At 43.7% G+C, this 243,793-nt stretch overlaps 2 protein-coding genes and 1 long non-coding RNA gene across 21 annotated transcripts in view; 1 reads left to right on the forward strand and 2 right to left on the reverse strand.

The window, feature by feature from the left end:
- LOC112262704 (armadillo repeat protein deleted in velo-cardio-facial syndrome) overlaps positions 1 to 57,320 on the reverse strand; it is a 223,640-nt gene extending 166,320 nt beyond the window's left edge. For 13 of the 16 annotated variants that reach the window (XM_024438417.2, XM_024438412.2, XM_024438410.2 and 10 more), the window contains exons 1-2: positions 57,195 to 57,320; positions 46,202 to 46,471 (exon numbers count right to left, since the gene is read on the reverse strand). In XM_024438417.2, coding sequence (XP_024294185.1) covers positions 46,202 to 46,426 — 225 coding nt within the window. In that variant the 5' untranslated portion in view covers positions 46,427 to 46,471; positions 57,195 to 57,320. Of the gene's footprint in view, positions 1 to 21,621; positions 22,140 to 46,201; positions 46,472 to 57,194 lie in introns of those variants that run through there. The other 3 variants (XM_024438411.2, XM_042331446.1, XM_024438413.2) reach the window with 2 other exon arrangements.
- Positions 57,321 to 112,340: 55,020 nt separating this feature from the next.
- Positions 112,341 to 208,482, reverse strand: LOC121847932. Its single transcript, XR_006084811.1, has 3 exons — positions 207,866 to 208,482; positions 114,542 to 114,623; positions 112,341 to 113,092 (listed from the first exon to the last, which is right to left on the reverse strand). It is a non-coding gene; the product is annotated as an uncharacterized LOC121847932 (long non-coding RNA).
- Positions 208,483 to 211,833: 3,351 nt separating this feature from the next.
- Positions 211,834 to 242,480, forward strand: LOC112262707 (transport and Golgi organization 2 homolog). Of its 4 annotated transcripts, none has more exons than XM_024438418.2 (9): positions 211,835 to 212,095; positions 213,134 to 213,264; positions 218,270 to 218,358; positions 228,002 to 228,121; positions 229,996 to 230,113; positions 236,640 to 236,707; positions 236,913 to 237,063; positions 240,527 to 240,631; positions 241,249 to 242,480. In XM_024438418.2, the coding sequence occupies exons 1-9, from the start codon at positions 212,039 to 212,041 to the stop codon at positions 241,367 to 241,369; spliced, it is 960 nt and encodes a 319-aa protein (XP_024294186.1). In that variant the 5' UTR covers positions 211,835 to 212,038; the 3' UTR covers positions 241,370 to 242,480. The 4 variants fall into 4 exon arrangements, with proteins under 4 accessions (XP_024294188.1, XP_024294186.1, XP_024294187.1 ...); XM_024438419.2 differs by having other exon boundaries at positions 211,837 to 212,095; positions 236,916 to 237,063; XM_024438421.2 differs by lacking the exon at positions 211,835 to 212,095 and adding an exon at positions 212,103 to 212,244.
- The last annotated feature ends 1,313 nt before the right edge of the window (positions 242,481 to 243,793 follow it).

Raw genomic sequence — 243,793 nt, forward strand, 5'->3', positions numbered from 1 at the left:
CTGTTTCCTGAAGTCCACAATCATCTCCTTAGTTTTGTTGACGTTGAGTGTGAGGTTATTTTCCTGACACCACACTCCGAGGGCCCTCACCTCCTCCCTGTAGGCCGTCTCGTCGTTGTTGGTAACCAAGCCTACCACTGTTGTGTCGTCCGCAAACTTGATGATTGAGTTGGAGGCGTGCGTGGCCACGCAGTCGTGGGTGAACAGGGAGTACAGGAGAGGGCTCAGAACGCACCCTTGTTGGGCCCCAGTGTTGAGGATCAGCGGGGAGGAGATGTTGTTGCCTACCCTCACCACCTGGGGGCGGCCCGTCAGGAAGTCCAGTACCCAGTTGCACAGGGCGGGGTCGAGACCCAGGGTCTCGAGCTTGATGACGAGCTTGGAGGGTACTATGGTGTTGAATGCCGAGCTGTAGTCGATGAACAGCATTCTCACATAGGTATTCCTCTTGTCCAGATGGGTTAGGGCAGTGTGCAGTGTGGTTGAGATTGCATCGTCTGTGGACCTATTTGGGCGGTAAGCAAATTGGAGTGGGTCTAGGGTGTCAGGTAGGGTGGAGGTGATATGGTCCTTGACTAGTCTCTCAAAGCACATCATGATGACGGATGTGAGTGCTACGGGGCGGTAGTCGATTAGCTCAGTTACCTTAGCTTTCTTGGGAACAGGAACAATGGTGGCCCTCTTGAAGCATGTGGAAACAGCAGACTGGTATAGGGATTGATTGAATATGTCCGTAAACACACCGGCCAGCTGGTCTGCGCATGCTCTGAGGGCGCGGCTGGGGATGCCGTCTGGGCCTGCAGCCTTGCGAGGGTTAACACGTTTAAATGTCTTACTCACCTCGGCTGCAGTGAAGGAGAGACCGCATGTTTTCATTGCAGGCCGTGTCAGTGGCACTGTATTGTCCTCAAAGCGGGCAAAAAAGTTATTTAGTCTGCCTGGGAGCAAGACATCCTGGTCCGTGACTGGGCTGGATTTCTTCCTGTAGTCCGTGATTGACTGTAGACCCTGCCACATGCCTCTTGTGTCTGAGCCGTTGAATTGAGATTCTACTTTGTCTCTGTACTGACGCTTAGCTTGTTTAATAGCCTTGCGGAGGGAATAGCTGCACTGTTTGTATTCAGTCATGTTACCAGACACCTTGCCCTGATTAAAAGCAGTGGTTCGCGCTTTCAGTTTCACACGAATGCTGCCATCAATCCACGGTTTCTGGTTAGCGAATGTTTTAATCGTTGCTATGGGAACGACATCTTCAACGCACGTTCTAATGAACTCGCACACCGAATCAGCGTATTCGTCAATGTTGTTATCTGACGCAATACGAAACATCTCCCAGTCCACGTGATAGAAGCAGTCTTGGAGTGTGGAGTCAGCTTGGTCAGACCAGCGTTGAACAGACCTCAGCGTGGGAGCCTCTTGTTTTAGTTTCTGTAGGCAGGGATCAACAAAATGGAGTCGTGGTCAGCTTTTCCGAAAGGGGGGCTGGGCAGGGCCTTATATGCGTCGCGGAAGTTAGAGTAACAATGATCCAAGGTCTTTCCACCCCTGGTTGCGCAATCGATATGCTGATAAAATTTAGGGAGTCTTGTTTTCAGATTAGCCTTGTTAAAATCCCCAGCTACAATGAATGCAGCCTCCGGATAAATCGTTTCCAGTTTGCAGAGAGTTAAATAAAGTTCGTTCAGAGCCATCGATGTGTCTGCTTGGGGGGGGATATATATGGCTGTGATTATAATCGAAGAGAATTCTCTTGGTAGATAATGCGGTTTACATTTGATTGTGAGGAGTTCTAAATCAGGTGAACAGCAGGATTTGAGTTCCTGTATGTTTCTTTCATCACACCATGTCACGTTAGTCATAAGGCATACGCCCCCGCCCCTCTTCTTACCAGAAAGATGTTTGTTTCTGTCGGCGCGATGAGTGGAGAAACCCGTTGGCTGCACCGCCTCGGATAGCGTCTCTCCAGTGAGCCATGTTTCCGTGAAACAAAGAACGTTACAGTCTCTGATGTCCCACTGGAATGCTACCCTTGCTCGGATTTCATCAACCTTGTTGTCAAGAGACTGGACATTGGCGAGAAGAATGCTAGGGAGTGGTGCACGGTGTGCCCGTCTCCGGAGTCTGACCAGAAGACCGCCTCGTTTCCCTCTTTTTCAGAGTCGTTTTTTTGGGTCGCTGCATGGAATCCACTCCGTTGTCCTGTTTGTCAGGCAGAACACAGGATCCGCGTCGCGAAAAACATATTCTTGGTCGTACTGATGGTGAGTTGACGCTGATCTTATATTCAGTAGTTCTTCTCGACTGTATGTAATGAAACCTAAGATGACCTGGGGTACTAATGTAAGAAATAACACGTAAAAAAACAAAAAACTGCATAGTTTCCTAGGAACGCGAAGCGAGGCGACCATCTCTGTCGGCGCCGGAAGTCACCTAGAGCTGGCTGTCCGACCAAACTGAGCACTTGGCAAGAGACTCACACCTGTAATCGCTACCAAAGGTGATTCTAACATGTATTGACTCAGGGGGTTTTATAATGATCTAATCAAGATATATTAGGGTTATGTTTTTAATGAATTTTTCCAGTTAAAATTGTTCTTCCACTGACTTTAGAATATTTTGTGTAGATCGTTGACAAAAAATGACAATTAAATCAATTTTAATCCCACTTTCTTGTAAGACAACAAAATGTAGAAAAAGTCAAGAAGTGTGAATACTATCTGAAGGTACTGTATATACACTGCTCAAAAATAAAGGGAACACTAAAATAACACTTCCTAGATCTGAATGAATGAAATATTCTTATTAAATACTTTTTTCTTTACATAGTTGAATGTGCTGACAACAAAATCACACAAAAATGATCAATGGAAATCAAATTTATCAACCCATGGAGGTCTGGATTTGGAGTCACACTCAAAATTAAAGAGGAAAACCACAATACAGGCTGATCCAACTTTGATGTAATGTCCTTAAAACAAGTCAAAATGAGGCTCAGTAGTGTGTGTGGCCTCCACGTGCCTGTATGACCTCCCTACAACGCCTGGGCATGCTCCTGATGAGGTGGCGGATGGTCTCCTGAGGGATCTCCTCCCAGACCTGGACTAAAGCATCCGCCAACTCCTGGACAGTCTGTGGTGCATGGTGGATGGATGGAGCGAGACATGATGTCCCAGATGTGCTCAATTGGATTCAGGTCTGGGGAACGGGCGGGCCAGTCCATAGCATCAATGCCTTCCTCTTGCAGGAACTGCTGACACACTCCAGCCACATGAGGTCTAGCATTGTCTTGCATTAGGAGGAACCCAGGGCCAACCTTACAAGCATATGGTCTCACAAGGGGTCTGAGGATCTCATCTCGGTACCTATTGGCAGTCAGGCTACCTCTGGCGAGCACATGGAAGGCTGTGCGGCCCCCCAAAGAAATGCCACCCCACACCATGACTGACCCACCGTCAAACCGGTCATGCTGGAGGATGTTGCAGGCAGCAAAACGTTCTCCACGGCATCTCCAGACTCTGTCACATGCTCAGTGTGAACCTGCTTTCATCTGTGAAGAGCACAGGGCGCCAGTGGCGAATTTGCCAATCTTGGTGTTCTCTGGCAAATGCCAAACGTCCTGCACGGTGTTGGGCTGTAAGCACAACCTCCACCTGTGGACGTCGGGCCCTCATACCACCCTCATGGAGTCTGTTTCTGACAGTTTGAGCAGACATGCACATTTGTGGCCTGCTGGAGTTCATTTTGCAGGGCTCTGGCAGTGCTCCTCCTGCTCCTCCTTGCACAAAGGCGGAGGTAGCGGTCCTGCTGCTGGGTTGTTGCCCTCCTACAGCCTCCTCCACGTCTCCCGATGTACTGGCCTGTCTCCTGGTAGCGCCTCCATGCTCTGGACACTACGCTGACAGACACAGCAAACCTTCTTGCCACAGCTCGCATTGATGTGCCATCCTGGATGAGCTGCACTACCTGAGCCACTTGCGTGGGTTGTAGACTCCGTCTCATGCTACCACTAGAGTGAAAGCACCCCCGGCATTCAAACGTGACCAAAACATCAGCCAGGAAGCATAGGAACTGAGAAGTGGTCTGTGGTCACCACCTGCAGAACCACTCCTTTATTGGGGGTGTCTTGCTAATTTCCTATAATTTCCACCTGTTGTCTATTCCATTTGCACAACAGCATGTGAAATGTATTGTCCTAAGTGGACAGTTTGATTTCACAGAAGTGTGATTGACTTGGAGTTACATTGTGTTGTTTAAGTGTTCCCTTTTATTTTTTTGAGCAGGGTACATTCATGTCCTCGTTTAGCCACGACTCTGATAAATGTAGGATATTATATTAGTTCTATTCATTTTCCCGGTCCCGTTGATAGGATAGTCTTGAACAGAGCTGATCAAGCTTGCCAGTAGAACAGAAGGCAATGGCAGTCTATTTGCTCGCCGACGTAGTCACGTCAGGATGCCGGCTCGCCTGCCTTGCTTTTGCCGCCGCTTCCTCCTTCTAACCCCGGAGTAAACAGAACGTCGATAGTTGCCGACTGCTGTTTTTAGTCATAGGAAATGATTTATTAAAAAGTTAAAATCAGCTTAAAAACACACAAAATAGCCCATAAAACATCTGCTATTCACTGCAGCGCCATCTTCCTCCAAACTATTCCAGTCGTCCTCCCCCCTCCAATTCTTCCAGTCAGCGTCCGACTGATCTGCAGCAAACACTGTGTGCCAAACAAGACCCACTTGCTGCCATCTTCTATCGAACAAACAAGGCCTACAAATTCCTCCCATGTTGTGGAGATTAGGGAACACTTCAGTGAAATTCCAAGCCCCATATGGCTGCAAAGTCCTTACATCTCTCACATTACTGAGAGGCTGCTGCCTGCACACTGCTAGCAGGTTTATAGTACCTGTTCTAAAACCTGAAAACACACAGCAATAGAGGACTGGGGGATCCTATTCCAGTGTGCTGTAACAGAGTGAGGAGACTAGCTACCACTGGTTGGAGGGGGTTACAATCCTTTTTCATTGGCATCCTCCTACCACAACCATCCAACAGAAACCTCCAGACATTCGACTGAGTAAAGAGAAGGAGCACGTCACACAGATCATACAAGACTCATGTATGAGACTACAAACGGTGTTCAACTTTCCCATTCTCTCTATAGACTTGCATGACAGGCCTGGATTATTTTAGCAGAAGAAAATATTGTTTCTGAATTGAACCTGAAGAATGAGCACTATGCAGTTCTGAGTTAAAAATAAAGCTGTGACCACATTCACGAAACATGACTGTAGGGCTATTTGCGCTCTAAGCTCTAGCATAGACGACTGGAATCAGTGACAACACGCTGAGCTATCCTCCTCGGAGTGAGAAACACCATTCAAAAAAACAACTATGTTGACGACAATCCGGCAGCAACAACCAAAAACAACCTCCCCTGTATCAAACCAGGATTACGTTGTCATAGCCTGTCGTATCGCATCATCCTGTCGCTATCAGAGAGCCAGGCTGAGGCGGGACACACACACACACACACACACACACACACACACACAGAAAACGCCCAGAAACAGGGTTTGATCTCACAGAGTTGAAAAAGGCATGAGAGAGATGTGTTCGTTCACAGCACAGCAACCTCCTGTCAGAGAACCACAGAAGCTCTCGGAGACAAGGCAGAGGATTGTTGCATCATCAAGGCTGTCCTGCTCATTTCAACTCAGAAGATATCATTGCAGCCAGAAAGTCAACCATTGGATGCCTGTCCATTAGATAGACATTCCCAAACACAGCTCTTTGATGGAACAAACGTGCAATAAAAAAGTGTATTTGCCGTCCAGATATGAGATGAGTGAGTGATCTCTGTGCATTCAGACAAGACCATCATTCTACAAAGACATTTTGTAAGTCAATTTCATCATAAATGATGATATGCTTGATCAAGAAGAAAACTACAAAATGATTGATCTGCATGTACTACCTAGTTGCTTTGCCAATTGCATTTGACTTCTTTGCTTCGTAATGAAACACATACTCCAAGGTAAAGAGCAAGAGAAGATACACAAGCAAAAATCCATATATCGAATGAAATCAAAAGACACAATATAAGCCATATCAAATCCATCCCATGAGACTCACCGTGTCATGCCATGGGAGCTGAGGGTAGGGCTATCCAGGTCTGTGTGCAGCCAGCCAGGTATCCTGATGGTAAAGGATCCTCCCAGGCTGTGGAACAGCAGCTTCTCCACTCAGGGAGAGAATGGGAGCTAGCTAGTCTATACTGGAGCTGTAGCTAGGTGACCCTCTTCAGATCTACAACAAGCTGTCTCTGTACTGCAGTGCTGCTGCTAACACAGCATGCTTAGCCTGCCCTACAACACACATACTCCTTCACCCACTTCTAGATGTCACTAATACACACTGGTAGATACCCACACTCTGGTACCGACACACACACACATTCCATATGTTCCATACAAGCACACAAATTACACAATGCACACACACTCCATACTATACACACCTAACATATTGTATGAAACATTAGAATACACGGCTGTCTACATCCCATCTCTCAGGCTTATCCCTGAAGATGTCTGTCGTAGTACTGTAGGGCAGAAGAAAGAAGAGGCATCATCTGCAGTACCCTCCATCTCCACACCTCCCCTCTCAGCTGAGGAGGCAAACCTGAACACAGAACACCCAAGTTGACTTTGGGACAAACCCCTGTGATGTGCTCCACACACACATTGGCAGGTTACCCCATCCTTAAACACCCTCCATCCGTTATCTTCCAAAACACTTGGGGTGAGCGCACTCACAACAAGTACAGTGCCTCTCAATACAAACTCTAGGCAAAGGGGCTGTGGAATCGAGAATAGAAGAAGTAGCATTGCTAATTAGGTTTCTGGTGTGTCCTGGCGAGAGAAGACAGGGGCCATGTTAGCCACAGAGAGAGAGATCTGCTATGCTGTGTGGCTCTGGGCTCTGAGCCTGCAGCCTGTATGCTTGTGATTGCATCGAAGGCCCAGCTATAATTTCAGACTGCAGCTTGGGGAGCTCTGGTCCATGTGTGTGTTTGTATGAGTGAGTGCCCATGGTAGTGTACACATTCTCACGGGTGTCCAGTGCCTTGTTCTGACCATGGACATATAGCCACACTGTGATTAAGGTAATTTCCACACCACAATATGGTGGGCGGACTATAGCTTTTCTTTGAAAGCTTTCCTTCTAAATTGGTCTGTCTTTTCTCTGGAGTTCTCCTGACTACTTTTGAAGAGTAGTGTAAATAACCCTAAATACATTTGGCTAGTGGTTCTACTTTGGATTTATTGTGAAGCGTGCTTGGGACATTGGTAGAGTAAAACAGTCTGGGAATAACTGTCCACAACAAAATGTGACGGACGAGAAACAAAAACATACACATACATAGACACACAGAGACACACACAGAGAGACAGAGACACACACAGAGAGACAGAGACACACACAGAGACATATAGACACACACACAGACACAGAGACACACACAGAGAGACAGAGACACACACAGAGACAGAGACACACACAGAGAGACAGAGACACACACAGAGACACACACAGAGAGACAGAGACACACACAGAGAGACATATAGACACACACACAGAGACACACACAGAGAGACATATAGACACACACACAGAGACACACACAGAGAGACAGAGACACACACAGAGACACACACAGAGAGACATATAGACACACACACACAGACAGAGACACACACACAGACAGAGACACACACAGAGAGACACACATATATAGACACACACATAGAGACACAGAGACACACATAGAGACACACAGAGAGACACACAGACACAGAGACACACACAGAGAGACACACACAGAGAGACACACACAGAGACACACACACAGAGACACACACAGAGACACACACATAGGGACACACACATAGGGACACACACACAGGGACACACACACAGAGACACACACAGAGAGACACACACATAGAGAGACACACACATAGAGACATACACAGAGACACACACATAGAGACACACACATAGGGACACACACATAGGGACACACACATAGGGACACACACATAGGGACACACACGGACACACACAGAGAGACACACACAGAGAGACACACACAGAGAGACACACACATAGAGACACACACATAGAGACACACACAGAGACACACACAGAGAGACACACACAGAGAGACACACACAGAGAGACACACACAGAGAGACACACACAGAGAGACACACATACAGAGACAGAGACACAGATAAACACACAGAGACACAGAGACACACACAGAGAGACATAGAGACACAGATAGACACACATAGAGACACACACAGAGAGACATGGAGACACAGATATACACACATAGAGACACATAGAGACACAGACAGAGAGACATAGAGACACAGATAGACACAGATAGAGACACACAGAGAGACACTGAGACCCAGAGAGACATAGATACACACAGAGACACCGATAGAGACACACAGAGACACAGATGCACATACTACACAGTAGCTCAATATTTCCCATTTAAAGAATGGGAAATGAATACATGAGCACACATGACATTAAAGTCTCTCTTTAATGTCTCTAGACAGAGATGTGATGAGAAAACATCTTCTTGTCATTATAGAGTAGACCAGCCAGGACTCTGTGTATACTATGCCCCTCATTAGTGCTAGGAAGGCCATTACCAGTCTGTTAGGCTTTAACAGAAGTGACGTGAGAACATGGAGGAAAGAGAGAGACAGAAGAGAGATCCCTCTTCTTCAGTCTCCTGTGACTCCTGGCTGGATGGTTAATGACGCTAATACGATGTACAAAGGGGCATTCAAATGTGTCCTATCCTCCTACTCCAGGCCCAGAGACCACCAGCCTCAATTAGCTCCCAATGACCTTTCAGAGATGTGGCGTGTGAGGGGCTGCAGACGAGAGATGATAGAGAGAGAGAAAAGGCGTGACAAAGAAAGGGAGACTTGATAGAGAGAAGAAGAAAGGAGTGACAGAGGGAGAGGTGATGGGAGAGTTTGAATGCTTGGAGTTCAGACCGAGGAATGAGCTCTAGAACACTGAATTCTAGAATGTTAGATGGCTGCTTGGTGACCCCAAACACTCCCTGCAGGCCCTATAGGCCACAGTCAGTGGTGGAGGAGTGCGCACACACACCCACACAGCTCACAGACAGGAACAATCCCCCCTGGGCACCAGATGCCCAGGGACAGGGAGGGGACAGGCTCGCTGGGATGAAGAGGGAGTCTTATTGGATTAAAGCATCTCTTAACTGTATTGAAGTATGGGAAACTGGGAATCTGGGAAACTAAAGGAGGTCTGTGTCAACAGGCTTTGTTTGATTAACTTTGAGAACCTTAGCTGGGTATATTGCGTGCAATCTCATCTACACGTCCACATTTTGAGGGAAAATCAGCTTTTGTCCGTCCCCTGACCCGCCAATGTGTCAAAAGGACCGAGGGCAGCCCCTATCCTCTCAGGACGTCAGTTGGTAACCCATGGCAACCCAGAGCAGCACCAGCCAGAGAAATAAATACAGGCTCAGACTGTAGTGACGGTGGCAGCCAAAGGTGCAGCTACAAAAATATATGCTGTGATTTGTCAACACAGGGATGTTGTTTCAGCACAGATAAAATGGGAGCATCATTCTTCAAATAGACGTTTTCTTCCACTCAGTAAAGAGGTACAGACTGAGCCTGGGTGCAGACAATAACATTGCAGTTGGGAGACATTAAAGTAATCAAGCTACTTTGTGGAATACGGAACAATACCATGATTCATTGGTAGAAAAAAATGCAGCTTTTAAGACTTTGGCTCTTACAGACACACATAACAGAATCCTGGCTGAGTCCCCCAACAACCATATTACCAGCCAGCCAGCCACTACACTGCATGAAAGAGTGGGCCGACATTTCCCACAGTCTCTCTACCAACCCAACCTGGGGCCACCTCCACCTCTCCCTGGCACCTGTTCTGTCTATCCCTCCACTTCAGCAGACAGACATGGCTGGCACACAGACAGCACCACTACTAACGGCACCCACCATGCTCCACTTCACAGCCCATAACAGATTCCAATGAAATATGGAGGGTAGGGGGCTGAACTGAAGAGGTGGTGGCGACATTAGCTGAACCATGAACCACGGCAGCCATTATGGAGCAAAGCATGCCAGTTTGGCTTCATTAGGCAGCTCAATAGAGCCCATGAGGAATGTGCGACTGGCGCATCGCTCCATTGTTCCATCGGGGTCATCTGGGAACGGACCGTGCCAATATCAAGAGAAGATGGGCAGATGAATAACAATGCTGTGCCATCTCACTTAATGACATATGACAGCTGGCCCAGAATCTGGATGCCTCTATTGTTAGAACTATAGGAACCATCGTCTATGCAGGGTATCCGTATGTTTGTTTCCCTGAGGTAGTTTTTCCTGGCTGACTGAAGCTGAACTCTTGCCAATCATTAGCATATGTTTGTGCAGACAGAGGTAGAGGTGGCTGGCTGGGAGGGAAGAGGGGGCCTGGGGACACACTGACCCATCAGGTTACTCTGCCTTGTTTTCTCTCTCTCTCGAATCAATCTTTAGGATGTTTTTATCATAAATCTTCAAGAATTCTCTCTCTCTCTCACACTCTCTCTCTCTCACACACTCTCTCTCTCACACACTCTCTCTCTCACACACTCTCTCTCTCACACACTCTCTCTCACACACTCTCTCTCTCACACACTCTCTCTCACACACACTCTCTCTCACACACTCTCTCTCTCACACACTCTCTCTCTCACACACACTCTCTCTCACACACTCTCTCTCTCACACACTCTCTCTCTCACACACACTCTCTCTCACACACTCTCTCTCTCTCTCACACACTCTCTCTCTCACACACTCTCTCTCTCACACACTCTCTCTCTCACACACTCTCTCTCTCACACACTCTCTCACACTCTCTCTCTCACACTCCTTCTCTCACACTCCTTCTCTCACACTCCTTCTCTCACACTCCTTCTCTCACACTCCTTCTCTCACACTCCTTCTCTCACACTTCCTTTCTTTCTCCCCAAACCTCTTTCTCTCTTCCTCCCTCTCTCTGGACCTCTGCCACCAGTAACAGGCTTCTTTGTCTGGCCCTGAAGGGGAGGGAGGTTTCCAACAGCATTCTAATTAACCACTGGACCCAATCAACACGTCTCAACTATCTCTCTGTTCCATCTGCAATGACAAAAAAAACAACCAGCTTCCAACATAATGGGAGGCCAAAGACCAACGTTACCAAACCAACAGGCTATAGGATTGACTGAGTCAGTCAAGACAGTTTGACTGTTGTTGCCAGAGACGGACGTTACCAAAGCAACAGGCTATAGGATTGACTGAGTCAGTCAAGACAGTTTGACTGTTGTTGCCAGAGACGGACGTTACCAAACCCTTTCAGGCTAGTGACTGGGCCTGAGTAATAGCCCAAGCTAGGAATGTTGTTATTGTTATTGTGGTTCTTTGTAGCTCAGTTGGTAGAGCATGGTGCTTGAACTCCAGGATAGTGGGTTTGATTCCCGGGGCCAACCATACATAAAATGTGTGCACGCATGACTAAGTCGCTTTGGATAAAAGCATCTGCTAAATGGTATAGATTATATTATGTTATTGTTCTCATTCCAAACACTACTTACTTATACAGTGAGAGAAATGAGAAGAGAGCGCTCTCTTATGTGATGCTGTACTCACCTACATGGATCTGTGCTAATCTGGAGTGCAAGGCCAGGCTCATAGAGCCCTGCTAAAGAGCTGTCAGAGGAAAGTGTTCATCCCAGAAGACAGCAGCCAGGAGACAGATGGCCTGATGATGGAGGATGGATGGATGGTCCGTCCTCGCCCCACTACTCACTGTCTTCCTTTGGGAGCCATCATCACAGATAGAGGCAACAAGTGCATGGTATAGATTATCCAAAATTCTGTACTTCTGAACTGGTCTAAACCGGACCATGCTGTATGTTTTGACCGGTACTATGTGGTTGTTGGTGCCGGAGGGGAGAAGGTTAAGCATTTGTCCTCATGTTCATGGTTTAAGGGAGCCATATGAGGACTTTGACCTCCCCCTCAGGGCCCTTCTCAAAGGTCCCCAGCTGCAGGAGGGGGGTGGGGGGGTAAGGGGGGTTCTATAGAACCGATACATCCAGTTCTGTTGAAAGGGCCAGTTAACAGATCCGGTGTTAGACGAAGTAGTAGGCTAGTCATGCAGAGTGCATCCAGAGGGAAGAACAGAACAGGGGTGAAATTAACTTCTACTTAAGCTCTGAATCGATCGCTGTGGCCAATGGCAACGCTAATGTGCTCCTTAGGACAAATAACACACATCAAGTCAATCATTCAATTCCTTGCTAATCCTATAATAGGCTGCCTCTGCATAGAGCTGTGGTGGTCATGACATGTTGTCAGCTGGTAACTGTCATGGAAATAACTGCTGGTCTCACAGTAATTGACCATTAATTAACAAAACACATTTAGTATCTTCATCCTTCCACGCAGAGCCTACAAGCCACTGATGCAGACCTTTGGAACAGCTACATTTTAAAATGTCTGATAAATCAATTTAATATAGCCTACACCATCACAATACAGCCATTATTTATTGTAGGCAGGCCTATAGAAACATTATGACATGAAAAAATGTATTTCAGTCATCCTGTTAGGCCTTGATCTGGCTATGCCATATAGCTGTGGGCTACACTAGTTCATTTTGCAGACAAAATTTGCTTAGAATTTCTGTGGCATTATTTTATAGTAAGAAGAATACAATTGAGCATAGCTGAATAAAATAGAAAATATATTTCTCCCAAACAATTTCCAAGGGAATATTCTTTGTTGAGCGGTTAACAAAGTAATCATTTGAAACTGGTCCTTGTATATGATCAATTTAGAGTTACTTATGCCAGTTTTGTTGCGATACAAACGTTAGGCTAAATGTTTTGGTGTTTAATACATTCCAAGGCTGCATGATGCGACTCTAATGATGATTTGTAAAAAGTAGCATGAAAGGCATGAGCTCTGTTCTGTTTCTTGCGCAGACTGCTCACACTTCATCAGTCTCTCATTCACAATTTGACAAGCACTTGATAATATTCTCACCCATCAGACTATTCACAATTTAATCTGGTCTTTAGATTTAGCCTACTAATATATGAGTGGAATTTAATTTAGAATCGCCCACAAAAAAATGTCATCCATACCCTGCACTCGAACAGCGAATGTCATCCATACCCTGCACTCGAATAGCAAATGTCATTCATACCCTGCACTCGAATAGTGAATGTCATCCATACCCTGCACTCGAATAGTGAATGTCATCCATACCCTGCACTCGAATAGCGAATGTCATCCATACCCTGCACTCGAATAGTGAATGTCATCCATACCCTGCACTCGAATAGCGAATGTCATCCATACCCTGCACTCGAATAGCGAATGGAGGAAGCCCTTTCCACAGTAACATTGTAATATGCCAGTAAAGCAGATTAATTTGCTTAATTTTAGCAATAAATATAGCAGCCCGAGACAGCTGGGATTCTCTTTTGAAAAGTGTCCTGTCAAAGCTCGGTTTTCACACACGATTGTGCAATGACTGAGCTTATAAGAATAAAATCACATTTATTTATATAGCTTATAAAGCTTACATCAGCTGATATCTCATTTATTTATACAGCTTACATCAGCTGATATCTCAAAGTGCTGTACAGAAACCCAGCCTAAACCCCAAACAGCAAGCAATGCAGGTGTAGAAGCACGTGTTTCATTATGAAACACATGTTTCATTAGGCTCTGCAGGCTATGTGCTCTCTAACAGTGTTCCAGGGGTTCTAGACCTATAGGCTATGTGCTCTCTAACAGTGTTCCAGGGGTCCTAGACCTATAGGCTATGTGCTCTCTAACCGTGTTCCAGGGGTCCTAGACCTATAGGCTCTGCAGGCTATGTGCTCTCTAACAGTGTTCCAGGGGTCCTAGACCTATAGGCTCTGTGCTCTCTAACCGTGTTCCAGGGGTCCTAGACCTATAGGCTCTGTGCTCTCTAACCGTGTTACATGGGTCCTAGACCTATAGGCTCTGTGCTCTCTAACCGTGTTCCAGGGGTCCTAGACCTATAGGCTATGTGCTCTCTAACTGTGTTCCAGGGGTCCTAGACCTATAGGCTATGTGCTCTCTAACAGTGTTCCAGGGGTTCTAGACCTATAGGCTATGTGCTCTCTAACCGTGTTCCAGGGGTCCTAGACCTAAAGGCTCTGTGCTCTCTAACCGTGTTCCAGGGGTCCTAGACCTATAGGCTATGTGCTCTCTAACCGTGTTCCAGGAGTTCTAGACCTATAGGCTCTGTGCTCTCTAACAGTGTTCCAGGGGTCCTAGACCTATAGGCTATGTGCTCTCTAACAGTGTTCCAGGGGTCCTAGACCTATAGGCTCTGTGCTCTCTAACCGTGTTCCAGGGGTCCTAGACCTATAGGCTATGTGCTCTCTAACCGTGTTCCAGGGTACTAGACCTATAGGCTCTGACCTATAGGCTCTGTGCTCTCTAACCGTGTTCCAGGGGTCCTAGACCTATAGGCTCTGTGCTCTCTAACAGTGTTCCAGGGATCCTAGACCTATAGGCTCTGTGCTCTCTAACAGTGTTCCAGGGATCCTAGACCTATAGGCTCTGTGCTCTCTAACCGTGTTCCAGGGGTCCTAGACCTATAGGCTCTGTGCTCTCTAACCGTGTTCCAGGGGTCCTAGACCTATAGGCTATGTGCTCTCTAACCGTGTTCCAGGGGTCCTAGACGTATAGGCTCTGTGCTCTCTAACCGTGTTCCAGGGGTCCTAGACCTATAGGCTATGTGCTCTCTAACCGTGTTCCAGGGGTCCTAGACCTATAGGCTCTGTGCTCTCTAACCGTGTTCCAGGGGTCCTAGACCTATAGGCTCTGTGCTCTCTAACCGTGTTCCAGGGGTCCTAGACCTATAGGCTATGTGCTCTCTAACCGTGTTCCAGGGGTCCTAGACCTATAGGCTATGTGCTCTCTAACTGTGTTCCAGGGGTCCTAGGCCAATAGGCTCTGTGCTCTCTAACCGTGTTCCAGGGGTCCTAGACCTATAGGCTATGTGCTCTCTAACCGTGTTCCAGGGGTCCTAGACCTATAGGCTATGTGCTCTCTAACCGTGTTCCAGGGGTCCTAGACCTATAGGCTATGTGCTCTCTAACCGTGTTCCAGGGGTCCTAGACCTATAGGCTCTGTGCTCTCTAACCGTGTTCCAGGGGTCCTAGACCTATAGGCTATGTGCTCTCTAACCGTGTTCCAGGGGTCCTAGACCTATAGGCTATGTGCTTTCTAACCGTGTTCCAGGGGTCCTAGACCTATAGGCTATGTGCTCTCTGTGTTCCAGGGGTCCTAGACCTATAGGCTCTGTGCTCTCTAACAGTGTTCTAGGGGTTCTAGTCCTATAGGCTACGTGCTCTCCAACCGTGTTCCAGGGGTCCTAGACCTATAGGCTCTGTGCTCTCTAACCGTGTTCCAGGGGTCCTAGACCTATAGGCTCTGTGCTCTCTAACAGTGTTCCAGGGATCCTAGACCTATAGGCTCTGTGCTCTCTAACCGTGTTCCAGGGGTCCTAGACCTATAGGCTCTGTGCTCTCTAACCGTGTTCCAGGGGTTCTAGACCTATAGGCTCTGTGCTCTCTAACCGTGTTCCAGGGGTACTAGACCTATAGGCTCTGTGCTCTCTAACCGTGTTCCAGGGGTACTAGACCTATAGGTTACGTTCTGAGTTATTGGTTACTTTAGTTTTGATACAAACCTCATCAAAACATCTAGGCCTATGGGCTAGGCTACATGATACATGCAACCATGATTAGGAAAAAGTCACAAAAAAAGTAATGTTTCTTGCCTTAGACTGCACACACTGGGCCTCATTCACAAGTGATACTATTCTTACTCATCAGGCTATTCTCAATTGAATCTTGTCTTTACTTAATACTAACTTTGATTTAGAATGGGCCATTATCATACACCTGTCGCTTTTCCCGTGGTTCATTTTCATGCCAGTCAGGTAAGCTATACTCCTGATGTAAAGCGAAGCAATGTGCTTAATATTAGGAAAGTTGAGAAATAAATATAGTAGGCCTAGCCTATAGAAAGCTGATGGGATCCTCTGGTCAACCTCCCAGGACAGAGGTAGACTATGATGGGGCCTCTCTCTCTGCCTGCTCTGGTCAACCTCCCAGGACAGAGGTAGACTATGATGGGGCCTCTCTCTCTGCCTGCTCTGGTCAACCTCCCAGGACAGAGGTAGGCTATGATGGGGCCTCTCTCTCTGCCTGCTCTGGTCAACCTCCCAGGACAGAGGTAGACTATGATGGGGCCTCTCTCTCTGCCTGCTCTGGTCAACCTCCCAGGACAGAGGTAGACTATGATGGGGCCTCTCTCTTTGCCTGCTCTGGTCAACCTCCCAGGACAGAGGTAGGCTATGATGGGGCTCTCTCTGCCTGCTCTGGTCAACCTCCCAGGACAGAGGTAGACTATGATGGGGCCTCTCTCTCTGCCTACTCTGGTCAACCTCCCAGGACAGAGGTAGGCTATGATGGGGCCTCTCTCTCTGCCTGCTCTGGTCAACCTCCCAGGACAGAGGTAGACTATGATGGGGCCTCTCTCTGCCTACTCTGGTCAACCTCCCAGGACAGAGGTAGACTATGATGGGGCCTCTCTCTCTGCCTGCTCTGGTCAACCTCCCAGGACAGAGGTAGACTATGATGGGGCCTCTCTCTCTGCCTGCTCTGGGATTGTTTACTCTGTTATCTGCCTGAAGTGTTTATGGTGTTGAGGCAAGTAGAGGAGGAACTAACTACTCTCATTCCCACGGAAACGGGGCAAGCCCTATCCCCAGAGCAGGCACGCACTAAGTAAATAAGCACTGCAGGGGACAATGGCTGCTCCTCCGTCACCTGCCTCCAGTAATGTGTGTGTGTGTGTGTGTAAGATGACTCAGTCTCTGCGCGGCCTCATTTTAAGGATTTCTGTCACAGCCAAAGAGAGAAAGGAACAATACTATCCACCACCAGCACCCATTGACAAGACATTGGAGGTTGCAGTAACCCACAAAACACATTGTAATGTCTGCAGCAGGGATTTACATGAATTTATGTGTGCACACGCACACACACAGACACACACACAGAGCAACCATCTCATTATTGCACCACGTCTTTCTCCTTGACACCGTTTATTCCCCTAACACAGAGACAGATACGAAAGCATCCATCTCCAGACCTGTGTTCTAGCTCACCTTTCTAATTCCATCAGCCAATGATGACAGCTAGGCAGCCGCCGCGGGAGATGGATGCAGGAAGGGAGAGGCAGGCAGTAAAAGCCTGCAATCCAAATGGTACCCTATTCACTATATAATGCACTACTTTTGACCAGGGCCAATAGGACTCTGGTCTAAAGTAGTGCACTATGTAGGGAATAAGGTACCATTTGAGACGCAACCAAAGAGAGGCGATATGTTTTTGTATGTGGCCGGGGAATTGAGGGAGAGTGAGTGAGTGAGGGAGAGCAGGCCAGGCCTGGCTAGAATAGGCTATATCAGTCACCTTGTCAGCCTGCCAAATGGGTTATGAGAGAGCAGCCGTGGCCTCTCTGTGGCGGCCCCCTGGGTATAGTGAGAGGAGCGCGCGGCATGTCCCCCTGAACCCCCCTGCAACATCACAGGACACCCTAGATACCTGATGGTCAGGCCAGCAGGATGTTCATTCTATATGCCTATACCACCGAGCGAGGGGAGGGTATTCCATACCTCCAGCTCCGGTTACCCAGGCCTGGCACCCACTCAACCCCAGTAGAGAAAGTAAGCTGGGTGAGTTGGAGAGGATGCGGAGAAGTTTCATGTCAAACATCGGCATGTCACATGGGTCATGTTTTAAGAGTACGCGTGGGAGCGGAATGGGAAACATGGGTAGTATGGGAGGTGTGCCCAACGCTGGATCCATTTTCGGCCAAGCCATCTGGACTGGAGTGACCAGCACCTTCAAGCCTCCCCGTTCCCTCCTCCCCATTCCCTCCTCACAAGCCTTCCCCTGTTCCCTCCTCACCTCCCTCTAAAAACCTCCCTGCCTCCTCCAGTTCCCTCCTCACCTCCCTCTAAAAACCTCCCTACCTCCCCCTGTTCCCTCCTCACATCCCTCCCAACTTCCCTACCTCCACCCTGTTCCCTCCTCTCCTCACCTCCCTCCCAACCTCCCTACCTCCCCCTGTTCCCTCACCTCCCTCCCAACCTCCCCCTGTTCCTTCCTCACCTCCCTCCCTACCTCCCCCTGTTCCTTCCTCACCTCCCTCCCTACCTCCCCCTGTTCCTTCCTCACCTCCCTCCCTACCTCCCCCTGTTCCTTCCTCACCTCCCTCCCTACCTCCCCCTGTTCCTTCCTCACCTCCCTCCCTACCTCCCCCTGTTCCTTCCTCACCTCCCTCCCTACCTCCCCCTGTTCCTTCCTCACCTCCCTCCCAACCTCCCTACCTCCCCCTGTTCCTTCCTCCCAACCTCCCCCTGTTCCTTCCTCACCTCCCTCCCTACCTCCCCCTGCCCATTAGAACAGCACTCATGACCAAACAACATCCCCAGGCAATGGCCTTTCAGCACCATCTCCGATCTCCACCAGCCACTCACTGTCTGTCCTTTCGGGTCACTGACATTTTTGTGTACGATTGTCCCAAACAATGGCGCTCCTCTTACACTACATGTCTTCAAAGCACTGCCTTCCACCACAGAGGCACAAAGGCAGCCTAAGCAGACAGACAGAGATGAGGTATGGAAATAAATACACGGATGGTTGGTTGGTGTATGCATCGCCTTCCCCTGCAAGAGAGTGTGGGAGTTAGATGACTTAATTTCACCCAGGAATCAAACAGCGTCTGAGGAGGTACCGAAGCCTTAGTTAATAATACATGTGAAACCCCCATAAGCTGTCAGACTGACAGTGGCCCACACTTAACACCAGACACTAAGTCTCTGGCTGAATTCAGGTGGTTTCTCCTTACTCAGCCGTTGAAAGCAAAAGTCTGAGACTGTGTCCCAAATAGCATCCTATTTCCTCAATAGTGCACTACTTTTGACCAGGGCCCAATGTGGGATGCAGTCAGATTCTGCACCTGTAGACCTCAGAGGAAGATGATTACCATCTGCGTTTTGGAATATTTTCCTTTTCCCTTTTTCTTCACGGTGAAATCTCCCATGATCCCTTTTTCACGAGGGTGAGCGGTCTACCTGTACTAGTGTCAGGCTATTCTGAATAAGCAAATGTTTAGGGAGCCACCCGTTGGTCTGCAGATCATCGTAAATAAGGCAAGTTTAAATTTAACTTTAACAGACCGACCAAGGCGTCGGCAAGAATTGAGGGCTGAGGGAGTAATCTTCATTGGGTTAGGATTCATTGAACATAAGCTGCCCTACTGCTGCTGCTTTAAGATGGGTTCAGGGCACAGGAACATCTGTGCAATATAGTACTCTACTCTCTACTCCCCCTGCCTGGCCTCTGCTCTGTGTCTACCCTCTGATCTGCAGCATGTGTAGCCTGACCAGACCACCGCAGATCTGTGCTTTATGTCCTCGAGGTATAGAAATAGCCTGAGATATCAGATCCACACACGGTACATCCCAGCTGAAGCCAAGGGATGGGTGTGGAGGTTAGATGGGGTTACAGAAACCTTTCAACCCTTTGCCCTTAAAAAGGCAGACATCGCTCAAAGACGACAACAAAAACAACAGAAAGACTCCAACAACAACACTGACCCCTGGGCAATCCATTTAGGGCCTGGGGAAGGTGTGTGTGTGACAGGGACAACCACCCCCGCAGCAGGTGTTCTCTCACTGAGGAACTTCCCGCCTAGTTGAAAAGGTCGGCAGAAGCGGGTCTCGATGCCAGCGCACCCTAAAGCATGAAAGGCATCTCAAACGGCAACAGAGGTCAGGGACAGGCAGCATTCCGCACATCCACACTACATTTTGGGAACGCACCCTAGAGAGGTCACATGCTGGTGACACTCTCAGGTATCACTGAGCAGTAAGGCCTCGTAAGTTTACTGGAAATACACACACACAGTATAGTAAGAGAGAGTTAAGGGTGAAAATACAAGATGTTCTTTTGGCTCCAAGCTGTTGCATGTTTTCAAGTAGCATCCATCCTCAGGGCAGCCGTAAACAGATTATCAGAGCAACAACAATAGTTGACATGCCAGGCTTTTCTAAGTCCAACCTCCACCCCATCCATCCCAATATGCTGCAGAGGGGACTGGGAGGAGGAGGAAGGGCTGAGAATGAGCAGTTTACTTTAATCAAAGCCAGATTGTTGTCTCTGAATCCTAATATATACCTTTTTTATATATATATACGAGCAGTGCCAAGTTCGGCAAGGAAGAGCGCATTCTCACAGTGTAGGATGCTTTGCAGAAAGACACTTCCAGTACACACACACACACACACACACACACACACACACACACACACACACAACAAAGACTCACACAAAATCACACAAACAAAAGCACATTCCTCTGGTAGACTAACTGTGCTCCTGAGAAAAACAAAAGGTTGAAATAGTTGTCCTCTAGCAACCACAGCTTCGATTGGCCCTTACAGGGAGGTTATAAATCCAGTCTTGTGGTCTTCCTGACTCTTACAACCAATCGTTACAGAGAAACTTTCAGCACATCACTTCCACTGGTCACCCTAAATGGGATCTAATATGTTACATAGGGCTACTGTTGGGGTCATCAACAGAACTCGACATGTGTATTATCTGGAAATCAGAATGTTACTGACAGACTTCCAGTCTGTGGCAACGTGGATAGACTACCCATTTATCATACCCCTGAACGCTTACAAGACAGTAATTCCATCTATAGATATCTGTATGCTCTTATCAGAGTACACTACAGGCTACAAATAATGTAAATAAATAGTTAATTATATAGGACTAGCAAGTAAAGAGCCCCACACTTTTTTTTACTAATCACCAGGAATTCCTCCCCCAAAATTCTTACTTTACAAAATCTTTTCCTAAGTATTCTCACGAATAAAGATTGTGTCTCAATGTAATCAAGGTATGACATTATTGTTATTTTCAAATAGTCTCTTTTTAGGCTTAGTTGTGGTCAGTTTGCTGTGTGCAAATTATTTTAATTATGTTCCGGCCCCCTGACCATTCGCCCCGACAAAAATCGGCCTGCGGCTGAATGTAATTGCCTACCCCTGCACTAGAGACTAGTAAACACACGCATACACCACACTCCTCCTGAAGGACAAGAATGCAAAAAATAGGATATATTTCCAGTTACTGAAGATGTTTTACGGGAAACTGACAAAAACACTGATGTATAATTTGACCTCCTAGGACAACAAGCAAAGCATAGCAAACATGAAACATCATTAACCCTCTACCATCAAGCACAATGAGCACATACAAAAGGAAAACACAGGAGAAGTAGAGAGAAATAGATGGAGGAGGAAAAAGAGAGACTGAAGATTGAGGGAAAGAGCCGGGATAATCGGGTAATCACAATACTAACCTGTTTCACTTCAGCAGGCATTGTTCAAATCCCTTTGTTTAACCTCCTCCAAGAAAGGAAAACAATTTCCTTCTTTCTGAAAAGTAATTTTTTCCCCCTTTTGTCTCTAGTTCCTTATTTCCGTAAGCGCAGAGGCAGCTCAGAGGCAGGCAGCCATCCTTTCCCCACACTGTCGCTTGAGCTCTCCCTCTCTCGCTCTCTCACACACTTTAAGTCCTCTCAGAGAGGGAGCAAAAATGCCTGCTCTCTCCTCTGCTCAGTGGAGATACTGAAATGTTCAGGACAGTAGACTACAGCCGTATGGACAAACCAAAGATGGTAGTACGAATCCAGTGAAGGAGGGGAGCAAAACAAAACAGCACGCAAACACTCTCTCTCTCAACAAAAGTTACCCGGAGGGGGGAACAAAACCCTGGATTTAAGAGAAAAGAGGGAAGGAGGAGGGGTGTGTGTGTGAATAGTTCCCAGACAGGCAGCAGTTGCCCTGTGTTGTGAGTGTATAGCAGATTCAACCCTCTCCCTCCCTCTCTCCTCCTCATGCAGCATCTATGCAAAGGAAGTCCCTAACAGGGGAGTGGGGGGCTGACAGACAGATGCAGCTGAAGCATACACGTACAGGGAGCCCAGCTCTGGCCCCACCCCATCCCACCAACATACCAAAGGAAGGGGGAGAGAGAGAGTTCCAAAAAATGTCCAGTTGCCAGGACCTCAAATAAAAAGTTAATCTAGACACCGTTGCCCTAGAGCACAAAAAATGTGCCTGAACTTCCACAAAGCTGTGAACAATCTGAGAGCCTTCTTCGCCACCAAAAGGAACATAAAATTCGACATCCTAACTAGGATCTGGCAAAAAAATACTTGAATCAGTTATAGAACCCATTGCCCTTTATGGTTGTGAGGTCTGGGGTCCTCTTACCAACCACGAATTCACAAAATAGAACACCAAATTGAGCCTCTGCATGCAGAATTTTGCAAAAACATCCTATGTGTACAATGTAAAACACTAAATAATGCAGAGCAGAATTAGAACGATACCGCTAATGATCAAATTCCAGAAAAGAGCCATTCAATTCTACAACCACCTAAAAGGAAGCCATTCCCAAACCTTCCATATCAAAGACATCATCTACAGGGAGATGAAGCTCGAGAAGAGTCCTCTCAGCAAGCTGGTCCAGGGGCTCTGTTCACAAACAGACCCCACAGAGCCCAAAGAGAGCAACACAATTAGACCCAACAAAATTGTGAGAAAACAAAAAGAGAATTACTTGACAACTTGGAATATATTAACAAAAAAACTCAAATTGGAATGCTATTTGGCCCTAAACAGAGAGTACATAGTGGCAGAATACCTGACCACTATGACTGACCCAAAATTAAGGAACGCTTTGACTATGTACAGACTCAGTCAGCATAGCCTTGCTATTGAGAAAGGCCACCATAGGCCAGTGGATGCTCCTCAGAGGAAGAAGGGGAGGACCATACTCCTCAGTGAATAGATAAAAACTATACTAAACTTTTCAGATAAAACTAAACTAAATATATTCACGTCACCAAATAATTGATTAAAACACACTGTTTTACAATGAAGGTCAACAGTAGCCTCAACAGCACTCTCTGGGTTAGCACCATGGTGTAGCCGGAGGACAGCTAATTTCCGTCCTCCTCTTGGTACACTTGACTTAAATAAAAAACCTTGGAGGCTCATGGTTCTCACCCCCGTCCACAGACTTACACAGTAATTATGACAACATCCAGAGGATATGTTGTCCATCAAAGGATCAGAGAATTAATATAGTACTGAAAGCATAAGCTACAGCTAGCTGGCACTGCATAAAACACAGTGAGTAGATGACATAAAGAGAGAGAACGACAACAGTTGAACAGTTTTGAACAAATTAATTTCTTCAAAAATTAAGAAGCAAGAGAGAGAGAGCTATATTTCGTTGTATTTTTTTTCACTTTCACTTACTTTGCTAACGAATGCAGCTAGCTAGTTTAGCCTACTTCAACACCCGGATCAAACAAAGAGGGATGCTATGTTACCCAGCTGGCTATGGCTATCCAACCATGTAACTCTTCCAAGTCAGGGTAAGCTTTTGATTTTTACTAATTTATTGCCATCGGGGCCCACCGGTGTAACTGCTAAACTGGTTGCTGTACACTGTACTGCATAATTGTAACATTAGCGCTAGTAGCTATGTTGACGATAACGTTAGCTAATATCGTAACAACGATGTAGGCTGTGTGTAGCGGTTAGTGGCTATGTTATGGAGGTTTGGCTTGGAAAGGTTTTTTCGCCTGGTCACAGACATCTGTTGTGTTGTGCACTAAAGTCCACAAGCGAAGAGGTGAGAGGAGGGGAGTGCGTAGATGCGAGAAGTAATTATTCAACAAGTAAAGTCATCATGCTGTTCGTACAGTATGTGGCTGCTACGAAAGTGAACTGTGTTTGCGGGTGATCATGGGCGTATTCATTCCACAAATTCTGTTGAAGAGCATTTTTTAAACGGAAGCAAACGGGAAAAAAACTATTTGGACTAATGATTACACCCTAGATCAGCTAGAAGCAGGCAAGGCAGTATTGAATGTGTGACTGTATGTCACCTTGATTACTCACATTTTTCTCTCAACCTGTGCATCTACGTTGTAAACTTTCATTCGTAGGCTAGGTTGTAGCAACTTCATGATGGGTATAGGGAAAATTATAAACTGGGTGGTTTAATCCCTGAATGCTGATTGGCTGAAAGCTGTGGTATATCAGACTGTATACCATGGGTATGACAAAATATGTATCTTTACTGCTCTAATCACGTTGGTAACCAGTTTATAATAGCAATAAGGCTCCTCGGGGGTTTGTGATATATGGCCAACAGCTAAGGGCTGTTCTTAGGCACGACGCAACGCGGAGTGCTAGGAGACAGCCCTTAGCCGTGGTATATTGGCCATATATCACAAACCCCCGAGGAGTCTTATTCCTTAATTATAGTGTCATGTAGTAGCCTAAACATATCGATGTTACATTGAACTGGGTGAATGAAATATGAATGACAGTCATCCAATATGCTGTAAAAGAAATAAGGCAATACTCATAAAAAAAAGTAAAATCCTCCCTAATCTTAAAAGACACCGACTGCCACTGCCGTAGGCAGACCTGGCTCTCAGGAGAAGACAGGCTATGTGCACACTGCCCACAAAATGAGGTGGAAACTGAGCTGCACTTCCTAACCTCCTGCCAAATGTATGACCATATTGGAGACACATATTTCCCTCAGATTACATAGACCTACAAAGAATTAGAAAACAAACCCAATTTTGACAAACTCCCATATCGATTAGGTGAAATACCACAGTGTGCCATCACAGCAACAAGATTTGTGACCCGTTGCCACAAGAAAAGGGCAACCAATGAAGCATAAACACCATTATAAATACATCCCATATTTATGTTGATTTAATTTCCCTTTTGCACATTGTAACACTGTACATAGCCATAATATAACATTTGAAGTGTAATGTTTACTGTTTATTTCTGATAGTTTATTTCACTTGCATGGCAATGTAAACATATTTCCCATATTAATAAAGCTCTTTGAATTGAAGCGTCCCTAAAAGAGGGGAACGTACACTGCAAGTTTTTACACACTCTCTCTCCCTCTTCATCCTTCCCCTCTATGCCTCTCATTCTCACCAACTCTTTGTCCACCATTCCTTCACTTACTGCCTTTGATATGAGGGGGGAAAACTGCAGGCGTTAAAGAATTCAGCTATAATACTGTGACCCACAGTGAGGAAGAATGTTCATCTAATCATGTAAATGTACTTGGCCAAGACTCAGACAGGATCTCAAGCAAGGCGACCTTTCTTTATAGGACACAACTTTGTGAAGGCTTGACTACACTTTGGAAAAAGGACCTAACACAAGAAAGGCCCAAATCTTCAGAAGAAAGGGAAATGGCTGAGGTTTGCATTCCCTAGCTGTGCATAGTATTATATTAGTTCACTTCTCTGTGGAAAACAACTACTTGAGTTAGTCTCCAAGAGAGACTATTTTACATAAAACTGCAGTCTGCACCCCGGCATTTTATGATCTTCAAATTACACACTTAATTATTTACTGACAACATGGCCTTTATAATACTCTCATATAACCCATGACACGGTGCTAGGCTTTCTGCAACACCGAGCAGCGCGTTAAAAACAACTTGTAAATAATCCATCGCAGGTAATCAAACCCAATTAGTCATTTTCTTGCCTGTCTGCCTGTCTGCCTGTATTTGGCTCGGAACAGATGGAGAAAAGGTTAATGTACTGCAACATGCCTCGCACTGACAGACACCTCAGATGAAGCTGCATCTGGTAAAATCATGTTTTCTGCTTCCCTCTTTGAGATGTGAGAGGAGGAGGAGTGGGAGAGAGAGAAGAGAAGAGTGGTGAGAGGGAGAGGAGGAGCGGGAGAGAGAGAAGAGAAGAGTGGTGAGCGGGAGAGGAGGAGCGGGAGAGAGAGAAGAGAAGAGTGGTGAGAGGGAGAGGAGGAGCGGGAGAGAGAGAAGAGAAGAGTGGTGAGAGAGAGAAGAGAAGAGTGGTGAGAGGGAGAGAGAGAAGAGAAGAGTGGTGAGAGGGAGGAGAGAAGAGTGGTGAGAGGGAGAGGAGGAGCGGGAGAGAGAGAAGAGAGGTGAGAGGGAGAGGAGGAGCGGGAGAGAGAGAAGAGAAGAGTGGTGAGAGGGAGAGGAGGAGCGGGAGAGAGAGAAGAGAAGAGTGGTGAGAGAAGAGAAGAGAAGAGTGGGAGAGAGAGAAGAGAGTGAGAGGGAGAGGAGGAGAGGGAGAGAGAGAAGAGAGGTGAGAGGGAGAGGAGGAGCGGGAGAGAGAGAAGAGAGGTGAGAGGGAGAGGAGGAGCGGGAGAGAGAGGAGAGAAGAGTGGTGAGAGGGAGAGGAGGAGCGGGAGAGAGAGAAGAGAGGTGAGAGGGAGAGGAGGAGCGGGAGAGAGAGAAGAGAAGAGTGGTGAGAGGGAGAGGAGGAGCGGGAGAGAGAGAAGAGAAGAGTGGTGAGAGGGAGAAGAGAAGAGTGGTGAGAGGGAGAGAGAGAAGAGAAGAGTGGTGAGAGGGAGGAGAGAAGAGTGGTGAGAGGGAGAGGAGGAGCGGGAAGAGAAGAGAGGTGAGAGGGAGAGGAGGAGCGGGAGAGAGAGAAGAGAGGTGAGAGGGAGAGAGAGAAGAGAAGAGTGGTGAGAGGGAGAGGAGGAGCGGGAGAGAGAGAAGAGAGGTGAGAGGGAGAGGAGGAGAGAGAGAGAGAAGAGAGGTGAGAGGGAGAGGAGGGAGGAGAGAGAGAAGAGAGGTGAGAGGGAGAGGAGGAGCGGGAGAGAGAGAAGAGAGGTGAGGGAGAGGAGGAGCAGGAGAGAGAGAAGAGAAAAGTGGTGAGAGGGAGAGGAGGAGCGGGAGAGAGAGAAGAGTGGTGAGAGGGAGAGGAGGAGCTGGAGAGAGAGAAGAGAAGAGTGGTGAGAGGGAGAGGGTGAGGGTGACAGAAAGAGAGACAGCGAGACAGCGAGAACGAGCGAAAGAGAGAGAGAGGAACTAGCTAAATCAGTTGACAAGCTTCGAGACACCATCTCCTTCTGGTAAATGTATGCAGGTCTATCATTGAGGTTGGAACAGTAGCAGAGCCTGCAAAAGCGGAATCTTATGACTTTCAACAGTATGCAATTATTTCCAACAAAATGTCAACTCAGCAATATGGAGGATTATTATGTTGTCTTTCCATTTGTGCAACAAAGGGAATTTTCTCTCCCTATTCAGTGAAATAATAACATACAAGCCTGCCAGTGATTGGAAGGCTAAGAAAAGGGCAAGTGTAGCGTAGGATGCCTATACCATCTCAGAATGCTACTCCTCCTTAAAAGTCATCAATTAAACACCTCAATACTTGAGTAAAATAATTTGGGCACTTACAGAAATTAAATTAAATCAAATGTTATTGGTCACATGTGCCAAATACAACAACTGTGGACTATACAGTGAAATGCTTACCTAAGAGCCTTTTCCCAACAATGCAGAGTTGGAGACGTAATTTATAGATCGGCCGGCGAGGGTGCTCTCGAGCGGCTAGATGTTCTTTACCATTTACCATCAGATTTGCCACCAATGCTCCTATAGGACACATCACTGCACTCTATACTTCTCTGTAAACTGGTCATCTCTGTATACCTGTGGCAAGACACACTGGTTGTTGCTTATTTATAAAAGCCTCTTAGGCCTCACTCCCCCCTATCACAGATATCTACTGCAGCCATCATCCTCCACATACAACACCCATTCTGCCAGTCACATTCTGTTGAAGGTCCCCAAAGAAACACATCCCTGGGTCGCTCGTCTTTTCAGTTCGCTGCAGCTGGCGACTGGAATGAGCTGGAACAAACACTAAAAATGGACAGTTTATCTCAGTCTCTTCATTCAAAGACTCAATCATGGACACTCTTACTGACAGTTGTGTCTGCTTTGCATGATGTATTGTTGTCTCTACCTTCTTGACCTTTGTGCTGTTGTATGTGCCCAACAATGTTGGTACCCTGTTTTCTGCTGCTACCATGTTGTGATGCTGCCATGTTGTGTTGCTATCATGTTGTTGTCATGTTGTGTTGCTGCCATGCTGTGTTATGTGTTACTGCCATGCTGTGTTATGATGTGTTACTGCCATGTTGTGTTGTCATGTTGTGTTGCTACCATGTTGTTGTCATGTTGTGTTGCTACCATGTTGTTGTCATGTTGTGTTACTGCCATGCTGTGTCATGTTGTGTTGCTACCATGTTGTTGTCATGTTGTGTTACTACCATGCTGTGTTATGTGTTACTGCCATGCTGTGTTTTCATGTGTTGCTACCATGTTGTCATGTTGTGTTGCTATCATGTTGTTGTCATGTTGTGTTGCTATCATGTTGTTGTCATGTTGTGTTACTGCCATGTTGTGTTATGGTGTGTTACTGCCATGCTGTGTTTTCATGTTGTGTTGCTACCATGTTGTTGTCATGTTGTTGTGTTACTGCCATGCTGTGTTATGTGTTACTGCCATGCTGTTTTCATGTTGTGTTGCTACCATGTTGTTGTCATGTTGTGTTGCTACCATGTTGTTGTCATGTTGTGTTACTGCCATGCTGTGTTATGATGTGTTACTGCCATGCTGTTTTCATGTTGTGTTGCTACCATGTTGTTGTCATGTTGTTGTGTTACTGCCATGATGTGGTATGATGTGTTACTGCCATGCTGTGTTTTCATGTTGTGTTGCTACCATGTTGTTGTCATGTTGTTACTGCCATGCTGTGTTATGATGTGTTACTGCCATGCTGTTTTCATGTTGTGTTGCTATCATGTTGTTGTCATGTTGTTGTGTTACTGCCATGCTGTGGTATGATGTGTTACTGCCATGCTGTGTTTTCATGTTGTGTTGCTACCATGTTGTTGTCATGTTGTTGCGTTACTGCCATACTGTGTTATGATGTGTTACTGCCATGCTGTGTTTTCATGTTGTGTTGCTACCATGTTGTTGTCATGTTGTGTTGCTACCATGTTGTTGTCATGTTGTGTTACTGCCATGCTGTGTTATGATGTGTTACTGCCATGCTTTTTTCATGTTGTGTTGCTACCATGTTGTTGTCATGTTGTTGTGTTACTGCCATGCTGTGGTATGATGTGTTACTGTCATGCTGTGTTTTCATGTTGTGTTGCTACCATGTTGTTGTCATGTTGTGTTACTGCCATGCTGTGTTATGATGTGTTACTGCCATGCTGTTTTCATGTTGTGTAGCTACCATGTTGTTGTCATGTTGTGTTACTGCCATGCTGTGTTATGATGTGTTGCTATCATGTTGTGTTATGATGTGTTACTGCCATGCTGTTTTCATGTTGTGTTGCTACCATGTTGTTGTCATGTTGTGTTATGATGTGTTACTACCATGCTGTGTTGTCGTCTTAGGTATCTCTTTATGTAGTGTTGTTTTGTCTCTCTTGTCGTGATGCGTTTTGTCATATTTTTTATTTAATTTATTTTTAATCCCAGCCCCCATCCCTACAGGAGGTATTTTGCCTTTTTGTAGGCCATCGTTGTAAATAACAATTTGTTCTTAAAACTTACCTAGTTAAATCAAATTAAAAATAAATTAAAAAAGAGTTAAAAAGTAAGACAAATATTGTCTAAATAAAAAGGAAATAGTAACACAACAAAAAGTCTTTGTACAAGGAGTACAAGTACCAAGTCAATGTGCAGGGGTACGTGGTAGTTGAGGTAAAAGTAGGGGTAAAAGTGACTAGGCAGTCAGCATATATCATGAACAGAGTAGCAGCAGTGTATGTGAAGAGTGTGTGTGTGTGTGTATGTGAAGAGAGTGTGTGTGTGTGTCGTCAATATGCATGTCTGTGTGTATTTTGTGTGTGTGAGCGTATGTGGATGTGCTTAACTATAATTGTGGGGACCAATTGGGGACATTTTGTTAGTCCCCACAAGGTCAAATTATAGTTCTAGGGGGTTTAGGGTTAAGGTTAGAATTAGGTTTAGGGTTAGGAGCGAGAGTTCGTTTTATGATTAGGAACTAGGGTTAGGTTTAGGATTAAGTTTAGGCTTTCGGGTTATGGGTAAGGGTTAGGTTTAGTGTTATGGGTTAGGGAAAATAGGATTTTGAATGGGACTGAATTGTGTGTCCCCACAAGGTTAGTTAGACAAGACTGTGTGTGTGTGTGTGTGTGTATGTGTGTGTGTGTGTTGCTGTGTCAGTGTAGTTTGTGTGAGTGTGTGTCTAGTGAGTTTGCAATGACCCAGGGCAAGGGACAATTACGATAAATAAATCATAATGGGGTCAATGTAAACAGTCCAGGTAGCCATTTGATTAACTGTTGAGCATTCTTATGACTTGGGGGTAAAAACTGTTGAGGTGCCTTTTGGTTCCAGACTTTGCACTCCTGTACCGACTGCCATGCGATAGCAGAGAGAACAGTCTATGACTTGGGTGTCTGGAGTCTTTGACAAATTTTAGGGTCTTCCTGTGACACCGCCTGGAATAGAGGTCCTGGATTGCAGGAAGCTCGGCCCCAGTGATGGGATTTCAACCCCAGTGATATACTGGGCCGTACGCACTACCCTCTGTAGCGCCTTGCAGTCGGATGCAGAGCAGTTACCATACCAAGCAATGATGCAGCCAGTCAAGATGTTCTCAATGGTGCAGCTGTAAAACCTTTTGAGGATCTGAGGGCCAATGCCAAATATTTTCAGCCTCCTGGGGGGAAGCAGGCATTGTCGTACCCTCTTCACAACTATGTTGGTGTGTTTGGACCATGAAAGGAACTTGAAGTTCTCAACCCGCTCCACTACAGCCCTGTCAATGTTAATGGGGGCGTGGTCGGCACTCCATTTCCTGTCATCACGATAATCTCCTTTGTCTTGCCCATTGAGGGAGAGGTTGTTGTCCTGGCATCCGGATTAGTGTCCTGCTACTTGAATGTGGCAGCTCTAGCATTTAGGTCAGTGCAGATGTTGCCTGTAATCCTTGGCTTCTGGTTGGGATATGTACATACAGTCACTGTGGGGACAACGTTATCAATTAACTTATTAATGAAGCCAGTGACTGATGTGGTAAACTCCTCAATGCCATGGGATGAATCCCGGAACGTATTCCAGTCTGTGCTAGCATAACAGTAGTTTAGCATCCACTTCATCGGACCACTTCCATATTGAGTGTTTGCTTGTAAGCAGGAATCAGGACGATAGAGTTATGGTCTGATTTGCCAAATGGAAGGTGGGGGAGAGCTTTGTATACCGTCTTTGTGTGTGGACTTAAGGTGATATAGAGTTTTTTCCCCCTCTAGTTGCACAGGTTAGATGCTGGTAGAGATGAGGTAAAAACAGATTTCAGTTTTCTTGCATTAAAATCACCGGCCACTAGGAGCACGCCTCAATGAGCATGGTCTTGTTTGCTGATGGCCGTATCCAGCTCGTTGAGTGCAGTCTTACTGCCAGCATCTGTTTGTGGTGGTAAATAGACAGCTGAATATGGCCTAGGTAAATAGTATGGTATACAACTTATGAGGTATTCTAACTCAGGCGAGCAGAACCTCAAGACTTCCTTAATATTAGAGATCACTCACCAGCTGTTGTTAATAAAAGAGACACACCACCCCCCGACCGGACTCTGCCGTTCTGTCCTGCCGATGCATAGAAAAACCAGCTAGAGGTATATTATCTATGTCCTTGTTCAGCCATGACTCTGAGAAGCAGAGTATATTACAGTTATTAATGTCCCGTTGAGATTGAGAGCATCTGCAGAGAAGAAGGGGAGAAACTCCCCAAATACAGGTGTGCCAAGTTTAAATCACTGCCAAAGGTACTTCAACAAAGTACTGAGTAAAGGGTCTGACTACTGTCTAAAAAACTGTTTTTGCTTTGTCATTATGGGGTATTGTATAGATTGATGAGGGGGAAAAGGCTGTACCTTAACAAAAAATAGAAAAAGTCAAGGGGGCTGAATACTTTCCGAACGCACTGTAGGAAACGATGGCGGAAGCATTATGTACCAACATTTAAAAAATATTTTAAAAATACAGAAAATAGCGTAAAACGTCCACCATTCCCCTGAACATGCCAAAGCAATCAACACCTCCCAACAAATCCCCTTTCCCTACTCAATTTCACAAACCGTTTGTCACTCCTCCCCCCTCTCTCCTCCCTTTCGTTCTATGATTGTGTGTGTCGGTGATGGAGCCCCCAGACTACCCAGGTCTGGTTAAATGAGGCACTGGGAGAGAAAGACAACAGTAGTAGCTCTTATTCTCTGACACATTCCTCCTCTGGCAATAATCATTTCCAAAGCTGCACTCAGACACATAGAGTGTGAGACAGTCTGCATTCCAGACCTCACTTCTGCCACTCTGCCCTGCTGTAATGACTTCATGTGCAAAGTCAAGAGGCCCTGGGTCTGCTGCTGGCCAAAAGCAGTGCATAACTTGCTCTCTGTCACCCAGACCCACACCAGCCCCAGACCTTCTGTATGGGTAGAAATGGTGCATGCAATGGGGTTACCATGACAGGGCTACATGACTGATGTGACAGGTATACCTACAGAGCGCCTGGTACACATAAGCTGCTGTCACTGTGAATCCACTCACTGCCAGTCTCTGTGCTGCTGGCAGGTTGGCAGATGGCAGATGGCAGAGCCGGGGTCCCTCACTGCACCTCTGGCCAAGCCACGACCATATTGGTAGACTAAGCGTTCATAAAGTGAAGAGCAGTGGTTCCCAACTTCAGTCCTTGAGTACCCCCAACAGAACATGTTTGTTGTAGTCCTGGGCAAACATACATGATACAACTCATTCAGGGCCTGGTGATTCGTTGACAAGTTGAATCAGGTGTGCTTGTCTGACAAATGTGTACTGGTGTAAAGGATAATCTCAAGGTTTAAAGCAAGGCAGACACCAACATGTCTTCAATGTGTACTTCTTGAACCCAAAATATTGTCAGAATAAAACTTCTGGTACGAGTTTGCTGTGCCATTTACATGCTTGTAACTCATGTAGTAAAAATGTCGCACCAGTACCTGAAACGTATTAACATAATTAAATCAAGGCTTTGAACAGCCCAAAACCTCTAAACTACAAAGCACATGAAGCATTCTAACTGTTTTCAATTTAGACTTCCAATCAGGGGAGGGGGGTCAAGGTCCGGCCATGTTTGGTTAAATATGCAACTAGTCTGAGGCAGAAGGTCACATTCCTGGAGTGGCACTGGCTCTAGTAAAGGAGAGAGAGTGGGATATGCGTCAACAGCAACCTTGGGAAAATCCTCTGCATTATCATTAACAGCTTTTTACCAAATTATCGTACGACAGACCACATATTCACCCTGCACAACCTAATTGACATACAATCAAACCAAAAAAAGGCCAAGTCTTCTCATGCTTTATTGATTTCAAAAAAGAGTTTGACTCAATTTGGCATGAGGGTCTGCTATGCAAATTGAAACATACGGCATTACAAAATCCATGAACATAAACAACAAGTTTGCGGTTAAAATTGGCAAAAAACACACATTTCTTTCCAAAGGGCCGTGGGGTGAGACAGAGATGCAGCTTAAGCCCCACTCTCTTCAACATATATATCAACAAATTGGCAAGGGCATTAGAACAGTCTGCAGCACCCTGCCTACCCTACTAGAATCTGAAGTCAAATGTCTACTGTTTGCTGATGATCTAGTGCTTCTGTCACCAACCAAGGAGGGCCTACAGCACTACCTAGATCTTCTGCACAAATTCTGCAAGACCTGGGTCCTGACAGTAAATCTCAGTAAGAGCAAAATAATGGTGTTCCAAAAAAGGTTCAGTTGCCAGGACCATAAATACAAATTCCATCTAGACACCATTGCCCTGGAGCACATAAAAAAACTATACATACCTTGGCCTAAACATCAGCACCACAGGTAACTTCCACAAAGCTGTGAACGATCTGAGAGACAATGCAAGAAGTGCCTTCTATGCCATCAAAAGGAACATAAAATTTGACATACCAATTACTAAAATTACTTGAATCAGTTATAGAACCCATTGCACTTCATGGTTGTGAGGTTTGGGGTCCGCTCACCATCCAAGAATTCACAAAATGGGACAAACACTAAATTAAGACTCTGCATGCAGAATTCTGCTAAAAACATCCTCCGTGTACAACGTAAAACACCAAATAATGCATGCAGAGCAGAATTAGCCCGATACCCGCTAATGATCAAAATCTAGAAAAGAGCCGTTAAATTCTACAACCACCTAAAAGGAACCGATTCCCAAACCTTCCATAACAAAGCCATCACCTAGAGAGTGGCTCTCAAGAGAAGACAGGCAAAGTACACACTGCCCACAAAATGAGGTGGAAACTGAGCTGCACTTCCTAACCTCCTGCCAAATGTATGACTATATTAGAGACACATATTTCCCTCAGATTACATAGACCTACAAAGAATTAGAAAACAAACCCAATTTTGACAAACTCCCATATCGATTAGGTGAAATACCACAGTGTGCCATCACAGCAACAAGATGTGACCTGTTGCCACAAGTGCAACCAATGAAGAACAAACACCATTGTACACGGTTTTTCTTTATTTGTACTATTTTCTACATTGTAGAATAATAGTGAAGACATCAAAACTATGAACAAACACATATGGAATCATGGAGTAACCAAAAAAAGTGTTAAACAAATCAAAATATATTTTATATTTGAGCTTCTTCAAATAGCCACCCGTTGCCTTGATGACAGCTTTGAACACTCTTGGCATTTTTTCAACCAGCTTCATGAGGTAGTCACCTGGAATGCATTTCAATTAACAGGTGTGTCGCCTTAAAAGTTAATTTGTGAAATTTCTTTCCTTAATCCGTTTGAGGGTCTAAAAGTGTCTTATATGGTGAGCTACCGAATGGCTAGGACAGGCAAGCCCCATACTATTGTGGTGGACTTAATTCGTCCTGACATTATTGGGTGAAAAGGCCCAAAACACTATACAGACAATGACTTCATCAAACAACACTGTTTCACGAAGAATCAGTGACATGGCAGGAGATGTTTTGAAACAATTATCGCATCACGTACAAGGGGGTGAATTATATGCGTAACAGCTGGATGAGTCAACAGAGATGGCGGGCCTGGCACAGCTTCTGGTATACGTCCGTTACGTTTATGCGGGGTCAATTAAGGAAGACATCCTCTTCTTCAAACCACTGGAAACCGGGACAAAACTGAGGCTCTGATTAAGAAGTTGGAGCTCATTTCGGTCTGCATTAACAAGGACATTGTGTACAAATGAACTCAAGCTTACTGACAATGTCAAATGTGATATAGAGAAGCAGCTGAGTGAACTGGGTGCGCAATTACACAGGTACTTTCCCGAAACAGATGACAAAACAACTAGATTTGTTATCCCTTTCATGCCCTGCCTCCAGTCCACTTACCGATATCTGAACAAGAGAGCCTCATCAAAATTGCAACAAGTGGTTCTGTGAAAATTTAATTGAATCAGAAGCCACTGCTAGATTTCTGGATAGGGCTGCGCTCAGAGTTTCTTGCCTTGGCAAATCACGCTGTTAAGACACTGATGCCCTTTGCAACCACGTACCTATGTGAGAGTGGATTCTCGGCCCTCACTAGCATGAAAACTAAACACAGGCACATACTGTGTGTGGAAAACAATTTAAGACTGAGACGTTCTCCAATACAACCCAACATTGCAGTTATATGCATCCTTTCAAGCACACCCTTCTCATTAACCTGTGGTGAGTTATTTAAAATATGTTATGAACAAATAAGGTTTTATATGTAAGATGCTAAGATATGTAAGAATAAAGAGCAAAATATTGATTATTATTATATTATTATTTGTACCCTGGTCCTATAAGAGCTCGTCCCACGAGCCAGGTTGTGACAAAAACTTACACTTATGTTTAATAAATGTATCGTATAGTGAGTGTTTGTAGCAGGCTTACACTGATGGCAAAAAACAACATTTGAGAGTGTGCTGAGCCTGGTGCTAGAGGGGTTACGGAGCTGGAGGTTAAATGTTTGAAGGGGTACGGGAATAAAAAAGTTTGGGAACCACTGCTCTAACCAATGGAATTGGAATGTCCTTCTACACACAGAGATCCGTACAATATAGTCTAGCTATGTAGACTAGAAAGAGAAAAGAGCCCGAGAGGAAGGGGGCCACATACAGAACAAGTGTATGTGTTCCAAATGGCACCCTATTCCCTTTATAGTGCACTACCTTTGACCAGGGCCTGAGCCTACCAGGGCCTATATGTCTCTAGTCAAAAGTAGTGTACTATATAGGGAATAGGGTTCAATCCACAACGCCGCCTTTTCATAGAGAGGTGATTACACATTTACGGGAAGCTCAAATTTTCCTAATGACACAGAGGAGAACGGAGGGAGAGAGGGGTGGAGGGGAAGAAGGGAGGAGGAGTGGTGGACTGAGGCTCATTGTTAGGCTGCAGGTGATTTACGAGAGGCCAGTGAGGGATATATCTGCCAGCATGCCTGCCGTCGCTATAGCACTGTGCCTTTGTGTCAATTGTGGCGTTGCAGGGCCAATGAGGGTGTGAGGGTGCGAGCGTGTGTGTCTGTGTGTGCGTGCGTGCGTGTGTGGAAAGCAGTGTGGTGTAGTGCCATCCCGGGGCCAGACTGAGGTCCATACATCTCACCCACAGACAGCACTGAAATCAAAGGATGCACCGTTCCTCTAAAGGAACCTCACAACATTTGCACAGGACAGGGGTAGTTGGTAGTGTACCCCATCCCATCTCTAGCTCACTGTCTGAATACTAACCAGAACAGGTCTCTATAGAGTGCCACCATTCACCACTTGACCCTTCACTCCTCCATAACACAGTAAGAAAACAGACCTGGGATGGGACACAAATGGAACCCTATTCCCTACATAGTGCACTACCATAAGGCTCTGGTCAAAAGTAGTGTACTGCCTCCCGGGTGGCACAGTGGTCTATGGCACTGCATCGCAGCGCTAGCTGTGCCACCAGAGACTCTGGGTTTGCGCCCAGGCTCTGTCGCAGCTGGCCGCGACCGTGAGGTCCGTGGGGCTCTGGTCAAAAGTAGTGTACTGCCTCCCGGGTGGCACAGTGGTCTACGGCACTGCATCGCAGAGCTAGCTGTGCCACCAGAGACTCTGGGTTCGCGCCCAGGCTCTGTCGCAGCCGGCCGCGACCGCGAGGTCCGTGGGGCGACACACAATAGGCCTAGCGTTGTCCGGGTTAGGGAGGGTTTGGCTTGTAGGGATATCCTTGTCTCATCGCGCACCAGCGACTCCTGTGGTGGGCTGGGCGCAGTGCGCGCTAACCAAGGTAGCCAGGTGCACGGTGTTTCCTCCGACACATTGCTGCGGCTGGCTTCCGGGTTGGAGGCGCGCTGTGTTAAGAAGCAGTGCGGCTTGGTTGGGTTGTGTTTCGGAGGACGCATGGCTTTCGACCTTCGTCTCTCCCGAGCCCGTACGGAGTTGTAGCAATGAGACAAGACAACAATTAGATACCATAAAATTGGGAAGAAAAATATATATGTGTGTGTGTATATATATATATATATATATATATATATATATATATATATATATATATATATATATATATATACACACACACACACACAGTGGGGCAAAACATATTTAGTCAGCCACCAATTGTGCAAGTTCTCCCACTTAAAAAGATGAGGCCTGTTTTCATTTTCATCATAGGTACACTTCAACTATGACAGACAAAATTTGAAAAAAAATCCAGAAAATCACATTGTAGGATTTTTAATTAATTAATTTGCAAATTATGGTGGAAAATAAGTATTTGGTCACCTACAAACAAGCAAGATTTCTGGCTCTCACAGACCTGTAACTTCTTATTTAAGAGGCTCCTCTGTCCTTCACTCGTTACCTGTATTAATGGCACCTGTTTGAACTTGTTATCAGTATAAAAGACACCTGTCTACAACCTCAAACAGTCACACTCCAAACTCCACAGAGCTGTCAAAGGACACCAGAAACAAATTGTAGACCTGCACCAGGCTGGGAAGACTGAATCTGCAATAGGTAAGCAGCTTGGTTTGAAGAAATCAACTGTGGGAGCAATTATTAGGAAATGGAAGACATACAAGACCACTGATAATCTCACTCGATTTGGGGCTTCATGCAAGATCTCACCCCGTGGGGTCAAAATGATCACAAGAACGGTGAGCAAAAATCCCAGAACCACACGGGGGGACCTAGTGAATGACCTGCAGAGAGCTGGGACCAAAGTAACAAAGCCTACCATCAGTAACACACTACGCCGCCAGGGACTCAAATCCTGCAGTGCCAGACGTGTCCCCCTGCTTAAGCCAGTACATGTCCAAGCCCGTCTGAAGTTTGCTAGAGAGCATTTGGATAATCCAGAAGAAGATTGGGAGAATGTCATATGGTCAGATAAACCAAAATATAGCTTTTTGGTAAAAACTCAACAACTCGTCATGTTTGGAGGACAAAGAATGCTGAGTTGCATCTAAAGAACACCATACCTACTGTGAAACATGGGGGTGGAAACATCATGCTTTGGGGCTGTTGTTCTGCAAAGGGACCAGGACGACTGATCCGTGTAAAGGAAAGAATGAATGGGGCCATGTATCGTGAGATTTTGAGTGAAAACCTCATTCCATCAGCAAGGGCATTGAAAATGAAACGTGGCTGGGTCTTTCAACATGACAATGATCCCAAACACACCACCCGGGCAATGAAGGAGAGGCTTCGTAAGAAGTATTTCAAGGTCCTGGAGTGGCCTAGCCAGTTTCCAGATCTCAACCCCATAGAAAGTCTTTGGAGGGGGTTGAAAGTCCGTGTTGCCCAGCAACAGCCCCAAAACATCGCTGCTCTAGAGGAGATCTGCATGGAGGAATGGGCCAAAATACCAAATCAAATCAAATCCAATTTACAGTGCCTTGCGAAAGTATTCGGCCCCCTTGAACTTTGCGACCTTTTGCCACATTTCAGGCTTCAAACATAAAGATATAAAACTGTATTTTTTTGTGAAGAATCAACAACAAGTGGGACACAATCATGAAGTGGAATGACATTTATTGGATATTTCAAACTTTTTTAACAAATCAAAAACTGAAAAATTGGGCGTGCAAAATTATTCAGCCCCCTTAAGTTAATACTTTGTAGCGCCACCTTTTGCTGCGATTACAGCTGTAAGTCGCTTGGGGTATGTCTATCAGTTTTGCACATCGAGAGACTGACATTTTTTCCCATTCCTCCTTGCAAAACAGCTCGAGCTCAGTGACGTTGGATAGAGAGCATTTGTGAACAGCAGTTTTCAGTTCTTTCCACAGATTCTCGATTGGATTCAGGTCTGGACTTTGACTTGGCCATTCTAACACCTGGATATGTTTATTTTTGAACCATTCCATTGTAGATTTTGCTTTATGTTTTGGATCATTGTCTTGTTGGAAGACAAATCTCTGTCCCAGTCTCAGGTCTTTTGCAGACTCCATCAGGTTTTCTTCCAGAATGGTCCTGTATTTGGCTCCATCCATCTTCCCATCAATTTTAACCATCTTCCCTGTCCCTGCTGAAGTAAAGCAGGCCCAAACCATGATGCTGCCACCACCATGTTTGACAGTGGGGATGTGTTCAGGGTGATGAGCTGTGTTGCTTTTACACCAAACATAACATTTTGCATTGTTGCCAAAAAGTTCAATTTTGGTTTCATCTGACCAGAGCACCTTCTTCCACATGTTTGGTGTGTCTCCCAGGTGGCTTGTAGCAAACTTTAAACGACACTTTTTATGGATAACTTTAAGAAATGGCTTTCTTCTTGCCACTCTTCCATAAAGGCCAGATTTGTGCAATATACGACTGATTGTTGTCCTATGGACAGAGTCTCCCACCTCAGCTGTAGATCTCTGCAGTTCATCCAGAGTGATCATGGGCCTCTTGGCTGCATCTCTGATCAGTCTTCTCCTTGTATGAGCTGAAAGTTTAGAGGGACGGCAAGGTCTTGGTAGATTTGCAGTGGTCTGATACTCCTTCCATTTCAATATTATCGCTTGCACAGTGCTCCTTGGGATGTTTAAAGCTTGGGAAATCTTTTTGTATCCAAATCTGGCTTTAAACTTCTTCACAACAGTATCTCGGACATGCCTGGTGTGTTCATTGTTCTTCATGATGCTCTCTGCGCTTTTAACGGACCTCTGAGACTATCACAGTGCAGGTGCATTTATACGGAGACTTGATTACACACAGGTGGATTGTATTTATCATCATTAGTCATTTAGGTCAACATTGGATCATTCAGAGATCCTCACTGAACTTCTGGAGAGAGTTTGCTGCACTGAAAATAAAGGGGCTGAATAATTTTACACGCCCAATTTTTCAGTTTTTGATTTGTTAAAAAAGTTTGAAATATCCAATAAATGTCGTTCCACTTCATGATTGTGCCCACTTGTTGTTGATTCTTCACAAAAAAATACAGTTTTATATCTTTATGTTTGAAGCCTGAAATGTGGCAAAAGGTCGCAAAGTTCAAGGGGGCCGAATACTTTCGCAAGGCACTGTATTTATATAGCCCTTCGTACATCAGCTGATATCTCAAAGTGCTGTACAGAAATCCCGCCTAAAACTCCAAACAGCAATCAATGCAGGTGTAGAAGCACGGTGGCTAGGAAAAACTCCCCAGAAAGGCCAAAACCTAGGAAGAAACCTAGAGAGGAACCAGGCTATGTGGGGTGGCCAGTCCTCTTCTGGCTGTGCCGGGTGGAGATTATAACAGAACATGGCTAGGGCTCAGGTCCTCCGAGAGAGAGAAAGAAAGAGAGAAAGAGAGAATTAGAGAGAGCACACTTAAATTCACACAGGACACCGAATAGGACAGGAGAAGTACTCCAGATACAACAAACTGACCCTAGCCCCCCGACACATAAACTACTGCAACATAAATACTGGAGGCTGAGACAGGAGGGGTCAGGAGACACTGTGGCCCCATCCGAGGACACCCTCGGACAGGGCCAAACAGGAAGGATACCAGCAACAGTGTGTGAAAACCTTGTGAAGACTTACAGAAAACGTTTGACCTGTCATTGCCAACAAAGGGTATATAACAAAGTATTGAGATAAACTTTTGTTATTGACCAAATACTTATTTTCCACCATAATTTGCAAATAAATTCATTAAAAATCCTACGATGTGATTTTCTGGATTTTTTTTCTTCTCATTGTGTCTGTCATAGTTGAAGTTTAACTATGATGAAAATTACAGGCCTCTCATCTTTTTAAGTGGGAGAACTTGCACAATTGGTGACTGACTAAATACTTTTTTGCCCCACTGTATATAGATATATTTTTTTAAGCAGTGTACTATATAGGGAATAGGGTATCGTTTGGAGCCCAGTCTTAACTTGATTTGAGTGAATGAGGATTGAAAGACATTCTTCGTGTCAGTGGTTTCCTGTTGATGATTCCATTAAGGAACACAATATACAGTGTCTGACTGCATTGTCTTGACATTCTTCAGAAGACATCAATGTAAAAAGGCTCAAAAATCTCCTAGTAGCACTTTAGTAAGTGTTTGATCACAATGAGTGAGGGGAAAAAAGCCCATCTGAAATACAGTATACAGTTTTGGGAAAAAAGCAGACTGGTGTTTCCAAAAACCATTTCCTTACTGATGCACAGTGACTGTAGCACAGCATGTGACGATAACATTAATATCTTCATTAACAATTCACCAAACATACACTTGACCATGACAACACAGTTCAAACAATCTGTATTAAAAATACTATTGTGCTTTCTCCATTACCCTCTGTGGGTAGTGAGAACAGCTAAACCCAGTCAGCTTATCAGGGATGTTGATGCTAGCTTTTTCCAAAGCAGTGAATTATTTATTGTTTCTCTTGTTTTGACCACCATGCTGATGTTCCCCTCCACAGAACATCCACTAATTAGAGAGGGGAGCTCTTTGGAAAATGCTCAAATACACCAGTCAACATCAGGATCAGGACGGGTCTCCTCCACCTTACTCCAACCAATCAGACAGCCAGTACAAACCTCCCTGTCTACTCTGTGGAGTCCAGTAACCAACTGTGGACATTGTGTTGACACAAGGTTCTCTCTCTCGCTCTCTCTTAGTACACAAAACAACAGGGGAAAAAGTGCATCATTGTATGAACCATTTTGGTGATCGATTTTGGAACATGTTGGAACAACACTGTCAAAGGATTGCATTGAAACTACTAAACCTTAGAGCCAAGACAACAAGGCAGAACAGGAAACAGCATCTGCTGCCAGCAATAGAGTCTCTGGAGTTGAAGAGAGTTCTTTCTAAATCAACAGCTAATCACTTTCATTAAGTATTTACTTGCGATTCCATGAATCAGTCTCTGGCTGCCTCTCCTCTCTGACCCCAACTTTTAATAACAGAGGGCCCACCGAGGGCTGCCCCTGCGCTGGCGACTGGGAGCCCCCGAGCTACCAGCCGCTGATCCTCAGCCCATTATAATCCATCATGCATGGACGAGAGAGTACGAGATGTGCGTGCGTGTGGCTGCGAGAGGAGAGGATAGGAGAGTTGGATGCCTTCATACAACAGAGAGTCGGATGCCTTCCACATCCTTCATACAACAGAGAGTCGGATGCCTTCCTCATCCTTCATACAACAGAGAGTCGGATGCCTTCCTCATCCTTCATACAACAGAGAGTCGGATGCCTTCCTCATCCTTCATACAACAGAGAGTCGGATGCCTTCCTCATCCTTCATACAACAGAGAGTCGGATGCCTTCCTCATCCTTCATACAACAGAGAGTCGGATGCCTTCCTCATCCTTCATACAACAGAGCCGGATGCCTTCTTCATCCTTCATACAACAGAGAGTCGGATGCCTTCCTCATCCTTCATATAACAGAGAGTCGGATGCCTTCCTCATCCTTCATACAACAGAGTCAGATGCCTTCCTCATCCTTCATACAACAGAGTCAGATGCCTTCCTCATCCTTCATATAACAGAGAGTCGGATGCCTTCCTCATCCTTCATACAACAGAGTCGGATGCCTTCCTCATCCTTCATACAACAGAGTCGGATGCCTTCCTCATCCTTCATACAACAGAGAGTCGGATGCCTTCCTCATCCTTCATACAACAGAGAGTCGGATGCCTTCCTCATCCTTCATACAACAGAGAGTCGGATGCCTTCCTCATCCTTCATACAACAGAGTCAGATGCCTTCCTCATCCTTCATACAACAGAGAGTCGGATGCCTTCCTCATCCTTCATACAACAGAGTTGGATGCCTTCCTCATCCTTCATACAACAGAGTCGGATGCCTTCCTCATCCTTCATACAACAGAGAATCGGATGCCTTCCTCATCCTTCATACAACAGAGAGTCGGATGCCTTCCTCATCCTTCATATAACAGAGCCGGATGCCTTCTTCATCCTTCATACAACAGAGAGTCGGATGCCTTCCTCATCCTTCATATAACAGAGAGTCGGATGCCTTCCTCATCCTTCATACAACAGAGTCAGATGCCTTCCTCATCCTTCATACAACAGAGTCAGATGCCTTCCTCATCCTTCATACAACAGAGAGTCGGATGCCTTCCTCATCCTTCATACAACAGAGTCGGATGCCTTCCTCATCCTTCATACAACAGAGAGTCAGATGCCTTCCTCATCCTTCATATAACAGAGAGTCGGATGCCTTCCTCATCCTTCATACAACAGAGAGTCGGATGCCTTCCTCATCCTTCATACAACAGAGTCAGATGCCTTCCTCATCCTTCATACAACAGAGAGTCGGATGCCTTCCTCATCCTTCATACAACAGAGTCGGATGCCTTCCTCATCCTTCATACAACAGAGTCGGATGCCTTCCTCATCCTTCATACAACAGAGTCGGATGCCTTCCTCAACCTTCATACAACAGAGTCGGATGCCTTCCTCATCCTTCATACAACAGAGAGTCGGATGCCTTCCTCATCCTGGAGTACCACTCCACATATTTTAAAGCATAGTGGTGGCTGCATCATGTTATGGGTATGCTTGTAATTGTTAAGCACTGTGAAGTTTTTCATGATAAAACAAATGGAATGGAGCTAAGCACAGGCAAAATCCTAGAGAAAACCGGGCTCAGTCTGCTTTCCTGCAGACACTCGGAGATGAATTCACCATTCAGCAGGACAATTACCTAAAACGCAAGACCAAATCTACACTGGAGTTGCTTACCAAGAAGACCGTGAATGTTCCTGAGTGGCTGAATTACAGTTTTGACTTAAATCTGCTTGAAAATCTATGGCAGGATGTGAAAATGGTTGCCTAGTTTGAAGAATTATGAAAAGAATAACGGGCAAATATTGTAAAATCCAGATGTGCAAAGCTCTTAGATACTTACCCAGAAAGACTCACAGCTGTAATCACTGCAAAAGGTGATTCTAAACATGTATTAACTCAGGGGTGAGAATACTTATGTAAATGAGATATTGCTGTATTTGATTTTCAATACATTTGCAAAAACATGTTTTCACTTTGTCATTATGGGGTATTGTCTGTAGATGGGTGAGAGAAAAAAAAGCTATTTAATCCATCTTGAATTCAGGCTGTAACACAACAAAATATAGAATAAGTCAAGGGGTATGAATACTTTCTGGAGGCACTGAGTAAAAATAAAGAAAAACCCTTGAATGAGTAGGTGTGTCCAAACTTTTGACTGGTACTGTATAATAAACAATCTCATGATGTAATAGTAGGCTCCTTCCACGGTGCAGCGAGCCACTTGCGTGTGGCCTGTGTGTTTCGGGCCGTTCCGCCCAATTGACCCCCCGATGCAGGGAGAAGGGTGACGGGCCACTGCCGTTCACCTTGGAGCCACAACAGTGAGCCAGCTGTGAGTGATAACCACGCAGTGATCCTCCTGTAAAAGAGCAGGCTAATTCACTGGCTGTCGTGTTAAGCAGCTCTCGGTAAATCATTCACAATTTACGAGTATGAGAGGGCATCAACAAGTCAGGGACTTGGTTCATCAAAGCCTGAGGCAAGGGGGAGAAAAGGCCGGCTTACTCAGCTGGGAAGCCACATACTGCCACTAAATTATACATTTTTGTGGCTAAACAGGGAACGAGCCACAGATATGAACGGTGGCACAATCTGTGAACAAGAAAAGCATTTTGGGTTAAACATTATAAAAGCAGTGCATGCAGGGAAATGCCCACCCACAAGAGTCAGGAGTTTGCTCTGTACTGTAAATCAATCGACGGTGACCACAGCCATTTCAGCGGATCATGTCTGCCTCACTTCACATCTCCTTCAACACATCCCCAGCCAGAGAAGTCAACAGCTCTAAGCACTCCCTGGCAATGCCCAAACAAGAGCCAAAAGGTTATTGTACCCCAGCCAGGGAAGTCACTACTGCTCCACTCCAAGGCCCCAACCAGGACCCAAATGTCCTTCAACCAAGGATAGTCACCAGCACTACAAGCCCAGGCCCAATCAAGACACAAATGTCCTTCAACCTCAGCCAGAGAAGTCACTACAGCTCCACTCCCAGCCACCAACCAGGACCCAAATGTCCTTCAGTCACGGGCAGAGCTGGCTGAACAGACACAATCCAATTAGCAGTAAGACCATAAGACAATGGTAAAGTTCTGCAAGGCCTGGTGCCCCAAGTGGGTGGAGATTTCACTTAAGGTCCGGGCCATGGTAAACTAACTTGATGTTATCAATAAACACTGTGTGGAAGGAAACGGGGTTGAATTGGGTGGTTTGTAGGTGAGAGGAGATAAAAAGTGTGGAATATCACCCTCCCCCTTTAAAGAGGATGCGTCACCACACCCCACCACATTGTAATGTTTACATCCCCATCCAAGCAGCACAACAGATCAGAAATAATACAGGGTTTGGATCAGCCACCAGACGCCCAGGAGAATGAGAGATGATGACAAAGAGATGATGCAATGAGTCAAATACACAAATGGAGGGGGACTGGATAGTCATATCAAGCAGGCAGGTAGGTGGACAGGCAGGTGGGAAATTGGGGCGTGCTGGCTTGATTTACCTGCATCACCACCTGCTGCCAGGCCAGGGGTTGGCTGTTGGGTGGTAGGTTAGCGCTAGGCCCAGTCCCTCCCAACCTGTCGGGGGGTACATTGGAATGCTCCAGCTGCAAGGAGACGTTGCGTCGCTCCTCCTCCAGGGCCCGGGTCAGACGCTCGAAGCGTGCCTCCTGCTCTTTCACCGAGGCCAGGATACTGGCGGCCGAGCGCACGTCATAATCCTCCATGGCCCAATGGTATGAGTCAAAGGGGTTGGGTTGGACTGAGCTGAGCTTCGGTAGGGCAGTGGTCAGAGAACAGGGGGGGGTGGAGAGAGGGAAGGGACACCAGGTCATTACAGACACTCAACCAGTCTGACATGGTTGGCTTGATAACTGTATTCTACTAAACATGAAGATTCCCATTGGTAGAAGGAAAAAACACTGAAAACAATTGTATTGTGAGACCTCAGCTACAGGAAATATGAGCAGGATATGTTCCACGTACAAGGTTCCACATGGATGAGCCTTGCACACAATTACACCCCAACAATAGTCTCTCACACTCTTTTACATAGACATTTGGTGGTGGTTCAGGATGAGGTGAGTTTCCTTCAAAAACGCCATGTCACCTGTTGCTATCAATGCAAATGCTGATTTGCAGTACATGCACATACACACCGAGATCCACAGTACATTACCACAGGCATACATAACCAAGATGTCCCATCATGAGCTTCAGGAAGCAGATGCAAAATGGTGTGTAGCCTACGTCACTATCAAACACTTGTATCCATAACGGATGGTGGAATGACATCAAGGGGGTTGATCACACAATAACAATTGTAAGTAACTACAGTCATACACACAGGGTGTTATGAATACACACCTAGTAGATTAGTAGACAGAGGAGTTAGATAACAGGCGTCCCACTCTCTACCAATAGTAAAATGAGTGGAAGAGCCTGATGGCTGGAAGGACAAAAAGCTCGAAAAGTAATAAAAGAGGAGATCAGACAGGGGTTAAACCAGAAATGACAGCATTGATTTCAAGGCCCAGAAAATCAAGTGGGGAAAAAGAGCGATCACTGAGGGACAACAAAAACATACCACACAGTCAACAACACAGACACTGTTACATCTGAAACCACACAAAGAGATAAAGAGAGAGTTAGCCTGGCAAGAGATGCAGATGTGTTGATTAGAGTCCTGAGCAGGTTGGACTGCAGTGTGTGAGTATGTATGTCTGTAACCAGAACGAGAGGTAGAGAAACAGAGAAAGACAGACCGAGAGAGAAAGAGAGAGAGACACAGAGGGAGAGAGACAGAGAAAGACAGAGACAGAGAGAGCGAGACAGAGAGAGAGAGCGAGACAGAGAGAGAGAGCGCGAGAGACAGAGAGACAGAGAGAGAGAGCGCGAGACAGAGAGAGAGAGAGAGGTAGATAGAGACCCACATTCCCTTTGAAGAACACAATCCCCCTTTGATGTTTGTTTCTGGCTCATCAGTTATTTATCCAAAATGGAGATTGGTCTGACAACACTGTCATAGCAAAGCAGTGTGGAGGAGCCCACGTCATTTGAGGTTGAGCTCCATGCTGGTGAAGGGTCAGGGAGTGGTGAGTTGGGATGAGGGGTGTGGTAGTACTGGTGGTTGAGAGGCCTTTCTCATGTTTGTTTTCCCTCTCCACACAGACAGCCATAAGAGGCTATGGCTACAAACACACAGACTAGCTGTATTAAGCTGTATTCCTATTCAAAGAGTTCTGTCAAAAGGGGGGGGTTTACTGGATATTTTTTCCACAGCTTTCATCATCAACACAGTGGGTTGGCGTCCCCCCTTGGGTTGTGCCGTGGCGGAGATCTTTGTGGGCTATACTCGGCCTTGTCTCAGGATGGTAAGTTGGTGGTTGAAGATATCCCTCTAGTGGTGTGGGGGCTGTGCTTTGGCAAAGTGGGTGGGGTTATATCCTTCCTGTTTGGCCCTGTCCGGGGGTGTCCTCGGATGGGGCCACAGTGTCTCCTGACCCCTCCTGTCTCAGCCTCCAGTATTTATGCTGCAGTAGTTTATGTGTCGCGGGGCTAGGATCAGTTTGTTATATCTGGAGTACTTCTCCTGTCCTACCCGCTGTCCTGTGTGAATTTAAGTGTGCTCTCTCTAATTCCCTTTTTCTTTCTCTCTCTCGGAGGACCTGAGCCCTTGGACCATGCCTCAGGACTACTTGACATGATGACTCCTTGCTGTCCCCAGTCCACCTGGCCGTGCTGCTGCTCCAGTTTCAACTGTTCTGCCTGTGATTATTATTATTTGACCATGCTGGTCATTTATGAACATTTGAACATCTTGGCAATGTTCTGTTATAATCTCCACCCGGCACAGCCAGAAGAGGACTGGCCACCCAACATAACCTAGAGAGGAACCAGGCTTCTTCCTAGCCACCATGCTTCTACACCTGCATTGATTGCTGTTTGGGGTTTTAGGCTGGGTTTCTGTACAGCACTTTGAGATATCAGCTGATGTACGAAGGGCTATATAAATAAATTTGATTTGATCGTGGTCTATGATAATACAATAATAGGGTGATTCTTCACGAAACTATTAAAACAAGCCCACGATTTAGGATTTTTACAAGATTTTATCCATATATAAAAGTGTCTTTTGGAGGAAGGATTATTGACAAATATTTGATATTTGTATCTTAAAGCATAAATGAGAAATCATTAATTGAAGTTTTTTGAAATATTTGTGCCATTTTGACCATTCCAGGCCCCCTTTATAACAGGAATGTTTTAACTGTAGGTGGTACAAAACAAAAGCTGGTGTCGTATGAGGCTTTACCGTTTTCTCTGATATATGAGTTGTATTTTGAGTTCAATAACACTTCTTTCATTTATCAATATATAAAAAACATATACATGAAATACGGGGCGGCAGGTAGCCTAGTGGTTAGAGCGTTGGACTAGTAACTCAAAAGTTGCAAGATCTAATCCCGAGCTGACAAGGTAAAAATCTGTCGTTCTGCCTCTGAACAAGGCAGTTAACTCACTGTTCCTACCATTTTCACATTCACTCTGTTGGTAATATTTACAATTTGTTAGAGGTGTGGATTCAAGTCACAAATTTCATGAATTGAGACCCGGTTTTGTAAAGTTTATCACTAATTTTGTGGCCTAGAGTCTCTGTGGATTACGTTCCAAGCAAACAGAGACAATTTCCGAATATAACAGGCTGTTACTACAATTTCCGAATAGAACAGGCTGTTACTACAATTTCCGAATAGAACAGGCTGTTACTACAATTTCCGAATAGAACAGGCTGTTACTACAATTTCCGAATAGAACAGGCTGTTACTACAATTTCCGAATAGAACAGGCTGTTACTACAATTTCCGAATAGAACAGGCTGTTACTACAATTTCCGAATAGAACAGGCTGTTACTACAATTTCCGAATAGAACAGGCTGTTACTACAATTTCCGAATAGAACAGGCTGAATAGAACAGGCTGTTACTACAATTTCCGAATAGAACAGGCTGTTACTACAATTTCCGAATAGAACAGGCTGTTACTACAATTTCCGAATAGAACAGGCTGTTACTACAATTTCAGGTAAAAAGGAAAAAACAGAAGACAAAAAAAAAAGACCAATTTGTACCGTGAGTCAACAAGACATTTGTGTTTACACTGCCTTGCTTAGAAGGGGGAAACTGTCGGGTGAGTGTCGTGCGCTGTCGGTTGAGACGTGACAAGTTTACATTGCTAAACATGTGTAGCCGAGGGTATTTTGCAAAAAGTCTAGTAAGTGTGAAGACCCTCTAAGAGTTTCCACAGCAGATGTTTGCTAATGGTCTGGGGCTGAGGGAAGCGGGTGAGGAGAGCACACAAAGGTCTACCCATGTTCAAACCAATCCACCAATAACCACCACCCCTGTTAACTACACTAAAGTACATGGTAGAACAGCCCTCAAAACACACTGGGATGCCAAGCGTTTTGTGGTGACGATATTATTGGAGAGACGGGTTAAATCATTTTCATAATATTAAAAGCTAAATTAAACATTTAAATGTCATTAACCTAATTCCACAAAAATATGTGGTAAGTTTGACTGCTCTAGAGGTGTAAAAACAAATATTAAATTCAGTGTATATTTTATTCTACCACAGAGCGAATACAGAATGCAGCACCTTGCTCTGAGGCTGACTCCTGAGTCCCAGTTATTCTGGTGTGTGGCTTTTACTCAAGTATAAATGTGTTTCAGCACAAACCCTTGGGCCTGCACAGTGCTAAAAATAGCTGGGTAATAAATGTATTCTCACGCCACATGGCCACAATTCCAGCATGGTGGTAGTTCTGAGGGGACATGAGAGGCAGCAGCTAGTCAGTTCCTGCCTCACTTCAAAGACCCCCCTGCCCCTCCACAGGAAAACTCAGCTATAAATCGTTACCACCACATTGGTCAAGTCTTTTAGAACCATTGTGACTGTGACCACACAATATAAGACATCTCCTCATTTTACTTTTGGAATAGGTGTAGGTCATTATCAATAAAACATCACAATAAGGTGCAGAGCGTTTGATTTGCCTGGAAAAAGCAGGAGCTGAGACACAAACCGCTGGTTGACTCGAACAAACAAGACGAACTGGCAACAGACAAACAGAGAGCACAGGTATAAGTACACAGGGGATAATGGGGAAGATGGGCGACATCTGGAGGGGGGTGGAGACAATCACAAAGACAGGTGATACAGATCAGGGTGTGACAGTGTTAAGTAACATTTTTTATAATAATTAGAGAGCTGCAGTAAAATAACAGTAGCAAGGCTATATACATAGAGTACCGGTACAACAGAGTCAATGTGCGGGGTCACCGGTAATTGAGGTAATATGTACATGTAGGTAGAGTTAAAGTGACTATGAATACATAATAAACAGAGAGTAGCAACAGCGTAAAATTAAAATGCAAATATTCTGGGTAGCCATTAGAAGCTGTTAAGAAGACTTTTGGACCTAGACTTGGCACTCTGGTACCGCTTGACAATTTTTAGGGCCTTCCTCTGACACTGCCTTGTATAGAGGTCCTGATTGGCAGGAAGCTTGGCCCCAGCGATGTACTGGGCCGTACGCACTACCCTCTGTAGTGCCTTGCGGTCGGAGGCCGAGCAGTTGCCATACCAGGCCATGATGCAACCAGTCAGGATGCTCTCGATGATGCAGCTGTAGAACTTTTGAGGATCTGAGGACCCATGCCAAATCTTTTCAGTCTCCTGAGGGGGAATAGGCTTTGTCGTGCCCTCTTCACAACTGTCTTGGTGTATTTGGACCATGATAGTTTGATGGTGATGTGGACACCAATGAACCTGAAACTCTCAACCCTTACAGCCCTGTCGATTAGAAATGGGGGCGTGCTCAGTCCTCCTTTTCCTGTAGTCCACAATTATCTCCTTTGCCTTGATCACGTTGAGGGAGAGGTTGTTATCCTTGTACCACACAGTCAGGTCTCTGACCTCCTCCCTATAGGCTGTCTCATCGTTGTCGGTGATCAGGCCTACCATTGCTGTCGTGCTTGGCCGTGCAGTCATGAGTGAACAGCCTTACCAACTGACAACTTTACCTGGACAAGGACTTGCCGATGTCAAGCTGTTTCCAAAAGCCAAATCTCTGATGAAGCAAGCTAATTGACACATGCTTAGCTAGCTACATGCCAAATGGATAGGATACCCTCACGTATCTGAAAATACAAGATCAATTGATGTTAACTGATCATGAAAAGTATGCAGTTACATGCTGTATAGCTGATGATAGAGCTAAATGTGGAATAATCTGAAATGTGCAGTTCTGACTACGCTCTTCAAGAGGCGACGATATTAAAACCAAATTGTTACAAAATGTATTTAACAATCCCGTGAAAACAGTATGTAGTTGTCAATGGTTTTGGCAGAGCTGGGGGTCTTCCTGCCCCAAAGCAGCCAAATCCAATGCTCTGCACTGTATTGTCCCGTTTTATTGATCACGACCTATACAACTCTAAAACGTAAAGGCAATGGCAATACTAGGGCTCTTGTCAATTCAGCATACATCATTATGAGTCCCTTCACTGTTTAGTGTTCAGCGTTGGGCATTCAAATGCACCTATAGCCACCCACATTGTCCCTAACACCCCCTTGAGACTATAGGACGAACATGTTAAGCTAATTCCTGCTACTGATTTGTGAGCCTCAGCCCAACCTCCTGAAGTGTCATAAACCAAGGTTGGATTAGTATTGGTTTGCTTCATTAGCCTCCTCCAAAAGAGCTTTGAATGCTACATTAAGACGTTTCCAGTGCAAATTAATTAAGCCCCACTCAACCAGGAACAAAGAGAGAGCCTGGCTTTATATTACATTATAAAGGCACCCCCAAACCTAGACGTGGGATGGGCTGAGTGGGAAGGGGGTGTAGGGGAATCGGTGTAGGGGGGGTGTATGGGTAATGGGGGGAGGGCGACGAGGGTAATTGAGTGAGACCATCAGTGCCCGGTATCCATCCAGAGACACTCACCTGATTAGGGAAATTTCTAACCTATGCACTTTTAGCTCTGACTGCCAATTCTTCCCTTCTAGTGCTCATAATTGCAGCATAATTCCTTGTCTAAAACCATATGATGCCCTTATGATAAGGGAGGTCTCAATGGCACAAAAGGCTACTTAAAAACACCTGCTCCTGTGTGTGTGTGTGTGTGTGTGTGTGTGTTGGGGGCCAGCCTGCACCTCAGCCCACCTGAGCTCTCTGATGGATAATACATTTGAACAATTAGACGCCAAATTGGAGACATTAAGGGGGCATCGCTCAGATTTAAACAAGCAGTGATTTCCAGGCCCTTAGTCTACATTCCAAATGGAACCCTCTTCCCTTTGAAGTGCACTACTTTTGACCAGGGCCCATAGGGCTCTGGTAAAAGTAGGGCACTATACAGGGAATAGGGTGCCATTTGGGACGTAACCTTGCTGATATTTCTTCAGACTGTTCAAAATGTCAAAGCCTTTACGTGGGAATGACTGACAGTCTAGTAGTGATTAATCAAAATGTCAGAAATTCAGTTTAGGCTTCAGGAACACTTTGGAGTCTTACAGTCTTTTAGTACGTTGAATGGCTAGAAAATTGCTGGAATTATTCCCAAACATGAAGAAGAAAACGTTACTCATTTTAATGGCATGGTGGTTTGATATCAAACACAACACTCAAGTCATAATGTAAAATTGTCGAGTTCTTCAACATTTTGTCTGAAGGAAAACTGAGAAAGCATGAGAAGACAAAATAACAGGGATGGACGGTAATGTTTTCATTTCAGACTCAAGAAGAAAATCTAAGTCTTTAATTATCATCGTCCACGGGAACACATCTCAAGAGAAAAAGAAGATGGAGGAGAGAGAAGAGTGCTTCATTATTAGTATTGCGTTGCACAACTTTCTGTCAGAGTGAGAATGAAGGAGGGCTAGGAGAGCGTTAGACATGAATAGGTATTGGCTCTGGCAATAAAGCAGCAGCAGCAGCTACCAGGAACACATTGTCACTTCTAATACATAACTAATATTCTAAGGCATCAAAGGTGTGACGGTACTAACACAAGCCTGCCAGCTTGTTTTAAATAGCTAGGTAACAAAAGAACAGGTAATCTCGCTCATCTTTGAAGATTTACTCTTTCATTGAACCAAAACCACACCGTCACCCACCCCATCCTCAGTATCCTCATTGTCCTCTATCGAACATTAAAGTGAATGTTAATCCACTGTAGGATAAGCAAGGCTTAGAGAGGAGCGTGGAGAACCATTGCTGATTAGTTTCAAAAATGAAGAAGAGAATAAGCCCTTGTTTACCACCAATTTTCTTCTACCTTTTTCTTTGAAGCTCTTCTCTGTGTGGAAACTCAGAACCAGGCAGTCACACATGGACATTTAGACTTACAGTGAGGGAAAAAAATATTTGATCCCCTGTTGATTTTGTACGTTTGCCCACTGACAAAGAAATGATCCATCTATAATTTTAATGGTAGGTTTATTTGAACAGTGAGAGACAGAATAACAACAAGAAAATCCCCAAAAATGCATGTCAAAAATGTTATAAATTGATTTGCATTTTAATGAGGGAAATAAGTATTTGACCCCTCTGCAAAACATGACTTAGTACTTGGTGGCAAAACACTTGTTGGCAATCACAGAGGTCAGACGTGTCTCGTAGTTGGCCACCAGGTTTGCACACATCTCAGGAGGGATTTTGCCCCACTCCTCTTTGCAGATCTTCTCCAAGACATTAAGGTTTCGAGGCTGACGTTTGGCAACTCGAACCTTCAGCTCCCTCCACAGATTTTCTATGGGATTAAGGTCTGGAGACTGGCTAGGCCACTCCAGGACCTTAATGTGCTTCTTCTTGAGCCACTCCTTTGTTGCCTTGGCCGTGTGTTTTGGGTCATTGTCATACTGGAATACCCATCCACGAGCCATTTTCAATGCCCTGGCTGAGGGAAGGAGGTTCTCACCCAAGATTTGATGGTACATGGCCCCGTCCATCATCCCTTTGATATGGTGAAGTTGTCCTGTCCCCTTAGCAGAAAAACACCCCCAAAGCATAATGTTTCCACCGCCATGTTTGACGGTGGGGATGGCGATCTTGAGGTCATAGGCAGCATTCCTCCTCCTCCAAACACGGCGAGTTGAGTTGATGCCAAAGAGCTCCATTTTGGTCTCATCTGACCGCAACACTTTCACCCAGTTGTCCTCTGAATCATTCAGATGTTCATTGGCGAACTTCAGACGGGCATGTATATGTGCTTTCTTGAGCAGGGGGATCTTGTGGGCACTGCAGGATTTCAGTCCTTCAAGATGTAGTGTGTTACCAATTGTTTTCTTGGTGACTATGTTCCCAGCTGCCTTGAGATCATTGACAAGATCCTCCTGTGTAGTTCTGGGCTGATTCCTCACCGTTCTCATGATCATTGCAACTCCACGAGGTGATATCTTGCATGGAGCCCCAGGCCGAGGGAGATTGACAGTTATTTTGTGTTTCTTCCATTTGCGAATAATCGCACCAACTGTTGTCACCTTCTCACCAAGCTGATTGGCGATGGTCTAGTAGCCCATTCCAGCCTTGTGTAGGTCTACAACCTTGTCCCTGACATCCTTGGAGAGCTCTTTGGTCTTGGCCATGGTGGAGAGTTTGGAATCTGATTGATTGCTTCTGTGGACAGGTGTCTTTTATACAGGTAACAAACTGAGATTAGGAGCACTCCTTTTAAGAGGGTGCTCCTAATCTCAGCTCGTTATCTGTATAAAAGACACCTGGGAGCCAGAAATCTTTCTGATTGAGAGGGGGTCAAATACCTATTTCCCTCTTTAAAATGCAAATTAATTTATAACATTTTTGACATGCGTTTTTCTGTTGTTATTCTGACTCTCACAGTTCAAATAAACCCACCATTAAAATGATAGACTGATAATTTCTTTGTCAGTGGGCAAACGTACAAAATCAGCAGGGGATCAAATACTTTTTTCCCCTCACTGTACCAACCCAAATATGTCTCTTTGCTCATACTTCCATAGAAAGTGTGCACTCCCAGTGTTCCTCTAGTCTCTCCACATATGGAGGAGGTACAGTTAGCTCTTGTGTGTTTAAAGGAAAACCTCCTACCAGTACAGTCCTATATAGTATGAATCATTTCCTTAGGGTGGTTTTTAGTTGTTCAGTTTTTTATTTTTTATTTTGACCTCTTATGTTTGTTCTGTAGTAAATACTCCAGAGTTTGTCCTGTGAAGCACATTGCGTTACATTCCATGTCTGAAATGTGCTGAAGAAATACAGCTTGATTTGATTTGCCCTCGGCACAGTATTGTCAGTGAGCTATCATATTAGGCAGAATGTTACAGTGTGGCATCAAATAAGTTGATTTTGTATATGTGTTACATTATATTCAATTAGAGAGAATACACGTGATGCCAGTAATTACAGGCAAAGATGAAAGAGGAAAAAATCCCTTTGTCAAAGAATGATGAAAAAGGAGCACATCTTTCAAAGAAGTGCTAGATATCCACATTGCAATTACTGTCACTTAAAGAACCTAAAACCACACTACCTACTTCAAACACTCAATTACACACAGTTGAACAGGTCTTTCGAAAGTGGACCGGAACAAATGTGGCCTCCTCTGTTTTCAAACACAAGCAGTGTGAGGAACAGAAGATAGAAAAAACACCTTTCAGTGGACAGATGTTCTTGGGCAGGTCATTTACAGATACAACCCAGTGAATTATTGAAAATGTAGCACGTCCCCTCAAGGAAAGGCTTTTAATTATCTTTACAGAGATATGAAAACATCACAAGAAGCAGCAACAACAAAATGTAGTCATATCATATACAGAAGCAAAGGTACACAGTATTCCTCAGAGCCTCTGTCAGGTAATAGACTCAAGGATGTATTGAATTGAAAATAACTAAAGGCAAGGATAAAGGGGGAGAGAGAGAGAGAGTAAAAGACACAGAGAGAGAGAGTAAAAGACACAGAGAGAGAGAGTAAAAGACACAGAGAGACAGAGTAAAAGACACAGAGACAGAGAGAGTAAAAGACAGAGAGACAGAGAGAGTAAAAGACACAGAGACAGAGAGAGTAAAAGACACAGAGAGAGTAAAAGACACACAGAGACAGAGAGAGTAAAAGACACACAGAGACAGAGAGAGTAAAAGACACAGAGACAGAGAGAGTAAAAGACACAGAGACAGAGAGAGTAAAAGACACACAGAGACAGAGAGAGTAAAAGACACAGAGACAGAGAGAGTAAAAGACACACAGAGACAGAGAGAGTAAAAGACACACAGAGACAGAGAGAGTAAAAGACACAGAGACAGAGAGAGTAAAAGACACAGAGACAGAGAGAGTAAAAGACACACAGAGACAGAGAGAGTAAAAGACACAGAGACAGAGAGAGTAAAAGACAGAGACAGAGAGAGTAAAAGACACAGAGAGAGAAAGAGGGGGGAGCTGCGGTAGCTACCTTTGATGTGTGTTGGGTCTGTCAGATGGCTGGGGAGTGGACTTGAGGCAGGTCTGTTAGAGTTGACAAGTTGCTATGATCCACGCTGGAAGATCTGCCTCATACAGCAGCTGCAGTGAAGAGAAAACAAGGACATGGGGAACGAAATAATCAACCATACCAACAGTACACCATTAAAATATTGCCTTAACATAGTACAACCACTACTGGTTCACACGCGAGCATGCACATACACACACACACTCCTCAGTCTGTCACTCTACACTGCTCCCCCCAACCTAATTTGTACGGTAAATGGTCCCGACCGGTCTGAAAGATTAGGGAGTCTTTTCTGGCAGTGGATATAATAACCTGACAGGACGGGAGGGCACTGCTGCTGCTGGGCAGAGAGAGTCTTTGAAGGCTTCAGCAGTGATGAAATCAGACAAGTCCTGACATCCCTTAGCACTTTCCCTCTGCAGTGGTGCAGCCAGCATGGGTTCGATTAGCTCTTGATCATGACTCAGTTCCATTACATTACACATAAGAGTCATAGGACGAAGGCGTCGTCCGTGTGGGGTAGTTTTGTTAAGAGCCCCGATGCTCAATCTGAACATTAACATGCGCTAATTGCAGAAAAGGTTTTGGAAACATGAGGACCTTATCTTTTATATCAGAGGTTAAAGGTTCAATTGATACACACCTTGTTAGGGTTAATGTTCCTACACGGCCATATCTCCACGTTACAGCGCTTGTTTACGCAAGACAGAGGTGACCACCTGTGCTAATTAGCTATCTAGGGTGCTCCAAACACCTGTGTGTAACGGAAGATGGCTGCCAGAAACGTGTCACTGAAAAATACTGTCGACTGCAACTGTGATAAAGCAGGTTAAAACAGTGTACCTGTAACTGTGATAAAGCAGGTTAAAACAGTGTACCTGTAACTGTGATAAAGCAGGTTAAAACAGTGTACCTGTAACTGTGATAAAGCAGGTTAAAACAGTGTACCTGCAGCTGTGATAAAGCAGGTTAAAACAGTGTACCTGTAACTGTGATAAAGCAGGTTAAAACAGTGTACCTGCAGCTGTGATAAAGCAGGTTAAAACAGTGTACCTGCAGCTGTGATAAAGCAGGTTAAAACAGTGTTACTGCAGCTGTGATAAAGCAGGTTAAAACAGTGTTACTGCAGCTGTGATAAAGCAGGTTAAAACAGTGTATCTGTAACTGTGATAAAGCAGGTTAAAACAGTGTACCTGCAACTGTGATAAAGCAGGTTAAAACAGTGTACCTGTAACTGTGATAAAGCAGGTTAAAACAGTGTACCTGTAACTGTGATAAAGCAGGTTAAAACAGTGTACCTGTAACTGTGATAAAGCAGGTTAAAACAGTGTACAGTAAGTGTGTATTTTGCATTTGTGAAATTATTTTTTCGTGATATGAAAGTAAAGGGCTTTAGGTTTCTAGAACAGTATTGCAATTGAAAATCGATTAACGTTTAGAAATGGAGCATTTGGCTGTTTTGGATACCAGAGCCAGATTAGACAGTCCAGTTGGATAGACAGTCCAGCTACTCCCTTACCTCCCTAACCTAACCTGGTCCCTGATGCTGTTAGCAAGAGAGGTTTCCACTGTGACTGAACCCATGACATCTTCAGTACAGCTACATTCTATTTCAATTCTAACAATCAGCATTTTACGAAAGCAGCTTTTTAGACTCCAGGCCAAATAAGCTCCACCAACACTATCAGGCAGGTAAAGTTATGATCGGAGGGGCCCTGGGGTAAATCCAGAAAAAATACATCTAAGTCGACTTTCCGCCCCCATCCTTTAATTTCTCGTTGGGTTTGGGATGAGAATATCTCTGCCTCTCCAGGGAATCCTGGGTTCGAAAGATATGCTTTGAGCACCTTGGATTTCTGGGACAAACTTCAAAAGGTGAGCTAAGTGCTCACCACTCAACCACTCACACTCCTCACCACTCAACCACTCACACTCCTCACCACTCAACCCTCTCCAGTCCCAGCCCAGGTTACATTAGTTATCACACTGCTCACCACTCAACCACTCACACTCCTCACCACTCAACCCTCTCCAGTCCCAGCCCAGGTTACATTAGTTATCACACTGCTCACCACTCAACCCTCTCCAGTCACAGCCCAGGTTACATTAGTTATCACACTGCTCACCACTCAACCCTCTCCAGTCACAGCCCAGGTTACATTAGTTATCACACTGCTCACCACTCAACCCTCTCCAGTCACAGCCCATGTTACATTAGTTATCACACTGCTCACCACTCAACCCTCTCCAGTCACAGCCCAGGTTACATTAGTTATCACACTGCTCACCACTCAACCCTCTCCAGTCACAGCCCAGGTTACATTAGTTATCACACTGCTCACCACTCAACCCTCTCCAGTCACAGCCCATGTTACATAAGTTATAACACTGCTCACCACTCAACCACTCACACTCCTCACCACTCAACCCTCTCCAGTCACAGCCCAGGTTACATTAGTTATCACACTCCCCACCACTCAACCCTCTCCAGTCACAGCCCAGGTTACATTAGTTATCACACTGCTCACCACTCAACCACTCACACTCCTCACCACTCAACCCTCTCCAGTCACAGCCCAGGTTACATTAGTTATCACACTGCTCACCACTCAACCCTCTCCAGTCACAGCCCAGGTTACATTAGTTATCACACTGCTCACCACTCAACCCTCTCCAGTCACAGCCCAGGTTACATTAGTTATCACACTGCTCACCACCAACCCTCTCCAGTCACAGCCCAGGTTACATTAGTTATCACACTGCTCACCACTCAACCCTCTCCAGTCACAGCCCAGGTTACATTAGTTATCACACTGCTCACCACTCAACCACTCACACTCCTCACCACTCAACCCTCTCCAGTCACAGCCCAGGTTACATTAGTTATCACACTCCTCACCACTCAACCCTCTCCAGTCACAGCCCAGGTTACATTAGTTATCACACTGCTCACCACTCAACCCTCTCCAGTCCCAGCCCAGGTTACATTAGTTATCACACCGCTCACCACTCAACCACTCACACTCCTCACCACTCAACCCTCTCTAGTCACAGCCCAGGTTACATTAGTTATCACACTGCTCACCACTCAACCCTCTCCAGTCACAGTCCAGGTTACATTAGTTATCACACTGCTCACCACTCAACCACAGACAAAGATAAGCGATTCAGATGGTATACAGATCCCTTGTTGTAATGAATACTCATGGATAAAAAGGTGTAGATTCACATGCAGAGCGAGGCAGGTGTTAATTTCGCCTTCGCAGAAGGCAGGAATCGTGGTCACAGGCAGGCAATAGTCATACACAGGTAGGCAAACAGGAAGGTGAATCAAAACGAGGACTGAAGGCTATAACTGGTTCTCACAAACGCGCTAGGAAAAGGCTTAGTAGAGTCCAAACTAACAATACCTCACAAAGGCACAAACAGAAAGAACTGAACTAAATAAGGAGCTGATGAGACCAGGCAAGTAACGAACACAGGTGAAATCAATGAACAAAAATGAAAGACAAGGCTTCGTTGAAGAACACAAAGAAACAGAACACAAGGTTGACTAAGGAAATAAATACAGAACCTTAAACTTAGAATCAATACTTCTCACAGTCTATCCTGTTAGCACTAAACCCACTGCTGACGTCTTTTGTACATTATGTGAATTTAACATTTTAATATGTCTTCAATTCTTTTACCTAATGTCCCTGTCTGTCCTTGACTTTCAAGTCTTTTTAACACAATGACGTAACAAACCTTTTGCCACACAAGAATCTGTCCATTTATGACACACCACTACCATGACTTCTCAGTCACCCCGAACATCTCCATCCTGGCACTGCAGCTATCTGAAGAAATCTCATGTATATTAGTGCCTGATACTGTACTGACTACTGCCTTTCAATCCATTTCAGTCCTACATTATGCAGAGCCTTGCATATTCTATCACAACTTGTCCCATCACCCCACACCATTTGGAGGAGGCCCCAGTGTAATTCTCTGATTAATAATGAATGGGATGTGGCCCAGGCTGACTGAAATGGTGTGCATCCCAAATGGCACCCTATTCCTTATATAGTGCACTACTTTCGACCAGGGCCCATGTGGCTCTAGTCAATAGTATTGCACTATAAATGGAATAGGGTGCAATTTGGGATGCATCCCCTGTCTGAGGATGGCTTATTATCTAGCCGCTTCTCTGCAATGCAGTGTTATCTGGGAGGGAAGCTGGCAGGTAAGAGTGGCCAAGCTTGATCCTCCTCCCTCCTCCTCTTCCCCATCTCCCTGGTATCAGAGTGATGGATGAGTAGAGAGAGGTAGTGGGGTGTGTGTGTGTTGGTGTGTGTGTGTGTGTGTGTGTGTGTCACCAGGTAGGCAGTGATGCAGAGCCCTCTGTTCAGAGAAGAGTGGCTCAATTAGAGGAGGAATAGAGAAGGAAACCCCACTTCTCTGCACCACCAGGCCTCCTAAACATCATATAAAATAGAATCTATGTCAATAAAATGGCAACTATGTAAACACACACATCTAAATGTTAATTTAAATACAACAGTGAACATGTTTCTACAGTGGGCTGAGTAAACATACCAGCGTGAATAGCATGCTGACAAGCAAATCGGACCACATCTAATATTATCCTGTGCTGTACCAAGTGGAATAGGAAGCCTCATCACGGGTTTTGTGGACCCTGAATGAGCTCACTTCATATTTATATTTCAGTCATTTAGCAGACAATCTCACCCAAAGAGCAATTAGTGTTAAGTGTCTTGCTCAAGGGCACATTTACATATTTTTCACCTAGTCAGCTCGGGGATTCGAACCAGCGACTTTTCGGTTTGTGGCCCAACGCGTTTAACCGCTAGACTACCTGCCGCCCATGTTCCTCTGTGTCAATGAGTCAGGTTTGGGAAAAAATGACATTCTGATTCCCCCAATTTGAGGATGCCGAGCATTCATCCAAGAGCTGACCTCTATTAGAGAGAGAGAAGAGACTGGGAGGTAAAAAGTCCTTGCAGCCAGGCAAGCCCATCAGAACTTAGTCTATGAGGTGGACGGAGACAGAGAGACTAACTGAAAAAGCCCCGCCGGAGAAAATATTTCCTACCAAAACAAAGAGGCAGAGCTCTCAAAACTCTGAAAGATTGTGGCAAGGAAGAGGAAGTTGACATGACAGGGATCTTTGGCCCAGAGTGTTAGAGGACAGCAGAGGCTACATCAGAAGTAGAGATGTATCCTTCCTTCCTTCCTGGTCTTATTGAGGCAAGTTTACCACCCTGTTGTTTCCACCAATCCAGTAGCAGAAAGAGATAAATCAATGTTTCCACTCCAAGCCACTCTGTCTGAGATTGCTGCTTGATTACACCACAGCACAACTCGCCTCTCTGACACAATACTCCTCAGAGGTTCATGCACACAGAATTAATCAGGGGAGAATTATGATAACACTTGAGGCTCTATTTCTAAGGTGAAAGAGTTCTAGATGTTAACGGAGGCTCTAGTTCTAGGGTGAATGAGATCTACATGAAAACTGGAGGCTCTAGTTCTAGGGTGAATGAGTTCTACATGAACACTGGAGGCTCTAGTTCTAGGGTGAATGAGTTCTACAAGAATACTGGAGGCTCTAGTTCTAGGATGAATGAGTTCTACAAGAACCCTGGAGGCTCTAGTTCTAGGGTGAATGAGTTCTACAAGAACACTGGAGTCTCTAGTTCTAAAGGTAGTGCCACTGTAAAGAAATATAGTTCAGAAGAAAAATCTTAAAAGCTATACAATAATGCCATAAGGGAAAAACACTTGCCCCACTTTTGGTTATATACTCTAAAAAAGTGATTTTATGATATCGGTAACCCAGAACCAAATATTGCCTCCAGCCAGCTTCTGGATTTGGTTCTCCTTTGAGGACGAGCACATTTTGTACAGAAATAGGAAAAAAGGTTGAAACTTATCCCTGAAACAGACCGCAACAGTCACAGTATAAAACCAGGAAAGAGGTCAGTGTCTTCAGAACAGCATTCATCATTACACACACTTCAAAGACAGCATAGGGAGTCTGATCACACACTGATTAGACAGCAATGGTGGAAGACTGACTGACTGCAATGTGTGTGTGTGTGTGTGTGTGTGTGTGTGTGTGTGTGTGTGTGTGTGTGTGTGTGTGTGTGTGTGTGTGTGTGTAGGCCCCCAGGAGTGTGTGCTTAGTTCCCTCCTGTATTCCCTGTTCCAACCACAACAATGTATGACTCCAACACCATCATCATAGATTGCTGATGACATGACGGTGGTAGGACTGATCACCGACGGCTATGAGGCAGCCTATAGGGAGGAGGTCAGAGACACGTCAGTCTGGTTCCAGGACAACAACCTCTCCCTCAATGTCAGCTAGACAAAGGAGCTGATAGTGGACTACAGGAAACGGAGGGGCAAGCACGCCCCCATCCTCATCGATGGGGCTGTAGTGGAGCAGGTCAAGAGTTTCAAGTGCCTCAGTGTCCACATCATTAAGAAATTAACATAGTCCACACACACCCACACAGTTGAGAAAGAGGGCACAACACCGCCTCTTCCCCCTCAGGAGGATGAAAAGATGGGGCATGGGCCCTCAGATCCTCAAAAGGTTCAACAGCTGCACCAATGAGCATCTTGACTGGCTGCATCGCCACTTGGTACGGCAACTGCAAGGCACCGCAAGGCCCAGTACATCACTGGGGCAAAGCTCCCTACCATCCAGGACTTATACACTAAGCGGTGTCAGGAGAAGGCTCAAAAAATTGTCAAACTCCAGCCACCCAATTCATAAACTGTTCTCTCTGCTACTGCGCGGCAAGCGGTACCAGTGCACCAAGTCTGCAACCGACAGGACCCTGAACAGCTTCTACCCCCAAGCCATAAGACTGCTAAACAAGACCAAGCATGTGACAAATACAATTTGAGTGCGTCCGTCCGTCTGTCTGCGTGCGTGCTTGTCCGACCACAGCAGGCCGGTTGTTAATTCATCCCAGCTCCTTGTTATCTTCTAGAACAGATGGATGATGAGTCTCCCTGATGGAGAAACTTAGCAAGGGGGAGTTTTAACATGCTGACAGTTTGAATAAAAGATCCCCACTGGGATTTGTGCATGACAGGGAAACCTAAACCTTGTACTCTTCAATTATGTGACACCTAGTACTGCAGCCCAGGAAGGCTTGTGCAGGGCTCTGCTCTGCTCTCATCCGAATCCATCCAGAAAGACAACGGAGGGAGGGAAACAGGACTTTATCTCAGGTGAGAATGAGAAATAGAGAGATGTGTCAACGGCAGCCAGGAGATCAAACGCTGCTGGGAGGACATTATCGTTTACAGGTCTGTGTCCCAAACGCTACCCTATCCCTTATATAGTGCACTACTTTTGTCCAGCCCTGGTCAAAAATAGTGGATTATATAAAGAATAGGCAATAGGGTGCCATTTGGGATGCATCCTAGGTCTATTCCTGGTGGTGCAGAGATGCCAAGAGGACTGGTATTGGCACGCTGTCATAACATTACATTAAAGGTGATGAGGGGGGTTCAGTCTAGGGTTGGTTTTCAGAGATGGGTTTTACAGTTCATTACACAACACTAAACATGCTTTGCGCCAATTACAGTCTAATTAAGAAGGACATATTGTTAGCATTGGCGAGCAGATATGAGCTCTGTCCGAGGGAGGAAAACAACAGATTAATTGTTGAGAATCTTAAATCTAATCAGAGTTAATCACTGAAACAAACAAGTGAGGTCAAGGGAACTGGAGCCCTGAAAGTGAAGCTAAAAGCTATAGGGCATTTTACTGCATGTGCAGAGAGTGTGTGCGTGGTGAAGGTCGTTATGACGACCACGACACAGACAATGGCATATCCTGTCATTGTTTAATTAGCCTCGGGGGAAGGGGGAGGAGTCATATCAAACAGAGATAAGGGTGTGACACACGTGTGTCTCCACCTTTCTCCTTCTCATCTTAAAAATAAAATATTTTCTAGCCTACTGAGAAAGCAATTAGTATTCACCATTGAACCCTTTAACAGGAGTTGAGCGATGGGTTCAAGCCAACAACTATTGAATTTCACCCCAGGGCATACAGCATCAAACTAAAAGGAACTCAGCCCAATGTAATTGGCTATCACTTTCACGCTAAGAAAGGATCTATTTATAGAATGCTGGGTAAGTCACCATTTCCTGATCTGGGCACGGAAAGGAGAGGAGAGGAAAGGTAGCTCCACTGGCATCAACAGCCATTTTCTGCAAACCACTGGTTACCGGAGCACAAAGCAAGATGACGGCTCATAGGAAACCATGGTGCTTTTCACAGCCCTGACTATGTATTTTTAACCACAGGCCTATGTGATTTGTTCTTCTAGTCACATGTCATTGCACTGGCAGGTTTCCTTTCAATCCCTCTATAGAAAAAAATAAAGTCCTCATCATGAGATTTCCAGACGTAAATCCAGGTAGTCTCACATTCAATTATTTGAGTTCGGAGTTTCCATTCTGTCAGAGTAATTCAGGAGCACGGAGAAATAATGGAATTCCTCATTCAAATAGGAGTTCAAAAAGAAATGGAGGCTTTAATAGAATCCATTTGACATTGTTCTCAGATAGCTGGAGCCAGTGCACTACAGTATATAGGAAATAGTGTGTCATTTGTCACGAAGCTAAAATGACCCCATGCTGCACAGTAGGTTCTAAAAAGCATGACCTGGTAAAATACAGCCTGAAAATACATGCTGTCTGACTTTATATCAGAGCTCATTAAAACTGGCACATCGCTTGTATTGCTTTTATTCAAGGCATATTTAGGTCCTCCATTCAGTGGCTAACCAACCATAAAAAAAATAAGTATGTACAGTGTATTCAGACCCCTTGACTTCTTCCACATTTTGTTACGTTACAGCCTTATTCTAAAATCAATTAAATTATATTTTTTTCCCACATCCATCTACACACAATACCCCATAGAATTTGTTGCAAATTTATTAAAAATAAAAAACAGAAATACCTTATTTACGTAAGTATTCAGGCCCTTTGCTATGAGACTCAAAAATTGAGCTCAAGTGCATCCTGTTTCCAGTGATCATCCTTGAGATGTTTCTAGAACTTGATTGGAGTCCATCTGTAATGAATTCAATTGATTGGACATGATTTGGAAAGGCACCTGTCTATATAAAGGTCCCACAGTTGCCAGTCCATGTCAGAGCTAAAACCAAGCCATGAGGTCGAAGGAATTGTCCGTAGAGCTTCGAGACAGGATTGTGTCAAGGTACAGATCTGGGTAAAGGTACACAAAAATGTCTGCAGCATTGAAGGTCCCCAAGAACACAGTGGCCTCCATCATTCTTAAATGGAAGAAGTTTGAAACCAAGACTCGTCCTGGAGCTGGCTGCCCGGCCAAACTCAGCAATAGGGGGAGAAGGACCTTGGTCAGGGAGGTAACCAATAGACCGATGGTCACTGACAGAGCTCTAGAGTTCCTCTGTGGAGATGGGAGAACCTTCCAGAAGGACAACCATCTATGCAGCACTCCACCAATCGGGGCTTTATGGTAAAGTTGCCAGACAGAAGCCACTACTCAGTAAAAGGCACATAACAGCCTGCTTGGAGTTGATTAAAAAGGCCCCTAAATGACTCTCGGACCATGAGAAACAAGATTCTCTGGTCTGATGAAACCAAGTTTGAACTCTTTCACCTAAATGTTAAGCGTCACATCTGGAGGAAACCTGGCACCCTCCAACAAGACAATGACCCTAAGCACACAGCCAAGACAACGCAGGGACAAGTCTCTGAATGTCCTTGAGTGGCCCAGCCTGAGCCTAGACTTGAACCCAATCGAACATCTCTGGAGAGACCTGAAAACAGCTGTGCAGCGACGCTCCCCATCCAACCTGACAGAGCTTGAGACAATCTGCAGAGAAGAATGGGAGAAACTCCCCAAATACAGGTGTGCCAAGCTTATAGCGTCATAACCAAGGAGACTCAAGGCTGTAATTGTTGCCAAAGTGACGTCAACAAAGTAATGAGTAAAGGGTCTGAAAATGTGGTATTTTTTATAAATTTGCAAATATTTCTAAAAACATGTTTTTGCCTTTTCATTATGAGGTATGTATGTAGATTGATGAGGGGGAAAAAACAATGTAATCAATTTTAGAATAAGGCTGTAACAAAATGTGGAAAAGGTCAAGGGGTCAGAATACTTTCCATATGCACTGTATGTATGCAGGGCATTTGGAAAGTATTCAGACCCCTTGACTTTTTCCCGAAGCCACTCCTGTGTTGTCTTGGCTGTGTGCTTAGGGTCTTTATCCTGTTGGAAGGTGAACCTTCGCCCCAGTCTGAGGTCCTGAGCACTCTGGAGCAGGTTTTCATCAAGAATCTCTCTGTACTTTGCTCCATTCATCTTTCCCTCGATCCTGACTAGTCTCCCAGTCCCCGCCACTGAAAAACATCCCCACAGCATGATTCTGCCACCATCATGCTTCACCGTAGGGATGGTGCCAGGTTTCCTCCAGACAATTCAAGGTTGGGTAGATTACTTTTTAAATGTAATCCGTTACAGATACTAGTTACCTGTCTAAAATTGTAATCAGTAACGTAACTTTTGGATTACCTAAACTCAACAACAAAATTGGATTACTTTCAGTTAATATTGGATAACTTCACCCGTAAAACACATAAGCAAAAAAATATGATTATAATTTATTGCAGGATGTTTGAACCACACACTGAATAATGCCGGCATTTATTTGGGTTGAAAAACAATTGAACAACAGGAAAACTGCAGTGTGGCATTTTTGATTTGGGTAGCATGTTACTCTGAAACCTTAGCTAGCTAATTAAGTTAGCAACAACCCTGACAGGGAGCATCTTGTTATGTTGGGTTACAGAGTGCAACTAGCTTTCAAAACGTTTTTTTCTTCTTTTGATTTAGCTAGCTAGCAAGGCTATGTAGCCCAGTGAATCTCACCCAACTATCAACAACTATTTATCTTAGTTCAAATAGATTTAATTAGTAAAATTGTTAACAAATTAGCACAATAGCATATTTGCTACGATAATTTGCTCTCTACATTAGCTAGCAACCGACAGAGCAACCGTAAGAGAGCAGCATACCATATAGTGTAGGAGAGTTGGCAATCAAATTAGCAAACTAAACAGGCTAGCTAGCTCTGAAATCTTAGACCTATGCCGGAATATTTGTAACATTGTGAAGATAACCTGTCTGTCTCTAGAGACTAGCTAGCTAAGCAAGCTAAGCAAGTGTTTCTTCAGGTTCAAAGTCGAGTCTCTGGATGTTGACAGCAGCTTCACCGTGGGCAAACATAGTTTGCATTGAACTGTTTCATTCCCTTTTCTTCTTTGAACACAAATTGTTCTTTGAAATGCCATCCAAAAAATGCACTGCGTTGGCGCACCATACCATTCTCTTTTGTGACCATGTGTGTTGCTCTGGCGGAAATATGGAAGGTAATTAAGAAAACAGGCAATTGTTTCATGGAAGAAAAAAAATGTATGCAAACATCCCTTCTAAATTTGAAATAATCCCACAAGTAATTATGTACATTTTCAAAAGTATCGGTAATCTGATTACATTATTTTTGCTGGTAAAATGACGGATTACGGTTACAGGTTTTTTGTACTGTAGTGTGCAGTTTTAATCCATTGTAATCCTGCCAGATATGACGCTTGGCATTCAGGCCAAAGAGAACAATCTTGGTTTCATCAGACCAGAGAATCTTGTTTCTCATGGACGGAGAGTTCGGTAGGTGCCTTTTGACAAACTCCAAGTGGGCTGTCATGTGCCTTTTACTGAGGAGTGGCTTCCGTCTGGCCACTCTACCATAAAGTGGTTGGTGGAGTGCTTTAGAGATGGTTGTCCTTCTGGAAGGTTCTCCCATCTCCACAGAGGAAATCTGGAGCTTATTCAGAGTGACTATCGGGTTCTTGGTCACCTCCCTGACCAAGGCCCTTCTCCCCCATTTGCTCAGTTGGCCGGGTGGCCAGCTCTAGGAAGAGGCTTGATGGTTCCAAACTTCTTCCATTTAAGAACGATGGAGGCCACTGTGTTTTCACCTCCCTGACCAAGGGAGGTAAAGGGTGGCTACTTTGAAGAATCTACAATATATAATCTACAATATATATATATATATATATATATAACATATACTTTTTTACTACATGATATCCATATGTGTGGTTTCATAGTTTTGATGTTTTCACTATTATTCTACAATGTAGAAAATAGTCAAAATAAAGAAAAACCGTGGAATGAGTAGGTGTGTCCAAACGTATTAGTGAAACTGTAGTGTGCAGTTTTGTCACACAACACAATGCCACAATTTTGAGGAAGTGTGTAATTAGCATGCTGACTGCAGGAATGTCCACCAGAGCTGTTGCCAGAGAATGTAATGTTAATTTCTCTACCATAAGCAGCCTCCAATGTTGTTTTAGAGAATTTGGCACCCTCCCAACCGCAAACCACGTGTAACCCCGCCAGCAAGGACCTCCACACCAGGCTTCTGCACCTACAGGACTCGGACAGCTAATGAAACTGTGGGTTGCACAACTGAAGAATTTCTGCCCAAACTGTCTGCAGAAACCGTCTCAGGGAAGCTCATCTGCGTGCTTGTCGACCTCACCAGGTTCTTGACCTGACTGCAGTTCGGCGTCGTAACCTACTTCAGTGGGCATCTACTCACCTTCGATGGCCACCAAGCTGTGGCTGGCCATGCCTTCCTACTGGCTACTCCAACCTCGGCCAACAGCTCCCCCCCCCCGCAGCTACTCGCCCAAGCCTCTCCAGGTTCTCCTTTACCCAAATCCAGATAGCAGATGTTCTGAAAGAGCTGCAAAACCTGGACCCATACAAATCAGCTGGGCTTGACAATCTGGACCCTCTATTTCTGAAACTATCCGCCGCTATTGTTGCATCCCCTATTACCAGCCTGTTCAACCTCTCTTTCATATCGTCTGAGATCCCCAAGGATTGGAAAGCTGCCGCAGTCATCCCCCTCTTCAAAGGGGGAGACACCCTGGACCCAAGCTGTTACAGACCTATATCCATCCTGCCCTGCCTATCTAAGGTCTTCGAAAGCTAAGTCAAAAAACAGGTCACTGACCATCTCGAATCCCACCGTACCTTCTCCGCTGTGCAATCTGGTTTCCGAGCCGCTCAAGGTACTAAACGATATCATAACCGCCATCGATAAAAGACAGTACTGTGCAGCCGTCTTCATTGACCTGGCCAAGGCTTTCGACTCTGTCAATCACCATATTCTTATCGGCAGACTCAGTAGCCTTGGTTTTTCTAATGACTGCCTTGCCTGGTTCACCAACTACTTTGCAGACAGAGTTCAGTGTGTCAAATCGGAGGGCATGTTGTCCGGTCCTCTGGCAGGCCGACTATTTTCTCTGTATATATCAATGATGTTGCTCTTGCTGCGGGCGATTCCCTGATCCACCTCTACACAGACGACACCATTCTGTATACTTCCGGCCCTTCCTTGGACACTGTGCTATCTAACCTCCAAACGAGCTTCAACGCCATACAACACTCCTTCCGTAGCCTCCAACTGCTCTTAAACGCTAGTAAAACCAAATGCATGCTTTTCAACCATTCGCTGCCTGCACCCGCACGCCCGACTAGCATCACCACCCTGGATGGTTCCGACCTAGAATATGTGGACATCTATAAGTACCTAGGTGTCTGGCTAGACTGTAAACTCTCCTTCCACGCTCATATCAAACATCTCCAATCTAAAATCAAATCTAGAGTCGGCTTTCTATTCCGCAACAAAGCCTCCTTCACTCACGCCGCCAAACTTACCCTAGTAAAACAGACTATCCTACCGATCCTCGACTTCAGCGATGTCATCTACAAAATATCTTCCAATTCTCTACTCAGCAAACTGGATGCAGTTTATCACAGTGCCATCCGTTTTGTTACTAAAGCACCTTATACCACCCACCACTGCGACGTGTATGCTCTAGTCGGCTGGCCCTCGCTATATATTCGTCGCCAGACCCACTGGCTCCAGGTCATCTACAAGTCCATGCTAGGTAAAGCTCCGCCTTATCTCAGTTCACTGGTCACGATGGCAACACCCACCCGTAGCACGCGCTCCAGCAGGTGTATCTCACTGATTATCCCTAAAGCAAACACCTCATTTGGCCGCCTTTCGTTCTAGTTCTCTGCTACCTGTGACTGGAACTAATTGCAAAAATCGCTGAAGTTGGAGACTTTTATCTCACTCACCAACTTCAAATATCTGCTATCTGAGCAGCTAACCGATCGCTGCAGCTGTACATAGTCTATCGGTCAATAGCCCACCCAATTTACCTACCTCATCCCCATACGGTTTATATTTATGTACTTTTCTGCTCTTTTGCACACCAGTATCTCTACCTGTACATGACCATCTGATCATTTATCACTCCAGTGTTAATCTGCAAAATTGTAATTATTCGCCTACCTCCTCATGCCTTTTGCACACAATGTATATAGACTCTCTTTTTTTCCTTTTTTTTCCTACTGTGTTATTGACTTGTTAATTGTTTACTATATGTGTAACTCTGTGTAGTCTGTTCACACTGCTATGCTTTATCTTGGCCAGGTCACAGTTGTAAATGAGAACTTGTTCTCAACTAGCCTACCTGGTTAATAAAGGTGAAATAAAATAAAATAAAAAGTAGAAGTGTGCTTTTCAAGGATTAATCCCGGTTTCAACTGCACTGGGCAGATGGCAGACATGGCCTTGTGTGGTGAGCGGTTTGCTGGTGTCAACGTTCTGAACAGAGTGCTGGTGGGGTTATGGTATGGGCAGGCATAAGATAGACAACAAACACAATTGCTTTTTTTTGTTGGCAATTTGAATGCAAGGAGATACCATGACGAGATGCTGAGGTCCACTGTCGTGCCATTCATCCGCTGACATCACCTCATGTTTCAGCATGATAATGCACGACCCCATGTTGCAGGGATCTGTACACAATTCCTGGAAGCTGAAAATGTCCCAGTTCTTTTTTTGGAACATTGAGAAATAGTTAAGTCGATTTTTGGGTCAAATTAACCAGTTACAGTGGGGCAAAAAAGTATTTAGTCAGCCACCAATTGTGGAAGTTCTCCCACTTAAAAAGATGAGAAAGGTCTGCAATTTTCATCATAGGTACACTTCATCTATGACAGACAAAATGAGAAAGAAAATCCAGAAAATCACATTGTAGGATTTTTAATGAATTTATTTGCAAATCATGGTGGAAAATAAGTATTTGGTCACCTACAAACAAGCTAGATTTCTGGCTCTCACAGACCTGTAACTTCTTCTTTAAGAGGCTCCTCTGTCCTCCACTCGTTACCTGTATTAATGGCACCTGTTTGAACTTGTTATCAGTATAAAAGACACCTGTCCACAACCTCAAACAGTCACACTCCAAACTCCACTATGGCCAAGACCAAAAAGCTGTCAAAGGACACCAGAAACAAAATTGTAGACCTGCACCAGGCTGGGAAGACTGAATCTGCAATAGGTAAGCAGCTTGGTTTGAAGAAATCAACTGTGGGAGCAATTATTAGGAAATGGAAGACATACAAGACCACTGATAATCTCCCTTGATTTAGGGCTCCACGCAAGATCTCACCCCGTGGGGTCAAAATGATCACAAGAACGGTGAGCAAAAATCCCAGAACCACACGGGGGGACCTAGTGAATGACCTGCAGAGAGCTGGGACCAAAGTAACAAAGCCTACCATCAGTAACACACTACGCCGCCAGGGACTCAAATCCTGCAGTGCCAGACGTGTCCCCCTGCTTAAGCCAGTACATGTCCAGGCCCGTCTGAAGTTTGCTAGAGAGCATTTGGATGATCCAGAAGAACATTGGGAGAATGTCATATGGTCGATTGAAACCAAAATATAACTTTTTGGTAAAAACTCAACTCGTCGTGTTTGGAGGACAAAGAATGCTGAGTTGCAGCCAAAGAACACCATACCTACTGTGAAGCATGGGGGTGGAAACATCATGCTTTGGGGCTGTTTTTCTGCAAAGGGACCAGGACGACAGATCCGTGTAAAGGAAAGAATGAATGGGGCCATGTATCGTGAGACTTTGAGTGAAAACCTCCTTCCATCAGCAAGGGCATTGAAGATGAAACGTGGCTGGGTCTTTCAGCATGACAATGATCCCAAACACACCGCCCGGGCAACGAAGGAGTGGCTTCGTAAGAAGCATTTCAAGGTCCTGGAGTGGCCTAGCCCGTCTCCAGATCTCAACCCCACAGAAAATCTTTGGAGGGAGTTGAAAGTCCGTGTTGCCCAACAACAGCCCCAAAACATCACTGCTCCAGAGGAGATCGGCATGGAGGAATGGGCCAAAATACCAGCAACAGTGTGTGAAAACCTTGTGAAGACTTACAGAAAACGTTTGACCTCCGTCATTGCCAACAAAGGGTATATAACAAAGTATTGAGATAAACTTTTGTTATTGACCAAATACTTATTTTCCACCATAATTTGCAAATAAATTCATTAAAAATCCTACAATGTGATTTTCTGGATTTCTTTTCTCATTTTGTCTGTCATAGTTGAAGTGTACCTATGATGAAAATGATAGGCCTCTCTCATCTTTTTAAGTGGGAGAACTTGCACAATTGGTGGCTGACTAAACACTTTTTTGCCCACTCTGTTAAGCAGCTAGCTATCTATAGCTGCATGTAGCTGGTAGCTTGCCAGCTAGTTAGCTCCCAACTCTCAAGTGTATTTAAACTAACATCTGACCATCTCAGAAATATGAAGTTATTTCAGAATGAAAAGTTAACTGGCTAGCGCATCATGCTTTGTGACATTATGTTAGTGTCAGGTATGCGTAAATGGCTGTAAGGGAGTCAGGTGCAGGAGAACAGATATTGGGTAGCAAACGGAGCCTTTTATTTAGGCGAACCAAAAGCACACGGCAAAGTGAACACGAAATAACAATATGGGTTAACATAACCCAGCGCAACAGACTAACGTGCGCACAACATGAAACAGAATAAACAGTACCACACAAAGACATGGGGGAAACAGAGGGTAAAAATACACAACACATAATGAGGGAAATGAGAACCAGGTGTGTGGGAAAACAAGACAAGACAAATGGAAAATGAAAAATGGATCGGCGATGGCTAGAAGACCGGCGACGTCGACCGCCGAGCACCGCCCGAACAAAGAGAGGTATCGACTTCGGTAGAAGTAGTGACAGTTAGATAATGTTTTCACTTAATGCATGTTTGTTGCATTCTCCCTGGTGCACTCGTTCGATTCGTGAACTGGCTGCTCATTCAAAATATCATAATCTAATCTGTCCGAAATAGTTGCCGCCTGTGTTCATCTGGTTTTTGACATGCAAAAGTGAAATAGGTGTACTTATGCTTTTATTCAAATGCACAGACTACTTAATACATTATATATATGTATACAAAAGCATATGGACAATCTCTTCAAATTAGTGGATTCGGCTATTTCAGCCACATCCGTTGCTGACAGGTGTATAAAATTGAGCACACAGCCATGCAATCTCCATAAACAAACATTGGCACTAGAACGGCCTTACTGAATGGCTTAGTGACTTTCAACGTGGCACCATCATAGAATGACACCTTTCCAACAAGTCAGTTCGTCAAATTTCTGCCCTGCTAGAGCTGCCTTGGTCAACCGTTTATGCTGTTGTTGTGCATGTGCAATGCCAAGCGACAGCTGGAGTGGTGTAAAGCTCGCCGCCATTGAACTCTGGAGCAGTGTAAACACATTCTCTGGAGTGATAAATCACGCTTCACCATCTGGCAGTCCGACAAACGTATTTGGGTTTGGCGGATGCCAGGAGAACGCTACCTGCCCAAATGCACAGTGGCAACTGTAATGTTTGGTGGGGGAGGAATCATGGTCTGGGTCTGTTTTTAAAGGTTCGGGCTAGGCCACACGCTACAGCATACAATGACATTCTAGACAATGCTATGCTTCCAACTTTGTGTAAACAGTTTGGGGAAGGCCCTTTCCTGTTTCAGCATGACAATGCGTCCGTGCACAAAGCGAGGTCCATACAGAAATTGAGATCGGTGTGGAAGAACTTGACTGGCCTGCACAGAACCCTGACCTCAATCCCTTCGAACACCATTGGGATGAATTGGAACGCCGACTGTGAGCCAGGCCTAATTGCCCAACATCGGTGCCCGACCTCACTAATGCTCGTGGCTAAATGTAAGCAAGTCCCCGCAACAATGTTCCAACATCTAGTGTTACAGGCGCAAACGGAGGACCAACTCCATATTAATGCCCATGATTTTGGAACAAGGTGTTCGAGAAGCAAGTGTCCACATTCTTTTGGTCATGTAGTGTTTATTTCCCCAAGAAACTACCAGTAGTTTGAAAACTTGGAATAATATTTCTGTCATGCTGCTTTGTTGACAACTCCAACCACCACCTCATCCTATACAGTTTTAGTCAGTGTTATTCTTTCTCCTGGGCCTGTATTCACCAAGCGTCCTGAGTATGTGTAGTGATCTAGAATCAGCTTCTGTCTTATTTATTATGATCTAATAAGCTAAACTGATCCTAGATCATCACTCCTACTCCAAGACACTGGGCCCTTGGAGTTTCCATCACATGCCTTAATTTGACAGAAACAGATCGAGGTGGGCATTCAGAGTAAAAACCAGGAGGAAGGCAGAAGGACGGAGGGATGAGATGTAGAGGAGGTAACGGGATTCTCATGAATGTTTCATGGATATTATTTTCCTTCCAGACGCTGTGCTTCTTCTCTGGATAGGGAGAGGCGAGGCAGACAGACAGACAGTTCTGCTAACTGACTGATGAGTCAGTCTGATTCTGTCATGTCTCTCCTTTACTGAACAGACTCAGGGCTTTGTGCTTTCAGAATCACTAATCCCAAAACTATTGGGAGCAAAACAAAACACCTATTTGGAGGCCATGCATGAATGTCTGATTCGTATGAAAAATTGCCTGCAACTGAAAATCAATTCAAGCATTCGGTCTTGTGGTGTGGGAAGGTTGTTGTTCTGTACCTTACCCCAGGAACTCCCTGTTACAGATTTGATTGAGTAGAACCTATAGTCCGGGCCAGCTTGAGGCTGCCAATGCATCTCAGTAATGGCCAAAGTTTTATAGGTACAATTTACAGCCACTGTCAGGGCTTTGGGACTTAGCCTGGACAGCGCAACAATCAAAACCTTGTTTCCCAATAGAATCATTCACTGTTTCATGCCAACTACAATATACACTGAGTGTATAAAACATTAGGAGCACCTTCCTAATATTAAGTTGACCTCAGAAGAGCCTCAATTCATCAGGTCATGGACTCTACAAGGTGTTGAAAGCATTCCACAGGGATGCTGGCCTATGTTGACTCCAATGCTTCCCACAGTTATGTCCGTTTGGTGGTGGTGGACCATTCTTGATACACATGGGAAACTTGTGTGGAAAACCCAGCAGCGTTGCAGTTCCTGACACCAACCAGTGCGCCTGGCTCCTACTACCATACCCTGTTCAAAGGCAGTTCAATCTTTGGTCTTGCCCATTCACCCTCTGAATGGCACACATACACAATCCATGTCTCCACTACATTTTAAACTGGACAGAGTGAACGGGGTGACTAGGGAAATGCGCAGATACATGTTGTGTAAGGTACTGTAAAACCTAAAAACAAATTATTGGCCCGTCGTCTCAGCGAATGCTAGAAATAGCTGATAAGAACCTTGATAGTGCTGCAAGTGTTATGTATGTTTTTTTTGTGTTTTTATTTTAATTTTGTTTTTGAGTACGTGTGCGTATGTATGTATGTATGTATGTGTATATCTATATATATATATATATATATATGCACCAAGAAAAATAAGTGTTTTTATTTGACTTTATCTTTCATTTTAATTGTATTTTAATTTTTTCAAATGTACTATTTTATATATATATATATATACCAATAAATATAGTGTTTATATAAATATATATTTATTTAAAATTTTAAAAAAAATCAAAAACTATTTTATATATATATATATATAAATATATATAAAAAATAATATATATATAAAAAAAATATATATATATATATATAAAAAAATATATATAAAAAAATATATATATATATATATATATATATATATTTTAAGCCTGTCACATCTGTGAATGTGGAATGTGTTTTGTTGGTTGATTTAAAAACAAGAAAACTTAATAAAACTTTAAATTGGAAAAAAAAAACCTGTCCTCCCTTCATCTACACTGATTAAAGTGGATTTAACAAGTGACATCGATAAGGGATAATAGCTTTCACCTGGATTTATCTGGTCAGGCTGTCATGGAAAGAGCAGGTTGTTCTAATGTTTCGTATACTCAGTGTATGATTTCATTCAAATAGTCTATAATGCTATTTGGTATTCCAAAAGCTATTCTGGAGATACAACGACACCATAGACCTACATTGAAGAAATACTGTAACACCACAGTAATGAAGCTGCAAACACCCCAAAGGCCTTTGTACCAGAACGTTGGCGGTAGTCCCATGCTATTGTCCTCTGATTGGCGTTTCACAGTTTGATGGAAAGCAGAAGATTGCGCAACAGGCAGTACATGACAAGTACATCACAGCTGATAAACCACTGGCCACGAAAAAAACGAGAAGAGGAGACCATCAGAGTCGACGGAGGGAGAGGGAGAGAGGGAGGCCATCTCCATTTGGCAGACGTGTGTGATTTCTAAATACCACTCTCCCTCCCTGTGACATTGACAGAACAAACCTGGAACTTCAGTTGCAACACAACAACAACAAACTCCCATCTGAGAGTTTTAACACGGGCTGACAAAGACATGGTGCCACTGATGAACAACGTCAAAAACAGCAAGAATGTACCAGGGTACACACAGCTGAAAACATGAAATACAATGTTAAAGCAAAGACTGTGATCTTCTGTGAGTCTATAAAACACTGAGCACATTTCTCCTTCTTATCTTTCATGATAATTACTTCTTAAGCTATTCAAAGATGGGAGAAATTCTCAGAACTATCTTGGAGATTTAACAGCGATCCCTTGGCTCAGGCGTGTGGGGTGGAGCAGGCAGCCTGCTCAGGAACACCAATTAATAACTTAGCCTTGTCAGTGGAGTCCCATGACAGAGATGAGAGACTTATCAGGGACAGCATGGGGAATACCAAACACATGCTCACTTACGCACTCGCACACGCACTTAAACGCATGCACCCACAGAGGACACACACGCAGGGGATACACACACACAGAAGACACACACACTCACAGAGGACACACAGAAAACACACACACACACACAAACACACACAGAAGACTCACACAGAGGACACACACACACACAGCCAGACTACATCATAGACATCCTATAACAGGATCTCTATGGACGACATGCATTCATCGGCTCAAAACACAACGTCATTTCTTGTGAGTGACGGTACCGTCTAATTACCCATGCTAATGAATGATTATACACCACTGCAGATCATGCGGCTGCTACAATAACAAGCCAACCAACTAACAACTAAAGCTAAACCCATCCTTTCACATTCTTCTGTGAATTCTCTAAGTTTGACATTTAGTTGCCCGGAACCAAATGTATTACACATTCAACTGCGTTAGAAGTAACTTTCCAGTCAATCGATTCCATTATGTAAAGAATAGCTTAAAAACACTTCAAACCACCACTTCACAGGCTAATTCAATTATGTGGTTCACACCCAGAAGATATCCCTTCAAACTGATGGCTTTTGACTGTGACACACTGCTCATATAGTTCAACATCCCACCATCTCCTCCCCAGCCTGACCTGCCGTTCCTCTACAGCTCTGTTTAGTTGGGGAAATAAAGCACATTGCAAATGGCTGCCTTAGTCTGGTCACATTGTCCAGCCAGGGTAGTACATCTCAGCCTCTGTGTCCTGTGAGGTCCTGTGAGGTCCTGTGAGGTCAGACCTCTGTTGTCTTGTGAGGTCAGACCGTGACAGGATAAAGTGGTGCTGTCCTCCTCAAGGAGAGGCCACCACAGATACACACACCTGCACATACATTTTCTCTCTCTCTCTCTCTCTGGTTTTAACACACACAAAACCAAAAAGCATAGTGATCAAGAGGACTGATATGGTCCCCACTCTCCATCCTTCCCTCCACTGGAGACTCACTTGTTATGGTGTCTGAGTAACTACGTTAAGGTAGCTGGAGATGGAGGAAGAGAGGAAAGAGAGCCAGAGCAGGAAACATATGTGATTCACCCAGCCAGCCCCAGCACACCATCCATCAACTGAAATCATCACCCACGCTTGTTTGGAACAATCTGTCTCAATGACATTGAGGAATGCAGGTGCACCAGCAAGAGGAGCTGATCTCACCTGTGAAAACACTCCGATAGGTGTGTCTAAAACCCAAAACAGAGCTCAGATAACAAGAGCAATGAAGGATGATGCAGGGATTTGTAAAAAAGATTCAATGATTCGCCATGCTTGATGCTCTACCCTGATTAATGCAGTTTATAGTCTGTTCACTGGAGGAGAGATTCATATCCACATTAGGGGATTTTCAGAGAGCTATTCCTTGCCATGTTTCCCCAATACACACGCACGCACGCACACACACCTGACTGCCCAGTATTGATCAGAAAGGGGGAGGGTCTTCTGCTGCAGTGCACGTCGCTGCAAAAGAGAGAGAGAGAGAGAGAGAGAGAGAGAGAGAGAAAAAAATGGGCCTGCTGTAGAGAAAACCCAGTCCTTTGAAAGACTATCAACCAGAGAACAATCCCCTCGTTACAAGACGGACCTCAAAAATGGTTTTAAGGCTAAATTGACAACTTGCTTCATTCATATGATATTCAACAATAAAAACACACGTGAAACCAAAAAGGCAAGGACGGTAATTTCTGGAATGGCATTGTTTTGTAAGGTAAATGAGCCAAATGATTCCTGGCATAAAGTCAATAGCATCAGATCAAACCCAGTCTAGACGGTAATGGGAGCAGAATAGCATTTGGGGAATGTAAATGATGGAGCATCCAGGGACATAAAGACAAACTAGGGACAAGACATAGCGATCTCATTTCTAAATGATGTACAGCTCATGTACCAGCTGGTGCATTCTCCTGCTCCAATATCCACAGCCATATTACCACTGGTGAAAGGTGCTTCAGCTGGTTAAGACCCAGTAGACAAAAACCCAAATAGCACTGTATCATAGCTGTGAAGGGGATTGTGGTACCAGTGGTAAGACACGTGATCGTTTTTAGATCACAGAGGGTTGTTTACATTCACAACAGAAAAAGTCTACCCTTTACTTCCTGCCACAATACAACATCTAACTGAAATTAACTGTGAAATTGTAAGTACTTTACACAGCCTAAAAACAAACATGCCTGAATATTGGGACATCATGGTGAACTCTAGAATTTGGGACAGCGGCAACTACTGCTGTAGGGTTACATTTCCGTCTGCTTTGGGAGGATTAGCCATTTGTGGCTTCCAGTCAAGTGGGGTCGAGGGCTACATCACATCACTTACAACTCCCATCCCAGTCACGTTGATTACATTTATGTCTGCGGTGTGTTCAGAGGGGTGTCTTTGTTTTTGGTGCATCCTTAGTGGCACCAAGGATACGGCAGTATGAATATTACTGCTCAGATTTTGAATATGGGCTTAATTTCTCTCAGCGAGCTCCTGGGGTGTCCTCCCACTGTGCTTCTCCCTGGGGCTCTCCTCTTGTTCCCTCCTTGTCCTCATAACACACGCCAACCTCCTCTCCTTGCCACCAGCTCTCCAAACAAGGCAAGTCTCGAGGACTCCTTCTTTTGTCAACTGCAGCACCTGCATTACAGTGCCTAAAATGATCTGGATAGTCCTAAATACGCAATTCATCAGATCTTACTGGCCGTATATAATATACCTACCTACTCTAGTCTGTGGCCAGAAATCAACATTTCATACACCCATACTGTGTAAAATGCATGTTCCACTGCCATGTACACACAGCTTATCCATATCACAACCATTCTTGCTGCCATGACCTTATCAAAGTTTGCCATCATTTGATCTTATACTAGTACAAGTCTAGAACCGACTGTTACCTACGGTATTCATTTCACAGAAAGCTGCTTTCATCTTGGCATCGTACAATTTGTTTTCATGGTTCTGCATGTCTGATGATATAGACCTTCTCTCCCACTCCTAGTGAGTCTGGGGCCTCAGAGATACGTAGCTAGCTAGGCTCCATAGGTAGACAAGTCAAACAGCATCACTGAACTTAGAAGTACTATTGCCAGTCCAACACACTGCAATCGCTTTAAAATAGTCTAAGACAATACCAGTGGACTTGTTTGGCATCACTAACTAGACGATAGCCATTGGGGAAAACACAGGTAATCATTAGGGCTGGAAATGACCAGGGACCTCATAATATGATACCATCACGATACTTAGGTGCCTCTACAATATGTATTGTGATTCTCACCATTCTATGTATTGCAATTCTATTTCAATTTGATGTTACAAAGATATTTCTCACTATATGTCTCGGTAGAGAGACAAAAAAGAGCCATGAGGAATAAAAGTGCTGCAAACATATAGGATGACTAGCGCTAGCTAACGCTAACTACAGAAACAATTACAAATATTTATATAATATCGTTCAAAAATAATACAGCGATATGCAACTGTATCAATTCCCCCCCCACATCACTAGTAGTTATAATTCTAAAGTACAGCAGACAATGTATCTAGAGTAAGCACGGACAAATGAATGCTTGGGAACAACCTTGAGCATCAAAGAGATATTTGTTTCGTGCCTGTTTAGTAGTTAGACAACACAATAGCCCTACTTTGCATTTGAAACTAACACCACGGGCACTTTGTACTGTACAGTACAAGCCCACATGATTCATTTGTTACACTATGGAAGACATCATTTTTTATTTTACCCTTATTTACCAGGTAAATTGGCTGAGAACATGTTCTCATTTACAGCAATGACCTGGGGAACAGTTACAGGGGAGAGGAGGGGGGTTGAATGAGCCAATTGGAAGCTGGGGATGATTAGGTGGCCATGATGGTATGAAGGCCAGATTGGGAATTTAGCCAGGACACCGGGGTTAACACCCCTACTCTTAGTGTAAGTGCCATGGGATCTTTAGTGACCACAGAGAGTTTAACTTCCCGTCCAGAAGACGGCACCCTGCACAGGGCAATGTCCCCAATCACTGCACTGGGGCATTACAATCTTCTGTTTTTAAACCTGTGGAAAAAGTACCTCCTACTGGCCATCCAACACCACTTTCAGCAGCATCTGGTCTCCAATCCAGGACCAACCCTGCTTAGCTTCAGTGGCAAGCCAGCAGTGGGATGCAGGGTGGTATAATGCTGGCAAAATCGATTTGTTACACTATGGAACGCATGATTAGTTTGTTACACTATGGAACACATCATTCATTTGTAACACTACGGAACTTATCATTAATTTGTTACACGCCATTCATTTCTTACACTGCGGAACACATGATTAATTTGTTGCACTATGGAACACATGATTCATTTGTTACACTATGGAACACATGATTCATTTGTTTCACATCATTAATTTGTTACACTATGGAACACGATTAATTTGGTACACATCAATAATTCGTTACACGTCATTCATTTGTTACACGTCATTAATTTGTTGCACTATGGAACACATTTCATTTGTAACACTACGGAACACGATTCATTTGTTGCACTATGGAACATCATTCATTTGTAACACTACGGAACTTATCATTAATTTGTTACACGCCATTCATTTCTTACACTACGGAACACATGATTCATTTGTTGCACTATGGAACACATCATTCATTTGTTGCACTATGGAACACATCATTCATTTGTTGCACTATGGAACACATCATTCATTTGTTGCACTATGGAACACATCATTCATTTGTTACACGTCATTCATTTGTTACAACGATGGAACACATGATTCATTTGTTGCACTATGGAACACATCATTCATTTGTAACACTACGGAACACATGATTAATTTGTTGCACTATGGAACACGATTCATGTGTTGCACTATGGAACACATGATTCATTAGTTGCACTATGGAACACATGATTCATTTGTTGCACTATGGAACACATGATTCATTTGTTGCACTATGGAACACATCATTAATTTGTAACACTACGGAACACATCATTAATTTGTAACACTATGCAACACATGATTCATTAGTTGCACTATGGAACACATGATTCATTTGTTGCACTATGGAACACATTCATTTGTTGCACTATGGAACACATCATTCATTTGTAACACTATGGAACACATCATTCATCTGTAACACTACGGAACTAATCATTCATTTGGTACACATCATTAATTTGTTACACTATGGAAGACATTCATTTGTTGCACTATGGAACACATTAATTTCTTGCTCTATGGAACACATCATTCATTTGTAACACTACAGAACACATGATTAATTTGTTGCACTATGGAACACATTAATTTGTTGCACTATGGAACACATCATTCATTTGTAACACTACAGAACACATGATTAATTTGTTGCACTATGGAACACATCATTCATTTGTTGCACTATGGAACACATCATTCATTTGTTGCACTATGGAACACATCATTCATTTGTTACACGTCATTCATTTCTTACACTATGGAACACATGATTCATTTGTTGCACTATGGAAGACATCATTCATTTGTAACACTATGGAACACATGATTCATTTGTTGCACTATGGAACACATGATTCATTTGTTGCACTACGGAACACATGATTCATTTGTTACACTACGGAACACATGATTCATTTGTTGCACTATGGAACACATGATTCATTTGTTGCACTACGGAACACATGATTCATTTGTTGCACTATGGAACACATGATTCATTTGTAACACTATGGAACACATGATTCATTTGTTGCACTATGGAACACATGATTCATTTGTTGCACTATGGAACACATGATTCATTTGTTACACTATGGAACACATCATTCATTTGTTGCACTATGGAACACATGATTCATTTGTAACACTACAGAACACATGATTAATTTGTTGCACTATGGAACACATGATTCATTTGTTGCACTATGGAACACATCATTCATTTGTAACACTATGGAACACATGATTCATTTGTTGCACTATGGAACACATCATTCATTTGTTGCACTATGGAACACATCATTCATTTGTTGCACTATGGAACACATCATTCATTTGTTACACGTCATTCATTTGTTACACTATGGAACACATGATTCATTTTTGTTGGAACACACATTCATTTGGAACACATGATTCATTTGTTGCACTATGGAACACATGATTCATTTGTTACACTATTTGGAACACATGATTCATTTGTTACACTATGGAACACATGATTCAACACTATGGAACACATGATTCATTTGTTGCACTATGGAACACATGATTCATTTGTTGCACTATGGAACACATGATTCATTTGTTGCACTATGGAACAACATTCATTTGATGCACTATGGAACACATGATTCATTTGTTGCACTATGGAACACATGATTCATTTGATTCATTTTGCACTATGGAACACATGATTCATTTGTTACACTATGGAACACATGATTCATTTGTTGCACTATGGAACACATGATTCATTTGTAACACTATGGAACACATGATTCATTTGTTGCACTTGGAACACATGATTCATTTGTTGCACTATGGAACACATGATTCATTTGTTGCACTATGGAAACACATGATTCATGTGATTTGCACTATGGAACACATGATTCATTTGTTGCACTGAACACATTCATTTGTTGCACTACGGAACACATGATTCATTTGTTGCACTATGGAACACATGATTCATTTGTTGCACTACGGAACACGATTCATTTGTTGCACTACGGAACACATGATTCATTTGTTGCACTATGGAACACATGATTCATTTGTTGCACTATGGAACACATCATTAATTTGTTGCACTATGGAACACATGATTAATTTGTTGCACTATGGAACACATGATTAATTTGTTGCACTATGGAACACATGATTAATTTGTTGCACTATGGAACACATCATTCATCTGTAACACTACGGAACTAATCATTCATTTGTTACACGTCATTAATTTGTTACACTATGGAAGACATTCATTTGTTGCACTATGGAACACATTATTAATTTCTTGCTCTATGGAACACGTCATTCATTTGTTACACTATGGAACACATCAATCATTTGTTACACTATGGAACACGTCATTCATTTGTTACACTATGGAACACATCATTCATTTGTTACACTATGGAACACATTATTCACTTGTTACACGTCATTCATTTGTTACAACGATGGAACACATGATTCATTTGTTGCACTATGGAACACATCATTCATTTGTAACACTACGCAACACATGATTCATTTGTTGCACTATGGAACACATGATTCTTTTGTTGCACTATGGAACACATCATTCATCTGTAACACTACGGAACTAATCATTCATTTGGTACACTTCATTCATTTGTTACACTATGGAAGACATTCATTTGTTACACTATGGAAGACATTCATTTGTTGCACTATGGAACACATTAATTTCTTGCTCTATGGAACACATCATTCATTTGTTACACTATGGAACACATCATTCATTTGTTACACTATGGAACACATCATTCATTTGTTACACTATGGAACACATTAATATTTGGAACACATGATTCATTTGTTACACTATGGACACATGATTCATTTGTTACACTATGGAACACATGATTCATTTGTTGCACTATGGAACACATCATTCATTTGTTGCACTATGGAACACATCATTCATTTGTTACACGTCATTCATTTGTTACAACGATGGAACACATCATTCATTTGTTGCACTATGGAACACATCATTAATTTGTAACACTACGCAACACATGATTCATTTGTTGCACTATGGAACACATGATTCATTTGTTGCACTATGGAACACATGATTCATTTGTTGCACTATGGAACACATGATTCATTTGTTGCACTATGGAACACATGATTCATTTGTTACACTATGGAACACATGATTCATTTGTTGCACTATGGAACACATGATTCATTTGTTGCACTACGGAACACATGATTCATTTGTTGCACTATGGAACACATGATTCATTTGTTGCACTATGGAACACATGATTCATTTGTTGCACTATGGAACACATGATTCATTGTTGCACTATGGAACACATGATTCATTTGTTACACTATGGAACACATGATTCATTTGTTGCACTATGGAACACATGATTCATTTGTTGCACTATGGAACACATGATTCATTTGTTGCACTATGGAACACATGATTCATTTGTTGCACTATGGAACACATGATTCATTTGTTGCACTATGGAACACATTAATTTGTTGCACTATGGAACACATCATTCATTTGTTACACTATGGAACACATCATTCATTTGTAACACTATGGAACACATCATTCATCTGTAACACTACGGAACTAATCATTCATTTGTTACACGTCATTCATTTGTTACACTATGGAAGACATTAATTTGTTGCACTATGGAACACATTATTAATTTATTGCTCTATGGAACACGTCATGCATTTGTTACACTATGGAACACATCATTCATTTGTTACACTATGGAACACGTCATTCATTTGTTACACTATGGAACACATCAATCATTTGTTACACTATGGAACACATTATTCACTTGTTACACGTCATTCATTTCTTACAACGATGGAACACATGATTCATTTGTTGCACTATGGAACACATCATTCATTTGTAACACTACGCAACACATGATTCATTTGTTGCACTATGGAACACATGATTCTTTTGTTGCACTATGGAACACATCATTCATCTGTAACACTACGGAAAATCATTCATCATTCATTCATTTGGTACACTTCATTCATTTGTTACACTATGGAAGACATTCATTTGTTACACTATGGAAGACATTCATTTGTTGCACTATGGAACACATTAATTTCTTGCTCTATGGAACACATCATTCATTTGTTACACTATGGAACACATCATTCATTTGTTACACTATGGAACACATCATTCATTTGTTACACTATGGAACACATCATTCATTTGTTGCACTATGGAACACATCATTCATTTGTTACACGTCATTCATTTGTTACAACGATGGAACACATCATTCATTTGTTGCACTATGGAACACATCATTCATTTGTAACACGTTCATTTGGAACACATGATTCATTTGTTGCACTATGGAACACATGATTCATGTGTTGCACTATGGAACACATCATTCATTTGTTGCACTATGGAAACATCATTCATTCATCATTGTTGTATGGAACACACATTTGTTGCACTATGGAACACATGATTCATTTGTTGCACTATGGAACACATGATTCATTTGTTGCACTATGGAACACATGATTCATTTGTTGCACTATGGAACACATGATTCATTTGTTGCACTATGGAACACATGATTCATTTGTTGCACTATGGAACACATGATTCATTTGTTGCACTATGGAACACATTCATTTGTTGCACTATGGAACACATCATTCATTTGTAACACTATGGAACACATCATTCATCTGTAACACTACGGAACTAATCATTCATTTGGTACACATCATTAATTTGTTACACTATGGAAGACATTCATTTGTTGCACTATGGAACACATTAATTTCTTGCTCTATGGAACACATCATTCATTTGTAACACTACAGAACACATGATTAATTTGTTGCACTATGGAACACATCATTCATTTGTTGCACTATGGAACACATCATTCATTTGTTGCACTATGGAACACATCATTCATTTGTTACACGTCATTCATTTGTTACACTATGGAACACATGATTCATTTGTTGCACTATGGAACACATGATTCATTTGTTGCACTATGGAACACATGATTCATTTGTTGCACTATGGAACACATGATTCATTTGTTGCACTATGGAACACATGATTCATGTGTTGCACTATGGAACACATGATTCATGTGTTGCACTATGGAACACATGATTCATTTGTTGCACTATGGAACACATGATTCATTTGTTACACTATGGAACACATGATTCATGTGTTGCACTATGGAACACATGATTCATGTGTTGCACTATGGAACACATGATTCATTTGTTACACTATGGAACACATTCATTTGTTACACTATGGAACACATGATTCATTTGTTACACTATGGAACACATCATTCATTTGTTGCACTATGGAACACATCATTCATTTGTTGCACTATGGAACACATCATTCATCTGTAACACTACATTTGTTACACTATGGAACAATCATTCATTTGTTACACGTCATTCATTTGTTACACTATGGAAGACATTAATTTGTTGCACTATGGAACACATTATTAATTTATTGCTCTATGGAACACGTCATGCATTTGTTACACTATGGAACACGTCATTCATTTGTTACACTATGGAACACGTCATTCATTTGTTACACTATGGAACACGTCATTCATTTGTTACAACGATGGAACACATGATTCATTTGTTGCACTATGGAACACATGATTCATTTGTTGCACTATGGAACACATGATTCATTTGTTGCACTACGGAACACATGATTCATTTGTTGCACTATGGAACACATGATTCATTTGTTGCACTATGGAACACATGATTCATTTGTTGCACTATGGAACACATGATTCATTTGTTGCACTACGGAACACGATTCATTTGTTGCACTACGGAACACATGATTCATTTGTTGCACTATGGAACACATGATTCATTTGTTGCACTATGGAACACATGATTCATTTGTTGCACTATGGAACACATGATTAATTTGTTGCACTATGGAACACATCAGTCATCTTTAACACTACGGAACTAATCATTCATTTGTTACACGTCATTAATTTGTTACACTATGGAAGACATTCATTTGTTGCACTATGGAACACATTATTAATTTCTTGCTCTATGGAACACGTCATTCATTTGTGACACTATGGAACACATCAATCATTTGTTACACTATGGAACACGTCATTCATTTGTTACACTATGGAACACGTCATTCATTTGTTACAACGATGGAACACATCATTCATTTGTTACACTATGGAACACATTATTCACTTGTTACACGTCATTCATTTGTTACAACGATGGAACACATGATTCATTTGTTGCACTATGGAACACATGATTCTTTTGTTGCACTATGGAACACATCATTCATCTGTAACACTACGGAACTAATCATTCATTTGGTACACTTCATTCATTTGTTACACTATGGAAGACATTCATTTGTTGCACTATGGAACACATTAATTTCTTGCTCTATGGAACACATCATTCATTTGTTACACTATGGAACACATCATTCATTTGTTACACTATGGAACACATCATTCATTTGTTACACTATGGAACACATCATTCATTTGTTGCACTATGGAACACATCATTCATTTGTTGCACTATGGAACACATCATTCATTTGTTGCACTATGGAACACATGATTCATTTGTTACGTTATGGAACACATGATTCATTTGTTACACCATGGACACATGATTCATTTGTTACACTATGGAACACATGATTCATTTGTTACACTATGGAACACATGATTCATTTGTTACACTATGGAACACATGATTCATTTGTTACGTTATGGAACACATTAATCATTTGTTACACCATGGACACATGATTCATTTGTTACACTATGGAACACATGATTCATTTGTTACACTATGGAACACATGATTAGTTTGTTACACTATGGAACACATGATTAGTTTGTTACACCATGGACACATGATTAATTTGTTATGTTATGGAACACATGATTCATTTGTTACACTATGGAACACATGATTCATTTGTTACACTACGGAACACATGATTCTTTTGTTACATTATGGAACACATGATTCATTTGTTACACCATGGAACACATGGTTAGTTTGTTACACCATGGACACATGATTATTTGTTACGTTATGGAACACATGATTAGTTTGTTACACTATGGAACACATGATTAGTTTGTTACACCATGGACACATGATTCATTTGTTACACTATGGAACACATGATTAATTTGTTATGTTATGGAACACATGATTCATTTGTTACACTATGGAACACATGATTCATTTGTTACACTACGGAACACATGATTCTTTTGTTACATTATGGAACACATGATTCATTTGTTACACCATGGACACATTATTAATTTGTTACGTTATGGAACACATCATTCATTTGTTACACTATGGACAGAGAGAGAGATAAGGCTATACTATAGAAGTACATATTGGTACAACAAGGTCACTCCACACCATGTAGCTGCTATTCAGTGAATGACTGCATAAGGTGTAACAGAGAGACACCATTGGCTCCAGCATATACAGTGAGGTGTACGTGAGAGGGACACCATTGGCTCCAGTCTCTACAGACAGAGAGGCCTTTCCTTCATGCACTCTGGTCACAAAGACTCCCCATCACTGTCAGTAGGAGTCAGTGGCGTACGACAGCACAGTACACCATCCACCCCAGGCTGGGCCCCTGCCCATTACTTCACAGGGAGGATACAGGTTAATGGAAAAGTATTGATCCCCTCCCTCCGTACCACCGTACCCTGGATGAAGGGAGGAAGTAACAGCAACTTTGTGGAGTGTTTTTTATTAATTTATTCCGAGACAACCTGAGGTCGTGTGTGTGTGTGTGTGTGTGTGTGTGTCCAGGGTAGTCTGGGTGGAGTGCGAGAATAGAAAAGGGCTCTGGAAATGGGGAGAGGAGGGAACAGAGGGACAGGTCAACCTTGCAGCAGAGGACTGCAAGCTTCTTCTCTCGTCTCCTGTCTGTTTTCTCACATCGGTCCTCTCGCATCTGTCCTCTCGCGTCCGTCTTCCTCTCTCGTCTGTCTTCTCTCATCTGTCCTCTCTCGTCTGTCTTCACTCCCAAGCAGAGACGGAGCTTTTCATTCACCCAGCCATTTCATTTAGAGTGGGGGGAGCAGATCAGTTCCATTCCATCACCTCCCAACAACATCTAGCTCTGTCTGGGCTGTCTGCCGCTCTTTCAAAATCAGCTGGCTGGCTGGAAAGCTGCCCTCTTCACATCTTCTGTAGGCCTCCATACTCAGGAAACATTATACAGGGAGCTATATGCAGATATAGGTGGCAGGTCAATTAGATTGAGCCCAAGGAAGGGTTGTGGGGTGGAGGGGTGGAGAGGGGCCAATTGGAGGTTGGTGCACTCAACTCCAGGAGTAGAAATTAGTTCTGGAATGTCACAGACACAGACTGAGACATGGGGCACATAGTAGGAGGTGTTTTTAGGAGTGGGTTGCAGTCTACCAGTCCACCACCTCAGGCACTTTGTAGAATGAGATGACAATGATTAATGGACCTGTGAGCCAGAGAGCTCGGGGACCCCTCTCTCCTCGATGGGTGATTTCTCTGTGGCCCTGGCGGCCCACTGGGGCACCCGTAGTGACTCAGTGGAGGGGGAAATGTCATCCACTGAAGATCCAACCAGGTCAGACTTGACTGGAAACCCTGAGTTTGTCTGATATGAGTGGGTGTAGACCTTCTGAAATCTGAAATTAAATGTATGAACTACATTAATTGATGAAGTGAGGTCATATTTTCATCCTTTTCCTCTTTTCCCATTGCATTGTGCTGAACAGGCCTTCACACCTGCGTCATCTGCTTGTTGGTTGATGGAGAAAAGCAAAAGTAGAAAAGCAGAACAATCTGTGCACTGTTAGATTACAATACATTGTAATATGTTAACGTGCTCTTTGATTTCCCAGACTGTTGGTTTCCCATCTGCTTTAATAACACATCTCTCTGTAGAGAGCATTGATAAAAACAACACTACTAGTTCAGTGTGACCTGTTGAAATCTGATCTCAGGTCAACTACTGTATTACCAATTACAGTTTACAGTATATGAGCTTGCCGGGTTACAGTTGGCAGCAGAGAACAAAGAGAGAAACGGAGGAGATTGAACATTACACACCACTACCATTCATTGCTGGGAGTTGCTCTCGGTTGGCATTCTCAACAAACCACTGCTTCCCTTCTCGCCTGGTGCTTACAGTGGCTGTGTACTAAATGGAATCATATTCCCTACATAGTGCACTACTTTTGACAAGGGCCCATAAGGTAAAAGGACTGAATAGGGCGCCATTTGGGACAAAGGCAGTATTTACAATCCCAGGCCTTCCTGGTAGTCAGAAATCAATACTACCCCACCGTACACCTCAGACAGAACTGACACTCTCTCTCTCCACAATGACAACTGAAGCCGTTAGCCAAAACTAGTCTGGGAAAGCTTATTGACGCACGCCGCAGAGAGGCGTAATTCTCTCTCTCTCAATTAAATTCAATTCAAAGGGCTTTATTGGCATGGGAATATATGTTTACATTGCCAAAGCAAATGAAATAGATAAACTAAATGGGAAAAAAAACGATCAAAAATTAACAGTAAACATTACACTCACAATTTTTTTTAAAGAACACAGACATTTCAAATGTTATACTATTGGCTATGTACAGTGTTGTAACAATGTGCAAATAGTTGAAGTATGAAAAGGAAAATAAATAAAACAGATATATATAGGTTCTTTGTTCTTCACTGTTTTCCCTCTTCTCATGGCAACGGGCCACAGATCTTGCTGCTGTGATTGCCCTCTATGTTTTTTTGCGTAACAGATATGGGAATTTATCAATGTCTGATTTGTTTTCAAATTCTTTGTCGGTCAATGTGGTCTGTGGGAAATATGTCTCTCCAATGCGGTCATACATTTGGCAGGAGGTTTGGAAGTGGAAACCACATGTTTGATAGTATTCCATTGACTGCATTCCATCCATTATTATAAAACATCCTCCCATCAGAAGCCTCCATTGGTCTGTAAAAAATCAATGATTTTCTTAATTTGGGGTCAGCACAGTGGTCAGGTATTCTGCCATTGTGTACTCTCTGTTCAGGGTCAAATGGCATTCCAAATTGCTCAGTTTTTTGGTCGATTCTTTCCAGTGTGTGAAATGGTTCTCTTTTTGCTGTGTCATAATTTGGTTATGAGACAGCTCTGTGAGGTCTGTTTGTGTTTGTGTGTCACTCTCTCTCAATTCAATTCAATGGCTTTTATTGGCATGGAAAAGACATGTTTACATTGCCAAAGCAAGGGAAATAGATCATGAACAAAATTGTCAAGTTTGCAGGAGAAATGGATAAGTGTACAGTACCGGTCAAAGTTTTAGAACAGCTATTCATTCAAGGTTTTTTCTTTATTTGTACTATTTTCTACATTGTAGAATAATAATGAAGACATCAAAACTATGAACAAACACATATGAAATCATGTAGTAACCAAAAAAGTGTTAAACAAATCAAAATATATTTTATATTTGAGATTCTTCAAATAGCCACCCTTTCCCTTGATGACTGCTTTGCACACTCTTGGCATTCTCTCAACCAGTGGCTTATGCCGCACTGTGATAAACACACATTCCCAGTGGGTCTCTACAGAGTGATGTTGGAGAGACGCATCGCTGCGGCACTCCACCAACATTTCGTCAAAAAAAATGATCTAACATAAATCATGTAGCACATAATGGATATGGTAGAAAGAGTATGTGGCCTATTCTGTAGCCTACAGGCTAGAGATAAAATGACAATTTAATAAATAGACACTTTTTACATCATGTCCGATTCTCAGATCAATTAGCCTAACCTAAATGACAACCAATCAAATAAAAAAAGTACTGACATGTTAACAAAACAACTTCTGCATTTCCCGCTGTGTAAACACATTGCAAATAGGCTCACAATAACTCCTGACGAAGTTGGCTAGCTGATATTCAGCGCTTAAATAGCCAAACTGATTAGTCACAGGAATCAGGACTAATAAAATCAATGCAACGGCCTGTTTTACAAATGGTGGGCCTACTACATGGATGGGCATTCAAAAGATTCCATTGTGGCCGACATAGTAGGCTACACCCCAGTAAGCACGAGCTGATGTCTTTTGGACGGCATTTTTTAGTCCTGTCGTTTTGTTGGTGTTTTACAAACGGTAAGCTTACCACATAGATGGGCATTCATTAAATGTCAGGCATCTTTGTAGGGTACACCTCAGTAAGTACAGACCGACACCGATGCCCTCTGGAATTCTTTGTTTGGTGTAGTCTAGACCGTCCTGGATTTCCACATCCACGGACATTGCTTTTTGGTCCGGCCCGGACAAAATCTGAACCAATCATAGACGTCTATGTTTGGTTCAGATTTTGTTTGGTCTGGACCAGCCTTGATTTGGCCCAAACATAGACGTCTATAAATGACATCTTTTCAACTTTCATTCAGAAACAAAAATGAACCTGATTTCTACGTACTGAAAATATTTATTTTCACCTTTCATTCAGAACCTAAATTTAACCTAACTTCAACGTCTGGAAAATATGTATTTACACAACATTTCCACATCATTTTGCTTACTGGGACTATTCTAGTTTTGCGGGGTGCATTTTTTGGTCTTGCCGAGGGTGGCATGGCCCTGGTGCTTCATTTGTATAAGTTCCAAAAAAACATTCCTTCTTAAAAGGTACAATTGCAGCCGTTTTTAACTCAATATCAGATCATTTCTGGGTAACAATTAATTGTATTTCATTTATTTTATTCAACCTGTATTTAACTAGGCAAGTCAGTTAAGAACAAATTCTCATTTACAATGACGACCTACCCTGGTCAAACCCTAACCTAGACGATGCTGAGCCAATTCTGCGCCGCCCTATGGGACTCGCAATCACGGACGGTTGTGATACAGCCTAGAACTGAACCAGGGTCTGTAGTGACACCTCTAGCACTGAGATGCAATGCCTTAGACCGCTGCACCACTCAGGAGCCCTTAAGTACCATACTATGATTGTTTTAAATTAAAATGTTCAAAAAGCAACAAAAATGATTTTTTTTTTGCAAAGAGCAGGACTGTCTGTGCATGATCTGAGTGGGGAGGGGACAACTGAAAATTTGCTGCTATTGGCAGAGAGGTTTGGAACTCTTTCTTATTGGTCTTTTACCTAATTAATTGCATGGGGAAGTCACCAGGCACGCCAAAACCCACCAAAACTGGCTGAAATTTCAGGCGATCTTTCCAAACAGTTCTTACACTTAAAAGGGCATTTTCAAAATTTCACAGTATTATTCCAACCTCAGTGTGAGAAAGAAGATGAGCGGGTGGCCAGTACGTAACAATAAACTTTAGTGAACTATTAACAGAAAATCTTTTTTTTTAAATAATACATATAGGAGCAGATCAGCACTGTAGATCCGGATGCGCAACTGCAATGAGTTTTGACTTCTAGAACCTTCCTGAGGCAGCGTTAGTGCCTCATAGTGTGATAATATATAAAAAAAGAAAAAGAAAATCTGGTTTTGACTGCACTGGGCCTTTAAGCCTTTATAACAAAATTGAATCCACTTGCTCTATAAAATATTGTCATTTGAAGAGAAGTATTATCTCCATTTGAAAAAAATAATCTCTCCATTTCAAGAGAAGTAATCTCTCCATTTCAAGAGAAGTAATCTCTCCATTTCAAGAGAAGTAATATTTTAATTTGAAGAGAAATAATATATCCATTTGTGAGGAATAGAGGAGACAGGGATTGTGATTCGAGCAGTGGGACACGACACCGATGACACTGGTCTGGTTTGGTGTGACTGTGGAGAGGCTGTGGATGGTCATGGAGTCCTCCTTTACTGGTATGGAAACAGTGGGTCATCCTGATCTTCAATCTATTTATAAAAGCCCCTTATGCATGCTTGAAACCTCTGCCTAGTCTTATCTCCAAAGCAGCACAGTCATTAGAGCTGGGCGACATGGACCGTTTATAGTCACATCTCTAACAGTCATACCAATTAACATTCCTGTACACTTTCCAACCCTTCTGAGAATAGGACTCTCTCTTTCTCTCACGAGCACATACAGACACACATGTACTGAGACACAGTCACACACGCATGCACGTGCACACACACACACACAAGGGCACACGCACACACATAGCAAATCAAGGGCGTTGTTATGAGATGAAAAGGGCAGAGTTCTCTTTAACACTAGAACCACCTTTCCGCCTATAAGTACCGCTAGAGTACGTTGCTGGGCATACCTTAGGATATGCATTAGATGCATATCAACCCTCAATGTCGGCAAACATAAGAACCAACACTTGATAAATAGTGTGTCAAGGATTAATTGCATGAAGAAATATTAGTGGAAATATACAGTATAATTCTTTTTTTTTTAATGATTTGTTCAGAGAGACTCAAGGATATGTTTTGTATAATGCTACAAAGTCGGCCTATAGCCTAAAAACATTAGTGTAATTCATTGAATCAACTTTGTTTGTAGATTTGATTAGTAATAGAGTTATAGTAATTAATAAAGTCTGGTTACAGCTTCTTTTGACAAAGTGAAACAAAAAATAATAATAATAATAATAATAATAATATAACAAGCCAGGTGCGCAGGTGAAATTATTTGCTATATTCCGAAACAAAAGCACCGGTGCATGAACGATTGTAATGTATGAATTGCATAAATTTATTTTGTTACCAGTTTTTGCTTAGCAGCCAGAGCAATGCTGCCGTGTGAGTGGTCATGGGCTGAACGCATGGACAGCACAGATATTCTTGGAAAAAGGTTGAATTGGAAATAGAGCTGAACCTCTTGAAATATGAAAGCTATTGAAAAACGGTAAATGTAATAGAAACAGCAGACAATGTTTTTCTGATACTACTGTATATAGAAATCAATGTTTGTGAAGTCACATGCAGGTAAAATAATGCGATCATCCTTTCCCTGCATCAGTATGTTACAAGATGGACCATATCTTCATGTACAATTTGACAAGTGATAGGCCTAATATTGTCACTCATCAGATTATTGTTTATAGGATAACACTCAGTGGCGGGTTTAGGGATAGGCGACATGGGCAGCCGCCGGGGAGCCTGCACCAAAAGAATTGGAATGGTGACATTTGCGCGATCGGTTTTCTATCGCTCATTTGCACATCATGTTGATGATATCATGTCACCTTGCGGGACTGTGGGTCAATTAAATCAAATCACATTTTAAATCGGCTCATGCGCCGAATACAACAGGTATACATACAACTTTACAGTGAAATGCTTACTTACGAGCCCCTAACCAACAATGCAGTTAAAAAAAATACAAATTGGAATAAGAAATAAAAGTAACAAGTAATTAAAGAGCAGGAGTAAAATAACAATAGCAATACTATAAACAAGGGGGTACCGATACAGAGTTGCTGTGCGGGAGCACCGGTTAGTTGAGGTAATATGTACATGTAGGTAGAGCTATTAAAGTGACTATGCATAGATGATAACAGAGTAGCAGAGGTGGGCAATGCAAATAGTCTGGGTGGCCATTTGATTAGATGTTCAGGAGTATTATGGCTTGGGGTAGAAGATGTTTAGAAGCCTCTTGAACTAAGAATTGGCACTCCGGTATCGCTTGCCATGCGGTAGCAGAGAGAAAAGTCTATGACTAGGGTGGCTGGAGTCTTTGACAATTTACAGAGCCTTCCTCTGACACCGCCTGGTATAGAGGTCCTGGATGGCAGGCAGTTTGGCTCCAGTGATGTACTGGGCCGTACGCACTACCCTCATTAGTGCCTTGCGGTCGGAGGCCAAGCAGTTGCCATTCCAGGCAGTGATGCAACCAGTCAGGATTCTCTCAATGGTGCAGCTGTAGAACCATTTGAGGATCTGAGGACCCATGCCAAATCTGTTCATTCTCCTGAGGGGGAATAGGTTTTGTCGTGCCCTCTTCACGACTGTCTTGGTGTGCTTGGACCATGTTAGTTTGCTGATGATGTGGACACCAAGGAACTTGAATCTCTCAATCTGCTCCACTACAGCCCTGTCGATGAGAATGGGGGCGTGCTCGGTCCTCCTTTTCCTGTAGTCCACAATCATCTCCTTTGTCTTGATCACGTTGAGGGAGAGGTTGTTGTCCTGGCACCACACGGTCAGGTCTCTGACCTCCTCCGGATAGGCTGTCTCATTGTTGTCGGTGATCAGGCCTACCACTGTTGTGTCATAGGCCATAACCAGCCTTTCAAAGCACTTCATGGCTACAGACGTGAGTGCTATGGGTCGGTAGTCATTTAGGCAGGTTACCTTAGTGTTCTTGAGCACAGGGACTATGGTGGTCTGACAAATGAGTAGTGTAAAATACAAACATTTAGGAAAAGTCAGGGAAGGAGCAGGACATATCTTTTTTGGGGGGGCATATTTGTATTTATTTACAAAATCAAATGTCAGTGTTAAATCCACATGAGAGAATGCACTGTTCTGCTTCAGTTACAACACAATGCTTTGGTTCTAAATAAGAGGAAAATACAACCATGAATCAAACTTTGGTGAAGCATTAAGCCTAAGCAACACTTAAACATTTCTACTGGCCTGACTTCAGTTGTTACCTCTTTTTATTTGGGGTGAGAAAGACACAAATAGAGTGGTAAATGTTGAAATAGCTCATGTCCCGGCAGCTGGGACATAGAGGGCGTGGCTGACAAATTACTTTCTCACTTTCTTTGCAAACTTTCCGTGCAACTTGGTTGGTATCTTGAGAAAATCGACTAGAATGAACATTCCAAATCAGAAAGGGAAGAGCAGAACACCCACAGCCAACAACGAACATATTATTCTCTGAATACACCAAAAGCTTAATTAGTAGTAATTCAAAATTGCTTGTGTGAAAATATTCTTAATCAGTTATATTGTAAATAAAAATCGTATTTTTCCCCATCCACACACAACCAATTAATTAGCATACCAATAGCAACATAAAACATGTAGGAGCGAAATCCTATCGGGACACAATTTGAGGAGGCGACTAGAATATTTGCAATGCTGTTTATGGAGAACAAAGCATATTGTTTACTACATACACTAGATAATAAATCCTCCATTTTTCTCCTTTCACACTAATGAAGTTAAGTCTTTGTTCTGCATTTTCAAGATATGGATTATTAGTAGTGATTAGGTGTAAGGGGTCTGTAATGATTAGAATCATTAAAAATAAGAATTAAAAATAGAATTGGTTCAAATTCTATCCAATACATATCCTTACAAATATATGTGTCTCACAGGACCTTAAATAAGTCTAGGGAACAAATTAGACTTTTTAGAGAAGTCATAAACAGATGTCCATAGATAGACAGCAGGCTAGTGGAGATCTCTGTATTAAAATACTCTTAGTAGTAAGTAAGACTAAAGATTACCCAAGACCAGTGGTCACCAACAGGTCGATCACGGACTGTTGGTGGTAGGTGCACTTGATTCAGCAGCCCTAGCACCGGGAAGGCAAAGTGTTCCCATTTTGAACCATTTCATGTGTCTGAAGGAAGAAAGAACTCCACCTATTCTGCAGGCCCAGAGAGCAAATCAAGTGCACCTATAGACATACCGCTGGCCAATCAGATAGCTCAGATCACTGTGTCTGCACAGTTTCCTCAACCACAGACTGTAAAAAGAAGTCTCAAATGCACAGAAAAGTTGATACTGTGAGATTTCAAAAACATGACTACTGAAATACTTTCTAGGAGAGCTCTTTGGTCTTGGCCATGGTGGAGAGTTTGGAATCTGATTGATTGCTTCTGTGGACAGGTGTCTGTTATACAGGTAACAAACTGAGATTAGGAGCACTCCCTTTAAGAGTGAGCTCCTAATCTCAGGTCGTTACCTGTTTAAAAGACACCTGGGAGCCAGAAATCTTTCTGATTGAGAGGGGGTCAAATTCTTATTTCCCTCATTAAAATGCAAATCAATTCATAACATTTTTGACATGCGTTTTTCTGTTGTTATTCTGTCTCTCACTGTTCAAATAAACCCACCATTAAAATGATAGACTGATAATTTCTTTGTCAGTGGGCAAATGTACAAAATCAGCAGGGGATCAAATACTTTTTTCCCCTCACTGTATAGCCCACTGCCCAAAACCTCATTGCTACAGGACTGTTTTTAATTGGTTAATGTGTATATACTTAAAATGTTTAAGTCACGTAGATATGTGCTTGCATTTTGACTCAAAGTGATCTTGACTCGGAAAAGGTTGGTGACCGCTGGCCTACTGTAGACTCTCCTCAATACAGAAACTTGAATATGAAAATTCAAATGGAACTTCATGTTGTGCAAATACAACCGCCGCATCATCATAATAGAGAAAACATAGAGTAAAGCCTCACAAGAGGCTGGTGAGGGGAGGATGGCTCATAACAAAGCCTCCCATCAGTAACACACTACGCCGCCAGGGACTCAAATCTTGCAGTGCCAGACATGTCCCCCTGCTTAAGCCAGTACGTCCAGGCCCGTCTGAAGTTTGCTCGAGAGCATTTGGATGATCCAGAAGAAGATTGGGAGAATGTCATATGGTCAGATGAAACCAAAATATAACTTTTTGGTAAAAACTCAACTCGTCGTGTTTGGAGGACAAAGAATGCTGAGTTGCATCCAAAGAACACCATACCTACTGTGAAGCATGGGGGTGGAAACATGTTTTGGGGCTGTTTTTCTGCAAAGGGACCAGGACGACTGATCCGTGTAAAGGAAAGAATGAATGGGGCTATGTATCGTGAGATTTTGAGTGAAAACCTCCTTCCATCAGCAAGGGCATTGAAGATGAACCATGGCTGGGTCTTTCAGCATGACAATGATCCCAAACACACCACCACGGCAATGAAGGAGTAAGAAGCATTTCAAGGTCCTGGAGTGGCCTAGGCAGTCTCCAGATCTCAACCCCATAGAAAATCTTTGGAGGGAGTTGAAAATCCGTGTTGCCCAGCAACAGCCCCAAAACATCACTGCTCTAAAACATCACTGCTCTAGAGGAGATCTGCATGGAGGAATGGGCCAAAATACCAGCAACAGTGTGTGAAAACCTTGTGAAGACTTACAGAAAACATTTGACCTCTGTCATTGCCAACAAAGGGTATATAACAAAGTATTGAGATCAACTGTTGTTGTTGACCAAATACTTATTTTCCACCATAATTTGCAAATAAATTCATTAAAAATCCTACAATGTGATTTTCTGGATCTTTTTTCTAATTTTGTCTGTCATAGTTGTACCTATGATGAAAATTACAGGCCTCTCATCTTTTTAAGTGGGAGAACTTGCACAATTGGTGGCTGACTAAATACTTTTTAGTCAGCCACCAAAAATATAAAATGCAACAATTTCAAAGATTTTACTGAGTTACATTTCATATAAGAAAATCTGTGAATTGAAATAAATAAATTAGGCCCTACTATTATGGATTTCAAATGACTAGGCAGGGGCGCAGCCATGGGTGGGACTGGGAGCGCATAGGCCCACCCACTGGGGAGCCAGGCCAAGCCAATTAGAATGAGCTTTTCCTCACAAAAGGCCTTTATTAGAGACAGAAATACTCCTCAGCCCCCACCCTACTAGAGAGCAGCACAAGGTGCACCTGTGTAAAGATCATGCTGCTTAATCAGATTCTTTATATGCCACACATGTCATGTGGATGGATTATCTTGGCATAGGAGAAATTTGTGCGATTTTGAGAAAAATACTTGTGTGTATGGAACTTTTCTGGGCTCTTTTATTTCAGCTTATGAAACATGGAACTAACACTTTACATGTTGCCTTTATATTTTTGTTCAGTATAATTATAATTTCCAGAAAATTTTCAGTATGACTTTAGGAGAGTATTAGATGATAGTGGCTGGGCATGATGCTCTGTGCTGCGCTGGGCGTGTGGTCCCATCAGTGAGCGAGTCGTGAGGCGTGATGCATGAAGAACAGTCATGCAGCCACACAGACAGCATAGCACAGGAGACCCCAAGATTAGTCACACAAAGGCCCCAAGCTGCTCACACACTCCCCTCATAGCACCACCACGAATCCTAAAACGTAATACTACATCCCAATCACCACCACAGCATCATTACAATCAAAGATACATAATGGACTTAAAGGCTACCTACCAGCAGTCAAAAATACAGCCAAAGTCACGACCGCAAGGGCAGTGCAATACAATACAGACACTCTACACCACCACAAGGGGCAGGACAATACAGACACTCTACACCACCACAAGGGGCAGGACAATACAATACAGACACTACACCACAAGGGGCAGGACAATACAATACAGACACTCTACACCACCACAAGGGGCAGGACAATACAATACAGACACTACACCACAAGGGGCAGGACAATACAATACAGACACTCTACACCACCACAAGGGACTGGACAATACAATACAGGCACTACACCACCACAAGGGACAGGACAATACAATACAGACACTCTACACCACCACAAGGGGCAGGACAATACAATACAGACACTACACCACCACAAGGGACAGGACAATACAATACAGACACTACACCACCACAAGGGCAGTGCAATACAATACGGACACTCTACACCACCACAAGGGGCAGGACAATACAATACAGACACTACACCACCAGAAGGGCAGTGCAATACAATACAGACACTCTACACCACCACAAGGGGCAGGACAATAGAATACAGACACTACACCACCAGAAGGGCAGTGCAATACAATACAGACACTCTACACCACCACAAGGGACAGGACAATACAATACAGACACTCTACACCACCACAAGGGACAGGACAATACAATACAGACACTCTACACCACCACAAGGGGCAGTGCAATACAATACAGACACTCTACACCACCACAAGGGCAGTGCAATACAATATAGACACTCTACACCACCACAAGGGCAGTGCAATACAATACAGACACTACACCACCACAAGGGACAGGACAATACAATACAGACACTACACCACCAGAAGGGCAGTGCAATACAATACAGACACTCTACACCACCACAAGGGACAGGACAATACAATACAGACACTCTACACCACCACAAGGGACAGGACAATACAATACAGACACTCTACACCACCACAAGGGGCAGGACAATACAATACAGACACTCTACACCACCACAAGGGGCAGGACAATACAGACAATCTACACCACCACAACAGACACTCTACACCACCACAAGGGACAGGACAATACAATACAGACACTACACCACCACAAGGGCAGTGCAATACAATACGGACACTCTACACCACCACAAGGGGCAGGACAATACAATACAGACACTACACCACCAGAAGGGCAGTGCAATACAATACAGACACTCTACACCACCACAAGGGGCAGGACAATAGAATACAGACACTACACCACCAGAAGGGCAGTGCAATACAATACAGACACTCTACACCACCACAAGGGGCAGGACAATAGAATACAGACACTACACCACCACAAGGGGCAGTGCAATACAACAGACACTCTACACCACCACAAGGGCAGTGCAATACAATATAGACACTCTACACCACCACAAGGGCAGTGCAATACAATACAGACACTACACCACCACAAGGGACAGGACAATACAATACAGACACTACACCACCACAAGGGCAGTGCAATACAATACAGACACTACACCACCACAAGGGACAGGACAATACAATACAGACACTACACCACCAGAAGGGCAGTGCAATACAGTACAGACACTCTACACCACCACAAGGGACAGGACAATACAATACTGACACTCTACACCACCACAAGGGACAGGACAATACAATACAGACACTCTACACCACCACAAGGGGCAGGACAATACAATACAGACACTACACCACCAGAAGGGCAGTGCAATACAATACAGACACTCTACACCACCACAAGGGACAGGACTATACAATACAGACGCTCTACACCACCACAAGGGGCAGGACAATACAATACAGACACTACACCACCAGAAGGGCAGTGCAATACAATACAGACACTCTACACCACCACAAGGGACAGGACTATACAATACAGACAATCTACAGACACCACCACAAGGGGCAGTGCAATACAATACAGACACTCTACACCACCACAAGGGCAGTGCAATACAATACAGACACTACACCACCACAAGGGACAGGACAATACAATACAGACACTACACCACCACAAGGGACAGGACAATACAATACAGACACTCTACACCACCACAAGGGGCAGGACAATACAGAATACTGTCCATAATGTAACAGAGCAATACAGCCACATAAACCACTAGAAGGACACAACCATTAAGACCAGGAAGATATAGCCTTTGTATCCACAGAATACACACATAACTATAAGATAAACAGCATACAACTTTATCCAACAATGATCAATATATGGCCCCAAATACCTTAATCCACATGCGCTAGGTGGGGAAATGAGGCGGTAGACACTGAACTCTACAAACTCTCAATACCTCCTTTACAATGCAGTGCTCTGCCAGTAATACAGAGTAAAGGCATTTAAAGTGGCAAGTTTAGTGCACAGCAAATACACAGCGCCCTTGACTTTGATGCAGCAGAGACCTAATGACTTCACAGTTTATGGGCTGGGAAAGGAGGGAGCTGAGGAACTAACCACAACACAGCTGCTACAGTAGCCTAGTAAAACTCCACGCTGTACTTCACATCAACAGAGTTGAGCAGCGACTAGTGTGGGCTGACATTGTCCCGTGTAATTGCATGCTATTCTTTGGGTGCTGAAAATGATAACGCCATTTTATGTTATTCCACAAGCTCGAGTCAGCCCACACTAGACACCGCTCAATTCTGTTAATGTGAAGTACATTGTGGAGTTTAGTTTTACTTGGCTACTGCTGCTACTGCTACTGCTATAGGCCTAATGTGCTTTCCAAACCATTTATCTATAATGAATTAAACAGGACAAGGGAGACTGAACGGAGGGCATGCGTGGCAGAGAAGTCAACTCACATTTAAATCAGTTGGCTCCATGCCATAACACCTGCTCTAGCCTGGCTCTATATTCAGTCTACTTTGTGTCTTCACTAAGGAACAGGCAATCTTCCACACTGGTAATGCTGCAGATGTCTCTTATCTCTTTTCACTCTCTAAGAGCATCTCTCTGTGTAGGTTGTTGTGGGAAATTACATGTTACAGGTGTCTGGCTCAACTAAGTGGAACTGAAAGCATCCGGATTCACACACAAACACTTTGGTAACTACGTTGATAGACCTAGTCATCAACCACAATAAAGGCACAGGTCTCCAAACAGGGTGCCAAATGAAGACAGAAAAATGTATCTCACTCGCTGTCCATGATGATATACTTATTTATTAATAGTTTAGAAATAGTTTAATATTAATGTTTACTCATTAATGTTAAAAAGTGTTACCGATATTTGCAATCTTTTGATAGTTGAATGACTGGCTTCCAATAGGGTACCAAGGGGAGTCATAAAGAAGTTCCTCTCACTCGCTGTCCATTAACTTATTCAGGTGTTATTCCGAGGTCCACTAAGATGGTCTCCAAGTCACAAATGATAAACAGCAACCTCCATGTATTTCAGATCGCGTGTAAATCAAAATGAGTTATAAACAATACTAGAAGAGTTCCTTGAATCCTGGGGACTGCATGACAATAAATCATTCAGAGACTCCAAGAGGGGTAACAATAATTCTCTCATGAAATTGTCCCCATTAATCACCCCCCAATGTTTTATGGGAAACAGCCTGCAAACGATAACACCCAAATAAATGTGGGTGCCTTCATATCTACACGTTTAAAAGAGATTAATTTAGAATAAATTCTTAATTATTTTTGCAACAAGCAGTTGCGGCTCACTGGGCTGTGGGCCAGAGGTCTCTTCTTCTTTTAATGAAAACAAAATTGAACAGAATAGAGATTGTAGGTGGCAGAGAGGACCTGAGGCTAAAGGCCTGTGACCTTGAGAGAGTTGAGCTTTCCATCCCAATGCCTGGATGTCTGCCTGGCAGGTACTGCCTCATTATCTACTGTACTCTGAACATTTTAATGGCAGCTGCCAAAATTAGCAAAAGTTTATTTTACCGCTGAACAAAGTTGGATTGTTTTTTTCAAAGTTGGTTGTGAGCATATACTGTAGTTGAGATATGCTAACATCAAATGTATTCATAAAGGTTAGGCGGCAGGTAGCCTTGTGGTTAGAGCATTGGGCCAGTAACCAAAGGGTGGCTTGATCGTAATCCCCGAGCGGACAAGGTAAAAATCTGTGATTCTGCCCCTGAACAAGGCAGTTAACCCACTGTTCCTTAACCGTCTCATTAAATAAAATGAAAATAGGCCTAGAAGTTAGAAGTCTAATGCACTGCAGACCGTCAAATATAACCCCTTATCTACACCAGTTAAAACTCCCTTAATCATTAGCATAGGGCCAATTACAAACTCTCAAATCCTAAGCTTATCTTCAGGTTGAGATTTAAAAGTCTGTGAGCTGTGGCAGATGTATGTATTTTAAACAGCGAGCGTAGCACTACTTAAAAGGGTCACCCACATATATTGGATATTCATAAAGGGAAAGAATATCTGCCTGTAAGATTACATTATGTATATCTGCCTGGAGCCACATACAATATGAAGAAAGAACCCCTCTTAACAAGGTCTCTCACAATGACTAACAGCTGCTTCCATAAATGAAATGCAGCGCTAGGTAACAAGTGTATTGTGTATAGAAAGGTCACCCAGTGCTCCAGGTTGAGTTGCAGTGCAGACAGTGCAGTGTTTCTCCAGGAACCATTGACTTGACAAAGCGGCGATGCCTTGACCCTGCTTAAATGTCAATCTGTTGAAAAATACCTCACCACAAATGGCTGTTCACACCTCCCAGCAGCCTGGAAAAATAATCCATTGTGAGGGGTCAGTGGCAGCGCAGGCTTGATAATTCACAGCTCAAATGGCAGAATAACAATGTCTGTGTTTGGAGTGAACTCAGATGGGCAGAGGTCGCACTGCACTGTACGGTGGCAGGAGGAGGAAGGGATTAATTATATACTGAACAAAAATGTAAAAGCAACATTTAAAGTGTTAGGCCCATGTTTCATGAGCTGAAATAAAAGATCCCAGAAATGTTCCACACACACAAAATGTATCTCAAATGTTGTGCACAAATTTGTTTTACATCCCTGTTAGTGAGCATTTTTCCTTCGCCAAGAAGGGGGAATGCTGAGGAGTGCTATGTCTCTAATAAAGCCCTTTTGTGGGGAAAAACTCATTCTGATTGGCTGGGCCTGGCTCCCCAGTGGGAGGGCCTATGCCCTCCCAGTCCCACCCATGGCTGCGCCCCTGCCCAGTCATGTGAAATCCATTGATTAGGGCCTAATTCGTTTATTTCAACTGACTGATTTCCTTATATGAACTGTAACTCAGTAGAATCTTTGAAAATGTTGCATTTATATTTTTATTCAGTATAAAAACTCCACCTACGTAGCAGCTTGATGTGAATAGAGAAGCAGAAAGGAAACTAGTTACAAACTGCAGGTGGGTTTACAGTATGTGTCTCAAATGGCACACAGAATATGTAGTGCACTACTTTTGATGAGGGCCATCAAAAGTAGTGCACTATAATATAGTAGAGATACTCTGATAGGGAACAGGATGTCATTTGGGACACAGTCTGTATCTCAGATGGAGGACCAATACTCTCACTAACAAGATGGCCAGACTCTGACATTTGTGAAGGTGGAGAGAGGAGCACTTTTAAAATCTCTTGCAGAGCAGAACAGTCTTTACATCTCTCTCCTCCGGCACCAAGCAAGCCCCGAGCCCCGATGCTGATATGCTCATCCAGTGCTAGGCCATAACTCCTGGGAGAGATACGAGATTCTGTTCAAGTGATGGACTACCTCCCTTCATCAGTATGGTGTGAACGATCCAGCCAGGACAGTCAGCTATTCCATCTCTAGCTTGACAAAAAGATACGTCAGAATAAACAAAGTCAGCTGTGTCCTCTCTTGTTGCCTTTCATACACTTTTGCCATTCAGTCCATGCCAGCTGAAAAAGCCTATACTCCTGACCTGCAAGCAGATATTTCATTTCATAATTGGTTAAAATAGTTAGGGTTAAGGTAAGGCGGTCATTGTAAATAATTTGTTCTTAGCTGACTTGCCTACTTATATAAAGGTTACAAATTTTAAAAAGGGTCAGTTTTAGATTTTGGTTAATTGTTTTGGAGGTCAGCAGTGTCCTTATAGCCTCTCCCATGCCAAAAAGCCACAACTGACCACTTTGAGCAGCCAGACTCAAGATTCACTTTAATTACTTGACAACATCTAGACTCAGTGTACCGGTAAATCAACGGCTAAAGAGACTCGACTGTGGAAGAGCGAGAGCGAGAAATAGGCTAAAGTATTGCACCCTGCAATAAATACGTTCAAGCTTAGTGCAGAGCTCCTAGGCAACCAACATCAAGGCTGCAACATGTTAGTTAGGTGGCAACAGAACTGTTCTACTTTCATTCAGACCAGGGACATCACCACTGAGAAGAAAAAAAGCAGAAAAAAAGAACAATCCACCCACTAGCCATGATTGGCTGTGATAACGAGTGGGCTGGAGTTCTGATTGGTCTGCCATGTAACACGCTTCTGTCTATAACATGAGCTGGTCAGTATGTGTAGGTAATCCTTTCTAACACATAAAAAAAGATATCACCTAGTAGAACTGCATAAGTGTTGATCTCCACTTTCTGGAGGACTGAGTTTTGAATTAGAGTATGATAGCTAAGGAGATGGAGAGAATTCTGCATTTTGATTTCAAATACAGTGGCTTGTGAAATTATTCACCCCTTCACATTTTTCCTATTTAGTTGCCTTACAACCTGGAATCAAAATGGATTTTTGGGGGGGTTGTATCATTTGATTTACACAACATGCCTACCACTTTGAAGATGCAATATATTTCTTATTGTGAAACAAACAAGAAAAGACACACAAAAAAAAACTTGAGCCACCCTTTTCAGCAATTACAGCTGCAAGTTTCTTGGGGTATGTTTCTATAAGCTTGGTACATCTAGCCACTGGGATTTTTGCCCATTCTTCAAGGCAAAACTGCTCCAGCTCCTTCAAGTTGGATGGGTTCTGCTGGTGTACAGCAATATTTAAGTCATACCACAGATTTTCAATTGTATTGAGGTCTGGGCTTTGACTAAGCCATTCCAAGACATTTAACTGTTTCCCCTTAAACCACTCAAGTGTTGCTTTAGCAGTATGCTTAAGGTCATTGTCCTGCTGGAAGGTGAACCTCCGTCCCAGTCTCAAATCTCTTGAAGAATGAAACAGGTTTCCCTCAAGAATTTCCCTGTATTTATTACCATGCATCATTCCTTCAATTCCAACCAGTGTCCCAGTCCCTGCCGATAAAAAACATCCCACAGCATGATGGTGCCACGACCATGCTTCACTGTGGCGATGGCATTCTCGAGGTGATGAGAGGTGTTGGGTTTGCCCAAGAAATAGTGTTTTCCTTGATGGCCAAAAAGCAACATTTTTGTCTCATCTGACCAGAGTACCTTCTTCCATATGTTTGGGGAGTCTCCACATGCCTTTTGGCGAACACCAAACCCATTGCTTAGTGGTGTTGCAGACTGGGGCCTTTCAGAACATGTGTACATCTACTGAGATCATGTGACAGATAATGTGACACTTAAATAAAGTCCACCTGTGTGCAATTTAACTAATTATGTGACTTCTGAAGGTAATTGGTTGCACCAGATTGTATTTAGGGGCTTCATAGCAAAGGGGGTGAATACATATGCACGCACCACGTTTCCGTGTTTTATTTTTTTTAAAAATTGAAACAAGTAGTTTTTTTCATTTCACTTCACCAATTTGGACTATTATGTATATGTCCATTACATGAAAATCGCCCAAAAAATCCATTTAAATTACAGGTTGTAATGCAACAAAATAGGAAAAAAGCCAAGGGGGATGAATACTTTTGCAAGGCACTGTATGCAAGCAGAGTCGAAAAGAGAACACACAGAAGACTGTTGTATAAAACACCTGTCTCTGGATTACATCTTCAAACTAAGGGCAACTATGACAGAGAGAGAGAAGCGTCCATCCACGTATACAGGTAAGATAGTCTAGCCAGCTACATTTTCAGATATTACACATTTCAAATTTTGTCAGAAAGTAATTTTCATTTCAAGTTAAAGTGTACTGTTAGCTAGCTAGCTAACGTTAGCTGGCTGGCTCGCTAGCTCACATTACGTGTATGATCCGTTTAGTTATATTATTTGTATCTCAGAGCCATTTCCATTGATAGTTATAGCCTAATGTTAGCTTGCTAACATTGAAACCTGGTTGGTTAGCTACCTGCAGATTCATGCAGGGTAGTAACGTTATGAGTTGGGATTATGGTTCATTGTTTAGCTAGCTAGTTACATGTCTAACAAAAGACTCCACTATGCAAGTAACCATTTAATAGAATGTTCATGAGGTCACTGCGACAACTGACAATAGACGTAGCTGGTAAATTTGCTCTGGCTCTCGTCTGAGTGTGCCAGAGCGCAGAATAACTAACACATTTCTGAACTTTCAACACCCGTTGAATATGGCCGGTGTCAGTAAACGTTGGCAAAAAAGCACAATTAAATTGCTGCAAGCAGCACAGTTGCAGTCACCAACGCTCTGGATAACATAAAAACAGCCTGACCAGATCTGCTAGGGCTAGTAAAATGGTCAGAGTGAAGTGTTTTCTCATTTGTGTCTGGAAGTAGCTAGCAAGCTAGCCAACATTAGCCAGTTAACTTGGGTGCTTGACTGCTGTTAAGTCAGAATGCTCAGATCAAACCTGTTCCTCATCCAGTGTGCGTTCTGAATGCTCCGCGAGCGAAACTCTCATAATTTATGAACGGATAATCTGACATCGCTCTGAGTTTAAGAACACCCAGAACGCACTCTGAGCACAATCTGGCACTCCAGATCAAATTTACGAACACACCCGTAGTATAAACCAGCCTAAAGTCCTGAAATCTTTGGTTGCTTAGTACATGGCCTCACATGTGAATTAAGAGATGGGTGGGGCTAAGGCTTTAGAGGTTGTGAATGATACTGAATGGGTGTAGACAAAGAAGAGCTCTCCAGTAGGTGTTCCAAAACATTAAAGGGACATTTTCTCAAAAGTGAGGTTACAAGTTTATCAATCTTCAAAGAAAAATTACCTTCCCATTGTTCCTCAAATGTAGTGTATGATATACCATTTTCTAGCCCTGAGTCTCTACTTTTATCCAATGTAAACACAGTTTCAAATTTTGCTACATAAGACCGAATCAAGCCGATCGGTCACATACAGTAGCTTGAGAAAGTATTCACCCCCCTTGGAATTTTTCACATTTTGTTGCCTTACAACCTGGAATTAAAATAGCTTTTTGGGGGGGTTATATCATTTGATTTGCACAACATGCCTACCACTTTAAAGATGCAACTTATATATTTTTGTGAAACAAACAAGAAATAATACCAAAAAAATTCAAACTTGAGCGTGCATCACTATTCACCCCCTAAGTCAATACTTTATAGAGACACCTTTTTCAGCAATTACAGCTGCAAGCCTCTTGGGGTATGTCTCTATAAGCTTGGCACATCTAGCCACTGGGATTTTTGACCATTCTTCAAGGCAAAACTGCTCCAGGGATGGTTATTTCAGGGTGATGAGAGGTGTTGAATTTGCGCTTTTTAAAATTTCACTTCACAAATTTGGACTATTTTGTGTATGTCCATTACATGAAATCCAAATAAAAATGTAAATTACAGGTTGTAATGCAACAAAATAGGAAATATTCCAAGGGGGGTGAATACTTTTGCAAGGCACTGTATCTTGATTAGATAAGTATTCAACCCCCTGAATCAATATATGTTAAAATCCCCTTTGGCAGCGATTACAGCTGTGAGTCTTTCTGGGTAAGTCTCGAAGAGATTTCCATACCTGGATTGTACAATATTTGCCCAATATATATGTTTTTATTCTTCAGGCTCTGTCAAGTTAGTTGTTGATCATTGCTAGACAGAATTTTAAAGTCTGCCATAGAGTTTCAAGCTGATTTAGGTCAAAACTGTAACTAGGCCACATTCACATTCCATGTGGTCTTGGTAAGCAACTCCAGTGTATATTTGGCCTTGTGTTTTCCGTAATTGCCCTGCTGAAAGGTGAATTCGTCTCCCAGTGTCTGGTGGAAATCAGACTGAACCAATTGTTCCTCTTTCCACTTAGCTATATTTTTAGATCAGTACAGTATAAGAAAACCAGTCTGTTTTTCCATCTGATATAATTGGAAAAGTAATATGAGGGCACGCTAAACCCAAAGACATGGGATGCATCGTCAATAGCACCCTATTCCCATATAGTGCACTACTTTTGATGAGGGCCATCAAAAGTAGTGCACTATAATATAGTAGAGATACTCTGATAGGGAACAGGATGTCATTTGGGACACAGTCTGTATCTCGGATCGAGGACCAATACTCTCACTAACAAGATGTCAGAGTCTGGCCATCTTGTCATTTGTGAAGGCGGAGAGAGGAGCACTTTTAAAATATCTTGCAGAGCAGAACAGTCTTTACATCTCTCTCCTCCGGCACCAAGCAAGCCCCGAGCCCCGATGCTGATATGCTCATCCAGTGCTAGGCCATAACTCCTGGGAGAGATACGAGATTCTGTTCAAGTGATGGACTACCTCCCTCCATCAGTTTGGTGTGAACGATCCAGCCAGGACAGTCAGCTATTCCATCTCTAGCTTGACAAAAAGATACATCAGAATAAACAAAGTCAGCTGTGTCCTCTCTGGTTACCTTTCATACACTTTTGCCATTCAGTCCATGCCAGCTGAAAAGCCTATACTCCTGACCTGCAAGCCGATATTTCATTTCAGATTATTTAAAATGAGGTTATGGTTAGAGTTAAGGTACGGGTCCGTGTAAGATTTTGGTTGGTTGTTTTGGAGGTCAGCAGTGTCCTTGTAGCCTCTCCCATGCCAAAAAGCCACAACTGACCACTTTGAGCAGCCAGACTCAAGATTCACTTTAATTACTTGACAACATCTAGACTCAGTGTACCGGTAAATCAACGGCTAAAGAGACTCGACTGTGGAAGAGCGAGAGCGAGAAATAGGCTAAAGTATTGCACCCTGCAATAAATAGTTTCAACCTTTGTGCAGAGCTCCTAGGCAACCAACATCAAGGCTGCAACATGTTAGTCAGGTGGCAACGGAACTGTTCTACTTTCATTCAGACCAGGGACATCACCACTGAGAAATAGAAGGAAGCCCACAACAACAACTAAAGTCAAACTGTCACAGACAATAATAAAGACCAGGGACATCACATGCAGATAAAGGATGTGTCCTGATTGCTACTGGGTCAGTGGTGATTGTTATTAGCCTCGGCCTACATTAGATGGGTTTACAGAATTTACTCATGATTGTTTAACAGATTAGCACAGGCTCATTGGTGCCTGATAAAGTGAAAAGGCTTGTTCCACATTGCATTCATTAGTGAATAGGCACACTTAAACCCAGGCTTGAAAATGTTGAAGGCTATTCAGGGGAGCTTGATCACCCTATTATATTTCAGAATGTAAGGTTGAAATGTTTTAATCATTGTAAATTACCGTTCCGAGTGGATTGATTTTTGATATCTATTGATTTTCAGAGTATGCTCTAACACAGACCCATGCATCTTGGCCCACCAGTGATTCACTTGAGCTAATCTAATTCTGTGAGGGAAATATTTATTGTTGTTGCGTTTTAAATGCTGTTCCATTTCCAAGCCGTTCCACTCTGATCTATCCTTTATGTTAATCCATGTTTAGAAAACAACATTCATTAAATCAGGATATCATATTGACACTGTACTTTTTATAACACTTTCACGTCGCTATATTAATAGATCAGTAGAGTATAAGAAGACCAGTCTGTTTTTCCATCTGATATAATTGGAAAGGGAATGAGAGGGCACGCTAAACCCTAAGACATGGGCTGCATCTCAAATAGCGCCCTATTCCCTATGTAGTGCACTACTTTTGATCAGGGCTGTCAAAAGTAGTGCACTATACAGGGATAGGGTACCATGTTTAGATGCATCCATAGAACAGCTATGCAATCAGACCAGACACTACAGCCTGTGATATAAATCTACTGGTTAGGCCTAATTCAGGGCACTTAGGAAATGGGGATGGACTCACCTTTGGCTGAAGAGAAAGACCCATAAAAACTTCAGCGCAGGTAGACATTTATCAGAGGGCCACTGCAACTGTGCTGCTACACCTGCAAGACAAAACAAGATATGTTTTTTTTAGGCTGCTCGCTTCATCAGATATAATAGGTCCAGTAAATTGGCAAAATGAATGTACCTTCCATACTAGAAATATAATAATATGGTCAAAATAATACATTGTGCCGTTCTGGAGCTTTGCAAGCTCTGACCCAACTTCTCTTTGATTACTGCATTGTTGGGTTTAGAGCTTGCAAGAAAGGCATTTCACTGTACATGTGCACGTGACATTAAAACTTGAAACTTAAAGTAGGTCATTATACAACTGATATGCCAAGATAAATGATTCTAAAACATGGTTTGATCGGTTGGCTGCTAAACCCAGTAAGGCAGTTCTCCCGTCTTTTCACACTGGCCTAATTCATTCCAACAACCCAGTTGACCTTTGGCCCGTCTTAGTCACCAAAGAGGATATTTATATCAAAGATATGGGATTTTATATACTTGTAGGTAATAGACATACACCTAAGAGACAATGACGCTCTAGCCTTAAAAGAGACGGACCTTTAAAAAAGACATCTCATTCAATACAGTGAAATGTCAACCAAGACTTAGTCCCAGTAGATCTGAGACTAGACTGGTGACCTTTACCCTCTCTATGGGCTTCCTCTTAGCCACGGCTCCACACACACACACACACAGAATACATTGTGGATACACACAGTGGTGGTGTGGTGAGTCACTGACAGTCTGAGCAGGACAATAAAAGAGCACTATTAGGGCTGTGAGCGAGGCTAGTGGTGCATGGAGACTATATTGTATATGACAGGAAACGCTGTTGGATCTGCTGTCCTGCTATGTTTAGAGGAAGAGGACAGAACGATGCTGACTGTGAGAGGACAGGACCTCCAGCTGAACACCCGCCATCTCCCCCTCTCTTTTCTATTATCACCCTTAGCGTCTCTGTCTTTCCCCTTTCCTTCTCTCGCTCAGTCTTTCCCTCTCTCGCTCAGTATTTCCCTCTCTCGCTCAGTCTTTCCCTCTCTCGCTCAGTCTTTCCCTCTCTCGCTCAGTCTTTCCCTCTCTCGCTCAGTCTTTCCCTCTCTCGCTCAGTCTTTCCCTCTCTCGCTCAGTATTTCCCTTTCCCAGTCTTTCCCTCTTCCTCAGTCTTTTCTCCCTCAGTCTTTCCCTTCTCCCAGTCTTTCCCCTCTCTCTTCCCCGTCTTTCCCCCTCTCTTCCCCTCTTTCCCCTCTCTCTTCCCAGTCTTTCCCCTCTCTTCCCCAGTCTTCCCCTCTCTTCCCCGTCTTCCCCTCTCTCTCTCTTCCCAGTCTTCCCCTCTCTCTCTCTGTCTTTCCCCTCCCTCTCTGTCTTTCCCCTCTCGCTCTCTCCCCGTCTCGCTCTCTCTCTCTGTCTTTTTTCTTCGTCTCTCTCGCTATGTGTCTTGTGTCTCTCTCGCTCTGTGTCTTTCGTCTGTCTCGCTCTGTGTCTTTCGTCTCTCGCTCTGTGTCTTTCGTCTCTCGCTCTGTGTCTTTCGTCTCTCTCTCTCTCTGTCTTTCATCTGTCTCTCTCTCTTTCGTCTCTCTCTCTGTCTTTCATCTGTCTCTCTCTCTTTCGTCTCTCTCTCTCTGTCTTTCATCTGTCTCTCTCTCTGTCTTTCGTCTCTCTCTCTCTCGTCTCTCTCTCTCTCTCTGTCTTTCGTCTCTCTCTCTCTCTTTCGTCTCTCTCTCTCTGTCTTTCATCTGTCTCTCTGTCTTTCGTCTCTCTCTCTCTGTCTCTCTCTCTCTCTCTGTCTCTCGTCTTTCGTCTCTCTCTGTCTTTCGTCTTTCGTCTGCCTCTCTCGCTCTGTGTCTTTCGTCTTTCGTCTCTCTCTCCGTCTTTCGTCACTCTCTCTCTCCGTCTTTCGTCTCTCTCTCTTTCGTCTCTCTCTCCGTCTTTTGTCTCTCTCTCTCCGTCTTTCGTCTCTCTCTCCGTCTTTCGTCTCTCTCTCTTCGTCTTTCGTCTCTCTCTTTCGTCTTTCGTCTTTCGTCTCTCTCTCTTTCGTCTGTCTCTCGTCTCTCTCTCTCTGTGTCTTTCGTCTTTCGTCTCTGTCTTTCGTCTGTCTCGGTCTCTCTCACTCTGTCTTTTGTCTCTCTCTTTCGTCTCTCTCTCTCTCCGTCTTTCGTCTCTCTCTCTCCGTCTTTCGTCTCTCTCAGTCTTTCGTCTCTCTCAGTCTTTCGTCTCTCTCAGTCTTTCGTCTCTCTCAGTCTTTCGTCTCTCTCAGTCTTTCGTCTCTCTCAGTCTTTCGTCTCTCTCTCTCTTTCGTCTCTCTCTCTCTTTCGTCTCTCTCAGTCTTTCGTCTCTCTCAGTCTTTCGTCTCTCTCAGTCTTTCGTCTCTCTCAGTCTTTTCTCTCTCAGTCTTTCGTCTCTCTCAGTCTTTCGTCTCTCTCAGTCGTCTCTTCAGTCGTCTCTCAGTCTTTCGTCTCTCAGTCTTTCGTCTCTCTCTCTCTTTCGTCTCTCTCCGTCTTTCGTCTCTCTCGTCTTTCGTCTCTCTCAGTCTTTCGTCTCTCTCAGTCTTTCGTCTCTCTCAGTCTTTCGTCTCTCTCAGTCTTTCGTCTCTCTCCGTCTTTCGTCTCTCTCCGTCTTTCGTCTCTCTCTCTCCGTCTTTCGTCTCTCTCCGTCTTTCGTCTCTCTCAGTCTTTCGTCTCTCTCAGTCTTTCGTCTCTCTCAGTCTTTCGTCTCTCTCAGTCTTTCGTCTCTCTCCGTCTTTCGTCTCTCTCGTCTTTCGTCTCTCTCCAGTCTTTCGTCTCTCTCAGTCTTTCGTCTCTCTCTCTGTCTTTCTCTCTCTCTCAGTCTTTCGTCTCTCTCTCAGTCTTTCGTCTCTCTCTCAGTCTTTCGTCTCTCTCTCAGTCTTTCGTCTCTCTCTCAGTCTTTCGTCTCTCTCTCAGTCTTTCGTCTCTCTCTCTCAGTCTTTCGTCTCTCTCGTCTTTCGTCTCTCTCAGTCTTTCGTCTCTCAGTCTTTCGTCTCTCTCAGTCTTTCGTCTCTCTCAGTCTTTCGTCTCTCTCAGTCTTTCGTCTCTCTCAGTCTTTCGTCTCTCTCAGTCTTTCGTCTCTCTCAGTCTTTCGTCTCTCTCAGTCTTTCGTCTCTCTCAGTCTTTCGTCTCTCTCAGTCTTTCGTCTCTCTCAGTCTTTCGTCTCTCTCGTCTTTCGTCTCTCTCGTCTTTCTCTCTCCGTCTTTCGTCTCTCTCCGTCTTTCGTCTCTCTCCGTCTTTCGTCTCTCTCTGTGTCTTTCGTCTCTCTCTCCGTCTTTCGTCTCTCTCCGTCTTTCGTCTCTCTCCGTCTTTCGTCTCTCTCCGTCTTTCGTCTCTCTCCGTCTTTCGTCTCTCTCCGTCTTTCGTCTCTCTCTCTCCGTCTTTCGTCTCTCTCGTCTTTCGTCTCTCTGTCTTTCGTCTCTCTCCGTCTTTCGTCTCTCTCCGTCTTTCGTCTCTCTCTCTGTCTTTCGTCTCTCTCTGTGTCTTTCGTCTCTCTCTCAGTCTTTCGTCTCTCTCAGTCTTTCGTCTCTCTCTGTCTTTCGTCTCTCTCCGTCTTTCGTCTCTCTCCGTCTTTCGTCTCTCTGTGTCTTTCGTCTCTCTCTCTGTCTTTCGTCTCTCTCAGTCTTTCGTCTCTCTCTGTGTCTTTCGTCTCTCTCTCTCTCTCGTCTTTCGTCTCTCTCCAGTCTTTCGTCTCTCTCAGTCTTTCGTCTCTCTCTCAGTCTTTCGTCTCTCTCTCAGTCTTTCGTCTCTCTCAGTCTTTCGTCTCTCTCTGTCTTTCGTCTCTCTGTCTTTCGTCTCTCAGTCTTTCGTCTCTCTCTCGTCTTTCGTCTCTCTCAGTCTTTCGTCTCTCTCAGTCTTTCGTCTCTCTCAGTCTTTCGTCTCTCTCAGTCTTTCGTCTCTCTCTCAGTCTTTCGTCTTTCTCTCTCAGTCTTTCGTCTCTCTCTCAGTCTTTTGTCTTTCGTCTCTCTCAGTCTTTCGTCTCTCTCAGTCTTTCGTCTCTCTCAGTCTTTCGTCTCTCTCAGTCTTTCGTCTCTCTCAGTCTTTCGTCTCTCTCAGTCTTTCGTCTCTCTCAGTCTTTCGTCTCTCTCTCAGTCTTTCGTCTCTCTCTCAGTCTTTCGTCTCTCTCTCTGTCTTTCGTCTCTCTCTCGTCTTTCGTCTCTCTCTCAGTCTTTCGTCTCTCTCCGTCTTTCGTCTCTCTCAGTCTTTCGTCTCTCTCTGTGTCTTTCGTCTCTCTCTGTGTCTTTCGTCTCTCTCCGTCTTTCGTCTCTCTCTCTCCGTCTTTCGTCTCTCTCAGTCTTTCGTCTCTCTCAGTCTTTCGTCTCTCTCTCTCAGTCTTTCGTCTCTCTCTCAGTCTTTCGTCTCTCTCTCTCAGTCTTTCGTCTCTCTCCGTCTTTGTCTCTCTCCAGTCTTTCGTCTCTCTCTGTGTCTTTCGTCTCTCTCAGTCTTTCGTCTCTCTCCGTCTTTCGTCTCTCTCCGTCTTTCGTCTCTCTCGTCTTTCGTCTCTCTCTCTCAGTCTTTCGTCTCTCTCTCAGTCTTTCGTCTCTCTCAGTCTTTCGTCTCTCTCTCTCAGTCTTTCGTCTCTCTCTCAGTCTTTCGTCTCTCTCTCAGTCTTTCGTCTCTCTCAGTCTTTCGTCTCTCTCTCTGTCTTTCGTCTCTCTCATCTTTGTCTCTCTCCGTCTTTCGTCTCTCTCTGTCTTTCGTCTCTCTCTCAGTCTTTCGTCTCTCTCAGTCTTTCGTCTCTCTCAGTCTTTCGTCTCTCTCAGTCTTTCGTCTCTCTCAGTCTTTCGTCTCTCTCTCAGTCTTTCGTCTCTCTCAGTCTTTCGTCTCTCTCAGTCTTTCGTCTCTCTCAGTCTTTCGTCTCTCTCTCTCTCAGTCTTTCGTCTCTCTCAGTCTTTCGTCTCTCTCCGTCTTTCGTCTCTCTCAGTCTTTCGTCTCTCTCGTCTTTCGTCTTTCAGTCTTTCGTCTCTCTCAGTCTTTCGTCTCTCTCTCAGTCTTTCGTCTCTCTCTGTCTTTCGTCTCTCTGTCTTTCGTCTCTCTCTCCGTCTTTCGTCTCTCTCTCTCCGTCTTTCGTCTCTCTCAGTCTTTCGTCTCTCTCAGTCTTTCGTCTCTCTCAGTCTTTCGTCTCTCTCAGTCTTTCGTCTCTCTCTCAGTCTTTTCTCTCTCTCAGTCTTTCGTCTCTCTCAGTCTTTCGTCTCTCTCTCGTCTTTCGTCTCTCTCTCGTCTTTCGTCTCTCTCAGTCTTTCGTCTCTCTCAGTCTTTCGTCTCTCAGTCTTTCGTCTTCTCAGTCTTTCGTCTCTCTCAGTCTTTCGTCTCTCTCAGTCTTTCGTCTCTCAGTCTTTCGTCTCTCTCTGTGTCTTTCGTCTCTCTCTCGTCTTTCGTCTCTCTCCGTCTTTCTTTCGTCTCTCTCTCGTCTTTCGTCTCTCTCTCAGTCTTTCGTCTCTCTCTCTCAGTCTTTCGTCTCTCTCCGTCTTTCGTCTCTCTCAGTCTTTTCTCTCTCTCAGTCTTTCGTCTCTCTCAGTCTTTCGTCTCTCAGTCTTTCGTCTCTCTCCGTCTTTTCGTCTCTCTCCGTCTTTCGTCTCTCTCCGTCTTTCGTCTCTCTCAGTCTTTCGTCTCTCTCAGTCTTTCGTCTCTCTCAGTCTTTCGTCTCTCTCTCAGTCTTTCGTCTCTCTCTCAGTCTTTCGTCTCTCTCTCTCAGTCTTTCGTCTCTCTCTCAGTCTTTCGTCTCTCTCAGTCTTTGTCTCTTCGTCTTTCGTCTCTCTCTCTGTGTCTTTCGTCTCTCTCTCCGTCTTTCGTCTCTCTCAGTCTTTCGTCTCTCTCCGTCTTTCGTCTCTCTCCGTTTCGTCGTCTCTCTCCGTCTTTCGTCTCTCTCAGTCTTTCGTCTCTCTCAGTCTTTCGTCTCTCTCTCAGTCTTTCTCTCTCTCAGTCTTTCGTCTCTCTCAGTCTTTCGTCTTTCAGTCTTTCGTCTCTTTCGTCTCTCCAGTCTTTCGTCTCTCTCCGTCTTTCGTCTCTCTCCGTCTTTCGTCTCTCTCGTCTTTCGTCTCTCTCCGTCTTTCGTCTCTCTCAGTCTTTCGTCTCTCTCGTCTTTTCTCGTCTCTCTCGTCTTTCGTCTCTCTCCGTCTTTTCGTCTCTCTCGTCTTTCGTCTCTCTCCGTCTTTCGTCTCTCTCAGTCTTTCGTCTCTCTCTGTCTTTGTCTCTCTCTCTGTCTTTCGTCTCTCTCTCGTCTTTCGTCTCTCTCAGTCTTTCGTCTCTCTCAGTCTTTCGTCTCTCTCTTTCGTCTTTCGTCTTTCTCTCTCTCCGTCTTTCGTCTCTCTCTGTGTCTTTCGTCTCTCTCTCTCTCTGTCTTTCGTCTCTCTCTGTCTTTCGTCTCTCTCAGTCTTTCGTCTCTCTCTCAGTCTTTCGTCTCTCTCAGTCTTTCGTCTCTCTCTGTCTTTCGTCTCTCTCAGTCTTTCGTCTCTCTCCGTCTTTCGTCTCTCTCTCTCAGTCTTTCGTCTCTCTCAGTCTTTCGTCTCTCTCAGTCTTTCGTCTTCTCGTCTTTCGTCTCTCAGTCTTTCGTCTCTCTCAGTCTTTCGTCTCTCTCAGTCTTTCGTCTCTCTCTCAGTCTTTCGTCTCTCTCAGTCTTTCGTCTCTCTCAGTCTTTCGTCTCTCTCAGTCTTTCGTCTCTCTCAGTCTTTCGTCTCTCTCTCAGTCTTTCGTCTCTCTCGTCGTCTTTCGTCTTTCTCTCTCTCTGTCTTTCGTCTCTCTCTCTCTCTGTCTTTCGTCTCTCTCGTCTTTGTCTTTCCGTCTTTCGTCTCTCTCAGTCTTTCGTCTCTCTCTCTTTGTCTTTCGTCTCTCTCTCGTCTTTCGTCTCTCTCTCAGTCTTTCGTCTCTCTGTCTTTCGTCTCTCTCGTCTTTCGTCTCTCTCTGTCTTTCGTCTCTCTCTCAGTCTTTCGTCTCTCTCCGTCTTTCGTCTCTCTCAGTCTTTCGTCTCTCTCGTCTTTCGTCTCTCTCTCAGTCTTTCGTCTCTCTCCGTCTTTCGTCTCTCTCGTCTTTCGTCTCTCTCCGTCTTTCGTCTCTCTCGTCTTTCGTCTCTCTGTCTCTCGTCGTCTTTCGTCTTTCTCTCTCAGTCTTTCGTCTCTCTCTCAGTCTTTCGTCTCTCTCTCTCAGTCTTTCGTCTCTCTCAGTCTTTCGTCTCTCTCAGTCTTTCGTCTCTCTCAGTCTTTCGTCTCTCTCAGTCTTTCGTCTCTCTCAGTCTTTCGTCTCTCTCTCTCTGTCTTTCGTCTCTCTCTGTCTTTCGTCTCTCTCCGTCTTTCGTCTCTCTCTCGTCTTTCGTCTCTTCGTCTTTCGTCTCTCTCGTCTTTCGTCTCTCTCCGTCTTTTCGTCTCTCTCCGTCTTTCGTCTCTCTCTCTCAGTCTTTCGTCTCTCTTTCGTCTTTCGTCTCTCTCTCAGTCTTTTCGTCTCTCTCTCCGTCTTTCGTCTCTCTCTCCAGTCTTTCGTCTCTCTCTCTGTCTTTCGTCTCTCTCTCTTTCGTCTCTCTCAGTCTTTCGTCTCTCTCAGTCTTTCGTCTCTCTCAGTCTTTCGTCTCTCTCCGTCTTTCGTCTCTCTCTCAGTCTTTCGTCTTCTCTGTGTCTTTCGTCTCTCTCAGTCTTTCGTCTCTCTCCGTCTTTCGTCTCTCTCCGTCTTTCGTCTCTCTCCGTCTTTCGTCTCTCTCTCAGTCTTTCGTCTCTCTCAGTCTTTCGTCTTCTCAGTCTTTCGTCTCTCTCAGTCTTTCGTCTCTCTCAGTCTTTCGTCTCTCTCCGTCTTTCGTCTCTCTCAGTCTTTCGTCTCTCTCTCAGTCTTTCGTCTCTCTGTCCGTCTTTCGTCTCTCTCTCTGTCTTTCGTCTCTCTCGTCTTTCTCTCTCGTCTTTCGTCTCGTCTCTCTCCGTCTTTCGTCTCTCTCAGTCTTTCGTCTCTGTCTGTCTTTCGTCTCTGTCTCTCAGTCTTTCGTCTCTCTCTTTCAGTCTTTCGTCTCTCTCTCGTCTTTCGTCTCTCTCTCAGTCTTTTCTCTCTCGTCTTTCGTCTCTCTCTGTCTTTCGTCTCTCTCTCTGTCTTTCGTCTCTCTCTCTCTCTGTCTCTCTCGTCTTTCGTCTCTCTCAGTCTTTCGTCTCTCTCTCAGTCTTTCGTCGTCTCTTCTCCGTCTTTCGTCTCTCTCTGTCTTTGTCTCTCTCAGTCTTTCGTCTCTCTCCGTCTTTCGTCTCTCTCTCAGTCTTTCGTCTCTCTCTCTCAGTCTTTCGTCTCTCTCTCTCTGTCTTTCGTCTCTCTCTCAGTCTTTCGTCTCTCTCTCTCTCAGTCTTTCGTCTCTCTCTCTTCTCCGTCTTTCGTCTCTCTCCGTCTTTCGTCTCTCTCTCCGTCTTTCGTCTTTCGTCTCTCTCTCCGTCTTTCGTCTCTCTCCGTCTTTCTCTCTCTCAGTCTTTCTCTCTCTCTGTCTTTCGTCTCTCTCTCTCTGTCTTTCGTCTCTCTGTCTTTCGTCTCTCTCCGTCTTTCGTCTCTCTCTTGTCTTTCTCTCTCTCTCAGTCTTTCGTCTCTCTCTCTCCGTCTTTCGTCTCTCTCTCTCAGTCTTTTCGTCTCTCTCTCTCAGTCTTTCGTCTCGTCTTTCGTCTCTCTCAGTCTTTCGTCTCTCTCCGTCTTTCGTCTCTCTCTCCGTCTTTCGTCTCTCTCTCAGTCGTCTTTCGTCTTTCTCTCTCAGTCTTTCGTCTCTCTCAGTCTTTCGTCTCTCTCTCAGTCTTTCGTCTCTCTCTCAGTCTTTCGTCTCTCTCTCTTTCGTCTTTCGTCTCTCTCTCAGTCTTTCGTCTCTCTCCGTCTTTCGTCTCTCTCGTCTTTCGTCTCTCTCTCCGTCTTTCGTCTCTCTCTCCGTCTTTCGTCTCTCTCGTCTTTCGTCTCTCTCAGTCTTTCGTCTCTCTCTCAGTCTTTCGTCTCTCTCTCGTCTTTCGTCTCTCTCTCTCTGTCTTTTCTCTCTCTCTCTGTCTTTCGTCTCTCTCTCAGTCTTTCGTCTCTCTCAGTCTTTCGTCTCTCTCTCTCTGTCTTTCGTCTCTCTCTCAGTCTTTCGTCTCTCTCAGTCTTTCGTCTCTCTCAGTCTTTCGTCTCTCTCTCGTCTTTCGTCTCTCTCCGTCTTTCGTCTCTCTCTCAGTCTTTCGTCTCTCTCAGTCTTTCGTCTCTCTCAGTCTTTCGTCTCTCTCTCAGTCTTTCGTCTCTCTCTCTCTGTCTTTCGTCTTTCGTCTCTCTCTCTCGTCTTTCGTCTCTCTCTCCGTCTTTCGTCTCTCTCCGTCTTTCGTCTCTCTCTCCGTCTTTCGTCTCTCTCAGTCTTTCGTCTCTCTCAGTCTTTCGTCTCTCTCAGTCTTTCGTCTCTCTCTCGTCTTTCGTCTCTTCTCGTCTTTCGTCTCTCTCCGTCTTTCGTCTCTCTCAGTCTTTCGTCTCTCTCCGTCTTTCGTCTCTCTCTCCGTCTTTCGTCTCTCTCTCCGTCTTTCGTCTCTCTCTCTCGTCTTTCGTCTCTCTCTCGTCTTTCGTCTCTCTCTCTGTGTCTTTTTCGTCTCTCTCAGTCTTTCGTCTCTCTCGTCTTTCGTCTCTCTCCGTCTTTCGTCTCTCTCCGTCTTTCGTCTCTCTCCGTCTTTCGTCTCTCTCCGTCTTTCGTCTCTCTCTTTCGTCTCGTCTTTCGTCTCTCTCTCTCAGTCTTTCGTCTCTCTCCGTCTTTCTGTCTCTCTCGTCTTTCGTCTCTCTCGTCTTTCGTCTTTCGTCTCTCTCCGTCTTTCGTCTCTCTCGTCTTTCGTCTCTCTCTCCGTCTTTCGTCTCTCTCTGTGTCTTTCCGTCTCTCGTCTCTCTCAGTCTTTCGTCTCTCTCGTCTTTCGTCTCTCAGTGTCTTTCGTCTCTCTGTCTGTCTTTCTCTCTCTCTGTGTCTTTCGTCTCTCGTCTTTCGTCTCTCCGTCTTTCGTCTCTCTCCGTCTTTCGTCTCTCTCGTCTTTCGTCTCTCTCGTCTCTCTCGTCTTTCGTCTCTCTCAGTCTTTCGTCTCTCTCTCAGTCTTTCGTCTCTCTCCGTCTTTCGTCTCTCTCGTCTTTCGTCTCTCTCAGTCTTTCGTCTCTCTCGTCTTTCGTCTCTCTCTGTCTTTCGTCTCTCTCAGTCTTTCGTCTCTCTCGTCTTTCGTCTCTCTCTCGTCTTTCGTCTCTCTCTGTCTTTCGTCTCTCTCCGTCTTTCGTCTCTCTCCGTCTTTCGTCTCTCTCCGTCTTTGTCTCTCTCGTCTTTCGTCTCTCTCCGTCTTTCGTCTCTCTCGTCTTTCGTCTCTCTCTCTCCGTCTTTCGTCTCTCTCGTCTTTCGTCTCTCGTCTTTCGTCTCTCTCTCAGTCTTTGTCTCTCTCGTCTTTCGTCTCTCTCCGTCTTTCGTCTCTCTCTCCGTCTTTCTCTCTCTCTCTCTGTCTTTCGTCTCTCTCTCAGTCTTTCGTCTCTCTCAGTCTTTCGTCTCTCTCAGTCTTTCGTCTCTTCGTCTTTCGTCTCTCTCTCCGTCTTTCGTCTCTCTCTCTGTCTTTCGTCTCTCTCTCTCTCTCTCAGTCTTTCGTCTCTCTCAGTCTTTCTCTCTCTCTCAGTCTTTCGTCTCTCTCAGTCTTTCGTCTCTCTCAGTCTTTCGTCTCTCTCTGTCTTTCGTCTCTCAGTCTTTCGTCTCTCTCAGTCGTCTCTCTCAGTCTTTCGTCTCTCTCGTCTTTCGTCTCTCTCGTCTTTCGTCTCTCTCCGTCTTTCGTCTCCGTCTTTCGTCTCTCTCCGTCTTTCGTCTCTCTCCGTCTTTTCGTCTCTCTGTCTTTCCGTCTTTCGTCTCTCTCTCCGTCTTTCGTCTCTCTCTCTCCGTCTTTCGTCTCTCTCAGTCTTTCGTCTCTCTCTCTCTGTCTCGTCTCTGTCTTTCGTCTCTCTCTCTCAGTCTTTCGTCTCTCTCTCTCAGTCTTTCGTCTCTCTCTCCGTCTTTGTCTCTCTCCGTCTTTCGTCTCTCTCTGTGTCTTTCGTCTCTCGTCTTTCGTCTCTCTCTCTGTCTTTCGTTCTCAGTCTTTCGTCTCTCTCAGTCTTTCGTCTCTCTCTCAGTCTCTCTCTCTCTCAGTCTTTCGTCTCTCTCTCCGTCTTTCGTCTCTCTCTCTCAGTCTTTCGTCTCTCTCTCAGTCTTTCGTCTCTCTCCGTCTTTTCGTCTCTCTCCGTCTTTCGTCTCTCTCTCTGTCTTTCGTCTCTCTCTCTCTCCGTCTTTCGTCTCTCTCTCTCTCGTCTTTCGTCTCTCTCTCTCCGTCTTTCGTCTCTCTCCGTCTTTCTCTCTCTCCGTCTTTCGTCTCTCTCTGTCTTTCGTCTCTCTCTCCGTCTTTCGTCTCTCTCTCTCCGTCTTTCGTCTCTCTCTCCGTCTTTCGTCTCTCTCTCCGTCTTTCGTCTCTCTCTCCGTCTTTCGTCTCTCTCTCTTTCGTCTTTCTTTCTCTCTGTCTTTGTCTCTCTCCGTCTTTCGTCTCTCTCTCGTCTTTGTCTTTCGTCTTTCGTCTCTCTCTGTCTTTCGTCTCTCTCTGTCTTTCGTCTCTCTCTGTCTTTCGTCTCTCTCTGTCTTTCGTCTCTCTCAGTCTTTCGTCTCTCTCAGTCTTTCGTCTCTGTCTTTTCTCTCTCAGTCTTTCGTCTCTCTGTCTTTCGTCTCTCTCCGTCTTTCGTCTCTGTCTCAGTCTTTCGTCTCTCTCTCAGTCTTTCGTCTCTCTCTGTCTTTCGTCTTCTCCGTCTTTCGTCTCTCTCCGTCTTTCGTCTCTCTCCGTCTTTCGTCTCTCTCTCCGTCTTTCGTCTCTCTCTCGTCTTTCGTCTCTCTCTCCGTCTTTCGTCTCTCTCTCAGTCTTTCGTCTCTCTCTCCTGTCTTTCGTCTCTCTCCGTCTTTCGTCTCTCTCCGTCTCTCTCTGTCTTTCGTCTCTCTCCGTCTTTCGTCTCTCTCCGTCTTTTTCGTCTTTCTCTCCGTCTTTCGTCTCTCTCCGTCTTTCGTCTCTCTCCGTCTTTTCTCGTCTCTCTCTCGTGTCTTTCGTCTTTCGTCTCTCTCTGTCTTTCGTCTCTCTCAGTCTTTCGTCTTTCAGTCTTTCGTCTCTCTCAGTCTTTCGTCTCTGTCGTCTCTCTCTCCGTCTTTCGTCTCTCTGTCTTTCGTCTCTCTCTCTCAGTCTTTCGTCTCTCTCTCGTCTTTCGTCTCTCTCAGTCTTTCGTCTCTGTCTTCTTTCGTCTCAGTCTTTCGTCTCTCGTCTCTCTCTCTCTCTCTGTCTTTCGTCTCTCTCTCTCTCTCTGTCTTTCGTCAGTCTCTCTCTCGTCTTTCGTCTCTCTCAGTCTTTCGTCTCTCTCTCGTCTTTCGTCTCTCTCTCCGTCTTTCGTCTCTCTCTCTCAGTCTTTCGTCTCTTCAGTCGTCTCTCAGTCTTTCTCTCTCAGTCTTTCGTCTCTGTCTTTCGTCTCTGTCTTTTCTCTCTGTCTTTCGTCTCTCTCTCGTCTTTCGTCTCTCTCTCCGTCTTTCGTCTCTCTCAGTCTTTCGTCTCTCTCTCTCGTCTTTCGTCTCTCTCCGTCTTTCGTCTCTCTCTCTCTTTCGTCTTTCGTCTCTCGTCTCTCCGTCTTTCGTCTCTGTCTTTCGTCTCTGTCTTTCGTCTCTGTCTTTCGTCTCTGTCTTTCGTCTCTGTCTTTCGTCTCTCTCTGTCTTTCTCTCTCTCTCGTCTTTCGTCTTCTCGTCTCTCTCCGTCTTTCGTCTCTCTCTCTCGTCTTTCGTCTCTCTCTCTCCGTCTTTCGTCTCTCTCTCTCTCCGTCGTCTCTCTCCGTCTTTCGTCTCTCTCGTCTTTCGTCTCTCTCCGTCTTTCGTCTCTCTCTCTCGTCTTTCGTCTCTCTCTCCGTCTTTCGTCTCTCTCTCTTCGTCTCTTTCTCTCTCTCGTCTTTCGTCTTCTCCCGTCTTTCGTCTCTCTCGTCTTTCGTCTCTCTCAGTCTTTCGTCTCTCTCTCCGTCTTTTCTCTCGTCGTCTTTCTCTCTCTCAGTCTTTCGTCTCTCTGTCTTTCGTCTCTCTGTCTTTCGTCTCTGTCTTTCGTCTCGTCTCTCTCTCTCTGTCTTTCGTCTCTCTCTGTCTTTCGTCTCTCTGTCTTTCGTCTCTGTCCTCGTCTCTCTCGTCTCTCGTCTCTCGTCTCTGTCTTTCGTCTCTCTCTCTCGTGTCTTTCGTCTCTCTCTCTGTCTTTCGTCTCTCTCTCTGTGTCTTTCGTCTCTCGTCTCTCTCTGTCTTTCGTCTCTCTCTCTCTCCTCTGTCTTTCGTCTCTCTCTCCGTCTTTCGTCTCGTCTCTCTCTCTCCGTCTTTCGTCTCTCTCTCTCTCGTCTTTCGTCTCTCTCTCTCCGTCTTTCGTCTCTCTCTCCGTCTTTCGTCTCTCTCGTCTCTCTCTCTCCGTCTTTCCCCGTCTCTCTCTCCGTCTTTCGTCTCTCTCCGTCTTTCGTCTCTCTCTCTCTCTCGTCTTTCCCGTCTCTTTCGTCTCTCTCGTGTCTTTCGTCTCTCTCCGTCTTTCTCTCTCTCCGTCTTTCGTCCCGTCTCTCTCTCTCGTCTTTCTCTCTCTCTCGTCTTTCGTCTTTCCGTCTCTCTCTCTCCAGTCTTTCTCTCTCTCGTGTCTTTCCCCGTCTCTCTTTCTTTGTCTCTCTCGTCTCTCTCTCCGTGTCTTTCGTCTCTCTTTCCGTCTTTCTCTCTCTCCGTGTCTTTCGTCCGTCTCGTCTTTCCTCGTCTCTCTCTCCGTGTCTTTCCCGTCTCTCTCCGTGTCTTTCCTCTCTCTCCGTGTCTTTCCTCTCTCTCCGTGTCTTTTCGTCTCTCTCCGTGTCTTTCCCTCTCTCTCCGTGTCTTTCCTCTCTCTCCGTGTCTTTCCTCTCTCTCCGTGTCTTTCCTCTCTCTCCGTGTCTTTCCTCTCTCTCCGTGTCTTTCCTCTCTCTCCGTGTCTTTCCTCTCTCTCCGTGTCTTTCCTCTCTCTCCGTGTCTTTCCCTCTCTCTCCGTGTCTTTCCCTCTCTCCGTGTCTTTCCCTCTCTCCGTGTCTTTTCCCTCACTCCGTGTCTTCCCTCACTCCGTGTCTTCCCTCACTCCGTGTCTTCCCTCGTCTCTCCTCCCTCTCGTCTCTCCAACAACACCAGGCAGTTTCTCACTCCGATAGCACATCTGCCACCAGGCCTTAATCCTACTGTCGTCTGCTGATAAGATAATGCTGGAACAAGGACTCCTATTTTTATCTGGCTATGCCAAATCGTTTACTTGATGGTTTTATAGCTCCCCTGATGTCAAATAAAATAGTAATGAATGAAATGGGAGCTGCAGTAAAAAGTGCATATACAGAAAGTAATTTGCTGCAAAAAAGCAAAAAGCCTTGTTTAAAATGTGATGACATTTACCATTCCTGGAAGGCCTGTAAAGGTGAACTGGCAGCAGTGGTAGTGGTGGTCATTCACTGATGCCGCGCACACACACACACACCAGGATCCTTTATGCAACAGCCTTTTAGCTGTCATTTTACAGTGGGGGATATTCAGAACACGGATATTCACATACAGAACAAGCAAACACCGAGTAAAAGTTTCCTTTTAAAAGGTCCTAGGGGATAAGTTAGAGAAGAAGACTGGCACCTTAGAAAAGGGCTCCAAATCACCTCATAGACTGACTCATTAGAAAAGGCACAGTGGTGTCTGTTAGCTTTAGTAAAAACATCAGCTAGTTGTATTAAAACAATATCCCTAGAATAGATGAAAGGAATATAGGAGGGTGAATGATGGTGTAATAACACAGAACAGGGTATATATATATGACCTGTGTTTGAATGTAGAAATGTGATGCCGTAATGGCTCATTTTATTACTTGGTGCCTATAGGGTAGGGATCAACTAGATTCAGCCGCGGGCCGATGTTTTCTTGAGCGGATGGCCGAGAGGCCAGAACATAATCCCAAATCATTTGTAGGCATATTAACCGCAAGAATCCCAAACAGATATAATGGTTGACTAAAACATAATAATTTCAAACCTTTTTTACATGTGTATACGATCCCTCATGTCTCTCTATTATGCGTAGGAATACTTGAACTGATTTCTTAAATTAAAATCACTTGGAGCTGATTTCCTGCTGTTTTTTACAGTCTTATGTCCAACAATGAAAAGTCCACACAATGTTATTTAAAAAAATAATAAAATCACCCACGGGACAAATCGGAGAACACTGTTCCAGGGTAATTCAGACTGTTAACTGAGGATGTTTTTACTGTGTTTGTTGTGCTTTCGCATCTCTGTTTTGTATTGTATTGATGTGTATATTTTTGTACTTACTGGGCTCATCTGTAAAAGATGAAAAAAAAAAAAACTAAATTAAAATGGTGGGACAGGGTGTTTCCACGAGGCAGCGGCAACATCCCAAATAGCACCCTATTCCCTAGTGCATTACTCTTGACCAGGGGAGGTTCAGGTTTCACTACCCTGAAACCACTGCCTCTTCTCGACACAAAGGAACAACCTACTCTTCAAATACTTGGTGGTCCTTTATGTCAGTTTTGGCCACATGAGTTAGAAGGAAATCTCAATAGTAGTCCTGTTAACCAGTGTAGAACAACAAGCAAACACGCACACACATTTCTCTTTTAGTTCCCTATGTCTTATGTTCGCCAAGCCTTTCTTGATGAGTGAAATTATTATTTTTCTATTGCAAGTAAAAGCAGCCACATTACACATTCAGACAGACAGACAGAATGCAGGGTCATTAAATAGAGATGGGAGTGGACTGGGCAAGACAAAAGCAGCCATGGCAAACTTAAAGGGGTGTGGGTCGCATTTGTTGGGGCTATACTCAATTAAAAAGCTATTTGTTCCCCCAGTCCCATCCCTGGCTTGCACTCCTAAATGACAGCCCCACACAGACATTTTGAAGGGTCAGAGTGACACAGCCTGGGCCCCAGCTCCAGTATGGCTGTATGGCAGACATAACCCAGACCCAGCAGCACTACCGTATGACAGACATAACCCAGACCCAGCAGCACTACCGTATGGCAGACATAACCCAGACCCAGCAGCACTACCGTATGGCAGACATAACCCAGACCCAGCAGCACTACTGTATGGAAGACATAACCCAGACCCAGCAGAACTACTGTATGGCAGACATAACCCAGACCCAGCAGCACTTACATATGGCAGACATAACCCAGACCCAGCAGCACTTACATATGGCAGACATAACCCAGACCCAGCAGCACTATTGTATGGCAGACATAACCCAGACCCAGCAGCACTACCATATGGCAGACATAACCCAGACCCAGCAGCACTACCGTATGGCAGACATAACCCAGACCCAGCAGCACTACCGTATGGCAGACATAACCCAGACCCAGCAGCACTACCGTATGGCAGACATAACCCAGACTCTGCAGCACTACCATATGGCAGACATAACCCAGACCCAGCAGCACTACTGTATGGAAGACATAACCCAGACCCAGCCGCACTACCTATGGCAGACATAACCCAGACCCAGCAGCACTACCATGGCAGACATAACCCAGACCCAGCAGCACTACCGTATGGAAGACATAACCCAGACCCAGCAGCACTACTGTATGGCAGACATAACCCAGACCCAGCAGCACTACCGTATGGCAGACATAACCCAGACCCAGCAGCACTACCGTATGGAAGACATAACCCAGACCCAGCAGCACTACCGTATGGCAGACATAACCCAGACCCAGCAGCACTTACATATGGCAGACATAACCCAGACCCAGCAGCACTTACATATGGCAGACATAACCCAGACCCAGCAGCACTTACATATGGCAGACATAACCCAGACTCAGCAGCACTTACATATGGCAGACATAACCCAGACTCAGCAGCACTACCGTATGGCAGACATAACCCAGACCCAGCAGCACTACCGTATGACAGACATAACCCAGACCCAGCAGCACTACCGTATGACAGACATAACCCAGACCCAGCAGCACTACCGTATGACAGACATAACCCAGACCCAGCAGCACTACCGTATGACAGACATAACCCAGACCCAGCAGCACTACTGTATGACAGACATAACCCAGACCCAGCAGCACTACCATATGGCAGACATAACCCAGACCCAGCAGCACTACCGTATGGCAGACATAACCCAGACCCAGCAGCACTACTGTATGACAGACATAACCCAGACCCAGCAGCACTACTGTATGGCAGACATAACCCAGACCCAGCAGCACTACTGTATGGCAGACATAACCCAGACCCAGCAGCACTACCGTATGGCAGACATAACCCAGACCCAGCAGCACTACTGTATGACAGACATAACCCAGACCCAGCAGCACTACCGTATGACAGACATAACCCAGACAGCCAAGTCTCACTAGCAGTTAGCGAGACATAACAGGCTTGGCCTCAAACATACTGCATGTGTGCAACATGTTTAGTCACCTGCTGTGATGGAGGGGTGTTCAGCCAGATATTATGTCAGTTAAGGGGGGAAGGGGGAGGGTGAGGAGAGTAAAGGAGAGGACCAGATGGACACTGGAGTAAGGGTTGTGTTGTGACATTCAGACGATCTTAAATCTGAGTGACAGGACAAGCCGTGTTAATGGTCATTCCATTAGATGTCTGCTTGGACAACTCCTGTCCTGTCCACATGGCCACTACTACTGTTGGACTTCAGAGAACTAAAGGTGACTGAACTTTCCCATGTCTCTCCTCAGCACTGGGCTCCTCCACATGGCGCAGTGAACTCGGAGAGATTAACTGAGAGTGAAGGGTGAGGTAATTCAAAGGGGAACAGGAATAGGGAACAGGGAGCGACAGTGTACAGGAACTGCCATGATGTCACCCAGTAGTCATGCAGTAAGTATAGTGCTGACTGAGAAATGTGCCAGTCCAGACAGAGCCTCAGGTGATACACTGAAAACGCTCACATTAAGCCTGCTTTCTCTAAAAAGCATATTTACATAAAGGTTAAGAAGCACATGGTTCAAGTGAGGTCAGAGCGGTGTACTGAGTGTAATGCTAAGGGGATAGGAAGGTCTTATGAAGTTTTAATGAGGAGAAATCAACAAGAAAACACTCAGGGGAACTGCACTGGCACTGAGTCACTCTCCCTCTCTTGATTGTTCAGCATTTGAAAATCTCCTCAGTCCCCCAACTGTATTTCAAACTCTCAATCTGACACAAACATGCAAGACCATTCATAATTGAAACATACCTGGACGTTTTGACATTTCTCCGATTTGGTAATCAAGCTTTGTAGTTGAATGGGTATAGGATGCAATGGCTTTGAAATGCTTATATAATGAAAACTTGTCTGTCTACATTCAAACACTTCCAGTTTTGATCGACTGTCCATTCATAAGGACTTATAGATCCATAATTTACAAGATATGAAATACATTATACACAGATGTACTGTTCTGTGACCGGACAGTGAAAAATATCAGAATTGAAGATTGAATCATCTGGTACGGGAGAAGCCTGAGGAAAAGCAGAGCAAGTCAACATGATTGTGAATTTGTTCTATGCAGAATGAGGGGGGTATCCATTGCACTCAGGCTGTTTTCTACCAGCTACTGAGCTCAGTATGTCACACCTACAATGAGAAAAACAATACTGATACCTGTTGAAACACGACCATAGACACTTCCAGTCAATACAAAAGTGTTAAGCAGTCTCTTCTAATGGCTAATAGATTAACCAGTCACAACTCACCCACACACACACTTCTTCCCAGAGCGTGCACAAGAATACACACACCAAACCCTACTCACTGAGAGACACACAAACAATGAATCCTGTGTATTCTCCCAGAGCTGTGCCAAAGAGGTTTTTCAGACAACAGGCATAGCCCCTTCCTCTCCCCTCACATCCCTGCCTCACAACTCCCCTCACAACTCCCCTCACAACTCTCCTCACAACTCTCCTCACAACTCTCCTCACAACTCTCCTCACACGTTCCTTCTCGCCCCTCCTCTCCCTTCACACCCCTCTCCCTTCATGCCCCTCCTCACATACCTCCTCTCCCCTTTAACACCACCCCTCCCTCCTCGACTAGACTGCCCCTCCCTCCCTTCTCTCCTCTTGACCCCCCTCCCTCCCTCTCTCCTCTTGACCCCTTCCTCCTCTCCTCTTGACCCCTCCATCCCCTCCTCTTGACCCCTCCATCCCTACTCTCCTCTCGACCCCCTCCCTCCTCTCGTCCTCCTGACCCCCTCCCTCCTCTCGTCCTCCTGACCCCCTCCCTCCTCTCGTCCTCCTGACCCCCTCCCTCCTCTCGTCCTCCTGACCCCCTCCCTCCTCTCGTCCTCCTGACCCCCTCCCTCCTCTCGTCCTCCTGACCCCCTCCCTCCCTCTCGTCCTCCTGACCCCCTCCCTCCTCTCGTCCTCCTGACCCCCTCCCTCCTCTCGTCCTCCTGACCCCCTCCCTCCTCTCGTCCTCCTGACCCCCTCCCTCCTCTCGTCCTCCTGACCCCCTCCCTCCTCTCGTCCTCCTGACCCCCTCCCTCCTCTCGTCCTCCTGACCCCCTCCCTCCTCTCGTCCTCCTGACCCCCTCCCTCCTCTCGTCCTCCTGACCCCCTCCCTCCTCTCGTCCTCCTGACCCCCTCCCTCCTCTCGTCCTCCTGACCCCCTCCCTCCTCTCGTCCTCCTGACCCCCTCCCTCCTCTCGTCCTCCTGACCCCCTCCCTCCTCTCGTCCTCCTGACCCCCTCCCTCCTCTCGTCCTCCTGACCCCCTCCCTCCTCTCGTCCTCCTGACCCCCTCCCTCCTCTCGTCCTCCTGACCCCCTCCCTCCTCTCGTCCTCCTGACCCCCTCCCTCCTCTCGTCCTCCTGACCCCCTCCCTCCTCTCGTCCTCCTGACCCCCTCCCTCCTCTCGTCCTCCTGACCCCCTCCCTCCTCTCGTCCTCCTGACCCCCTCCCTCCTCTCGTCCTCCTGACCCCCTCCCTCCTCTCGTCCTCCTGACCCCCTCCCTCCTCTCGTCCTCCTGACCCCCTCCCTCCTCCCGTCCTCCTGACCCCCTCCCTCCTCCCGTCCTCCTGACTCCTCCCTCCCGTCCTCCTGACTCCTCCCTCCCGCTCTTCTTGACCTCTCCCCTCACGTCCCTCCTCTCGCCTCACGTCCCTCCTCTCCTTCCCCTCCCTCCTCTCGACTCCCCCTCCCTACTCCCCCTCCCTCCTCTCGACTCCCCCTCCCTCCTCTCCACTTCTTGACCCCTCTCTCGACTCCCCCTCCCTCCTCTCCACTTCTTGACCCCTCTCTCGACTCCCCCTCCCTCCTCTCCACTTCTTGACCCCTCTCTCGACTCCCCCTCCCTCCTCTCCACTTCTTGACCCCTCTCTCGACTCCCCCTCCCTCCTCTCCACTTCTTGACCCCTCTCTCGACTCGTCCCTCCCTCCTCTCGACTGCCCCTCCCTCCTTACCTCCCTTCCTGCCTCCCTCCTCTAGACTCACTCTCCCTCCCTCTTCTTGACTCCCCCTCCCTCCCTCTTTCCCCCGACCCCCTCCCTCCTCTCGTCCTCCTGACCCCCTCCCTCCTCTCGTCCTCCTGACCCCCTCCCTCCTCTCGTCCTCCTGACCCCCTCCCTCCTCTCGTCCTCCTGACCCCCTCCCTCCTCTCGTCCTCCTGACCCCCTCCCTCCTCTCGTCCTCCTGACCCCCTCCCTCCTCTCGTCCTCCTGACCCCCTCCCTCCTCTCGTCCTCCTGACCCCCTCCCTCCTCTCGTCCTCCTGACCCCCTCCCTCCTCTCGTCCTCCTGACCCCCTCCCTCCTCTCGTCCTCCTGACCCCCTCCCTCCTCTCGTCCTCCTGACCCCCTCCCTCCTCTCGTCCTCCTGACCCCCTCCCTCCTCTCGTCCTCCTGACCCCCTCCCTCCTCTCGTCCTCCTGACCCCCTCCCTCCTCTCGTCCTCCTGACCCCCTCCCTCCTCTCGTCCTCCTGACCCCCTCCTCCTCTCGTCCTCCTGACCCCCTCCCTCCTCTCGTCCTCCTGACCCCCTCCCTCCTCTCGTCCTCCTGACCCCCTCCCTCCTCCCGTCCTCCTGACCCCCTCCCTCCTCCCGTCCTCCTGACTCCTCCCTCCCGTCCTCCTGACTCCTCCCTCCCGCTCTTCTTGACCTCTCCCCTCACGTCCCTCCTCTCGCCTCACGTCCCTCCTCTCGCCTTCCCCTCCCTCCTCTCGACTCCCCCCTCCCTACTCCCCCTCCCTCCTCTCGACTCCCCCCTCCCTCCTCTCCACTTCTTGACCCCTCTCTCGACTCCCCCTCCCTCCTCTCCACTTCTTGACCCCTCTCTCGACTCCCCCTCCCTCCTCTCCACTTCTTGACCCCTCTCTCGACTCCCCCTCCCTCCTCTCCACTTCTTGACCCCTCTCTCGACTCCCCCTCCCTCCTCTCCACTTCTTGACCCCTCTCTCGACTCCCCCTCCCTCCTCTCCACTTCTTGACCCCTCTCTCGACTCGTCCCTCCCTCCTCTCCACTTCTTGACCCCTCTCTCGACTCGTCCCTCCCTCCTCTCGACTGCCCCTCCCTCCTTACCTCCCTTCCTGCCTCCCTCCTCTAGACTCACTCTCCCTCCCTCTTCTTGACTCCCCCTCCCTCCCTCTTTCCCCCCAGTCTGTCTCATCAGCCCTCTGACATCCATTTAAACTCTCATTTACAGGCTGTTAGTGCTGGAGCCCATCCAGTAACAGAACCCCCATGCAGATACAGACAGACACATCACAGTGTGGTCAAACACAGGCATTGCAATGACATTCAAATGGCCTCATTCAGAATGGGAGATCCACATAGCGGAGACTATTATATCAGGGTAAACAATCCTATAAAGGCAGAATCATATCTTTGTGAAGTGCTGAAGTAGGGTGAACAGACTGACAGGGAGTGCAGTGCTCACTAAAGGATATGCTAATATGGAGCCTTATTCAGCCTTGAGAGTGATTGGCACAGTGTGTTGGATAGAATGGATAGTTCTGGGTTGAAGAACACAATGCCAAGACGGTGAGAGGAAGAAGAGGGATGAAAGAAAGGAACGGAAGAGAAAGATAGGGAACCAGCTCAACGTGAATGTTGTATTTTTGTCTTTAAGCGTACTACACTCTATGGTGTATAACTGTTATGAAGTGTACAGGTAAGGTGATGTCTTGTGAATTAAAGCACATTAAGAATGCGTACAGCCATTTTTCACACGCCAACAGAGAGCCTCACCGTGTTAAGTTACAGTATGCCTACATGCACACAGAGTGCGAGTGATGCAAAAGGCGGTGTGGTAGTAAGCTAAATGAGAAGGGACATAACTGTTCATTGTGCTTCACTACACAGACAGACATCTCTCTGTTATGACTGGGAAGTCACAATATCTGCCATTGCCCTGGAATAAATATGACTCGAGTCACTTTCAGTATGCCTTTTGTATCAACCACAGATCCACATGAAATTGAAATCTAATGTTTCGCCGTCAGTCAGGCGGCAGAAGTGTGATTTCCAGAGAGAGGGGGAAGTTAGAGTTGTCGGTAATGGACTTCCACATCTCCCGGTCTTCTCTCATTTGGGAGTTTTCAGCAAGTGTGTCTGTCTGTATAGCTGTCAGAGGGCATCACCCCCTAGTCTGCTTAGTTATTTTGCCTCAGTCAAACTCGTTATAGTCAAAGCCAATGGAAGGATGCCTATATCAAGTCCTCATTATGGGGGAGTGTGTTCATTTCAAAATGTCCAATCAACAGTTAAAAGCGCTGTGATACTGTATGATCAAAGATGCAATACATTACACTCCAGATCAGGAAGTCAGTCATGGTAGTAGAATTGTGCTGTGTTATGAGTAGGAATAGCAGATCCCTGATAGTCTTCATTGTTACTCCTTCTCAGTGGTGTAAAGTAATACTTAGAGGTCGACAGATTAATCGGAATGGATGATTAATTAGGGTCGATTTCAAGTTTTCATAACAATCGGTAATCTGCATTTTGGGACACCGATTATGGCCGAGTACATTGCATTTCATGAGGAGACTGCATGGCAGGCTGGCTACCTGTTACTCGAGTGCAGCAATGAGCCAAGGAAAGGTGCTAGCTAGCATTAAACTTAACTTATAAAAAACAATCAATCTTAACATAATCACCAGTTAACTACACATGGTTGATGATATTACTAGTTTATCTAGCTTGTCCTGTGTTGCATATAATCGATGCGGTGCCTGTTAATTTATCATTGAACTACAGCCTACTTCACCAAATGGGTGATGATTTAACAAGCGCATTTGCGAAAAAAGCACTGTCGTTGCAAAAATGTGTACCTAACCATAAACATCAATGCCTTTCTTAAAATCAATACACAAGTATATATTTTTAAACCTGCATATTTAGTTAACATTGCCTGCTAACATTAATTTCTTTTAACTAGGGAAATTGTGTCACTTCTCTTGCGTTTTGTGCAAGCAGAGTCAGGGTATATGCAGCAGTTTGGACTGCTTGGCTCGTTGTGAACTGTGAAGACTATTTCTTCCTAAAAAAGACAGTAATTAATTTGCCAGAATTGTACATAATTATGACATAACATCGAAGGTTGTGCAATGTAACAGCAATATTTAGAGATGCCACCTGTCAGATAAAATACGGAACGGTTCCGTATTTCACTGAAAGAATAAACGTTTCGTTTTCTAAATGATAGTTTCCGGATTTGACCATATTAATGACCTAAGGCTCGTATTTCTGTGTGTTATTATATTATAATTAAGTCTATGATTTGATAGAGCAGTCTGACTGAGCAGTGGTAGGCAGCAGTAGGCTCGTATGCATTCATTCAAACAGCACTTTCCTGCATTTGCCAGCAGCTCTTCGCTGTGCTTCAAGCATTGCACGGTTTATGACTTCAAGCCTATCAACTCCCGAGATTAGGCTGGCAATACTATAGTGCCTATAAGAACATCCAATAGTCAAAGGTATATGAAATATAAATGGTATAGAGAGAAATAGTCCTATAATTCCTATAATAACTACAACCTAAAACTTCTTACCTGGGAATATTGAAGACTCATGTTAAAAGGAACCACCAGCTTTCATGTGTTCTCATGTTCTGAGCAAGGAATTTAAAAGTTTTTTACATGGCAAATATTGCACTTTTACTTTCTTCTCCAACACCTTGTTTTTGCATTATTTAAACCAAATTGAACAAGTTTAAATATTTGAGACTAAATAGATTTTATTGATGCATTATATTAAGTTCAAATAAGTGTTCATTCAGTATTGTTGCAATTGCCATTATTACAAATATATATATAAAAATATATATATATTTATATAAGTATTAGAGGTCGACAGATTATGATTTTTCAATAACAATACCGATTATCGGAGGACCAAAATAAGCAGAGACCGATTAAATCGGACGATTTTTTTGGTCCTCCAATAATCGGTATTGTTATTGAAAAATCATAATCTGTCGACCTCTAATACTTAAGTCATTTTTGGGGGTATCGGTACGTTACTATTTATATTTTTGCCAACTTTTACTTTACTAAATTCCTAATGGGCTGCGTGCATGCGCTGCAAAATAAATGTAGAAATCTATGTTATTCAATTATTGCACCAACACTGCTCGCGCACGTCAACGAGTGTCTGCGTTGCCAAGGGCTTTCTAATTCTGACGCAGATCGCGCTGCTAGCCCTGCCTCTCCCATCTCCTCATTGGTTTATAGAAGCAGGTACCCACGTGCCATCTCCTCATTGGTTATACCCACGTGGGTGATTGAAAGACGAACTGTGTTGCCGGTCGGTGTAGTAATACTATGAAAGTTTAAATGTCAAATCACCATATAAGTTCAAAGATGAAAAAGCCTGGAAGGAGGAGAAATGGCTAAAAACGATTCGGATGACCGTTTTATGCGTGGATTAATTGTTGGAGTAGAGGACCTTGTTCATTTCAGGTAAAATAACAACTCAATGTTTATAGGACAAATTAGTTAGCAAGTGCAAGCTAACTAGCTAAATTTCCATAAATGTTTAATGCTGTTCGACCTGTTCCCAAAATTATGTAATTGGTTCAGAGTTTGTTTTGATATTTAACCTGTGTGTCGTGATCACGTTTGGTGTAGGGGGACAAAATTAATTTATGCACGATGGCGCACGATGGTGCAGCCAGTTTGGGTTCCGTGTAAAGAAAATAATGTACTTTTTACTCCATACATTTTCCCTGACATCTAAAAGAACTTGTTACATTTTGACAGGAAAATGGTCCAAGAGAACATCCCTGGTCATCCCTACTGTCTCTGATCTGGCGGAATCACGAATCACAAATGCTTCGATTATAAAATAAGTCTGAGTGTAGGAGTGTACCCCTGGCTATCCACCGTCTGGTTTGCTGAATATAAGGAATTTGAAATAATTTATACTTTTACTTTTGACACTTAAGTATATTTAAAACCAAATACTTTTAGACTTTTACTCAAGTAGTATTTTACTGGGTGACTTTCACTTTTACTTGAGTAATTTTTCATTAAAATATCTTTACTTTTCACTCAAGTATGAGAATTGAGTGCGTTCTCCACCACTGCTCCTTCTCCCCTTACCCTGAGGCATCCACAATGTATTATGGATGGATAGATGGCTATACAGTAGCACTGTCTGTGATTGACAAGTATCCTTTGTCAAGCATGTCAACATGAATAAAGCCGTGAAGCACAGCCAAATCTACGAGCCAGAAGTCAGAGAAGTGACCCTGGTGATGATAGATGGCCAACCCAGACAAGCTTTAAGTTTTGACATTTTTTATTTCACCTTTTTTTAACCAGGTAGGCCAGTTGAGAACAAGTTCTCATACACAACTGCGACCTGGCCAAGATAAAGCAAAGCAGTGCAACACAAACAACACAGTTACACATAAACAAACATACAGCCAATAACACAATAGAAAAATCTATGTAGTGTGTGCAAATGTAGAATAGTAGAGAGGTAAAACAATAAATAGGCCATAGAGGCGAAATAATTACAATTTAGCATTAACACTGGAGTGATAGATGTGCAGATGATGATGTGCAAGTAGAGATACTGGGGTGCAAAAGTGCAAGAGGATAAATAACTAAATGGGGATGAGGTAGTTGGGTGTGCTATTTACAGATTGGCTGTGTACAGGTACAGTTAGCTGTAAGCTGCTCTGACAGCTGATGCTTTAAAGTTAGAGAGGAAGATATACGACTCCAGCTTCAGTGATTTTTGCAATTCGTTCCAGTCAATGGCAGCAGAAAACTGGAAGGAAAGGTGGTCAAAGGAAGTGTTGGCTTTGGGGATGACCAGTGAAATATACCTGCTAGAGCGTGTGCTACGGATGGGTGTTGCTATGGTGACCAGTGAGCTGAGATAAGGCAGGGCTTTACCTAGCAAAGACTTGTAGATGACCTGGAGCCAGTGGGTTTGGTAACGAATATGTAGTGAGGGCCAGCCAACGAGAGCATACAGGTCGCAGTGGTGGGTAGTATATGGGGCTTTGGTGACATAACGGATGGCACTGATAGACTGCATCCAATTTGCTGAGTAGAGTGTTGGAGGCTATTTAGTAAATGACATCGCCTAAGTCAATGATCGGTAGGATAGTCAGTTTTACGAGGCTGTTTGGCAGCATGAGTGAAGGAAGCTTTGTTGCGAAATAGGAAGCCGATTCTAGATTTAATTTTGGATTGGAGATGCTTAAGGTGAGTCTGGACGGAGAGTTCAGTCTAACCAGACACCTAGGTATTTGTAGTTGTCTACATATTTTAAGTCAGAACCGTCCAGAGTAGTGATGCTAGTCGGGCGGGTGGGTGCGGGCAACAATCGGTTGAAGAGCATGCACTTAATTTTACTAGCATTTAAAAGCAGTTGGAGGCCACGGAAGGAGTGTTGTATGGCGTTGAAGCTCGTTTAGAGGTTTGTTAGCACAGTGTCCAAAGAAGGGCAAGTTGTATACAGAATGGTGTCATCTGTGTAGAGGTGGATCAGGGAATCACCAGCAGCTTGAGCAACATCATTGATACAGTGCCTTGCAAAAGTATTCGGCCCCCTTGAACTTTGTGACCTTTTGCCACATTTCAGGCTTCAAACATAAAGATATAAAACTGTATTTTTTTGTGAAGAATCAACAACAAGTGGGACACAATCACAATCATTTATTGGATATTTCAAACTTTTTTAACAAATCAAAAACTGAAAAATTGGGCGTGCAAAATTATTCAGCCCCCTTAAGTTAATACTTTGTAGCGCCACCTTTTGCTGCGATTACAGCTGTAAGTCGCTTGGGGTATGTCTCTATCAGTTTTGCACATCGAGAGACTGACATTTTTTCCCATTCCTCCTTGCAAAACAGCTCGAGCTCAGTGAGGTTGGATGGAGAGCATTTGTGAACAGCAGTTTTCAGTTCTTTCCACAGATTCTCGATTGGATTCAGGTCTGGACTTTGACTTGGCCGTTCTAACACCTGGATATGTTTATTTTTGAACCATTCCATTGTAGATTTTGCTTTTGTTTTGGATCATTGTCTTGTTGGAAGACAAATCTCCGTCCCAGTCTCAGGTCTTTTGCAGACTCCATCAGGTTTTCTTCCAGAATGGTCCTGTATTTGGCTCCATCCATCTTTCCATCAATTTTAACCATCTTCCCTGACCCGGCTGAAGAAAAGCAGGCCCAAACCATGATGCTGCCACCACCATGTTTGTGTTCAGGGTGATGAGCTGTGTTGCTTTTACGCCAAACATAACGTTTTGCATTGTTGCCAAAAAGTTCAATTTTGGTTTCATCTGACCAGAGCACCTTCTTCCACATGTTTGGTGTGTCTCCCAGGTGGCTTGTGGCAAACTTTAAACCACACTTTTTATGGATATCTTTAAGAAATGGCTTTCTTGCCACTCTTCCATAAAGGCCAGATTTGTGCAGTATACGACTGATTGTTGTCCTATGGACAGAGTCTCCCACCTCAGCTGTAAGATCTCTGCAGTTCATCCAGAGTAATCATGGGCCTCTTGGCTGCATCTCTGATCAGTCTTCTCCTTGTATGAGCTGAAAGTTTAGAGGGACGGCCAGGTCTTGGTAGATTTGCAGTGGTCTGATACTCCTTCCATTTCAATATTATCGCTTGCACAGTGCTCCTTGGGATGTTTAAAGCTTGGGAAATCTTTTTGTATCCAAATCCGGCTTTAAACTTCTTCACAACAGTATCTCGGACCTGCCTGGTGTGTTCCTTGTTCTTCATGATGCTCTCTGCGCTTTTAACGGACCTCTGAGACTATCACAGTGCAGGTGCATTTATACGGAGACTTGATTACACACAGGTGGATTGTATTTATCATCATTAGTCATTTAGGTCAACATTGGATCATTCAGAGATCCTCACTGAACTTCTGGAGAGAGTTTGCTGCACTGAAAGTAAAGGGGCTGAATAATTTTGCACGCCCACTTTTTCAGTTTTTGATTTGTTAAAAAAGTTTGAAATATCCAATAAATGTCGTTCCACTTCATGATTGTGTCCCACTTGTTGTTGATTCTTCACAAAAAAATACAGTTTTATATCTTTATGTTTGAAGCCTGAAATGTGGCAAAAGGTCAAAGTTCAAGGGGGCCGAATACTTTCGCAAGGCACTGTATATACAAAGAAAAGAGTCGGCCCGAGGATTGAACCCTGTGGCACCCCCATAGAGACTGCCAGAGGTCCGGACAACAGGCCCTCCGATTTGACACACTGAACTATCTGAGAAGTAGTTAGTGAACCAGGCAGTCATTGGAGAAACCAAGGCTATTGAGTCAGGCGATAAGAATGTGGTGATTGACATAGTTAAAAGCATTGGCCAGGTCGATGAAGACGGCTGCACAGTTATGTCTTTTATCGATGGCGGTTATGATATCGTTTAGTACCTTGAGCGTGGCTGAGGTGCACCCATGACCAGCTTGGAAACCAGATTGCATAGTGGAGAAGGTACAGTGGGATTCGAAATGGTCGTGGTCTGTTTGTTACTTTGGCTTTCAAAGATTTTAGAAAGGCAGGGCAGGATGGATATAGGTCTATAACAGTTTGGGTCTAGAGTGTCTCCTCCTTTGAAGAGGGGGATGACCGAGGCAGCTTTCCAATCTTTGGGGATCTCAGACGATACGAAAGAGAGGTTGAATAGGCTAGTAATAAATCAAATTTATTTATATAGCCCTTCGTACATCAGCTGATATCTCAAAGTGCTGTACAGAAACCCAGCCTAAAACCCCAAACAGCAAGCAATGCAGGTGTAGAAGCACAGTGGCTAGGAAAAACTCCCTAGAAAGGCCAAAACCTAGGAAGAAACCTAGAGAGGAACCAGGCTATGTGGGGTGGCCAGTCCTCTTCTGGCTGTGCCGGGTGGAGATTATAACAGAACATGGCCAAGATGTTCAAATGTTCATAAATGACCAGCATGGTCGAATAATAATAAGGCAGAACAGTTGAAACTGGAGCAGCAGCACAGTCAGCACAGTAATAGGGGTTGTAACAACTGCGGCGGATAATTTCAGAAAGAGAGGGTCCAGATAGTCTAGCCCAGCTGATTTGTAGGGATCCAGATTTTGCAGCTCTTTCAGAATATCAGCTCTCTGGATTTGGGTGAAGTGGGGGGGGGCTTGGGCAAGTTGCTGCAGGGGGTGCTGAGATGTTGGCCGGGGTAGGGGTAGCCAGGTGGAAAGCATGGCCAGTCGTAGAAAAATGCTTATTGAAATGATAGATTATCGTAGATTTATCGGTGAAAAACAGTTTCCAATCCTCAGTGCAGTGGGCAGCTGGGAGGAGGTGCTCTTTTTCTCCATGGACTTTAGTGTTCCAAAACTTTATGGAATTAGTGCTACAGAATGCATATTTCTGTTTTAAAAAGATAACCTTAGCTTTCCTAACTGACTGAGTATATTGGTTCCTGATTACCCTGAAAAGTTGCATATCGCGGGGGCAATTCGATGCTAATACAGAATGCCACAGGATGTTTTTGTGCTGGTCAAGTCTGGGGTGAACCTATGGCTATATCTGTTCATAGTTCTACATTTTTTGAAAGGGGCATGCTTATTTAAGATGGTGAAGAAAGCACTTTGATGAGCAACAAGGTTTCCTCTACTGACGAGATGAGGTCAATATCCTTCCAGGATACCCGGGCCAGGTCGATTAGAAAGGCCTGCTCGCTGAAGTGTTTTAGGGAGCGTTTGACAGTGATGAGGGCTGGTCCTTTGACCGCGGACCCATTATGCACGCAGGCAATGAGGCAGTGATCACTGAGATCATGGTTCAAGACAGCAGAGGTGTATTTAGAGGGCAAGTTGGTCAGAATGATACCTCAGAGGGTGCCTATGGTTACGTATTTAAGGTTGTACCTGGTAGGTTCATTGATAATTTGTGTGAGATTGAGAGCATCTAGCTTAGATTGTAGGACGGCAGGGGTGATACCCATGTCCCAGTTTAGGTCACCTAACAGTACTTACTCTGAAGATAGATGGGAGGCGATCAATTCATATATGGTGTCCAGGGCACAGCTGGGGGCTGAAGGGGGTCTATAACAAGCGGCAACAATGAGAGACTTGTTTCTGGAAATGTGGATTTTCAAAAGTAGAAGATCGAATTGTTTGGGCACAGACCTGGATAGTATGACAGAACCCTGCAGGCTGTCTCTGCAGTAGATTGCAACTCCGCCCTCTTTGGCAGTTCCATCTTGTCGGAAAATATTATAGTTTGGGATGGAAATTTCAGGATTTTTGGTGGCCTTCCTAAACCAGGATTCCGACACGGCTAGGACATCCAGGTTGGCAGAGTGCGCTAAAGCAGCAAATAAAAACAAACTTAGGGAGGAGGCTTCTAATGTTAACAGGCATGAAACCAAGGCTTTTACGGTTACAGAAGTCAACAAATGAGAGCACCTGGGGAATAGGAGTGGAGCTAGGCACTGCTGGGCCTGGATTAACCTCTACATCACCAGAGGAACAGAGGAGGAGTAGGATAAGGGTACGGCTAAAGGCTATAAGAACTGATCGTCTAGTGTATTCGGGGACAGAGAGTAAAAGGAGCATATTTCTGGGCGCGGAAGAATAGATTCAAGGCATAATGTACAGACATGGATATGATAGGATGTGAGTACAGTGGAGGTAAACCTAGGCATTGAGTGATGAGAGGTTTTGTCTCTAGAGGCATCATTTATGCCAGGTGAGGTCACCACAAAAGGGCTAGCTAAGGCATATTGAGCAGGGCTGGAGGCTCTACAGTGAAATAAGACAATATTCACTAACCAAAACAGCAATAGACATGGCATATTGACATTTGGGAGAGGTATGTGTAGCTGAGTGATCATAGGGTCCAGTGAGTAGCTAGGCGAGCTGGAAACACAGCGATTCAGACAGCTAGCGGGCTGAGGCTAGCAGGCTAGCAGATGAGCCTCCGGGGACGTCGCAACGGAAGAGCCTGTTGACACCCCCTCGGACGGTTATGTCGGTAGACCAGTCGTGATGGATCGGTGGGACTCCGTGTCGGCAGTAAAGGGTCCAGGCCAATTGGCAAAAGAGGTATTGTAGCCCAGGAATTGGCTGATGGATCTCTTCGGCTAGCCGGGAGAAGGGCCTAGCTCCAGGCTAACTGGTGCTTGCGTCGGGACAGAGACGTTAGCCAGGAGTAGCCACTCGGATAGCAGCTAGCTAGCTGCGATGATCAGGTGTAAAGGTTCAGAGCTTGTGGTAGGAATCCGGAGATGTGGTAGCAGTCCGATATGCTCTCCGATATGCTCTGGGTTGATATCGCGCTGTGCAGACTGGCAGGTATTGACCGGGCTGAAGCTGGCTGATGTCAGAGTTAACGGTGATGACTGCTAGCAGTGGCTAACTGACTACTAGCTAGTAGCTAGATAGCTGGCTAGCTGCTGATGGGGGTTCCGGTTCTAAAATATAAAAAATAGCAGATCTGTACCACATTGGGAGAGGCGGGTTGCAGGAGAGTAAGTTCAGTCCTTAGATGGTAATTGAGATAAAAAATATATACGAAATATATACAAAGAAAACAATATATACATGGGACGGGACAAGACATGACAAAACAGACATCCGACTGCTACGCCATCTTGGTGTAGGGTTAGTCATTCCTGTACATCTTCATGTGCAGGCTCTTTGCCATCATGGTGATATGCTTTGGAGATGTGTTTTATCAAAGTTTCCACAGAACATGGTCTCACTCCCTAGTGTCTACATTATCTAGAATGGGCTAAAGTGCAGTGCGGTTCAGATGACATGTCCTAATTTTTAGTAGACTCACCCGCTTGACTGACTGTGCCTAATTATCTGTGGTCTATTTACCCAGGCCTGTGAATGAGGGCGCATAACAAAAATTCACACCCGTTAACTGTTTTCACATGTTGTTGTGTTACAGCCTGAATTTAAAATAGATGACATTGAGATGTTGTGTCACTGGTCTACACACAATACCCCATAATGTCAAAGTGGAATTATGTTTTTGGAATTATTTACTAAAGCTGAAATGTCTTGAGTCAATAACAATTCAATCCCTTTGTTGTCTAGCCTAAATAAGTTCAGGAGTAAAGATTTGCTTAACAAGTTACTTAATTAGTTGCACGGACTCACTCTGTGTGCAATAACAGTGTTTAACATGATTTTGGAATGACTAGCTCATGTCTGTACCCCACACATACAATTATCTGTAAGATCCCTCAGTTGTGCAGTAAATTTCAAACACAATGTCCAGGGATTGTTTTCCAATGCCTCACAAAAGGCACCTACTGGTATATTGGTAAAAAAAAGTTTCAAAAAGCAGACATTGCATATCTCTTTGAGCATGGTGAATTATTAAATTACACTTTGGATAGTGTAGTGTATCAATACACCCAGTCAATACAAAGATACAGGCATCCTTCCTAACTCAGTTGCCCGAGAGGAAGGAAACCACTCAGGGATTTCATCATGAGGCCAATGGTGACTTTAAAACAGTTACAGAGTTTAATGGCTGTGATAGGAGAAAACTGAGGATTGATCAACGACATTGTAGTTACTCCACAATACTAAAACCTAAATGACAAAGTGAAAAGAAGGAAGCCTGTACAGAATTAAAAAAATGTGAATGTTCCCGAGGTGGTTTTGACTTAAATTGTCTTGAAAATCTATGGCAATACTTGAAAATGCTGTCTAGCAATGATCAACAACTAACTTGACAGAGCTTGAATATGCAAATATTTAGGTATGCAAAGCTCTTAGAGACTCACAACTGTAATTACTGCCAAATATGATTCTAACATGGATTGACTCAGGGGTGTGTACATTTGCAAAAAATTCTAAAAACATGTTTTCACTTTGTTATTATGGGATATTGTGTGTAAAATTTTGAATTCAGGCTGTTACACAATACAAATATGGAAGAAGTCAGGGAGTATGAATACTTTCTGAATGCACTGTACCATAGCCAGTGGAAAGTTTAGCCTCCATTTATTCCAGTGAAAAAAGATAGAATTTTGAACTGTACAACTTCATTTATGATACAGTATAAATGTAATGGGTGCTGACAAACTCAATCATTTTCAGAGGCAACAGATAACGTTATAATTATCAGGTGAGGAATTAAAAAGCTGGAGAGAAAGAGGGAGAGGAGAGCGCCAGAAAGGAGAGAGAGCGCGAGAAAGAGAGAGAGCGCGAGAAAGAGAGCGCGAAAGAGAGAGCGAGCGCGAAAGAGAGAGCGAGCGCGAAAGAGAGAGCGAGCGCGAAAGAGAGAGCGAGCGCGAAAGAGAGAGCGAGCGAGAAAGAGAGAGCGAGCGAGAAAGAGAGAGCGAGCGAGAAAGAGAGAGCGAGCGAGAAAGAGAGAGCGAGCGAGAAAGAGAGAGCGAGCGAGAAAGAGAGAGCGAGCGAGAAAGAGAGAGCGAGCGAGAAAGAGAGAGCGAGCGAGAAAGAGAGAGCGAGCGAGAAAAGAGAGCGAGCGAGAAAGAGAGCGAGCGAGAAAGAGAGCGAGCGAGAAAGAGAGCGAGCGAGAAAGAGAGCGAGCGAGAAAGGAGCGAGAAAGGAGCGAGAAAGGAGCAAGCAAGGAGCGAGAAAGGAGCGAGAAAGAGAAAAGGAGCGAGAAAGGAGAGAAAGGAGCGAGAAAGGAGCGAGAAAGAAAGGAAAGAGAAAGAGAGAGAGAAAGAGAGCGAGAAAGAGAAAGAGAGCGAGAAAGAAGAGCGAGAAAGAGAAGAGAGAGAGAGAGAAAGAGAGAGAGAGAAAGGAGAGAGAGAAAGAGAAAGGAGAGAGAGAAAGAGAAAGGAGAGAGAAAGGAGAGAGAAGGAGAGAGAGAAAGGAGAGAGAGAAAGGAGAGAGAAAGAGAGAGGAAAGAGAAAGAGAGAAAGAGAGAGAGAAAGGAGAGAGAGAAAGAGAAAGAGAGAGAGAGAAAGAGAAAGGAGAGAGAAAGAGAAAGGAGAGAGAGAGAGAGAAAGGAGAGAGAAAGAGAGAGAGAGAAAGAGAAAGGAGAGAGAGAGAGAGAAAAGAGAGAGAGAAGAGAGAGAGAGAGAAAGGAGAGAGAGAGAAAGAGAGAGAAAGAGAAAGGAGAGAGAGAGAGAGAAAGGAGAGAGAGAGAGAGAGAAAGGAGAGAGAGAGAGAGAGAGAGAGAGAGAGAGAGAGAGAGAGAGAGAGAGAGAAAGGAGAGAAAGGAGCGAGAAAGAGAAAGAAGAGAGAGAAAGAGAGAGAGAGAGAGAGAAAGGAGAGAGAGAGAGAGAGAGAGAGAGAGAGAGAGAGAAAGAGAAAGGAGAGAGAGAAAGAGAAAGGAGAGAGAGAAAGGAGAGAGAAAAAGGAGAGAGAGAAAGGAGAGAGAAAGGAGAGAGAGAAAGAGAAAGAGAGAAAGGAGAGAGAAAGGAAAGGAGAGAGAGAAAGAGCAATGAGAGAAAGAGAAAGGAGAGAGCAAACCTCCTGCCAAATGAGAGAAAGAGAAATAGAGAGAGATTAGAGAAAGGAGAGAGAAAAAAGAATTTGATAAACTCCCATAGAGAGAGAAAGAGAAAGTGTGCCATCAGAGAGCAAGATTTGTGACCTGTCACCACTAGAAAAGGGCAACCAGTGAACCACAAACACCATTGTAAATACAACATATTTATGTTTATTAATTTTCCCTTTCGCACTTCAACAATTTACACATTGTTAAGACACTGTACATTCATATAACGTTTGAAATGTCTCTATTCTTCTGAAACTTGTAAGTGTAAAGTTTACTGTACATTTTTTATTTCAATTATCTATTTCACTTGCTTTGGCAATGTAAACATATGTTTCCCCATGCCAATATAGCCCATTTGAATTGAATTGAAGAGAGCGAGAGAGAGAGAGAGCGCGGACTTACTGCGTGGTATACAGTGCAACGGCTAGCCCTCTGCCTATGCTGAGGCCAGTTAATTGCGGACCTTGGGTGTTAATGTAATAGTGTTTTGTTTATTATGGGCTGGTGAGTGTCAGTGTTCTGCCTGCTGTCAGCTCCCAGCCTGATTCATCTGATGCCAGCTCTCTCTCACTCTCTCTCACACACAAACTCTCTCTCTAATGCTCAATCCTCCCACCAGCTCTCAAGCACAGACAAAATAGTTTTTCAAATGAGAGCCCATCTGAAGCCACAGCGTTCAGAGACAGACACTCAAATGTCGATATCAGCCACTGTTTATCTGATGGCCGGGCCAAGACTGCATTGAAAGTCTGAATGCCAGAAGCTATTTACTGGGTTAGGATTAATTAGGAGCCTGTCTGAAATGGAATTGTGGAAAGTAATCAATGACATGTCTCTCTTCCCACATTGTTAGCCCAGCCTCACATACAGTGCTGCTTTTATCCACGCAGGCCATTAGGAGGCTGTGGTCTGTGTCAGAGAGAGCGAGCAAGTGTGCGAGAGAGGGAAAGAGAGAGAGATACACATCAATACAGGCTCCTCCATGGTCTCCATCAGCAACAGATGCTAAACATTAGGGACACCCATGCCTCTTCACACATGGCTGCAGGAACGATGCTACAAAGAGCAGAGGAGATGAGATGTGCTTTGGGACTGCTATCATGTCAGGCCATAGTGGACAACATATGCCGTCCCTGTTGGTGACATGTCTGTTCTGCCACTGCTGGTCTCCATTAGACAGACAGATGCAGAGTTGAGGGGAGAGCACAGCTGCCCTCTATGGGTGTAAATAAATCCAACGTGGATTTTTCTCTACGACATCGAGGCTTGCAGGACAAGAGGGGGGATGTTGTTAGGCTCAGGTGTGTGCGCAGCCCTAATTAACCAGCTTATCTGGCTAATGTTGCAAAACCTCATTCTTGACCAGTCATCAAAAACTGCTCAGTCTTGCAGCACGAAAGGAGAGTCAGTCATTTTTTATGCTGAATTTCAAACAATACAATGAGGGGATGAAAGGCTGGGTATTTGGAATTCATTAACTTATTTTTCCCCCTTATAGAAAGCTCATCCCCCTGCAGGATAGTCCAGATACTATTGCTGTCAAAATCCATTGCTTCTCGTGCCAAGCTCAACACACACACAGACACAGAGAGAGACACAGAGAGAGACACAGAGAGAGACACAGAGAGAGACACAGAGAGAGACACAGAGACACAGAGACACAGAGACACAGAGACACAGAGAGACAGAGAGACAGAGAGACAGAGAGGCTTCAGTGTATACTTTTGCAATATCAGCTCTCAGAAACAACCCCACATGCTGTGGACCTAAACCAATAAAAAAGAAGCAAGAGAGAACAAAAGAAAGAAATTGCAATAGATTTGTGCAGTGGGCTAAACAAATAGTTGTGTGTGTACACTGAGCTTTTTAAAGACTGGAGGACACTGCAGTTCATATTTCACTCTCAGTACAACACGGTTTCCTGAGCGAGTGGCTGGCCTTTTGTCAGCTATATATGAATCCCCCGGAGAGGATGAATAACGGTGCTCTAGAGGAACACTGAGATAGGAATCCACCCATTCATTTAAACCATGTTTCCCTTCCTAATCATATAAACCATCATGCCAGTGTTTCTCCCAAGAGCCATCTTCAAAAACAATTGGCCTACATTTCAACCTCTAACCATCCACAAACAGAAATGACATTTTTTATGTAAAAGGTTGTTTGTTTAACACAAAGCAATTCAAAGAAATGAAAGACAAGTATTAGTGAACAGATAGAGGGAAAATAAATAGCATTAGAGAGGAATTGCCCAGCAGTGAATATGAAACCCTGCAAGATAATACAGAACAATAATTACAGTTGAATATGAATATTTCTGTCAGTGGTCAGTGCATAATTATCACAAGCTGTGTGGACATAAGCATCGCTATACAGGCTTCCTCTACTTTCAGGAGAAATAGACAAAATAGGAAGCAAATGTAAATTAGCCCAGACTATTTTGCATTTTGAGCCAAGCAGAGATGGAGCAAATTCCCCTCGTGTCATGAAGACTGAATAAATCCCTCCATTAGAGGTCTGGGAATCAGGTATCTGGAATGAGGATCCCTCCAGCCCCCCACCAACTTGTCCTGAACACCTCATCCATGGAGGAAAAGATCAATGAAATGAGCAGCTCTCAACAAGTGAATGTCTGTCCAGGGCATTACAATCACTGTAGCATGGAGTCTGAGTAGGGGTGCTACAACAACCAAGCTCTCACACACACAAATACCATGACACAGCTAAGAGGAACCGCGGTGCCAAAAAACCAGCTGAGTCACACAACCCGATGTCACAATTAAATCCGCCAGACTTCAAATGACTTTTGGAACCCTCTTAGAAGATGAAGTGCTCATGATATCTACATTTCCCCTCATCTCTGACCACCTTGGACAGGAAACAGTCCCCCCCCCCATTTTCCCACTGGCATACCTCACAGTGCACTTGCTGGCTCTCATGTTGACCAGGGCCATTGGGTCAGGTGGAAGAGGGGGTTGTCCAGTACAGTACGGACCACATGCAGTAGTGGAGGCAGGGTGTCCAGTACAGTAGGTACAATTTTTCCCATCACCACAGCGGTAGCATGCCAAATCTTGGCTACTATTTTTGTGCCAAACCTTGGCTACCAAATGCTCCTGATAGGACACATCACTGCACTCTATACTCTTCTGTAAACTGGTCATCTCTATACCCGTCGCAAGACCCACTAGTTGTTGATTATTTATAAAACCCTCTTAGGCCTCACTCCCCCCTATCTCAGATATCTACTGCAGTCCTTATTATCCACATACAACACCCGTTCTGCCAGTCACATTCTGTTAAAGGTCCCCAATGCACACACATCCCTGGGTTGCTCGTCTTTTCAGTTCGCTGCAGCTAGCGACTAACGAGCTGCAACAAACACTCAATCAGTTTTATCGCAATCTCTTCATTCAAAGACTCAATCATGGACACTCTTACTGACAGTTGTGTCTGCTTTGCATGATGTATTGTTGTCTCTTCCTTCTTGACCTTTGTGCTGTTGTATGTGCCCAACAATGTTGGTACCCTGTTTTCTGCTGCTGCCATGTTGTGTTGCTACTATGTTGTGTTGCTACTATGTTGTGTTGCTATCATGTTGTGTTGCTATCATGTTGTGTTGCTATCATGTTGTGTTATGATGTGTTACTGCCATGCTGTGTTATGATGTGTTACTGCCATGCTGTGTTATGATGTGTTACTGCCATGCTGTATTATGATGTGTTACTGCCATGCTGTATTATGATGTGTTACTGCCATGCTGTGTTGCTACCATGTTGTTGTCATGTGTTACTGCCATGCTGTGTTACTGCCATGCTGTATTATGTTGTGTTACTGCCATGCTGTGTTGCTACCATGTTGTTGTCATGTGTTACTGCCATGCTGTGTTACTGCCATGCTGTGTTATGATGTGTTACTGCAATGCTGTGTTATGATGTGTTACTGCAATGCTGTGTTGTTGTCTTAGGTATCTCTATGTACAGTTGAAGTCAGAAGTTTACATCCACTTAGGTTGGAGTCTTTAAAACTCGTTTTTCAACCACTCCACAAATGTATTGTTAACAAACTAACATTTTGGCAAGTCGGTTAGGACATCTACTTTGTGCATGACACAAGTCATTTTTCCAACAATTGTTTACAGACAGATTATTTATAATTCACTGTATCACAATCCCAGTGGGTCAGAGGTTTATGTACACTACGTTGAATGTGCCTTCAAACAGCTTGGAAAATCCCAGAAAATTATGTCATGGCTTTAGAAGCTTCTGATAGGCTAATTGACATCATTTAGGTCAATTGGAGGTGTAGCTGTGGAGGTATTTCAAGGCCTACCTTCAAACTCAGTGCCTCTTCGCTTGACATCATGGGAAAATCTAAAGAAATCAGCCAAGACCTCAGAAACAAAATTGTAGACCTCCACAAGTCTGGTTCATCCATGGGAACAATTTCCAAACACCTGAAGGTACCACGTTCATCTGTACAAACAATGGTACGCGAGTATAAACACCATGGGACCACGCAGCTGTCATACCGCTCAGGAAGGAGACGTGTTCTGTATCCTAGAGATGAACATACTATGGTGCGAAAAGTGCAAATCAATCCCAGAACTAAAGCAAAGGACCTTGTGAAGATGCTGGAGGATACAGGTACAAAAGTATCTATATCCACAGTAGAACGAGTCCTATATCGATATAACCTGAAAGGCCGCTCAGCAAGGAAGAAGCCACTGCTCCAAAACAGCCAATAAAAAAAGCCAGACTACGGTTTGTAACTGCACTTGGGGACAAAGATCGTACTTTTTGGAGAAATGTCCTCTGGTCTGATGAATCAAAAATAGAACTGTTTGGCCATAATGACCATCGTTATGTTTGGAGGAAAAAGGGGAGGCTTGCAAACCGAAGAGCACCATCCCAACCGTGAAGCACGGGGGTGGCAGCATCATGTTGTGGGGGTGCTTTGCTGCAGGAGTGACTGGTGCACGTCACAAAATAGATGGCATCATGAGGGAGGAAAATTATGTGGATATATTGAAGCAATATCTCAAGACATCAGTCTTGAGTTAAAGTTAAAGCTTGGTTGCAAATGGGTCTTGAATTGTGAAAAACAGAAGTTTAAAAGTATTTAGCTGAAATGTATGTAAACTTTCGACTTCAACTGTAGTGCTGTAGTCTCTTGTCGTGATGTGTGTTTTGTCCTATAATTTTTATTTAATGTATTTATATTTTTAATCCCAGTCCCCATCCACACAGGAGACCTTTTGTCTTTTGGTAGGCCATCATTGTAAATAACAATTTGTTCTTAACTGACTTGGCTAGTTAAATAAATAAAATACAATTCCGTAGGCTATTTTGTATTTTGAAACACTGATGATTCTTTGCTAATCGCTGGGTGTAGTTGTCCAGTCAAGATTAGCACAGTCTAGCCCAACAGAGTACTTTTAATATTATGGGTTCCATTTCTCCTCGCCAGTCTGAAGACCACAGTGTTAGCCTGTCAAGCCCTGATCAGAGTCTCTTCCACAAACTGTCTGTCTGTGGGGTGGGTCAAAGAATCATTAATGACAACAAGAGTACTCAGCTCTGCCAATAACGACTGTCAGCATGTACAAAGCACCACAGCTTCACACTGTATGAGAGCAATGCGTTATAATCTGTCTGTCTTTGGGTTTTTCTGGTAGTAGGAATAGTCATAACTACATTTCTGGTAGTAGGAGTAGTCATAATATAACTAAATTTCTGGTAGTAGGAGTGGTCATAACTACATTTCGGATATGTTACTTGCCCCGAGATACGGCTGTAGACTCTCATGGCATCTAACGTTAAGAGTCTACAGCCATGTCTCAGTGCAAGTACTGTATGTCTACTGTTCTCATTGATGCACAACCAAACATACTATAAAAGAGCCTGATAAAACACTGCAAATGTAGTGGATCATTTTCCTCAGAATAATGAACAGAGCTACAAAAGCAGTGGAAAACAAGAGATCAGTAACATGCATCGTGACCACAGCAGAATCAACATGGCTATTTTTACAAATCGCCCTCAAAAGAAATGTAAACATGCCTTAAACATGCCTTAGGCCGTATCTTAAAACAAATGTACAAACCACATTAAAGCCATGTATCCTGCACTACAGCATAATGATCTATGCTACATTACTTCAGGCCAAACATACATCTGACTGTGTTTGGTTTCCTCTAAATACGCTATGCTCTTTTCCAAAATCAATAACTAAAGTATGTATACATAGGAATAAAGACTGGGTGAAACAACATGCAGGGATAAAATAGGTGGTTTGGTTGGTGGAGATTAAAGATCGAGCCATTTCCTGGCCGCCTGGCCGAATTAAGGCTCCCTTTCAGACCATGAGCCAATGTGCATTCTTCGGACCTGAATTCCTTACATGCTGACTGTCTCCCAGTCTCCCACTGTCTCCCTATTAAAATAAAGAGTAAGCAAACCTCTGACTAGCCAGAATCATACACCAAGTCCCCTTCACATTTCACAGACAAAGTAATAGTTTTCCAGTGGGCCTTGGTGTACGACTTCCAGATCCTAACGTCGGTACAAATGTCACACTTTACAAAATAACAGCGGTTTAGACTTAGTTAGTTCTTCTGAATGGGAATGCCAGAATTGCATAAAGTATCTTATGTGAGGCCAACACATAACAGACACAAAAACTAAAAGCTCAATTAAATAGACACCAACTCATTATATAACTAGGGTTCTAGAAATCCTAGTTCACTGCATATTTCTGTAACTTAACCATGTCATTAGTTTCCCCAACATCTGTTCTCATGTTTTCCTCCTATCATGACGTTGGCCTGTGGGTAAGGTTTATGACGACTAATATTGACTGCTATTGATGTAAAATATTACTAGGTCTTTCAGAGTTTATTCGGAAGATAACTCTATAAATAATATAAATATTATTGTGGTGTCCCGACTTTCTAGTTAATTACATTTACATGATTAGCTCAATCAGGTAATATTAATTACAGAGAAAGGATTTTATAGAATAGCATGTCATATAACTTAATCCGGCATAGCCAAAAGACACAACACTCCCCTCCCCATTAGTTACAGTAGTATGCCTGCCTGGTCTGCCCTGCCTGCCCGGTCTGCTTGCTGCCTGGGATCCTCCAGAGGACCGTGCTGTGACCATGGAGTGAGTTCTGATTAGCGGTCCATACTGCCGTCTGAATGAGATGCTGAGGGATAAATTAATTTGTCAGACCCCTGTCGTTTCCAGTGTGCAGCGGGCACGAGGAGTGGGACACAGGCCTCGCTTTATCGGGATGCTGCACACAGGAACAGGTGTTTGGGACAGATGACAGGAGATGATTGGACTGACAGGCAGGCAGGCCAGGTACTGGATGATTGAGTTACAGGCTGTGTCTTAAATGTCACCCTTTTCCCTATATAGTGCACTACTTTTGACCAGGTCCCATATGGCTTGGGTTAAAAGTAATGCACAATATACTTAGTGGTAGGCCACACAAGCTCACAGAACGGGACCGACGAGTACTGAAGCGCGTAAACGTCATCGGTCTTCAGTTGCAACACACACTACCGAGTTCCAAACTGCCTCTGGAAGCAACATCAGGACAAGAACTGTTTGTCGGGAGAATTCATGAAATGGGTTTCCATGGCCGAGCAGCCGCACACAAACCTAAGATCATCATGTGCAATACCAAGTGTCGAGGAAGGAATAATGTTCTGGGGCTGTTTTTCTATGGTTCAGGCTAGGCCCCTCAGTTCCAGTGAAGGGAAATCTTAATGCTTCAGCATACAACGACATTCTAGACCAGGGATCATCAACTAGATTCAGCCGCGGGATGATTTTTTCTTGAGCGGATGGTCGGGGGCCGGAACATAATTACAAATCATTTGTAGACTGAAAATTGACTGTAAGAAGCCCAAACAGATATGTTTAAATAAAACAATAATTTCAAACCTTGCTTACATTTATATATTATCTTGTGTCTCTCTATTATGTGTGGGAATACCTGGGAACAGATTTCTTAAATTAAAATAACTTGGAGCTAATTTCCTGGTATTTGTCCAGTCTTGTGTCCAACAATATTGTAATGTTTATTTATTTTTTGCTCAGAAACCTTTGGGGGCCAAATGAAACCAATTTAATCCATTTTAGAATAAGGCTGTAACGTACCAAAATGTGGTAAAAGGGAATAAGTCTGAATACTTTCCGAATGCACTGTATCTCCTTTGCATAGAGTTGATCAGGCTGTTGATTGTGGCCTGTGGAATGCTGTCCCACTCCTCTTCAATGGCTATGCAAACATCGATACGTGTGCAGCATATTCGTGATGTTGTCATTTAACCTGTCTATAAGGAATAGGGTGCCATTTTGGACACAAAATAGGCTGCTCTGTGCTCTCCTCCAGCTCAGGAATTCCCCCTTATTTCCTGCTCTGATCATTATACATGGAAGAGGAATGGATGGAGAATCTGGATGGAGGGGCTGCGTAGCTATACCCGGCCTCTCTCATCAAATAGTACAAATACTTCTTTCAAATCTGTCATGACATACGGTTGTGAGGAATTACAGCAAGACAGCTTGCCTCCTGAAAAACAAGCATGGGATCATGTTTATAAACCATGCAAAGGGAATAATTCCGATCTCATGATTTCACTGGCGATCCGTTAATCAGGGTTGGTGAGCCCCACATTTTTAGCAAAAACAATTAAATAATAAAGAAATAGCCTGTTTTGCATGTTATTTTGGCATTAATTGGTATTATATATCAGTTTGCAAACAATGTAAAAATTAATAACCCTATGTTAATAAAGCCGCATACAAACAGTCTCTTTCTTGAGTAAGGCAGCTCCAAAAAGCTAAAGCATTGAGCGTAGGCATTGGTAATCTTCTCTAGTTGCACCGTGATTGTGTGTATGTTGTGTTGTAAGCTGTTAGTAGCCCATGTGTCTCACCTAAGAATTGTGTCCCTTAGCCTACGGTTCTGACATTGTGGTGCACATATGTAGCCTATAGCCTGTTTTAGAAAAATGTCATCATCAAATATTGTAAGAGCTTTCATTGTCTGCTTATATGCTCCCGTTACTTATCCTACAGTTCTGACTTGGTGTAAAGGGGGAATACTGTAATAACGACCCATATTCTGAATTCTGTCGCTGTCCATTTCAAAAGTGCTGAACAAATAGGCATATCGACTACGTCAGTCTTAGCTTGCTCTCATCAACGTCTTCATCAGAATTTTGGCTTGCCTCTTATGTGTTCATCGTTCCCTTATGCCATAGTTTGTACATACATCTCAATTTATATATTTCTTTCTTTCTATATATTTCTTTCTTATACGGGTCTCTCATTAGTATATTATTAATCATTTTAGGCAATGTTGGAATGATTTCATTGTTTTTCTTACTTTGTGTATCATAATTAGCTCGTGCTTTTCTCCATGAAGAGAAATATAATGCTGTTGGGTCTATAACCATGTTAGCCAGTTACAGTCTCTTCCCATTCAAATATAATGTTTCCAACAAAAAGTTCAGTAATAGACCCTGTAATTCCAGTTGATATTGTGAGGGTTGTTTTGTTTGCACATTTCGCTGTTTGTGCGTCGGTATATTGTCTATAAAAGTGGATCGTCATGATTGTATTTTCCTTCCTCTTTAGACCACATAGGCCTAATAAAATACTTCAAATGGTAGACTAACTGCATCTCTCTCTCGCCTTCTTTCTCTGTGGTGACTTAAAGTAAAGTAAAATGTATCTGTGCTAACGTCTGAATTTCTGTCAGTGTTTTGAAAGTGCAGAACTAATGCCTACCTCGTCACAGCTCGTTTGCTTGCACTTTCTTATACTTAGCGCTAAGTGTTAATGATAAGAACAAACATGATGCATTTACTGAACATAAATGTAATAATGTTTGTCTATGGTTCAAAAGTCTAAACTCATGTCGGCGTTCGTTATTATTGAAGGAGAATGCGGTTCTTATCGAGTTACACAAATCCACAAGCAGTCAGAAGAAACCATATTTAAGCAAGTCAGCCATATCATCAATGGTTTTTAAAGAGGCTGAATAAACTGTTTGGCTGCCAGATGAGGCTCCGCTCAGCCAGGTGTCGCAGTAGTCAGGATTTACTCCATGGTGCTGAAGGAAAGCTCCGCTGATAGGACAGCTTTATGTCGGCCCTAACAGTTTGTAGGCACCGTTTGTCACTGTTATAGTGCAATTTATGTATTGTTTAGTGTTATGTAGTGGCTTTGCTGGCATGCATCTAAATAAATTGGTTGAGTTTGCCCACCAGATTTACATGCTAAAATCACCAGTGCATGATATGTACTCACAGTACATGGGAAAGGAAATTCTAACAGCATGATTCCCTTTGGGAGTTAAACAATAGGGCCCTGCCAATACGCTGTTCCCATTATGCCTCTTCAGGTAACCTGACAGAGGTGGTGTCAGGCCTGCATGTTCCCCCTGTCTGTCACCGCTAGCAACACAACAACCCCCCCACCCCATCAATATCCTGTTACCGTGATGACTGTCTCCCTCATGTCAGAAGGAGAGAGGAAGTTGAGGATGGAGGGGGTAGGGTAGTAAACTTTCCACATCACAGAGGGAGAGGAGGGACTGGAGTGTACATCTTAAGAGATTCACATGGAACTACAAATTTCACGGTGAAGCACAATGAAAATGCCTCCACTCCAGCAGTTAATCCAAAGTATCTCTGGCTAGGCTCTCCTAAGTCCCTTACACTTGTCCACTTGGCCTGGCCTCCAAGAGGGAGAGGGTCTCCCTCTTGGAGGCCAGACGTAGGGGACTTGGGAGAGCCAAAGATAATTTGTATTAACTGTTGTTCAGAGATGTTTGAGAGAGATGTTTGGAAATGCAATGAGGAGGTTGGAGAAGAGTTCAAGCCCCTTGGTCAGCAAATTCAGCTCAAATGGCAGGAGTCATCTTGGTAATATTAAAATTTAGAGGATAAGAAAAATATCAAATACCAACCACATACATACATAGTTCGACCGATTATGATTTTTCAACGCAACAATGAACACTTTCATTTTAACTTAATATATTACATCAATAAAATAAATTTAGTCTCAAATAAATAATGAAACGTGTTCAATTTGGCTAAAATAATGCAAAAACAAAGTGCTGGAGAAGAAAGTAAAAGTGCAATATGTGCCATTTTAGAAAGCTAACGTTGAAGTTCCTTGCTCAGAACATGAGAACATATTTTATTTTTTATTTTACCTTTTATTTAACTAGGCAAGTCAGTTAAGAACAAATTCTTATTATTTTCAATGACGGCCTAGGAACAGTGGGTTAACTGCCTGTTCAGGGGCAGAACGACAGATTTGTACCTTGTCAGCTTGGGGATTTGAACTTGCAACCTTTTGGTTACTATAAAAGCTGGTGGTTCCTTTTAACATGAGTCTTCAATATTCCCAGGTAAGAAGTTTTAGGTTGTAGTTATTATAGAACTATTTCTCTCTATACCATTTGCATTTCATATACCTTTGATTATAGGATGTTCTAATAGGTACTTTAGTATTGCCAGCCTAATTTCGGGAGTTGAAGTCATAAACAGTGCAATGCTTGAAGCATTGCGTAGTGCTGCTTGCAAACGCAGAAAAGTGCTGTCTGAATGAATGCTTACGAGCCTGCTCATATACTTAATTATAATATAATAAACACACAGAAATACGAGGCTTAGGTCATTAATATGGTCAAATCCGGAAACTATCATTTAGAAAACAAAACGTTTATTCTTTCAGGGAAATACTAGCTCCCTGGTACACAGAAAATACCCGAGCTCTGAAGCAAGCTTCCAGAAAATTGGAACGGAAATGGCGCCACACCACACTGGAAGTCTTCCGACTAGCTTGGAAAGACAGTACCGAAGAGCCCTTACTGCTGCTCGATCATCCTATTTTTCTAACTTAATTGAGGAAAATAAGAACAATCCGTAATTCCTTTTTGATACTGTCGCAAAGCTAACTAAAAGGCAGCATTCCCCAAGAGAGGATGGCTTTCACTTTAGCAGTGATGAATTCATGAACTTCTTTGAGGAAAAGATCATGATTATTAGAAAGCAAATTACAGACTCCTCTTTAAATGTGCGTATTCCTTCAAAGCTCAGTTGTCCTGAGTCTGCACAACTCTGCCAGGACCTAGGATCAAGAGAGACGCTCAAGTGTTTTAGTACTATATCTCTTGACACAATGATGAAAATAATCATGGCCTCTAAACCTTCAAGCTGCATACTGGACCCTATTCCAACTAAACTACTGAAAGAGCTGCTTCCTGTGCTTGGCCCTCCTATGTTGAACATAATAAACGGCTCTCTATCCACCGGATGTGTACCAAACAGTAATAAAGCCTCTTGAAAAAGCCAAACCTTGACCCAGAAAATATAAAAACTATCAGCCTATATCGAATCTTCCATTCCTCTCAAAAATTTTTGAAAAGGCTGTTGCGCAGCAACTCACTGCCTTCCTGAAGACAAACAATGTATATGAAATGCTTCAGTCTGGTTTTAGACCCCATCATAGCACTGAGACTGCACTTGTGAAGGTGGTAAATTACCTTTTAATGGCATCAGACCGAGGCTCTGCATCTGACCTCGTGCTCCTAGACCTTAGTGCTGCTTTTGATACCATCGATCACCACATTCTTTTGGAGAGATTGGTCTACAAGGACATGTTCTGGCCTGGTTTAGATCTTATCTGTCGGAAAGATATCAGTTTGTCTCTGTGAATGGTTTGTCCTCTGACAAATCAATTGTAAATTTCGGTGTTCCTCAAGGTTCCATTTTAGGACCACCATTGTTTTCACTATATATTTTACCTCTTGGGGATAACATTATGTTTTCGAATGACAACTTTCACTGCTATGCAGATGACACACAGCTGTACATTTCAATGAAACATGGTGAAGCCCCAAAATTGCCATCGCTAGAAGCATGTGTTTCAGACATAAGGAAGTGGATGGCTGTAAACTTTCTACTTTTAAACTCGGACAGAGATGCTTGTTCTAGGTCCCAAGAAACAAAGAGATCTTCTGTTGAATCTGACAATTAATCTTAATGGTTGTACAGTCGTCTCAAATAAAACTGTGAAGGACCTCAGCGTTACTCTGGACCCTGATCTCTCTTTTGAAGAACATATCAAGACCATTTCAAGGACAGCTTTTTTCCATCTACGTAACATTGCAAAAATCAGAAACTTTCTGTCCAAAAATGACGCAGAAAAATGAATCCATGCTTTTGTCACTTCTAGGTTAGACTACTGCAATGCTCTACTTTCCGGCTACCCGGATAAAGCACTAAATAAACTTCAGTTAGTGCTAAATACAGCTGCTAGAATCTTGACTAGAACCAAAGAATTTGATCATATTACTCTAGTGCTAGCCTCCCTACACTGGCTTCCTGTCAAAGCAAGGGCTGATTTCAAGGTTTTACTGCTAACCTACAAAGCATTGGGCTTGCTCCTACCTACCTCTCTGATTTGGTCCTGCCGTACATACCTACACGTATGCTACGGTCACAAGACGCAAGCCTCCTAATTGTCCCTAGAATTTCTAAGCAAACAGCTGCAGGCAGGGCTTTCTCCTATAGAGCTCCATTTTTATGGAACGGTCTGCCTACCCATGTCAGTGACGCAAACTCGGTCTCAACCTTTAAGTCTTTACTGAAGACTCATCTCTTCAGTGGGTCATATGATTGAGAGTAGTCTGGCCCAGGAGTGGGAAGGTGAACGGAAAGGCTCTGGAGCAACGAACCGCCCTTGCTGTCTCTGCCTGGCCGGTTCCCCTCTTTCCACTGGGATTCTCTGCCTCTAACCCTATTACAGGGGCTGAGTCACTGGCTTACTGGGGCTCTCTCATACCGTCCCTGGGAGGGGTGCGTCACCTGAGTGGGTTGAGTCACTGATGTGATCATCCTGTCTGGGTTGGCGCCCCCCTTGGGTTGTGCCGTGGCGGAGATCTTTGTGGGCTATACTCAGCCTGGTCTCAGGATGGTAAGTTGGTGGTTGAAGGTATCCCTCTAGTTGTGTGGGGGCTGTGCTTTGGCAAAGTGGGTGGGGTTATATCCTTCCTGTTTGGCCCTGTCCGGGGGTGTCATCGGATGGGGCCACAGTGTCTCCTGACCCCTCCCGTCTCAGCCTCCAGTATTTATGCTGCAGTAGTTTGTGTCGGGGGGCTAGGGTCAGTTTGTTATATCTGGAGTACTTCTCCTGTCCTATTCGGTGTCCTGTGTGAATTGAAGTGTGCTCTCTCTAATTCTCTTTCTTTCTCTCTCGGAGGACCTGAGCCCTAGGACCATGCCTCAGGACTACCTGACATGATGACTCCTTGCTGTCCCCAGTCCACCTGGCCGTGCTGCTGCTCCAGTTTCAACTGTTCTGCCTTATTATTATTGGACCATGCTGGTCATTTATGAACATTTGAACATCTTGGCCATGTTCTGTTATAATCTCCACCCGGCACAGCCCGAAGAGGACTGGCCACCCCACATTGCCTGGTTCCTCTCTAGGTTTCTTCCTAGGTTTTGGACTTTCTAGGGAGTTTTTCCTAGCCACCGTCCTTCTACACCTGCATTGCTTGCTGTTTGGGGTTTTAGGCTGGGTTTCTGTACAGCACTTTGAGATATCAGCTGATGTACGAAGGGCTATAAATAAATTTGATTTGAATACGGAACCGTTACGTATTTTATCTAACGGGTGGCATCCCTAAGTCTAAATATTGCTGTTACATTGTACAACCTTCAATGTTATGTCATAATTCTGTAAAATTCTGGCGAATTAGTTCGCAACGAGCCATCCGGCCCAAACTATTGCATATACCCTGAATCTGCTCGCAATGAACGCAAGAGAAGTGACACAATTTGCTTAGTTAATATTGCATGCTAACATGAATATCTTTTAACTAAATATGCAGGTTTAAAAAAATATACTCCTGTGTATTGATTTTACGAAAGGCATTGATGTTTATGGTTAGGTACATTCGTGCAACAATTGTGCTTTTTTTAGAAATGCGCTTTTGTTAAATCGAAGTTGGCTTTCTTTGTTAGGAAGAAATAGTCTTCACAGTTCGCAAAGAGCCAGGCAGCCCAAACTGCTGCATATTCCCTGACTCTGCTTGCACAGAACGCAAGAGAAGTGACACAATTTCCCTAGTTAAAAGAAATTCATGTTAGCAGGCAATATTAACTAAATATGCAGGTTTAAAAATATAAACTTCTGTATTGATTTTAAGAAAGGCGTTGATGTTTATGGTTAGGTACACATTGGTGCAACGACAGTGCTTTTCTCGCAAATGCGCTTGTCAAATCATCACCCATTTGGCGAAGTAGGCTGTAGTTCAATGATAAATTAACAGGCACGCATCGATTATATGCAAACACAGGACAACTAGCAATATCGTCAACCATGTGTAGTTAATTAGTGATTATGTTAAGATTGATTGTTTTTATAAGATAAGTTTAATGCTAGCTAGCACCTTTCCTTGGCTCATTGCTGGACTCGCATAACAGGTAATTAGCCTGCCACACAATCTCCTCGTGGAGTGGAATGTAATCGGCCATAATCGGTGTCCAAAAATGCTGATTACCGATTGTTATGAAAACTTGAAATCAACCCTAATTAAATCGGCCATTCCGATTAATCGGTCGACCGCTAATATATAGTATCCTTTGCAAAAAATATGCTACTAAGCTGCTCAAATAACACCTTTAGAAACATCCACGGGATTTTTTACAGGACAGATGACTGAAGAAAAATAGAAGAATTTACCTTTGTGACAAAATGACAGAGACAAATATGAAATAGTAGCGCTGAGGGGATATAGACATTACACACAGACCGGTGGAGAAATCCTTATACTGTGTGATTCCATCTCAGCAGGACATAATTGCAAACCTGATCACCGTGTCTGCAGGCAGCTCTTGCTCTTCTTAAGTTGATGTTGTATATGGCAACAATCTAGGCAAGGGATGGAAGAGGGAGGTAGGGAGGAAGAGAGGGAGGGAAAGAGAGAGAGACAAGGTAGGTGCAAAAGGTTGAGTGAGGGAGGTGGCGAGGGAAAGAGGTAGGTGCAAAAGGTTGAGTAAGGGAGGTGGGGAGGGAAGAGAGGGAGACAATAGAGGGGGAAAATATAGAAGAAAAAGAACAGATCCACTGTGCTTTTTTCTGGTATGTCAAACTGCTGATCCTTCACAGGTCCAGAGATCCACATCTCCCGTACCACAAGAGGACAAAAATAACCTTTAATCCAATAGAACTATCAATCTGCTCATTTTTTTTTTTATTTACATTTTTTACATTTTAATTTCACCTTTATTTAACCAGGTAATCTAGTTGAGAACAAGTTCTCATTTGCAACTGCGACCTGGCCAAGATAAAGCATAGCAGTTCGACACATACAACAGAGTTACACATGGAAGGAACAAAACATACAGTCAATAATACAGTAGGAAAAAAATATAAAAGTCTATATACAGTGAGTGCAAATAAGGTCAAATAAAGGGAGTTAAGGCAATAAATAGGCCATGGTGGCAAAGTAATTACAATATGGCAATTAAACACTGGAATGGTAGATGTGCAAAAGATGAATGTGCAAGTAGAGATACTGTGGTGCAAAAGGAGCAAAATAAATAAATACAGTATGGGGATGAGGAAGGAAGATGGGCTATGAATAGGTGCAGTGATCTGTGAGCTGCTCTGAGAGCTGGTTCTTAAAGCTAGTGAGGGAGATGGGAATCTCCAGCTTCAGTGATTATTGCAGTTCGTTCCAGTCACTGGCAGCAGAGAACTGGAAGGAAAGGCGACCAAAGGAGGAATTGGCTTTGGGGGTGACCAGTGAGATATACCTGCTGGAGCGTGTACTACGAGTGGGTGCTGCTATGGTGACCAGCGAGCTGAGAGGGCGGGGCTTTACCTAGCAGAGACTTGTAGATAACCTGTAGCCAGTGGGTTTGGCGACGAGTATGAAGCGAGGGCCAGCCAACGAGAGCATACAGGTCGCAGTGGTGGGTAGTATATGGGGCTTTGGGGACAAAACGGATGGCACTGTGATAGACTGCATCCAATTTGCTGAGTAGAGTGTTAGAGGCTATTTTATTGATGACATCGCCGAAGTCAAGGATCGGTAGGATGGTCAGTTTTACGAGGGTATGTTTGGCAGCATGAGTGAAGGAAGCTTTGTTGCGAAATATGAAGCAGATTCTAGATTTAATTTAATCAATCTGATTATGTCATTAAGAGCTCTGGGGGAAGAGGTGGATTATGGATCATTGTTTTATAGGGAGCTTTCTGTTAAATAACAAGCTGGAATTTGCTGCCATCACTAGTATTGATTTCTATGTAGCCTTTCACTGCGTGAGAATACCCTGTGAGCCAGGCAGCCCAAGTTAAACCATCCCAGCGCAGGCAGGGAAAGGAGAGATGTCCTCTAGGCTATTCTATCATTTCTCCCCTATTCTCCCTTCAAACGCATCACAGATGACATTATATAAGTACAGCCCCAACACACTAAGAGGAAGAAAAAAAATGACAACATAAATTGTGAAAAAAATAAAGAAAATTGCCCATGTTGTTAAATAACTACATAAAGCCTCTTATGTAAAATAAAAAATGTCTGACTGAACAGGAGCACATCATGAAAAAAATAAACCTATCTGGTGTTATTTCAAAAGCGCAGCACTGGTCTAAGGCACTGCATCGCAGGGCTAGCTGTGCCACTAGAGATTCTGGGTTTGAGTCCAGGCTCTGTCGCAGCCGGCCGCGACTGGGAGAGTCCGTACTGGAGTTGCAGCGATGAGACAAGACTGAAACTACCAATTGGATACCATGAAATTGGGGAGAAAAAGGGGTAAAAAAACAACAAAAAACAATGCAGGGAAAGGGAGGCTAGACCACTGAGGTCAAAAAGTCAGCTTGGAGATACGGAGCTTTAAACTGCTGAATGACTCATGTGGCTGATGCACGCAGGCAGAGAGACGCTCATCCTTGTGTGGATCTGAAGAGTGCTACGCGCTCTCTAACAGCCCACCCCGATTTCATTACAATGCACGTGGTAGCTGTCAAATAGCATTGTGAAAGGTCCAATCCCTCAGTGCTGCTTAATAACCACAACCTTAAAAATATGATTTGTACCTACTACGGGCACATAAATATGAAGAGTACCAGCACACAAAATGATTTCAGCCCACTTCAAGCACTGACCACAACTTCTCTACACTACAGGGATTTGGGTACACACCAACAGCGGTTGGAGAGTAGAGTAACCCACTTGAAGCAAAAATAGGTCAACTTTTTTTCTCTAGAATAGCCTATATCCCAGGCCTGGTTATCAGCCTGTGCTCAACACTAGTATTTATATAAAAAACAGTGGTCTAAAGTAAAAAATCTAATTTAAAAAGTCGTTTTTTGAGGTATTTATATTTTTGACAACTTCTACTTTTACTTCACTACATTCTTAAGGAAAATTATGTACTTACATTTTCCCTGACACCCAAAAGCACTCATTACATTTTGAATGCTTAGCAGGACAATAAAATGGTCTAATTCACATACCTATCAAAAGAACATCCCTGGTCATCCCCACAGCCTCTTATCTGGAGGACTCATTAAACACATCATTCGTTCGTAAATGATGTCTGAGTGTTGGAGCGTGCCCCTGGCTATCCATGAATAAAATAAAAACAAGAAAAGGATTCAGTCTGGTTTTGTCACATTCTGACCTTAGTTCCTTTATTATGTCTTTGTGTTAGTTTGGTCAGGGCGTGAGTTGGGGTGGGTAGTCTGTTCTTTTTTGTTTGTATTTCTGTTTGGCCTGGTATGGTTCTCAATCAGAGGCAGCTGTCGATCGTTGTCTCTGATTGAGAATCATACTTAGGTAGCCTGTTTTCCCCATTTTGGTTGTGGGTGATTATTTTCTGTTTAGTGGTTTCAGTCACCTTACAGGACTGTTCGTTTGTCGTCCTCCTCTCTTTCTCCAGACGACAACCGTTACAGAATCACCCACCACAACCGGACCAAGCAGCGTGGTAACCAGGAGCAGAGGGTTCTAGACTCCTGGTCATGGGAGATTTTGGACGGTAGGGGACCCTGGGCACAGGCTGGGGAATATCGCCGCCCCCGGGAAGCGCTGGAGGCAGCCAAAGCCAAGCGGCGGCATTATGAGGAGCTAGCACGGCAGCGCAACAGGGACGAGAGGCAGCCCCAAAAATGTATTGAAGGGGGGCACACGAGGAGTGTGGCTAAGTCAAGTAAGGAGACCTGAGCCAACTCCCCATGCTTACCGTGGAGAGAGGTGGACCGTGCAGGCACTGAGTTATGCCGCGAGGCGCACGGCGTCCCCAGTGCGCAGGCATAGCCCGGTGCTCTACATCGCAGCTCCTCGTATCGGCCGACTGGGCATCGAGCCAGGTGCTATGAAGCCGGCTCAGCGCATCTGGTCTCCAGTGCGTCTCCTCGGCCCGGGGTATATGGCACCAGCCCTACGCACGGTGTCCCCGGTTCGCCAGCACAGCCCAGTGCGGTCTGTTCCACCCCACCGCACTGGCCGGGCTACGGGGAGTATCCAGCCAGGACAGGTTGTGCAGGCTCGGTGCTCGAGACCTCCACGGTCCGGGCCATCTGGTTCCTCCTCCACGCACCAGGCATCCAGTGGCAGACCCACGCTCCAGGTGCTCCCGCCTGTCCAGCGCCTGCCGCCACCAGTCTCCCGCATGTCCGGCTCCTGCCGCCACCAGTCTCCCGCCTGTCCGGCGCTGCCGCCACCAGTCTCCCGCCTGTCCGGCGCTGCCGCCACCAGTCTCCCGCCTGTCCGGCGCTGCCGCCACCAGTCTCCCGCCTGTCCGGCGCTGCCGCCACCAGTCTCCCGCCTGTCCGGCGCTGCCCACCAGTCTCCCGCCTGTCCGGCGCTGCCGCCACCAGTCTCCCGCCTGTCCGGCGCTGCCGCCACCAGTCTCCCGCCTGTCCGGCGCTGCCGCCACCAGTCTCCCGCCTGTCCGGCGCTGCCGCCACCAGTCTCCCGCCTGTCCGGCGCTGCCTCACCAGTCTCCCGCCTGTCCGGCGCTGCCGCCACCAGTCTCCCGCCTGTCCGGCGCTGCCGCCACCAGTCTCCCGCCTGTCCGGCGCTGCCGCCACCAGTCTCCCGCCTGTCCGGCGCTGCCGCCACCAGTCTCCCGCCTGTCCGGCGCTGCGCCACCAGTCTCCCGCCTGTCCGGCGCTGCCGCCACCAGTCTCCCGCCTGTCCGGCGCTGCCGCCACCAGTCTCCCGCCTGTCCGCCTGTCCGGCGCTGCCGCCACCAGTCTCCCGCCTGTCCGGCGCTGCCGCCACCAGTCTCCCGCCTGTCCGGCGCTGCGCCACCAGTCTCCCGCCTGTCCGGCGCTGCCGCCACCAGTCTCCCGCCTGTCCGGCGCTGCCGCCACCAGTCTCCCGCCTGTCCAGCGCCTGCCGCCACCAGTCTCCCGCATGTCCGGCTCCTGCCGCCACCAGTCTCCCGCCTGTCCGGCGCTGCCGGAGTCTCCCGTCTATTCGCTGAAAGGGTCCACAGTCCGAGGTCGGTGGCGATGGTCACCGCTCCAAAGGCGCCACTTAAGTGGGCCGAGACTATGGTGGAGTGGGGTCCACGTACCGCGCCAGAGCCGCCACCGCGGACAGACGCCCACCCAGACCCTCCCCTATAGGTTCAGGTTTTGCGGCCGGAGTCCGCACCTTTGTTGTATTTCTGTGTTTGGCCTGGTATGGTTCTCAATCAGAGGCAGCTGTCGATCGTTGTCCCTGATTGAGAAGCATACTTAGATAGCCTGTTTTCCCCATTTTGGTTGTGGGTGATTATTTTCTGATTAGTGGTTTTCGTCCCCTTACAGGACTGTTCATTTGTCGTTTTGTTCAGTGTTCAGTTGTTTTATTAAAATAACACACTTACCACGCTGCGCATTGGTCCTCCTCTCTTTCTCCAGACGACAACCGTTACGGGTTTGCTTAATATAAGGACTTTGAAATAATTTATACTTTTACTTTTGACACTTAAGTATATTTAAAACCAAATACTTTTAGACTTTTACTCAAGTAGTATTTTACTGGGTGACTTTCACTTGAGTCATTTTCTATTAAGGTATCTGTACTTTTACTCAAGTGTGACAATTGGGTACTTTTTCCACCTCTGAGAAAACAATGCTCTTCCATATACATCTGAACTGGGGACAGTGCGGTGTGGTCAGTGCTGCTCCTCTCCTCTAAAATTAGCACTCTTCTCACTAACCCAATCAATCTCTCACCTCTTGGACCTGGGCTGTCACAGACAAACAAACAAACACATAGCTACAATACAACCACATGGCTACACTGCAACTGTTACCCTTACATACTTTTTCCACATTTTGTTCTGTTACAGCCTGAATTTAAAATCAATTAAAATGAGGTGTAAATTATCTACACACAATACCACATAATGTCAAAGTAGAATTATGTTTTTAGAAATATTTACAAATGAATGAATAATAAAGCAGAGTATTCAATCCTTTCGTTATGGCAAGCCTAAATAAGTTCAGGAGTACACGTGACATAATAAGTTGCATGGACTCTGTGTGTCATAATACTGTTTAACATGCTTTTGAAATGACTACCCCATCTCTGTACCCCCGCATACAATTATCTGTAAGGTCCCTCAGTCGAGCAGGGAATTTCAAGCACAAAGAACAAAGTTTGCGAAGAAGGACACCGATTGGTAGATGGGTAAAAAAAAAAATGAGTATGGTGCAGTTACACCAAGTCACTACAAAGATACAGGTACCATTCTGAACTAAGTGGCCAGGGTGATTTTGTGATTTTAAAACAGTTCCAGAGTTTAAGGGCTGTGATAGGAGATAACTGAGGATGGATAAACAACACTGCAGTTAATCCACAGTACTAACATAAATGACAAGAGTGAAAAGAAGGAAACCTGTACAGAATACAAATATTCCCAAACATGCATCCTGTTTGCAATAAAAGGCACTTAAGTAATACTGCAAAACATTTGGCAAGGATATTAAAGTTTTGTCCTGTATACAAAGCATTATGTTTGGGGAAAATTCAACACATCACATTAAAAAAACTGGAGGCCTTTTACACTTCAATGTTGTAATGTGAAAGTCTTGACAAAATGCATGGCACACAAGGTTTTACTAGATGTTGTTCATCCTGATCAGACAGGTATTTTACATGGACAACATACTGGAGATATGTAACATCAAATATACCAGGTTTGGTCTTCATAGCATATTTCGAAAAGGCGTTTGATAAAGTATGACTAGAATTTATATGTATGCCTGGATTACTCTAACTTCGGTGAATCTCTTATACAATGGGTTAAAGTACAGCAATGCCAGGTGTAAAATAGTAAATAATGGTTACTTCTCAGAAAGTATTGAGCTTTTAAGAGTAAAACAAGGGTGTCCGTTTTCTCCATATCTATTTATTATGGCCATTGAAATGTTAGCTATTAAAATTAGATGCAACAAGAACATCAAGGGGTTAGAAATCCAGGGGTTAAAAGGAAAAGTGTCAATGTATGCCGATGACAAAAGTTCTCTCAAGTCCGCAAGTCTCATTGAAGATCACCTTTCTAGCCTCCCTGGACTGAAACCTAATTATGACAAGTGTAAAAAGTGTGACAAGTGTTAAAAGACCATGTTTACACTACTTTGTAGTTTATCAATACAATGGGTGGATGGTGAAGTAGACATACTTGGTATTCATATCTCCAAAAATATAAATTAACTGAATTTTACCCCTTTTTCTCCCCAATTTCGTGGTATCCAATTGTTTAAGTAGCTACTATCTTGTCTCATCGCTACAACTCCCGTACGGGCTCAGGAGATACGAAGGTTGAGAATCATGCGTCCTCCGATACACAACCCAACCAAGCCGCACTGCTTCTTAACACAGCGCCATCCAACCCGGAAGCCAGCCGCACCAATGTGTGTTGGTTAGCGCGCACTACGCCCGGACCGCCACAGGAGTCGCTGGTGCGCGATGAGACAAGGACATCCCTTCCGACCAACCCCTCCCTAACCCGGACGACATTAGGCCAATTGTGCGTCGCCCCACAGACCTCCCAGTCACGGCTGGTTACGACAGAGCCGGAGCGCGAACCCGAGTCCTCTGGTGGCGCAGCTGGCGCTGCAGTACAGCGCCATTAATCACTGCGCCACCACAACCAGTTTCAACAGAAAATGTGCAAAAATAGATAAGATTCTGAAACCATGGAGAAGTAAATACTTGTGTATTCATGGAAAAAAAATAACATTGATTAACTCTTTGGTCCTATTAGTTTACTTACTTACTAATAGGCGCTGCATACTCCAGATGACTTGTTTTTTAAAATCATATGAGCAAAAAAAAGCACTTTATTTGGAATGCTAAGCCAGACAGCATTAAATGTGCCTATTTATATAATGAATGAGTTTGGGGGGGCTAAAATGATTAAATATTAAAAGGCATCAAACCTCCAACTAAAAGCTTCACTCAAACATAAGTTATAGTTAAACCCCAAACAGTAGATTATTAAGGAAGGTTCATCCTTTGTTCAAAAATTGCCTTTTTGCCTTCATACAGATTACAACTTCTCATTTCCAACTAATTGTTTAAAGTATCCCCCTTTCTTAAACTAGCCATACAAAGATGGTTACAATTTCAATTTTATCCTCCAGAAAATGTTTTTTTTTAAATATTGGAACAAATATCATAGTTAAACTCAAATATACTGATTCATAAAAATAAAAAAAATCTTTATGGATTTTTTTTTAAAGTCTTATATTTATTAATGATATTATGAATAGAAACAGTGGAGTTGTGTCACATATGCAGCTATTGGAAATATATGGGATTGTCTGCTCAATCCAAAGTTACAACCAGCTGATTGCAGCATTACCACAAAAATGAAGGAGCCAAGAGGAAGAAAGTAGGGAACTTGTTTGTCTGCCATATATTAAAGATAGAAATTAGCTGAATAGGATTGGCATAAATAGAAAATATACCAGATTCATTTGAGGACAAAAATTTGACAGATGCGGCATACAGGTTACAAAATAAATGGGACGAGATTTTCGATGCCACGATTCCATGGTATATGAACTGATACAAAAAACAAAACACTTGACAAGAGTTTTTCAATTTAAATTATTATACCAAATTCTTGCCACCAACAGAATACTAATAAATAGATATTAAATAGATAGATATTATATATTTATCTATCTATCTATATATGGGGCAAACACATTAAGCATCTCCAATCCAAAATTAAATCTAGAATCGGCTTCCTATTACGCAACAAAGCCTCCTTCACTCATGCTGCCAAACATACCCTCGTAAAACTGACTATCCTACCGATCCTTGACTTTGGCGATGTCATTTACAAAATAGCCTCCAACACTCTACTCAGCAAATTGGATGCAGTCTATCACAGTGCCATCCGTTTTGTCACCAAAGCCCCATATACTACCCACCACTGCGACTTGTATGCTCTCGTTGGCTGGTCCTCACTACATATTCGTTGCCAAACCCACTGGCTCCAGGTCATCTACAAGTCTTTGCTAGGTAAAGCCCTGCCTTATCTCAGCTCACTGGTCACCATAGCAACACCCACCCGTAGCACTTGCTCTAGCAGGTATATTTCACTGGTCATCCCCAAAGCCAACACTTCCTTTGGTCGCCTTTCCTTCCTGTTCTCTGCTGCCAATGACTGGAACGAATTGCAAAAACGACTGAAGTTGGAGACACCTCTCCCTCACTAACTTTAAGCATCAGCAGTCAGAGCAGCTTACCGACCGCTGCAGCTGTACACAGCCCATCTGTAAATAGCCCATCCAACCAACTACCTACCTCATCCCCATATTGTTTTTCTGCTCTACGTGCTTCTACACCTGCAGTGCTTGCTGTTTGGGGTTTTAGGCTGGGTTTCTGTACAGCACTTTGAGATATCAGCTGATGTACGAAGGGCTATATAAATAAATTTGATTTGATTTGCTCTTTTGCACACCGGTATTTCTACTTGCACATCCTCATCTGCACATATATCCAGTGTAAATTGCTAAATTGTAATTACTTCGCCACTATTGGCTTATTTATTGCCTTATCTCCTTACTTCATTTGCACACAATGTATACAGATTTTTCTATTGTGTTATTGACTTTGTTATTGTGTTTATGTTATTTTTAAATCGCACTGCTTTGCTTTATCTTGGCCAGGTCGCAGTTGTTCTCAACTGGCCTACCTGATTAAATAAAGATGAAATAAAATATGCTATTATTTCTTTTGTAGATTTATACTTGTCTGAAAGGTTTTCATCTTTAGCTCACAATATGTAGATACTATGCGATTAGAAAAATAAATGTAAAACATCACAGAAAAATATATGGCACATGGAAACCAAATGAGGCTGGTCTATGGTGATAGGTGGGATGGGCTGAGAGTGGCTGAGGGGTGGGATTAAAGAGCTTGTGTTTGGTAATATATTACTGTTATGTGATTGCTGTATATAAAAGACCAAAACGTATATGTAAAATGTATGTCTATGTAGCAGAAGAGCTATAAAATAAAAACAATGGGGGGGGATCACGTGACCCTTGAACGAGATGACCGCATGAACTAAGAGCTCCGCACAAGTAGTTTCCAATTCCTAATCTTACCTCCACTCCAACTTCAAACTCATTTAGCTTTAGTAAGAAAAAGTCATGGCGGCTACAAAAGGCGACACTACAGGTGACATTTTTACCCGGACTCGAGTATTAGCGACGGAAAAAGCCTCCAAGAAGAAGCTAGCTTCAGAAAAAACTAGCGCCATTAGCCAGGAGCAAGAGAACCCGCTGCCCCCCGAGGCACAACCTCGCACTCTGTCGAAGACATCCTTTCTGAGTTGAGATCCCAACATACAGAACTAAACACTAAATTAGATGCCATTAACTCTCAGCTCAGTGCGATAGGGGGCAAGGTGACAATCCTGGAAAACGCTTTGCCTGACATCAACAACAAGAACCATAAACGCGGGGCGCCTGGACGAGGCAGAGGGGCGAATCCTATCCATGGAAAACTTGACAGATGCCATGGAAACAACAGCATATGCTAAAAAGAAAATCGAGCATCTGGAAGAGAAAACAGAGGACCTGGAAAACAGGGGGCGAAGGAATAATTGTGTTCTATTCAATCTGGGTGAAAAAGAAGAGGGAAACATGCCACTGATCCGGTACCTGCAAGACAAACTTCCCGAGTGGCTCCACATGTCCACCGACAGGCCCATAGAACTTGAGAGAGCTCACCGAGCACTGAGGCCCCCACCAGCAGCCAGACAACCACCGCGCCCAATCACCATACGTTTCCTGAGATTCACCGACAAGGAACGAGTCCTACAGGCGGCGAAAAACAACACCATCACAGTGGGAAACGCCAAACTCGCTTTACACCAGGACCTGTCAGCTGGAATACGCCGAAAGCGCAGAGAATTTGACGAAGTGAAGAAATACTCCATTGACCGAGGCATCTTCCGGGGATTCAAATACCCAAACGAGCTCAGGATTCTTCACCAAGGAGCGTTGCGACATTTCAAAACTCCCGAAGAGGCAAAATGTTTTTTTAAAGACAATCCTGGCCAATGAGAAACAGACCAATGACTAAATGCGATTAATGCCATTACTAAAGGAGGTAAGACGACATATAGCCGATATCCAGAGACCCACCCCCTAAATGTCATTATAGCCGTCCAATTTATATTTATTTTCCTTTAACTGAGAGGGATGGGCTGAATAGCCTAACCTAGGCCTACTAATGTTTCATCCTACTTTTATTTCCCTGTTTTTCTGTTGCTATTATTACTTGGGGTTCCCCATGTCCCTTGGGGGAGGTATATGTAGGCTGGGATATTGATTTTATTTTTCTCCCCTCTTTTACGGTGGTCTGGACGAGGGCAACTGTGTCATTTACTCAATGCGGGGTGGAGAGGATGAGGTATTTCTTTGGTGGGGAGAGGGAGACGTTGTGCGTTGCTAACTGTTCCCGGTTTTTGTTTTATTCGGAACACAGAATTGAGACTGAGCGGGGGGGGTAATAGATCCAACGGGATGTGTCAAGTTGTTTGGGAACTCGGCTGGGGTGTTCAGAGATTATTATTTTAGGTACACCATTTAGTTTCATTTTATGTGAACTCAGCTGTAATTACTATCCACTTTTACCCAGCGATGACTTGCACTAAAGTTCGATTACTGTTCGATGACGATGACTAGTACCTTAAATCTATTGACATGGAACTGCCATGGTCTAGGGCATGCAATAAAACGAAAAAAGATACTATGTGCTCTAAAAAAGGAAAAAGCAGACATCGCGCTATTACAAGAGACACACCTCTGTGATGCTGAACATGCCAAACTCCGCAGAGCTTGGGTGGGACAGGTGTATTTCTCATCTTTCAAATCAAACAGTAGAGGCACAGCCATACTTATCCATAAAAATGTTCCATTCATAATTGACAAAAACATATCTGATCTGTAGGGGAGATTTATTTTGATAACTGGGTCACTATATGGTCAACCAATTACTATATTAAACATATACGCCCCTAACACAGATACTCCTGCCTTCATGTCAAAAATTATAACCCTGTTCAATGAGCATTGTGTCTCCTTTGGCGTGGTGGCCGGAGATTTTAATTGTACCCTTAACCCAACCCTAGACAAATCATCTCAAGTCCTACCCACAAATCCTAGATCTGCAAAGATGTTGAACTCTCTTACTAAAGAGATGGGGCTGATAGATATCTGGAGAGAGACTAATAGCTCATTTATGGACTATATATACTACTCTAATGTCCATAACACCTACTCCCGTATAGATTACATTTTTATCCCAAAGAGTTTCATAAATTCAGCCACTTGTACAATCGGACCCATAGCACTTTCAGATCACGCATTTGTCCACCTCCGCTTTGACCTCTGCAAAAACATCCCGAGGTCAAAGAGCTGGAAATTCAACACCTCCATGCTATCAAATGACATGTTCCATACATTAGTAACTACATGGATAGACAACTGTACACAAGACAATAAAGATTCTCCTGTTTCTCCGGCCACAATGTGGGACGCTGCTAAAGCCATACTAAGAGGTCATTAATTGCATATGCTTCCTCTAAGAAAAAAGCAATGGAAGCACACAGGCTAGATCTTGAGAGGAAGCTGGAATGCTGTGAAAAAAATACATAAACAATCCCTAGACAGCACCTCCTGGAGTCACCTTAAAGCAGCCAAAGCCAAACTGCATTTGGACTACACTCGGGAGATAAAAAAAAAAAAGGTTTTTCTTTACTAAACAGAAATACCATGAGTATAGCAATAGGCCCAGTAGATTGCTTGCTTACCAATTAAAAAAGGAGCAGTCAGAGTGTACAATCATGGCTATCCGAACAGCAGAGGACGAGGTCACATATGACCCAAAAAAGATCAATTTAACTTTTCATGATTTTTACTGCAAACTATATACCTCTGAGAGAAAACACACAGAGGCAGAACTCCACTCTTTCCTAGAGGGAATCTCACTACCTAAACTATCAGAGACCGACCAAGAAGATCTCAACTCCCCCTTCACTCCTGAGGAGATCCTGGAGGCAATTACCTCCATGCCACCTAATAAGTCCCCAGGCCCAGATGGATTCTCCAGAGAGTTCTACAAAGCTTTTTGGCCGCAGCTTAGCCCTATATTCATGCCAATGCTGGAGGATTTTTGCAAAAACAGAGTTCTCCCAGACTCAATGCACACAGCTCGCATTACATTGTGGCTAAAAAAGGACAAGGACCCCCTATCCTGCTCGCCCTTCCGGCCCATAAGCTTGTTGGATTTCGACTAAAATAATTACCAAATTGCTCGCCAAAAGACTAAACACTCTTCTTCCCAAAATAAAGAAGCGAACCAAACTGGAGACAGATACTCTTCTGTTAACATTCGCCGTCTTTTTGATATTATTGATCAAGTAAACGCACAGAAGACCCCTGTCCAGCTGGCTTCACTGGATGCTGAGAAGGCGTTTGACAGGATGGAGTGGAGCTTTCTGTTTTCAGTCTTAGAAAGGTTCAATAGGGGACCAAATTTTATTAAATGGATCAAATCACTATACTCGCATCCAAATGCCATGGTGACTACTAATGGACTGAACTCTGACAGATTCTCTCTGGAACGGGGCACAAGACAAGGGTGCTCGCTGTCCCCGCTGCTCTACTTGTTGGGGGCGGAGCTTCTGGCAGAGCTGATAAGGAGCAATCCAAGTATTATGGGTGTTTCTGCAGGCGGCCTGCAGCACAAGATTTCGCTTTACGCGGCTGATGTCTTGCTCTACATATCCAACCCTGAGAAATCCCTCCCTCTCATTTTAGACACAATTGCTCAGTATGGCAAGTTTTCAGGTTATAAGATCAATTTTAACAAATCCATTGTCTGCCCTCTCAATATTACACTCAACAGCTCTATGAACACACTTTGTCCTTTCCAATGGAAAACACAGGGGTTTCAATACCTCGGGATCTTCATAACGCCAGATTTGAATAGCCTTCAAGGAAAATTATCTTCCACTCCTGGATCGAATCAAGAACGATCTCCAAACCTGGATCTCCCTCCCAATTAGCTTAGTAGGAAGAATTAATGTAATCCGTAAAAACGTCCTCCCTAGACTGAACTATTTATTTCAGATGCTCCCATGCTATCTCCCAGTTTCCTTCTTCAAAACAACTAACCAAAGCATCACCAAATTTATATGGGGCAATAAAAAAAACCTAGGATCAAGTTTTCCCACTATCGAAACCTGAATCTAAGGGTGGTCTTGCCCTTCCCTCCCTTCAATTGTACTACTGGTCTGCCCAAATCCGCAACATGCTAACATGGATCACAAACAGACAAGAGTCAACGTGGATTCAGATAGATGCACAATCCTGTGATTCATTGCCCTTAATCTCAATTATATTCATTAATAACTTTAGTGAAGTGGGCAACATAGCCAAAACCTTTGTGATTTACAGCACCCTACTAGCGTGGAGGGACTGTAAGAAATACCTGGGCATTTCCTCCCAAATATGTTATCACTCGCCCATAGTAGGCAACCCAGACTTGCCAAAAGCCCTGAGGGATGCCAACTTTAATCTTTGGCATACTCTAGGAATCAGGACCTTTTCAGACCTATTTCATCAGAAAACCACGACACTGAAATCCTTTCAAGAGCTCTGCAGTGAATTCGATGTGCCAAGATCCCATTTATTTTAAAAATATCTTCAAATTAGACATGTCATTTCCTAATTTACCTCCAAGATGAGGTTTAGAACTCAGTTGAATGAAGTTGAAACCTTTCTTGTCACAGCACAATCCATTAAAGGCAAAATATCTTACATCTATAGACTCCTTTCTGAGAAAGGAAGCTCCTCCTTTACTCCTTTGAAAATAATCTGGGAAAAGGACCTTTGACTATCAGTGATGAGTTATGGGCGGAGGTTTGCGACAGGGTATACTGCTCCTCTACCAGTGTAAAAATGAAAGAATCTAATTACAAATTTTTGTACAAATTTTATTATACTCCTTTGAGACTCCATAGAATGAACAGGTATGTCTCCTAACTGTAAAAGATGTACCTCTGAAAGTGGAACCTATATGCATGTATTTTGGAGCTGTAGAGAGATTGCCAGATTCTGGCAATCTATACATACTGCTGTACAGAAAATACTAGATGTACAGTTTGATGTGACCCCGTGTATCTATCTTCTTAATGCCCAGCAGGACTTTGTTCTTGATCCTGACAGAGAAAATTTGCTTATGACTATTACATACTTTGCTAAGAAATGTATTCTTCTATTGTGGGCCTCTAATACCCCTCCTACATTTAAAATGTGGATTGACCAGATTGTTGACTTTCTTCCTCTTGAAAAGCTCACTTATGACCTCCACAAGAGACAGCCCAAGTTTGATAGACTCTGGTCTCCACTATTCAACTTTATTTCAAACTGGACAGAGTGAACGGGGTGAGTGAACGGGATGACTAGGGAAATGCGCAGATACATGTTGTGTAAGGTACTGTAAAACCTAAAAACGAATTATTGGCCCGTCGTCTCAGCGAATGCTAGAAATAGCTGATAAGAACCTTGATAGTGCTGCTGCAAGTGTTATGTATGTTTTTTTTTGTTTTTTTATTTTAATTTAGTTTGAGTACGTGTGCATATATATGTCAAGGAAAATAAATAGATTAAGAAAAATGTTTTTATTTGACTTTACCATTCATTTTAATTGTATTTTTATTTTTTCAAATGTATTATTATTTTTGGACTTTTTTAAATCCTGTCACATCTGTGAATGTGGAATGTGTTTTGTTGGTTGAAAAACAAGCAAACTTCATAAAACTTTAAATTGAAAAAAAACAAAAAACAATGTGAGGGGCTGGTGGATGGGTTAATACAACATTTAAATAGATTTAAAAAAACATCTACTCTTCATATTTCAAGTATGATGGTGGCTGCATCATGTTATGGTATGCTTGTCATTGGCAAGGACTTCTTTTTTTATAAAAAGAAATGGAATTGAGCTAAGCACAGACAAAATCCTAGAGGAATCAGTCTGCTGGAAAGCAGACACTGGGAGACAAATTCACCCTTTCGCAGGACAATTACCTAAAACACAAATACACTGGAGTTGCTTACCAAGACAACATTGAATGTTCCTGAGTGGCATAGTTACAGTTTTGACTTAAATCTGCTTGAAGAACTATGGCAAGACTTGAAAATGGCTGTCTAGCAATGATCCACAACCAACTTGACAGAGCTTGAATAATGTTTTGAAGAATAAATGGGCAAATATTGTACAATCCAGGTGTGCAAAGCTCTTAGACTTACCCAGAAAGACTCATGAGTTTTTCTTTAACTTTGACAGAGTATTTCATGCAGATCGCTGACAAAAAAATAAATATTTAAATCAATTTTATTCCCACTTTGTAACACAACAAAATGTGGAAAAAGTCAAGGGGTGTGAATATTTTCTCAAGGCACCACTGTACATGTATATGCACACACCTTTTGTGGCCCAAAACACAAGTATGCCAAACATGAAATTGAGGGAAAATCTATTACTATTATATAGTCTGTTCAACATTTTGTCCCTTGCTACAGTGGGTGAAAACCCACAGTATTCCCCTGATTCCAGATTGACTCTGTCATGTGAGTGGGAGGGTGGGATGGTCCGGGACCCAACAGTCCATCTCTCCCCCATGGTGGTTCCACTTCCAGTTCTGTGGCCACTTGGGAAAATTAGGACTTCCAAAGGAATGCAAAATCAAATTAAGTCAAAGTAAAAAATTACACGCTTGCGTTCAAATACTGTCATATCGTAATTTCTGAGCTCCGTCACTGTAAAATTCCCTTTCCGCACTCCTCTGGAAGATTCCCCTCAAGGATATTTCTCTCAATTTGCTGGGAGGATTTCCCTTTTTCTTTAACAGAGGGGGAAAATTACATGCTCAAAGTAAAACCATTACACAGTGTTTCCCTGTCTCACTGACTGTAGCAGGTAGCCTATCCACTTTGTGATCTTTCAATGCATCATAGTGATATATTATACGGATGTTATAACTACCTATTATCTGTTATAATACACCATACATGTACCATAAGTCATTATAAATGAATTTAAGGGATTATGTGTGTCTACTTGAAAGTGTTACCATGTCCGCCTTGGTTCCAGAATCCACATGACCATATAGGCTAGTCCCACTGACTCTCAGTAATAAACAGTGAATGGTACTACACAAAGATCATCCTCTTCATTGGGACCAAGTGACCTCAATCACAGAGTCCAATAACATCCTTCCTCAGAAGCTCCTCTGGCTCACATAGGAAATGCCTGTGATACATAGCTAATTGGCTGCCCTTTTAAATGTCCTTATGTCACGAGAGAGAGCCTTTAAAAGGAATCTAAAAAAGTGTCCTAAACCGCACACTATTCCCTTTTTAGTGCACTGATTTTGACCAAGGCCCTAAGGAATTATGGTGCCATTTGGACACATCCAAACTATAAATGAGGATTGCCCATGAGCAGGGAGCAGACTTTATATCAGGCTGGCTTGTATAGAGAGATTTATAAAGCGGTTTGTAAAATGTATGCATAGGCCATCCGACCTGGCTGGACTGGATCTATAATAGTAGTGTGTTGCGTACAAGGAGAGAGAATTCTCAGACAGATAAGGGTGACTGATTATATTACTATCAACCTGATATAGAGCAAAACACCAAGCAGCAGCCAGGATTGTTACTGTCCATAAGGGGGCTGTTATAAGAGGAAATTACAAAAAAAAAAGGATCCACAAAATTATTTTCACTCTATCTACTCCCATAATGACCTCATGTGGGGCGGCAGGGTAGCCTAGTGGTTAGAGCGTTGGACTAGTAACCGAAAGGTTGCAAGTTCAAATCCCGAGCTCACAAGGTACAAATCTGTCATTCTGCCCCTGAACAGGCAGTTAACCCACTGTTCCTAGGCAGTCATTGAAAATAAGAATTTGTTCTTAACTGACTTGCCTAGTAAAATAAAAGTTAAAAAAAAAAAAATGTCATCACTACCATTCACCTGGTGTCTAATTTCAATTGTTAAAAACTAATGTTGCACATTTTGCCATTTGGTCACCAAAATGCAAATGGTCTATATACACTGAGTATACAACAAATTAGGAACAACTTCCAAATATTGAGTTGCAAACCACCCTTCCCCTCCTTTGTGGAAGAAAACAAAAAAAGGTAGGTCTATAATGCAACAATGAAACATGCATGAGAGCATCAGCTGTTCCGGACGACTGTGTGATCACTCTAGCCGATGTGAGTAAGACCTTTAAACAGGTTCACAAGGCCGCAGGGCCAGACGGATTACCAGGACTCGCTGACCAACTGTCAAATGTCTTCACTGACATCTTCACCCTCTCCCTGTCTGAGTCTATAATACCAACGTGTTTCAAACAGATCACCATAGTCCCTGGGCCCAAGAACACTAAGGTAACCAGACTAAATTACTACCGACCCATAGCACTCACATCTGTAGCCATGAACTGCTTTGAAAGGCTGGTCATGGCTCACATCAACACCATTATCCCAGAAACCCTAGACCCACTCCAATTTGCATACTGCCCCCACAGATGATGCAATATCTATTGCACTCCACACTGCCCTTTCACACCTGGACAAAAGGAACACCTATGTGAGAATGCTATTCATCGACTACAGCTCAGCGTTCAACACCACAGTGCCATCAAAGCTCATCACTAAGCTAAGGACCCTGGTACTAAACACCTCCCTCTGCAACTGGATCCTGGACTTACTGGCGGGCCGCCCCTGTACCGGTACCCGCTGTATTTAGCCTCACTATTGTTATTTTACTGCTGCTCTTTAATTATTTGTTACTTTTATTTCTTATTTTCTTAGGTACTTTTCTTAAAACTCCATTGTTGGCTAAGGGTTAGTAGGTAAGCAAGTAAGCATTTCACTACACCTGTTGTATTCGGCACATGTGACAAATAAAATGTGATTTGATAATAACAACAGGTAGTTTGTATAGTGTGTTGGCCAGAGAGCCATTTAATGAGTCCCTTAGAGAGGAGCAGATGGAACAAGCTTACTACCCCTAATAAGCACTAATCTATTTTTGCACTCAGCGTAAAGAAGGCTGAGAGGCTGAGAAATAGGGCTAAGGCAACAGGCAAGGGGATGGAAGTCTGCGTCCCAAACAGCTCCGTATAGGGTGCCATTTGAGGCACAGCTGAACAGAGGGGTTGTTTGTTAGGGGGACACAGCAGGGACAGATTAAACAGGTGGGGCATGGATAAAATGAAAGTATCACAACATCAGCTCGACTCTGTAACCTTGGCTGAGTCCCAAATGGCACCCTATTCTTTATATTAGTACAATAGAGATAGGGAGGAGACGGAGACTTTTAGATTCCTCAGAGTAGGCCAACTCTACTACGTCAGAGAGAGACAAAACACAGTGTCACATAGGCTACAGGTCAATAGACACACACACACACACACACACACACCTCACCAGGTGCTCTATACCTGTCTCTACCTGACTGATAGTGTATAGTGACATTAGCAGGCAGGTAACATTGCATGGGTAAAACCCCACATGTTCTGCCTATATGAATATTCTCAGGGGCGGTAAAGAGATTGAAACACCCAGCACGGCCTCAGATTGTCATGTGACTCTTAATCCATCCTGCATTCAGAAGAGGTGTGGTATGTCACAGACAACGGCCACTCTCTCGTTTGATACTGTACAGACACTGTAAAGCCTCACGGAAGCCTGTGATACCACCCTGGCTTAAGACCATAATGAGACTATTTCAATTGGTATAATATAAAAGCTATTGAGATGGACATGTAGAAAGACCATACCAAATATTGCAAACAAACCATTTGTGTGGAACTGATGTTAGTTTAGCTGATGCTGACAGAGAATAATCCATCCAACTCTCTCTCCCCCTCTAAAAGATGCCAAGGTTATGGTCATGGAATTGAATTTTGGATGATGGTATTGGCCAGCTCAATGACTCCGGTCGCCGTAATAACCATCGGAACAGCATTTTCTTTTTTAAATAAACACCCCCATTTTGTCCTCTCCTCCGGTCCTGACTGCATGCCTAGGCAACCGAAGACTAATTTACTACAACACCTTGCTTGTTTCAGCAAGGAGCAACACAGTTTCATCAAGTTGTAGAGTCAATGGTATTCTAGTCTGTTACAGCAAGAAAAGACTCAACCGCACGAATGTCCGGCTGTCCTGTCTTCAGCCAGCTGTTCTTACCACACACAGATATATAAATATATACAGTGCCTTCAGAAAGCATTCATACCCCTTGACTTATTCTACATTTTGTTGTGTTACTGCCTGAATTCAACATGTTTTTTCCCACCCATCTACACATTATAACCCATAATGACAAAGTGGAAACATGTTTTTAGACATTTTTGCAAGGTTAAACATTACAGGTTAAACTCAAATGAAGCATACTATTTAAAATGGCAAATAAACCAGGTAAACACCAAACCAGTTATAATTTTAAAAGATAAGGATACGCATGCTTTAATTAGAAACAACAACGCTATTAATAGCAATTTTAAAATCTTCTATTAAAATCTATATAAATCAGAATGAATTAACAGTTGGACTGATCCTTCAGCCTTCTTGGACTCAATAACCCTGAAACAACTATCAGCAGATAAATAAAATGTAAAAATACAAATGGAAATCAAGCAAAAATAAATATCAGACAAAACATTCACGCAGAGAAAAGCACCAGGGCTGGACAGCTTTCCCATTGAATTGTACTTGATATTCTGGGACAAAGTAGTGTCCCTATTTACTCAAATGACAACACACATCACTCAATTCAGTGCTTCCTAGTTCCATGTATCAAACGGTTATTTCAGTTATATTAAAACCAGGAAAATCTGGAAGGTCTCCTGCAGATTTCAGACCCATAAATGTACTAAATTACGACAAAATAATAACAGAATTCATAAGCAACAGAACGACAAATGTATTACCAGACTTGATACATATTAATCAAACAAATACAAGAACATGTTTCAGTATAATACAATATGCTAAAAAACAATATGTACATTTATCAATAATGGCTGTTGATGACCACGTTGAGTGGCCTTTTAAATTGAAAACTTTGGAAGCATTCAACTTTCCAGCTGAAATATTATATTTCATAAAAATATTATATACAGTACCCCTTGACTTGTTCCACATTTTGTTGTGTTACAGCCTGATTTTTTTTTATCACTGGCATACACACAATACCCCAGAATGTCAAATTAATAAAAAAGTCAATAAGAATTCATCCTCTTTGTGGTGTCTAGCCTACATAAGTTCAGGAGTAAAGTTTGCTTAACAAGTCACATAAGTTGCATGGACTCACTCTGTGTGCAATAACAGTGTTTAACATGATTTTTGAATGACCACCTCATCTCTGCACCCCACACATACAATTATCTGTTAGGGAGAGCAGTGAATTTTAAAACACAGACTCAATCAAAGGCCAGAGAGGTTTTCCAATGACTCGCAAAGGGCACATATTGGTAGATGGGTCAAATATTTTTAAAGCAGACATTGAATATCCCTTTGAAAATGGTGAAGTTATTAATTACACTTTGGGTGGTGTATCAATACACGTTCTTCCTAACTCAGTTGCCGGATAGGAGGAAAACCGCTCACAGATTTCAGCATGAGGCCAATGATGACTTTAAAACAGGTAGAGTTTAACGGCTGTGATAGGTGAAAACGGAGGATGGATCAACAACATTGTAGATATTCAACAATACTAACCTAAATGACAGAGTGAAAAGAAGGAAGCCTGTACAGAATACAAATATTACAAAACATGCATCCTGTTTGCATTGAGGCACTAAAGTAATACTGCAAAAAACATGGCAAAGCAATTAAGTTTTTGTTCTGACAAAGTATTATGTTTGGGGCAAATCCAATACATTACCGAGTAGAAATATATATATATATTTTACCTTGTTTTCTCCACAATTTTGTGTTATCCAATTAGTCTGGTCTCATCACTGCAACTCCCGTACGGACTTGGGTGAGGTGACGGTCGAGAGTCCTCAGAAACACGACGGTCGAGAGTCCTCAGAAACACGACGGTCGAGAGTCCTCAGAAACACGACGGTCGAGAGTCCTCAGAAACACGACGGTCGAGAGTCCTCAGAAACACGACGGTCGAGAGTCCTCAGAAACACGACGGTCGAGAGTCCTCAGAAACACGACGGTCGAGAGTCCTCAGAAACACGACGGTCGAGAGTCCTCAGAAACACGACGGTCGAGAGTCCTCAGAAACAGACGGTCCTCAGAAACACGACGGTCGAGAGTCCTCAGAAACACGACGGTCGAGAGTCCTCAGAAACACGACGGTCGAGAGTCCTCAGAAACACGACGGTCGAGAGTCCTCAGAAACACGACGGTCGAGAGTCCTCAGAAACAACGGTCGAGGTGAAGGTCGAGAGTCCTCAGAAACACGACGGTCGAAGTGACGGTCGAGGGTTCTCAGAAACACGACGGTCGAGGTGAAGATCGAGAGTCCTCAGAAACATGACGGTCGAGGTGAAGGTCGAGAGTCCTCAGAAACATGACCCAACCAAGTCCCACTGCTTCTTGACACAATGCCCACTTAACCCAGAAGCCAGGCACACCAATGTGTCAGAGGAAACACTGTGTACCTGGCGACTGTGTCAGCGTGCACTGCGCCCGGACGCCACAGGAGTTGCCAGCGTACAATGGTACAAGGACATCCCTGCCGGAAAAACCCTCTCCTAACCCGACGACACTGGGCCACTTGTGTGCCGCCCCATGGGTCTCCCGGCTGCGACAGAGCCTGGACTCAAACCCAGAATCTCTAGTGGCACAGCTAGCACTGCCTTAGACCACTAGGGAGGCCGTATATATATATATATATATTTAAACAGTTATGGTGGTTATATTATTTTCATGACGGTCTTCATCCATAACCGTCGGTTACAGGGTTATATGGTAATTGTGCCAGCCCTAACTGCAGCTAGCAGCCCAGTGTTTTCTTCTCTCTCAGCCCTAACGGCAGCTAGCAGCCCTGAGTGTTCTCTTCTCCCTCAGCCATAACGGCAGCTAGCAGCCCTGAGTGTTCTCTTCTCCCTCAGCCATAACGGCAGCTAGCAGCCCTAACGGCAGCTAGCAGCCCTGAGTGTTCTCTTCTCTCTCAGCCCTAACGGCAGCTAGCAGCCCTGAGTGTTCTCTTCTCGCTCAGCCCTAACGGCAGCCCTGAGTGCTAGCAGCCCTGCAGCTAGCAGCCCTGAGTGTTCTCTTCTCTCTCAGCCCTAACGGCAGCTAGCAGCCCTGAGTGTTCTCTTCTCGCTCTTCCGCTTCAATTACCATGATGTGCCAATATAAGGCAGCCTTACAACTGGCCCTCTCTCCATGCGCAGACTATGACATTTTCAATAGTTTTGACTTAAACAGTTCTGAGGAACATAAACAGATCTAAGCAAGGGATCAATGGAAAGTCAAATGTAATACACAACCTGCCAACCATGGGAGGAATAAATTAGGCTGTTACCAGAGGATATGATGATCAATATGCCGAAATGTATTAGTGTAAATATGATATGGCCTTCAGGGGTTGTCTCCACAGTGCTTTGTGCGGTGTATTCATTTGCATTTGTCTATAGTGGCCGTTTGCATTACACATGCAGGAGGGTGTGGGCCTGTGGGTTCTGAGGTAAGTGACAGAGACAGGGTATGCCAAGAGATGCTAGAGAGAAAGAGCGAGAGAGCGAGAGAGAGAGAGAGCGAGAGAGTGAACATCAGAATAAGAGAGAGAGCACTAGAGAGAGAGCACTAGAGAGAGAGCACTAGAGAGAGAGCTAAGAGAGAGAGAGCTAAGACAGAGAGAGCTAAGAGAGAGAGAGCTAAGAGAGAGAGAGCTAAGAGAGAGAGCTAAGAGAGAGAGAGCACTAGAGAGAGCTAAGTGAGAGAGCACTAGAGAGAGCACTAGAGAGAGCACTAGAGAGAGCTAAGTGAGAGAGCACTGGAGAGAGAGCTAAGAGAGAGAGAGAGCAAACAAGAGAGAGCTAAGTGAGAGAGCTATCCCTTAAACAGGTCCCTGCGTTTCCCTTGTAATACAAGGTCAAGCACAGGACATCCACCCTCATTCAATTTAGGTGTGTGGCGGTGTCCAGGCCATAAATTACACAAGCCTAATGAGAATTAGCAGGCTTTCCCCCGATTCTGGCCATCAGGTCGAACGGTCCTCGCTATCCGGAATCCTTGGGACATCCCTATCCCATTGGAGTTGACATTTAAAAAGGTAAGGGTTGAGGTTAGGTTATGGTAGGGACATCAAGGATTCCGGATAGCACTAACCCAGGTAGGACCCATCTCACAACCACGACTGACTCACAGATTTCACACTGGTTCAAATTTGGCTATGTCCAGTCTAGCAGATCCATCCAAAGCTGCACTTCAGTTATATACTTGTGTGGGTGGGTTGAAATACATATCTGCATATCATAAAAGTACTATTAAGCCAATGCAGATATTTTATATTTAAAAAAACAGCATAGTTTGCAACGCTAAGCACTACTCTGCTGTTATCCAATCAAAGGAAATGAAGTCTTTCAAGCTCTTTGAAAAAAAGTGTATTCTCCTCTACCCGCAACCTCTTAAACAGAACTAGAAGCAGACTCTCCCTAATACAACACCATTAGAGTTGGCAGCTAAGGAAAGCCACAGTATCTGGCCTGTCCAGTGGCGACCCGTCATTCAGGGCAGAACAAAAAATGTTTTTTAATACTAAATCAAATTTTTAAAAATTGGGGTGCTTATCTGTTTTGCATGTTATTTTGGCATTAATACATGTCACATGTCAGTTTGCAAACTATGTAAAAAAAAATATATATCATTGAGTTGATATAGCCACATAAAAACATGGTCTCTTTTGTTTTCTTGAATAAGGCAGCTCCAAAATGCAGGTGTTTCAGCCCAGCTAGTGCTTTCTGTGGTGGTGGGGCAAGCCATTGGCTCAGTATTCTGTCACTCATGGGGACACTACGTCACCACGAAGTCTAAGGGTAGAGCTAGAAAACTCTAGCCCCTTGGGTGCTGCCATAGAGATACATTAGAAGTGCCCATCCAAGAAGGCTCAAGGTCAAAGGCCACAGATAAAATGACATTAAATCATGTTATGTACAGCAGCTTTGATTGGACTGATCATGTCAACATCATACTTTCAAAATCTTAGCTAGCAGTGATCATCATGAATCAAGTCGACAATCTACTGGCAAATCCGTTTTAATCCTTGTCATATGAAGAGAAATAATGAAGAGAAATTATAGATAAAACGTATCGGTGCTCATCGGCTATTGGACATAAACATTACACAACAAGTTGGAAATTGCAAATTCAACAATGAGTGGTTTGGAAGGAAATCAGTGACAGTGGCTAACTGCAAGCATTGCAAAGCCATCACTAGCCTGCAATTCAGTGAAGTGGATGTGTGGTCCCAAATCTGGGATTAAGGGGCTCTTTTCGAAGTTTAAAATTATAAATACTGAATATTGGCCATGCTGTCAATGAAACATGATTTGTGCGCGCACAAAACAACTGTTCACTCAGAACTGCAAAAACTTGACTTCAGTGAGTTCAAGACAACTGGGAAGTTGGGAATAAACGAGCTCCGACTGCAAAAATACATTTTGAATGATCATCCAACTCGGAATTGTAAATCCGGCCTCTTTCTAGAGCTATGAACTGAAGATCAATGACGTCATCATGATTTGACCTTGTTTTTTTCCCCGAGTTCCCAGTTGTTTTGAAAGCACCATAAATCCAAAGAATGCCAGACTTTGATGACAAAACTTGCCCACGAAGGACCACCACACCACCTTCCTGTTCAAGTGAGCACAGCACAAGGTGAGTCCAAAAATGTATTGTATGCTGCTGCATAAATGATGTTATATGCAAGGGAGATATGTATACTGTAGCTAAGAAAGTAATACTAAGTGTATGTTGTGTCACCTACTGTTCTGACTTAGTGGTAAACATGTAGCCTATAACCTGTTTTAGAGAAATTAAATCCTTGAATATTGTAAGTGTGTTCATTGTCTGCTTATATGCCCCCTTTATTTATCCTACGGTTCTGACTTGGTGTACAGGGAGATTGACTCCTTTCTGCTTGTCGTACCCATATGCCATAGTTTGTACATCTCAATTGTCATTAGAAACCACATTTGTTTAAGCAAGTCAGCCATATCAGCTATGTTTTTTTAAAGGCAGTAAATGAGGCTGAATGAACTGTTTCGCTGCCAGACAAGGCACTGCTGATAGCCAGGTGTAGCAGTGGTAAGATGTTGGGACTGCTGTTGGGACAGCTTGATGTAGGCTCTAACAGTTTATGGGCACTGTTTGTCACCATTATAGTGCAATTAATTTAGTGTTGTGTAGTGGCTTTGCTGGCATGCACCCCACTTTTTGTTTTTGCTCCACCAAGATATACATGCTATTGCCACTGGGCCTGTCTGAATGGACAATCTGCTCAGATACCCACAGACTTCCAGTCAATGTGCAAACACTAGATAGCATTGACTCACAACACTACCTCCAACTTCCTTCATACTGGACACAGAGACATAAAAAGGCCAAAATCCCAAAGGGTAGCTTTAGTGTAACTTAACTTCTTCCAGTGTGAAGTAAATTGGTAGCTTGGTAAACTATATATTCAGAGCAGCTTCCCCAACACTGAATATAGAAGTGTATAGTATACTATAGAAACCCCCTAGTCGCCCACTGGTACACAACTCAACTGGGTTAGCTGGAGGACACGGCAGATCAATGAAACACTATGAGGACAAGGGGGAAGGAGGGATGTAGGCATGTGGGATTCCTTGGGGGTGTAGAGGCTATTTGAATCTCTCTATACCGCCCTGTCTTCAGCAGCTGTTGGAGATGGAGGGGTTTAAGACCCAGAGAACAGATTAGGATGGAGGGATGGGGGCGTAGGGAGGTGTGGTGCTGGTGTCTTTCATCGCCTCTTAATGGAACATGGGATGGGCCTGACTGTTCTGCAGATCTGGGTCTGTCCTTTCTTCCTAATGCTGCAAAAAAGGCTCCCTTGGTAGAAGCACTGCATCGTGTACAACATGTAGTAGACCTAGTCTCTGCCTGCCTGGCAGGCTGGCACCTGACAACCATCACCAGCCCCTCCATCTAACAGCTTTTTCTAGCAAACAACACAATCAAGAGGGAGATAGTTTTTTTATTTAGCTGTGCTTTGCGCTGTATGCAAGAGAGCCGCTCAGATTCAGAATATTCATATGGTGCTCTTAACAGCTGAATGCACAATGACTAAGAGCCCAATGGGAGTCGTTGAATGAAAGAGATACAGGGGGAAGATACGCCATTTGGAATCTGCATCAAATGATGCAATTGGATGTTTTCTTCACTTCTGGGCCGCAAGGGGAAAAAAGAGAAAACAGATTAAGAGTCGACCCACAATGAACACTAGCAGTAAATACAAGTGATGATTTGCAACCAATTCCATCTTTGATCGTTCTTACTTCTTGAAATCGCATTCAAATCAAAGTTTATTGGACACATACACAGATTATCGCAGGTGCAGCGAAATGCTTATGCTTTAAGCTCCAACAGTGCAGTAATATTCCACAGTAGACAGAGATATGTTGCTAGTCTGTCCTGTCACCACGGTTAGATTGAGGTAATTAGGGCTGTATCACTTGTCGAGGATTTTAATTATTTTCTGATCCACTTTGCATATTAAACAGCACGCACAGGAGAGTTTAATAGCTGTAGATAGAAATGTATGTTGCATACAAGGCTGGCAAGATGGCAGCATATGGGCAAGGATTATTACAGAATGGCTGGGGAGCTTGAATTAATGCAGTCCCCAAGGTCGAACAAGTACTATAATGAAAATCAAGATTTTCCCTTTATTTCACGCTCTCAGATTTAGCAAGGTTTTTCAAAAAGGTCAGCAATTGAGATTTCAGTTAAGATTATCATTCCAAGATAGAGAGGACTAATTGATAGCTAGTGGACAAAAGTCAAACATATTATTCATTATTTTGGGAGTTTATCTTTTGAAAGATACTTCAAATAAGAAGGATGCAGCTTTAAAAGAAAATGGACGTTTGCTGTACACCACGGAGTGCTTTTTAAATATCTCTGATCTTCCATCTTCCACATAGGCACCCACTACCTTTGCAGAATACATCATCAGTATATAATATTCAGTATAACAATTTGAATTAAGTTTGGCTCTGTAGCACACTGCTATTAATCAACAACTTCTTGAAATATTTCCAATATCTGATAATTAAGTTAGCAAGTGCTGAGACATCTAGTTCTGCCACAGACTAGGTCATACACTGTTTATATTATCTACCAATTTCAGAAATGATATCTGAAATATATATGGCATCTACAGGGGAACAGAAAACAGCATCTTTCAGACGGACGCGCAGCCAGTAAAAATAAGCATTTTATCTCAAACCACAACAGAAAAATAATATCACATCTCAGTTCGCTTGCCAACATGAAAAGCAATTAAAAAGTCCTATCAAACAAATACACCACGCTAGAAAGCAGAGACAACTGCCTTCGCATCCAATGCCCTTGAATAGCAGATGCTCCTGGTGTACTGAGGGTAGTGTGTAGTGTTCTGTTCATCAGGTCTGAGACTAAGAAGAAGAGGCGCCGCCCGAGTGGCGCGGTGGTCTAAGGCACTGCATCACAGTGCTAGCTGTGCCACTAGAGGTTCTGGTTCAAATCCAGGCTCTGTCGCACCTGGCTGCGACCGGGAGACCCATGGGGCGGCGCACAGGTTAGTGTCGCACGGTGTCGTCCAGGTTAGGGGAGGCCTGCAGGGATGTCCTTGCTCCATCGCACACTAGCAACTCCTGTGGCGGCCGGGCACAGTGCACGCTGATATGGTTGCCAGGTGTACAGTGTTTCCTCCAACACATTGGTGCAGCTGGCTTCTGGGCTAAGTTTGCACTGTGTCAAGAAGCAGTGTAGTTTGGCTGGGTTGTTTCGGAGCACGAACGGCTCTCAGCCTTCACCTCTCCCGAGTCCGTACAGGAGTTGCAGCGATGAGACAAGACTATCAATTGTAACTACCAATTGTTAGTCTTGTCTCATCGCTGAAAGAAAAAAAAAGTCCAGCAGAGTTGTGTTCAGTACAGAGCAAATTTTGAAATGGAAAATGAAAATAAGTATTTCTCATTGGTTTCAGTCTTTTAAAATTAATTTGTTGCCTAATAAACCCAAACCTGGAGTGATGTGCAGCTCAGCCCTTTATCGATATAGAGGACCTGGATTAGCCTGGTCTCAGATCTGTTTGTGCTTTCAGATCTCCAGTGCTGTCAGTATTAAGCCAAATATAACACGACAATAAGTGACAAGGAGTTGGCATAATAGCACAAACAGACTGGCACTCCTCCCACAGACAGGCTTGGTCTGGATGCCACGGTGGGGCCAGCCCAGTCAGACATTCCATGGCTAGTTGAGAGACCAGGGTGTGCTGCTGTTCTCTGTGGGAGGAGGAAATGCTGAGAGCCAGGGCATGTGGAAATGCAGATCCTCCACCGCCCCCCCCTCCACACACACACACCATCCTTTAAAAAGAACCCCATTACATTATTCAGCAGAATGTCATGGGTCACAATGGTAAAAGCTCTGAGGCTGGCTGACACCCAGAAAAGGGAGAGAAAAGAAGAGGGGGAAGATTTAATGGGCTATGCTGCTACGAACTGAGGGATCTGTCACTTACTATTTAATCCCTTTCAGCTAAACTCTTTCTTTGGGGACATTTGGTGAATTTGTGTGAATGTGCGTTTGCACATTCCTACTCTGAGGCAGCGGCACAACATTCCTTCTCGATTTATTCAGCGTATTATACTCCATTTGTGGTGACACCATCTGTTTGTTGGTGACTCAGTGAGAGAAATGGGACCATGGCCATGGTGGTAAAGGAGAATTAGCAAGCAGATGATGCTATTAAACAACAACGTCTGTCTGGGAAAACTAATGCTACACAAAAACGACTAAATGTCCTCAGACTAGCACTCTGTGTGAACTCCATATGAATGAACGGATCATGGTCAATACCATACAGTACATATCTGTCATGGTCAGATTCCATGGCTGTTACTGTGTACCGGAGCAGAGATGCACCAAGAAGGTCTTGGATGTTACTGCCACCCCGCCTCTTCCCTCATCAAGCAGAGCCCCTTTCCCAGGAGAGCCACCCCCCACTCACATGCTCTGAATGATGAAATCAATCCTAGCCACTATGACACCAGCACAGCGCTGCATGCCTGTCTGAGTTTCCCCTTCTCGCTCCCACATCTTCCCCTCCCCAGGGCCCGCAGTGGCGGAGGGGGTCCTGCTGGGTTTGTGCGGCTGGCTTACACTGAGTGTTTCATGGCTACACCCCTCCCCTCCCCTCCTCCCCCAAACCAAAGCCTCCTTCCCCACTCAGGCTTGCACCACAATCAGTTCTGATTAAAACTGGGGAGGCTGTCTCTTTCTTTGGGGAGAGGACAGCTTAATCTGTGAGACTGGAATGGCTCATTTACATAGAGGAGTGGAGGAATGGAATGTGGCAGATAGATATATGCACACTGCTACAGATGGATGTAGCTAGCTGGGGTCCCATGGTTACAGGGCTGCTCTAGTCTGTAGCTCTCCTGCTGTTGCAGGCCGCTCTGCTCTGCTGACATGGGCCTGCCTGCCTCTAGTTTGATCACTGAAGACCAGAGGCAGTGCTACTGCTAACCCAACCGCTGCCCTCAGCAGAAATGGGAGCATGTAAAAACAAGCCTTGCTAAAGCCTGCGAATCCCTCTTCATTTACAGTGTGGATTCTGGAAACTGTAAAGAGCAGTAAGGGGTATTGTATGTTTAAGGGGTATTGTAAGCTATCAGATAGTGTCTCAAAGGCTAACTAATTGAAAAAGATACGAGGCCAGGTCACAACAATTGTGAGACGTGAGCATTGAATTGTACTGCCTTAATTCAATTTGAGAAAACGTAGGGCCCAAAAAAAGGCTTATGTCGGGGTTTTCAGTTTCAGAATGATCATCCATTCAATTTAGGCTAATTAATACATGTAAATTCCAGTGCTGACTAAGCTCCAATTGTCCAACAGCCTAATTTAGCTGGTCTACTTTTATACAGGGTGGTGTGTGTGTGTGTGTGTGTGTGTGCACGCGTGCTGGTTCAGCATATCCGGTTTCATGGTTGAGGCAAAGACGCTCATAGACACTGCAGCACTGCCCTCTATGCTGCATAGCTCTGTAGTAACCACAATGCATTTCATCACAACCATAGCATCGGGAGGCATTGAGAAAAACAGATTTCCAGTGGAGTGCCAGACGCCAAAACACATACAACAGTAACTTAACAAAAAAAGCAAGAGACAAAAAAATTGCGTTCAGTTTAGTCCATTAGCATCCCCATTAGCTGTTGCACATGCAGCAGCAACTCATTCTGGTGTCCACACAAACAATTAAGTAATTGACAGAGTACAGAACAGTTGTATAAAAGAACATAAGATATTACATTACATAAGAGTCATATTATCAAGACACCATAAGACAAAAAAAACACTTTACACACTATTCAAATTCATATTGTTCTCTATAATACAGTTAAATTAGATATTTAGAAAGAGGAGAGGTGCTGTCAAAAATATATTCTAAGAGAGAGAATGAAAGAGAAGAAAAAGAGAAGGGAGACAAGAGGAGACAAATGAAGAGCAAACCATTGAAAGATGGGACATATCAACCAATAACAATTACAGACTACAAAAGGGAAGCACAGCCGCAAGCTTCCCAGTGACACGAGCCTACCAAACGAGCTAAATTACTTCTATGCATATAAGCAGGAGGTCAGAGACCTGGCTGTGTGGTGCCAGGACAACAACCTCTCCCTCAACATGATTAAGACAAAGGAGATGATTGTGGACTACAGGAAAAGGAGGACCTAGCACACACCCACTCTTATCGATGGAGCTGTAGTGGAGCAACAACCTAACATGTTCCAAACACCCCAAGACAGTCGTGAAGAAGGCACGACAAAGCCTATTCCCCCTCAGGAGACTGAAAAGATTTAGCATGGGTCCTAAGAACCTCAAAAGGTTGGGCATACGGCCCAGTACATCCCTGTGGCCAAGCTTCCTGCCATCCAGGACCTCCATACCAGACGGTGTCAGAGGAAGGCACTAAAAATTGTCGAAGACTTCAGCCACCCTAGTCATAGACTGTTCTCTCTGCTACCGCACGGCAAGCAGTACCGGAGCGCCAAGTCTAGGTCCAAGATGCTTTAAAACAGCTTCTACCACCAAGTCATAAGACTCCTGAACAGCTAATCAAATGGCTACCCAGACTATTTGCATTGCCCCCCCCCCACACGTACATATCTCAATTACCTCGACTAACCAGTGTTCCTGCACATTGACTCTGTACCAGTAGCCCCTGTATATAGCCTTGCTATTGTTATTTTACTGCTGCTCTTTAATTAGGTTTTACTTAACACTTATTTTTCTTAAAACTGCATTGTTGGTTAAGGGCTGGTAAGCATTTCACTGTAAGGTACCTGTTGTATACCCGTTGTATTCGGCGCATGTGACAAATAAAATTTGATTTGAATAACCTAAAACAGTGTCTAAAATCTAGCCACAGACAATGAAAACCACCATTCTTTTTACACTGGACAACATAATGTGCCATTCTCCGGTAATTTCTCCCCTTTCCCCTGGAGAAGTATTCCACAGCAGGTGTAACGGGGGTCACGCTGCTTGCTTAGTGAGTACCGCTTCCTCCTGATTCGGCACACACAGAGGCTCAAACCCAGGACCTGTGTTTTTCTAAAACACGTGACTGCCACCCATGACAATGTACCAACCATTTGAGCTAGCTCCATCAGCGACATTTCAAGCTAGCTGTGGAGTGAACTTATGGTACGTTCTTAACTCCGTTACACAGGCAGCTAATACAGGCAGTCCAGACAGCAAAGGCAGCTTGCGCTCACCATCATTCAGTCACAGCTGGTCGAGGCCCCTCAGTCCAACACTTGATCGAAACCCTCCCCAATACGAGCCTCCTTAGTACCCTCCACCAAACCCTCCCTCCCACACATAAAGCCCTGATTGTTGCCTCTGCTGGCATCTCCTCTGTTCTGCCACATTCATGTCCTGACAGTATCCCTTTATATTTCCTGCCAGCACTTAAGTAGAGGAAGATTTTTTTCTTCCTGCCTTTATGCTATGGCTCCTTTATGAGGAGATGTTGCCCGACTGCCACATTAATCAGCTGTCACTTTACTGAACGGACACAGAAGAGCAGAGGTACTGAGGACACGGACACACATCTTGCGTCCCAAATGGCACCCTATTCCTTATATAGTGCACTATTCCACTATGGGCCCTGGTTAAAAGTAGTGCACTATAAAAGGGAATATGGTGCCATTCGGGACACATTCACACGCAGCAGCACTACATGCGTAGGAGTTACTATGACACCAGTCACTGCTCCACATCATCTATAGGTCCATACACTGGATCTCTCTCTGTCCCCCATTCGGGAACTGTTGCAGATCTAGAAGCTGAATTTCTATATGAATTATTGGAAACCACACTATGATGAATGATTTTCACAATATGCTACCATTTCTGACCATGAGGAGCTAAACTGAATCACTGTGTGTGTCTTCTTCAAATAGCCATTTTACAGGTTTCAGGGGATAAACATCTTCCATTTGCCCAAAATAACAAAGGTGTCATCTTATTTCTGCACAATGGAGGATGGAGTTTACAGGTTCTTGGTCTCTGAACCTCATTGTTCTCAAACTCATTTTTGGAGTGCTAGGTTTCTGAAATTCAAAACAGTCTAAGCTCCCACTAATCCCCAGTCATTCTGGCAGCGCAGCCCCTGTGATTGAGAGAGACAGAGACAGAGAGAGGCGCTCGCTCCACAATATAGTCATGAGCTTCCTTCCTGTGTATGCTAATGAAAAGCCCCTTTCAAAACTAATTTCTCTCCTGGTAATAGCATCAGTCCATTGTGTGAGAAAAGCCATCATAGAATGATTAGAAAAGTGGAATGAAGGAAGTCCGAGAGGTATAGGCTTCAGATGAAGGGGCTGACAAGTCCACAATATGACAACAAAAAAACAAAGAGCTAGACTATCTAGACCAGCAAGACCACTTTCAGTAGTCCAGCTTGACCAGTTTGATCAGCTTGGCTCAGCGGTTTTCCCATTTTATTTTGGAAGCATCTCTTGGAGTGCCTTTACTAGTTGATGTCCTTCAGGGTAAAGTAGAGATCAAGGTCCTACTCTCCAGAGGACGGGGCCAGCAGGCCAACACTCTCAGACAGAACAGTAGGGTTCATTAGGACAGACCTTTCCCACAGCCCCTCTTTCTACATGCACAGAGCAGATGTAGATGGTAGAGCAGAGCATTAAAACAGACTTCTGAAGGCCCCATCTCATTTATACTTCTTTATGATGTCACCCAAACAAACAAACAAATTAAAAGGTTATTTTCTCCTTGAACCATTAAATGATTTCCCTACCTAATTTCACACTTTCAAGCTCCAGTGAAACTGCCAAATAGGAGATGCAAGCGTAAAAGCAAGGAAGGCCACAGCCAAATCAACATCATTAAAATAAACAAAAATGCAATCTAATGGATAGCTGCTATATTCATTACTTCACAAAAGGTGCATTTGCGATTTCATATTTAAATCAACATCAATGCTATGGTTCCCTGTATGGCACTGTTGTGGCAGTCTAGTTAGCTCTTTACCTGTCCATGGCAACCTCCCTGATCTCATGCAGGTTGGGACAGGAGGAGAACAGAGTCATTCCTAATTCATCTGTGGTGCAGTGTGGTGCAGTGTGGTCTGGGCGGACGTACAGACACACACCGCTCCACTGTTTAGCAACCCAGGATGGCACGATAGGGATTCAAATTAAGCAGCTCTTATCCCTGAACATAATCAAGGCAGGATAGGTCTCAGCAGGGTTAATCCTCCATACAGCAGGGGCCAGGAGGAGGAAGAGAGGAACCTCTAGCGGTTTGGTCATTGTCTCAGGTCAGGCGGCAACATAAACACAACAGGAAACACTTCCCTTTCCTGTGTCAAAATCATCAAGCACCAAATGGAAGAAAATGTAATAAAACATGGACTACATCCACTTTAATTGTATGGTGCAACAGTGAGCCCTAATGAATACAACCATGGGCACGGAGAGGTTGACTGTGCTAAAGGTGTGCTGCTGCAATTTCAATCCACTGACTAGCAGGTCATAGGGGATGTGTTTAATATCAATCCAGGCCGCTGCCTGAAGTTGACAGCTGCAGAGTTCATCTTAGCCTAAGTCCCCAGGTAAAGGTGGGAAGGCACAGTGACTGGCTGCACTACATAACACTGCTGATCTTTCCTGGTGAGAGACATTATCATCCTCAGATTGGGGAGGGGGTGGGGATCAGCCAGGGAATTGACATTCTCTTGTTGCACAGAGGGATTTCGGTACAATTGCTCTGTTTATGCAGTGTCCATGGGTTGCACTGTGGGGTAGGGTGGAGAAGGGAGGACAAGGGAGGTGGATTAACAGCCAGTCAACATGTCACAGTGTAATAGGCCCACTGGAATTCTGATAACGCATTACCACCCAGGTCCCTGCACGGAGGAAAATTATGCTGCGAGATCTGGTTTAAAACCAATTTCTGGCCCAGAGGTAATCTTGGGTCTGACTGCAAAGACATGATTGAAAGCTTTTGAGGACATGCCATCAATATCACAAGGATACAGAAATACAAGAATAACACCAGATCAAATTAACAAGGCTGCTTTAGACTGAAGTTACTTGTTAGTTTCCCTCTAAAATCCCAATACTAGACATATAGATGTTTATTCTCTTTGTTTTTATTAACTAGAGGGAATGTCAAATAAAATACAAAATTACATTTTCACAAACAGCATCGGTTTTCCCAAATATGAGGCTGAAAATGGGATCATTAGTGACCACAGAGTCAAGGACACCCATTTAACATCCCATTCAAAAGACAGCACCCTACACAATCACTGCCCTGGAGAATTGAGTTTAGACCAGAGGAAAGGGTACCTCCTACACCACTTCCAGCAGCATCTGGTCTCCCAACAAGGGAATGACCAGGACCAACACTGCTTAGCTTCAGAAGCAAGCCAGCAGTGGTATGCAGGGTGGTATGCTGCTATTTAACCCCAGAAAGCTAACAATTAATAAAACCTTAACCCCTTACACTCATGGGAAATGACCAAAATGGATAGGGCTAAATTGAAATTTTTCTTACAGATGAAATATGAAAAGCATAACGATGGTAGCAATTAAAAAGGAAAAGTTAAGAGATTATGGGAAAATTATTAGACTAAAAAGGTGAGGACAACAGTTCCCCTGAAAAGACTGAAGCCAAACATTATGCTGTTGATTTGATGTGCATTTTACATTCATTGTACTTTTCGCTGCATTTGTTGACAAAAAAATCTGAAAATACTCTAGTGACATGATAATTTAGGGTAGGTTCAGCAGAAGACAAAAACACGACAAAGGTTTGAGTGCGAGGTGTAACTGGTGTTTCAAGTGGCCACACACCTCTCCAAAGTGTACACAGTTCCTAAGTAATTGTCAATGCACTTTTATGACTCATAAGTCTTAAACTATAAGGTGCTTTCTTAGATGTCCTAGCTGTGCTGTTGAGGAACTAGAGCAAGCACACTTGTAGTTGTTTTGTTTGGAACACAACCCTGCATCCCAGCCTTTACACAATAACTGTTGTTGTTTAAGAAATTCAAATATGGTCCATTATAAATTGCAATCTGGGTCAGATGGGCGTAATTTCAAAGGCTGTTCTATTGCTAACATGACTAGCTAAGTTATAAAATACAATCTTACAGTGTTAGGCTTTCACAAGGCAATTCAGAGAAGTAGATCGTAATGAGTGTATTCAGTCATGAGTGCATTCAGACGTGGTCCGCGGCACATTTCCTTCATAATACAACAAACATATGCTCATTCTGTCCAAGACAAACCAAGGTATAACGCCATGTCATTGTGTAACTGTACATCAAACATAGTGATCATAAACATTGACACTGTATATGACATGAGTTTTATGATATGGAAATATGACGTGCATATTTGGACTCACAGGTGTTTGGCTTTCTTGTACTACATCACAGCAGTATTTATTATTGTCCTCAATCTGTCATTCGGACTCCCAAGTGGCTCAGCGGTCTAAGGCACTGCATCTCAGTGCTAGAGGTGTCACTACAGACACTCTGGTTTGAATCCAGGCTGTATCACAACCAGCTGTGATTGGGAGTCCCATAGCGCACAATTGGCCGGTGTAGGCCGGCATAGTAAATAAGAATTTGTTCTTAACTGACCAGATAAACAAAAATACAAACATCTCATCTTTCAAAATACATAGTCTTCTTAATTTTCTTAATTCCTGGGACTGTGTTGGGGCTGGCCAGACAGACAAAGACCTAGAGAGTTATTTCCCTTGGCAGGAGGGAGAGGAGAGGCGATGGCCAGCGCCAGGGGTGTATTGCAGGAGCAAACCAAGCAAGCAACACAGAGGGAAGAAACACAGCTCTGTCCCCCAGCCCAGCAGGTGTCAGCCAGAACCATAAAGAGTCATTCACTCTTGACCTGGCCTGCCTCTCTCACTACACAGGAAGTCAGTGTAGCCCACAGTACTGAGTGCACTGACTAATACAGTTTAATCTCCCCAATAAGATACTATGATCAATCCATCAAACTACTGAGACAGCCAAGTGTGATGTTAGTTTATTTATTGATGAAAATGTTCATGCAAGTTGAGGGAATTTAATGTCAACATGATTTCTCTGGAAGGTATCAGCTTGACTGATCTGTGCAATATTATCATCAGAGTAGATGAGCTGCTAGATTAGACTTGTTCTCCCACTGTCATAGCATTAGGTGACTTTTCTTCTAATCATGTTTTACAGATGAATGTCTTGAGGGGCAGTCCCCTTATAACATCAAGTGCTAAAACATACTCAGTAGCCTTGTTGCAGGAGGCATTCCATTGTACTGCACAAATCGTTTCCATTTCACTGATTCTAATAGCTAATAAAAATATCCACAATGAATTCTCTCAAACATAGTCTCTGTTTGGCATGACATGTATTACAATACTGCACTTAAAATTAAGCAATAACCACAGAAGCATACAAAATGATGATGCAGAGTTAACGCGACTAGTCTACATTTGCTGCATACATGTCAGAGTAGGATTCATAGAAGCTATTCACCACAGCATCCACAATCATAGAATATAACGCTGTACAAGTACAACTTAGGCTAAATAAATTGAGACCACATAAATTGAACACAAATCTTGCATAAAACAAATCATAATCCACTAATTTGAACAAGGGCCAATCTCTTTTTCAAAGAGCACATACTGGTTGGAGTTGGCACTTATGGTTCAGTCTCTCTGTTAGTCCACTCTAATCAATTCTACAACCTCAATTGAAGGAAAGAGAAAGCCTGACATTCTTCATACACTTAATTAACATGTGAAATCAGCTCCTGACTGATTAACATTCCACAGTTCATTGTTCTAGAAGATGAAATAAACTAGAATGAATGGTCAAGGCCAAGTCTGTAGACTGCCTAGAGGAGACAAAGAAAGCATGTGAACACCATAGAAGTTTCTGTGTAAATTTCACACACAAGTGATACTTTGATTTTGGAAAATCCTATAAATTTGAGCAATTTTTCAAAACCGGTTGCTTACAGGTCAATCTTGATGCAAGTCCAAAAACTGAAGCTGTAGTTCCAACCAATCAATTGTGTCAAGTGAAATGCATCTGCAACATGTTGTAGAGAAAAATAACTATTTCTTATATATTATGTTCATTCCTATCCACATCTACCTTGACACGTTCCATTAAAACTACATCACTGATGAACGATTACGTGTCTGTCTGTTGTTGGCCACGGTCTCTGTCATGCTGGTTGCATTATCTAGCCTAACATGCATAATACTGAACATATAGCTTCCATATAGTGTATAATAACAACTCCACAATAATAATGTTAGTTTCAAAGTTTATTCGCCATGTGCACAGGATACAATAGGTGTAAAAAAGTACAGTACAATTCTTACTTGAGAACTCTTTCCCAACAATGCAGTGATGACAATAAATAAAACACCAAAAGACTCAAAGTCAAATGTTTGTTCCCACTGAATAGCATAAAGCCTAAAGAAATCCAAAGAAGCTATATTCAGGGAGTCAGGGAAGTTACAATGGACGGCTGCAATAATGGAGTACATATTCACAAAATCACCTTGTCAAAGTGAAATATAATTGTCCTAGGGTAGATCTATGTAGCCTCATAGCCTGGTTCCTCTCTAGGTTTCTTCCTAGGTTCCAGCATTTCTAGGAAGTTTTTCCTAGCCACCGTGCTTCTACACCTGCATTGCTCGCCGTTTGGGGGTTTAGACTGGGTTTCTGTACAGTACTTTGTGACATTAGCTGATGTAAGAAGGGCTTTATAAATACATTTGATTGATTTATATGTGGGATGAAAAATCATTGGGTCAAAAATGGCAGCAGTCAGTTCCGTGTTTTCTACTCAGTTGAATACTGACAGATTCCTGGACAGGGCCTAGGCATTGTGTTGTCAGATCTAGCAGACTTAGGAACCATTGTGGCCAAGGCCCTAGGATATCATATGGAGCATTTTCAGTGCCAACATAAATTGTATTTGACTTACATAATTTAGAATTTGTATTAGGATATTGAATTTGAATGTAATATTTTTTAATTTGTAATGCACAAATTGAATAATTTAATGAATACATTAAACTTGTATTTCATGATTTGTAACTGAATTGAATGAATATTCAGTTTTAAAATGCAATTTAAATGTAATTGAATATTCAAATACTATATTTATATAATGAGTTTCAATATGGTAGATATTACATTTGTCTGTGTATCAAGTTTACAAACTATAATGTCAAGCTTATCAAAGTTTAATATATTAAAACTTCTCAGATGCATTCAGATTGATTTATCAAATTCAGTTCCAAAACCAGAGACAACATCCTGGTACTTTGCCAGCCAGGAAAGGTAAAGGTTGAGGAGAACAGATGCTCTCTGTGGTAAAACAAAGCTTCTGGCATTTTTGAAGCCAATGTGGGTTGTTGAATTAATTTTCTTCCTATGAATTTGGCTCTAGCGTTTGTACTATTTTGGCTATAAGATATTACCGCATTCCTGAAAGCTAAGACCATCTTCTGTATACCACCCATACCTTGTCACAACACAACTGACTGGCTGAAAATATAAAGGAAAGAAATTCCATAAATTAACATGGCACACCTGTTAATTGAAATGCATTCCAGGTGGCTGCCTCATGAAGCTGGTTGAGAGAATGCCAAGAGTGTGCAAAGCTGCCATTAAGGCAGAGGGTGGCTACTTTGAAGAATCTCAAATAAGATATTTTGATTACTACATGTGTTATTTCATAGTTTTGATATCGTCACTATTCTACAATGTAGAAAATAGTATAACATTAAGAAAAACCCTGGAATGAGTAGGTGTCCAAACTTTTATTCAGACCCCTTGACTTTTCCCAAATTGTATTCCTTTACAGACTTATTCTAAAATGGATCAAATTATTTGGCTTCCTCATCAATCTACACAAAGCGAAAACAGGTTTTTACCTCATTTTCAAATTCAAAATTATGTAATTAATAAAATCTGTTGGCACTGAAATCACTCCATAATATTGTCACTCAAATCTAGAAGTATGGCAAACAAACACATTCATCAATTATCTGATGGGGCCTGAGGGCCACAGTGGCCTTTCAGATAAATGATTAGTGTAGCACATGCTTATCTATAAAATAAATAGGCGGCACTCAAAAAGGAAAACACTTGAACCAATAACATCCATGGTTGGTTGCATATGATTCCTGTACTTTAGGTGCTTGATTTAGAGTACCCGCACCTTAAATGTTCTACTGCAGCTCTTATAGAATATTAGCTCAAAAGTATTGTGAAGCTCCTGCACCTAAATATAAAACAGTACCAGCACAGCAAATGAGTAACACCACCTACTTCAGTCCAAGTCAAGCATTGTACTTTCAATGTGAAGAACTTGCGACAGACAAATACAAACAGAAAATAGGTTACTTCCATGCAGTCGGAGTAGTACTATTGCACATATATCAAATCTAAATTAGGATTTCCTACATTTTAACGTAGAATAAAAACTGCCAACTAGGCAGAAGCTGTGGCAGCAGCTCTCCAGCACATGACCTTGTGACTGACTGCAACAGCTATTTATATTCATTCATACATGTCAATCCCATCCAACCAAATCTATTTTCGCAGGTTGGCATTTATTGGGATGACTCAGCTCTGCAGTGGTCACTACCTGGCAGTCACAAAGTCATTCAATCTTATTTTTAACCTAACAAACGTCAACCTGCTCACAGCCGTCACGTCAACTAAATTTAACACATCAAAATGACCCTATGGCAATACGTACGAATTTCATTATATTGGGCCTACCAGAGTAGGAACATAATTTGTATTTTATTTAACAAGGCTAAGTTAGTTGAGAACAAATTATTTTTTACAATGATGGCAAGTGGGTTAACTGCCTTGTTCAGGGGTATAACGACAGAGTTTTACCTTGTCAGCTCAGGGATTCGAGCCAACAACCTTTCGGTCACTGGCCCAACGTTCTAACCTGCCGCCCCAACACATAAAGGGTGTTCAGGCTTCAAGAGGAAAACCACATAAGACGGAAGGTACCCGTCATCCAAATAATTCCAGCAGCAACTCGCAAATGCCCCCTTTTCCAAACTGGGTATATTACAAGGTGAGAATCCGGAAGGCAAAACAAAAGCTATAGCACATCTAGACATAACCATGTCATTCACTCAGCATCAGGGAAAAACAAAGAGGAAAATGATTGCTGTGGCGTGACCTGTCAAAAATAACATCTTTACAGTCATTTTTTTACATCTTGGAAAAAAACATTCTAATGTATTCACCACATTTGTTACTATACAGAATATTTAACTGTATTCTGCATTGCCTGGGGTTTACATTTAAAGATCATAATTATTTTTGAAGTATTGCAAAGATGCTGCAGATATGTAGCCTATTGTAGGTGCCCCGTGCAGACAGAGGCAGTTCCCTTTGACACAATCGATGACCATTTGTGTGCTCTTAGATCTGCAGAATCAGGAGGCAGTGCACGACATATCCATTGTTGTACATATTCAGCAAACACACGATATGGGTTTGCAATTTTCATATTATGAAACAGAACTAATGTAAGAGGACAAAAACAATCCAATCATATTCTACAATCTGTGGCGACTCTATTGCAATTGATATATGTCGTTACGCATAACATGGCATGAGATACGCAATCTACAATTGATAATAGGCTGGAATGATTATTTCATCGAATGCAATTTCGTTTAATTCAAATATTATTTTTACCAGTCTATAATTGAGTTCCATAAATGAACAACAACTCCGCGTAAAATCCCCACAGCAGTCCCCCACTGGCTCACACATCCTTCAATCTCCATGACAATCGCAAAGCATTGTATCGTGTACGACTACGTAGGAATAATAGATTCTGTTTGTTCGGCTGCTAAAATGAAAACGATCATCTTGAATCAAATTTCGACGTTTTATATATAACCAGGAACATTATAGCACATTCTTACCTTCTACTCCTCCCTTCCACTGGAGTTTAGGGATAGTACGTACGCGCACGCAGGAGTGTAAACTTGGCGATGCAATCACCAGATGGTTCCTTGCGCTGGTTAAATAAATCACCTCACACTCCTGGCCTATTCTTCTTAGTTTATGAATTGCACCTCAAAAACGTGACCAAACCCGAATAATGATTTCTCCTCTTTTCAATGTTTTTGTTGCAAACGACAGCGCTACTGTTATTCTCGAACAGTGCCGGAGAATAGCAGTGTAGTCCGTGATTGGCTTAGCCAATGTTTTATTTGCTCAATTATATGGAGGGTTAAGAGAGGACAAATCAAATATAACCTGTGTTGAAATTATTCCTTACTTTAAAAAGTCCATGATTCATTCAATGTAAAATCAAAGAAAGTTATTTTTAACTAGGCTATTTATAGTCTAAGTCTGTCCCATCTCCAAAAACAAAACAAAAATCACCGTGAGGTCGCAAATTCTTCAATAGCGTCAAATACACATTGACAGCAAATGGTTGTAAAAAAATAAATAAAAAGCCTGTCACTGACCCAAATCTGTGGCCCCAACTGACGGTTTCAAACTCCTCTCGTACACAAACAGCGCTAGTGCATCAAAACTGTCAGAGACCCACCCCTATCGCGGAGCGTTCGAGGAAATATTTATTTTGATTGGGTGAACCTACTTTCAATTAAAGCAGAGACAGAATATCTCTTACTTGATTGGATTAAAAGCTGTCAATCTTTGCATACGACGTACAATTTGCAATCTACTTTGAAATAAATGAACTCACCTGCACATGATCGAATATATCATTTGTAATGTTATCCTTAAATATAAACGCAACATGTGAAGTGTTGGTCCCATGTTTCATGAGCTGAAATAAAACACATTTTCAATAGGCTTCTCAAATTCCGTGCACATATTTTTTTACATCCCTGTTGGTGAGCATTTGTCATTTGCCAAGGAAATCCAGCCACCTGATATCAATAAGCTAATTTAACAGCACAGTCATTACACAGGTGCACCTCGTGCTGGGGACAATAAAAGTCGACTCTCAAATACACTACGTGACCAAACGTATGTGGACACCTGCTTGTTGAACATCTCATTCCAAAAATTATGGGCATTAATAGGGAGTTGGTCTCCTCTTTGCTGCTATAACAGCCTCCACTCTTCTGGGAAGGCTTTCCACTAGAGGTTGGAACATTGCTGCAGGGACTTTCTTCCATACAGCCACAAGAGCATTAGTGAGGTCAGGCACAGATGTTGGGCGATTAGGCCTGGCTCACAGTTGGCGTTCCAATTCATCCCAAATGTGTTTGATGGGGTTGAGGTCAGGGCTCTGTGCAGGCCATTCAAGTTCGTCCACAACAATCTTGACAAACCATTTCTGTATAGACCTCACTTTATGCACAGGTGCATTGTCATGCTGAAACAGGAAAGGGCCTTTCCAAAACTGTTGCAACAAAGTTGGAAGTGTAACGGATGTGAAATGGCTAGCTTAGTTAGCGGTGCGCGCTAAATAGCGTTTCAATCGGTGACGTCACTTGCTCTGAGACCTTGAAGTAGTGGTTCCCCTTGCTCTGCAAGGGCTGCGGCTTTTGTGGAGCGATGCTTCATGGGTGACTGTTGTTGATGTGTGCAGAGGGTCCATGGTTCGCGCGAGGGGATGGTCTAAAGTTATACTCTTACATTGATGTTGCTGCGGGAAAGGAGGAGGTCAAAAGGGGGGTGAGTGTAACGGATGTGAAACGGCTAGCTTTACATGCTTCAACCACTTGGCAGTACCACTCTGTGAACTTGTGTGGCCTACCACTTCGCAGCTGAGTCGTTGTTGCTCCTAGACGTTTCCACTTCACAATAATAGCACTTAGTTGGGGGCACTGATTGTTACTAACTGATTGTTATTGATTAACTGACTTGTCAATGTGTCATCCTAAGACAGTTTGACAGTTTGTGCAGAAAATCTAAGAAGATTTGATTAATATTATGGAAAAAAAGTATACTGTATCTGAACATCAATTCTGCTTTTCATTGCTGACCAGCAGATGTCACTAATGTGCATTGTTAAAAGCTCCAACTAATTTAACCGTTTTTTCGACACAATTTGGTGAACGCCCCAAACGCGTCAGAAAGCCTTGGCTTCCCATCACAAGTTTCAATGAACTGAAAAGGTAGAGTCTTAATAACCAAGGCTGAAGGTATCTCTAGACTAACATATGGTGCTCTATCTTTATATCTTGACTGTAAAATAAGCAAGGAGATAGACCAGATGCTTTTCAACTTTCTTTGGAGAAACCGTACCCATTACATTAGGAAAACTGTTGTAATGAACACTTATGAGAATGGTGGACTGAATTTTCTGGATTTTACTACTTTAAATAATACTTTCAAGATCAATTGGATAAAACAATTCCTAAGAAGACCCACTTCTATCTGGAATTTTATTCCTCATCATGTCTTCTCTACTTTTGGTGGCCTTAACTTCATGTTGTTTTGCAATTATAATATTGACAAAGTTCCAGTGAAACTTTCTGCTTTTCATCGGCAGGTTTTCTTGTCATGGTCCTTAATTTATAAACACAATTTTTCTCCACACAGATATTATATATGGAATAATCGGGATATATTGTATAAAAATACCTCTCTGTTTTTAGAATATTGGTTCAGAAATAATATCCTATTGGTGAGCCAACTGGTAAATGCAGAGGGTCTTTTACTCAGTTATAAAGAATTCTTATCACTTTACAAGGTCCCTGTAACACCTAAAGATTTTGCAATTGTTTTAGATGCCATTCCCTCAGGTGTTGCTATGTTATTCAGGAACATGTCAAGACCTGACCCTCAGAGCCTACCTTCTATTGACCCTGTTGACTCATCAGTAGGAAAGATTTGTTTCTCTTTTGGTCCATTCAACAACAGAGCGATACGATCCTTGTTTCAGCAGGATGTTGTATCTATACCTTATGTCATGCCTTATTGGAATGGATTTATTGATAATATCTGTTGGAAAAAGTTTGGATGTTGCCACACACATACCTACTTGTTAACAAAATTAAGGAAGTTTCCTTTAAAATTATTCATAAATATTATCCTGCCAACCACTATATGAAGAAGTTTAAGGAAAACATCAACTCAAATTGCTCCTTTTGTAATGACCACCCAGAAACAGTTGTGCATCTTTTTTGGCATTGTATGCATGTAAGAAAACTGTGGCAAGACATCAGTAGGTTTATAATTGAACACATTTATGAAGATTTTACACTATTGTGGAGAGATGTACTGTTTGGATTCTTTACATACAATAGAAATAAGCGGAATCATTTTTATGTAATTAATTTCAATATTCTTTTGGCCAAATTTCATATACACAAATGTAAATTTACAAACAGAAAACCACATTTTCGTACCCTACAAAAAGAAATTGAACTGTATTTTAAGACGGTTAAATGCTCTACTAACAAAAAAGCTGTTAGAATTGTAAGTATATGCATGTCCCTTAAGGTCCTTGTGTAATTGTAATGTGATATTGTACCCCCTAGCGCGATTGTCCATTGTTTGTAATCTATGTATGCTTGTGTTCCCTCATGTGCTTTATGTATTGATTTGTTGTTAATTCAAAAAATTTAAAAAATAAAAATAAAAATAAAATAATAATAAAAATAAAAAATACAAATATATATATATATATATATATATATTTTTTTTTAAAGTTTCAATGAACTGCTTGGTTCTCTAAAGGCTCTCCAAACACATGGGATCTTCTCGGTAGCCTTAGTCAATCAACCATGCGCCAAGAATGTATTCTCAAACCGCTTGTCACCAAAGCAGCATAGTTCAGCCATCATCTTTCAGACAACGCTCTCAAACGCTGATAGGGTTTAAGATGGGGCGGTTTTATACCTTTTACATGTTTCGCACTAATTTTGGTACCACAGGAAACACTGACCAAAACTGTCGTTCCTAACCAGTCACGCTTGCATTACCAAAACACACATAGAGCATTTAAATTAGTTGCTCTATCAACTAACTTAAATGATTACATTTACATAAACTGTCAAAAGTAGCTAATTAGTGAAAGGAGAAATCTGAAAAATATCCATAACCTTCACTCAGGGTTTGTATCGGCCAATCATAGTGTATGTTGCTAGACGGTTACGATTACGCCTATGTTTTGTCAGGGTGCACGAGATTTACGCCTGGGATATTCTGGAACCATCAACGGGGTGAGCGCAGTTCACATTCGTGTAATGAAATTGACCTGAAAGTCAAGCCGCAAGATAAATCAAATGCACACACTACGACGAAGAGTTTGTTTTGTTTTGTTGTAATGTTAGTCAACCGAATGAATAGATCTTAAGCAGCAAGTGGAATAGTGAGTACTTTTCCCAATGTAACGTTAGCTAGGTAGCCAGGCAGATGAATGATAAAATATTATTATTTTGTAATGTGTCACAAAACAGACTGGTAGCAAAGTGTTGTCACTTGCCTGTTTTGTCGTTGTTCGTGTGACATCTAGCTAAGGTTAGCTAGCTAGCGCAAGACTGCTGCATCTAGCTAGCTAACGTGATAGTTTGCTAAGTAACTGCAATCTATGCTCGTTCAAAGTTGCTGACTATAAAGCTAGCTAGCTGGTTATAATATGCATTTTGTTGTCCTGGTTATCATAAATCTTATTTTTGTTCACCATTGCTATAGCTAGCTACCTAACGTTAGATCTCTAATAATTGTAACGAATGTTTGCTGGTAGCTGTTAAAGGGGGCTAGAAACTAGAAAGGAGAACTCACCAACAAGCTGTCTGCTCTGCTCCTCTATGTCACTTCATAAAAAAATACCCTTTTATTAGTTGAATCAGGTGTGTTGTTGTAGTGCTGATTTGGAACAAACGCCTGCACACTTTAGTTATGTGGTCACCAGGTACTGACCTCTTTTGTAATGTCATTTAAGAATCAGCCGATGGCTCACTTTTTTTTTTCGAATCATTTGGCCTAACCTAATCACTTCTCTATCAGGCTACAGTAAGGTGTGAGGACACACGAGGGTTTGTCCACAGTATTGCTGACCTGTATTGAATAGGTATTTCAATCAGGTTTAGGCTACCACTTGGATAAGGTAAGGGGCTTGGTACAGCTGTGGCTACCTGTACAGTCCTGTAGGATTTATGTGGTTTGTCTCCTTTGTAATTTGAACCTAGGCCATGCTATAGTGTAGGGTGGTCAAGACCACCCTTCTCCTTTACTCACTTGACTATCATTTATTCTAGCCCTTGCCAACATGTCCAAGCATTGAAAGTTACTGTTCCCAGTGTGAGAGAGCATCCCCAACCACTAACACCCCCATGTGTATCATCTTCTTCAAGTTTGACCCTCGACCTGCATCCAAAAATGCCTACAGGTAAGGCCTCTCCTCCCTCTGTGTACCTTTACCACACTTTTCATGTAGACTAGTCTGGACAGCTCTCATTTTATGTCAACTGGAGGCCTATATTCAGATGATGGTTTAAAAAGATGCACACTTCCAGATGTTGAGCAAATCTGAATCTTAAAGGAATCAAAGCATCATTGAGTTTGATGCAGGGGACATTCTTCTCATCTTCTGATACATACTGAACAAAAATATAAACTTAACATGTAAAGTGTTGGTCCCATGTTTCATGAACTAACATAAAAGTTCCCAGAATTTTCTTACACCCAAAAAGCTTATTTCTCTCAAATTTGGTGCACAAATGTGTTTACATTCCTGTTAGTGAGCATTTCTCCTTTGCCAAGATAATCCATCCACCTGACAAGTGTGGCATATCAAGAAGCTGATAAAACAGCATAATTATTACACATGTGCACCTTGTGCTGGGGACAATAAAAGACCACTCTAAAATGTGCAGTTTTGTCACACAACACAATGCCACAGATTTCTCAAGTTTTGAGGGAGAGTGCAATTGGCATGCTGTCTGCAGGAATGTCCAACAGAGCTGTTGCCAGATAATTGAATGTTAATTTCTCAACCATAAGTCACCTCCAACGTTGTTCAAGAAAATTTGGCAGTACAATCGGCCTCAAAACCGCAGATCACATGTATGGCATTGTGTGGGCGAACGGTTTGCTGATGTCAACAGAGTGCCCCATGGTGGGGTTATGGTATGGGCAGGCATAAGCTATGGACAACGAACACAATTACATTTTATTGATGGGAATTTAAATGCACAGAAATACAGTGATGAGACCCATATATTTTTTTTATTTATAAAAAATAATAATAGGTTTTTGTTATCTGTGACTAACAGATGCATATTGAAATTCCCAGTCATGTGAATTCCAAACATTAGGGCACAATTAATTTGTTTCAATTGACTGATTTCCTCATATGAACTCTAACTTGTTGCGTTTTACATTTTTGTTCAGTATATTTGTGAATAAAAAATTCCCTTTGTCCTTCAAAGATGCGTTAGGCTAGTGCTGAAGTGTAGCAACTCTAATCTAATTAAGCACCCAAAGCAGTGATAAGAACCTGAGGTAATCTGTGGTGCTGTCTCTCACTGGAAGTATGGAAAGCTAGGCAGTATTCAAACTGAATTGCTCCGTTTCACTTCCCGATTTCAATGAAACTGAACATTTTAGTTTGGTTCCAGGCTAATTCAAAGCCTCCCAAACAAAGCACAGTGAAACACCATGTACCATCCACTAACCTTTCCTACAGTCACTGCTGGTTTCTCTCAGTGAAGGTCCTTTGTGGGCAGACGCCAGTGGTAGAGGAGCAGTCAATGCAATTTAAAGCCCTGCTTGTAATAATCCCCTGGGCTCTGTGGAGCTCTCTCTCTACCTGGCCAGGATCTGTCTCTGCCTTTGCCTCTGGGAGATTACACTAGCCTAAGGCGATCAGTGGATGTGTGTGGGCAATGACTCACTCTGGACCCATGGGATATGTGTAACCTGTAGGCCTAGCTAGCATCCTCACCGTGGTTGAATTTAATGCATGTAGGCCTACATTATCAGTGAGCGGAATGGCAAAATAACTACAAGAATGTTAAGTAAATCTCTTGTGTAAGTGGTTTTTAACCATACACCCAATTCTGCCAACATCCCTGCCTGCCAACAATGTTGTGTTCCGAATTCCCATTATGCCCATGTATTGCCTCACCATCAAATTATTAGTACTTTCCTTTGCAATACAGAATGTATCTTGTCAAAATATTAGCCTTCCCAGTGACCTTGTCTCAAACATAGTATTTATTTTGTTAGGAATAAGTGACAAATTATAGAATTCTCTAAAATGGCACACTCTCCGCATAGCTGTGCCCTGTTAATTGTCTTGTTTCTCTCCTAGTGATTCCCACAGTCTCCAATAAAGCATGGATGCTCTGCTCTGTCTCCTGTGTAAAATCATTAGTGTTTGCTTTGTTTCTGGGCCAGTGTCGTTGACTCTTGGGGAACAAGTGTCACTGCAACCAGCTTTTGCATCATGAGTCTTTGATGTACAGAGGTTGACACAATTAGGTCAATTTGCTTTATTTGTTATTTAAGAAATCCACCTGCCTCTGAACAAGGTTAATGGGATTGGTAACCGCTGGCCAGATACAATTATTGCGGAGGTCATCATAGTTCAGTGGCCTAATCTCTCTTCTGTAACTGTGCACCACGAATAAATGCCTCTCAGTGGAACTATTTAATCCTCATCATTTGACCTGTGACACCGGCATGACAACCAATACATCTCAGGTAGTTGGCTTCGAAAAGGGACGTGGGTGAAAAAACAAACATGCGTGTTCTGTGTGTCTAATTGATAATGAGCGATGATGAGTAATGGCGATGCACCAAATGTTTTTTAGTTTTTTTTATTTCACCGTTATTTAACCAGGTAGGCCAGTTGAGAACAAGTTCTCATTTACAACTGCGACCTGGCCAAGATAAAGCAAAGCAGTGTGACACAAACAACAACACAGAGTTACACATGGAAAAAACAAACATGCAGTCAATAATACAATAATGCATATCATTATCTGGGAACAGTGTGTACCAGCAGAATTTTGAACAGAGGGTGCAATTATAAATTGTAGACTACATGGAATATTCTAGGTTGACCATTTTACTTGACTATTTGTGCAATACCTGACAGGCCTAACAGCAATATCCAATCTCAGGTTAGATACGGTTACAACTATATGTTATATTATAGGCCCACACATTTTGTATATACAAATTTAGCCCACATGTCTCGTAGAGCCAGCACAAGAAGTTAGTGTGGATAGAAATGGCCTGCAGTTTTTAATGGCCCCGGCAACATTCAATATAAGCTACTTCTACAAACTACAGAATGTTTACTTTGATACCAGGTTTAGTGTCACTACTGTAAACCAAAACAATATCACAGCATGGACATTCTTTTGTCAAAATGTTTCATGTTTTCACTCTTATTCACACTTTTTAGTAGAACATCCAATTTTGTTGTTCACAACTATGCTTAAACCACATAAGGAGACCACTTTTGAGGTCTGGGAAAAATCTAAGTAATTTAGATTTTTGTTGTGTGTAGTTACCCTTTAGTTCAAGAGTGCGTACAAACTCAAATCACTCACAAAGGGCCCACAGGTCCCACTGTGCAATTCCACTTCTCGCCCAAATCCACATCTATGGCAGCTTCTGCTGCCTCAGCACACTAATATAGGGCAGCAAAAAGGGGAGGGAAAAACCCCACAATCGTGTGTGCGTGTGTGCGTGCAAGGCTAGCGGGTGATTCATGGGACAATAGCTGAACAGTAATGTGAAGTCACTAAGTCATGCACTGTTGCCTTGCTAAATAAGTGACAGTTGTGCAGTGGTAGTAAAAAGTCACCAGAAATGAATGTCAAATGCAGCATTAGCAACAACAGTCATTAAGTCTGTTAGTGTGGTGAGTGGCACATTAAGTCCCATTTGAAAATGCCAGTAAGTTGTAGTGGTGCTAGCTCAACATAGGCCTAGGTTTCACTTAAAGCACTAGACTGCACTAGGTTATTTAATTTCACGTTTTGGATTGTTTATATTCCTTTCTCCTATGTGTGCTGTGTGACCCCCCCCCCCAATCTTTCGTATCTTTCTCTCTATTGGAAAGATACGAATGCTCTGGTTGAAGGCTTGCTGGCAGGCTCCACCACCTCGACAGAAACAGGGAGACTGCAGCATAGCCAGGGGATTAATACACCAGATGTCACTGGCATCGGGAATCAATTCAAGGCTATACGCCAATTCATGCTCTTAATGAGCTACTGTTGGTCCAGTCTCTGGACCTAGTCTCTACTGCCGGATACTTTTAAGGGTCACACACAGCACACCGAATATGGATCTCCCGTTCGTCTACCGATTGTTCAGTGCACTGTTGACTGCTGACATTTTTGTGCAATTCTACATGTTTTCACTTGGTTCGCAAGTACCCTTGGCAGGCAAAGGCTATTGGTGTGTTTGAGCCCTTATTCTGTATCCAGCCATCCACTGCACTGGATCAATCTAATACAGCCTCAGCCCGCTGGCCTTAGCCTCAGCCCGCTGGCCTTAGCCTCAGCCCGCTGGCCGTAGCCTCAGCCTCTTGCTGACATGGTCCTTTTAGACCTCTGAAGGTAGAGACTTTTTGTCGCTGATGCATTATGAATTTGATGTGACGTTTGCAGTGGTGTGGGGCCTGGAAAATCCCATCTCTTAGTGATCCATGTACACTGCAGCAGTCCAAGGTGGGTGGAGAAAGTCAGCAGGGGTTGTAATGTTATTGCGTTAAGGTAATCGAGGTACATGGAGAGGTATGGGCTGCATCCCAAATGACACTATATTCCCTATGTAGTGCACTACTTCTGACCATAATCTTATGTGCCCTGGTCTAAAGTAGTGCACTATGTAGGGAATAAGGTTCCATTTGGGACGCATCCATGGTGTTGGATAGTGACAGCACAGCAACTTTCTTCTGCTGCTGCAGCTGATGGGGAACTGGGGTGCGGAACTTTACTGTGTCCTAAGGGGGGGAATAGTGCACACCCAGACAATCAGGAAACATGCAAACTCAGTCAGGAGCTCAGTTAGGTCTGCTACACGGCACGGCATGGCATTTCTCTCTCACACTTATTCACTCATGTGTGCAGAATGCAGCCTGGCAAAAGAGCACACAGCCTGCTTCCCAAATGGAACCCTATTCCCTTCATAATGCATCACTTTTATATGGGCCCTGGTCAAAAGTAGTGCACTATATAGGAAATATGGGTGCCATTAGGGCCACAGAGACACAGTCCCAGGGCTCAGTCTCTTCGATTAAGGACATGAGACCTGGAGAATATCAATATATCAAGATGGATAACACCACAAGGTTATTGTGTTAAAGAACATTTCCTTAAGTGGTCTACCATGGTCTCCCTCGTAACTCTTTCTTTCTCTTTTCACCTCAGGCTAATTTTGGCTGCAAACAGAGATGAGTTTTACAACAGGCCAACCAAAGCTGCAGACTTTTGGGTGAGCAACAGCGAAATCCTCAGTGGTAAGCATCTGCACTTGATGTTGCCGTGACAGAAAAACATTGGTGACAGAAATCATTCTGGAGAGGACCCCTCTGTTTCCCCTTTTCTCTCTCTCTCTGAGAGCCTTTATTTCACCACAACCCATTTCAGCTCAGCTGGAATGACTTCATGAGCCAGATACTGGATCCCATGTCAACAAACCAATTCTGAGAGTAATTTAATGCACTGAATGTCCCAATGAATCATTCCATTCTTTAATAAGATCATAGCCCTACTATGGCAAATTGACTGGGAGAACAAATACATCTCCTTGAGTTAAAACTGTTTAAATAAACAAACAGGGTGGAAGGCTAAGAAGTATAATTAGAATGAGGGTCCTGTCATGGAGCATGGGCATTGCTTCTTCTGTTTGAGTGATTCTTTTCATTTCCTCTCAACAGACTAGGAAGTTGATTTGTTCAACAGGCTCTTTTTAGTATTTTCACATTTCTGAGTGAAGTATTTAATTTGTCATAACAGGCTATGAGTTTATTCCTCTAGAAATCAAGAGTGGCAGAGTAATTTAGGTTTGCGAGGGATTAGGGTATAGGATTGGTTTGGAAATTAGGGCCTAAGGGTCAGGTTTTATGTTGGCTTGGGATTGAGTCCTCAAAATTTGTATTATTCAAGGTTAGTTATTCACTGATAAGTATTTTGAAGTTCACTGACTTGTCTCTTCCGATTGCCTTTTGAGTCACCTTGTACCGTACAGGCGCAAGGACATTCCTGGACCCTGGGGGGACGGCGTTAGGGCTCTGATGTGGAGGGGCGGTGGTAGTGCTCTGATCTGGTGTGGAGGGACGGCGGTAGTGCTCTGATCTGGTGTGGAGGGACGGCGGTAGTTCTCTGATCTGGTGTGGAGGGACGGCGGTAGGGCTCTGATGTGGAGGGGCGGTGGTAGGGCTCTGATCTGGTGTGGAGGGATGGTGGTAGGGCTCTGATCTGGGGTGGAGTGACAGTGGTAGGGCTTTGATCTGGGGGTGGAGGGACGGTGATAGGGCTCTGATCTGATGTAGTGAGGGTAGAGGGACAGTGGTAGGGCTCTGATCTGGTGTGGAGGGAAGGTGATCGGACTCTGATATTCGGTGGAGTGACAGTGGTAGGGCTCTGATCTGGGGTGGAGGGATGGTGGTAGGGCTCTAATCTGGGATGGAGGGACGGTGGTAGGGCTCTAATCTGGGATGGAGGGACGGCAGTAGTGCTCTGATCTGTTGTGGAGAGCCGGTGGTAGTGCTCTGATCTGGTGTGGAGGGACGGCGTTGGGGCTCTGATGTGGAGGGGCGGCGGTAGTGCTCTGATCTGGTGTGGAGGGACGGCGGTAGTGCTCTGATCTGTTGTGGAGGGACGGCGGTAGTGCTCTGATCTGTTGTGGAGGGACGGCGGTAGTGCTCTGATCTGGTGTGGAGGGACGGCGGTAGTGCTCTGATCTGTTGTGGAGGGACGGCGGTAGTGCTCTGATCTGTTGTGGAGGGACGGCGTTAGTGCTCTGATCTGGTGTGGAGGGACGGCGTTAGGGCTCTGATGTGGAGGGGCGGTGGTAGGGCTCTGATCTGGTGTGGAGGGATGGTGGTAGGGCTCTGATCTGGTGTGGAGGGATGGTGGTAGGGCTCTGATCTGGTGTGGATGGACGGCGGTAGTAGTTTGATCTGGTGTGGAGGGACGGCGGTAGGGCTCTGATCTGGTGTGGAGGGACGGCGGTGGGGCTCTGATCTGGTGTGGAGGGACGGCGGTGGGGCTCTGTGGAGGGACGGTGGTGGGGCTCTGATGTGGAGTGACGGCGGTGGGGCTCTGATGTGGAGGGGTGGCGGTAGGGCTATGATCTGGTGTGGAGAGACGGCGGTAGGGCTCTGATCTGGTGTGGAGAGACGGCGGTAGGGCTCTGATCTGGTGTGGAGGGACGGCGGTGGGGCTCTGATCTGGTGTGGAGGGACGGCGGTGGGGCTCTGTGGAGGGACGGTGGTGGGGCTCTGATGTGGAGGGACGGCGGTGGGGCTCTGATGTGGAGGGACGGCGGTAGGGCTATGATCTGGTGTGGAGAGACGGCGGTAGGGCTCTGATCTGGTGTGGAGAGACGGCGGTAGGGCTCTGGTGTGGAGGGACGGCGGTAGGGCTCTGATCCGGTGCCGACAGAGATGGCCGCCTCGCTTCGCGTTCCTAGGAAACTTTTGTTTTTTTTACATGTTATTTCTTACATTGGTACCCCAGGTCATCTTAGGTTTCATTACATACAGTCGAGAAGAACTACTGAATATAAGAGCAGCGTCAACTCACCATCAGTACGACCAAGAATATGACTTTCCCAGAGCGGATCCTGTGTTTTGCCTTCCACCCAGGACAACGGAATGGATCCTAGCCTGCGACCCAAAACAACAACGTCGTAAAAGATTCAAACGAAGCGGTCTTCTGGTCAGGCTCCGGATACGGGCACATCGCGCGCCACTCCCTAGCATTCTACTCGCCAATGTCCAGTCTCTTGACAACAAGGTTGATGAAATCCGAGCAAGGGTAGCATTCCAGAGGGACATCAGGGACTGTAACGTTCTTTGCTACACGGAAACATGGCTCACTAGAGAGACGCTATCGGAGTCGGTGCAGCCAGCTGGTTTCTCCACGCATCGCGCCGACAGAAACAAACATCTTTCTGGTAAGAAGAGGGGCGGGGGCGTATGCTTTATGGTTAATGAGACGTGGTGTGGTCACAACAACATACAGGAACTCAAGTCCTTCTGTTCACCTGATTTAGAATTCCTCACAATCAAATGTCGACCGCATTATCTACCAAGTGAATTCTCTTCGATTATAATCACAGCCGTATATATTCCCCCCCCAAGCAGTCACATCGATGGCTCTGAACAAACTTTATTTGACTCTTTGCAAACTGGAATCCAAATATCCTGAGGCTGCATTCATTGTAGCTGGGGATTTTAACAAGGCTAATCTGAAAACAAGACTCCCTAAATTGTATCAGCATATCGATTGCGCAACCAGGGCTGGTTAAACCTTGGATCATTGCTATTCTAACTTCCGCGATGCATATAAGGCCCTGCCCCGCCCTCCTTTCGGAAAAGCTGACCACGACTCCATTTTGTTGATCCCTGCCTACAGACAAAAGCTAAAACAAGAAGCTCCCACGCTGAGGTCTGTTCAACGCTGGTCCGACCAATCTGATTCCACACTCCAAGACTGCTTCCATCACGTGAACTGGGATATGTTTCGTATTGCGTCAAACAACATTGATGAATACGCTGATTCGGTGAGCGAGTTCATTAGAACGTGCGTTGAAGATGTCGTTTCCATAGCAACGATTAAAACATTCCCAAACCAGAAACCGTGGATTGATGGCAGCATTCGCGTGAAACTGAAAGCGCGAACCACTGCTTTTAATCAGGGCAACCGGAAACATGACCGAATACAAACAGTGTAGCTATTCCCTCCGCAAGGCAATCAAACAAGCTAAGCGTCAGTATAGGGACAAGAAGAATCGCAATTCAACGGCTCAGGGTCTACAGTCAATCACGGATTACAAAAAGAAAACCAGCCCAGTCACGGACCAGGATGCCTTGCTCCCTGGCAGACTAAATAACTTTTTTGCCCGCTTTGAGGACAATACAGTGCCACTGACACGGCCCGCAACCAAAACATGCGTACTCTACTTCACTGCAGCCGAGGTTTTTTATTTTATTTTTTATTTCACCTTTATTTAACCAGGTAGGCTAGTTGAGAACAAGTTCTCATTTGCAACTGCGACCTGGCCAAGATAAAGCATAGCAGTGTGAACAGACAACACAGAGTTACACATGGAGTAAACAATTAACAAGTCAATAACACAGTAGAAAAAAAGGGGGAGTCTATATACAATGTGTGCAAAAGGCATGAGGAGGTAGGCGAATAATTACAATTTTGCAGATTAACACTGGAGTGATAAATGATCAGATGGTCATGTACAGGTAGAGATATTGGTGTGCAGAAAAGTAAATAAATAAAAACAGTATGGGGATGAGGTAGGTGAAAATGGGTGGGCTATTTACCAATAGACTATGTACAGCAGCAGCGATCGGTTAGCTGCTCAGATAGCTGATGTTTGAAGTTGGTGAGGGAGATAAAAGTCTCCAACTTCAGCGATTTTTGCAGTTCGTTCCAGTCACAGGCAGCAGAGTACTGGAACGAAAGGCGGCCAAATGAGGTGTTGGCTTTAGGGATGATCAGTGAGATACACCTGCTGGAGCGCGTGCTACGGATGGGTGTTGCCATCGTGACCAGTGAACTGAGATAAGGCGGAGCTTTACCTAGCATGGACTTGTAGATGACCTGGAGCCAGTGGGTCTGGCGACGAATATGTAACGAGGGCCAGCCGACTAGAGCATACAAGTCGCAGTGGTGGGTGGTATAAGGTGCTCTAGTCAAGGACCATATCACCTCCACCCTACCTGACACCCTAGACCCACTCCAATTTGCTTACCGCCCAAATAGGTCCACAGACGATGCAATCTCAACCACACTGCACACTGCCCTAACTCATCTGGACAAGAGGAATACCTATGTGAGAATGCTGTTCATCGACTACAGCTCAGCATTTAACACCATAGTACCCTCCAAACTCGTCATCAAGCTTGAGACCCTGGGTCTCGACCCCGCCCTGTGCAACTGGGTACTGGACTTCCTGACGGGCCGCCCCCAGGTGGTGAGGGTAGGTAACAACATCTCCACCCCGCTGATCCTCAACACTGGGGCTCCACAAGGGTGCGTTCTGAGCCCCAATTTGCTGAGTAGAGTGTTGGAGGCTATTTTGTAAATGACTTCGCCGAAGTCAATGATCGGTAGGATGGTATGTTTGGCAGCATGGGTGAAGGAAGCTTTGTTTGCAAAATAGGAATCCGATTCTAGATTCAATTTTGGATTGGAGATGCTTAATTTGAGTCTGGAAGGAGAGTTTACAGTCTAACTAGACACTTAGGTATTTGTAGTCAGAACCGTCCAGAGTAGTGATGCTAGTTGGGCGGGTGGGTGTGTGCAACAATCGGTGTAAGATGTATAGATGCCAGATGTATACCGAATGGTGTCGTCTGCGTAGAGGTGGATCAGAGAATCACCAGCAGCAAGTGTGACATCATTGATGTACAGAGAAAAGAGTCAGCCCGTGAATTGAACTCAGTGGCACCCCCATAGAGACTGCCAGAGGTCCGGACAACAGGCCCTCCGATTTGACACACTGAACTCTATCTGAGAAGTAGTTGGTGAACCAGGCGAGGCAGTCATTTGAGAAACCAAGGCTATTGAGTCAGCCGTTAAGATTGTGGTGATTGACCGGGTCGAAAGCCTTGGCCAGGTTGAAGAAGATGGCTCACAGTACTGTCTTTTATCGATGACGGTTATGATATCATTTAGGACCTTGAGTGTGTCTGAGGTGCACCCATGACCAGCTCAGAAACCAGATTGCATAGTGGAGAAGGTACGGTGGGATTGAAAATGGTCAGTGATCTGTTTAACTTGGCTTTCAAAGATTTTAGTAAGGCAGGGCAGGATGGATGTAGGTCTATAACAGTTTGGGTCTAGAGTGTCTCCCCCTTTGAAGAGGGGGGTGACCTCTGCAGCTATCTTTGTGGATCTCAGATGATACGGAAGAGAGGTTGAACAGGCTAGTAATAGGAGTTGCAACATTTTGGTGGATAATTTCAGAAAGAGAGGTTCCAGATTGTCTTGGACAGCTGATTTGTAGGGATCCAGATTTTGCAGCTCTTTCAGAACATCAGCTGTCTGGATTTGAGTGAAGGAGAAGCGGTTGGGCAAGTTACTGCAGGAGGTGCTGAGCTGTTTGCCGGGGTTGGGGTAGTCAGGTGAAAAGCTTGGCCAGCCGTAGAAAAATGCTTATTGAAATGATCTATTATCGTAGATTTATCGGTGGTGACAGTGTTTCCTAGCCTCAGTGCAGTGGGAAGTTGGGAGGAGTAAAGTCTGGGATTACTCCAGCTCCCTCTCAACCCATCCCCAGGGGCGTCAGGCCATGGCTGGGTTTCTCTATAGCAGAGAACCTCTCCTCTGTTCCCTGGCTGTCTCAGTGGACCCATATTGATCATGTGGAAGTGTAGACATACACTACATGTGTAGTGTAATGTGGACACCTGCTCGTCGAACGTCTAATTCCGAAATCATGGGCATTAATATGGTGTTGGTCCCCTTCCCCTTTCTATAACAGCCTCCACTCTTCTGTGTCGGCTTTCCACTAGATGTTGGAACATTGCTGCGGGGACTTGCTTCCATTCAGCCGCAAGCATTAGTGAGGTCGGGCACTGATGTTGGGCAATTAGGCCTGGCTCGCAGTCGGTGTTCCAATTCATCCCAAAGGTGTTCGATGGGGTTGAGATCAGGGCTCTTTGCAGGCCAGTCAAGTTCTTCCACACCGATCTCGACAAACCATTTCTCTATGGACCTCGCTTTGTGCAGAGGGTCATTGTCATGCTGAAACAGGAAAGGGCCTTCCCCACAAAGTTGGAAGCACATAATCGTCTAGTATGTCATTGTATGATGAAGTGCTAAGATTTCCCTTCACTAGAACTAAGGGGCCTAGCCCAAACCATGAAAATCAACCCTAGACCATTATTCCTTCTCCACCAAACTTTACAGTTGGCACTATGCTTTGGGGCGGGTAATGTTTTCCTAGCATCTGCTAAAACCAGATTTGTCCGTCAGATTGCCAGATGGAGAAAAGTGATTCATCACTCCAGAGAACGAGTTTCCAGAGTCCAACGAGCTTTACATCTTTCCAGATGATGCTTGACATGGCACATGGTGATCTTAGGCTTGTGTGTGGCTGCTCGGGCATGGAAACCCATTTCATGAAGCTCCCAATAAACAGTTAATGTGCTGATGTTGCTTCCAGAAGCAGTTTTGAACTCGGCAGAGAGTATTACAACCGAGGACAGACTATTTTTACACACTTCAGCACTCGGTGGTCCCGTTCTGCGAGCTTGTGTGGCCTACCACTTTGTGGCTGAGCCGTTGTTGCTCCTAGACATTTCCATTTCACAATAACAGCACTTACTTTTGACAGGGCCAGCTCTAGCAGGGCAGACCTGAGTTGTTGGAAAGATATCATCCTATGATGGTGCCACGTTGAAAGTCACTGAGCTCTTCAGTAAGTTCATTGTTTGCCAATGTTTGTCTATGGAGATTGCATGGTTGTGTGCTCAGTTTTATACACCTGTCAGCAATGGGTGTGGCTGAAATAGCCGAATCCACAAATTTTAATGGTTGTCCACATACTTTTGTATGTATAGTGTATCATCCTGCCTCTGCACATGCTTCCCTTAGTTACCTTCTCTCTCATAGAAACACACATCTCAGTGTGAGAGAAGTGATTTGTAGTCGTAAGTGACATTTTAGGTCAAGATTAATAGCCTGTGTCGTATGGCTCTTTGCCTCTCTCTATGTTTATTCAAGTTCTTGTACAGTGCAATACAAGGTCAAAATGGCAAGAGTCTAGCAAATCACACCGGCTGTAGTAAGACAATCCATATTTCTCTTAACGCTGTACTGATTTACTTATTCCCTGTGTAAGGGTATCACCTCAATCCACGTCCAGACAAATAGAATGTATGAGTAATCTATTCAGCGTTTTCAGAGTTCCGTGCTCTACATTCTAATGATCAGCCAGGCTCCAATGATAATGAATGCAAGGCAGAGGCCTCTCTCTGTCTGTCTGTCCTTTCTGCTTATCAGAAACTCACTCCTCAGCCTTAACTTGATTTTAAACTCAATTAAGTACAAAATCACCTCTGGTTTGAATGCTGGTTTTTTTGGCGCTCGATATTTCTGATATTTATTTTTTTGTAACTCAGAGAGAAGTCAAACTAAGCAATCAGTGATGGCTTAGAGGAGGGTGAAACATTTGTCCTTGATTTGCTTCTTTTAGAATTAATACATGATTTATAAGCAAACTATAATCGCTTAATTTGAGTGTTGCAGCATTATTGTCAGCAGTACGTGATCGCCATTATTGATTCAGTGCATTCAGAAAGTATTCAGACCCCATCCCTTTTTCTAAATTTTGTTAAGTTACAGCCTTATGCTAAAATTGATTCAACTTACACACAATATTACATAATGACAAAGCAAAAACATTTATTAAATTTTTTATAAATGTATAAAAAATAAACTGAAATGAAGTATTCAGATCCTTTGCTATGAGACTTGAAGTTGCGCTCAGGTGCATCCTGTTTCCATTGATCATCCTTGAGATGTTCCTACAACTTGATTGGAGTCCACCTGTTGTAAATTCAATTGATTGGGCATGACTTGAATAGGCACACACCGGTCTATATAAGGTCCCACAGTTGACAGTGCATGTCAGAGCAAAAACCAAGCCATGAGGTAAAAGGAATTGTCCGAAGAGATCCGAGACAGGATTGTGTCAAGGCACAGATCTGGAGAAGGGTACGAAAATATTTCTGCTGCATTGAAGGTCCCCAATAACACAGTGGTCTCCATCATTCTTAAATGGAAGAAGTTTGGAACCATCAAGACCCTGCCCGGCCAAACGGAGCAATCGGGGGGGAAAGGGTCAGGAAGATGACCAAGAACCAACCCAATGGTTACTCTGACAGAGCTCTAGAGTTCATCTGTGGAGATGGTTGTCCTTCTTGAAAGTTCTCCCATCTTCACAGCACTCCCCCAATCAGGCCTTAGTGGTAGAGTGGCCAGAGGGAAGCCACTCCTCAGTAAAAGACACATGACAGCCCGCTTAGAGTTTGCCAAAAGGCACCAAAAAACTCTCAGACCGTGAAAACCAAGATTCTCTAGTCTGATGAGACCAAGATTGAACCCTTTGGTCTGAATGCCAAGCGTCACGTCTGCAGGAAACCAGGCACCATCCCTACGGTGAAGCATGGTGGTGGCAGCATCATGTTATGGGGATGTTTTTCAGCGGCAGGGACTGGAAGACTAGTTAGGATCAAGGAAAGATGAACGGAGCAAAGTACAGAGCTCCTTGATGAAAACCTGCTCAGGACCTCAGACTGGGGCGAAGGTTTACCTTCCAGCAACAACCCTAAGAACACAGCCAAGACAACGCAGGAGTGGCTCCGGGACAAGTCACTGAATGTCCTTGAGTGGCCCATCCAGGGCCCGGACTTGAATGTGATCGAACATCTCTGGAGAGAGCTGAAAATAGCTGTGCAGCGTTGCTCCCCATTCAACCTGATAGAGCTTGAGAGGATCTGCAGAGAAGAATGTGAGAAACTCCCCAAATACACGTGTGCCAAGCTTGTAGCATCATACCCAAGAACACTCAAGGCTGTATCTGCTGCCAAAGGTGCTTCAATAAAGTACTGAGTAAAAGGTGTGAATACTTCTGTAAATGTGATATTTTTTTTTTAAAACAGTTTTTGCTTTGTCATTCTGGGATAATGTGTGTAGATTGGTGAGGGGGAAAAAACGGTTATCCGTTTTAGAATAAGGCTGTAACATAACAAAATGTGGGAAAAGTTTGAATACTTTCCGAATGCACTGTAGCATTCAATCTCACTAGTCAGTTACACATGTTCTATTTTCAGTCACGGAGGTGTTAAAATGTGAAGAAGGTTAATGTGGGAGTTATGTGATGATGTGGAGTGTGATGTGTGTTGTCAGGGCTAGACCTGGAGGAGGGGAAGGAAGGCGGGTCATGGCTGGGGATCAACAAGCGGGGCAAGCTGGCCGCACTGACCAATTACCTGGAGGGAAGGCCCAATCCAGACGCACAAGGAAGAGGCGAGGACCAATCAGGAAGAAAATAATATCCACTGAACAGTTGGATATGTGCATGCATCTTTAACAGACAGTCGTGTTTTAATATTTCATTCCTAATAAAGGCTTTGTTCCTAGAAAGCTGATGCTAACGTGAAACTGGTATGGTCAACTGCCTTTTTTAAAGATTCATTCACTAGCATTAGCACCACAATAAGTGAAAAGTAGTGTCAGTGTGTTCTCCAGTAGCCAGCTGTCCTCACTGCAGATGCTCAGCCCCCTGATAGAAACACCTCTCTGTGTAATAGCAGCTTTCTAATTTGTTTATTTTCTTTAAGGCCAGATGTCAGGTGTTTTCCTGACACTTAACCGATGTAGTGCAGTTCCCCCCTCTTCGGTAGCAGCCTGTCCTTACAACAAATCAAATAAATGTTTATTGGTTGAGTACACCGTTTAGCAGATGTTGTAGTGGGTGCAGTGAAATGCTTATGTTACTAGCTCCTAACAATGTAGTAAAATGTTAAACTAGTACACAAATATTTTTTTTTTTTTTTTGAAGTACAGTTAAAAACAAGAACGTCTGGGCGACTCCAATTAACAGCCCAAATAGCACTGTATCAGTAATCCAAATGCAATCTATAAGTATCTACACCAGAAGAATTTACACAAGATATTCTAAAAGATATGTACAGCAGTAGATATAATCGGAGTGAGCTATGTCAAGAATCCAGTATATATTACATTTGCGGTGTGTTTAAACAGTGTAACTATGTAATTACAGATACAGTAGCAGAGATATTAGAATGAGCTATGTTGGGAATACAGTATTTAAATACTCAGTGTGATACAGGAAGTGTCCCGTGGTTCAATGTCTCTGTGACATGGGACTGCAGCATTGGATTGTGACAATGAGGTGTGTGAGTTAGTGTGCATCACCTAATAGACGGCTAGTGATGGCTAGCCGCAATGCCACTAGAGATCTTGGTTCGAGTCCAGCCTCTGTCGCAGCCGGCCGCAACCGGGAAACCCATGGGGCAGCGCACAATTGGCCCAGTGTCGTCCAGCTTAGGGGAGGGTTTGGCCGGCAGGGATGTCCTTGTCCCATCGCTCACCGGCGACTCCTGTGGCGCCCGGGCGCATTGCATGCTGACACGGTCGCCAGGTGCACAGTGTTTCCTCCGACACATTGGTGCAGCTGGCTTCTGAGTTAAGTGGGCATTGTGTCAAGAAGCTGTGGCTTAGTTGGGTTGTGTTTCGGAGAACGCACGGCTCTCAACCTTCACCTCTCCCGAGTCCGTACTGGAGTTGCAGCGATGAGACAAGACTGTAACTACCAATTGGATACCACAAAATTGGGGAGAAAAGGGTTAAGACACTAATAAAACTGTCTGATGGCCTGGTAATAGAAGCAGTTTTTTTGTCTCTCGGTCTTGGCACTGATGCACCTGTACCAACTCCGTAAATAGACAATAGCCTAGTAAAGTCGATGGCTCGGGTGACTGAGGTCCTTAATGATCTTCTTGGACTTCCTTTAACACCGAATGCTGTAGATGTCATAGAGAACAGGCAGCATGCCCCTGGTGATGCGTTAGGCTGACCGCACCACAGTGCTAAATAACATGGAAACAGATCTCCGATGTCACCCAGTCCAAGACCTATGTTACATATTTTATCTTGAATGTCCTCCTTGTAACTGCATCACATTTTGCTTAATAACCAGTGTTGTGTAGATTCATTTGGATGGTATGACTAAATCTGTGTGTTGCTACAAAACCAACTAGGCAGCCTACTGATAAGTCTGCTCTTGCTATGTGTAGTGGTACTGGGCTTGCCTGACTGGTCTGCAACCTCTCTGAATGTGTGAAAAGTAAGAATAATGTTGATTCTTTGTGTTGAAGGGTTCTTGGTGTCTAACTTCCTTACGGATCATAGCCAGGACAGCTATTCCTACCTGAAGAGGGTGTCATCTGAGAGACATCTCTACAACGGCTTCAACCTCCTCACAGCTGAGTTCAAGTGAGTCAAGGGTTTGTGCAGACTGATCAAAACTAGAGAACATGGGATGGGTTGATTTAATATTTCCGCTGAGGTTTGGCCATTCCAATCAATGCCCACTTCCTTATAGGACTGATTGATAATGCTGTCTCTATTATTTCATTTCCTAAGGTATAGCCAAGACATGCAATTCGACCTCTAGCCCAAGGCACATAGTTCTCAGAGGATTTTCCACCTAGCCTGTCAGACGTTAACGTGTAGCTATTTCTAAACTGCTTATACCTGTCTATTCCTTTCCAAACCTCCATGACGTGTCTAGGGCTAGGAGTGGATTTGACACTGGGTATAATAAGTCTCTGTACATGTGTTCTCTCTGAATAAAAGGCATAAGCTATAGCCACCCACTCTCACACTCTCTCTCTCACACACACAACGTTTTATCAGTCTCCCAATCTTCACACACAGAAGAAACCTTGAGCTGAATGGACCATCATTAGAATTCTGAGAGAACACATGTTCATTTTTTTCTTTACCAGCCTGACTTATGAGGGTGAGTCAAAAGCTCTGAGATTTTTTTGAAAAAGGGAACCCAGACAATGTAAAAGTAGCTAACTTTGTCCCCTCCCTTTCTGTTTTCTCTCACTCTATGCAGCAGACAGGCGTGATTTAATTTTGTTGGACTTGCGTCGTAGACTAGAGAAAAACCTAACTGGAACCTGCTGAAACTAAGACAGCTGTCATGAACGGGGATTTATAGACATGCCATTGCCATGGCAACAGGGTTCTAGGTCTCATTTTGGAGGTCAGGGGGATTAGGAACAACTTTTCCCACTTCCTGCTGGGGGATGCAGAGTTCTCCCTGTAGACAAGGGGTCCTGCGTCATATATCCTGCTCACAGGGCCTAGGGCAGGAACGGCAAGGAATGAGAGTAACTCTCCCCTTTAATCCCCCTCCTCCGTTGTTTTCAGATATTTTTATTTTCTCTCCATCAAAAGCTTCTCTCCATTCTCTAAATGCATTGCGCTTATTAAAGCAGGTAGATCTCAGCAGGTCGTGTTTTGTGGTGTTGTAATAGCAAAGCTATTCAGGAATGCAAATTACCTCATTAAGACCAGGAGTTACGGTGCTTTCGGGAAGTATTCAGACCCCTTGACTTTCTCCATTTTGTTAGATTACAGCCTTATTCTAAATCTATTCATTTGTTTTTTTTCCCCCTCATCAATCTATACACAATACCCCATAATAACAAAGCAAAAAAAAGTTACACCCAAAATAACTGAAATAATACATTTACATAATTATTCAGACCCTTTACTCAGTACTTTTTTGAAACACCTTTGGCAGTGAGTACAGCCTCGAGTCTTCTTGGGTATTTGGCACACCTGTATTTGGGGTGTTTCTCCCATTCTCAGGTTGAATGGGGAACGTTGCAGGTATTTTCAAGTCTCTCCAGAGATGTTTGATCGGTTTTCAAGTCCGGGCTCTGGCTGGGCCACTCAAGGACATTCAGAGACTTGTCCCGAAGCCACTCCTGTGTTGTCTTGGCTGTGTCCTTAGGGTCATTGTCCTGTTGGAAGGTTAACCGTTTCCCCAGTCTGAGGTCCTGAACGCTCTGGAGCAGGTTCTCATCAATGATCTCTCTCTGTGCTCTGTTCATCTTTGCCTCGATCCAGACTAGTCTCCCATTCCCTGCCGCTGAAAACATCAGAGACTTGTCCCGAAGCCACTCCTGCATTGTCTTGGCTGTGTCCTTAGGGTCATTGCCCTGTGCTGCCACCACTATGCTTCACCGTAGGGATGGTGCCTGGTTTCCTCCAGGTGTGATGCTTGGCATTCAGGCCAAAGAGTTCAATCTTGGTTTCATCAGACCAGAGAATCTTGTTTCGCATGGTCTGAGAGTCTTTAGGTGCTTTTGGCAAACTCCAAGATGGTGGTCATGTGCCTTTTACGTAGGAGTGGCTTCCCTCTGGTCACTCTACCACTAAGGCCTGATTGGTGGAGTGCTGCAGAGATGGTTGTCCTTCTGGAAGGTTTCTCCTATCTCCACAGAGGAACTCTAGAGCTCTGTCAGAGGGACCATTGGGTTCTTGGTCACCTCCATGACCAAGGTCCTTCTCCCCTGATTGCTCAGTTTGGCTGGGCGGCCAATTCTAGGAAGAGTCTCTTGGTGGTTCCAAACTTCTTCCATTTAAAAATGATGAAGGCCACTGTGTTCTTGGAGCTTTAATGCTGCAGACATTTTGTGGTACCCTTCCCCAGATCTGTGCCTTGACACAATCCTGTCTCGGATCTCTTCGGACAATTCCTTTTACCTCATGGCTTGGTTTTTGCTCTGACATGCACTGTCAACTGTGGGACCTTATATAGACAGGTGTGTGCCTATTCAAGTCATGTCCAATCAATTAAATTTACCACAGGTGGAATCCAGTCAAGTTGTAGAAACATCTCAAGGATGATCAATGGAAACGGGATGCACCTGAGCTCAATTTCAAGTCTCATAGCAAAGGGTCTGAATACTTAAGGATAAGGTTTTTCTGTTTTTTAATTTTTAATAAATTTGCTAAAACCTGTCATTATGGCGTATCGTGTGTAGATTCCTGAGGATTTTTTTTTATTGAATCCATTTTAGAATAAGGTTGTAATGTAACAATGTGGAAAAAGTCAAGGGGTCTGAATACTTTCCAAAGGCACTTTGTCCATGTTTGGTTGCTTCCCCTGCGGTAAGAGACTTAACGAAAGGAGACATCACTGCCACTATAAATTTACACACACACACACACACACACACACACACACACACACACACACACACACACACACACACACACACATGAGATGTCAGCTGAGAGAGAGCAACAAGAAATATGTGTTTATTTGATGATGTATGCTCTGGGTCTGAATCACTCCATCCCTTTGTCTGCCTGGGCCTATGGAGCCTCCTGTAGACTCACACCTAGATGTATAGATGCTGACAGATTGGACACCACGGTACGCAACGCCATAATAAAACAGACAAGGGATGGCAGCTGCTGTGACTGTCATGTATTTGTTTGTAGACCTGTTTAATAAAGGCTCATTATAGAGCTATTAGTTTCCCCCCTCTGCACAGTGAAACAGCAGTGATGTGTGTTGGTTAGAGACAACCCATAGGAAATACTGTCTGTCTGTGGCTGCTCTTTTCCTGAAACGATAGTTGCGTCTTGTCTCTTGCACACAGAGGAGGCCCTGTATTACAATCAGTGAATGTCTAATCCATCCTTAACCAATGACGTGATGATTTATGATTTGGGGGTGAATGGCGATGTGGGACAAGATGTGTCCCATCTCTATTTCTTCCTGTTGTATAATGTTTATACTCATCGTCACAGGGATGCACTAATAGGAAAGGCATATACTTGTATATTTATCACCCAACTGAATAAAAATGTTAATCTCTCAACTTCAAATCTGTATTGGCATGATTTATATTACGCCTTCCCTTAATTATGTTGCTTGTAAAAAACCCATATTGCCTTGATTAATAATCCATAGCTCCGTCGATGGGTTTGCATTCTTTCAATTCAGTTGATGACTTTGCATGCATTTGTTTCCTCTCTGACTGAGCCTTGGCGGAACTAAAGATGTATATTTCAAGTGTATCATCTCTCAATTTTTTTTTCTTTCTCAAATGCCCTCAATTTAATGTTGTTAGCACTGACCCTGAAGAAGGCACATTGATGCTGAAACGTTGGTATTTTTTTTTTACCCAATACTGGGAGGTTATATTTATGGAGTGTGCGACTCTTTGTTTTTATAGCACTGACAGCCAAGCAGCCGTCATATTTATTCATTCAAGACTGTGGTGGTAGGAGATTATCCCTTTATTCAGGAGGAAAGACTCCGTCAGACTATTACCTGTCATCTTATGACATCCCACAATGCAATTCCAGCGTTCCTGAGCCTTCCTAATACCCAGCCGAATTCAGCATACATTTAAAGTATACATTCTCCAACACGTTTTAGAAATTGGGTTGTTAGTGTGGTCTGAAACTGGTGTAGTTTTTGGCAGGTTTTTTTTTTCTTTAAGAAGGAAAACAGCAGTAGATCAAATTAGTAGATCAACAGCGTTTCTCGGATGGTTTCCGTGGTGTATGGTCCATTTAATTTTTGATGAGTAACAGTAATACATATTCTCTTAGTCTCCCCCAAAGGCAGTATCCTATCCTCAGCTAAAGCAAAAACAAATGAGTTACTTAGCTGAGCTCTGCATCTAGAGCATGGAATGACTCTTCAGTTACCATGTGTTAAACCAGATGCCTTAAAATAAGTAAGTTCATTTTGGCTCTGAAATGTTTGGGACCATGTTTGGAAATCGGCAGTGTTCAAAAAGCATCTGCTCTGCATCCCTTCACCTTTCAGCTACTTTGTCTAATTTAACAAGATGTTGTAATGGTATTCTGATTATATACAGGCAATTTGAGTTGACCTGGGAGATTCCATTAAGTTTTAAAGACCCCGGTTCTTTCCTTAACACAGCTGAAGTTGACTGACTTTTCTTTGTTCACAGAGGAACTAGGTATGGCTGTTCACAGAGTAACTAGGACGTGACGGTCAGATCAGATGTTGCTATGAGTGGTCTTGCTGTTGGGATTAGAGCTGCTGGCTAAACAGTCAGCTGTTTAGCCCTGTGGCTCAACTTGCATCATAAAATGCATAAAACTGCATCAGAGAAATAGTTTACCCTTGGACTTGCCTAGATACCTCCCATCCCCAACCCCACTGATGGTTATAAATGCCCATTCAACCAATGTCAAAAACATAAGCAAGCTCTGCACAGCAGCAAGGAGCAAAATAATGCACTACTTAAACACTTCAGAATAATGGACTACAATTCAATTTAAATACATATACTATCCATTATGGGGATTATCATTCTGGCCTGCTAGATCTTCAAAGTGCTGTTTCTAACGCTTCACAGAGAACTTTCTCTTCCCGTTGGTTTGTTCACGCTGCCCAGTGCTAGCTGCCACTTCCCATGGTTTCCTCATCTCAACTCAAATCTCCATGCAGCAGAAATGATGAGGTTTTGATATCCACACACTCTGGCAAGAATATCAGAAATACTTCTTTCCATTGTGCTTTTGGGTGAGACTATTGAGCTTCGACCTCAATGTGTCCAAACAGTATGTGAGTGTTTGTCTGGGTTGGGACTGAGAGTAATCTTCACAAATATCTCTCCCCAGCCCAATGAGCCCAATGCACCATTTGGCCACCTCTGTAGGTTTGCAGTTGTATATACATATCAAGAGAGGGGTTATTTGTGAAGAAGAGTATCAAAACCGAGTCGTCAACAGGCAGTGAAGCTGCAAATATTGTACCCATGGAAGGAAGCTACAAGACGATAATATGCAACAAAGTAACAAAATGGTTTCTGTCATTACTGTAGTTACCAGCAGTTACATTGCCAAAAGTTTTTGTATCATTCTGGTTTGGCTTTCATCAGCTAGACTTTGATATCGTTTGATTTGAAGATGGTGTAATGTTAAAATGGCTTTCATTTTCCCACAAGCCGTTTTACTAGCACACTGACTTACTGGCCTTTTTAAAATGCCTCTGCCCTGGGACATTTACACCAGATGAGAAATGGTAACACAAACAGATACCCTTTGCAAAGGAGCAAGGTCTACTCTTTTCCCAGCTTAATTGCTTATTGCGGCATAAACAAATTTACAAGCTCGGACAGGCAAATTACCTTCTAATTAATTGGAAGGGATAAGCATTTAGCAGACAGCGGAACCCCTCATGTCAGACATTTGATTTTGTCAGTCCCTCTGTCCGTGGCTATTTATAGATGTTATTATCAAACAAGTCTCAATCTCATGCCGGGAGAGTAATCTTCTCTCTTATATAGCTCTTTAGAAGAAGCGCAACTCGGGGATGGAAACAGGAAACAGTTAAGACTTTGATGTATTTAACTTTTGACCCTGGCCACTGACTCCACAGATCAGAGCCATAGCAGGTATCTAGATTTGATCTAGTCTGGAGGTTAAATATTGATGTAGTGTTGCACCAGTCTACACATTTGACTCATGATGCTACTGATGGCTGTCAAAAACAACTGACAAGGCAATGAATTCACTTTCAACACTTGTTTTGGTTGTGATTCATTCGTTTTCCTGTACTGCAGTTGAAAAGACTTTCATGTCGAAGAGGCGTTCCAAATAGAAGTCGGATCTCTTTTTGAGCCAGGGCAGGAGAGACGTAAACAGACTCGTTGTCTAGTTAGACTGGAGGACGATTTGCAACGGCCTACTGTTTAATTTATTTTTGTATTTTTTTAAAAATCAGCTCATCTGATTGCCATCTATTGCTACAATTTACCATGGTCTAGTTTTTATTTGACATTTCAAATTCCTTTACAAATGCAGTGGCTCCATTAATCGCTGCTAAGCAAAGCTGAACAGAAAATAATAGCAAATTGTATAAAGGATGACCCTCACAATTAAATGGAACTTTAATCGGTCACCAACTTGCATGTGTAATTTCCTCTCATGGTGTCCAATGCAGGGCCAAAGAAGACACTATGTGTTACTATGGAAACAGAGGCAACACCGAACCCATCCATCTAAATCCAGGTCTGCATTTCTTTCATGTGGAATTGCTTTTGCATTAATGTGTGCGTGCGTGTATAATTATACATTATTATATCATTGAACCATACAAGCATGCAGGATTTTGACTATGAGCCTATGCCTCTGTATGTGAGTGCATGTTTTGGGGGATAACATGCACGTTTTGTAGGAATCTCTGTTCTCGAGCAATGCTGTGTGTCTGCTCCAGCAGGAATCTATGGTTTGAGTAACTCCCTGTTGGAGACCCCATGGAGGAAGCTGCAGCATGGGAAGAGACTGTTCACCAGTGTAGTGAACCAACCCTTGCCCTGTGAGGTTCTGGTCCAGGACCTGCTCAACGTCCTCAACAACGAGGAGCTGTGAGTTTACCAGACACTCGCTATCAATAATACAGTTAATGTAACACAGTAAATTCTTCATCAATACATGCACACTCAAAACACTACACATGAAGACACACACCTGCACAATGTGCAGTTCAGTTTACATTTTGAAGCAGTCAATGTGACATGGCATAATCTACATTAAAACATAAACCTACAGTACCAGTCAAAAGTTTGGACACCTACTCATTCAAGGGTTTTTCTTTATTTTTACTGTTTTCTACATTCTAGAATAATAGTGAAGACTTCAAAACTATGAAATAACACATTTGGAATCATGTCGTAACCAAAAAAGTGTTCAACAAATCAAAATATATTTGAGATTCTTCAAAGTAGCCACAATTTGCCTTGATGACAGCTTTGCGCACTCTTGGCATTCTCTCAACCAGCTTCATGAGGTAGTTACCTGGAATGCATTTCAATTAACAGGTGTGTCTTGTTAAACATTCATTTGTGGAATTTCTTTCCTTCTTAATGCATTTGAGCCTATCAGTTGTGCTGTGACAAGGTAGGGGTGGTACCTTGGGCTCCCGAGTAGTGCAACGGCCTAAGGCTCTGCATCTCAGTGCTAGAGGCGTCACTACAGACCCTGGTTTGATTCCAGGCTGTATCACAATTGGACCAGCGTTGTTAGGGTTTGGCCGGGGTAGGCCGTCATTGTAAACAAGAATTTGTTCTTAACTGACTTGCTTAGATAAATAAACATTAAATGAAAAATAAAAAAATACAGAAGATGCCTCCCGGGTGGCGCAGTGGTTAAGGGCGCTGTACTGCAGCGCCAGCTGTGCCACCAGAGACTCTGGGTTCGCGCCCAGGCTCTGTCGTAACCACCCGCGACTGGGAGGTCCGTGGGGCAACACACAATTGGCCTAGCGTTGTCCGGGTTAGGGAGAGTTTGGCTGGTAGGGAAATCCTTGTCTCATCGCGCACCAGCGACTCCTGTGGCGGGCTGCCAAGGTTGCCAGGTGCACTGTGTTTCCTCCGACACATTGGCGTGGCTGGCTTCCGGGTTGGATGGCACTGTGTTAAGAAGCAGTGCGGCTTGGTTGGGTTGTGTATCGGAGGATGCATGACTTTCAACCTTCGTCTCTCCCGAGCCCGTACGGGAGCTGTAGCGATGAGACAAGATGATAGCTACTAAACAATTGGATACCACGAAAAAGGGGTCAAATTAAAAAAATATAAAAAATACAGAAGATTTGGTAAAAGACCAAGTCCATATTATTGCAAGAATAGCTCAAATAATAGCTCAAATAAGCAAAGAGAAAATACTTTTGAAACCTTTAAACTTTCAAAGTTTCTTTAGTGCAGTCGCAAAAACCATCAAGCGCTGATGAAACTGGCTCTCGAGAGGACCGCCACAGGAAAGGAAGACAGAGTTACCTCTGATGCAGAGGATAAGTTCATTAGTTACCAGCCTCAGATTTCAGCCCAAATAAATGCTTCATAGAGTTCAAGTAACAGACACATCTCAACATCAACTGTTCAGAGGAGACAGAGTGAATCAGGCCTTCATGGTCAAATTGCTGCAAAGAAACCCCTACTAAAAGACACTAATAAGAAGAGACTTGACTTGGGCCAAGAAACACAAGCAATGGACATTAGACCGGTGGAAATCTGTCCTTTGGCCTGATGAGTCCAAATGTGAGATTTTTGGTTCCAACCGCCGTGTCTTTGTGAGACGCAGAGAAGGTGAACAGATGACCTCTGCATGTGTGGTTCCCACCGTAAAGCATGGAGTGAGGTGTGATGGTGTGGGGGTGCTTTGCTGGTGACACTGTCTGTGATCTATTTAGAATTCAAGGCACACTCAACCAGCTTGGCTACCACAGCATTTTGCAGCGATACGCCATCCCATCTGGTTTGTGCTTAGTGGGACTATCATTTGTTTTTCAACAGGACAATGACCCAAAACACTCCTCCAGGCTGTGTAAGGGCTATTTGACCAAGAAGGAGAGTGATGGAGTGCTGCATCAGATGACCTGGCCTCCACAATCCCCCGACCTCAACCCAATTAAGATGGTTTGGGGTGAGTTGGACCGCAGCGTGAAGGAAAAGCAGCCAACAAGTGCTCAGCATATGTGGCAACTCCTTCAAGACTGTTGGAAAAGCATTCCAGGTGAAGCTGGTTGAGAGAATGCCAAGAGTGTGCAAAGCTGTCATCAAGGCAAAGGGTGGCTACTTTGAAGAATCACAAATATAAAATATATTTATATTTGTTTAACACTTTTTGGGGGGTTACTACATGATTCCATATGTGTTATTTCCTAGTTTTGATGTCTTCACTATTATTCTACAATGTAAAAATAAAGAAAAACCCTTGAATGAGTATGTGTGTCCAAACCTTTTGACTGTCACTCGTAAGATATTTGGGAGTAACTTACAAGGACATGTAAATGTGTCTGAGGGTAACAATTCTGCATATTTATTAAGGCTATAAATACGCTTACTCATTGTTGGTTTGCAAGTACCACAGGTGGACATTCAACATGGCTACATGGGGATCAAACGTGAACACTACTTGACTAAGAGAACATATACAGTGGGGCAAAAAAGTATTTAGTCAGCCACCAATTGTGCAAGTTCTCCCACTTAAAAAGATGAGAGAGGCCTGTAATTTTCATCATAGGTACACTTCAACTATGACAGACAAAATGAGGGGAAAAAATCCAGAAAATCACATTGTAGAATTTTTTTATGAATTTATTAGCAAATTATGGTGGAAAATAAGTATTTGGTCAATAACAAAAGTTTCTCAATACTTTGTTATATACCCTTTGTTGGCAATGACAGAGGTCAAATGTTTTCTGTAAGTCTTCACAAGTTTTTCACACACTGTTGCTGGTATTTTGGATTTTTTTTTCACATTTTGTCTGTCATAGTTGAAGTGTACCTATGATGAAAATTACAGGCCTCTCTCATCTTTTTAAGTGGGAGAACTTGCACAATTGGTGGCTGACTAAATACTTTTTTGCCCCACTGTTGTCCTGCACACATTACATGAATTTGCAATTAGGAAAATAGTACACTGCTGTTGTTGGAATCTTGCACTTTTATGTTGAATTAATTGCAAATCTTTTAATCAGTTAACTTTTGCTCTCCACAGACTACGCCTACCTTACTCTCTTATAGGTTTATCAGTTCCACAATGTGTACTATGTAGTGCTGAAATGTATGTCATATTATATAAGTAGTTTTTGAAACTTTCAGTTCAGTAGAAACGTTCTGTTCTGTTTTTCTCCATGCACCTGGTAACACTGAAGTTGGGCTAAATAGTTGTACTTTTTTCCAATTGGTTACAATCCAAAACTCGTAAGTCATGAGGTTTGAGGGAGAAGTTGAGAACCGTGTCTTTTCTGAAGGTACGCCCCTTTCTGTTCCGAATCTCTGACAGTCTGAGGAGGATTGAGTGAGAACGGTTTCTGTTTTTATTCTTTAGGAACACTCCTGACCCGGCTCAGGAGAGCCAGGGTGAAGGTTACAGCAGCCCCATGCTGCGGGTCCTGTCCTCCGTGTGTGTTCGATCCCCGCATTATGGCACAAGGTCAGAGTCCTCCCAGTCCATGACACCAATTAACTAGGCCAGACTCCTAGAGATACAATATAATACCAGAGTGTCTTTTGTGATAAACCTTGTCAATGTCCAACCTAGTGTTCTTATTTAATTCTGTGCTCCCAGTCCCACCAATTGGCTCTCCCATTTGTCATGCTGTGCCTGCCATCAGAGGTGAGGGCTGTGCTTGTGGGGTTTAAAAGCAGGGACATACTCATAGGGCACTGAGGAAAATGAAAACAATTGGTTCTTATTTGACAAATCCATGGTCGTCTTCATTAGTGCACACCCTAGCAAACGGCAGACGTTTTGCAACAAATTATTTTCTTATTGGACAAATCCAGTTAGTACCTTTTTCTGTTTCAGTCCGTTTAGCTCTGTTGCTGCATAATAATTACGTACCATACATCATAAGCTCCGAGTGCATATAATCTCATCTATAACCAGCAGGCCCCTGGCCTCCAGTCTAGTGTGATAATGAAAGGTGATTAGGGAGCTCTTCCCCAGCATCACAATATGCGTTTTCCCTGTATTTAACATGCATACGCCCCTAATCTCATTTCACCCCTCTATTTATCTGATGTTTTGTGTGTTTCTGCCTTTTTCAGGACCAATACCATTATCCTCATAGACTCATCAGGGAACGTGACTTTCACAGAGCGCACCATGCTCAACTGTGACATCAGCCAATGGAGCACAAGCTCTTTCCAGTTCAAACTCAAGGACTGACGATGGCTTTGTGGGAATTACACTGTGCCTTTCTGCATCCCTCCTCCTATCCATCCTCCCACGGCAAGTTCTGGCTACACCGTAGTGGAATGAACATTTTCCTTTTTCCATTTCAAATGGTGGTGGGAGAGCTTGAAATTATGGCACTTGTTTGGAAAGAGTTTGATTTGCATTTGTCAAGTAATTGCCTTTGGGAAATATATTTTAGCTTGGCTTAGACATATGAATGTCGGAATTTATCAAATCATATATTATGGGTGTTATTTAATCTTAAATTATATCAAAGAACTTGCTATTGTCATTAAAATATTTTGAATTGTGTGCTTAAAAAGTGGTTTTATTGCCAAAGAACAAATGTAATTTAACAAACTAAGACATTTTTTACATTTCACATTGCATCTATTTACTCAGCACTCGATTGCTGAGAAAGACGAGAACTAAAAGGTTGAAAAGTAATTTCTGGCTTCGTGCCTCAGACTGCCATCTCCTAGGTGAGTTGGTTTGCATCTCAAGAGTGTAAAATGGTAACACTCATAGAAGCAGCAGCAGCCATCACCTATCTGTATAAAAAGCTGTAAAAATAATGACAGGTTTGATTTCCTAAATGTTAATCTCAGGTGTTATAACCTTCCTGTGACATAATTATGAAGGCATATTACAACAGCCTGCCTTGTACTATAATAATTATCATTGCACTGGATTTTGACTTTGTGACCCAGGTTTGCTAGTTACAAGTAAAACACATAGGAAAGGACTTGAAATGTTTTTTCTAAATGGGAAGCAAGTTTTTCTTGTTATATTTTCTGCCTTGTTCCACATACTGCATAGGAGAACAGATTGCCTTGCTGTGAAATAACTGAAAGGATTCATTTTGTCACTCACACCTTCAGTGTTCTGTGGGTCTTACCCACTTTTTCTCTATGTATAACAGTCCGTTACACTCACAAATTGTAATGACCGTTTCAAGTTTTGTGTGTTGATGTGTACCATCGAGGATCCCAGTGGTTTTTTTGTAACTGACCTCAGGTATCCATAGAAGTATAGAAACCTCTGTTTACCATGTCACTGTTGTCTTGATATCTTTTGTGAATAAAGTACTTTTTCATCTGTATTATAAACTCAGTCTATATTGCAAATGTATAGTATTCTTTCAAGAATATCTAATCAGCCAGTTTTATTAGACAATCACAAGCTTATTAAAGCTTGTCAGGTTCCTGAGTGGCGCAGCGGTCAAAGGCACTGTACCGCAGTGCAAGAGGTGTCACTGCAGTCCCTGGTTCAAATCCAGGCTGCATCACATCCGGCTGTGATTGGGAGTACCATAGGGTGGCACACAATTAGCCCGGGGTTGGCTGTCATTGTAAATAAGAATTTGTTCTTATGCCTAGTTAAATAAAGGTACCAAATAAAAATAATATACATTAAAAAAAAGCAATGTTGGTGTATGGTTGGTAGCTGAATAAGCTGTGGTCATTGCAATTTTGATGTTTATATACTGAACAAAAATATAAACACACATGCAACAATTTCATAGATTTTACAGTGCCTTCGGAAAGTATTCAGACCCCTTGACTTTTTCCATATTTTATTATGTTACATACAGCCTTGTTCTAAAATGCATTAAATAAATAAAAATGTTTTGCAAATGTTTTTAAATATTTTTTTTAAACATATACCTTTTTTACATAAGTATTCAGACCCTTAGCTATGAGACTCGAAATTGAGCTCATGTGCATCCTGTTTCCATTGGTCATCCTTGAGATGTTTCTACAACTTCACTGGAGTCTACCTTTGGTAAATTCAATTGACTGGACATGATTTGGAAAGGCACACACCTGTCTATATAAGGTCCCACAGTTGACAGTGCATGTCAGAGCAAAAACCAAGCCATGAGGTAAAAGGAATTGTCCGAAGAGATCCGAGACAGGATTGTGTCAAGGCACAGATCTAGGGAAGGGTACCAAAAAATGTCTGCAGCATTGAAGGTCCCCAAGAACACAGTGGCCTCCATCATTCTTAAATGGAAGAAGTTTGGAACCACCAAAACTCTAATTAGAGCTGGCCACCCGACCAAACTAAGCAATCGGGGGTGAAGGGCCTTGGTCAGGGAGGTGACCAAGAACCCGATGGTCACTGACAGAGCTCTAGAGTTACTCTGTGGAGATGGGAGAACTTTCCAGAAAGATAACCATTTCTGCAGCACTCAACCAATCAGGCATTTATGGTAGAGTGGCCAGACAGAAGCCACTCCTCAGTAAAAGGCACACAACAGCCCGCTTGGAGTTTGCCAAAAGGCACCCAGAGACTCTCAGACCATGAGAAACAAGATTCTCTGGTCTGATTCTCTGGTTTTCAGCGGCAGGGACTGAAGGACTAGTCTAGATCGAGGCAAAGATGAACGGAGCAAAGTACAGAGAGATCCTT

Source organism: Oncorhynchus tshawytscha, linkage group LG12 (assembly GCF_018296145.1).
Source record: "Oncorhynchus tshawytscha isolate Ot180627B linkage group LG12, Otsh_v2.0, whole genome shotgun sequence".
Taxonomy (NCBI): domain Eukaryota; kingdom Metazoa; phylum Chordata; class Actinopteri; order Salmoniformes; family Salmonidae; genus Oncorhynchus; species Oncorhynchus tshawytscha.

Coding starts and splice junctions, on each gene's coding strand:
- LOC112262707 (XM_024438418.2), top strand. CDS start 212,039: ATGTTTTGTCAGGGTGCACGAGATTTACGCCTGGGATATTCTGGAACC. Junction 213,265..218,269: donor GCATCCAAAAATGCCTACAG/GTAAGGCCTCTC, acceptor TTTTCACCTCAG/GCTAATTTTGGCTGCAAACA. Junction 237,064..240,526: donor GTCCTCAACAACGAGGAGCT/GTGAGTTTACCA, acceptor TTTATTCTTTAG/GAACACTCCTGACCCGGCTC.